This window comes from Pseudorasbora parva, chromosome 23 (genome assembly GCF_024679245.1).
Source record: "Pseudorasbora parva isolate DD20220531a chromosome 23, ASM2467924v1, whole genome shotgun sequence".
Taxonomy (NCBI): domain Eukaryota; kingdom Metazoa; phylum Chordata; class Actinopteri; order Cypriniformes; family Gobionidae; genus Pseudorasbora; species Pseudorasbora parva.
The window spans coordinates 13,389,764-13,628,995 of NC_090194.1; the positions used below are offsets into that span (position 1 = coordinate 13,389,764).

The 239,232-nt window shown below is 38.5% G+C and overlaps 12 protein-coding genes, 2 long non-coding RNA genes and 6 other non-coding genes across 40 annotated transcripts; 9 read left to right on the forward strand and 11 right to left on the reverse strand.

Moving 5' to 3' along the window:
• Nucleotides 1–3,925: 3,925 nt before the first annotated feature.
• Nucleotides 3,926–57,690, forward strand: gnaz (guanine nucleotide binding protein (G protein), alpha z polypeptide). 3 transcript variants are annotated; one of them, XM_067433776.1, is made up of 3 exons: nt 3,926–4,633; nt 34,468–35,732; nt 50,021–57,690. In XM_067433776.1, the coding sequence occupies exons 2-3, from the start codon at nt 35,010–35,012 to the stop codon at nt 50,363–50,365; spliced, it is 1,068 nt and encodes a 355-aa protein (XP_067289877.1). In that variant the 5' UTR covers nt 3,926–4,633; nt 34,468–35,009; the 3' UTR covers nt 50,366–57,690. The 3 variants fall into 3 exon arrangements, with proteins under 3 accessions (XP_067289877.1, XP_067289878.1, XP_067289879.1); XM_067433777.1 differs by lacking the exon at nt 3,926–4,633 and adding an exon at nt 33,448–33,595; XM_067433778.1 differs by lacking the exon at nt 3,926–4,633 and adding an exon at nt 33,457–33,611.
• A 1,339-nt stretch (nt 57,691–59,029) lies between these two features.
• On the reverse strand, nt 59,030–68,478 carry LOC137062858 (uncharacterized). Its single transcript, XR_010901297.1, has 3 exons — nt 68,417–68,478; nt 64,814–64,900; nt 59,030–59,128 (listed from the first exon to the last, which is right to left on the reverse strand). It is a non-coding gene; the product is annotated as an uncharacterized lncRNA (long non-coding RNA).
• LOC137063215 (U6 spliceosomal RNA) lies at nt 64,877–64,983 on the forward strand. Its single transcript, XR_010901353.1, has one exon. It is a non-coding gene; the product is annotated as a U6 spliceosomal RNA (small nuclear RNA).
• Nucleotides 68,479–68,948: 470 nt separating the features above from the next.
• rab36 (RAB36, member RAS oncogene family) lies at nt 68,949–84,403 on the forward strand. 2 transcript variants are annotated; one of them, XM_067433782.1, is made up of 12 exons: nt 68,978–69,045; nt 69,509–69,594; nt 79,028–79,071; nt 79,549–79,634; nt 81,434–81,508; nt 81,589–81,690; nt 81,787–81,851; nt 81,930–81,981; nt 82,062–82,143; nt 83,680–83,770; nt 83,879–83,995; nt 84,086–84,403. In XM_067433782.1, the coding sequence occupies exons 4-12, from the start codon at nt 79,576–79,578 to the stop codon at nt 84,139–84,141; spliced, it is 699 nt and encodes a 232-aa protein (XP_067289883.1). In that variant the 5' UTR covers nt 68,978–69,045; nt 69,509–69,594; nt 79,028–79,071; nt 79,549–79,575; the 3' UTR covers nt 84,142–84,403. The 2 variants fall into 2 exon arrangements, with proteins under 2 accessions (XP_067289882.1, XP_067289883.1); XM_067433781.1 differs by lacking the exon at nt 79,028–79,071 and having other exon boundaries at nt 68,949–69,045.
• Nucleotides 84,404–85,788: 1,385 nt separating this feature from the next.
• Nucleotides 85,789–106,577, reverse strand: LOC137062850 (sodium/glucose cotransporter 1-like). The gene is made up of 15 exons (XM_067433775.1): nt 106,363–106,577; nt 104,937–105,008; nt 101,910–102,014; nt 101,084–101,143; nt 100,846–100,950; nt 100,447–100,552; nt 91,637–91,717; nt 91,337–91,548; nt 90,805–90,940; nt 89,095–89,202; nt 88,851–89,001; nt 88,578–88,746; nt 88,195–88,410; nt 87,786–87,891; nt 85,789–87,524 (listed from the first exon to the last, which is right to left on the reverse strand). The coding sequence occupies exons 1-15, from the start codon at nt 106,495–106,497 to the stop codon at nt 87,310–87,312; spliced, it is 1,977 nt and encodes a 658-aa protein (XP_067289876.1). The 5' UTR covers nt 106,498–106,577; the 3' UTR covers nt 85,789–87,309.
• Nucleotides 104,355–132,297, forward strand: depdc5 (DEP domain containing 5, GATOR1 subcomplex subunit). 5 transcript variants are annotated; one of them, XM_067433771.1, is made up of 43 exons: nt 104,355–104,373; nt 109,546–109,618; nt 109,717–109,804; nt 110,675–110,721; nt 110,819–110,904; nt 111,028–111,111; nt 111,191–111,240; nt 111,374–111,443; nt 111,532–111,610; nt 111,706–111,767; nt 111,869–111,938; nt 112,025–112,097; nt 112,869–112,972; nt 114,685–114,759; nt 114,849–114,983; nt 115,063–115,124; nt 115,223–115,296; nt 116,271–116,340; nt 116,469–116,505; nt 116,590–116,710; nt 116,809–117,038; nt 117,128–117,328; nt 117,450–117,585; nt 117,684–117,781; nt 118,566–118,619; nt 120,879–121,062; nt 122,941–123,098; nt 123,205–123,325; nt 123,409–123,576; nt 123,658–123,889; nt 123,968–124,101; nt 124,303–124,414; nt 124,888–124,950; nt 126,084–126,220; nt 126,311–126,391; nt 126,477–126,609; nt 126,691–126,796; nt 127,156–127,395; nt 128,554–128,723; nt 128,897–129,068; nt 130,399–130,459; nt 131,380–131,462; nt 131,592–132,297. In XM_067433771.1, exons 2-43 carry the CDS (start codon nt 109,552–109,554, stop codon nt 131,882–131,884), a joined length of 4,821 nt encoding a protein of 1,606 aa, XP_067289872.1. In that variant the 5' UTR covers nt 104,355–104,373; nt 109,546–109,551; the 3' UTR covers nt 131,885–132,297. The 5 variants fall into 5 exon arrangements, with proteins under 5 accessions (XP_067289872.1, XP_067289870.1, XP_067289873.1 ...); XM_067433769.1 differs by lacking the exon at nt 104,355–104,373 and having other exon boundaries at nt 109,149–109,618; XM_067433772.1 differs by lacking the exon at nt 104,355–104,373 and having other exon boundaries at nt 109,149–109,618; nt 127,156–127,335.
• Nucleotides 132,298–132,447: 150 nt separating this feature from the next.
• On the forward strand, nt 132,448–137,570 carry ywhah (tyrosine 3-monooxygenase/tryptophan 5-monooxygenase activation protein, eta polypeptide). Its single transcript, XM_067433783.1, has 2 exons — nt 132,448–133,156; nt 134,735–137,570. Exons 1-2 carry the CDS (start codon nt 133,070–133,072, stop codon nt 135,386–135,388), a joined length of 741 nt encoding a protein of 246 aa, XP_067289884.1. The 5' UTR covers nt 132,448–133,069; the 3' UTR covers nt 135,389–137,570.
• A 3,356-nt stretch (nt 137,571–140,926) lies between these two features.
• Nucleotides 140,927–148,593, forward strand: LOC137062856 (uncharacterized). 5 transcript variants are annotated; one of them, XR_010901296.1, is made up of 6 exons: nt 140,983–141,038; nt 142,218–142,320; nt 142,612–142,758; nt 142,831–142,950; nt 147,158–147,234; nt 147,456–148,590. It is a non-coding gene; the product is annotated as an uncharacterized lncRNA (long non-coding RNA). The 5 variants fall into 5 exon arrangements; XR_010901294.1 differs by having other exon boundaries at nt 140,927–142,320; nt 147,456–148,589; XR_010901293.1 differs by lacking the exon at nt 142,218–142,320 and having other exon boundaries at nt 140,949–141,038; nt 147,456–148,588.
• LOC137062853 (PE-PGRS family protein PE_PGRS18-like) lies at nt 143,887–147,151 on the reverse strand. Of its 2 annotated transcripts, none has more exons than XM_067433779.1 (2): nt 146,477–147,151; nt 143,887–146,376 (listed from the first exon to the last, which is right to left on the reverse strand). In XM_067433779.1, the coding sequence occupies exons 1-2, from the start codon at nt 146,627–146,629 to the stop codon at nt 145,639–145,641; spliced, it is 891 nt and encodes a 296-aa protein (XP_067289880.1). In that variant the 5' UTR covers nt 146,630–147,151; the 3' UTR covers nt 143,887–145,638. The 2 variants fall into 2 exon arrangements, with proteins under 2 accessions (XP_067289880.1, XP_067289881.1); XM_067433780.1 differs by having other exon boundaries at nt 145,660–145,789; nt 145,980–147,151.
• Nucleotides 148,594–151,682: 3,089 nt separating the features above from the next.
• Nucleotides 151,683–164,404, forward strand: LOC137062849 (sodium/glucose cotransporter 1-like). Its single transcript, XM_067433774.1, has 15 exons — nt 151,683–152,143; nt 152,708–152,779; nt 153,582–153,686; nt 155,831–155,890; nt 156,024–156,128; nt 156,957–157,062; nt 159,657–159,737; nt 159,831–160,042; nt 161,443–161,578; nt 161,881–161,988; nt 162,082–162,232; nt 162,336–162,504; nt 162,622–162,837; nt 163,138–163,243; nt 163,521–164,404. The coding sequence occupies exons 1-15, from the start codon at nt 152,009–152,011 to the stop codon at nt 163,733–163,735; spliced, it is 1,977 nt and encodes a 658-aa protein (XP_067289875.1). The 5' UTR covers nt 151,683–152,008; the 3' UTR covers nt 163,736–164,404.
• Nucleotides 164,405–168,697: 4,293 nt separating this feature from the next.
• rnf208 (ring finger protein 208) lies at nt 168,698–185,217 on the forward strand. The gene is made up of 2 exons (XM_067432978.1): nt 168,698–169,353; nt 183,077–185,217. The coding sequence occupies exon 2, from the start codon at nt 184,089–184,091 to the stop codon at nt 184,872–184,874; it is 786 nt and encodes a 261-aa protein (XP_067289079.1). The 5' UTR covers nt 168,698–169,353; nt 183,077–184,088; the 3' UTR covers nt 184,875–185,217.
• Nucleotides 172,861–172,996, reverse strand: LOC137063219 (U8 small nucleolar RNA). Its single transcript, XR_010901356.1, has one exon. It is a non-coding gene; the product is annotated as a U8 small nucleolar RNA (small nucleolar RNA).
• Nucleotides 173,404–173,539, reverse strand: LOC137063217 (U8 small nucleolar RNA). The gene has a single exon (XR_010901354.1). It is a non-coding gene; the product is annotated as a U8 small nucleolar RNA (small nucleolar RNA).
• On the reverse strand, nt 173,938–174,073 carry LOC137063218 (U8 small nucleolar RNA). The gene has a single exon (XR_010901355.1). It is a non-coding gene; the product is annotated as a U8 small nucleolar RNA (small nucleolar RNA).
• Nucleotides 174,400–174,516, reverse strand: LOC137063223 (U8 small nucleolar RNA). Its single transcript, XR_010901359.1, has one exon. It is a non-coding gene; the product is annotated as a U8 small nucleolar RNA (small nucleolar RNA).
• On the reverse strand, nt 175,585–175,714 carry LOC137063221 (U8 small nucleolar RNA). The gene has a single exon (XR_010901358.1). It is a non-coding gene; the product is annotated as a U8 small nucleolar RNA (small nucleolar RNA).
• Nucleotides 185,218–185,753: 536 nt separating the features above from the next.
• si:dkey-106l3.7 (uncharacterized) lies at nt 185,754–192,607 on the reverse strand. 3 transcript variants are annotated; one of them, XM_067432974.1, is made up of 7 exons: nt 192,572–192,607; nt 191,786–192,080; nt 188,203–188,367; nt 187,879–188,038; nt 187,699–187,769; nt 187,119–187,219; nt 185,754–187,003 (listed from the first exon to the last, which is right to left on the reverse strand). In XM_067432974.1, exons 1-7 carry the CDS (start codon nt 192,589–192,591, stop codon nt 186,934–186,936), a joined length of 882 nt encoding a protein of 293 aa, XP_067289075.1. In that variant the 5' UTR covers nt 192,592–192,607; the 3' UTR covers nt 185,754–186,933. The 3 variants fall into 3 exon arrangements, with proteins under 3 accessions (XP_067289075.1, XP_067289074.1, XP_067289073.1); XM_067432973.1 differs by lacking the exon at nt 192,572–192,607 and having other exon boundaries at nt 188,203–188,364; nt 191,786–192,527; XM_067432972.1 differs by lacking the exon at nt 192,572–192,607 and having other exon boundaries at nt 191,786–192,527.
• On the forward strand, nt 188,238–203,849 carry cimip2b (ciliary microtubule inner protein 2B). Of its 3 annotated transcripts, none has more exons than XM_067432977.1 (6): nt 188,238–188,310; nt 202,011–202,234; nt 202,312–202,466; nt 203,140–203,272; nt 203,360–203,572; nt 203,669–203,849. In XM_067432977.1, exons 1-6 carry the CDS (start codon nt 188,279–188,281, stop codon nt 203,770–203,772), a joined length of 861 nt encoding a protein of 286 aa, XP_067289078.1. In that variant the 5' UTR covers nt 188,238–188,278; the 3' UTR covers nt 203,773–203,849. The 3 variants fall into 3 exon arrangements, with proteins under 3 accessions (XP_067289078.1, XP_067289076.1, XP_067289077.1); XM_067432975.1 differs by lacking the exon at nt 188,238–188,310 and adding an exon at nt 198,433–198,529; XM_067432976.1 differs by lacking the exon at nt 188,238–188,310 and adding an exon at nt 199,368–199,746.
• Nucleotides 203,850–204,049: 200 nt separating this feature from the next.
• Nucleotides 204,050–218,856, reverse strand: LOC137062767 (AP-4 complex accessory subunit RUSC2). Of its 5 annotated transcripts, none has more exons than XM_067433670.1 (12): nt 216,850–218,855; nt 214,406–215,578; nt 213,819–214,242; nt 212,962–213,726; nt 212,584–212,706; nt 211,859–211,935; nt 211,450–211,624; nt 211,234–211,336; nt 211,113–211,159; nt 210,495–210,996; nt 210,112–210,405; nt 204,050–204,793 (listed from the first exon to the last, which is right to left on the reverse strand). In XM_067433670.1, exons 1-11 carry the CDS (start codon nt 216,865–216,867, stop codon nt 210,255–210,257), a joined length of 3,558 nt encoding a protein of 1,185 aa, XP_067289771.1. In that variant the 5' UTR covers nt 216,868–218,855; the 3' UTR covers nt 204,050–204,793; nt 210,112–210,254. The 5 variants fall into 5 exon arrangements, with proteins under 5 accessions (XP_067289771.1, XP_067289774.1, XP_067289773.1 ...); XM_067433673.1 differs by having other exon boundaries at nt 216,741–218,123; XM_067433672.1 differs by having other exon boundaries at nt 214,406–215,697; nt 216,850–218,121.
• A 1,748-nt stretch (nt 218,857–220,604) lies between these two features.
• atp8b5b (ATPase phospholipid transporting 8B5b) lies at nt 220,605–238,309 on the reverse strand. The gene is made up of 28 exons (XM_067432933.1): nt 238,175–238,309; nt 235,253–235,330; nt 235,098–235,153; nt 234,677–234,790; nt 234,441–234,539; nt 234,276–234,337; nt 234,010–234,082; nt 232,853–232,923; nt 232,675–232,757; nt 232,284–232,442; nt 230,548–230,636; nt 230,261–230,454; nt 229,828–230,036; nt 229,703–229,746; nt 229,396–229,561; nt 226,844–227,032; nt 226,633–226,748; nt 226,375–226,539; nt 226,120–226,231; nt 225,871–225,976; nt 225,469–225,610; nt 225,162–225,345; nt 224,722–224,945; nt 224,186–224,269; nt 223,834–224,079; nt 223,442–223,580; nt 223,231–223,361; nt 220,605–221,401 (listed from the first exon to the last, which is right to left on the reverse strand). Exons 2-28 carry the CDS (start codon nt 235,305–235,307, stop codon nt 221,144–221,146), a joined length of 3,570 nt encoding a protein of 1,189 aa, XP_067289034.1. The 5' UTR covers nt 235,308–235,330; nt 238,175–238,309; the 3' UTR covers nt 220,605–221,143.
• Between the last annotated feature and the right edge of the window lie 923 nt (nt 238,310–239,232).

A 239,232-nucleotide genomic window follows, 5' to 3' on the forward strand; every position in this document is an offset into this window, starting at 1 on the left:
TTACCTGCTCTCTCATGGAGTTGCGAGGGCCAATCCGACTCTGTTGTGTGACATGATTCTTTGCACAGCATTTTTCATATGCCAGACTTTTCCTTTTGCCTGCATGGACAGACTGCACACACATCACTCCTCCCACTGGAGAGCTGTTTATAGAAATGTAGCATCAATTCTCACCCAGAAGACAAGTATACATGCCCAACAACATGTACTTGGCTTGTTTCAAAACAGCTCCTTATTCTTATGGATATACTCTGATATATTCACAGCAAAGTACATTTCATTCTTCACTTAGGGGTAAAAAGAAGTTTGAAATACTTTTGCAGTGATATACTGTTAGCGAACATCCTGGCACCACCCACATTTATATGAATATGCGAATATGCTGTACGGTTTCCTCTCAATAACAAAAACACACAACAGCGGTGAGAAAACAGCCGTTAAGAAAGCATCTGATTATAGGGATGTAGATATGTTTGGACAAGCTTTGCTATTCGGAACTCCAGTCAATAGTATAATATCAATAGGATAGTCAATTAAGTGTTCATTGTATGCACACTTCAGAATCTCGCCAGAAGAAGTCTACTCTTTTATGAGTACTGTGAATTTGGACATACTTTTTTTGTAACATACTTTTTTGTCACCTACTATACAAGTTTTTGTTGAGGGTTGAAATTCTTGATCAGCGATATAATGTTATTGAACATCCGATGCTGGCACACACTCCTGAGAGCAATTGTCAGATGAATATGTAAATATGTGGCGCGATCTTTCCTCTCAATAAAAAAATAAACACACAACAAAATTGAGAAAGCAGCTAGCATTTTTTAATGAAGCATAAGAAAAGCTTCTGATCATAGCAATATGTTCGAACGAGCTCTGCAATTCGACACTCTAGTAAAGTCACTATTATTTATATAGTACTTTATAAAATAGATTGCTTAAAGTCAAGAAGCTTTACCATATTAAACATGAAAAACAGTGTCTCGTTTCACCAGAGGTACAACTTCATTTTCTACTATAAAGCAGTTCTCCAGTGTGTGATCAAGTCATCTGATCTCGATGGACTGAACAGGAGAAATTAAGTGGAAAAGATGAATATTACATGATTGACACGGACCAATGGTACAAAGGTATTTAGCATCCGGCAAGCTGTTGCAAACTCCCAAAACTGATTCCAACTGATGTTTGTTTTGGCCTGATTTGGTTTGAAATTACGCCGCATCATTTCATCCTTTGATTTCACTTGCAACAGCCGTAATTTCACCATCTTGGTGAAATAACCTTGAATTTGCTTACATGTCATTTTTACCAACTTGCGAGTGTGATATTCCATCATGTAAGCAAAGGTGTTTGGTTTCATTTCTTTGACATGACCTATGTGTTGATAGTCTATTCTTAGGCTATGGTAAGACGTCGATTACATTTTCAGACATCCTAGAAGCCAAGGCTGTGTTTGGATGGCTATTACACATCTTTTAAACGCAAAATTGCTTGCTAGGCTTTAGTATATTGCTTTTGCTAACAGTGAGATACTCTATGTAGCAAACATAGCAATGAGCAAAAACACATAGCATACACAAAAGGTTTAAAATTCAATGAAACCATTTTTTATTTTCACTGAGCACATTGCAGTGCACTGTGGGTTTGCATTTTCCAAAAAAATACATGCAAGGCCTTACAATTTAGCCAAAATTAGTAAAGTAAAACAATTTGGGTTTCAATGATATTTCATATTTATTTTAGTGAATTATCCTTAAGTGAAATGATGTGTCACTTAAAGGGGTCATATAATGCCATTTTTGTACAAGTTAATGTTTCTTTATTGTCTAAATGAAAACTATGTAATAACTTAAATTAAATTAAAAAGTCTCATTAGTATTGTAAGAAAACACTCATTTTATATGGCCAAAAGCAGCTGTTTTCAGCAAGCCATTCTAGTGCATGTGTCTTAATGCTAATGAGCTTTGCTCACCCCACCCCTTTGTTCTGTGGGGCGGTTTTGACACAACACATGTGGGGTGTTGCCTTGACAAAATGTGACAGAAAAGAATGGTGATAGGAGTCTCTGAGGACACATCTGTGCAACTGATGTGTCTGAGTCTGAGCCGGAACAAGATTACACTTGTACAATTTCGACAATTAAGTCTCGAACAGGACGTTTCTGAATGGTTGGTTTACGTAATGTCACTTTGATCTACCTTTATATGTTCTGGCAGGGTTGGGTTAGCGTAGTGAGATATGAATCCTATGCGTTTACTGACATATATGTTAGTTCATTGACAGATTGATGTTACACCTAATGCCAATAAAAACTTTTTCCGGTAAATGTAGGCTTGTCATTGATGCTTAACGTTATCTATGCAGGGTAATAACTGAACCAGTGTGACCACATTAACTTTACCACCAGTGTACACTGTTTGTAATAACACAATAACCATAATGTGTTATTATAAACGTGGGATTATGAATTATTTTGAGAACGTAATACAAGGAAAAAATGCCGTAATTTAAGTTACCCTGAAACTTTAGCTGCATTCATAGTGAAGCGTGCAAGCGTTTCAAACTACACTCACTTCTTCTGGAGGTGCAGCAGGAACACGAATAGTTGGTACTGATCCTTTATTCAGGAGCAGCTTCTTAGCCAAACCTGCTTTATACTGACCCTCATTTATAAAGCAGTCTGGTGAGAAATGATTCGCGGTTCGCGCAAACATGGCGTTAATCGGGGGGAATATTCCCTTCAAAAGCAAAACTCAGCCACTGCTTCTTCAGCGGTTCGGATTTAGGAACATCAAAATGACTGCTGTGTTCGTTATTACACCCAAGAACAGAACACCACAATTGCTTAGACGCCATTCTCCTCCAGCGTAACAACAATGGCGGGTCTGAGGTAAAACACTGCTGTCAATCAACAGTCGTGGGAGGGGTGTCCGACAGTATGATGTCACACGGTTCAACGGCTCGATGTGAGACAAGGGAAAACATATAAGGAGATAAAAAAAAACACTAGATGGGTTTTTATCATTATAGGATGGTTGTGTACAGGCGCTGCCAACACACATTTCCATACAATCAACTTGTAAAAGTGCATGTACCATTATATGACCCCCTTAAAGTTTGACAGCTGTATGCAAGGGAAGCAACAGGGCAGCAGCAAAATCTGATCATCCACTGATGCTCACACATGACCGAAGACCCCAGGACAATCCTTGCCACAGTCACATACAAAAGAGACTAACAAAAAGACCACCATGCAGGTAGAGAACCCATGATAATAGTTGCATATGCACCCAGTTGTCATTTGTCAGATTATGATATACTTTTAGAAAAAAACTAATGTGCAAAAATGTTATCTTTAGGGATACAACAGCTATACTCCAGGTAAATATTTTTGCAATTTTTTTCGGAAAGTGTGTGACCTAGGGAAGATCTTCTGCGAAAGACAAAGCAAAGGCAAATAGCTTGTCATCAGAAATTATGTCACACTAAGAATTCAAAGAATACTGAATAATTTTTACTTATAGCAAGAGAAATTTCCCAAAAATCATACGTAGCTAAAATCATACTGTGCTTAAGCTGAAATGTACTTTAAAGAACAAGAATAGGTTGCACTTTTATGTTCCCTACACCTCCCTGAACGTGTAGTGCAACCAAACATGTGCATGTTAGTGTCCATGAAGTGCTGTTTGGGATGCAAGGCGCAGACGCACTGGATGTGGTCCTCATCTGCCTGGGGTGAGGCAGAATCTTGCCTCAACAGGGGGCGGGAGGTGAGGGGTGGGAGGGGGAGCATGCTCCAATCACTCACGAGCCACTGCTGGATATTTTATTTGTCAGCACATCTATCTGTATAAGCAGGGGACCAATGGCTGTGGAGGAAGTGGTCCTTCTGTCACAGAAACAGTTGGCACAGAAGCAACATATTACAGCATTATCCAACCCCCTCCTGGTCCCTTGCCGTCATCTCCTCTCTCCCCTTCAACTCCCTTCTTTGCCTCTATCTCTCGCTCTGTATCATTTTCCTGCAAGCTCTTTCAGCCATCAATGAAATCGCAACCAACCCTGCTGTGGACCGACTCTTGCAGCTGGCCGAGCAAACCAGCAGGGCTGCAGAACATCTGCCATATCTTGCATGCACACAGATAATTCATACCCGTCGTTCTTTGCGATACGGCTTGTGTTTCCCCTCCAGAGATCTCTCTGTACCCCGCTCTGCTTTCTCTTTTTTCCTCAGGATTTAATCCTACTAGCTGTTTTCCCCTCTCTTCTCCTCTATCCCCACTAACTCCTCCCTCCGTTGCTCTCATACTCCCTCACTCACGAACGAACACACTTGAACACAAGCACACATACATACGCACACACACACCCTCCTCCCCCATCGCTGCAGTGTCTCTTAACTGCCTTGGAGCTAACAAGAGGGGAAATAGCACACCGACAATTATAAGAGGAGGAGAGAGCACGACACAACGAAAGAGTGTCAGTGAATGAGTGCATGTGCGAGAGGAGATTCAGTCAGATCTGAGGATGTTGGCGATTCAGGACTAAGGGGACGGATCGCGCGCTCCCTCTGCCTCCCAAGTGAATGTTTGTCTGCAGTGTTGCTGGTGAATGGACGGCAAGCGGTGAAACGGTGAGGAAATCTTTTCCTTTTTTCACTCTTCTTTCCACACACCCTTATTCCTGTTGTTACACCGAGGCTAGCTTCCCCGGTGGTGTCCTTGGGTTCGTTTTTGGCTTGGGAATGTGACCGTGTTTAGTACCTCGGGCTGGAGAATGGTATTTTCCTCCATCTCTGTGAGGTGATGCTCAGGGATGATGCTAAAGAGTCCTGGCTGTGAGTCCTGAAACGGTCTATGTTTGAGGAACAAACATATTTGGTTTCTCGCCGGTGTATCGTACCCAGTGATTCAGCTCGTGCGACGTTAAATGGTCACATATTATTAAATTTTAAATGGAACAGTGCACTAGGTGTAGTGTGTTCAAGCCACGCTCTGCTGGCTGGTGAATATGGAAGAAGATGAATAAGGTGCACACCCCATGAAGAGACAGGATTGCTGCTTCTCCTGGCAGTGTACCGAAAGCCCTATGTTAATATTCTCAGTTTGGCAATACTCCTGCTGATCTTTGACTCCCATTGCTCCTTAAACAACGACAGGTTTGCTTCCCATTGATTGCCGTCGATGTGTTGGCCTGAGTGTTTGCGTGTGCCAGAGGCGGGTTCACGGTTCCCCTGTAGACAGGCCCCCTTCCTGTCGTTTGAGTGTCATTTCAAGCATTTTTGCCCTATCTAAAATTCCTGGGATTGTTATTAGGGCAGCGGAGGGCGGTGTAGCCTAGTGACAGTGTTGTGCGTGCATGTGTGCGATGGAACCTGCACAGGGAGGGGTTAGGTGGCTGGGGTGGGGGTATAATGGTGGCGAGATAGTAGGGGCAGAGGGGCGGAGGATGATGCAGTACAAAAAAATGAAAGGAGAGGGAAAGAAAAAATAAGAGGGCTTTGAGAGAATCCGCCACAAGCAAGGGAACGGATGTACGGGGAGGCCCATGGACCCATTACAAATGAAATCTCATTAAAGTCTCGATTGTTTCTTCTAAATAACAATGGGATTAAAGGGAAAGCAAATTGCCTCTCTTGAGTAAAGAGAGTTTGCTTCTCTTGAGTAAAAGACTCTGGTAATCTTGTACTTACATGTATAGAGTTCTCAGCAGTGTCTCAGACTCCGCTCCAATTTGCCTAGATACTTATTTCTCATCTCTTTCCTACAGAATAATTTGAGCTATGTTATCCACATTGATATTATTGATCGTACACATACTCTGTTAACATCTCAAAAACATGATTTCAAAAGGGGTTTTTCAAAGCGATACCACAGAATAACTATTTTGGGTTCTTCAAAGGAGCTTTCAGTTAATAAGTGCTTTTTTAAAATATATAATCTAAAGAACCTTTTTACATTTTAATCTTGTGCAATGGAAAGATTTATGGAACAACGGATGCCAATAAATAATCTTTATTTTTAAGAGTGCATTTGTGTTGCTCCAAAGGGACATCTGAGACAAAATTGAGACGTAGCTGAGAACTTATACCGTTGAGCAGTATAATGTTCCTCTGGGGAGGTTTGGCAAGGCTAGCGAGCAGTTATGCTATAAGTTCACTTCATTACAGCATAGTACAGATATTGAGTACAGTTGCTCAATAGAGTGCTAATACAGTAAAGGTGCTGCGTTACTCATAAAGAAAGGAAAACACAGACTATGCAAAGAGGAGCAGATACTGCCAGCACTCCCCAACCCACAAACTGACCAAACTGCAGGATGGTTGTGCAACATCAGCTAAGTACCAGTTAATATTTGTACATCCTGGCTGTTGTCTGATATGATGGCCGTTATGGGAGGCATACTCTCATTTTTTCTTTTGCTTTTGCTTAGAATGCGAGAATAATCATCAGTGTCAGTGATATTCAAACACTATAAATGTCCAAAATGATCACAATAGAGCTCAGTCTCAAACAATGGTTAAAAATAAACTTCACATCTTAACTCGCTACACTTTGCTTGCCAGGTAGCTCATTTAACTGTGAACCGAAATCGTGGCGTAAACAAAACCATCTAAAGCACTGAACGTCGGATTGTTATGCATTTGGGTCATGCATTTAAAAATACCTGAGCTTGGCGCTTTGATAGCAAAGCACGGCATGCACACGGATTTCATTTCGATTTATATTTCACAAAAGAAAGTCATTACATTTATTATTCAACATCTTTCTGTCACTGAAAAGTTCACTGGAGTGTTTAATTTGTGGCTTCATACTAGCTACACGAGTCTGATGGAGACTAAGTCTGCCCATGTTATTGAGAACGTGCTTAAAATAAAAACAAATGGGATGCATGGTCATAATCAGGAGAAAGAAATATGAGTCTAAGTTTAACATTGATGGGAACGTTCTCGAAAGGGAAATACCAAAATATACACATGCTTCTTCTACATAAATATGCTTCTTTCGGAGTGAAGGCTTGAATGATCACAACTAGTAGTTTTTGGCACTGCAGAAGTGGTTTGGCAAAACACCTCGCTGGTGACCTTACATGCTCTGATAGCCAGCTGTTCATTAATGCTTAGGACAAATCACACATCTGCCATTGAGGATATAGTTTCTAAAGGGTACTGCTTATTAAAACACTAATTAGTTTTATTTATCATTCCTGACGCATTGCTTATTATTCCTGACTGTTTTGCAGTAAAACGTGTGACATTTTTAAAGGTTCGCGGATTAGTCAGATCATTAATGGTGCTAAAATGGAACGGTGATCATTTAATAGCTCAAATCTGCAGCATGTTATAAGCAGGCTAAATCTACTCTCAGGAAGTCAGTCAGTCTTTTTGAATGATGATGGGTGTAATTTGTTCAAGTAATGTCATTTATCCAAGTTTGATGTGCAGAGTATAGGTTGAATTACGAGAAAAGTGTTAACATGTGGCACTTTCAACAATTCACTGTTTGAGCGTTTTGACATAGCAACATTGACTAAAGCAATGGTGTCAGTTTGGGGCGTGGCTATCTGTTTTGGCTGAGCAATGGAAGACGGGGGGAGTTTCTGGAAACTGATTTGAAAAACAGTCATAATTAAACAGCAATGTCTTTTTTTGCACAAATAACACTTCTTTTTTATGAATATTTCTTCTTTAAAAACCAAAGAGGAAATTCAGAAGAATGTTCTGGTCCCTGTTTTACATGCATTTACAATAAATAAGAACTGAATCATCAGAGTGATTAATGCATATCAGTACAAAGCTGTAAATACATCAAATAACTTGAAATATAGTGCACTGCACAAATGATATTTATCATTTGTATGGTGCTTTTGCATCATTTTTAAAAGTTTCAGTCCTCATTCATTGTATTTTGAGGAAAAACAGTGACCAGTAGATTATTACAAATGTTTCCTTTTGTGTTCCATAACTCATACGGTTTTGGAATGGCATAAAGGGTGTGATTGATCATCGCAACCCCACATATGACAAATAATAATCTCTCGTTTCAGACGGAGTTTCCCTTTAAGTGATATCATATTGAAAAAATGCAGCATGCGTATTGTGCAAGACTTGTCTTCTGACATAGATTGGCCAGAATTGGAGTAGCTACTCTGTGAAGTGGACTGAAAGGGCTTTTCTCAGTGAGAGCATAGAAAATCCAACACTCTGACAAGTTTGGGGTCAGGAGGTGACCATGCCCTTGTTTTATGAAAACACATGTGAGAGAGGCCCTTTGTTGAATTGAAGCAGGTCATTAGCTATAATCAAGTGGTCTGCTTAAAGAATCACTGTGGAATTCTATATGATATAGGTCGCATTCCAAGTCTTAAGGTGGTTCTGTTTAACAACTGTTTAAACATTGTTAGAAGAGTGCTAGAAGATTCAAAGTAAAACCAGGAGCTTATGGTTATACGGTCTGGGAGAAAAAAATGCTATTGAATGTTGCCCATAAGTAGAACAGGCTTGATTTCATGCTACTATGAACTAAACAAATAGGCCCTGCCAATGCCATTCCCATTTGAACATGGATATATTCTTGGTGATCATACACAGCAAACATTATACACTTGTATGGGTGTATAGGCTAAGGTGTTCTGAGTGGCTAGATGATTGCCAGAGCGTTCTGGGTGGGTTACAAGTCAAAAGATGCAAGTAGATTATATAAACTTGGCATTTTCAAATGAAGCCCCCCTCCCCTTCTTGCTAAGTTTGTATCTGTATCATCTTTACATGTTGCTTATTGCACCTTTATGCGTGTTCATTTACAAAGCAAAGTGATTTGGCATAAAAGCACAGTTGTCATGACATCAGCAGGATGAAATGGATCCGACTGTTAATTCTGTAGTCAAGATCACATTTCTCCTGATGAGTCAACTCAGTATTGGCTTTTGTGTACAGTCGTTATCAGCAGTTTGTTCCACAGTGCAGTTTTGCATATCACAAAGAAAAGGTTTCATAATACTGTATTAAAATGTGCAGAAGGAAGTAAGGTCGAGAACTGAAATGACATGTTCTATTTTGGCTTTTGCAAACAAAGTTATCTTAGACTTTATCTGCAGGCTATAGAATGTATTCTGTTTTATTCTTATGAAAGCATTTATTAGTCTTAGTTCATTTCAACATTTAATATTACATTATTAAAATCAAGAGGTGTTAATATAATGTACCTGAACTAATATATTTTAACAGTGAGCAGTTGTGTTTAAGATTAATAAATACTACAAATGTATTGCTCATTGTTAGTTAATGCGTAATGTTATTAATATTTTTGTATCCTTTGAAGCATCAAAAATAAATTTTGGTCCAAAAATAACAAAATCTACGACTTTATTCAGCATGGTATTTTCTTCCGTATTTGTTTTCAATCCGCAAACAAAGATTTGAACGGTTATGAATCAGCATATTGATTAATGATTCGGATTGTGTGTCAAACAGCCAAAACTGCTGAAATCACGTGACATTGGTGATCCGAATTCTGAATCAATACGCTGATTCATAACTGTTCGAATCTTTGTTTGCGGATTGACAACAAACGCGGAAGTGAAGACAATGCTGAATAAAGTCGTAGTTTTTGTTATTTTTGGACCAAAATGTATTTTCGATGATTCAAGAGATTCTAATTAACCAAATGATGTCACATATGGACTACTTTAAAGATTTTTTTATTCCCTTTCTGGACACGGACAGTAAAGTGTGCATACACTTTCATTGAAGGAACAGAAAAGCACTCGGACTAAATATAAAATATCTTAAACTGTGTTCTGAAGATGAACGGAGGTCTTACAGGTATGTCATTAATGACATAATTCACATTTTAGGGTGAACTAACCCTTTAAAGATCTTCTTTTTTTTTAAACTATTATACATGTTTTAAGATTTATGCCCTCATTAAGAGAGAAATGTTTGTATTTTTATCATAATGTCACTATTTAAGTTGATGATACATTTTAAACTCAAATTTTTTATAAAAAACTTAAAAATATTTTAATTATTCTGCTATTAATTTTAGAGCAGGTATAATGAAAACTGATTGTATTTGTTTTGTTCCGTTAGTATCACCAAATGGAACTGCAAAAATAATTATAATTTCAAACAGGTTTCCTGAACACTCCCCCTTCTACCACTGGTTGGACGAACAGATCCCGCCCCCAAATTCACGCCATTGGTTGAGACAGTGTTGCTATGTTGAGCTGGTCGGAAACAGTTTGCACATTTTTCAGGGAAATCAACTTATGAATGGCTTACTTATAGTCATCTCAACGACATAATAAACGGGAATAGGTGAAAGTATTTAAACATCAACTAAATTTAACTGTAAAATAGAAACACATTCGCAAAGTTTATTTTTAACCATCATTTGGGGCTGAGATTTCATTGGGATCATTTTGTTGATGTTTATAGTGTTTGAATATCATTGACATTTGTGCATCATGTTTGAAACTAAAGGTGTAAAGGTGAACATGCTGGATGAGTCATTGGTCAAGCGTGGCTGTATGCGACGTCTGGCTCTATCACTCGCAAAAGGCACTTGGCAGGAAGGGGAGGCACGCACTCTTATCTAGGTCAGCAGGTATGGGGAGAGGGACTCAGAGGTGTTTGCATCTTTTTTGTGCTCACACGGCACCAAGGGAAGTGGTTTTGGGGCATTAACAATACTTGGAACACACAATGGTTTAACAATACCTGAAAAAAACAAAAACATAATAATGTAATGCATCATAATGACATGTTCGATTGTAAAATCCAACATATCAACTGGTTTATTCGCCATTTATTTAGATGAAGTTATACGCGTGCAGTCATTTAATCACATTTTCTGCTTAAGTGAACCACATTCAGCTTCAATAATGACGTAAAGCAGATTTTAATGTATCAGTCAGAGTTTGATGAACTGAGAGGTATTTTCAGGCAGATTATACAGTTAGGGATTATGCCATTTGTAGGAATGGATTAAGAAACCCTGATATAAAGTATTGCCATCACACCTGATAGGTAAGAAATCACAAATATCTTGAAAATATTGAATATTTTACTTTTACTTAACATTGTTCCCCTATTTATACTTCCATTCCAAATTATTTTGTAATGTTAAATATAGCCTACACTATATTCTCACTGTACGTAAACAGTTTGCATCTCATTTGCATAATTTTTTAAAATTTATTTCTAAGCAAATGTATTTCTTAGACACGTCTGAACCAAAATTGATGCTTAAATGAATCATAACCCCATTAAGTATCTCAGACTAAGAAAGAACACCTCTGAGCCATGCAATTTTCTTCGGGGACTGCTGCAAAAACCGTCCTACAGTATTTGTGTGTGTGTATGTGGGCATGTTTTGAGGACACAAATGTGTATAATGACATAGGTATGACATTGGTATTACAAGGAGAGGGTGAAATATGAGGACATTGGCCATGTCCCCACTTTTCAAAAGGCTTATAAATCATACAGAATGAGTTTTTTTAGAAAGTAAAAATGCAGAATGTTTCCTGTGTGGGTAGGTTTAGAGGTGGGGCAGTGTAAGGGGATAGAAAATGCGGTTTGTACAGTATAAAAGCAATTACGCCTATGGAATGTCCCCATATGTCACAAAAACAAATGTGTGTGTGTGTGTGTGTGTGTGTGTGTGTGTGTGTGTGTGTGTGTGACCGAGTGTAGATGAGCTAAGAGGGTCCTCTTTTCTGTTCTCATTATGCACAGAGCATCATTGTATTCATCTGCATGGCCGTAACAGCGGTCATATGACTGAGGACTAGGTGGAGGGGTGCCACCACCCCATGAGCTCTCCTTCTGTCATATGACCGCTGTTACGGCCATGCAGACAAATACAAAGATGCTCCACTGGATGCATAGGGTTTGAGTCAGTCTAACCTATAGGCTACCTGAAGATAACTGCTATGCTAGCATATTGCTACACTTATGTTTTGATCATAGGGGAATATTCCTGGTTTAATACAAGTTAATACATGGCATTGTTTAATGTGTCTAGTCTTATATTTCCTGTGTTGTATGTTTCTATTGAAATAGGAAGTTGTGGTGGGACATGTTAAAACAAATAATCTCCCAAGGCTTTAGCAATGTCACAGCGGTGAAACATGACTTTCTGCTTGCTAGCCGGTGGAATGCTAGTATTGGAGGAGGGACATTCACATTCTAGAGAGCCTTTGATTAAATAAAAAATCTATAGTGCATGAGAATTCATCAATATTTTCCTCTGGTTTCCAGAGTTGGCATGACTCTAAATGCATGTTAGATCTTATTGTGAACGATTCCTCCATGCAAGGGATTTCTTTTTTATTATTATTTGTTTTGACGTAATTTTTATTCATATATGGATCTTCTGATGAAACCTCAGACTTCTCTCTGGTGACGTATGCTGGCCTTCTCCATTTACTGAGTCCATTTAAATCACACCCCTTTCTTACAATCGACAGCAAGCTTGCATTAAGATCTGCCTCCATTCAATCAACAACCGGATAGCATGTTTAGCATCGGTTTAATTGGATGTACATCATAATAGAGAAGATCTGTTGTTGCTCCCTTTACATTGCAACTTAATTTCAGTAATGTTGTGTACATTTAATTTTCTATCATTATACTCCGATCAGGCATAACATTAAGATTTTGAATGATTATCACTGACAGGTGAAGTGAATAACAATGATTATCTCTTCCTCATGGCACCTGTTAGTGGGTGGGATATATTAGGCAGCAAGTGAAATTTTTTCCTCAATGTTGATGTTATAAACAGTAAAAATGGCCAAATTGCTACAGCTAGATGACTGGGTCAGAGCATCTCCAAAACTGCAGCTCTTATAGGGTGTTCCCGGCCTATAGTGGTCAGTATCTATCAAAAGTGTTCAAAGGAAGGAACAGGGGTGAACCAGTGACAGGGTCATAGGCGGCCAAGGCTCACTGATGCACGTGGAGAGCAAAGGCTGGCCTGTGTGCCCATGCTGACCCCTGTCCACTGTCGAAAGTAAGAATCACCAATGGACCACGGTCTGATGAATCACGTGTTCTTTTGCATCATATGGCTACTGCATATATACAGTAAAAAATTATTGTGATTGGACTGTAAAAAGACATTGTGAGCCAGGCATTCTCGTCCAACATCAGTGCCTGACCTCACAAATGCGCTTCAAAAAGAATGGTAAAAAATTCCCATAAACACACTCCTAAACCTTGAGGAAAGCCTTCCCAGAAGAGTAGAACCTGTTATTGCTGCAGAGGGTGGGCCAACTCCATAATAAACCCTACGGATTAGGAATGGGATGTCATTAAAGTTCATGCTTGTAAAGACATACGTCTCAACCTTTGGCAATATAGTGTCTTTGTGTGTTTATATATATGAGCATTGAGCAGTCTGCTTCTTACATCACCTCACTATTGACAACAGGCAGTGGACATTTTTGCCTGCTACATTTCGCTAAACGTTACAACATTATACTATCAGTCATTACTGTCAAAATATTGGTCAATCAACAACATTTGTGGCATAATGATTGATGATTTAATTAATGTATTGACAAAGCGATTGTAATCAACACTATGCAATAACTTGTATCGACAGAGCTAGTATTGCACATTTCTTCAAAGTCAGCTACATTCTTGTGTGACAACCTTTCATAAGCATCATTCTGGCCAGTTTTGTGGCGATACTTCCCCTCATGGTCTGTGTTTACAGTGAATAGTGAAATCACACCCCAGCTAAGTGCAGCATAGGGCTAGCACAGAGATAAACCGACCCTTCCCTTCAGAAATCTGCTGTGCCTCAAAACGGCTCATATCTTATCAAAGCCTGAATTTGAACATTACACACATCCAAGAGAGATTAGCAACATGTCGCTCTTGAGCTTGATCAGACCTCTTTTGTATTTCTTTATTTGACAGCAGCTGAGGTTAAAAGGTTGTGGACAAATGCAGACTGTTAGGCTCAGAACTTAAAGTCCAACCAATAGATGGTACACCATTCCCCCCTCTTCAGTCTCGTTTCTCCTATATAGACAGTTCCCTTAGCAGCTATGCAAAAACATTCACAGTACACAGACATGCATTGTCAGGGCAAGAAGCACATGTGACTGAAAACAACACTTTTAATAGGGGCCAGGCCATGCCCCTACCTCTCATGGGACCCTTCATGACAAAAACAAATCTGCTATACAGTCGCCCACCATCAACGCCGGGCCCAGCCAAATCAAAAGTCCTCTGTTTTGGGGCCCGCTATTGACTGAAACACTGCCACTCATTGTTTCTCCTGATGTTTGCACTGTGGTACAACAAAGCTGTGTCCTTTGAGCAAGACATCTTGGGTCCGTTTTGGGCCATGAGTGTACAAAGCTTTGGACAAATGTGATTGTTTGTAGCTCATCATGTGACGCCCCCACGCTAATTTCCAATGCATACGTTCCCTTCATCCAAAGGGGATGAAACGCATATGCCGGGAACTTCATAAACATGTTAAATATGCTACTTTCCACACCGCTTCACTTCTTTTTGTATTTCCATAGTGCACATAAAAACCTTTTAAGACCTTGGCCACAGGCCAAAATTAACATTCACAGATTGCCAAATGAGAGCAAAAATGCTTTTGGCAAATAAATAAAAGTTGCAAGTTAGCTGCATGGTAACTATCTTGCATTTGCTGTGAATGCAACCCAAGCTCATGAGGAAACATAACTATTTTACAAGGTGGCAGTTTCGTGCAAGGTGATTTGTTTACCCCTAAACCTAACCCTCAGTTGGGTGTAAGCAGATCACACAAAAACATACAACTGAGATTGTGAAAATTCATGTAAATTAGCATGTAAATTAGCCACCAATTAGCCAAAGCATTATATATATATATATATATATATATATATATATATATATATATATATATATATATATATATATATATATATATATATATATATATATATATATATATATATATATATATATATATATATATATATAAACAAACTTTAATTTGAGGCGGAAATTTTAGATTCGTGGCCCCTGGACTTTCTAAAATTAAGTAGCTTTGCTTATATATAGACATATAACTAATTGAGCCTTCAGTGAAGCTCAGTGGTTTATTGAGATACTGTGACTTCAGACAGAGATTAGAGGAAAAACTCTGACCTTGACTGATTTAGTAATTACTCATAATGCAGAACGACTTCATCCTGATAACCCGACGCTGTGTCTCCTAATTCATTCTCATAAAGCTTTGTCTCATTTCTTTACCTCACACTCTTTTCCAATCTTCACAACCTGTCATAATTAAAATCTTCTAAGCACTATTACTTACAGTAAAGGGCCTCTATGTCTTTGTTCCCTTGATCCAGTACTTGGGCTGGACGTGACTCAAGTCTAAGCGCTGGTCCCTTGGTAGGCCTAGTATCTTAGAATCTTATAAAAGAATGTGATAATAGGTAGTACTTGTAACCAGGTATGACATTAAAGGAATAGTTTACGTACAAATCATATATCTAATACCTGTACATTTTTGTTGTTATTGTTCTTCATGGAGCACAAAAGGAGGAATTTAGCAAAGTGATCATCTGCTCTTTTTCATACAATTAAAGTGAGTGGGGACCAAAGACTGTCACATAAAAAAATTATGAAGTCATTAAATCAGCACTAGGTAACTTTGGCTCTCGGGGTCCCCTTACAGTTGGGAAAAAATATTGCCCTCTACTACTTTCGTAAACTCTGTCATCCTATATCAGGGGATGCGCGCAAGCATTTGTTGACATTAGAACCATGATAGCCCTGAACTAGTGATGAGCGGGTTGTCTCATAACCCGCGGACCTCATAAGTCTATTTAATGGTTGCAGGTGCGTGGCGGGTTGTAAAAATATATACAGTGGTGCAGGGCGGGCCAAATTATTTAATAAAAGCGGGACCTGCAGGTTGGAAAAGAAGCCGACCCGCGCATCACTAACAGTTACCCTGAACACTGTTCACATGCAGTTGTTCTGCTTGCGTTGCGTGTGAAATGTCTTCATCCTAGGTACAGTGGCATATGTTTCAGCATGTCATATGAATATAATTTCATGGGTTTTATTTTTTTCAAACGCCAAATGATCGCGATGCTCACGTTTACAAGCCAGCATCATTATAGTAGCCTAGTCTATTGGTTACTATTTTACAGAATCTATGATACTTCAATTCAGTGTTTGAGTGGTAGGTAATAACCATAGCAAGCATGACAGTCAAGTCAGCATCGGTCGGGCATGCCATCTTCAGCTCACGCCAACGAGCAAACGCTGGCCCAATGTTGATCCTTGTCCTGCCTTTAATCTGATAACTTTTTAGTTTCCTCTTATTTCATTTCTCCAAAGAAACCTTTGCTTTCTTATTTTTCTGTGCTGCTTCAGACATGACTATAACATTCGACAAACAAACGATAGTTGAGCTCACACGTCCGAATGTAAGGAAGTGGGGGGTGGGGGTGGAAGTGACATATATGCCGTAAAGCAGTTGAATTTTGTAGTTCTTTTTGTTCTCGGGTTACTTCCCGAAGTTTAAAAGTACGATTAAAAATGATACAGACCCCGTCAGGCTATGGCAGTCATTCAACCTATTGTAAGTCGATGTACATGGATGGAAATTAGCACCCGCCACCAGCCAAATGCGGGTGATTTTGAGCTGTGGGGAAAACAAGGGAATAAATGAATAAGTCATGGGATCGAAATTCACAATACCTATTATTTCCGCTAAAATTGTAGATTTGAGACCTATGTCAGAGTATTGTCAGTGACTACAATCTATTGTATGACTTCAGGAGATTTTGAAAATAGCGCTTGCGTAATTTGGGCTGGGCTCTTGATGCTTTTTTGTTGTTGTCATTTTTTGGACATTGAGTCCCTGGTCACCATTTACTTTCATTATATGGACATGAGACACATCCTGCCTAACACCTCCTTTTAGTGATTCATAGGGTGACTAAATGATGAGATATATTTTATTTTTATTACTCCAAAATTGTATTATGATGCTATTTGGGCCACATCGGATGTCTTGCATAATGTAAGGCTTTAAATGCAGCGTGTTGGATATCTCTCAGTCTGCGACCTACATCTAACTTGTTTAGGCAGGTTCCTGTACACCACCAATGAGTCAGAACCCCAGAAAGAGAACGCCGGTTCCTGTCTGAGCTGGAACACTATACGTTAGCCGTTAGCCATCTCACTGTCTAGTGGCAGAGGGGCAATCCTGTCACAGTGGTATGTATGGTATTTCACATTATGGGTAAGTGTGGTTTGTCGTTTGAAGTTTTGAGATGAAATGAAAATCTTCCCCTGTTCGCAATCTACATCTCAAATCTCAGAAAACATTCTCAGAAAAACCAGTGACTTGCATCTCACTTCCATGATGTTGTTTCAGTTTTAGTCATTTCTGTTTTGCAAAGTCTACCAATTTGGTTTACCCTTTTTCGTTCATTGACAGCTCTAAAATGACATGTTTAAGAGGCATTTCAACCAGAGAGTATTAGGCTATGGGATGCTGAATGTCAAAGTCACCAGAAGAGCTATCTGACTGAACAAGACTGACAGGATAACTTCCCTGGATATTTGTGAGTATTTGAATCATTCGGCAGTCACATTTAGGAAATGAGCAGACAGATTTCCCTTTCTGCATTGAGTTTTTATTTAGTCTATAAATTCATGTTACAAAGTTACATCAAAGTTGTATCAAGTTTCAAGCAAAATAAAATGTACGTTTAAATTAAAAACAAAAAATACTTTTTAAAATATAATTAAAACTTAATGATTGTTAGTAAAAACACCAAGGGCTAGATTTGCATAATGCCGGCGCAAAAAAAAAAACTGTCAAGATTTACTAAAGACACGCAGTGAAAAATTAACGCTGAAAAGGCATGGACAGTTATTTTTGTGGCTGACCTTATTGCATATATGCATTTGAAGGAGTTTCCCATGTAGACACAACGAACCACAGAAGAAGGGAGGAGAGTATTAAAATGAAGGTGATTTAAGGTTTGTGCTAGTCAATTTACTGGTGTTTGTGCCGTTATTTATTTACCACCCCCAAAAAACATCTTAAAACTGATGCTAATTTGCGGTGCTCTTGATAGATTGTGTTGGTCATTGTGGAAATGATCCGGCTGTGTTTGTTCTTTAATTTGTGTCGTTAATTTGTATCTGCACTTTCATAAAATTAGCTCTCACTCATTTTCAACACCTTGTTTAGCGGTATTAAGTGTATTCATGGTAAAAGGTACTGAGGAGAAGCTTTCATTAAAATTAGATGACTTGTCACTTCAGGCCGATTAGCAGACCAAGTTTCAAGTAGGGGTGACCCTGAATAGTCGAAGATTTGATGCATCGATATGCAGAGTCTGATTCGACCACCGATCTCACGGTCGAATCTTCACGGGTGTTATGAAACGAGGATCATACAATTTTGGCAATATGTAGGTGCTCAATATTTTAAAGACGTGTCGCAGCGCTGAGCTGAGCATCCGGTGTGTGACCCTTTAAGGGCGCTGAGCTTCGCACCGAGCCTTTAAAATTCGCACACGTTCAATGAGTGAACACCAAGCCTGCAGTCTCCCTCTCAGATACTGAAGCTTTCGCGCCTCGATCGCCCCCCGGTGGCCAGTCCCAGTATAGCCGCCCCTCTGTGTTTTCTAATGACCGCGAGGCGAAGTAAACAATAAAATTACACTTCAAATATTTTTTCCCCAAAGTTAGTTTATGTCATTGAAGGCAGTTATCATCATGATGATTACATTTCAAGTGTTCGTTTTTAAAATTAGTTTTAGTTAGTTATTTGATGCTATAAAAACGGGGGGTGTGACGTCATGATTGACAGCTGAGATCGACGTCTTCTCTGAGTGAAATTGTCACTGAGGCACTAACAGACTTTTTTCGGGATTTTTGGGAGCAGATTGGAGCTTTAGCTTTAATTTCTACATTTCCATAACTGTTTATTTCACACCAACATAATTAATTGTTCTGCATCTGCGAGAGTGTGGGCGGGCTTTTGATATCGCAGCTGTACTTCCTGCTCTACTTCCTGCGCTCTACTGCACAACTCCGGTCCCGAAATCGCTACTGCGCAGACTCGGTTCCAAGATGTCAGCGCCGTGCAGGCCGCCTAAAAGCTTCAAATATGGCAAGCGGAAACGGATGATGTCGAGTCGTCCATATTTTTTTACGGTCTATGGTGTACACACACCGGCGGCAGCATTCAGCGCCTGTCCGCGGCCACTCAGGAAATTGTTTAAAATCTTGCCCCACCACAGAGCGCTTTTTCAAGGTTTTATATTAAATTTATATTATATTTCCCTCAAATCGTCAATCAGAACATACTGATTTAACCCTGTGCTACAAGATACACTCATCGTGCAGCTCTTCTGTCAGTCAATTCAAAATTGAGCTTGCATGTATAATGTGCACGTCAGGTGGCGGTGTGAGATCCTGAGGCGCGGGGCTGAGCTTCGCGTCCTTCACCCCCTTTAGGCACAATCGGCTTAAGAACATGCATGTAAACACACTCAAAGTGTTCTTTTCCTCTCTAGGCAGGTATTTTTTTTAGGTTTATTTATCAAAATATTCTTTTATATATTTGTGTGATGTTCTGTGTTTCGATCGCGGCTTTAACATGTTATGAGAAAACTGTTTATGAATGTTTATCCAGCACATTACCTTGTAGGCTATTTAAAACTAAATAAGAAAGCCATTGTCCGTTCGTCTGTCAGTTGGCAGGCAGTTTTGGTCGCTTTATTAAAAGTTGTTGCTGTGTGCAGTGCGTAAAGGAAAATAAAAATAGTTTTACCCTTCTGCTGACAAGTGTCGTGCCCCTCCCAACCCATTCACACTCACATAGATGATTTGACTATCGGTCGACCATAGAGAGATTCGACAATTCTGATTCGAATGTCTAAATCCTTAGTCGAGGACAGCCCTAGTTTCAAGCATGATAATTAGCCAATCACAGCAACATGCCTCCTTTCATGTGACTTTTTTGGAGGCACTGCCTCAATTGACCTTTCGTCAAAATGTCTGTGGTATCAGACTCTGATAATAGTGATTAGGTCTTTGAGTGTGTGTAACAATACTGATTCAATGACCATGACAATGCTAATCAGTCAGTGCTAACCAGATGCTAAGTGACAGACTTCCATAATTGCATTAGTTCATGCCAAGGTCTTATGTATACTGGTTTTATTTTTTTATGTATTAATCATTATAAAAGCAGTCATTTTATTGCTTCATGCTCTGGCACTAGCGCAGTGTTGAATGTGTTGCATCAGAATCATTAGCTGTAATTGTTGTCACAACTGTGGCAATCTTTAAAAGCTGACAAGTCATGCTGGGTGTGTGTGTTGCTTCTGGGGCGTTAGCGCTCTTCTGGGGTTTAGTGTACTTTCTGTCTGAAAGTTTATATTGTGACATTCATTTGTTCATAATGAGCCTTCCCTTAAGTTTCTGTCAGTTTTCATCATAATATTACTTAAAGTTTTCTGCATAAGTTAGTGGTATAGTCGATTTAGCTACATTAAGGAGAACTTCCACAAGCTTTCTAACCAGACACAACACTGTTTTTAACTAAAAACGTAAAACTTTTTATGCAAGCTTCTGAAAACAGGGGGGGGGGGGGGGGGGGGGGAGGCGTGAAAGCTTCAGTTTCTGAGAGGGGTGCTGCAGGCCTGGTCCATACCGTCTGCTGTCAGTCTGACAACTTGAGAATATTTGTTAGCTACAGTGCTATTATGTTCCAAAAAGCAGATTGAGCTCATATACTTTCCCAGAGGAGCTCTATAGTGTTACAGGTGCAGTAAGCGATTTCTGAGAAATGCTGTTGAAAGTGGACACTTATAGCCAATCAGCAGTAGGGGGCGTGTCCACTCATGATGGGGGAGGAGAGAGAGTGAGCAAGTGGGAGATTTGATGAAAGACTGTATAAAGAGAGTTGGCTGAGAAACATCTCTTTGAGAAACAAAGAGAAAAGATCAGAGGAATATCACTAGAAAAAGAAGGGTTATGATTAGACAAGAGCTTTAGGAGCGGTGGAGAGACCGGAGCTGGAAGGCCTGAAGACGGACACAGAGGTTGCATTTCTGCTCCATACGCGAGTAACATTGGTTTTGCTGTTTCACAGAACCAAAATATGATGTTTTTGTAATGTTAGATATATTAACAAGACAGTTTTGAGTGTTTGTCTGGAGATGATGTGCTGCTGTTGACTAACAACCAACTATTATACTGTACTCGTGTGTACTGTATGTTCATTTTTTGTTCATCCTTGTCGTTCGTTCATCATCTTTGCTTTATTTTTCACAAAGCTTGATTTTGCTTTGCTTTAGCTATGACACTCTGCATCCTAATGTGCATACTATCCACCCTATTCGTTGTAAATAGTATTGAATATTACTAATGTCACATACTATTTATTTATTTAGAATGGATAATATGCACAAAGAAATCCACTCTTGCATTGCATGTTCGTCCATTTTGGGGGAAGAGCAATGAAGGGAGTGGTGTGTTTGTTTGGGTTGATTTCAAATATCAACAGTGTTTCAGAGAAACCCCTTACTGCGCAACAAGGCCAGAAAGCACTACACAACTTTTATATTCTGAAAAGTTTTTAAAACTATGTACCACACTTACTGATCTTGCAAATGGTTACAGACAAAAACAGAACATCATACACACATGACTGAGGATCACACACTACCAGACTTTTAAATCGTTCTGAGCACACACACACACAAAAAAAAACTCAAACAGAAACAAGAGTCTTGTTGTTAAGAGACATGTGACAAATGAAAAAATATTGTTTTAAAATGAGCTCAAAATGTTGACTGGATGGAATCATAGTCTGTAGCTAAAAGATCTGAGTCTGTGCCCATCATACAACTACCTGATTTTTTAAACTCTGACAACTCAAAATCTTCAGACTGGCACTTCTTTCGGCAATTAGGGTCAACCTGTCCACACTGCAAATCAGGGCAAAAATCTGTACAAAAGTCATGTAGTGTATTCCAGCCATTAGCGCAAACGATCTTCTTCTATGGTTCGTTTTCTCTATGAACTCAACTACTGCGGCACAATGGTTTAGTACAACCACACACACTTATCAACTGTCAGAATGTTTTAGCTTGCTACTAAAATAATGTCTTTTTTAATGACACAACCATTTTTTGGTAACTCTATCACTCCCTTGAGTATGGAGGTTTGTTAATGCAAGAGTCAACGTTTGAGTCATTTTTGCTGAGGGAAAACCTGAGGGGATGACATATGAATTATTTTCTTCTGTAATTGACATTATTTTTATTGAATGTATAACAGACCCTGTGTTTACAAACCCACTACGTTACTTTAGTGTTTACGTAGGACACTTATGAGTAGGGCTGCATGATAGTGGTTAAATTGATATTCATGATTATTTTTGTCAATTATAATCATGATTTATCAATTTTAGAAATGTTAGCAGAATTACTTTCAAGCAAGCACAAATCAAGAGATTGTCAAATCAGGTTTTATTTTACCTCATAGTTTATTATATTTATCATATACATTATATGTGTCATATATGTATATATATATATATATATAAATCTTGTACGTTTTTTACAGTTTTCATAGTGTAGAGGATTAGAGGATTAATGTAGCCTACATTAATCCTCTACATTATGAAAACTGTAAAAACCGTACAAGATTTAAATATATGTATATACACACAGTGCCTTGCGAAAGTATTCGGCCCCCTTGAACTTTGCGACCTTTTGCCACATTTCAGGCTTCAAACAAAAAGATATAAAACTGTAATTTTTTGTGAAGAATCAACAACAAGTGGGACACAATCATGAAGTGGAATGAAATTTATTGGATATTTGAAACTTTTTTAACAAATCAAAAACTGAAAAATTGGGCGTGCAAAATTATTCGGCCCCTTTACTTTCAGTGCAGCAAACTCTCTCCAGAAGTTCAGTGAGGATCTCTGAATGATCCAATGTTGACCTAAATGACTAATGATGATAAATAGAATCCACCTGTGTGTAATCAAGTCTCCGTATAAATGCACCTGCACTGTGATAGTCTCAGAGGTCCGTTTAAAGCGCAGAGAGCATCATGAAGAACAAGGAACACACCAGGCAGGTCCAAGATACTGTTGTGGAGAAGTTTAAAGCCGGATTTGGATACAAAAAAAATTCCCAAGCTTTAAACATCCCAAAGAGCACTGTGCAAGCGATAATATTGACATGGAAGGAGTATCAGACCACTGCAAATCTACCAAGTCCTGGCCGTCCCTCTAAACTTTCAGCTCATACAAGGAGAAGACTGATCAGAGATGCAGCCCATGATCACTCTGGATGAACTGCAGAGATCTACAGCTGAGGTGGGAGACTGTCCATAGGACAACAATTAGTCGTATACTGCACAAATCTGGCCTTTATGGAAGAGTGGCAAGAAGAAAGCCATTTCTTAAAGATATCCATAAAAAGTGCTGTTTAAAGTTTGCCACAAGCCACCTGGCTTGCCACACCAAACATGTTGAAGAAGGTGCTCTGGTCAGATGAAACCAAAATTGAACTTTTTGGCAACAATGCAAAACGTTATGTTTGGCGTAAAAGCAACACAGCTCATCACCCTGAACACACCATCCCCACTGTCAAACATGGTGGTGTCAGCATCATGGTTTGGGCCTGCTTTTCTTCAGCAGGGACAGGGAAGATGGTTAAAATTGATGGGAAGATGGATGGAGCCAAATACAGGACCATTCTGGAAGAAAACCTGGTGTCTGCAAAAGACCTGAGACTGGGACGGAGATTTGTCTTCCAACAAGACAATGATCCAAAACATAAAGCAAAATCTACAATGGAATGGCTCAAAAATAAAACCGCTGTACAAAAACGCTCTCCATCCAACCTCACTGAGCTCGAGCTGTTCTGCAAGGAGGAATGTGCAAAAATTTCAGTCTCTTGATGTGCAAAACTGATAGAGACATACCCCAAGCGACTTACAGCTGTGATCGCAGCAAAAGGTGCCGCTACAAAGTATTAACTTAAGGGGGCTGAATAATTTTGCACGCCCAATTTTTCAGTTTTTGATTTGTTAAAAAAGTTTGAAATATGCAATAAATTTCGTTCCACTTCATGATTGTGTCCCACTTGTTGTTGATTCTTCAAAAAAATTACAGTTTTCTATCTTTATGTTTAAAGCCTGAAATGTGGCAAAAGGTCGCAAAGTTCAAGGGGGCCGAATACTTTCGCAAGGCACTGTATATATAATTCCAATAATTCCAAATTATGTTTTTTTTTAAATTTAAACAACAAGACTTTTTGCAGCAACTACAAATGTAAGCAATATAGTCAAGATTCATGTTTGGATTTGTCAATTTCTGATTGAGAAGGTTTGCTCGTAGATTTACGGCCTCATGAAGGAACACATATGACTTTCATTTGAACAGAATATCACAATGGAGACTGTTCATGCATGTTTGTTGATGTTTTCTGGATAATTAGCAGAGAGATCATGTGTGCATGGTTGCCAGGTTGGAAAGATTAAGTGAAACACTGGGCAGAAAATTTGATATTTTGAACATTTTAACGTCTGGGAACCCCAATCATGAAAGTTCCTAGAAGCTTGTTACCAATTAAAGATAGTGAAGTTTTTAGGATAAATACAGGTCTGCATTCAGCAATGTATTTTTGTTGGCCAAAAACCTGGAAACGATTTCACATTCACAGATTGTAGAGCTATTGACACCACATTGCTTGTGAGAAGTGCAGCCCAAAAGACAATGGGTCTGAAATAAGGTATGTGTTATACAACATATAATATCCTATTGGGTTTTTGTCGAGGGAACCAGAGTGGTGCGAATTTCCGGGTTGGCCTAAAAAATACGTCATCCATGCAGCTCTCTATAACAAGTGGATATTGTAATAGAGTATTGCAGATATTTATGCTTAATTAATGGAGAGAAGCAAACCATGATCACAATTAAAATACATTCCCAGTTATGATGTTGTGTGGTCTATATGATCATTCTATTAGAGAAACAATTACATTGAAAACGATTATATATGGGATTTTACCATAAAAGCTACTATCTGCACTAAAGTGTTGTAAAGTGGACTGCGCTGGAATTCTCAAGAATTAACTGACTGATTTGAGTCATACATGTTCCATTAAACTCTCTGACGTCACACGATGCAACTCAGTTTTCCGCTGGCCAAATCGAAACCCTGCGTCTTCAATCCAAAGATGAGAAACGAAAGAAGCAAAAATGTTTTACAACAGTGAATTCTTCCCAACGGCACTCAAAAACGATTGCAACAGCGGTCGTGAGGCATTGCAAATTCCCTTCTGATACACATCTCCTGAAACAATGATTGTTCTTGTGATGGATGGTTAAAACCAAGAGGACAAATTAAGGGAAGTGGTATCTGATTCTAACATCGTTCGGTGAATTGTATGATTGTTCACTGTTGTCAATGTGATCAATGGCTGAATCTGTTCTGGTTGGTATGTGGTCTCAGCTGCCCACTGACACAGTAACCCAGGACTCTTCCTCTTGTAGCACAATAGTCGAAAAATCACACCTATCCCGATGCACGGTTTAAGAAGTAGCTTAGCATGGCATGAGCTTATATCAGACATATAAGCTGATATAAGCATTGTTTTAGCATTCTTTAGCATTGTACCTGTACATTTGACACAACAAATATCAGCAATCACTTCGCTCTCTCATGTGAATGTGGTTTCCTTTTCCATGATGCTTTATTAATAATACAGAAAGATGAGATGTGCTATGATTTATGAGTCTATTTCATTAAAATGGGATACTGTATGGTTTCTATATAACCGTTCTCAAATTATTCTGCACTGTAATCCGTTAGTGTCTGTAACTGGGGCATGAGTCATTGTGGAGGAAAGACAGCAGTGTGATATATAGACAGCAACCCTCCCTCAATAGTGTGCCAGAATACCAAAGAGACGGAGGGTGGGTGGAGGGGGGGAAGGGACTGACGTCAAGTTGTCCACAACACAGATGGCAGGACTGAAATCTCTGGATCATTTTACTTTATATAGGGGAGGGGAAAGGTCACAAGTTTGTGACTGTTTGTGTGAACGATTTGTTTGGGAGAATTTGCCAAGATTATAAATGACCCCCAATTTTTTGATGGAGTATTAGGGATTTTTTTTTCATGTAATCACTTTTTCAATTAAGCACTTTGCCTTCAAAATTTGCTTCACAATGAAAAACAAATCAAAATTTTCATCAATGTCTTCCTGTAGCTCGGTCAGTAGAGCATGACATTAACAATGCCAAGGTCATAGGTTCGATTCCCAGGAAAAGCAAGAGCTGATAAAAAATGTGTACTTTTTAATGGAATGTAAGTCACTTTGGATAGAAGCCTTTGACAAATGCATGAATGTAATGCAAAGTACATGAACAACAGTATTAAGATTTTTTTTCACATTGCAAAATATAACAAATGCATGTATTGTACTGTAACAGAGACATCGGACCCTATCATACACCCAATGTGGTGCCAGGCGCGACGCAAATGTTTTTTGCTGGTTTCATCCTGACACAGTTATCATTTTCACGTCCTGCGCCACATTGTTTAAATAGCAAATGCATTTGCGCCTCTGGGCATGCTGGTCTGAAAGCGAGGTGTGTTCAGGCGAATTTGTTGCCGTGTTGCTATTTTGAGGCAACTGAAAACAACTGAGCCATTGACCAACAAAAAAAGGGTGCCAATAGGTGCTGCTTGTTACACACAGAGAGACACGCAGCACACAAACATCTTAAAATATTATAAATAACCAGACCATGTGCCAGGTGCGCAGAAACCTTTTCATGTCATTAAACTAGCAAAAGTGGACTCGGACATGCCCTAATTGCACCTGCGCCTTGTGCTTTAGAACATGCGCTTAGATAGTTAAAATAGGCCCCTTCATGTATCACCATTTGCGACCTTTTTTACTTCTATTTTGTGATATACTTTAATTAACTTGTTACTTCTTTATTTTTTATTTTTTTCAGTTTTATTTATTTTATTTTATTAATTTACTTATTTATTTATTGTTGTTGATTGTTTTTAAATCTGTAGCACTTTGAGATTTTGTTTAATATAAAGTGCATTATAAATAAAATTTATTATTATTATTATTATTATTATTATTATTATTATTATTATTATTATTATTATTATATTTTTGAGTAAAATTAAAAATGAGTAAATTGATATTTGGATATTTGAAATTGAATTTGTTTTATAATTGATGAATTTGACCAAATTAACCGTTTTATTCCTGTTTATTACTGTGAAGCTACTTGGAAACAATCTGTATTGTATGAAATAGAAATAGATGTGAATATTGTTAAATTAAGCAAAAACATAAAGATCCCAAGAGCGTCTTTCAGATCTGCATCAATAACCATAGTACGCTTCACTTAATTTGACACTGGTTCCCTGCTCTGTGAAATGTATGTGATATTTGTCAGACATATATGAGTTGGGCCAAGATTGTATCCCAGAGAGTTACTACTGGCAGGCAGCCTTACATAACACAAGCATTCATCAATAAGACAGAGATGCCATTGCATGTTATATAACAATCTATTTTTATTGCACAAAGCTGGGTTTGTTCTGGGGAAAGGGAGTAGTCAGTAGTGGCCAGGGTCACATGGGTGACCAACTCAATATAAAATATGACCTCAGTGTTCCTCAAAAAGCATTCATCTGACAGGTACACAGACCTTCATTTGTTTCAGACTTTCCTTTTTCCAAACTTTTTCAGTGTCTCCAGAGGAAAAGTCAGTATCAATAAGGTCTGTGTCTGTGCTAGCTGAGATTGTCCCCCTGCGCTCATGGTCGACATGAAATCAAAATGTATAAGTCTAAGTCTTGTCCAACATTTTTTTTTTCATTGAATGTTTGTTTTACTCTGAAAAATGGTTATTGAGGTTATAAGAAAGTAGGGGTGTGTGATATTGCCTACATTAATAACATGAGAGTTGTTTTAACAATGTGTGATCTGACATTATTAAGTATGTTCCTCACTTTGCAAAAACACTTCAACACGCAATTGTGTGATTTAGTCTTTTAAAATGCAGTCATGATCTCTGTGTTTATCTTTTGGACTTGATTTGAGAAAATCGAATCATTAAAAAGTCCAGAAGACGAAGCAGAAAGTCAGTGTAAAGTAAGCCTGTAAGCTTTAAACTTCACGTTCTCACTTAAAAGATTCCTGTTGCAAGCTCGCAATTATGATGCAATTCGTGAAAGACATAATATGAAAATAAATGTCTATAATAATATGAAAGAAATGCTTTAATAGATTGTGATGTTATGTTGTACTTTTTGTGCATTAGCCACTACTTAAAATATGCTGGGATGATCAGCTGAATAACAAGATCGATTCTCAGAAGGACGCGTTCTGTGTTCTCGCGTCCTTCTGAGTTTGTTCTTTCAAGGTCGTCTAGCAAGTCCGGCAACAGTCCGTTCTTTGCGTTCTTGGAATTGATAAAAAGCCGTTGTGTTTCTCCTGTTCTTGGTCAGTCGTTGTTTTGGCCTGTTTCCTTGTGTTCTGTGTTGCCATGTTTTCCACATTTTTCTTTGGACTTTTGTTTTACTTCCTGTCTCATGTGCCATCATTTTAGCTTTTTCGTTTTTTGTAGTTTTAGTTTTTTAGTAACTTGATTTGTCCTTGATTGTTTCCACAATTTTTTCTTGTTCCAGCCACAGTCAAAATTCTGAACGAACAATCAACAAATTGATTGAATGACTGACATTACCTGTGACTTGTTGCTTCTGTGCCACCACCTCTGCATTGCAAAGAAGGATTTTGTTGATACTGATTTCATTTTATTAGTGACAGCCCTGTAGTGTCTTATTATCCTAACTTAAACATGACACATTTAATCAGGTTAGAAAAAAAATAACATAAGAGGTAAAAATCTTTTTAAACTTTTTTGACAAGTTCATTTGTCACTGCTGCAAACTAACTAGTACACACAACATAAAGAATAGAACAAGTTTTGAGAGTCTACTGTCCTACACCTGCCAAGGTACAAGCAGAATAGCACACTTTCTTTAAATTATCGTCTAATTATCACTGTCAACAAAATGCCAGAACATTTTTAAATATCCTATTAGGCCCTGTTAGCACCTGGTATTAAGATAAATTTTGGTGGATCGGACCACAAGTACACGAGGAAGACATACCATTTTACACCTGGTATTTTAAAAGATTACTTCGAGGGGAGGGTTTTTTTCAGATCTTTCGATCTAATGAACGCACCGAAGACAGAAAAACGTACAGAGAGCAGCAGATTTTTTTTTCCGAAAGAGGAGCATATGTGTTAGAAATCAGGAATGGTGAGAGAACTCTGAGTGCCTTAAGTTGAAAAAAAAAATCAACTCTGAGCATAAAAGCGCCCATTGTCATTCACGTTTTTTTCCATTTGTCCAATTGAATGAATCGAATGAGATGCGGGCCTTCCATTGTGGTGATGGTTACCTTGATTAAACTGACCGCACAGCTGATTCAGGGGTTGCCTACCAACATGCACTGCTCTTTTCTAGACTAAAAAACATCAACCAAAAAAAGGTGTGCGGTGTGCCTCGTGTTTTAAAACCTGAAAAACGCATTCTGTCCGATCAGGGCCTAAGGCAGTAGGCAGAGAGTATGGATCTTTTTTGTCTCTTTGAACACTTTTGACCACATGAGCGTTTACACTACAAAAGCAATCCGGTCTAATATATTATTGACTACCTCTGGAAGTGGTAGAAAGTGGACAAACGCAAAACATTGACACATGTACAAGTCCTTCTAAAAAAATTTGCATATTGTGATAAAGTTCATTATTTTCCATAATGTAATGATAAAAATGTAACTTTCATATATTTTAGATTCATTGCACACCAACTGAAATATTTCAGGTCTGTGTTTACTAGAAGTACGCAAACGCAACTCGGCCGTTGTCATTATGGCCCCGCCCACCGACTCTATACACGATGTGATTGGCCCGGCAAGAGTTAGGCGAATACAGCTCAGAAGGATATTGAGAGTTGCTAGACGACACTCGCGGGCAGATTAAATTTGCTGCCGCTAGGGTGCGTCTAGATTTCTAGGCTATAGGTTAATAGCTCGTTTAGAGAACCTTTTCTGAGATAGGAATTTTGGGTTTTCATGAGCTGTATGCCAAAATTATCAGTATCAAAACAATAAAAGACCTGAAATATTTCAGTTGGTGTGCAATGAATCTAAAATATATGAAAGTTTAATTTCTATCATTACATTATGGAAAATAATGAACTTTATCACAATATGCTAATTTTTTTAGAAGGACCTGTATTTAGCGCCGTCCACTTGTGATCCGATCGAACAAAATGCATCTTAATACCAGGTGTAAACACCCTAAGAATGTAAGATTATAATGGGTATCAAACTAGTTTTGAGTTAATTGTTTCTTGTCAAACATATTGCACAAGAATGTGATACTGAACTTTGCTGATTTTTGAAAAAGATCATAATTGTGGGTGCATTAATATCAGGAAATATGACAGCAGCTGATCTCTGGAGACGAAAGGGAGCCGTTGGGGTCAGATTACCTCAGTGCTCATGAGAAAACACGAGTCTGACCTCTGTCATTCTCCATCCAATCATACATTCGGTCATGGCCTTAGGAAACATTTATGATACACATTGTCAATGCATTTCTGATACACAGAACCAAGCATCGCAAGCATAATATTTTGGTTTCTAGGTTACTGTTTTGACTAATACTTGCATCAAGAAAAATTGTTAGTTTAGACACCCTAGCAGGGTTACGAAAGCGGAAGTGGTAAAACAAGACTTGGTCAGGCACATTCTGTACTTCTCAACCATTCCAGCTGTAATTCTTCGTCTCCAACAGGCATTAAATTTAGCAGAATAATCAGCTATCATAAATATACTCCAATTGCCAGATTTCCTCTGAAGTAATTCTCTTAAATGTTATTAAATCTAAAAGCATGAATGTTTGACTGATGTAATGCTGAAGTAAAAGAAATGCAGAAATGAGATCAAGTATGCTTTGAATATTTATGGCCCTTTCCAAGAACAGTGAACAAAATAAGGCCCTTTTTTCAATAAACTAAATATAGCATGATCTGTTTTATTTTCGAATAATTTTACATTTACACGTATGCATCTGACAGTATCTAAAGTGATTCAAATTGTATTCAAGCTATACATTTCTTCAATTCATCTTCTAAGAATCTAACCCATGACCTTGGCCAGAGATGGTTTTATGATTGAGAGATGTTAGGGTTCACGGCTTTATTAGGGATAAACTTGATAGTAAAGACAGCTCTACTATATAATATGAGGATGTGCAATGCTGAAGACTTTATGTAAACATTGTATGCAGGGTCTGGTTCATCCAATCAGTACCACTGACACCACAAATATGCAAATATGGACATTAAGGGTTTAGGAATGTACAGCGTAAAATAACATTATGAATTAACCCCGGGTAAATTATGATCAGTGTGAAATGTGAAGCAAAATAACCCAGGATTTAATTAAGCCAGGGTTTAGAGTGCAAGCTTAACTATTTAAATTACATTTTCCCCCCGATAAACTTCCATAAACAAATAAAGAAAAAGAAAAAAAAAGAATTTAAATGTTTTTTTGTTTTTTTTACAATACCTTGGGTAACAGGGTTGAAGGTTGAAGGGATAGTTCCCCCAAAAGCAGATCTCGGCAGCCATTGACTACCTAAAAATACTATGGTAGTCAATGGCTGCAAAGATCTGCTTGGTTACAAACATTCTTCCAAATACCCCTTGTGTTCAGCAGAAGAAATTCATACAGGTTTGGAACAGCTTGAGGGTGAGTAAATGATAAAAGAATTTTCATTTTTGGGTGAACTATCCCTTTAAGCCATAGTGTAGTCTACAATATTTATTGAGAAATTAGAATAAGGTTATTCACATTCTTCCCCTCATGCTTAAGAAAGTGATATCACTTCCACATGATGTTAATTCTTTGGTTTCTCAATGTTAGGAAACTTCATATTTTTTGAAATTGGGGAAAATCATGTGGTGTCAGTCAGACACAGCTAAATATTATGTCTTTGGTAAGACAAAATAGGTTACAGCTTTTTTTTCTTCAATTAAATTAATGTCAGTTATTTTACATTGTGGTGAATTAGTGACCATTTAAGGATGAATATTTAAGGGTGAATATTTAATGTTTTATAAACTTGCTAGTTGCTACTTATTCCGTGACTGTGTTAATTGTACATTGGACAATAATTACAATAATAGTAAAACGGGAGGGGTTACTGTCTCTAATGATTTAAACAAATGTCATGGGATAAAAAAAGAGTACACTCAGAACAAATAGCTTAACATAAACTAGTTAGATCAATCATCAAGGGATTTTTGATTTATCCTGTGCTGTTAAAAGAAATAAGAGCCCTCCATATACGTTCCTTTGTGTACGGTGTATTTTGCCGTGTCCTTTCCCTGTCAAATCTTGCCACACATATTTGTGCAATAATCTTTCCAAGAGCAGGATTCTGTCTGTGACAGATCTTGGAGATGTATTCTCTCTCTGTGAGACCAGTCTAGGAAATGTAATCTCTCCGCGGAAACTAGGCCATGGCGTGATTTCACATTTGTTACACCGCCAATAGCACACGGCCTGTCACAAAGAGCATCCATTTATTATGCTGTCCCTCAGGCACTTCTGTTTTAACAGATCACCTTAAGAGCTCATCTACTCCCCTTGAAAGCAAATATTTCATTATGAATTGTTTTAGAGGTCACGTCATATTAAGGGTTCTTTTATCCATATATTGTTTGTCGGGATGCTTTTAGTATTGGATGGCACGATACATTCAAATGATGTCAGACCGAAGAACGAGGTGTTATGCAAGGGTGCAAAAAGAACGACTGGTAGGGATTTTGGTGTGGTTAACTGTGAGTGTTTAACTAAAACATGGATTGAATATTAAAATGTATTCTAGTATCTTTAATAATAAACTTGATTTACACATTTTTTAGTGCTGTCAAATCCAAAATAAAATTTTGTAAATCAGTATCGGTATCAGTATACCTTTTTGTATTGTGGCGAGGCCAGTGAACATAAAAATACTGGTAACAAATAGTTAACAAAAACTGACCCAGCCCTGCTGTACAATTATTACTAACCGTTTCTAAAGGGATTTATTGCATTTATTACATTGGAATGAATTGCAGTAAAGCACCTGTTGTGAGCCAGTTATTTTCCACCATGACAGTAAATAAACAGTCCACCTGCTATCAGTTAGCTCAGTGGTTGAGGCTTGGGGAGAGGGAGAGCAGAATGGGCGGTACCTATTGCTTCGGGGAAGGACATTCATCTCACATCTGTTTCCGTTTCACACCCTGCCTGCCTCTGCTTGTGTGTGTGGATGTGTCTGAGAACAAATGTGTGTATGGGCTTTGTGTGTCATATCACCTGCTTGGCAGACCTGAATCTATGGTCGCAGAGAGATGCGGATGACAAGGGAGTGCGTGATGGGACAGGTTTACCATGGAGAAGGTTCGATTTTTTTTAGGTGTGTGTTTTTGTGAGAAAGCAGAAGTGTGATTGTAGAGCTAACAGAGGCTGACTGTGATAATGACCATGTCTGTTCATCTTTTGCTTGAGTGTACTCAGTTTTTGTTGCTTGAACGCAATTGATGTGATTTTTCTTGAGTTTGTGATGAGTATGCACATGTACAATTATTTATTCTGCATGTGTAATTCAAGTATTTTTGTTTGTTGAAAGGATTTCTGTTGTATGCAAGTCGACAAGTCAAAAAAAAGTAGAATAAGGTTACCGAAAAAGTTTGTCTTTTTACGAAGCAATGTTTTTTGTCTCACATCATCAAGGCCATGTAGCCAGTAACCTACTTACAATAGCCTTCATTTTAGGGTAATGCTAAAACAGCCTTTTTCTTAAATTGTATTCCAGTTAATGTAATTCAAGTTACAGCAATAATAAAAAATAATGATAGAAGTCTTATCATTGGAATGCTTTTAGGAGCCATTGATGGTGATCTTTACCCATCATGCTTGCATCATGCATGCTTACATGCCCTGGTCAAAAAGTTTCCTCAAAAAGGTCTGACTCCATTTTGGTATGAAATGCTCACTTCTCACAATCCAATCAATTCCTTATGGACAAAATGCACTCAGAAATATGTCACAATTACGAAGGTAAACTTGGTTATGAATGCATGTGTCATGGTCACTTTGAAGTTAAGAACTGTGAAGTAATGTTTAATTTGGTGGGGACATTGTCCAATCCAGATGGTTTAGTAAGGCTTAAGATCTCTCTGATGGAAACTTTCTTCTTATAATTCTTATTTTTACTTGCCCTCCTTTCTGTTTCATGATTACTAACATGTCTCTCTTTTTTTTACCTGCAGGAACGTGGGCCTTTAGCTGCCTCGCTGGCTTATGTAAGCAGGACGATCTAGTACACAATCCTCAAGAACAAAGGTCTGAAATTCCTTTGGACTGGAAAGTGTCTGAAGAAAATTAAAAGAGGGAGGAATTGTCTACAGATGAATCAGTCACAGAAATACAGGGAAGCACACTGGACGCCATGAGGGAGGAGAGTGAAGGGATTTTACGATTTCGACTTTCTCTCGATGAACACTGACAAGTCCACTTAAAGCTCGTCGTGCTCAGGGGAGAAAGTCCCCTGATGTGAACCCAGAGTCCTTGGGATCTCGAAGGCAAATGCCCTTATGCCAGGCCCTAAGTGGGTCTTCCATCATGTCATGGTAGCATTGTACGGCAAAAAAAAAAATCAACCCTTGAAAAAAATCATAAACTATAGATTTGAACAGGTTTCCAGCAAAAGCTTCCTCTAGTCTAACTGTATCAACATATCTTTTTTACATTGCATCCTATTTCCCGTCCACTTTCTCATTCCCTGGGATTACCAGCTCAAGTCCAGTCAACCATGGGGTGCCGGCAGAGTTCGGAGGAGAAGGAGGCCGCCCGGCGCTCACGGCGCATTGATCGACACCTCCGCTCAGAAAGCCAGCGGCAGCGGCGTGAGATCAAACTTCTGCTGCTCGGCACCAGCAACTCCGGCAAGAGCACCATCGTCAAGCAGATGAAGATCATTCACAGTGGAGGCTTCAACCTGGAGGCCTGCAAGGAATACAAGCCCCTCATCCTCTACAACGCCATCGACTCACTCACCCGCATCATCCGTGCCCTCGCCACCTTGAAGATCGACTTCCACAACCCTGATCGAGCTTATGACGCGGTGCAACTCTTTGCCCTGACCGGGCCTGCTGAGAGCAAGGGCGAGATCACACCAGAGCTCCTGGGGGTGATGAAGCGCTTGTGGGGCGATCCAGGGGTCCAGGAGTGTTTCTGTCGCTCCAATGAGTACCATCTAGAGGACAATACGGCCTATTATCTAAATGACCTGGACCGCATTTCTGCGCCAGAGTACATCCCAACCGTTGAGGACATTCTGCGCTCACGTGACATGACCACTGGCATTGTTGAGAACAAATTCACCTTCAAAGAGCTCACCTTCAAAATGGTGGACGTGGGTGGCCAGCGTTCAGAAAGGAAGAAGTGGATCCACTGTTTTGAGGGTGTGACTGCCATTATATTCTGTGTGGAGCTCAGTGGCTATGACCTCAAGCTTTATGAAGACAACCAGACGGTAAGGAGAGCCCAATTTTGGGTAATACTTTCTATGAATTCTGTATTTATAATACATTATGAGGGAATTCTTAACGCATTATAATGCACGCATAATGTCTTAAAAAAACAACCGTAAAATGTATTGTATCGTCTCATGAATAATCATAACAACAGTTATAACACTTATCTATTTGTGGCTATAACTATGATGATTTATAACACACAATGAACATACTTTTATCCACTTAAATTATAATGGATTATATATCCCATAGTTTCATATCTTTTACTTTCCAAATTCCCATATCTTGACATTGTTTACATGGTTTTATTCATAATAAAAAAACAAATCTAACACCTATTTTGCAATATAGGTAGGAAATCATGTAGATTTAATAGGCAACTTAATATTTATAAATACAAAAGAAACTAGAAACCAGAAAGTCAATCCCATTTTAACACATTTTTAAATTATATTTAGAAGTGTTTTAACTTATGTATTAGTTATTTTTGTTCTTTTCCTAAACAATTATAAGCAAAGATTCATTTAAATATACAAAGCAATGTTTGAGGTGCACAAAAATATGTTCATTTACAGTCTAGTTAACCACATTCATGTAAGTTGTATTTTCTAATGTCACGTATAAGGCAGCCAAGAATGTGTGAGGGGTGGTTCCTGGAAAACCAGTATTCCCATTCAGTGACCTTAAGGTGCTCTTTCAAAAGTGCAGTTTTCATGTTACCACAGTGGTGCAATATATCCATTTTGTACATCTTCCAAGCAAACTCCAAATGTTGTGTTTAAGGTTGTTTATAAGGCATTACGCATGGATTATAACGCATTAATACCATTATAATGCATTATAAAAGCAGGCTTCATCTGATTTTATAATCCATTGTACTCTTACATGTTATAACCACAAACAGGTAAGTATTATAATGAATTGTAACTGTTGTTATGATTTATCAGTTGATACAACATATAAGGCTGTTTATGAGGCATGATGCATGTATTATAGTACATTAAGAATACCCTAATAACGCATTGTAAATACAGCCTTCATAGAAAGTGTTACCCAATTTTGTATTCTGGTCATTGGTGCAGCAAGATAATGAAAACAGGGACACATAAAACCAATGTTATCTGCAACGGGCTACATACATCTCTACAGTAAATTCATCCTCTTTGTGGCACTGACGGACAACTGCTTTTATCATCTCGCTTCCACATTTCCTGTAGCACAGAAGCTTTCAGTTACATTGAAACTATTAAGAGAACTAACAGTACCCTGCTAAAAACTAGCATAGCTTGTTGTGTTTTAAACACTGATATTCTTACCAGTTGGGGACTAAACTGGCTTAACCATCAAGACTACTTTGGTCTTTATCAGAAAGACAATGCTGGGCGACCCACTTGGGAAAGGCTAGGTGGATTACCATCTTAACCAGCTTAAGGTGAATTGTCTGTCTTGGTATGCAGTTCTCCCAGCCTGTTGAAGCTGGTCTGTTGGCTGGTCTTTAGGTGATAATACACAGGGCAACTTTTTGAGCTATGTGACTGGGCAATGTTGCTTTCAACAGGCAACCAGGTGAGGCAGAGCCCACAACCTATCTAAAGTATCCAAATAGAAATGCGTTGCCCATTCTCAATGGCGAAGTGCCCCAACAACATCACTCATCAACAATGCTCAAAAATTTGCCACATGTATCATCACCTTTAGAAGGGGTTTGGGTGCTTATCAGCAGGTTAGACTGGGAGATCACTGCCTCAACTCCTAACTAAACACCAGCTTGATCAATTGTGCCTTTACTGCACAGCAACAAAACTCACTGCCTAACTTCCATAATATGATACATAGATGGAGAAATTAAAAAGATAGTCATGTCTGTTTCCCGAAACTGTAGTAACTTTGTCACACATCCATCTTCTCAACCATCCAATCAAGAAACTATGCTTCTAACTGCAGGTTGAGAACTGTAGTTCCAACCACACAACTTTAAGATGCAGTTTGCAAATATTTGTTGGTTTTGGGAAACATTGAATCGTTTAACAATTTTGGTAACGCCGGAACTTGCAACCATAGTTGGCTAACAATGCTTTCGGAAAATACATTCACCTAAAGGATTATTAGGAACACCTGTTCAATTTATCATTATTGCAATTATCTAATCAACCAATCACATGGCAGTTGCTTCAATGCATTTAGGGGTGTGGTCCTGGTCAAGACAATCTCCTAAACTCCAAACTGAATGTCTGATTTAATGATTTAAGCAATTATGAGGTTGGCATGGTTGTTGGTGCCAGACGGACCAGTCTGAGTATTTCACAATCTTCTCAGTTACTGGGATTTTCACACACATTTCTAGGGTTTGCAAAGAATGGTGTGAAAAGGGAAAAACATCCAGTATGCGGCAGTCCTGTCGGCGAAAATGCCTTGTTGATGCTAGAGGTCAGAGGAGAATGGGCCGACTGATTTAAGCTGATAGAAGAGCAACTATGACTGAAATAACCACTCGTTACAACTGAGGTATGCAGCAAAGCATTTGTGAAGCCACAACACGCACAACCTTGAGGCAGATGGGCTACAACAGCAGAAGACCCCACCGGGTACCACTCATCTCCACTACAAATAGGAAAAAGAGGCTACAATTTGCACAAGCTCACCAAAATTGGACAGTTGAAGACTGAACAAATGTTGCCTGGTCTGATGAGTCTCGATTTCTATAGAGACATTCAGATTAGGGCTGGGCAATATGGAGCAAAAAATATATCTCAATATATTTTGCTATATCTTGATATACGATATATATCGCGATATCTTTACAGGAAAAATAACCCCCTAAAAACTACAGCAAAAACAAATATGCCAAATACCACAATTTTTTTTTTTTTTATTGAAGTGCAAAGAGGTAGTCAGTTCATGTAAGAACAAAGTGCTTTTGCAACATTTAAAAAAAACTCCCTGATTACACAAATAATAATACTTTTACTGTAAAAGAAAATAAATAATACATATAGCCTTCTTTTCATTCATTTCATGCTTTCATGATAAGGTCATTAGATGAATCAAAGACTCAAAGACCTATTCATCATAATCCCGTGAAGAAGCTGACAAAATAATAATAATGATATTGCAATCATTTTTAAATGTTTTCAAATGATATGCGATCATTTTGACCAAAAACCATGCGATCAGTTAGACACAAATCATAAACTGACATGATTGTGACTGCGTCTCGCACCAATAGTGTCAATCACCTGACAGTGGGTGAAACTTGCGATTTGAACTATGATGAACATATTTCTTTATGAATTTTAGCAAGCAGTTGTGTTTGAAGGAAAATCATGGTCTCTAAACTGAGTCTTGAACAACACACGCGCTAGTCAACGCGCTAGTGGTGTAATGGTGTGGGGGATGTTTTCTTGGCACACTTTAGGCCAATTGGGCATCGTTAAAATGCCATGGCCTACCTGAGCATTGTTTCTGACCATGTCCATCCTTTTATGACCACCATGTACCCATCCTCTGAGGGCTACTTCCAGCAGGATAATGCACCATGTCACAAAGCTCGAATCATTTCAAATTGGTTTCTTCAACATGACAATGAGTTCACTGTACTAAAATGGCCCCCACAGTCACCAGATCTCAACCCAATAGAGCATCTTTAGGATGTGGTGGAATGGAAGTTTTGTTCCCTGGATGTGCATCCCACAAATCTCCATCAACTGCAAGATGCTATCCTATCAATACGGGCCAACATTTCTAAAGAATGCTTTCAGCACCTTGTTGAATTAATGGCACGTAGAATTAAGGCAGTTCTGAAGGTGAAAGGGGGTCAAACACATGGTGTTCCTAATAATCCTTTAGGTGAGTGTACATCCCATACTAGTAGACCATGTAAACTAGCTTAGACCAGCAAAATAGCTTAGGTTTTTAACCAGGCTGGACAACCACTGAAATTCATGCTAGCATAAACTGGCTCCCCATTCATTAATAGCAAATCATATTTACAAAGTAAACCTGATTGTATTTGCCTCGGACATTAATTAAAGGTGTGTTTGTGTTAAAGGGGTGATGAATTGAGAAATTAACTTTCCCTTGACCCTTTGATATATAAAAGGTCATGGTAATATAAGAATATCCTGTAAGTTTCAGAGCTAAAAACTTCCTTGGTAGGCAAATAATAGCTTTTATAGACACCAGGCCCAGAAAACGATCATTTGTGCATCATGTGGCGAAGCATGCCTCTCTACAGAATAATAATCGCATCTAATTCAGTAGCCATGCCCACCGACTCGTGGAGCTGTTTGTATTGCGTAAGCCAGCAGCAATAAACATGCCGAAGAAGATAGCAAGATATTGCACTATTCCTGGTTGTGGAAGAACACAGTCGCTGCATAAGCTTCCTTTGGATGCTAATATTAGAAACGCGTGATACTTCATTTATTCTTAATGAAGTTCCAGCTCACGTGGGGAAGACATTGTTGTACACGTGTTCGTAATCGTTTTATTTAACTGCGGAATTTTTTCTAAACAAGTCTCAAGTCACGCTAAATTTGCAGACACAAAGCTGCCTTCTATATTGGATACCAAATTTATTCTATTTATTTATTCTATTTTCCCTTTGTTTTACCAGGGTAGTCACATTTTTTATCTTGATCTGGGTGCCCGGGCGTGTGTGTGTGTGTGTGTGTGTGTGTGTGTGTGTGTGTGTGTGTGTGTGTGTGTGTGTGTGTGTGTGTGTGTGTGTGTGTGTGTGTGTGTGTGTGTGGTTCGCACTTAAATCCACTGATCAGCTGCGCCAAGTAATACAAAAGTGGATGAGAAATAAATCATGTTTGTTTAATAAAGACGTTTACGAGCCCTGTGATCGAGAGAATTATTCCGGTTGCCGCTTTCAAAACAATCCCTCCCTCATATGAACTGAACTGACAGGGGAGCTGAAGCTCATTAAATATGCAAATCTTATCCAATCCTAGCCGTGGGCGTTTACTTTCAAGTCCCCAGTGCGGCACGCCCATCAAGAACCAGCGTTCGGGAGAGTGTAGAAAATAAACCAGTGTAGAAAATAGCCTATTACTTATTAGTTATGATGTTTTTGAATGTAAAAAAACACACAAACATCATTTGTTGACCTCAGACAACAGTCTAAAAAAATTAAAAAAGCCAGTTCATGACACCTTTAAAATTCTAAATTAACAGCTGCCTAACTGCATATGTTCTCTTTCCATGTGGTGAAGCTAATGGCTTATCAGTGAGTTCAAAGACTGCATACCTATGTGCGCTAAACCTTTTCCCTCGACTCACAACAAGAACTTCCAAGTAGTGCATTAGCCTGGAATATCAATTAGCGTTGGGGAGTTAAAAATAAAAGTGTTCTGCGAGTCTTGGAGGGGGGGTGTACAAAAGTGATAATTGAGTTCACAGTGCAAGGTGTCAGGGTGTACCTGCGAGAATTATCAGATTTAGCACTGGGGAAAATCACTGATGTGATGGGGTCAGAGCAGTTGTCTGCTAGAAAGTTTGAAACAAAAAGGAAGTAACAAGTCAAAGAGGAAGTGAGGAAACTGGAGCACGGAGTTAGCTTCTGACCGGGGTGTGGCGAAAAGGGGGAAGGGTGGACCTCCTCTAATAGACTTTGCGGATTTGCCATTTTATCTAGTTGAAATGCAGCGCAGCAGTTAGCGATAGCCTGAGGTCATCTTCAAATATGATTTATTAGCTCTAGCTGCACCTGTTTATAAGGTGTGTTGCTTATTTTCATGCTAGGTTTGGATAAATTAAAATTCTATGGCTTTAAAATGTATTGTTCTTTCATAAAACAAGTTCTGGTTTTAAAATATTCTGAATGATCTATCTACTAGCTTTAGGGTTAGAATATACTGAAAATCATGTGACAGAAGTAAAATAGCTACACTGTAAACCCTAATAAGTTGAGAATACTCAAATGATTTGAGGAAAGTGATTCCCTCAATTCAATTGAGTAATGGAGTCTCCTAAAACTTGAATATTTAAGTTTACTTAACTTGGTGCTCACTTTCACTGTACTTAAATTGTTAAGTTCACCAAACTTGCTACACCAGTTCAGTACACCATGCTGGGTACAACCAATCAAAACCTCCCCATTGGTCCCAACATGCATAGCAGCATGAATAAATTATGCGTCTGAATTGTGACAAATTTTCTTTGAATTCTTACTATTTGCTGTTACTTTTGCTGTTTTGTTCTGATGTTTTTTTAGCTTGTTTTATGTTCAGAGTTGATCTGTTTATCAGATTTTTTCACCATTGTAAAAAGTTTTGTCACCATTGTAGAGATTCATACGCAGATTAGTGATGTGTGTATGTGTCTAACTAATGCCATAGATTTAAACATTTTGTGCACATTTAAAAAAAAATAATAATAATTATATTAGCACAATAGTGAAGATTATAGTATTATTAATATTTCAAAACTATTAATAACTGCTTTGACATCCAAAGCATTGGACTCTGCACAAGATCAGGGATTCTGCCTATGCATGATGGTGTTATTATCATCATCAATGAATAAACAACACCACTTGATGATATTTTCTCTTGGCTTTTTGTTACTTAACATATGTGTCTCACAAACACAAAGCAGCCAGAGAAATATATTACACTAATATTACATTATCATTTGTCAAGAGCCCAACTAAAGCAAACACTTTTCTCCATCATGGTGACTTCCAACAAAACTATTATTTTCATTAAAACAGAAATAAAGTCAATCTGGTTATAAGTTAGTTCACGTATTATTGTTAGGTTTAGTAACTTACAAATTTTTACTTACCGAATTTAAGATTGCACACAATGAAAAAGTCTCCATCTTAATTTGATTCAGCAACAAGCAACAGGTGAGGCGAAAAGGACCGCCTTTTGGAAATGTCCTCCAATCAGTGAATTCGTTCTCTTGTTGCTAGACAGAACTCTTTGCATGGCCAATCACATCAAAGCAAGACCAGAGTGAGCTATTTTAATTACTTATGATTTTGAGTTCATACAACTTGAAATCTTAAGTTTATGCATTTTGTAGGTTAATAAGTTATACTAACTTATATGACTGAGTTTTTAGACTAAACTAGTAATATTTAGTCAAGTTTACTTGATTTGTTTAAGTAAAGACAACATTAGGGTTTACAGTGTAGCTAATGTCATTTAATGATCATTTTAAGAGATACAGTGAATAAATGATATATCAGGTCATTGTTTTGCTAGGTTTTTTGCTCTCCTTGATGGTCTAGTAAAACCTGATGGAAAATCTTGGCTACACTGGGCCTCACAACTTTCATAAACATACGCTAACAGCTACATGAGCGTGTGTTTGAGCTCCAGGGTCTGGGATGAGCCTCTGAATTAGATTACTCAATAAGCACTCATCTCTGAACTGGCCCACATGTGCTGAAGCTTGAGTGCTGCCAATCTCCTCTGGTTGTGCCAGCAGAGCAAAATTTATAAAATGACACCCCTCTCTGCAAATTCACTCACTGGCACGCGTCGGATGAGGCAAGGGGGATCAGCGCGGTCACCGAATGATTGGGTCGGAGTGGCAGCGAAGGGTTTTAAGCAATGCTCCGTGGTCTTTACAAATGGGCTGTCAGCCATAGGCAGAAACACGAGCATTACAAGAGAAGTAGAGCGATGATGCTCTGAATGTTGATAATAGGAGAAAATCTTGGTGACTTAGATTTTGATATATAGACAATGTTGACTAAGATGACAGGGTTGGGCTAGTGACACGGAAAGCTTTTGCACTACAGCCATGTGTCTATAGCCACTTCTGTATATAGGACTGCTGAACACAGTCATTATACAGGAAAACAGGGCACTAAAACGTCTGGTTAATGCAGCATGTTAAACCAGAATGAAAATATAGCAACAAGCAGTTCACTCAAACAGATTTTTGTGATTTTTTCATACAAAAAGTGTATTTTGAACAACAAAGTCAAAATAGATTAAAACGGTGTATACTGTGCATATATTATTTGAATGCATTAATTATTTGAATTAGGCTATTTATCTAGAGAGCGAGAGAGAGATATGTACTTGCGTCTATTTAGCGCTTTTGAGTTTTTAATTTCGTCCAAATAGCAATGTAACCCCCTCGTTGCTGAGAAATGTAGCGTTTCATAAGAGAAGTTATTTTATTACTAAATGTCGCGGGTCGGCATTGATTAAGTTTCTGGTTTAAGTTTATTTCCGGTTATTTGCACTGATCAAATTTGATGTCATTGATGTCATCAAAATCATTTATTATTTCTAGTGTAAATATTTTAATGTAATATATATATATATATATATATATATATATATATATATATATATATATATATATATATATATATATATATATATATATATATATATATATTATATTATATATATAATAGTTAATGAACCCAGGTCTTATACTATTCTAGTTAAGTATAAAACTACTATTAAAGTATTGTTTTTTTGTTTTTGGTCATGTCTAATCTTGCCTAGGGCGCGCTGTGAGCAAACACTGCTGCCCCCTCAAAAAATAAATAATTAAAAAATAGCTACATGATGCCCCTAGCCACATGAAACATGCTTGTAAGATGTTCCAAGGAAAAGTTTTCCACAACACTGCAAACACAGTACCTTCCCCAGATAATAAATTATCTATGTATCCTCGCCCTTGAAAGTCTCATTTCCAGCTGTCATGAGTTTCATTCAGGCTTAAGTGGAGCGATATTTTATAGATTGTGGTTGACCAGAATTCTGCCAAATTTTTTAGTTTCTGCATTTAAAATCCCACCTAATGATTTGCACCGGGCAAACTGGCTAAAGCTGGCAACGCTGACTAAGCTTTGACGACAGACCATATTTGACCAAGAAATACTGGCAGGATTCCTTTGAAGTCATTTTTTACCTAATGAAAGCAATTTTACAATTTAATTAGCTAAAATTCAACAGATTTGTATTAGAAATAATGTCCTCTCTGCTGTAGTCCCACAGTCCCCTATTAAGGGAACGCGAATTGCTGCACATCTGGTACAAAAGCTTTTCAGTAATTCAGCGCCTGCTGGGGACTTCAAGCAACAGTTGTCAATTTTGTGGCACAGCGCATTGTATCTTCTTTTCCCCCTTAAATATCCTTTTCTACGTTCCTTTTTTTGACCCAACCCTCCCTTAAAAAAAAGGTTTCCATGGCAACTGTTGCCAAGCAACAGAGCAGTCAAACGCTCCTAATCCTGTGCTGTTGACAATGAGCTGTGACCAGGAGAGGGGGGTTTACGTGGTGCTCGGCAACCGGAGAGAGGGTAGACGTGTGCTCGTGCAAGCGGTGGAGAACGTGTGCTTGTGCCGAGAAGGATAGCGCGAGGAACTGCATTGCGCAATAGTCAGTCGAAGCAATGCAGCTCAGATGCCAGTTGGCTGGGAGGAGTTGGAGAGAGACTCAAGATCTGGGTCATGGGAGGGATGCTTGGCCAGCATGGAAGAATATATTTTGGCTTTGATAAAGTTCATTGATGGAGAACTTCTATCATCTCTCATCTTATGTGTGACACCAGCCACTGAGGCACATTATTTTCTTTTTCTGTTCAGATTTTTTTTTTTTACCAGACAAAATATTTGAAATCCTGTAATCATTTATTTGCCCTCATGTTTTTGTGAATCAGTATGACTTTCTTTCTTCTACTGAACACAAAAGATTCCCATACAGTGAAAAACAAAGGATTGTTTGGTTCCCATCGTTCTTCAGAATATCTTTTGTGTTCCACACAAGAAAGAAAGTCATACAGGATTGTAACAAAGTAAATTATAACATAATTTTTGGGTTAACTGATAAATTGAACAAACCTTACTGTATTAAACTTTAGTGTGTAACTCGTCCCTCGTTATCCTAAAGACATTAAAATGTATGATTTGTGAAGTAAACATTTCTTTTTTTAACAATCATACTTATTTCTAAGGATGAGCAATGTCTTTTCTTCCCTACTGTGATGTATATGAGTGAAGCGGCTTCTCGAACAAGAACAAATGTAGACCAGGACTTGATTTTGTCCTAGGGAATTTGAATTGAATGGTTGTGGTTTGCTATAGAGACAGAGCGCATTTAGGCCACGCCCACACTTGGGGGGGAGGTGAATCTGACGTTCTCCACTGACTCTGTGTTGTGAAATTTCTGACTTATACCAAAAAACAGAACACTGACAGGATGTACAGCAAATAAGCAAAAAAACACAGAATTAAAGGGTTACTTCACCCAAAAATGAAATTGATGTAATAAAGGAGTGTTTTACACCCGTAAGACCTCCGTTCATCTTCAGAACACAGTTTAAGATATTTTATATTTTAGTCCCAGAGCATATGCAAAACATGCACTACTGTCCATGTCCAGAAAGGATTGATTGGTTTGTTTGTTTTTTGAAGGTTGGTCTTTTTTTTTTTGTTGCTTAATATGGAAGCCAATGTTTACCGTCAACTGTCTGGTTGCCAACATTCTTCAAAATAGCTTCTTTTGTGTTCAGCAAAAGAAAGTAACTCACTTTACAGATTTGGAACAACTTGAGGGTGAGTAATTGATGACAGATTTTTCATTTTTGGGTGAACTATTCCATTAAGTTAGGGTTTAGGTGTTATCTTCAAATTCTATAGACAATTAACTTTTTAGCGCCACTCACCGGACATTTTATTTCCATACTACCATGATATGTACAACAACCAGCGAAATAAAGCGTTGCCAGTTTCACGTTCATCTGTTTCGAATAAAGCTAAACACGCTTTTAGTGTCACTCGTTGGACATTTCACTTTGAAAGTCTTGCGAAACATATAAAACCCTTGTAATATCATTTTTGCAGAAATGTCATCACAGCCTCATTTTTGAAGTAAGCCCTGGATTGTGGTTCTAATAATAATTTAATAAAAAGAACCGATAACTAGGGGTCCTTCTACGTTCTAATACAGCTAATCTTTGTATAATGTTCTTATCTTCAACAAAGGAAATGGGAGCGGGGCAGGATAAAGAGAACAGAGACAAATGTGAGACGCAAAGCGTTCCAATTACGAGCAGGTATGGTGTAAATGTACTTTACAGCTCTCTTATTGCTGCTGGGGCTATTAGGAGACTAGACAAGAGTCGTTTTCACTTAACTTCAACGAAATGGATTTTCTGGAGCGAGACGTCTCAATTCAACAGTTCTTATTTACAGGAAACAAAGCATTAATACACTGTTGAACCTCCTTATTAATATTTAAGCCTAATGACGGCTTGTGTCTGGAGTGTGCAGGGAGAGGCCAGGCGTCACGCTGCGCCTTGTGTCTCAGTGGGGGTACCCCTCCCGCTGGCTTCCTGCCTCCTTTTCTCTGTATTTGTCTCTCTCTCTGTCTCCTCCTTCCATCTCTCCCACAATTGGCTCTGGAGAACTCTGTAGTTGGAAACACCCTGAGCTTCGACAAAGCACTTCCACCCCATCCCCTGGGCTGCCCGATTGCTTAATGGACACCTTAAGATCTGCAGAGTCATTTGGCTAATGGTGTGACCTGATTTCAGAAAGCCCAATTCAAGCCCATTCAAGGGCCTCTCTCGGCAGGAATACGAGTGCACTCTCGGGCCTCTGCGTGAATTGCAGCGCCTCGCAGTCTGACAGCAAACTACATGTTACAGACAAATGTTTATCTGTTTACAACAGGGTTTTTTTCCAAATCATTATATCGGAGTGCACTATTTTTTAAAGATTACATCAGAATGTCATGGAGGATTACTCACACTACAAGATATCTATTAGGTCACTTGTGTGAACAAAAAAGCCAACAAAATGATACATATAATTGTGCAACCTTTGTTCTTGGTCCTGGAACAAATTTCCTGTCAAAGTAAAGTCTTAACCTTATCCCTAACCTAATAGCAGGTAGCTTAAATGACGTCCCTCTCGGTTGAAATCGGACGTTGTCCCCCTCGGGAGTCAGGGCTATATATATGTGTGTGTGTGTGTTTCCAGTATTATTTTTCCAGTAAACAAAGCGACATAACCATAGTGACCAAAGTAATAGCAAAGATGGCTGCGTCCATAAAACAGAAAAGTCCAATTGAGCCGCGAGTTTATTAAGATGAAAACATTTCAACTTTTCAAGCACCAACGTAGGCATCAGCCAATCAGATTACCTATGCAAATACCTTAGCGCAGACGCTAGCCAAATGCGTTCATGCAACAGTGGAAAAATAATGTAATTGGCTGTTATCACTACACTCTAAAAAAATGCTGGGTTAAAAACAACTCAAGTTGGGTTGAAAATGGACAAACCCAGAAATTGGGTTGTTTGAACCCACAGTGAATGTCCAATGCAGTTCCATTCACACAGCCCGTTCACAGTGCAGGTTTTCAGAGAATACGGTTGTGAGTCCTAAAAATTTCTGGGTGTGAGTTCTGTAATAGAATGCGCTTGTCACTCCCGTAGATAACTGTACCGTTTGTGTGAACATTACCATATTAAGGACTCAAATAAAGGACAGTTGCTCTCTGAGCATGGCCTAAAAAAATCTTAAACCCTAAAGTTAATATCTGATTGGTGGATGGGAATGTTGCTTCAAGACTAGCAGGAATAACCTTGGTGCAGCACTATACAAAAAGAAGGAGACAAAAATTATGAAAGAGCCCCAGTGACGAGGTCTTTCTATATATTCCTCCATCATTTTCACATAGTTCACTGATTTTACTCATCTCTCTGTGAAACCCACTTACACTCTCTCGTAGATGATCTTGTGATTTGCTTAAAGCACGATGATGTTTTGTGTAACCTTTCAAACAGCGGCCCAGTCTTCATATCAGATTCCTCCCTCGGTCACAAGCTGCTCGTCCCAACCACGTGCCCGCAACCATTGCGGCTCACACTGTGGGAGGGGGGCGGTAGGGTGGATCCACCCGCACACACTCCACTTACACAAAATGTGTAAACGCTACACACTTATGCTTGGAACATACTCTGCAAGAACAAAGAAATTTGTTCGTTTTCTCGAGGTGGCAAGAACAAGAACAAAGTTCGTTCTTGCAGTACATTCATACTTCACGAGAAAAGCAGGTGCCGATCATCTGCGTTTCTCCGCATTAACCCCGCCCACTTTAAATGTCTGACCAATCACACAATAGTTCTTGGACACCCGCAAGAAAAAAGTTCTGCTCAGGCGATGTAGCAAACAAAATAACGTCATTTTCTTTCTTGCAGCACAGGGAGCGAGAACTTTTTTCTCTGTTCTTGCAGTATGTATGTTACAGCCTTTAGGATAATCGATAACTGCTATATTTGCTATTAGACTTGCAATGACTTCTAGTAGACTTGATGTGGTCTTATAGTCTTAGCTAAAGGAGATTATGTAGTAAATGATGTTTAGTAAACACTATCACCTTTAAAATATCGGCAGAAAGCACATTTTCAGGGATTAAAATGCATTACTTGGATGGATGATGGTATCGTAAAAGGCTCAGCTGATGTCGCCAGCAAAATGGTTCTGCGCATTTCACGGGTGTTATTTACATCCTGTCCTCTGCCTTTGTTTTATGGGCATTACCCTGGCAAACACAGCAAGGTAATTGAACATGGGCAGGTGACTAATTGAATTAGATAGGGAACTCAGTGGGGGCTAGAGAAATAGAGGTTAATAACCTCGGTTGGCCATATGATGCCTGCTGAAATCGAAATGACTCTGTGAGCTGCTGGTTTCTCTTAGGGATTTTGTGGTGTCTGGGTTTTAATGTATTTTTTTAATGTTCAGAAGCCTATTAAAACATTTTATCTGGAGAATAGAATCCGATTCTCTTGTTACCTATGCTTATGTCTCTATGAGATTATTGTTCCTCAGGTTTCTCTTTCAATGCACCTGTTTTATTGCCTGCCATGGGGAAATTGTAATTCTGATGGCTTAGAAAAGTATAGTACTCTTTCCCTCAACAAGCCACATCATTCATGTCTGTAGCACAAACAGTGCTAGATAATACTTCAGGGTAGAGGCATGTTTAAATCCTTTAAGTATGCAATAGTTAATAGAAAGTTTTTGGGAGTTAAACCAAGTCAACTGTGTTGCCACAACAATGAATGGCCCTGATGTACTGATTTGTTGTCCTCATATTGGGTCATCTCTATTGACATTCAGCCCATCATCTAAATCTAGTGTCTCTAGGAACTTGATATGTTACCCTGTTTGCTCTCTTCAAGGTTAAAGGCCACTGATTTCATCAACTTCAGAGGTTTTCCCCCTCGAGGGAGCCAGATCCGTTTTGTTGGCGCTTCAACTAACCATTTCTTGTTTTCGGTTTCCCAACAGAGCCGTATGGCGGAGAGCCTGCGTTTGTTCGATTCCATTTGCAACAACAACTGGTTCACCAATACCTCGCTCATCCTCTTCCTCAACAAGAAGGACCTGCTGGCCGAGAAGATCAAGCGTATTCCGCTGACGGTCTGCTTCGCCGACTACAAGGGCCAGAACACCTACGAGGAGGCGGCGGTGTACGTGCAAAGGCAGTTTGAGGACCTCAACCGCAACAAGGAGACCAAGGAAATCTACTCGCACTTCACTTGCGCTACTGACACCAGCAACATCCAGTTTGTGTTTGACGCGGTGACGGACGTGATCATCCAAAACAATCTCAAGTACATTGGATTGTGCTAGGACGAGGGGACAGGAGAGAGGGGCGACAGGCGTGGCAAAAGAAAAACCCTTTGGCGAACGATGAGGCTCTCTGTCGATCGATCCGGGCACCCTCAAAAACGCTTGTTGAAACAGGAAACTCAGATAAGGCCCAGAGGAAAGGGCTACATGCTGCCATCCTGCTAGATTTATCAATGTCAAAAACATAAAGGTCAAGAAGGATTTTACAAGGTTGGTATAAATGTGTTTGCACTGAACATATGACTATGTAGACACACACACACACACACACACACACACACACACACACACACACACACACACATCGTTACGTTTGTTCACACACAACAGACTTTGGGATCAGTTGTCAAGCACATGTTTGACATGGAAACACTGGAAACAGATCTCCCCGCTCCTCTCTTCCCTGAGAAACAGCAGGAACATTTTACCATCAATGAAAGGGATAGTTCACCCAAAAAAGACAAAAAGTCATAATTTACTCCTATAATTCCAAACCTGTATGACTTACTACTTTCCTCTATGCAACACAAAAGGAGATGTTTAGCAGAATGTTCATGCTTCTCTTTTCCATGCAATGACAGTGAATGGTGAAACCATAACTTATGACTTGTGTGCTTATTAAGGAAAATTACCATATGTACATATTCAAATTTTGTGCATCACAATTGGTTAAGAGTCACACTTACATTAAGTTCAAATTGTAATTATAATGCATTAGATGTGCTTTAGTATTAAAGTCAACACATCAAAAAAGTACTTATTTAAAGTCTGAAGAAAGATTACTGAAACACAATGATTTAACTTATAATTTGGCATTACAAAGTGTACTTTTTGAAAGTCTACTTAAGTGTGTTAAGTAACCTAGTCATGGAAGTGTACTTTCTTCAAGCAAAAATGTACTTAAGTGACCGTTATTTCATCAATATTATACTGTAAGTACAGTTTAAAAAAAATAATCAGTTAAGATTTAAAGTACACATTCAATACAATTAAGTGCACTACTTTTTCACAAGAGAAGAAAAGTTTGAATGTCATCTGAAGAAAGTTGTTGGTTGTTAGGGTATTCTGGGAATTGTGAATGGTTTCTATAGCTTATAACCAGATGTCTCTATTTGTCCCTCAGGTTTCTCTTTCAATGCAAATCAAAGTTTTGGCCTATTTTGTTGGCCACACAGGGAAGATTGTAATTTCTCTGTTTTAAAAAAGTAACACTTTTAATATAAATAAATATAATAGTATAGCTATATGCACATACTCAAATTTGGTGCATCGCAATTGATTAGGACACAAACTCAAGGCAAACCTATCATGACACGTCTTGATGTACCATATTTGAATATATACGTGAACATGAATATGATTCGAGAGATTATCAGTGAAAAAGGACTTGCATTGCAGTGTTTTCTTCACACAAATATATGACTTCATAAAACTTTAAATATAGATTATGGACTGCTTTTATACTACTTTTTGGCATTTTTGGGGACTTAACAGCCCCTGGCCACCATTCGCTGTCATTGTGTGGAAAAGAGCGGCATGAGCATCCTGCTAAATATCTCTATTCACATTCCACAGAAGAAATGAAGTCATATACAGGTGCTGGTTATATAATTAGAATAGCATCAAAAAGTTGATTTATTTAATTCCATTCAAAAGGTGAAACTTATTCCACACAGACTGATATATTTCAAATGTTTATTTCTTTTAATTTTGATGATTATAACTGACAACTAAGGAAAATCCCAAATTCAGTAGCTCAGAAAATTAGAATGTTACTTCTATTTTTAGAAATCTTTGCCCACTGAAAAATATGAACAAGAAAAGAATGAGTCCTGTTGTAAAATGAAATCTGCATCTCCATAAAGTTGGTGAGCAGGAAGCATGAAGTTCTCTAAAACTTCCTGGTATATGGCTGCGTTGACCTTGTACCTCAGAAAACACAGTGGACCAACACCAGTACATGATATGACACCTCAAACCATCACTGACAGTGGAAACTTTACACTGGACCTCAAGCAACGTAGATTGTGTGCCTATCCTCTATTTGTCCAGACTCTAAGACCCTGATTTCCAAAGGAAATGCAACATTTACTTTCATCAGAGAACATAACTTTGGACCACTCAGCAGTCGTTTTTGTCTTTAGCCCAGGCGAGACGCTTCTGACGCTGTTTGTTGTTCAAGAGTGGCTTGACACAAGGAATGTGACAGCAGAAACTCATGTCTTGCAGACATCTATGCGTAGTGGTTCTTGAAGCACTGACCCCAGCTGCAGTCCACTCTTTGTGAATCTCCCCCACATTTTTGAATGGGTTTTGTTTTTGAATCCTCTCCAGGGTGCAGTTATCCCTATTGCTTGTACACTTTTTCTACCACATATTTTCCTTTCCTTCGTCTCTCTATTAATGTGCTTGGACACAGAGCTCTGTGAACAGCCAGCCTCTTTTGCAATGACCTTTCGTGTCTTGCCCTCCTTGTGCAAGGTGTCAATGTTATTTTTTTGGATAACTGTCAAATCAGCAGTCTTCCCCATGAATGTGTAGTTTTCAAAACTAGACTGAGAGACCATTTAAAGGCCTTTGCAGGCGTTTTGAGTTAATTAGCTGATTAGAGTATGGCACCAGGTGTCTTCAATATTGAACCTTTTCACAATATTCTAATTTTCTGAGATGCTGAATTTGGGATTTTCCTTAGTTGTCAGTTATAATCATCCAAATCAAAAGAAATAAACATTTAAAATATATAAGTCTGTGTGTAATTAATTAACATAATATAAAAGTTTCACTTTTTGAATGGAATTAGTGAAATAAATCAACTTTTTTATAATTTTCTAATGATATGACCAGCAGCTGTAGATTTGAAGTGACATATGGGTGAGTAAATGATACAAATTTTATTTAAAGGTGAACCATTCCTTTACATTTTGTCTTTCTTTTTAGGGTCTTTGATTTTCCCTGATTTAAAGGGATAGTTTACCCAAAAATTAAAATGTTGTTATTATTTAGTCACCCTCCAAACCTGTATGAGTTTATTTCTTCTGCTAAACACAAAAAAATATATTTTAAAGAATGTTGGTAACGCGACAGTTGACCCTGAGAAGGGCCCCATTGTAATTTTTCCTATTATGTAAGTCAATGGCTACCGTCAACCATCAACATTCTTTAAAATATCTTATTTTATGTTCAACAGAAGAAAGAAGAGTAATGAGTAAATAATACAAAATGTTCATTTTTGGGTGAACTACCCCTTTAAGTAATGCTGCTTTTGGAAAGGATATAAAGAGTTTATATGAAAGTATAACTGTAAACGAGAGGTTAAAAGTATCCTGAGAGAAAGAAAACTAAATTAATAACGATGTCATTTGGTTTGGCTTTAAATGTGAAATCTGCCACTGTCTGAATATGGAGTCAAATGGCTTTGTTACTCACATTCACACTGTACTTTATTTTTGGATGTCTGACCCCTAGGAAGCAATCTATTTTTTTGTTTCTTTTTGTTCTGTTTTCCTTTAGCCTAAAATAGGATGTAATCCAGAGTTTTTAGAGCAAGCATCCTTCTTTCCATGAGAGTGTTACACTGAAGTGAGCATTAAGTGTTTCATAATGATCATTCCAGATTCAAAGAAAAATAAACAGTGCCAATATTAATGTAAATAAAAAAGGCCCGCCAATCATGTTACTTTTTTGGTTTTTATGGACAGAAAAGTATATATATTGAAACATTAAATATGCATGATTTTGTTACTTTGGGATTTTGATAAATTATAGTTTGATTTGCTTTCTTATATTTTTAGTTTTACTAACATGCTCCGAAAATATATGAAAGTCAAACACTGTGTACGATTGTACAGTTATTTCCTGCGAGGTATTTATTGAAAAGAGTTTTATGTGCAGAAAGAGTCATTTTACATTCAGCACAATCTAATCTCAGCACGAAAACATTAAAAGAGGATTTACTCTTTTTTGTCTGCAACAGAAAAAGAGTGGAAGAGAGAGAAAACTATATCTATAAAAGAGCAGAATCTTTTTATCCTGGTGTCATTTTGAGTGGACGTTGTCCGCTGTATGTGTAAATACTATGTGAGTTACACTTTGTGAGACAATGGGGGAAAAAAAAGAAAAAAAAAGAAATCCCTTTTTAAGATGTAGGGCTGATTGACAAATTAAAGGGGTCCACCCCGCTCCAGTCCTCCTCCTGTTCTGCTACAATGATGTACAACAAACCCAAATAAGGGCTTCAGGATTGATTTTACAGGATGTCCACCAAAAAAAGAGAAAGAAACAAAGAAACAAATAATAAAGTATAAAAGAACAATAATAGTGAATAAAAACAATTATGCAAATGTTGTTTGTGCTGCAGGTTTGTTTTTTGTGTCGGGGTGAGTGAGGCTTCAGTAACTCATTGACATTAAAGTTACATATAATTTCTTGAGTTTGACATAATATAATATTTTCTGCAATGCACTCTAACAGTTCTGTGTAATACTGATATTTTTTATATTTATATTTATTCAAACTTTTATACAGGCATTAACTAACCACAAAAATATCTAGGTCATATTTCACCCAAAAATAAATAAATAAATAATTATTATAATAATAAAGAAAAATAAATATATTTTTAGAACCCTTTAGACTTTTTGCATTGTGAGATTATTATTGTTTAATTAAAAACACCTTTCAGAATTTATACTACTGTAATGCAAAAAAATATATTAAATTCTAATTTAGTTACAGAAATCTACAAGGAAAATTAAAGGGATAGTTCACCCAAAAATGAAAATTATCCCATGATTTATTCACCCTCATGTCATCCAAAGAGTATATGACATTCTTCTTTCAGAGTTATATTAAAATATTTCCTGGTTCTTCCCAGCTTTATAATGGCATTGAATGGCTGGTTCTGTTTTGTGAAGTGATGCATTTGTGAAAGAAAAATATCCATATTAAAGCTGCACTAGGTAACTTTTCAACCTTCATAATATATTTTTTAAGACTCTTGTGATGATAAATCGACTTACAATAGGTTGAATGACACGTCTGCCATAGCCTGATGGGGTCTGTATCGTTTTTAATCGTACTTTTAAACTTCGGGTTTCGGGGTAGTAACCGAGAACAAAAAAAACTACAAAATTCGACTGCTTTACGGCATATACGTCACTTCCACCAACACCCACACTTCCTTAAATTCGGACGTGCGAGCCCAACTTTGTTCGTCGGATAATATAGTCATGTCCGAAGCAGCAGAGACACATAAGAAAGAAAAGGTTTTGTTGGAGGAAAGCAATAAGAGGAAACGAAAAAGTGATGGGATTAAAGGCAGGACGAGGATCAAAATGTGACCAGGGTTTGCTCGTCGGCGTGAGCTGAAGGAGGCGTGCCCGACCGATGCTGTCCTGCTTGTTACGGTGAGCTACCACTCAAACATTGAACTGAAGTATCATATAGATTCTGTAAAACGGTAACCAATAGACTACTATAATGACGCTGGCTTGTAAACGTGAGCATCGTGATTATTTGGCGTTTGAAAAAAATAAAACCCATGAAGATATATTCATATGACATGCTGAAACATATGCCACTGACTGTAACGTTACCTGGGATGAAGACATTTCACACGCGACGCCAGAAGAACTCGAACTCCTCTTGCAGTGTTCAGGTTAACTGTTAGCGCTGCACCGACCCGCGGCGCCACTTTTATGAAGTTATTTGGCCCGCACTGCACCACTGTATATATTTTTACAACCCGCCGCGCACCCGCGACCATTAAATAGACATACGGGGTCCGCGGGTTATGAGACGACCGACGCATTACTAGTTCAGGGCTATCAGGGTTGTCATGTCAACAAATGCACGCGCGATGGCATCCCCTGTTGTAGGATGACAGATCTTACGACAGTAGTTGAGGACATTATTTTTTCCAAACTGTAGGGGGACCCCGAGAGCAAAAGTAGCCAAGTGCGGCTTTAAGTGTAATTTCTAACTTCCCGCTAACTATTGTTTGCATTTTCATGAGAGACTGTGTTCCAGCGTATGACGTAGGGCGCAGACGTAGTTTAAGTTTTGGTGATGAACGCGAAAGCAAAACAAACTTCTTGCGAGAACTTGAACATTCTCACCGGAGCGCCCTACGTCATACACTGGAACGCCAGTCTCTCGTGAACAAGTGTATGACAGTTAGTGGAATTTAGAGATTAGTCAGAAGACTTTTATTAACTCCCCGGAGCCGTGTGGAGCACTTTTATGAGGGATACATGCACTTTTATGGACTTCAAAACAGAAACAGCCATTCACTGCCATCATACAGCTTGTTAGAGCAAGGACATGTTTAATATAACTGATTGTATTCGTCTGAAAGAAGAATGTCATATACACATAGGCTGACATGAGGGTGAGTAAATCATGGGATAATTTTCATTTTTGAAAGAACTATCCCTTTAAGGGACATGGTGACCATGGTGCTGGGAGAAAAAAAAAAATGAGATGGGCGGTGAAATTATATTTCAATACTTTTGCATTCTCTCACAAAACTATTTGCGAGAGAATGCAAAAGTATTGAAATATTATTTTTCCTTCCATCTAATTTTTTGGGTCTTTTTTAGGGGCTCTATATAAATCTAATTGAAGTAGACTACTATATTTTAATACAGTAACATGATTTAAAAAAGCCATATTATAGTAATGATAGCAACACTAAGAATAATAGGAATTTTAAAAAGTCTCTGGACACATGCTTACTTAACTTATTTTGTGCAAACTGTATTTTCTTTTGTGGGTGAAATCACTATATTCACTGATATCTGTTTATCTATTTTGCCTGTACTTTACAATAACAGCATTGAATACTTTAAAACACAGCATAGTATACTGACTGCAGTGGAAAATATAATCCATGATATTATTTTGCTGCCAGCACTGACCACTAATTGTACTGACAATACAAATATGGTCACCGATATGCATCTCTCTTTTTCTATATGCATGTTTTTCAACAGCATTATCAGGCTCATTAAATGTTTGCAGCAATAACCTGGGGCAGCTAAGATGACTGTAGTGAGTTGCCTCAATGATAAATCATTTGCGCATTCATGTATTTAGTACTGTCACTCTAATTCAATGGCATATGCTGTAGGGTTGAGGCATTGCATGTAATCCATGAGGAAATTGTTTCTTCCTGCGTGACTGTTCCTGGTCATCAGATTCTAGGAAATGTCTCCTCAGATCAGTCCAGCAACAGTAGAAGCTCAACGCTGCTTTTATTTATGGTGCATTGCACCATGGCAATCAACATGCTAATTAAATGTGCAATTAAATTATTCTTCAATTGATTTATGTCTATGGAGAGTTTGTCTGAGTAGTAAAAAGAACTGTGAGAGTGAGAGATGGACGGAACAGAAGATAAAGGAAAAAGAGATGCTGGAATGGTCTCGCATAATGGATCAATTAGTGGCCAAACCCTGGATGACCGCTCATTGTTGGCTACTAACACAGCCCATTGTTTATCATTGTTGTACCGGGACAAAACAGCCTACAGAACTCACAAAATAAAAGTTTATGTACCGTGGAAGCATTTTGAATTAATATGTTCAAGTTGTTCTGAGCTATTCTATCATGTGTGGGTGCCACCATTTTCCTTGCCACTTACTGTACAACTGCTTATGTATTCACACTGGCAGACACAAAATATAAATACAAATCTACACTTTTTAAGAATTAATTGAGAATACAGGATGGTTTTAAACATGGTCAGCTCCATCCTTTGGATAATGTCTAAATAGGTTATATATCAAAAATAAAAATAAAAAGTTTCTATACATACAAATCATATTTTATCACCAGTGCCCCCTCCATTTTAGTCCAAGCAGATTTTAAAGAAAGTCCCAAAAGCAAACAAACACAAAAAGTAAGTATGGTACCTTTCATTATTAAAGGTGTCATGAACTGGCTTTAAAAAAAAGTATACTGTTGTCTGAGGTCAATTTATGACGTTTGTGTTGTTTTCACATTCAAAAACATCATAACTAATAAGTAATAGGCTATTTTTTTTACACTTGTTTGGAAGTTCTCTCGTGAACTCTGGATTTTGATGGACATTGGATAAGACTTGCATATTTAATGAGCTCCGCTCCCTTGTCAGTTCACATGAGGAAGAGATTGTTTTGAAAGCGGCAAACGGAATGATTCTCTCACAGGCCTCTAAAAGTGATTGATAAGAATATTATTTTTTTTACTTGGCCCGTTCGATCCCTGGATATAAGCGCGAAACGCACATACACACGTGCCACACACGTGTTCACTATTTAAGATTCACCACCAGCTGACAGGCTTACGTTTTGGTAGCCCGTCTGGAAAACACTTAGCCCCGGAATGCTGGGCTTTGCGAGCCCTGGCCCACAACGTTACATATCTGAGTCTGATCCTGAAACGCAACGAACCAACAAATAAAGTATTCTCCACCCTGTGACAGCGTGCTAAGGTATTTTCTAGACAACTACACATAATCAAAATGATCTGTAACGATGCAATACTATCACATATAAAAAACACGTTTTACTCACATAAATGTGTTGCACCATTTCTGTCGGATCCAAAAGCATTGTGTTTTAATCTCAATATGTTATGAACAATTTCTTTGCTGGGAAAAATTATAATAATCATTTCTCTTACCATTGTTTATGAGGTGTGTGGGAGGTGTCTATCTCGTCCAGACCCTTGAGTTCCTCTGGGCGTGGCCTTGAATTTCACATGTAAAACTGATTAAAAAATCTGAAAAGGAGGACATGACATAGTCACATATATTTTTAATGATTTTCTAATCAGAATGGCACTGGGAAATGATGTGCCTGTCACATTTAGAAGACATGCCCATTGAGACAGCTACTGGTTTATGCCAACTATGACCATGTGACTAGATTATGGAAAGAGTACATTTGCCCTGAAAAACAGAAATAAGCATGGAGGGCCAGCCAATGGAAGACCTTGTGACTGTCATGAGCAGCAGAGAAGGACACACCGCAGAGACAGAGGAGGAAGGCTCTCCATTTAATATCATTCTTAAGAATGGTAAACACTGGGTTCAAGCTTTGGAGTCTTCACAACCAATTGGATTCAGAGTTCAAATCATCCACAGGGACAAATGTGATCCTCTAATAAAGTGACAGGCTGAAACTCAGCCATGTCACATTTAACAGTAACACTTTAAAACTTCATTAGTTAACATGAATTTAGAATAAACTACTTCTACAGTATTTATTAGTCTCAGTTAATGATAATTTTAACATTTATCAATACATTATTATATTAAACATTGTATTTGTTAACATTAGTTAATGCACTATGAACTAACGTGAACAATGAATGACTATTTTTATACTAACATTAGCTAACATTAACTAACATTAACAAAGATAAATACATACTGCAACAAAAAAAATTTTGCATAAAGAAAATGATGCCTATTTTAGGACCATTAAGATTTTTTCCAATGATTATTCAAATTAGATTTTACTATGGAATTACTGGAATGCAGTTTTTCTCAATGAAAAAAAAAGGTCAATAAAATCAATTTAAATTAGCCTACATTAAGATAACGTATCAATCCAGCATGCATTATGTATAAATATGACTGATGGATAAATACACACACACACACACACACACACACACACACACAAGTCTCACTGATGCACGTGAGGAGCGAATGCTGGCCCATGTGGTCTGATCAAACAGACGAGCTACTGTAGTTCAATTGCTCAAGAAATGAATGCTGGTTTCCGATAGAAAAGTGTCAAAATACTGCATCGCAGTTTGTTGCGTATGGGGTGAGCATCAGAACTACCACGTAAGCATCAGAACTGGACCATGGAGCAATGGAAAGAAGGTGGCCTGGTCTGACGAATCATGTTTTTTTTTTTTTTTACATCATGTGGATGGCCAGATCCGTGTGCGTCGCTTTCCTGGGGAACACATAGCTGCACTATGGTAAGAAGGCAAGCTGGCAGTGTGATGCTTTGGGCAATGTTCTGCTGGGAGACCTTAGGTCCTACCATCTATGTGGATGTTACACATACCACATACATAAGCATTGTTGCAGACTATGGAAACATTATTCCTTGGTTACTGTGGCCTCTTTCAGCAGTATAATGCGTCCTGCCACAAAAAAAAAAATGGTTCAGGAATGGTTTGAGGAGCATGACAAATGTGAGGCTTTGACTTGGCCTCCAAATACCCAGGTCTCAATCAAATAAAGCATCCGTGGATCCAATGTGAGCCCAATCCATGGAGGCCCACCCTTTTTCGTATTAATTTCTTATATAATCTAATAATTTAATATATACTTTTTATGTTTGTTCATGTATGACCTGGACATGTTCATGAGATTCATCTGTTTTGAAGTAATTAACCATTTTTGTCTCCAATTAGCTATGTCACACATGAGTCCTTACAGAAGTCCACAAGGGTGTTATTAATATGTTCAAAACATCTGATTGTCTTTTTTTACTCCATTGAACTTGCCAGATGTATTCCTACACTATATGTGTTGGCATTTGTCTGTTTAACAACAAATATGTGAACAAACCAGTTAACAAGTTTAATTCAGCCTGCATTCTCGGTTAATTGCAGTTGTCAAGTGGTCAACTGGGAGCTCATTGAACACTTTACTGCCTGTAAGACACATCCACACCCAAAGCCGTTTCTGAAAATACATCATAATATACGTCACAGCAAGGAGACAAATAGGATCAATTCCGAATGAATCAATTTAGTTTCACATACTTTCAAACTGCCCATCATTATTGATGACTGTGAAATGGAATAAGACCCGAGGCCTGAATAAGCTATTCAACCTAGTCACCTTTAGCTTTAGTAACCTGGCCTACTGACATTGACCTACCTCTCCAGGCTCTCTCCAGCTAATCTAAATGTGTTCAAAACTACAATGCCGATTCTTGTTTAAAAATGACACATTCACTAAGGGCATTTAGTAATGGCGTTACTAAGAGGAAATATCTATAAGTTTCCTATATCAAATCCATCCCTGAACTGAAGCACCATGCATGCACGAATAGCGCAATCTAACTTGCTTAGCATGACACAGCACTCTTGCTGGATTTACCAAAAGCCGCTGAAGGGGATTTGCTGCCAGCATGCGGTCATTCAGTGTAACGCGCACCACCGGGTCAAATACCGGTAAACAGTACACACATTCACACAGTTTACTGCTGAATGAATGATGCATTATGCAGTGGGACAAACCAATAGCATTATCCTAGAATATTCTAAATCCTAAATATCCTAGATTCATTTTTCTATTTTATAATTTGGTCACATCAGCTTAACCAATTTTTAAAAATGAGTCGTAAAATCACTATTACACTATTTTCACGGTTGCTATATCTTTTTTAACTATTCTGACTTATGGTTTTCTTAATAATGAAAAAAAGTCCCATAGACCTTCATTGAGGGGGTTACAATGTTAACATGTGAACGTTAATCCATGCAAACAACATGCTAAATAATGCTAACAACATTTTAAAACATGTTAAATCATGTTAACAATGCGATAAAACATGCTAGTTCCTGCTCGCATCGTGCTAAAAACATGGTTAGCATCATATTAAATCATGCTAGCAAATGCTAATTAATTCTAACATGTTAAAATATGCCAGCAGCTACCAACATGTTAATAATGCTAACAGCATGCTAATTTGTGATAAGAAAGAAATTACAGTATTTTACACCTCACTGGGAATAACAGTCAATTGTATTATGGTTACTTTTCTTAAAATAAGACATCCTTGATGATATAAGCAGCCTTCAAATGCATCATCCGAAGGATGCAGTTAACCCTAATAAAAAATGCTAAATCATACTAACAACATGCTAATTAATGCTAGTAATGTGTTAACACGTTAACAACATGGTAATTCATGCTAGCCGAGGAAACACATGATAACAACATGTTAATTATGATAGCAGCGTGCTAAATCGTACTATCAACAACATGCAAATTCGTGCTGATGACTGCTAGCATTGTTGTTTGTGTAAAAACATGTAAGCAAAAGCATGCTGGTTTATGCTAAAATAAACAATTGTATTATGGTTATTTTTCTTTAAAAAGACATCCTTGATGATATAGGCAGCCTTCAAATGCAACATATTCTTAAGAAAGCAGTTAGTGGTAGTAAAACATGCTAAATCATACTAGCAACATGCTTATTAATGCTAGCAACGTGTGTTAACTCGTTAACAACATGGTTATTAATGGCTATGGTATATAAATTCATGCTAACAATGACTGCTAGCATTGTTAATTCCTTGTTTGTGTAAAAACGTGTAAGCAAAAAAATGTTATTATGCTAAAATAAGATAAATCGTGCAGGCAACATGAAACAAACCTTATCAAAATCATGCTAGAACGGTGTGTGTTCCTTTGCTGTCCCAAACTTCAATTTAAACAATTCAATTCAAACTTTAAGCTTGTCAAAGTTGTTTCAAACTTTCAGACCAGGCCTTTTCAAGCCAACTTCTAAGTTTGTCATGCTTTACTTATCTAGCAGGATATATGAGAACTTGAGTAGCTTTTGACCTAAATATTAAAAAACTATATCAGGACATAACTCTTTTTTTTCTTTTTCTCTTTTCTTTTCTTTTCTTTTCTTTTCTTTTCAATGTGATGATCTACCTCATTCGTGTCTTGATATGGCCTTGACACGGTGTAAAGCTCCCCCTAGTGGTGTACATGTTGTGTTACTATCCTGGTGTTCCTAGAGGTGATCATACATATTTTTTTACGGTCTATGGTTCATACATTATACTTCAACACTATTATTGATTTCACTGCACTGACACCATATGAGTGAGAACTGAGCTGAGCTGGCCGATGACGTTACTGCATGTTCTCGGTAGAACTGCTGTATAGATTAAATGAACTAATTTAATAATTGATTATCTCTAACGGAACTGAAGAATCAACACTGAACTGACTTTAGCTGCACAATGACCTAGCTGAAATACCTCAAATAATAATCTTTTTTTTATCGTGGCAAATGCCAAATGTTGAAAATGCTTTATGAAGGTAAATTATTCGTGTAACATCTGAATCGGGATATGGCCATACGGAAACGGAAACATAACACGACACTAGATGGCGACAAGTGCATGTCCGCCTAGACATTTAATACCAAGGCTACATTTATTTGATGCAGACAGTTTTAGTATACAGTAACAACAGTAATATTGTAAAATATTCTTACATTTTTATCATACTTAACTTTTTTTTATTTTAATATACTTTAAAACATTATGATGACTGATGAAAAATTACACCACTAGATGGCTTTAAGTGAGTGTCTTTTGAATTTTATTTTATACAAATTCACACCAAGACTGCATTTATTTGATCAAAAATACAGTAAAAAAAGAAAAGAAAAAACCCTAATATTTTAAAATATTATTAGCCTATTACAATTTAAAGTAAATGTTTTTTTAATGTAATATATTTTAAAATAGGCTACATTTAACCCTGTAAGATGTCAAAGCTAATTTTCAGCATCATTACTCCAGCCTTCTTTAGTGGCAGGTTTTTCCAGTTACATACCCACCCACCACCCCACATTTACATTAGCATTTATATTTTTTTCAGGACCTAAAATACATGTCTGAGAGAATCTCTCTTAAATGCTTCTTATTGAGGGGATTTATTTACTCTCTGGTCACCCTTACCTTTTCAAATAAGTTTAGAAAGGGATTGGCAGGCCCTGTTGCTCTTTGTTGGTCATATTCTAAATAACTTGTACTTTCTCCCCTTTATTTAACTATCACTGGCATCACGCTGATGGCTTTATTTACACCGCCTATACAACTGGCTACATTAAGCTTTGCAGATTAAAAAATTATAGAACATTTGCAATTCTAGAAAGATATATAGATAAGATATATATCGTAACACATCTCAATGCACCTAAAGACTCTTTTTAAAGTACAGATAGCTGATATTTTGCATCTAGATTATACACGAGGTGTATACGTCAGATCAAATATTTCTAGTGGCTGTTCTGCGTTAAGCTTTGAGTTTTGTGTGATCCTCAGACGTCAAGCATTTCACAGTGTTTGGACAGCCTCGGTTGTTCTGTAAAGAGAGTTTCCTGGTCTCGGAGCCTTTTGTGCTTTGCTCTTTGCCCCGGGGGGAGGTTCTGCGCCGTCTGTGGGGGAGGGCGCGCTCCACGTAACAAAGAGCTCTTCTGCGTCACACCGAGGTGTCCAACCACAGCTAGAAGATACAGGCTTCCTTTGCATATACTGTACACAGCTCAGGGAATACGGCTGTAAACCTACATAAAACTGCTAGTTGGAACATATCCTGGTTTTTATAGGTTTACAGGTTTCCAGCACCATGATTTACAGTCACATTTGATGTAAGTGAGTAGAATAAGTGGTTTATACACTTACCACCACTGGGAGACATACCGGAGAGTCCATGGTATAAATAGCTGTCCTCCAGTCTCTCTGTTCGTGCTCGCTTCGGCAGCACATATACTAAAATTGGAACGATACAGAGAAGATTAGCATGGCCCCTGCGCAAGGATGACACGCAAATTCGTGAAGCGTTCCTCATTTTTATTAATTATGAATTATTAATGATTAATTTACTGTAAATATTCATATTTTGTAGTGTATCTGGTGAAAAAAACTGTGCTTGAGCGTGCAGTACGCATGACGACCGCACGATGGCGCCATTGCATTGGCAGTCTCGCGCTACAGCGTCTCACTCGCTCACAGCAGAATTTACACTTTCGACTCGGGATCAAAGAAGTAACAAGAACAGAAACGGTTTGCTTTCAAGCTGAAAGAATGTTGTAATTATTAGCAATGATTGCATTTACAATACTGATTGTTTATTTTATCTTATCTTAATCTGACAGTTGTCGGGGAGAGAATCGTTTCAACCCACTGGGCAACGGCTCCGACCACAGTTTAATAGTTCCTAAAATTAAAGTTAAAAATACGAATCATTTGGATTTCTCTGATGTATTGAACATTGCTGTAGTGACTTTGAAAATTTAGACAATATAACTTATTACTGATATCTTGAAAGCATCAATACATGTTATGGTTGTCTGTCAAATATATAGTTGTAGTTTTTTCTGAAGCTCGATATGCTATTCTGATACAAATATATAACTGATTCTTGAGTAAAGGGACAAAACATGTTTTAGATCTTTTTAAAAAAAAACTAACACTGCTAAATTTGTATTTTCGTTGACAAAGGTCTCAGAATCGTATAAGGGAACAGGCTTATTTCTAAATATTTTTGTCTAAAAATGTATATTTATTCAATTTATAACTTAATTTGTGTCAACTTTAACATTAAATCTATCCAAACACATTGTAAAATTATCAGTTGCAGTATGTAATATTGGTGTTTAGTAAAGGAGCATTTGTCATAAAAGAAGTTCTCTGTTTTTGTGGTTTTCACACTATTATGAACAACCCTGTTCCCAAATTCTTTAATTTTGCTTCCTCTTAATATTAAACATATATGACCATATATACTTAGCTTATTAAGACATAATATTATGCAGTACTATTTTTAAAAATATTTACACAAAACATTGAAAAAAGATTAAGTAATTTCTCTCAAAATTAATAAAAACCTTCACCTGATGGTGTTAAATATACTGACAGAGTTGACATGTATAGTATATGTAAATAGAATCAGGAAACAATATTAGCCTCTTAAGATCTGGGACAATTTTTGGGATTTCTGCTTTTGCGTTTGTCTGTGTCATGTTGTATGCAAGATTTATTCAAATGGATCTGAAGGGAGGACCCACCCACCACCTCACCCCCAGAACATACAGCGGTATAAATGCAATGCCATTAAATTCATTTAATATGTTAAAAAAGCCCAAACAGTCTGGCTTACAGCGCCTGAGTTACACACTTTCAAAATGAATTTATAACAACAAAAAATCTTAGATTTTTTATTAGAGGAGATCACAGTTTAGACAACCTATATTTACATGTTAATCACTTTTAGCAGTGTTTTATGTAACTTCAAAGGGCTTCCTGTAAAATGACCAGCATTTTGAACTTAGACCACCGTATGCTGATAGCTTTTCAATGTGGGTAGGTTGTACCCAGTTGTAGCTGCCTTAAAGGGTTAGTTCACCCAAAAATGAAATTTCTTTCATTAATGACTCACCCCAATGTCGTTCCACACCCGTAAGACCTCCGTTCATCCTTGGAACACAGTTTAAGATATCTTAGATTTAGTCAGAGGGCTTTCTGTCCATTGAATGTAAGTGTATGCCCACTTGCTGTCCACGTCCAGAAGGTAATGAAAACATCTTAAAAGTAGTCCATATGTGACATCAGTTGGTTAGTTAGACTCTTTTGAAGCATCAACATTCTTCTCTTCCGTGTTCCTCAAATATAGAATCAAACGGTCATGATTCAAGATTCGGATCGCGTGTCAAACTGGCAAGCTGCTGAAATCACGTGACATTGTCGAAATGAACCATTTGATTCTTTATTTGAGGTTTAAATAAAGCTGGACAGCTGTGATGGACAGCAAGTGGGCATACACTTACATTCAAAGGACAGAAAGCCCTCTGACTAAATCTAAAATATCTTAAACTGTGTTTCGAGGATGAATGGAGGTCTTACGGGTGTGGAAAGACATTGGGGTGAGTCATTAATGAAAGAAATTTCATTTTTTGGGTGAACTAACCCTTTAATAAACATACCAAAAATGGCCAGATTTATCCAACAACTATTTACAGAAACTATTACACTGCGATGACGGAGCTGACATGACATTAAAGCTGAGACCGCAGAGACTTCAATATTTTTAAAAATATTTTTTAAAAATCTGTAACTTCCAGGACTATGTGCTCTACTGTGAGATTCACAATGAGCAGGAAATAATAAGTGCTCCCCGGAGTTAAAGCTGCCCATGGCACTGCCTTATTTATTCAGAATTATAAGAAATCCTGACGAAGCTGATGCAAAAGGACACAAATTTAATAGCCAGTTTTAATGGAAAATATAATTTAAGATTTACTTTTTGTATAGTTTGATATTGTAAAGATCTCAGCCTTTTAATGTAATAGTGTATTTTTTTAATTTGTTGCATTTTTAAACACATTGTTTGATAGTTTTATATTGTGACCTCATGGTGAGGACCAGTTAAATTACATGTGTTTCCAAGTATAGATGTGTTTTAAAAAATAATAATAAATAAGTTATTTAAAAGTATAAGCAATGAATGTCCAGAGTATACACATTTCCTTTAGATGTAACTTTTTAAGTATTTTTATTTTGTTGATATTACTTTTTAACATAAATACGGCTTTTGTTTTTAGGACATGTTGCATTCGGTTGTGTCCCTTATCAATCAGTGGAATACTGTAGGCTGCATACTAATATTTTATTTAAAAAATAAAATATACCAGATATTAGCAGCAAGGGATTAAAACATGAAGTGCTGGAGCGTTGACTGCTGATAATGAGCTATTGGCATTCATCCTAGTAGAAAAGTAAAACACTAGTTTAAGAAATTGATCCGCACACTAGAGACAAAAAGCTTTTTTTAAATAGGCCTAAATTAGCATGCACATTTGGGCCTAACTAACATTTGCATATACGCACATTATCACCTCAGTGAGTGAATGTGCATTTATTGCAATTAATTCAACCAAAGCAACCTATGTCCTGTATAGTATTTTTCTAAAGTTAAGTCAGAGGACTTTCCTAAAACACTATAGCCAAATAAATATATTGCCTTGTTCTCTCTCTCTCTCTGAAAGTCATACGATTTCCCTGCAGTTTTTGGCCATTTTGAAGAGCGTAACAAATAATTTAAAGTATGAATATAGTGGTTTTACAAAATGTTCTTAATTTCTTGAAGGCGATTGACAATTATTTCAACAGAGGAGGATCGAAGCAGACGTTTGCGATAAAATCGTGCTCGTGCATCATTTTCATTTAACATCGAGGAGCAAATATTTACAAATATGTAAGTTTAAGCAACTGTGTGCAAGTTTTTACCTTTCAGAATCATTTTAATGGGACGCTGACTTCTGACAAGGCGAGTGGCGTATGTTTCTTTCCAAAGCTCTTTTCTATAGTCTGTTGAGCGGAGGGATATTCCCCCCCACACACACACACACACCCATCCCACAACCCCCCCCCCCCCCCCCCCCCCCAACACACCCCTAAATTTCTCACCCTCGAGTTGTTCCAAACCTGTATTCCTTTCTTGTGCTGAACACAGAAGAATATATTTGGAAGAATGTTGGTAAACAAATAGCCCACATGAAAAATAGTATATTAGTGTTTTTTACTAGAGTAAAGATACTACAGTAAATAGGCCTAGTATATTATAGAATTTACTATACTTTGTTAATTTATATTAGCATAGTATTAACTATATAGTCAGTTGTTAAATGTAATGTAAACACAGAGGTATACAATCTACTACTAGTTAACTAGTATATTTACTATAAAAAACACTAAAGTATTTACTAGAGTAATTTAACTATAACATATTTTTACATGTTGCTAGCGTATTTTCTGCACCACGTGACGGCGTGTTCCGGCTCGTGGTTGCCATAGCGATGACTTGAGGATTTGATGCGGAGAGTCGGCAGGAATTAGACTGCGCAGCAGGAATATCCGTGAGTACACGACAACCTATTAGTTTTATACAGTTTTAGCACATATTAATGTGCTAAATTGAGATTAGCAGTGTGTTACAATGATTTTTAATATAGACAAAATATTAACAGCGACGTTACAGCGCTATGTTGTGTTGCCATTCTCGTACAACAAACACAGCTCTGCTAATTTAATCTTTAACTTATAGAGGAATTAACTTAACTAATTTAACCATAAAGACCTTAACCACAGTCTTCTATATGAGGAAGAACTACGCTAAAATACATCTATTGCATTTCTGCTCACATCTGCAGTGTATTGGTTATTAAAATGATGACTTTCCTTGATATAATATACTATATCTAGTATACACTTATTGCATAAAGTATGCTATATAAAGTCATTCAGGTTGATGTAAATGTTCAGAGTAAACACGTACAGTAGGTCTGATCTGATTGTGCTGACAGTGTGTGTCTTTCACAGGCGAGTTTCCCAGACAACCTGCTGACAAGACAATGCATTTCAACCCTCCTGTCAGCAGAGACAGGATCATATCGACATTTCCAAAGGTACTCTGTTTAAAGTCACATTATATGAAATATGTACAGATTCTTTGGAATGAAATTTGCGTTATAAATAAAATCTATTATTATTATTATTATTATTATTATTATTGCTTTAATTGAAGAGATCATTAAGCATTTGAACAGGTTAAATCATCCAGTCTGATTCATATTGCAAGTCGTACTATGAGAAATTCAGCAAGCGTTTTGTAAACTGTAGCAAGCACGCCAGATTAGTTTATTGAGAAAGTGTGACATCCATATAAAGGGGCCTCACTGCAGATGAATCCATCAGGATCACAGGACTGCAGCTAATTCTGATGAAATGAAAAAGCTTCCTACAGCTGCTTTGTTTACTAGTTTTTTTTACTAGTACAGCGGTGGGGTCATATTAAGGGCAGAATTTGCATATTTACTTTCTAAATGCACATTCCTGGCGTTATAGGCCCTTTTTACATGTCGTCACACAACCTCTGTTTTGACTCGAAGTGGTGTATTTTTACTTCTGTCAGTGTAGTGGAGTACTAGCACCACTCACATAAGTAGTAGACCCAATATTTATGTATCTGCAACAAATAGGGTGCAGGTATGATGACATCACTTTGTAGGCCAATCAGCATTACGTGATTTCCTCAAAATAACCCGGATTTTTTCATATGCTTTTGGATTATGGCCACAAACAAGCTTTGTGATCAACCAAAGTTTGAATTTTTAAACCTAAATGCAGTCACCAGAAGTACTAAAGGTAGGCTACACCACAGCCGTCACTAACTCTTTCGGTTTTTGGGCCAGATTTACTAACAGTTTGCGGCAGCGCAAACCCTCTTTGGCCGTTAAAAAACTACTGTCAGGATTTACTAAAGACACGCATTGAAATCTTAGCGCTGAGAAGGCATGGACACAGTTATTTTTGTGGCTGACCTTATTGCATATGCATTTGTAGGAGCAAAATTTTAATGGGACCCACAAGTTTGAAGCTTGAACAGTCCATCCATTCATCATAAACATACTCCACATGGCATGTGTTTTTGTAAGAAAAAATGCATATGCATTTGTAGGAGCAAAAGTTATAGGGGGAGAGTATTTAATTGAATCATAGAAGGTGATTTACTAAGGGTTGAGCTCATCAATTTATTGGTGTTTGCACCATTAATTTACCACCCAAAAAGAAGCACGTCTTAAACCAGGCGCTAACTGGTACATAGCCTTGGTCATTAATGAAATGATCCATCTGCGTCTGTATTCTTTATTTGCTCGTTGTCAGTAGATCACGCACTGAACTTTCCACTCCCACCGCTCTCATGCTAATTTGCCTTGTTTAGTAAATCTGGTCCATGATCTAAAAACATTTTCCCAGAAGGTTTGAGTTAGTCTAGTTTATAAGAGCACAATTACAAGCATAATAAGGCGGTAAAAGCGGACTGAGTTTACCTGTTCACCGTGATGACGTTTAATGTCCCAGACACCCTCTGCAGTACCATTTAGCCTCTTGTTGGCAACTGCCTTTTTCAAGACATGTAACAGCTTAAAGGTGTCATGAACTGGCTTTTTTAGGTCAACTAATGATGTTTGTGTGGTTTTTACATTCAAAAACATCATAACTAATAAGTAATAGGCTATTTTCAACACTGGTTTTGAGGCTCTCTCCAAAACGCTGGGTTTTGATCATAGACTGTAAAAAAATATGGACGTAGTATCCGTGACGTCACCCATATGATTCCGATAAGCCGTTCTGAAGCTTAAAGCAGCACTAGGTAACTTTTCAACCTTCATAATATATTTTTTAAGACTCTTGTGATGATAAATCGACTTACAATAGGTTGAATGACACGTCTGCCATAGCCTGATGTGGTCTGCATTGTTTTTAATCGTACTTTTAAACTTCGGGTTTCGGGTAGTAACCCGAGAACAAAAAGAACTACAAAATTCGACTGCTTTACGGCATATACGTCACTTCCACCAACACCCACACTTCCTTAAATTCGGACGTGCGAGCCCAACTTTGTTTGTCGGATAATATAGTCATGTCCGAAGCAGCAGAGACAAATAAGAAAGAAAAGGTTTTGTTGGAGGAAAGCAATAAGAGGAAACGAAAAAGTGATGGGATTAAAGGCAGGACGAGGATCAACATGTGACCAGCGTTTGCTCGTCGGCGTGAGCTGAAGGAGGCGTGCCCGACCGATGCTGTCATGCTTGTTACGGTGAGCTACCACTCAAACATTGAACTGAAGTATCATATAGATTCTGTAAAACGGTAACCAATAGACTACTATAATGACGCTGGCTTGTAAACGGGAGCATCGTGGTTATTTGGTGTTTGAGAAAAATAAAACCCATGAAATTATATTCATATGACATGCAGAAACATATGCCACTGACTGTACCTGGGATGAAGACATTTTACACGCGACGCCAGAAGAACTCTGAACTCCTCTTGCAGTGTTCAGGGGAACTGTTAGTGCTGCACCGACCCTCGGCGCCACTTTTATGAAGTTATTTGGCCCGCCCCGCACCACTGTATATATTTTTACAACCCGCCCCGCACCCGCGACAATTAAATAGACATACGGGGTCCGCGGGTTATGAGACGACCCACGCATCACTAGTTCAGGGCTATCAGGGTTGTCATGTCGACAAATGCATGCGCGATGTCATCCCCTGTTGTAGGATGACAGATCTTACAACAGTAGTTGAGGACATTATTTTTTCCAAACTGTAGGGGGACCCCGAGAGCAAAAGTTGCCAAGTGCTGCTTTAAAGTAGGGGCGAGCTGGGCGTTGCCATCTTGTGAGCACATCATCGCGTCACTCCCGGATTACAGAAAATGGGCAAAAAGGCGGGATGTGGGCGGAGCTTAGGTGACGCAATGACTATAGACGGCGGATAAATGGCTATCCACCTGTAACCACGCCCTTAATTATGCAGAACTTGAAGCCTTTATATAACGTAAACGAATGAGTTATAAATACATTTACCTCCCTCACAGTTGTCATGAAGGTCAAAATTAGCCGTATGGGCAAAAGCCACAATTTGTACCAGGCTGTAAACATGTTTTTTTCTGCTGTAAAGTTGGGCATTTTTAGCCTGACGTGGTCATACTCAATTCTAGTCAGAATATATGATACTGCTCCATTGGACTGTGATTATGAGGCGTGTTTCAACCGAACCAGGAAAGACCTCAATTTGATAGACCTACAACCAATCAGACCCACAACCAATCAGGCCTACAACCAATGCGACGCATTGTCAAATGTCAACAGACAGAGCTCAACTGCACTGTGTTGCCAAGTCCATGTTTTTTTCCGTGGTTGTTTTATAAGTCCATGGATTGAAGCGACTATTATGTGATATATAGACCCATCAGTGTGAATTTAGGAGGCAATCTTGTCAAAATAACACACATTTTACCCCCCACACACCATTTTTCCCCCGGAGAACCTATTGTTTAGGGCTAGTAGTTGTCGGATTTTGTTGTAAAAACTTATCAACCCTGTCTGCAACACGCGCTGGAATAAACAATCTTAGCCGGTGTTGTAAAAAAAAAAAAGAATTTATTGATACACAGAGTACTTACCCAACATGATCATCATCTTTGAAAGAAATTAGTAAGGTGAATGCAGATATAAACAAGCTCTCCGTTTAGGATTCGAGTAAATATAATCCAAACCCCTTTGATGACGTGCATGATTACGTTACTGTTGATCATCTGTCGGTCATCGTCTAAAGCCCGCCCTGATGATTTCATTGTTCCGAACAGTTTCTGTTCGGAGATAATTACTCCTCTATGGAGCGATGCCAGACCAAACTGCCCATCCTAAAAAAATTGTGGGCGGGGCTAAGTTCGGCTGGCATCCAGGCTAGGGCATTTTAACATGGGGCTCAATGAGATTCTGCTCCCTCCTGGAGCCTGTACGGATTACTTCCGTATTGGCTTTAAGAGAGATCGCGGGAGGTTGCCGCTTGGTTTTGATGGGCGTGCTGCAGTGCTGCACTGGAGACTTGGAAGTAAAGGCCCACGGCTAGGATTGGATAAGATTTGCATATTTAATGAGCTTCAGCTCCCCTGTCAGTTCAGTGACATGAAAGAGGAGAGAATGAGGGAGAAGCAGTAAGCAGAATGATTAAACGTCACAATGTTTTATTTCTCATCGATCCGCGATTGATTGGACTATTATTTTTATATTACACATAGCCCGCACGATCGGACGATATAAGCGCGAACCGCACGCACACACATACACGCTCTGCGCGCGTCCCGCCCTTCAGGTGACAACTTGAGAGAGAGAATAGCAGAACAAGAAAGGAATACTAAGAGATTCATCAGCCTGCCGGCCTGCCAAGCCCTGGCCCGTACGTGTCTAGTGTACTAAAGGTATGCTCTGTTAGACACGTACACATAAGCAAAACGATAACAATGCAGTACTATTACATATAATAACACGTTTTACTCACATGTGTGTTGCACCATTCCTGTCGTATCCAAATTCAGCATCGACCGGAAATTTGTTTACAAATGATTGCGTAGTGAACTGAAGTGAACATGTCTTCCCCAAGTAAGCTGGAACTTCATTAAAAATAAAGTTCAACCACTCATATTAGGATCCGAAGGAAGCTTATGCAGCGACTGTTCTTCCACAACCAGGAATAGCGCAATATCAGTCTTCCTCAGCATATTTATTATTGTTGACCAGCTAGCATGAGCCCTCCATGAGTCGGTGGGCGGGGCTACTGATGCGCTGTAGAGGCGGTGTTTCGTCGCGCACTGACATCAGTATAAAGCACAGGACCGTTTGCTGAGCCTGGTGTCTATAAAAGCTTTTCTTTGAATAACAAGGAAGTTTTCAGCTCTGAAACGTGGGGGATATTCTTATATTAACATGACCTTTATATATCAAAAGCTCAAGGGAAAGTTGATTCCTCAATTCATCACCCCTTTAAAATAATCACAAGTGGGGTAATACTGATATATTTTATGTTGTAGAAAAAAATGTCTAGTAATGTTTTGAGCTTGTGTTCACCACAGAACTAAAGGATTAGTTCACTTTTACTCACCCCTCTTCTCATCCAAGTTTTTAGTGTCTGTCTTTTCTTCCATCGAAAAGAAATTATGTTTTTTGAGGAAAACATTCCAGGATTTTCTACCACATAATGAACTTTAATGGCAACCAACGGGTTGAAAGTCCAAATCAATGCAGTTCCAAGTGGTTTCGAAGGGCTTCAGAGGCTCTGCACGATCCCAGCTGAGGAATAGGGTCTTATCTAGCTAAATAATCTGTAATTTTCCAATAAAAACACAAAAAAACCTAAACTGCTCATTTGAACCTAAACTGCTCATCTTGCGCTGCTCTGCGACACACACCACTGAATGCGTAATCAAAACAGAAAGGTGTCACAATAGACATAAGTGGAAGTACCACCCCAAGTGAACGTGCGAAGTACAAATGCCCTTTACAACAACAACAAAAAAACTCCAAGTCGTCCAACATCTTTGTTTTACCTTTTTTTGCTAAAGGAAATTTATATTAGTCTTCACACATGCGCCTTGTTAACACAGGGGCGGTACTTCCGCCTATGTCTAGCTAGTGTGACCTTTTTGAAGTGATTATGTAATCCGCGGTGAGCCGCAGAGCTGCGCAATATGAGAAATTTAGGTTAAAAACTATATATATATATATATATATATATATATATATATATATATATATATATATATATATATATATATATTTTATGACCAATGGTTTCGCTAGACCCTATTTATTCATACAAAGCCCTCTAATTTTTCAGTTCTATTTTGATAAACATGACAACATAGTAAGTAAATAAAATAAATAAAACTTATTTTATTAAACTTTTATTTTGAAGGATTAGTAAACTTTAAAATTAAAACTACCCCATAATTTACTCAGCCTCAAGCCATTCTAGGTGTATATGACTTTTTTCTTTCTGATGGAACACAATCAGAGTTATATTAATGAAATATCCTTACTTTTTATAATGGCAGTGAATGGGACCCAGGAGTTTGAAGCTCAAAAAGTCGATCCATCCATCATAAACGTGCTCCACATGGCTCTGGGGGTTAATAAAGGTCTTCTGATGCGAAACAATGTGTTTTTGTAAGAAAAATATACATTTATAAAGTAATAAAGTAACGTTATAAAGTAAAATGTCTTGCTTCGACCAGACTGCCTTCTGTATTCAAATTACGGAAAAAAACTTAACAGGTAGGAAATCACTAGAATGTAGCATAAGCCTTTTCAACTGCTAGAGGCATTACAATTTCTAAGTCAGTTGAATATGGAAGGCGGTCTGACAAAAGCTAGATATTTTACTTTATAACGTGTTAAAACATTTTTTTTTTTTACACAAATGCTTCAATTCACTTCAGAAAACCTTTATTAAAGGAGTACTTCAGCGCTGGGAAGATTAATCTGTATTTAAACTGGGTCGTTAATGTAGTAGAAATGTGAAATTATTTTTTAATTTAGTGCTTTCTAGACCAGCCTTTCTCAAACTTTTTTCAGTCAGGGCACCTTTCAAAAGTGCATACAATTTCAAGGCACCCCAGTTTAAAATATAATTTAAAAACACTGCATAACCCAAATTTAAATGCAAATGTCCTGTTTATTTAGACAGTAATAATATATAATCCGCTAATATGTTTAACCCTTTCACACGTAAATTTAAAACATTCTGTTTTTCAAAGCGACCGTTATTAATGTGTCACTTTATGGTTTCCACGGTGACGCTTCATTGATTGTCACGTGACACACCGCAGCAACAACAGAGAATGAATGATGATCTGCTTTTATGTCATTTTTCCTTTTTTATTCAAATTTTTTTTAGATATGGCCTGAAATATCTGATATTCCGATTGTCAAATATATACAAGTGGCAGTGTTTTGTCGTTTAAACAACTTTATAATGATCGCGTTAGTTGAGCTGTATGCAGGATGGGCGCCGCCATCGCCGCCGCAGGCGCAGTTCAGAAAATCGGATCTGTTAGATTTAAGTTACAAGACGTGAATTCTCCCAAAATACATAAAAGTAAGGGGCAGGTGAACTGGCAGAAGAATAGAGTAAACTTTAAAGTTACTTACACAATGTGTATCTGATATGAATAAAACTAATTATAATGGAAAGGATTATTATTGCCTCTTCATTTTTCATCATTGTGTATTTTACAAACTCTAAATGTATTGTTTTTTTAGTACGTATATGTTTGACACCTAAAATAAACATTATGTGGCTGAAAACACTGAAAAGTTGTGATATATGACAGCTCTGAGCGCGCCTGTCTCTGGCTCAGTGCAAGCCAACGCGAAAGCACATTTGAATGAACGTGATGCACTGACCGTTCTAATCACATGCGTGAATGTGTGATCATACGTGCGAAAGGGTTAAAAAGAAGAAGAATGCATTTATGTAAATTCAAATATATTCTATATATGAAATTTCAGATTATTATTATTATTATTTATTTTTAGCCAACGTAATTTTTTGGCGGCACCCCTGACACAGTCACGGGGCACCCCAGTGTGCCGCGGCACCCACTTTGAGAAAGGCTGTTCTAGACTGAGAAAAGACAGAAAACGTATTTTTGTCTCATGGGGATGAAAGACAACAATTCCCAGAATGCTTCGCTCCCAAAGCCACCACTACTAGATTACTGAATCACTGACTACGTTTACATGGACAACAATACTCCGATATTAATCTGATTAAGACAATACTCTGATTAAGAGGCTACCATGTAGACAGCAATTTCTAATTACCTTGATCTGATTAAAGTCATAATCTAACTAAACATAAATCGGATTAAGACCTGTGGAGTATGCCTGTTTTAGTCGCATTATCGGAGACATGTACACACCTTAATCTAACTATTAATGTTGTGTTGGAGATTTTCGCCGCATTTTGTGACCGGACACATAACGTTACACACACCAGAGAAGTGCAGAGGGGAGGCTTTGTGGGTTTAAGCCTCAGCCCTTTTTGAAAATTAATCAAAAGTGCCCCTTTCAACAATCATCGATAATATTGTGGCCAATAAAACAGAATTGGAATTATAATTAATATAACAACGTCTACAAACCAGTAACAAATGGCAGAAAAGTCCCGTTTATCTTTTACGTATCTGTCAGTCTGAAATGTCATTGCCATAACGCGTTGCAATGGACGGTGTGTGTTTTGCTTAACTGTTCATTCTGAACACTGCGTCCTCTCTATATTTTTGTTTTATTTTTGTTGTAATTATTATGCTCATTGTAAAAGTAAAATGCAATAAGTTTGTATCTGTAATCGCAAACCAGATGGGTCATTCAGTGAACGCCTGTGGCTCGACGGCAGGAAAAACAATCCAAAGAGTCACGATTTTTAAACCTTTTTCATCATTAATCAAAGCTATTATTATAAATGTAGGCTGTCAATAAGGAGGAAAGAGGAGCAGTGGCTCTTCAGAAAAACGGAAAGAGACAATACATAATATTACAAAAATAAATCAACATAAATGTAGCTATATAAAACATTATAAAAACGTATGTTTTTTTATACTTCTTAATGTAAAGTAACACTGTCCAACAGCGACACCCGCAGGTGAAGTTAGCGGGTTTCCTGAGCCCATAAAATTAACAGACCTGCCAAAGTCACGCTATGATTGGATGTTGGAGAACATAGCGTGGCATGGGGACGTAATGACGTGCCATAATCGATCTATGTTCTATCACATGTAAAACGGGAACATGAACGGAGTAGTCTAAAAGCAACTCATGTAAACACCTTAATCAGAATATTGTCTTATTTAGAATAAGGTCAATAATTAGATTACTGCTGTCCATGTAAACGTAGTCACTGATCACTTTCCCACCGCGACCGCGTTCATTTTCAAAAAATCAGTTCAGTTAGAGAACAGACACTAAAATTAAAAACTGAATGTGTGTGTTCAATGTGATATAGCCGCTGAGGGAGTCTCACAGCCCAAAACGCTGCAGGTGTCAGATATATTGACAGTCATGGATGAGCTCGTCATGAGAGCTGAGGTAAACTTGTCCGCGGCAGAGTCCACGCATGTTTATTCTGGAGTGTTTTCAGTTAATGCTTTGAAAGCTTAACTTTCATAGGAATTAGTTTGAGAAGTTGAAAGACTTACTTTGCTCTGCTGGCCGCACCGTTTAAACATTAATGCCTGAGGCTGCAGCTAAGTGTGATCTCCCATCCCCCAAGCACGAGCTGAAAACATGTGGAAATGCCTCCCTCTGCTGGCTGTAGTCTTTAGCCTCTGGCTAACAACTGGGGGGGAGATTAGCATCATATGCTAATCGCTGAAGTAACCCTTTAAGCCCCTGGAGTATATGTTTATGATGGATGGATGTACTTATTTCCCCATTAAGCTTGGAATCGTCAGGATATTTATTAATATAACTCTGATTGTGTTCATCAGAAAGAAAGAAGAAAGTCATACTATACACCTAGAATGACTTGAAGGTGAGTAAATCTTGAGGTAATTTTCATTTCAAAGTGAAACTTTAAACACACCATAGCACATAAGGAACATAAAATATGATCAGTCCTGAAATAATTCACAAATAAAGAAGACATACATTTATATTTAAATTAAAATGAGGAATTTAAGTAATTGTAGATGTCCATAGTGCTAATAGCTCTACTGCTTGAAGGTCTTTGCCATTTTTGCGAAAACTTTATTCTCGGACTGGATAATATTGGGTTTTCTTTCAGACCACATTAACGGATGTGATGTTTGACATGTATATGAGAATGCTTAATATAAAATATACAGCGTTATTATGAGAAGGGTCTATGAATGATTTCAGAATATATAGTAAAGAAACTGACACCGTTTCAACAGACTGGACAAAACTACTGTTCTTACACACAAAATGACCAAAAGTATCTCGTATTTGATGAGTCTGCATTTATTAATTCAGTCCTATTATTCTGTAGTGTTATAATCCGGAAGCCTGCCTACAGATGAAGGATGACTGGGATGCAAAAACCAAGACGGCTTGCAAAGACCGGGCAGCACACCGGTATTTTTCTGTCTGTCTGTCTATCTGTCTGTCTATCAATCAGCGATTCTCTCAGATCGCGTCTTGGATAATTTACACTGCATGATTCTCACTCATGTGAACAAGCTCTGATTTGCCCATGATTTCAGGCATTTGTTGGCAATTTTCATTATTCTAATTAATCGCTAATAACTTATAAGTATGGTTATACCACACTCATTGTTTTAATATACCATTGTTTGTTGTGGCCATTGTTTTAATCTACTCACATCAAATTCAAAATAAATTTTTATGGACGTAGCTTACTGGATATTATTGGGCGCCGAGGTTTGCCTACGTCGTGTTCTTCACGTCATCTAGATGAGCAGAAACTGTGCAGCGAGTTGTGTTAAACAGAGGCTGTGTCTACACTAATCCGGATAACTTTAAAAATGGAGTTTTCATCTAAAAATGCTATCATTTTCAATCGTTTTCCCAAAAATGTTCATCTACACTGAAACGTCTGAAAACACTTACATCCTCGTACTGCGCATGAGCAAATCCAAGATGCTTCGACTTCTGTCGTTTCCGCTACTTGTTTACTTAGTCTTTAAAATTTTGCGGCAATGTCGAGAAAAGGCACTGAGTTTTTAAAATGGGCCGACAGTGAGGTGAAGTTGCTGCGAGTAACACATGAATATAAAGTGTGAATTGGTCATATGACTGCATCACATGGTTAAAAATGCATCATCGTATTAAAAAGCCTCCGCTTTCACAGTCCACACACTACGACGCAAAGACAATGTTTTCATATTTATCCGCTTTGGAGAGTGTTTTTAAAACGATACGTTTTCATTGACTTAAAACGCTGTCTCAGTGTGGACGGAAGGCCAAAACGGAGAGAAAAATATACGTTTTCAAATGAAAACACACAGTATCCGTTAACGCCCACGCAAATGCGCACTTTGGTCAAAATGGTAATAATGCGATTAATGCCTTTACATGCCCGTTTAAAGGGTTACTTCACTGCTTTTTCATATTAAACTATGTTATTCCCTTAACTAAAACGAGTTGATACTTACCTCTCTCGTCTCAGTGCATGCACTTAATCTCTCTGACGCGCGGTGATGATCGGATAGCATTTAGCTTAGCCCACTAAGCCCAGTTCATTCACTATGGTACCAAACAGAGATCAAGTTAGAAGTACCAAACACCTCCATCTTTTCCCTATTTAAATACAGTTGCACGAATAGTTGAACGATCAAGTATGGTGACAAAATAAAACGTGGTACTTCTCTAATCGTATTAAAAAGGAGAACTATAATGTATGGCGGATTAGCACTTCTGAGAGTACTTCGGCTCGGCGCAGTAAAAAAAACTAAACATCTTTCCTCACACCTCCCCCTCACTCGCTCATTTCTGTCAATAGGGAGATGTGAGGGAAGATGTTTCGGCCGGGACTTTTTACTGCGCCGAGCCGAAGTACTCTCAGAAGTGCTATTCCGCCATACATTATAGTTCTCCTTTTTAATCCGATTAGAAACGGCGTAAGCCACCTAGTTTAATGCAGCTGTGGTTACTACGATTATGAGCTTAATGGCATTAGTTTGATCGAAGTATTGCGTTTACATGAGGTGAATTTTAATCGCAATATTGGCAAAAATCCTATTAGAATCGCATTATGAGGGAGCATGTAAATGTAATGAATGTGATGGCAAGGCTGAATTTTCAGTAGCCATTGCACCAGTCTTCATTGCACCAGTGTCACATAATATATACTGTATATATTCGTTCATTTATTACTTAAACAATATGATAATTAGTTTAATATTATCTTCCAGGTATGACAGGCTTAAAATGTCAAAAGTAGTAGTGGTTGGCGATCTGAATGTGGGAAAGACATGCTTAATAAACAGGTACAGTGAACAGATTTATTTAAATGGTATGTGTTGTATTTTTCATGGAAATTAAGGTCCATTATGTTCTTTTATAACAGGTTCTGTAAAGATGTGTTTGAGAGAGACTACAAGGCTACTATAGGTGTTGACTTTGAGATCGAGAGATTTGAACTGTCTGGGCTGCCCTTTTCTCTTCAAATGTGAGTAGTTTTTTCTGAACTATATAAATATCACATCTGCTCATTTTAAATTTCCATGTGATGTATATTCGTTTTTACCCATTACAAATTGTATAGATGGGACACTGCTGGCCAAGAAAAGTTCAAATGCATTGCATCAGCATATTACAGAGGAGCTCAAGGTAAAATGTAAATTCTCATTTAATTCTCTAGATAAGAGTTTGTTTAAACCATAATTCTTTCTGTTTCTACTCTAAAAGTTATTATTACTGTCTTCGACATGGCGGATATCAAGAGCTTGGAAAACACACAGTAAGTAATTTTTTAGAGATGAAAATGTCAGTTTTTATTATTTTATTTATTAACTTATTTTTTGTTCATTTGTTTCTTAGACAGTGGTTAATGGAGGCGCAGAAAGAAAATGAACCAAACTCCTGTTTTGTTTTCTTGGTTGGCACAAAAAGAGACCTCCTGGTGAGAACAGTCCCACACACAAGCATGCATAATTGCAAATGCACTCATATAGCATACGAAATCTATTACTAAAGAGGTCCTGTTTGAGCATGAAATGGTCTGAAAAGTTACAAAGCACAAAGTTATTCTCTAGATTCTGAACTCCTTGAAACAATTGATTGTAGTCTTGAGTTTTCTTAAAGGAACAAACACGTCACAAGATTTACTATTTAAATAATTCCTATTCACAGCATATGCAAAATAAATGACTGAGGCCTGGATGAGTTAGTTAAAGGGTTAGTTCACCCAAAAATTCAATTTTTCAGCATATTGATGAATGATTTGGATCGCGTGTCAAACTGCCAAACTGCTGAAATCATGTGACATTGGCGATCCGAATCATGAATCAATACGCTGATTCATAACCGTTGTAATCTTTATTTGAGGATTGAAAACACACCCGGAAGAGAAGACAGTGCTTAATAAAGTCGTAGTTTTTGTTATTTTTGGACCAAAATGTATTTCGGATGCCATAAGAGATTGTAATGAACTAACTGATGTCACATATGGACTACTTTGATGATGTTTTTATTACCTTTCTAGACATGGATAGTATAGTGTGCATTAACTTGCATAGTACGCTCTCGGACTAAATATAAAATATCTTAAACTGTGTTCCGAAGATCAACGGAGGTCTTACGGGTGTGGAACGACATTAGGAGTCATTAATGACAAAAATTACATTTTTGGGTGAACTGACCCTTTAATAGCGTGTTGAAACCAAGTGGCAACTTCCCCCAGTTTTTGTTGAAGCCAATACGGAAGTGATTTAAACTGCAATTCCTCGACTGGCCACAGGCTCCAGAAGGGAGCAGAATCTCATTGAGTCCCATGTTAAATTGCCCAGATTTACAGCAGAAAAAAACATGTTTACAATCTGGTACAAATTGTGGTTTTGGTCTATATGGCTAATTTTGCCCTTCATGACAACTGTGAGGGGGGGGGGGGGGGGTGAATGTTTTTATAACTCATTCTTTTACATTATTTAAAGCTTTAAAGTTCTGCAAATTAAGGGCGTGGCCACTTTGAGTGACAGGGGGGTAAACATTTATCTGCCCATCTGTTAGTCCTTGCGTCACTTAAGCTCCGCCCACGTCCTGCTTCTTTGCCCATTTTCTGTTATCCGGGCGTGACGCGCTGCCAAGATGGCAATGGCCAGCTCTTCTCTAGTTTACAGTACACTTCAAAACTGCTCTTCGGAATCCTATTTGTGACGTCACGGACACTACGTCCATATTTTTTTACAGTCTATGGTTGAAACTCAAGTTTATGGCAAGGGGCGTGAGAAACCCACTCAAAGTGGTTGATCAATCATAACACACTGTTCCAGCCAACCAGAGCACAGTGAGCTTTTCAGAAAGAGGGGCTTCATAGAGACAAGAATTAAACAGAACATTACTGACAGATTGGGCAGAGAGTACAATTTTTCAACAGTTTTTTGAACATTGAAGCATGAAAACCTATTCTACTAGACCACAAAACTGTCTTTATGTGAAGTCTGCAGAAGAGTGCGAGAGAACAGAGAGGGATGCCATAAATATTGCAACCGAAATGAACGCTGAGTTCTGGTCGGTGTCTTCAAAAACAGGTACATTCTAAAAGAATAAAAATATGTATGGTTTTATCTAGTCCATTGTCCATTATAAGGATTATAAGACGGTTACTAAAAGTAACTGTTACTACTGTTGGTTTGAAGGGGAGAACGTCCAGGAGTTTTTCTTTCGTGTGGCAGCTCTGGCCTTTGAACATTCAATTCTGAAGGACCTGGAGACAGAAACCAGCACCGCTCAGATCGGAGATGGAAGTATTCTTAGTAAGAGATTCAATTCTAAAATCATAAAACAGAGATGTTTACTTATGTAAATGTTGTGAAGTGTAAGATGATGTGGCTTTATTATTTCAGATGATAAAGCACTGGAAGATGCACAAGAAAAGCCAAAGAAGAAGTCCTGTTGTTGATCCTGGATGGGTCAAGAAGTAAAATAACTCGTTTGTATTACAGGACTGAATAAATATTTAACATAGTTGAAAAAGAAGTGTTTTTGCCTGACATAACCAACTCCTGAGTTGGTGCATCACTAATGTACTCTCTGAGAGGGACAACCTTGTCAAAACACACATAAGGGACTGATATCCAATTTGAGTTCAAACATTTCATTTATACTGTAGTATTAACATCAGTATTTTGTACTGCTCAATAAACTGCCATTTGATATTGCAAGCTTTTGTACTTTTTTCTTTTTTTTTTTTATGGCAGGCAAAATAAACATACATTATAATTAAACATAGCTTATGAAATTATTATTTGTCTTTACTTTACCCAAACTTGAGAAATCTACATGTTCAGCAGTAATATAAGGAAACATGCTGTTTATCAGTAGAGAAGCATAGTTTGACAATGTATCAATTCAACCAATTTCTTCGCAAAATGAAATCACTGTTTCAAAGCATTCGAAACACCACACGCTGGTGACCCCTGAGTTGCCAGACCAGTGGGCGAGGCCATAAACAGAGGGGCGTTTTCCACCGCATTACTGGTTTAGGTGTGGGGTCGGGTAAAAGGGATCATTTTCATTGTGTGATTTAAACACCCATCAGTTTGAAAACACCCACAAATTTAAAAACGCCCACTTTTGTTCTCTGCAAAAGTATGCCATCTACTTTGAGGGCACACATCAACCGCAAAGGGGCCACTCCGAACACTCTTCTGAAACCTAAAATGACAAATGGGACACTCCTGCCTCCCTCCCTCCCACTTTCCTGACTGCCAAACCCTGCAGAATGACTACACAGAGGGCTGCTACGACCTGCTGCCACACACTGACCTGGACAGGTACATACACATCAGGTCCAAAAATTATGTCTTTCAAATGACATTTAATTTTAAAGGTTGCACAATAAATATTGAACTATATCATTTATCAGGCATTATGCTTTGGTTAAAGTCACAAGTTCCCATTATTTCAATTTTCATCTTTTATTTCTATTTCATCTTTTTTGACAGTGGAATTTATGTTGATCAATTTTTACAGTAAAATACAGAGGATGCTCCAGCAATGTTAAAAATTACTGTTGGTTTACCTTAAAAAAATAAGTAACCTGGTTACCTTAACATTTAAGTTAATTGAAACTAAAAATTTGAGTAAAAACTGGAAAATCAGTTTATTCAAAAGAGAAACTCAAGATATTATTATCTGAACCACATACGTTTATTTATTAACACGTTTATTTGACAAAAGAAGAAAAGTTATAAATCATACATAAATCATTTACAGTTGCCGTTAGTTATAATTGACAGGATAACTTGCAACAGTGTTACCTTAAGAAGTGTTTTGTGAGCATTTTCGAGCCTGACGTCATCATACTCAGATTCTAGTCTGAATATGAGTCTGATACTGCTATATTGGGCAAGTATGAGGTCTCTGCAGAACAAAAGTGTGCGTTTCTCAATTTCTGGGTGTTTCAAACAGATGGTTGTTTATAAATCATGCAATGAAAATGATCCCCTTTACCCGACCCGACCCCACTCCTAAACCCTACCCACACTGTGACGTGGGCAAATCAGGTAACGCAATGAAAACGTCCCTCTGTTTATGGCCATGAGTCAGTTACTCCTATTACTGTCCTGCAGAGACATACTTGCATTGGACTGTGATTGGCTGCGTCCGAAAGCTGGAAAATGCTGCCTTCAGAGGATGCATTTCAAGGCAGGTAGGCATCAAGCAATGTCCGAATCTAATGTTTGCTTCAATTCCTGTCTCCTGAGATATCTTCATCTGATTGATTTTTGCAGCATACATGTATCCTTCATTGCCTTTGATATCCCACAATCCTGTGCTTTCCATTCAGTGACAGTCAAGCATGGAAAATAAGATGGCGTCCGAAAGTTGCGTTTGCTGGTCAATTTGTGTGTAAATTCATTTTTTTTTACCAATATTTTTCACTTCTGATGTAATTTCTAGCGAGAAATTACTACTGTAGTAGTGTTTAGTTCTCACCAAAGCTCGCTCTATTTTGCTGTATATCATTAAACTGTTACATTGCCTTAGAAGTCTATCCAAAATCGGTTTTGTGAGGTGCCTTCGTGCACAAAACGCTGCCTTACAAGGCATTGCCTGATAAGGCAGGCAGCGAGGCAACGAGTCAGCTGCCTAGGTTTTTGGACGCAGCCATTATGGGGTGTGTTTCAACCGAACCAGGAAAGAAAATGCCTCTGCACTCAATTGGATAGACCTACAACCAGTCAAAGCAACGAAGTCAACTGCACGCACGCTGGAAGTAGAAGATGATTGTAAGCGATCTTTGCTGGTGTCGTAAAAATAATTTAAGGATACACAGAGGACTTACCAACACAATCATAATTTTTGAGAGAAATAGTAAAGGTGACTGCATATGGGAACAAGTTCACCATTTAGGATTAGAACAAATTCAACCCAAACACTCTGATGTGGCTGATTACGTTACTGTTGATCTGTCCATCATCGTATAAAGCACACACTGACAATTTGATCGATCCAAACAGCTCCGGTTCAAGCATAGTTGCTCCACAACGGATCACGTCCAGACCAAACTTCCCGACTTCAAATGTTGTGGGCGAGGCTGAGTTCTGCTGGCATCCAGGCTATGCATTTTTCGTAAAGTCGTACATTTCAAATAATGTAACAGACAAAGCAAGGAGCGGTATAGTGGATGTTATCGAGTGCACTCATTCAATCCCACGGTGCGCTGCAATAATGAATGCATCTGTACAGGAAACTTACAACAAAGTGGACTAGAACTTTGTATTATAGTTGAAACTGTTACTCTGTAATATGTAAAAGATATAAAGGAAAAATGTGCGGTTTGGGACAATATTGTTGAATGTACAGTAAAAACTGCCAGGCATGTGTTAAATTAGATACTGTAGCAAAAAACGAACATGAAGGATCAATTTTGGTCTTGGGTTTACAATGAAAGTCAGTTTAGGTGCCAAAAACAATGTACAGCTAGGAATAAAAGGGTTTTTGTTGGGGATATTATAAGGAAGTATTGAGTGTTTCAAGAGGAACTTTGGAACCTCTTACAGTCTGATTAATCACATTTGATGTTACTGATAAGGTAACATTTCTGGTGGCAGTGGTGTGATCTTCAACCAAAGAAACCATGGAAAAAGACGCAGACGGCGAGGAGGATAATAGCGTTAGCGTTGACCACGTTTCTCCATAGAGGTTTCTCAGTGGTGTCGGTGAGCTTCAGCTTCATCTCCGCCTCCTGTTCTTTAGTCAGTTTCGGTGCATTGCCTTGATCAAAACCACAGAACCAGTTGTAGGCCTTCTTACAACAGCCTGGTTCCTCACTCGCCTCTGCAGCGCAAAAGACAAACGGAAACGGTTGTTATTGGTTATTAAAAATTAACGTGCTACATGTGCAATGTGATTTACACAAATAAGACGTGCCTGGATCAACATCCTTTCCTAGAATAAACTAATCCTAGTCTCAGAATCAGACGGCACACCAACAGAAGCCCAAAGTCTGTTCACTGAGCCATGTGATACACGTAACACACAAAAATGGTGAGTGCTACCTATCAATGATTATGTATTTGGTGGCTTGTCCAGAAGTACCTTCTGTTTCCATTGAGTTGGAATCCTGTTCGTCAGTCCAGTCATCTAACTCCAGATCTATCCTCTCCTCAGTGTTGTTCCTCAAACTCCAGCAGAGTCTGTACAGCTGCACAACAACAAGGGACACACAATATGAGGGCTGTGACAGAGAAGTTGTACAGATAAAGTTATACACTTGCTTTATCTCTCTATCTATCTAATCTGTAAACTGAATGCATCCATTCTGAATAAAAGTATACCATTAATATTTTTTAAATGTCATCTCAAATTTTTTAAATATAGTATATTGTTATAGTGTATTTAATGTGTATTTCACGTGAAATAAGAACTTTTTTTAATTAAATGGAAAATATGGTGGTGCCATATAATACTGAAGAGCTTTAGTAGTTTTGTTGTAAGAAAAGCTTACATGTTTGTCGTCAATGGGTTTGGTCATGAGGGAGATGCCCAGTATCAATATACAGGACAGGCTGAACAGGATGAGTGCAAAATAGAGGTAGTGCACACCACAGATGATCGTGGGACAGTTACTGGGGCTCACGCAGCTGCCCGTGCCATAGGCAAACTCGGTTATCATACGCGCCAGACCCACCAACAGACCAATACAAAGCCCGTAGAAAGCACCCTGTGAGGAAATATCGACATTATGTGTCAATAGATAAAAATGAACAGCAAGATTTAGATTTTCTGGAAAAATTCTTGACCAGTTTTAAGATAAAACATTTTTCAAGCTTAATTTAACAAGCAATAAAAAAAATATGTGAAACTATAAAAAGTGAAGGACTAACTCACTGGTTCATTGACTCTTTTGCAGAAAATGGCGAGGATAAAGACAGCGGCGATAGGCGGAGCCAGATAACTGGTTATGGACTGCATGTAGTCGAAGAGCTGGCCGCTCTGAGCCGACTGAACGATGGGGATCCACGCGATACTCACGCCGATCAGAAACAGCATGAACAACCTGCGCACAAGAACACAAGCATCTCAGAGCCTATTTACATCCTTTTCTGCTCACAAGGTCAGAAATTCAATATCAAACACACACAAACAGACACAAGAACGCACCTCCCAGCGATCATGAGCTCCTTTTCTTTGGCTTTGGGACGGATCTTGGTGTAGATGTCCATGGTGAAGAGTGTGCTAGCGCTGTTAAAGATTGACGTGAGGGAACTCATCAGAGAGGCCAGCATGACAGACAACATCAAGCCTCTGAGACCTTCAGAAACACACACAGCAGTTCAGACCTATAACACCAGACAGATCAATCAAAGCATGTAAAGAGACAGAAACAGAAATATCAGGATATTACCGTTTGGCATCAGGTCCACCACTAGTTTAGGATAAGCAATATTACTGCAGCCCACACTGGTTCCACAGTGGAAGTCACATTCTTTTGGATCCACACATGCAATCTCATCTAACACAAATGAGAATATACACAAATATTAGTTTCATTAATAGTCTTTCACTATATACTGACCTTCTGATGCACATTTCATACAAAAACATCACAAAAATGAGTGCATTATAGAAGAAAGTGTTGTCACTATGATGACAAGATGCCATTTCCAAAACTCGTTTGACCTTCCCAAGGCTGACAAACTATGAATGGTTAAAATTTATTTTAAATACTGTTCCTGGACATTATAACCCCAACGTTTATCTGTTCTGCACATTTTACTGAGAACAGCTTTCAGGACCACAATGCAGGCTACACACAAAAGCTTCTCCTGAAATGAAGCAGTTCCCACTTTGTTGAGACAAGCAGTGTTTGTGGATCACAACTTGTAAGTATTTGTTATTATTTGTAGTTGCGTTTTCTATTAACAGTTCCTTTATAAGTTTTATGTTGTTGCTATGACGTAAACAAAAGGCAAAAGCTTTGCTTTGGCTAGTCTGCTATAGCGAACATTAGTGTTGATATAGTGTTTGCTGTAGCTTTTGTTTTTTATTAGCATTATTGTTACATTATTGTTGCTGTATTACCATAGTTTTCTTATAATCGTCATGATTAAATTGTGTATAACATCATATCTCAAATGCAAAAGTAAAAAAAGTAAAAAACAAACATACTCAAAATGGCCTGTGAAATCCATGCTTGTGAAGTTAAGTCTGAATCTGGCTTGAATTAGTTTGAAATTGATGCCATCCTTAAAGGGTTAGTTCACCCAAAAATGAAATTGATGTCATTAATGACTCACCCTAATGTCGTTCCACACCCGTAAGACCTCCGTTCATCTTCAGAACACAGTTTAAGATATTTTATATTTTAGACCCAGAGCATGTGCAGTCTATGCACACTTTACTGTCCATGTCCAGAAAGGGAATAAAAACATCTTCAAAGTAGTCCATATGTGACATCAGTTGGTTGATTAGAATCTCTTGAAGCATCGAAAATACATTTTGGTCCAAAAATATAAAAAACTACGACTTTATTCATCATGTCTTCTCTTCCGTGTTCCTCGAATAAAGATTCAAACGGCTATGAATCAGTGAATCGCTCAATGATTCAGATCGCCAATGTCACATGATTTCAGCAGTTTGACACGCGATCCAAATCATGAATCAATATGCTGATTCATGACCGTTTGAATCGTCACAACTGTGTCCCGAAGCGGTATATAATAAAAAAATATTTTGCTTTATTTCCAGACTTGATCATCGTTCATACGTACATGCACACACTCTTCAAAAACAGTGCTTTAAATCTCTTGACAAATTAAAAGATGTAAATGACAATGTTCGAAATAAAAGATATAGATGTCAGCTTGCTTATTTTGCTCAAGATAAGGTTAATTAGGTCCACATGTCATAAAAACAAGAAACTATGCTTCTAAGCACAGGTCGAGAGCTGTCAAGAGTCTTGTTCTGTGAGACTAAAAAAACTAGTTGGCCATATCAACTCAAACATAAAAGTTGACATATACCGGTAGTATCACTAATGTGGTAACAACAGGCTTATAAAATAGTTAATCCGGTTATCACCCAGCTCAGCCAGGATGCTGCCAATCTTTCTCACCTGGGTACAGCACTCGGCTGATCATGCCTGGGAAAACCATGAGGAACATGGGCAGAAGTTTGAGATAACCACACAGGATGCAGCCAGCTTTCACGTGAGACAGGCTCTTGGCAGACAGACAGCGCTGCACAATCACCTAAAACAAGATGGAGTGTTAGTGTGAATAATCCTGAGGAACATTTTAGTGCTCGGAATCATTTAGGACGGTTATTAGCTGTTTAAAATAATTTAAAAGGGCTTTCTGATTAAAACATTTAAAGTTTGAACTTTTTTTGTTTCTAAAATTCTTATGTTCACCAAGGTTGCACTATTGAATACTCTTCGTAAAAAGATAAACATCTACCAATATGACTGATATGACTTTTTTGGAAAAAACTAAACAAACTCCCCTCAGAGAAATAAAATCCCCATCATAATGTGACATGAGTGAACCTATTTAGGTCTCCATGAGTCTTTTGAAGCTCAAATTTTGATATATTTTAAAAATAAAAATAAAACTTTTCAGTCAGTAGCTTTGATAAATGATTAGTACCTGGTCAGTGCAAAAGTACCATGTAGCCTGAATAGTCAGACCAAATACCATTCCAGGCCAGGGCAGATTGCCGGTAATGGGGTCTCTGAAAAGGTGGAATGAGTCTGCACGAGGGGTGTAGCACGATTCACTGATGTTTTCACCCACCACTGTTGGAATCGCATTCATATAACTGTCCTTGAAGTTTTCATAGCCTCCAACCTCATTGAATGCTGAAAGAAAGCGGTTTATGAAGCAAGTAGTCGTTTAGCAGACTTTTTATTTAATCCAAAACGTACAATAAAAAGTGAACAGGCGTACCAAAGCCCATCAGAATGAATGATCCCACAACCATGATGATGGTCTGCAGGGTGTCTGTGTAGATGACTGCAGCTAGACCACCTGTAGGAGAACCAGTGAAGGTTTTTCAAAGAAAATCAACTGAGCAACTGAAAAATAGACGGTATGTAACAAACTTACCTTCATTCATTGTGATTTTATTTTATAATTAGTTTTTGTGTACATTTCTAACATTTATGTGTGTTTAAATAGGTTTTAGGTCTGTATTATCCATCTTAACAAGTAGGGACTTTTATTTTGACGGGTATTGTAGTCTACGGAGCAAAACAAATATGGAGAGGAGAGCTGGCAGTTCAGAGTGGTGGGCAGATTTCAAGGTTTCATTTTGTTAAGCACCCCGAAAAGGTGTGTATGTACTTTACTGTCATTTGTAAAAAGTATTTTTGCGCAGTATTTATGTTAATGATAATGATATGGAGAGAGAGTTTGTGTACTCTTTGTGTTTGTGTTTGTTAATGCGCACTTCTTTCGTTTTATTGGTAACTGTGATTATTTTTTATTTATTTTTTTGGTGGTCAAACGGTTTGAATAAACTCCATGAAACATCTGTAAAGTTTGGCCATCACGCTACAGTAGGAGCTTCACTTTCGCTGGTTCGTACTTTCCCTTGAGCCTTCGTTATATAAAAGGTCATGGTAATATAAGAATTTCCTGTAAGTTTTCAGAGCTGGAAACTTCCTTATTAGTAAAAGAAAGCTTTCATAGACACCAGACCCAGAAAACGAGGCTCTCTAATCAATGATGCATTACAGAAGGGTGAAACGCTGTCTCTATGTGTTCGCTGTTTCTGTAGGAGATGGTGAGTTTGATGCAGAACAGGAAAGGAGTTTTCTTCATTAACTTTTAGCTCATAGTTGCACTCGCTCCGTATACGGTTCCAGTGCTTCACAAGCAAGCGTCGGCAGCCATTCTGTATCTTCATGTACAGCAAGCAAACAAGCAGATGCTGCGAATGAGGCTGAATACAAGAAGTGGCAAATGGCAAAACACCAAAAGAAAAAAATAAGAACTCTAGAAGAGCAGCTCAGAAAAGAGCTAGAAACTCAAAGGTTTGAATTAGAACGACTACAGGTAGAAAAGGATTTAGAGGTTGCTCGTGCCTGAGTAAAATCATATGCTGAAGGAATAAAGGGAGAGAAAAAGGCTGCGTCCGAAAACCTATGCATCTGACTCGTTGCCTCACTGCCTCATCAGACAATGACTCTTAAGGCAGCTTTTTGTGCATGAAGGCACCTCACAAAACTGATTTCGGACAGACTTCTAAGGCAGTGTAACAGTTCAATGATCGACAGCAAAATAGAGAGCTTTGGTGAGAACCAAACACATATTTAATTACTACATTAGTCATTTCTTGCTGAAAATTACATCAGAAGTGGAAAATATTGGTTAAAAACATACATTTACACACAAACTGACCAGCAAACGCAACTTTAGGACACCATCTTTTTTTCAAGCTAAACTGTCACTTAATGGATTGTGGGATACCAAAGGCAGCGAAGGATACATGTATGCTGACTTCAAAAATCGATCAGATGAAGGTCTCTCAGGAGACAGGAAGTGAAGCAAACATTAGATTCGGACATTGCTTGATGCCTTCCTGCCTTGAAATGTGTCCTCCGAAGGCAGCATTTTCCAAGTTTCGGACGCAGCCAGAGAGTCGGTCAATACAGAACGATCATGAAAGTCAGAGAAACAAAATCTCTTCTACCACACATCAGTAATACGATGTTGTGCAGTCAACACCTCTCAGTGAAGTGTCTAACCTTCAACACCTCTCAGTGAAGTGTCTAACCTTGCTCAAGTAGTTCAGGACAGCATAGCATCAACAGGTTACCCATGAGCCTACAGTATTCAATGGAGACCCAATTTAGTTTGTGGACTGGGAGGCTTCATTTATGTCACTTATAGACAGAAATGGTATCTCAGCAGTTGAAAAACTCTATTATTTGAAAAAGAATATGAGTGGCTCAGCACACAATTATCACGAAGGCATCTTTTATCAAAAAGATGAAGAAGCATACAAAGATGTTTGGAACAAGCTTAACCAAAGATATGGCCAGCCCTTCGTAATTCAAAGAGCATTCCGGGAAAAGTGGCCTGGAATACAGTCAAAAGATACATTTTCTGACTTCTTAAATGCCTGCCTGCAAGCCATACCTCATGTTAAAGGCCTGGATATATTTAACAACTATGAGGAGAACCAAAACCTGGTACAGAAATGTAATGACTGGGCAGCCTTCAGGTGGAACCGCCAGGTCACAACAATTTATGGACGTCAAGGAATTTCCTAGCTTTCAAGACTTTGTAAAGTTCATGTCAACAAAGGCAGAAATAGTGTGTAATGCTATCACTTCTTTACATGCTCGAGTCACCTCAAGAGAGAAAAATCTCAAAAGAAACAAAGCAATTGTCTTTAGAACTCAAACAACAGTAGAGTGATAAACAGACAGTGGCTAAAGGACAGATAAAAGTTCCATGCATGTTCTTTCAAGATGACAATCATCAACTTTGCAAGTCCCCGAAATTCATAAAGAAGTCTCTGAAAGACACCAGGTCACTATGCTAAGGAATGTCACTGTTGCCCCACATGTGATGTAGGCAAATTGTGACATCCCATGTCTTCATGATTACAGCTATGAAAATAACAGGAACAGAAAACAACCAACGGTAAGTAATGAACATGCACATGAGGGTGAAATTACAGATGTTGTGTCACTTAATATCACAAGCGAAGGTCATTCAGTCATTACATCTATGATTGTACCTGTATGGGTGTCTGTAAAAATATCATCCAATGAACAGCTTGTCTATGCTTTGTTAGAAACTCAGAGTGACACGACTTTCATTGATGAAGAAATTAGTAATGTACTGCAAGTGGATACTCCACCAATAAAACTCACATTTACCACCATGATGGGAAACAGTATGATCATTAAAAGTAAAAGAGTATCTGATCTTCTTGTAAGAGGGTAAAATACCTCAGTACATATCAATCTTCCTCCAGTATACACCAAGGAGTGTATTCCTGTCAATTGTGATCACAAAGCAGGATACGGCAAAGAGCTGGAGACACTTGAAGGTAAACACAAACAAAATGCCACCTTCTCAGCTGTGAAGTTGGTTTACTGATCGGCAACAACTGCCCCAGAGTGCTAGCATCCAGGCAAATCATACTAAGTAAAGATTGTACCGTATGCTATTCTAACCCCCTTAGGATGGAGTATTGTGTGCTGGAGTATTGTGTACCAGGCTTCAACGAATCAACAGCAGTCAGTCTTTAGTCCTATTCGGACTGGATTAGTTTAACATGGGGACGTGGGGGTAAAGTAATTATAACCAGAGGTTCTCGGTGATTTTAGTCCCGTCCGAATGTGCCATCTCGGTAATCATTACGGACAATGTCAGTAAAGATTACCGAGACTTTTACCTTCTGTAAAAAGGTCCGGAAAAATTACCTCAGGTAATACTAATCCCGTTCGAATAGACCTGCTGTAAAAATGTATGGTAAAATTCCGTCATTGCCTGTTTAAAAAAAGAGCACATTTTGCGACCTTGGAGGCGCTTGAAGCATTCGGTTGCGTTGTAGGTGGTGGGACAAATCTGTGTGGAAAATGTCCGGTATTTTCCGCATATCATTTAAAGCAAAAAGAAGATTAAAAGCACTTATTAGAGGCAAAACACATTTTAGCTCTAGGAAAGTGTGTATTACCAACATAATCCAATCACAATCGTTAGACTGGACCTAATGTTTATTAAAACACATATATATATATTGGAGACGGAGTTCAGACTGGCGCTCAGGTTGTGTGTTTGCTCACGTTATAACGGTAACGTCATACACACATGACGTCAAGGAGGTGCGTAAAGCGAGTTACTCCTCCCACTTCTGCTAGTTTTACTGAGATGTCTTATCCCGTGCGAATTGGCAATTAATATTACAGACGTCCTGAGGTAAAATGACTTTACCCCCATGTCCCCATGTTAAACTAATCCAGTCTGAATAGGGCTTTTGACATAGAATAGCCACTAAGGAGATACCTGCTTTGAAACCTGTGGATGTTATCTGTGTACTTAAGTCAGACTTTAAAGATGTTACATCGGGTAACAAGACAACCTTTCAAGATGAAATAGTGTTCCTAGACAAACTCAAAGAAGGTATAAAGAAAAATACTCAAGGACATTATAAAATGCCTCTTCCGTTCAAACAGCCATACTTACCTGACAGAGAGTTTGCCAAGGTCAGAGAAATGAGAAATACAAGACAGACTACATTACTTGCATTAATGACGTCATTGAGAGATGTGATGTAGAAACAGTGAATGATGATGGAGCTGATGGTTAAAAGTGGTACACATCTCACCATGGCATCTACCATCCAAAAAAGCCGGACAAGCTGCAGGTGATTTTCGATTGTTCTCTGAAATTCAAAGTCTCAATGAACATTTGTTAACAGGACCAGACATGATAAAACATCTCACAGGAGTCTTTGTGAGGTTCAGAAAGCATCCTATAGCTGTGACATAGAAAAAATGTTCCACCAGTTCCATGTCCAAGTAAATGTCGTGATTATGTTTGCTTCTTATGGTGGAAAGACGGAAACACAAATTCAGCGCATCAATATTACTGTATGAAAGTGCATCTTTTTGGTGCAGTGTCTTCGCACGGTTGCGCAAACTATGGGCTAGATATCTAGCCAGTGAACATAGTCAATACACTCATTAGCTGCTCAGTTCATCACAATAAACTTTTATGTTGGCAATGGATTTGCAAGTGTAGATAGAGTGTAAATCGCTATTCAGCTGGCAAAAGAAGCATGGGAGCTGTGTGCAAAAGTTTGACAAAGCTGTTTTGCAGAGCATACCAGCATCAGAACCTGCTGTAAACAAAGGATTTTACTTTCAATGTCATGCCAACCAAGAGAGCTCGTACAGGGAACAGAGTAATAGCTCCAAATTACATATTCCACTAAAAGGTCAACCCACAACATGTCGTGGCATATTGTCAACTGTTGCTTCCATATACAACCCTTTGGGCTTTGTAGCTCCCATGTTCACAATGGTAAGAGGATCCTTCAAGAAATGTGTCAAAAGGGTACAGGCTGGGATGATCCACTTTCTACTGCACTTAGTCCATGGTGGGAGAGATGGCAGAACAACTTCATCAATCTGGAAAGGGTAAACATACCACAATGTTATACACCTGCTGAATTTGGTAAGATAGTAAACACCGAAATATGTAATTTTTCTGATGCAACTATATACCTGTGATTATAGTCAGTGTTCTTACCTGAGAAAGACAAATGAAAATAATTTTTCATTGTACTTTCCTCATTGGCAAAGCCCGGGTTACTCCTGCAAAGATTACTACAATACCGATATTAGAGTTGACGGCAGCTGTGGTATCAGTTAAAATGAGCAATATGCTCATAGAAGAGCTTGCCCTCACCAATGTCAATTAATTTTTTTGGACAGACTCAAAGGTGGTCTTGGGTTACATAAATAATAAAGCCTGCTGTTTTCATACGTTTGTAGCCAATGTCCAAAAAATGTGCCAAAGCACAGCACCCACACAATGGCTGTACATCCCAATGGATGAGAACCTAGCAGACAATGCTTCCAGAGGAAGAACAATAAACTTTGTTTGATGAAGCTATGGCAATAGTCAACAGTCGCCCCCTTATAGTGGACAACCTGAATGACCCAAAGAGCTTAGAACTGCTCACACTGAACCATCTGATTACCATGAAAGCCACCACAGACAGCCCTACCACCACCAGGAAAGTTAATAAAAGAAGACATCAATGGGAAAAAGAGATGGAGATGGGTGCAGTATCTTCCTGAACAGTTTTGGAGTAGATGGAAAAAAGAGTATCTACACAACATTGCTGCTAGACAATGCTGGCATGCTCCAAAAATGAATTTTCCAATTGGTGATGTGGTCATGGATACATATGAGACCCTCCCAAGAAATGAGTGGAGACTAGGATGGATCATAGACATTGTAACTAGCCAAGATGGACTAGTAAGAAAAGTCACAATAGCACTTGGTGACAAAAAGCTAAACAAGAAAGGAGAACAGGTAAACAAGATCTCTATAGTAGAGACCTGCTCAGAAGTTGGTATTATTAGAAGCTGAGTAAACAAATCTTTAAAAGGACTTTACTTTGCTTTGCATACACAAGGGTTTTAATAAGTGAAAATGATGTATGTTTGAAAAACATTGCAGCAACGCAGTAACGCAATGTCATGTGCAAACAAATACATAAAAAAGGGGGGCGAGGCCTGGTTGAGCTGCATTAGAGAAGACAGTGGCTGAATCCAAAAAAATCGCCCCCTATACAATTAAATAGGACACTATTTGAAGAAACAGCCATTTGTAGTGGTGTCCCAAACCATAGTGGACATTATTGAGTGCACTCATTCTATCCCACATTGCACCGCAATAATGAGTGTACAGCCAATGTACACGTAGCGCACCGCAATAATGAGTGTACAGCCAATGTACAAGTAGCGCCTGTCCGAATTATCTCCCTTATTTTCATTCACTCCTTCAAGTGAACTTTATTAGTGGACTAATGTAGGGAATAGTGATTGAGGGTTTTGTGGGCAATTTCAGATTCAGCCAGTGTTGTCCCTATGTTGACAAGAACAACGCATATTATGCAAAGGCTTCTCCTGAAATGAAGCAGTTCCCACTTAGTTGGGATAATCAGAAAGTCAAATTGTATTATTTGCATTTTCTATTAACAGTTCCAAAGTTTTATATTGTTGCGACAATGTAAACAAAGTGTAGGTCCACTTATTATTAAAATATCAAATTATCTAATATATTAAGAGATATATTGACCTTCACACTATTGCTTTTTAATGCACATTTTTAGATGTTGGTCAAACCACATGACTTTGGTTGGGCTGATAAATAGTTCTCTAAAGCCTTACTATCAGCAGTTTAGCTGCCCCAAGACCATACAAACACACTCGGCCACAGCTCATGTAAACATTTACAGATGGCAGGATGATGTCTGATTTTATACAGTTTATTAGTGGGCTGATTCCTGAGATAAACCCATTACACAACAGACCATTGGGTTGGCATAAGTTTAAACTTGCCTGGCACATGCTTATCATCCATTGTCATAATGGGCAATTACTCATAACGTATAAACATCATGCTATAATAAGCATCCCACCGCATGGTCCTACAACCCTGGACTTTACTCTCTGTTGTAGTAAACTCCAGGGACATTTACAAATTGCATTTTTGCTTCTCTGTAATTATTTTTGACAAAATTGAATGCAGGGAATGTAGGGATTCAAATGGCCACTGTATACATACACTCACACACCTGTGGTCATATACTATGTAATGAAATGTGTCAGTACAAAGTTTGTAGCAGGGGCGTTTCTAGGATTTTTATTTTAGGGGGGCTCAGCCCCCAGTGAGGGTAGGTCTGAAGAAAAAATGGTAACACTATTTAATTTAGGGTCCAAATTGCGCTATTAACTAATAGCTTACAAACATGCATACCTAGAAGATATTGGCTGTTTATCATTACTTATAAAGCAAATATTAATACCTTAATGCATGGCCATACTGTACATGCAATTATCATACCCAATAATGTAGGCAGGTTTAACCAAGATCCCAAATGTTAGGGGGTTCTAACATGGTCCCCCAAGAAAATTTTGATTTCTATGATCTACATATGAGCATTTTATGATGTTCTGAAGGCCAAAAAATGTGATAACAATAGCTTGAAAACCATGTCACTGGGCAGTAAATTATTTGTCTCTCTTATCTCCACATCTCTCGTTTTCTCTGTTTTTATCTTGCCCTGTCTCTTCATAACGCTGAGCTTTGACTGTTTTTTTTTCCGTTTTCGTCAGTGAATAAAGTGAACATATGGTTTACATATTAACATACTGATATTTATGTTTCATGAATAATTTTCTTAGACACGTTAATTTATTGTTTATCAAAGTTTTAAGTTTATTATAATCTCAGTATGAACAATCATTAGGCTACTAATCTTATGCCCAATACAGGCTGAAAAAGCTGATGTTTTTTTTTTTTTTAATTTACTGAATGTTACAAATAGAATTATATTAATTTACAATATATACACATTCATTATTAAACTTAAGCCTAATCTGATGAAAATGGCTTTGTTAATAATTTCTGTTCGTTAAGGCCTACATTATGAATCACATTGGCATATTTCCAGGTAAAAATGTCTGAAAAGTAGACACAACAAGTTTATTCATTTGCCTAAATATTTTTTTCTTTTGATTAACATTTCTGACTTAAAGCAGAAGCTGTCAACATGAATGTTTAATTTAGCTGCATTTATCTTACTTGACGTCGAGTTGCTCTGCTAAAATTTGCGCTCAGCCTCAGCAGTTTCTGTGTGACCATAAAGCCCGCCTACTCTGATTTGATTGGTTTTATCAAATATTTTGACATTGACGAGCGGTGACAGACCAATGACGCTCAGATTTACACACACACACACACACACACACACACGCACACACACACACACACACACACACACACCTCTGCTTCTGACGTGCGCTGCACTCTGCTCAGAGCCGCTGCGGATTGGAGAGACAGACTAAAAAACGGGACGAAGCCAAAGCCTGCCGCCAGTTTCATATGTTTTAAAGGTTAATCACATATTTTTTAGGGGGGCTGAGGCATAAGTTTAGGGGGGCTGAAGCCCCCCTAAAAAGGGCCTAGCAACGCCTATGGTTTGTAGTATGTCAACAGACCTGTTACTGTATAAAGAGCTGTAATCAACAGCAGAATAACCACAGCCAGATAAATGTTCAGTCCCAGAGCCTGGTTGATGAAAATTCCTCCTGCAAACATGTCCCCCTGAGCGGTAAAAATGGAGAAAAATTGCATTGTCAAAATGCAAATCTAAAGTAAAACTTAATATAAAACCATAAGGGAACGTGTATATTTGTGGTCTTTTAACTACTAACTGGTTACAAATGAGTTTATTTCAAATGTTTTTGTACTTGATGTTTGCAAATAAAATCTGCTTTCATAAAAAATTAACGCAGCATGTTATACGGCTGATAGTACATTAAAGTATCCTTAAATTATTGCACGACAATAACGTTCGATACCTGGGCTCTTAGGGCCGAGACAGATTTGGGACTCACAGAGATTTTGGTGAAAACGTAGAGAAACAAGGACAGCACAGAAAGGTAGATACGGATACGCTGCCCACCAAAGCGTTTCTTCAGGTACTCCGGCATGGTCACGACCTGCAGATAACGTCAACAAAGATCATAAAAATGATACCACAGAGATAAAGTACACATTCATGTTGTGTAAGCAAGCAATATTTGACAGATTTGTTCTGTAATGCTGGTTGAAGAGAATGAATTGTAAGCATACCCCAGCCTTTATGTAGATGGGCACGAAGAGCCATCCCAGAAAAATCACAACAACAAGAGCCTGAGAGAGGAAAATTAAAAAGATTTTAATTACAGATATTTGGTATGCACATAATCCTATTGTTTTTATTATTGCTAACTAAAGTACCACTTTACAATAAGGTTTATTTCTTGACATTAGTTAAACTAACAATAAACAACACTACAACATGTATTACCTTAAAGTTAATTTCTACATTTACTTTGCCTTTTTTAAATAAAAAGCTGTAGCTGTTAACATTAACAATGAACTAAAATAAAATAATAATAAATGCCTTAAAAATATATTGCTCATTTAGTTCATGCTAACTAATGTTAAGAAGTGTTATCACTAAAACTGTTAAACATTATTTTTCATTAATTGAAATAAAGCTTTTATAAAAATTTGAAATATTTCCTTTTTTAATCTGAAATTAAATGTTTAAATTGAAGTACTTAAATTACTAAAATTTCAACTAAATTAAAAAATAAATAACTAAACAGGAATATTAAAAATAATAATAATAGTGACAAAAGCAAAATGTAAAAATAAAAGCTATTTTAAAATATTAAAACTATAACAATTTAAATATTAAATAACACTAATGTTTAATTGGATACTAAAATATTATTAATATACCTTTCCTTCATAATAATAATAATAGTAAGTAGTTTAACTTTATCCTTCTAATAAATAATAATTTTTGTGTTGAAAAGCAGACGTAAAATAATTAAATAATAGTTCCGCGTATCTGACATTTTTATCATTATAAATTATTAATTATATCACATATTATTAATTTTTTTACATTCCACTCAAATCCTCCAATGGCAATCCCAGCTGCTGCTGCACTTCCTGCTAGTCCGACAAAATGGCCACTTCCAATGTTACTTGCAAAGAGAGAGGCTCCAATCTGAAAAAAAAAAAAATAGTTTAAGATACTTTATTTGTGCTTCATATTTATTTACTAATAAACAAAAATGTGATATTCAGTGAGGGGTTAAACTCAACAGAAATCCATATAAGTGATCTGCTACCTTGTCAGAATGGTTACAAAAGTCATTAGCAAAGGATTGTGGGAACTGTATGTGCTGCATCATGCTTCAGAATATATTAACTCTGTCTACTGTTTGACTATCTGGCAATACAATCACCATAATGATAAGCTATAAAAACTGCTTCTTGTGCACAACTCAAACAATAACGATTGGAACAATGAACTTTGTAATAACAAATAAAAATCTTAACTCGTGTAAAGTGATAAATTGAGCATGGACCAAAGCATGATAACTCAATGAAAACCGCATAAACAGAATATCAACTGTAATGAATTGTGGGTCGCATCTGGCATCAGTGTAGACGGCGTAAACCCAGCCTGATCTGCACGATTTGATTTCCCCCGGCAACTCAGTCTGGAAACCTGTACATTTATTTCTACTGCTTCTATTAGATTTTTGTGGGAACCAATCACAGGCTTGCTTATCCCCCTAGCACGCTATTGCCAGGTTTACACAATGACTGATCATAGACAGTAAAAGAAATGGACGGAGCGATCCCATTGCTTTCTACGGCGTTAAGTGATGTCAGTATAGGAGCACTCACTTCCTGATGGCTGAGCGAACTGCGCAGGCTCAGACTGAGCTTGAGGACGTAGATGTGACGTGAGCCTCCTGTCTGACAGCTATAGGTCTTCTAGTAGTTGTGGAAAGTGAAATCTGAATCCCGTTGTTTAAATATTTTCTCCCGTTGCTTTTGGCTCACTATGGGCTTCTCCCCATTCTTCCCCCTTGACTTTATCAGACTTTATGTCTCCACGTCCCCCCGACTGTCTCATAGACAGTAAAAGATTGCCTGCGAGCGTCTCCTCAGGTCTATACGGTAATTTCTCAACTGTGCGACAGAGTCGCGTTGGTTATGACGCAATAGTTAGCCTATTTTTACAAAAACAGCTTCTGCGGGGCGATAGTGTAAGATACAAGGTAACGGAGCCTTTTATGCATTGTCGTGTTTCTTTAGAAATAAACAATGGACAAATGGAGTCTTTAAACGTCTCAGATGTAAAGTTATTCACTGTCAAAGTGACTCAAAAATGAATGGAAGTCAATGGGATGCTAACAGCAGGTGATGGCTTGGTTAGCAATGGCAGCCCCTAGGGGTGGAACGCTTTCCGAGCGCTAGATTACCCCCTTGTGACTGATAGAGTAGCGATGAGTCGTTGCCTGTTGATCACGCCTCTTGTGGTCTGATTGGTTGAAGGACTATCCAATTGCATACAGATTCATTTGAATTATGCTCGTTTGTCACGCCTCTTGTGCGGTAGAAAATACAAAGCAGACCAATGTTCAATCTTAAATTGAGTTTGGTCTGGTGATAGCCAGACAAGCATCAATGCATTATGGGTAATTATGGGTTGCATTTGTGTATACTTACAAATAAAATCTAAATGTTGTGCTTTTTGCAAAATAAAGAAACCAAACATGATGTGCTATATGCCGCCTCTCTCTCAGCATACCTGTCAAGTATCCCGTTTTGTCCGGGAAAGTCCCGTATTTTACCATACTTTCCCGCCGTCCTCCCGTATTAGTATTTTCCTGTAAATATCCCATATTTTTTCCTGTGGAAAAAAAACATTTCCAATCTGAGCTCTGTAACTAGCCTTGCGTCTGCAGTAGCCTACAGTTCTGTAGGTGGGCGTTGTCTCAAGGTTAGTGTGTGAGGTCAGATGACGAGTGACAACGCAGGGAAAAACAAACAAAAACAAAACAGAGACGGATGATGGACGCAAGACGGAAGGCACTCCTGCCAAAAAAACAAAACCCTCATGTAAATACCGTGATCAATGGGACAGCGAATTTAATTTCTCTGAAGAAGAACAGGGTGGGGGACAGTCACGCGTTTCTTAACTGCGCCTTCAGCATCTCACATCCGCATCATGTGCGACAGCCTTACTATCAGCACCCCCCCCCCCCCCCACACACACACACACACACACACGTGCATTGATCCTGTTATCAGTATTGTCACACAGAGGAGGATAGACAAGCTAAATTAATTAAACAAGTCTTTATTGCAGGTGCAAAGGATAGAGCAAAGCAGGAATACAAACACAGGTAAGTCAATAAGCAGCAGATAGTTTGAGGAGCCTTCTGGTAAAACAATGTTTTGTGTGCAGGTGATGGATTGACGGGGGAATGGTGGAGAACAGATGAAGAGGAGATCCAGGCAGACTATGACTAACAGAATGGCAGACAGAAGACAGATAGGCTCAACAGGTACGGAAGGTATTCAAGACCCCATTACATTTTTCACTATTTGTTATATTGCAGCCATTTGCTAAAATCATTCAAGTTCATTTTTTTCTCATTAATGTACACTCAGCACCCCATATTGACACAAAAACACAGAATTGTTGAATTTTTTGCAGATTTATTAAAAAAGAAAAATTGAAATATCATATGGTCCTAAGTCAGACCCTTTGCTGTGACACTCATTTACTCAGGTGCTGTCCATTTCTTCTGATCATCCTTGAGATGGTTTTACACCTTCATTTGAGTCCAGCTGTGTTTGATTATACTGATTGAACTTGATTAGGAAAGCCACAAACCTGTCTATATAAGACCTTACAGTGCATGTCAGAGCAAATGAGAATCATGAGGTCAAATGAACTGTGGCAAGACACAGATCTGGCCATGGTTACAAAAACTGATTGTTTTTGCACACTGATTGAACACTATTGATGTAGTAAATGATCAGGCAATGTCATTTTGTTTATGTCCATCACATTGAGCACAAATGTTTTTAAGCTTGGTCATCCAACATAAGTCAATTTCCTTACCGGCCACCACACCATACTTCTGCCAGCCAAGAAAAAGCCTCCTACTGTGGATCGATTGGTCCGTACCATTGCCTTTGAACAGAAAGAGGCATTCAGTTCAGCATATAAAGAGTTCCAGACACTAAACATTTTAGACAATATATAAAAATAGTGTACATTGGCAAAAGTTAATTACACATATTTTAAAACATTACGGAATACCTGCATATTTACGTTTTACTGTTGAAAGCGCTGCCATTTTTCATGCTTTAATGTGAGGTTCAGCATGGTACAACCCGTAGCGCTCTGAAAATTCCCAACCTACAAGCTGTAATTACAAGCTCTATGAGGATGTGAACCCTTTTTACAAGCTAGAATCTCGTAATTACAGGAATTACGAGGTGGCATGAACACACCTTTTATTTGTCATAGTAACTAATTTGATTTGTCATTCTGTTCAGCTGTTCACCTCATCATTTGTAGGCCTATTTAACTTCTTAAGTCCCCCCCCCCCCCCCTTAGTTTGTTCAATCTCGTTAATGCTAGAGTTGTTTGTTTGCATGCCATTTGAGTTTACTAATTATGAATAATTAGATTTCTTAATCTAATCTGCTCTTCTTCGTCGCATGCTCTCTGCAAACATGTGTGACAGAAGACTGGACCTTCTAAATATTTTGCAGCTCAGTTTGCTGCTTTGGCCCAGAGTGACCATAATTTAATGGATTATATGCTGCAGTTCTGCTTTCTCACCGTCCATCCCACATACGACGATGAGATGCTTAAATCTTTGTATTGGATCAGGGCTAGGTATTACCCCCTATAGCAGATCTGCCAGACAGCAAAGGACTTAGAGAGGCCATCATCAGATGTCTGGAGAGTGTCTTCCCCTAATCCTCAGTTAGAGCAAGACCCAGAGCCCAGCCCATCACCACCCTGTTCGACAGATACTATGTTGTCGCCCACGATCAGTCCCTCAGTGTCACCTTTACCTCCTCTCAGTGGTATGGTTACACCGTGGACCTGCTGGGAGGCAATTCCTCCCTCATGGGCATGAAGAGGCCTTGGCTCTGCCTCCAGCTTTGGAGTACTGTCACACCTCGACCTGTCGTCCAGACTCCTAAGCCTGCGCTCTTTCCTCCCTCCACTCCAGCAGGGACCATGGGGCATTCAGCATCCCCAGACTCCCTCTGACCATCAGCTCCAGCTGTGTTGGACATTGCCATGCCTTCCCTGGTTCGCTGTCTTAGTTGCATTTTCATAGGCTTTTAGTTTGTTTCTATTTTCCTTTTGTCCTAGTTCTGCTAGTCTTTAGTTGTCATATGGATTTTTAAAGATTTATTGTGTGCTCTCTGCAACCGAGTGCGTATTATACATTTTTTCATTGTAATCAAGGTTAACATTTCAATGGCAGAAACATATTGGTGGATATAAACTACTTCCCACTTACCCATACTCCCACAGCCAGAACCACCAGAAAATATATAACGATCACAGAGATGTCTGCTGGATTGTTGATATAAATGGTGACATTTCTTCTGCTCTCACTGCGGAGATAAGAGAATCCAAAATAATCTGCTCCCATGTTAATGGTGTTTGAACAGAGCAAGTGGAGCACCACACTGCGTCCTTCTCTGACAGTAAAGACCCCGTCCCTCGCTCAGACGTTCACCTGCAGGTGTGTGACTGTCTGTGCGTTTTCACTTATATGTGTGTTTAGAGATGGGTGTGACCTTCTCAGGGTTAATTATAAAAGTGTGCTTGAGATTTACAGCTGTCAAAAATCTGAGATTGAGAATCATTAATGATCAACTTGTATAGCGGCAAGTGTGAGACTGGGTTCATTTGTAAAAGCACATTTCATCAACCACATCACCTGCATCATAATTAATGGGTTCCATTAAATCAGCTCAAATTTTGCATTATTGGCTACAGATGGAGCATTTCATGGATATTAATCACAATTCCATCCTGAAGCGAATTGGCAATATCTGTTCTGTTCTACTGAGACATTTTTAATGGTACTACTTTGCTCAGTGACTGATTAAAAATGCTTTACAGCATATTCATTCTAATAATGAAAATATAAATGATATATTATAACATTTATAATTTGTAGCCTACACTCTAATTACATACTACATTATATTACCAAAGCTAAAAATTGTGAAATTAAACATTTCTATTTATGTTTTCAGGAAGCCTTTAGTTTGCAAGCTAACCAAGCTACTAGCTCAGCATAGAATTAACAAATCAAGAAAGACACGTTGTCCGAAATCACAGGTATTAAATTTGTTTTGTAACTGTTAAAAAAGTAGCCTACTTTCTATATAGTTTGAATGTGTGTAGTATGAATGTCATTTGGATGTAGGCTACACCGTGTTGTCACTGTCATGTAATCTGCGTCTATGCTATTATTTAAAATAAGTACCTACTCGAGAGTAAACGATTTTGGATGCAGCCATAGTGAGCATTGGTGCTCCCTGGTTTTCATGGTGCATTGTGGAACCTTTTAGGAAGCGGACTTTTCAGTGCACAGTCCTTAAAATGGCCAACTCCCATCAGTGCCCTACTGAACAAGGGAGCTATATGAATTCGGACATACTGCTCACATAAAGTTTTTCGACTACTGTTATGAAAGTAGACATATTCAGACACAAAGATCTATTTTTTTGTATTTTTTTTTTTTTTTTTGGTGAGCTAGATCAAGATATTCTAAATTTTTAATTAGCGCAAGGGTTGATGGGGTTAGGCCTACTACCACGATTCTGCGCGCGCAAGATCATATTTTGAGCGCGCAAAAGAGCAAGGGAACTGAGTTTTGCAGGAGAAATGTTCGTCACGCAAATAAGAAAGTATTTCGAGCAAAATAAAATCAATTTTGCATTTAAAATAAGCTTATTTGGTTGTGTGCAAAAAAAAAAAAAAAAAAAACCTCAGTTGAAAGTTGGCGTGAAAGGCCCTTAAAATTTTGCGCACTCAAAATATGATCTTGCGTGCACAGAATTGTGGCCAAATAGTAATCCCAGTGACCATATTTTGATTACCGAAAACCAGGACACTCGGCCCGGCAATGAGAGATACTCAAAAGATACTCGAAGTTTATGCCTTATTAATTTCAAAACCAGTACATTTTCATCACTTTATGAAAACCAGCCACAGCAGGACTTGAAAACAGGACATGTCCTGGGAATTAGATATAGATAGATATATTAGATATATATATTTTTTTCCCATATTTTTCGATTATGAATATATCATAATCTAAATATTTCAAAGTCAATTATAGTCTGCTCTTTTTTGTTACAGATAATGATGGATTAGCAAGATGCACAGACTTAAGTTAAAAACAAATATGGCATAAGGTCTGGTTGACAAATACTTTTTTTTTTCTCTATCAACAATCCCCAATCTACAGTGGGACAAAAGAAGTATTTAGTCAGCCACCAATTGTGCAAGTTCTCCCACTTAAAAAGATTAGAGAACAAATATTTTGTAACAAATTGCAAATGGTTGAATTCTTGCAACAATAGCATTGGTTCCCATTAAAACATCTAGGCATTAGTTCCTTGCATAAGTCAAAGTCATTAAATGCAGAATGTTTAAACTAGTCCCATACTGTCAAGCATATTTTCTATACTTTTCTATTATACATTTTTGGGGAGAATTTAGAATTTTACTAATGAAGGGAAATGTAAATATGTGGGATAGATCAAACAATGACCAGTTCTCTAAAATAGCTGATGTGCATTCAATAAAGCTTCATAATAGACAGCTAGACGCACCCTAGCGGCAGCAAATTTAATCAGCCCGCAATAAGTGTCAAACATCTTGATGTGGGTCTGGCTTGTCAGGCTAGACAGCTGTAGTAACTAGAGCACAACACAGAACTACAGTTTCTGAAAACTGAAGAACAACACGGAAACAAACGGGTTAAAGTACAGCTGAATGCTGGGAGAACAAAAAAGTATAGGTGTAGGCCTATGTGACTGTGAATCCTGTCCAGTCTCAAATTGCAATCTACATATACTATGTAGGCTACAAGTATTGTTAAAATTGATATGCCACGTCGAAGTGTAGTTTTTTGTGTAGGATTTTGAGCAAGTTGTTGCATTGTGTACTGTTTGTAAGATTTTTTTTGAGAAATGCACTTAACATGGTTTGCAAATCTTAGGGATGATAAATCGAGGCATTCATCCAGCACGCTATGAGGCGCTGTCCGTCTTTACATAAACCCGAAGAAGCCAGCCACCATCCACTTAGTTTAGAAAACAGTACAAATGTTGCAATATTTTTGGAAGATATATGTTAAACTATGCATCGTCAGTTTATAAATAAATATCGACCCCCTACCTAATGAACCTGGGTCTTACAATTGGATTAGGTCTTTGCAGAGCGTCGTAGAAAAATGCGTCACGCGACATGTAAACAAAAAGCAGGATGACAGACTGTCATGATTTTGATCGTGCTTTTTCATTTCCAAGCACTTTAAGTTTCATTTGAAACGTGTGTTCATGCATATCATGTCGATTGGAAGAATACAGCAATGAAAATGAAATTCTGCAGACTTTCGGGATTTTTCTGCATGTTATAACGTTAACGTTAAATGTGTTTGTTTATTGTACAACTGAAGACCACAATGACAGTTATGAGGGCAAACAAGTCATACAAGCTTGTGGTGCACAAGAAGGGCTTTGGAGGCAGTGGTGAGAATATTCTTAATACGAAAAAACTAAATTCATTAGTTTATGACGCTGGCTTGTGTTTTTTCATGCATCTCTCAACAATCGTCGTTTATCCACAGATGATGAGTTGATGATGAATCCTAAAGTCTTTCCTCAGGTTAAACTGGGGGATATTGTTGAGATTGCACATCCAAATGATGAATACAGGTGAGATGAGCTCAATCTCAAAGAAATACACCAGTTGTCAAAGTTTGGATTTGTGAAGATTTTATGTTAAAAAAAAAAAAACAGAAAGAAAAAAAAGACTGTCTTATGCTCACCCTGCTGCATTCATTTGATCAAATAATACAGTAAAAACATTAAAAGTGTTGTGAATTATTACCATTTATTATAATTCATATTTTATATTTAAATATATATTTTAAATGCTATTTATTTGTGTAATAAAAGCTGATTTTTCCTCACATTTACATCAGTCTTCATGATCCGTCAGAAATCATTTTATTGCTGATTTGATGCTCAAGAAACATTTTTCATCTGTAATAAATTTGTTCAGAATTCTTTTTTAACATTAAAAATGTTTTTTTCCCTGTCACTTGAATCAGTTTAATGTGCCCTTATTGAATAAAAGTATTGATATCTATTTTTTTTAGACCTATCTAACCCCAAACTTTTAAATTATCAATGTCATCATGGTTTCCACTAAAATATTAATCAACAGTTTTCAACACTGATAATAATAATGAATTATTTCTGAAGGATCATGTGACACTGAGGACGGCAGAAATTATGCTGGAAAATCCAGCGTTGCATCACAAGCATACATTAAATTTTTTAAATGTATTAAAATAGAAAGCAGTTTTTTTTTAAATAGTCATAATAATTTACAATATTGCAGTATTATCATATTTGTGATTAAATAAATACTGACTTGATGCCGACAAAAACTTGTGATTCTAAACTTTTGAAATGTATGATTGTCTTGTATATTATACTGTATTGTATATTGTCTTATTAATACAAGTTAGTATATTTCTTAATAATATTTTTGGCATTTTCTTTATCTATATGTCTTAGTCCTCTGCTGCTGCAGGTCAAGAGTTTAAAAGAAGACCTGCAGAAAGGTGAATTTTAAATTAGTGCTTAATTTTCTGTATTACTAATTATTTTCCAGCAGTTGTGTTCATTTTTGTATTTTAAAATGAATTTTTCCACCAACAGAAACTATCAGTGTAGATCAGACAGTGGCTCAGGCCTTCAAGCTTCGCGCCTACCAGGACGTCATCATCAATGTTGTAGATCCAAAGGTATTTTATATAGAAATACTCTTTATTGCACACTGTCCTCCTATTATGTATTTACAGACTATATTCATAATATAGCACAGCCTTTCATACCTCAGTATCTAATGCTCCATTGAATATGAACAGGAGGTGACTTTGGATCTGGTGGAGCTCACCTTCAAAGATCAGTATATTGGACGAGGAGACATGTGGAGACTGAAGAAGAGCTTAGTGAGTAGAATCTGTATTAAATGTTAATTTTTAATGTTTCGCACGCAATGGTCTTTATGTCTCTGTGATGTTCTTTCAGGTGAGCACATGTGCGTATGTGACACAGAAAGTAGAGTTTGCAGGAATCAGGTAACAACATCCATTATTACGAGCTGTCTGGAATTCTCCATTGTGATTGGTCAATTTATGTATTCTGCAGTCAGAATTCTTATCTTATTAAAAACCATGTAACTAAAAAATAATGCTTGTATCATGATTTCAGGGCCCAGGCCAGTGAATTGTGGGTTAAAGGAGAGAAGGTCACTTGTGGCTACATTAGTGAAGATACAAGAGTGAGAATGTCTCTTTGGAAATGCAGTTGGTGTTATTATCCATCTTTTTTTCCACATGTCGTGAGTCGTGACTCTTTTCTCCACCTAGGTGGTGTTTCGATCCACCTCCGCGATGGTTTATATATTCATTCAGATGAGCTGTGAGATGTGGGACTTTGATATCTATGGTAAATATATTTTTTTTTTTTTCTTTTACCATAATGTGTATATGAAGAATAAATCTGTTATATAAGATCATATAAGCTGCTGTCTTCATTCACAGGTGACCTTTACTTTGAGAAAGCAGTCAATGGTTTCCTCTCCGATCTGTTTGCTAAATGGAGAGTGAGTTTCAACTTTATCACTGACCAGTAATAATGTTATAGCTGCTTATATCACTGCATTGGCATTATGGCATTTTGCTAACATGTATCTACTAATTTTAGGAGAAGAACTGCAGTCATGAGGTTACAGTGGTGCTGTTCTCTCGTACCTTCTACTCGGCCAAATCACTGGGTAACTGTTTCATATTTAAAACACTGCCTAGGTCATATAGTTATAATAAGAATAGCTGATTTGATTATGAGTCTTTCTTCATGTAGAAGAGTTCCCAGAGATGCAAAGAGTGTCAGTCACACAAGACCATGAGGGGCGGTATTATGAGGATTTCTACAGGTCTGGATGTTTAATTAATAAAGCATTAAAGGGTTAGTTCACCCAAAAATAAAAATTCTGTTTTACTCAGCCTCATGTTATTCCAAACACGTAGGACTTTTGTTCATCTTCTGAACACAAATGAAGATTTATTTGAGCCATCTGAGCCAGTTCTGTGCTCTCATTTTAAAGGCTACTCTCAACTACCACTTTGACACTTCAAAAAGTTCATAAAGAGATTGAAAAACGAATCCATATGAATTGAGCGGTTTAATCCAACTTTTCTGAAGGGACACAGTCACTTTTTTTGAAGAAAATGTTTAATTTAGGCTTTTATTCACATAAACATTGATAAGCAAACCTGCTTGACTTGTGAGAACAAACTTGTGAGCTCAAATGTCCTGCGTAACACGAGAATGAACCTCATTGGTTCTCGCACATCAAGGGAATATGCTTGAGCTTCCGTTTACCACAACTGATGTGTGCGTAGATGACAGTTTCTGTGAATAGAAGCCTCAATTAAATCTGTTTATCATATAAAGCTTTCGTGTCTTTTCAGAAAATTTGGACTAAACCGATCGGTTCATATAGACAAGTTAAAGGATTTCTATATAAACTTTTTCAAGCCTCAAAGTGGTAGTTGCGTAGCTGTCATTGGAGGGACAAAAATGTGTATTCCGAAGATGAACGGAGTAATAATGACAGAATTTAAATTTTTGGGTGAACCCTTCCTTTAAGATTTGTAGCTTTGTACTGGTTTAAGCAGCAGTCTTTATTTTCATTCTCTTCCAGGGTGGTGGCCCAGAATGAAAGACGTGATGAGTGGACGTCTCTGCTCATCACCATTAAGAAGCTTTTCATACAGTATCCTGTGCTGGTGCGTCTTAAAGTAGCAGGTGCGTAAATACACACAAATAATATATATATATATATATATATATATGCATACTACCGTTCAAAAATTTGGGGTTGGAAATGTATTTATTTGTTATAATTTTGAAAGAATTCTCTTAAGGTCTCTTAATTTTCACAGTTGAGTGCAAAGTATATTTCTTTGGCAATGAGCTTGGAAAGACATGTTTGGATCTAGTGGACAAACATGGAGTAGGTGTAACAAACTGCTCTGAGACAGAAGGTTGGTTGAAGATCCAAACGCAGTATTTATTGAAGGGTAATCCAAAGTCGTAGTCAATAGAACAGGCAAAAGGTTATAACAGAAAATCAGTCCGAAAAGGCAAACAAAACAGAAGGAACAGGCAAAAGGGTAATCCACAGAGAAGGCAAGAAATCAAAGACCAAGATACATGAAACCAGAGAAACGCTCAGAAATGCTGTTGTGACACTAAACAAGACTTCGCAATGAATGACAGAGATAACCAGGCATATATAGGCAGAGGTAATGAGGTGATGAGACACAGGTGTAAACAGTAAGTGCTAATGAGTCCGGGGAAAGGATTATGGGTAATGTAGTTTGTGATGGAGTGACAGTCCGTGGTGGAGTGCCCTCTGGTGGTGATCACGGGCACTCACACAGGTGAATTGTGACAGTAGGGAGTCCACACATGCGCTGTTGTACACGTGGACAAAAACAATTGGGCCATGAGTATTTTGTAACATTATAAGTCACTTTTGATCAATTTAATGCATCCTTGCTGAATAAAAGTATTTTTTATTGTTTTTTATTACCAAACCAACCAATTTGATTAGGGGTGGGTGACCAAAATCGTAATATTATATAGTTACTTTTCCTTTAAATAAGGATTTTATGATTGAAAAATGTAGCTTATTGCACTTCATTTGAAATTGTGTAATTATTGTCACCAATTGTAGTATACAATTTTAATAATAGCCTAAGTAAAAAAAAAAAAAACATTCCCAAGCTTACTGAAGGTAAGTAAACACTAAACAGTGATAAAATAAGATTACAAGTTATAGGAAAAAAAACTCCTGTAGAACTAGAACAAAGACACAAATTAAATAGACCTACCTGAAAAACTTTAAAAATAGAAATAAAAAAAAACTATATAAATTGTGTCAACTAATAATAATAATATTAAAAAAATGGTCTTTACTGTGTAAATTAAATATACCTTTATGATTAAAGATACAAAAGTTATTAATTCAAGTGCAGTGAGAGGGAGTTCAGTACTCTATGAGCAGCAGATGAGCGCTCGGAGACCATCTCTCAGACGGCACTCAGAAACAATATCTCAGACCACGTTCAGAGACCGCCAGCGTGCACATATAGCGAAATGAGTTGTCTTTCGTTGCTTACTGCACTTCAACGGATTTTAAATAGCAATGCACAGGAACATCACATGAACGTCACTGTGGTAGAGACATCTCTATCGGTTGACATTTCTATTGGTTAATCCTGTCTACCAGTATATAGACCACCACTAGACTCCTAGGTATAAACGTGGCATTGTGGCAGTAAAAACACTCACATTGTCTTTACTTTCTTTCTTGTTTATCTTTTTATTTATTTTTTATTTTTTAGAAAATTCAAATATTTTCTTTTCATGTGTGTTATGATTATGGCATGATTGCAATTCTGTAAACTAGATCAAGCAGATTGACAAACATTTTTTTTTTTTCATGTTTGCAGATGGATATCCATGTGGGCATAATTCTACTTCTGCTCAGGGAAATTATCTGGAAGCTATAAACTTATCTTTCAACGGTTTGTATTTGTGTATTTAGTCCACTGTCTTTGCACTTCAGTTAAGCTGTTTGTCCTAATTTCAGTGTCTTGATTTTTTTCTCTTTCAGTCTTTGATAAGCACTACATCAACCGTAACTTTGATCGTACGGGCCAGATGTCGGTGGTCATTACTCCAGGAGTAGGCGTGTTCGAGGTGGACCGCTTGCTCATGATCCTCACCAAACAGCGCATGATTGACAATGGTCAGTAAGTGCACTGTGCAATTGCTGTTATGTTGTAGCACTGCCGTGGATGGTAATGGTATGGTAATATTCCTAACAGGCATCGGAGTAGATCTGGTTTGCATGGGAGAGCAGCCTCTTCACGCTGTTCCACTCTTCAAGGTTAGCAAACCATATTAGCCTTTGAGCATAAAATCAGATATGAATGCTTTTATACTTGTGAATAGGGTGAACAATTTTTTTGGTATAATTTCTTTTAGTTACATAACCGCACAGTGCACGGAGACTCCAGAATTGGCGATGACTACAACTTGCCTCACTGGATCAACCACAGGTGAGATAGATAACTGCTTGGTGGTTAGTAGGGTGTACTGGGTGGTTACTAAGTGGTTGCTAACTTGCCCAAGCTACCCTGGTTACTTTTGGATGTCATTTGATATGGGCTGGTAATTAACTGAATTGTTTTATTGTTTTATTATGCTTCCTGTGAGGCACTTTTAAAGGGTTGGTTCACCCAAAAATGAAATGTATGTCATTAATAACTCACCCTAATGTTGTTCCACACCCGTAAGACCTCCGTTCATCTTCGGAACACAGTTTAAGATATTTTATATTTAGTTTGAGTCTTTGTTCGTGCGGTCTTACAGGTGTGGAACGACATTAGGGTGAGGGCGACATTACTGCTGTGATTGGCTAAAATGTTTGCATTTTAAATAGTTAATGTGGAACTTTTAGAACATTTTTTATCAAGGTTAACTAATCGTAAAAGTGTTTATAGCATTATATTCAAGATGTATGGAATTATATTTTAATCGTGACATGAAAGGTTGCAGGGATAAGCATTGTAGCTGATCACAGACGTTGAGCGTATGAATGCAGTAATCTCATCTTTGCCTTCTCTCTTTTTTAATGTCTCTCAGCCGTCTCTCTTTCTACAGTCTTTCTTCAAATCTCCACATTGCTCACTCTCTCTCCTTCCCCATCATCAGTAGACACACTGTTGCTCACTGGCTACAAGTGTTGTGGTGCTGCTCTCTGTCCTATCCACTTTTAACAGGGTTTCTCAGAAATAGCTTGTTGCACCTTTAGTTACAGTATACATTTCTGATGTGCAGCACCTTATTTGACACAAAATTAAAATGCATTGTTTTGTAAATTATTAATTGTTATATTTTCATTCATTTCATTGGACAACAGTTTTGGGGAAATTATTATTGTGATGTTTTTGTCCATATTACCTAGACCTAACAGGTTAATGCAGATCAACAGTAACAATTACACTAACAATAATAAATGTGAATTTTACAGCTTTTACACATCAAAGAGCCAGAACTCATGCAGCTTTTTTACACCGCGGATCAAGCTGGCTGGAAAGAAGGTTAGAAATATTACACTTCCACTGACAACACCTTATATGACTTTGTAACAGTGTTATAATGAGAATGACTTGACACTTGTATCACTGCTAATGAAGCTGCTTTCACTCTGATGCCTTTTCATTTTAAGGCTCAAGCTGAAAAAGCCAGAAGCTCCAAAGAACATTGTAAGTAATTTGCGTCACTTGTAAGTGTTTACGGTCGCATATGGGTTTGCCGTGAATTGACTGAGCTGGATTTGTCTCGCTCAGCTCTTGGTTCTCCAAAAGATGCTGAGAACAGCCTTCCGATCCAGGTGGATTATGATGCATACGATGCTCAGGTGTTTAGACTTCCTGGGCCATCGAGAGCCCAGAGGTCCACCAACTTCAGGTACATTAAACAAATAAAAATCCTGTTGTTTTTCAATTTTGACCAACTTCCTCCATTTATATGGCAGTTTATACATTTAGCCTATGATCATGTGTCAGGTCGAGCCGGGAGAGGGAGTCAGCCAGCAGGAAAAGCTGGGGTTCATCGGAAGTTAGTGGAGGTGTAGTGGGCAGCTCTCCCCCAACCAGGCCTACAGGACCAGATGAACAGAGGAGCCTGGCGTCAGATGACAGTTTGGGACACATCTCCAACATTCTGCTTATCCCACGCCCGCCTCAGGGCCAATACGAGGTCAGCAGCTCCCTGGGGTACACCAGCTGCACAAGAGGTACAGGACCGTTTAGCACGCACCTGTGTTGATGTAGACGGATACATCTGGTTGATGTTTGCTGCTTCTCATCTGTCTCGTTTTTGCAGAATTGCTGGAAAAGATGGTTGAATCCCAGAGGGACTCCAGTGCTCCGGGCCGCTTCACAGTGGGCAGTGCTGAGTCTACCCTGCATGTACGGCCGGGCGGTTACACGCCCCAGAGGGCCCTCATTAACCCTTTCGCCCCCTCACGGATGCCTATGAAACTCACCTCTAACCGTCGCCGCTGGATGCACACATTTCCTGTGGGTAAGTAATACATACAATTCTTTCTTCAGATTAGCAATTTGTGTCAAATATTATGCATAATGACCACTAAACTGAGTCTATTCTCTACATGTTTTTATATAATGTTGTATGGATGTTCAAGGTCCTTCTGGAGAGGCAATCCAGATCCACCATCAGACACGACAAAACATGGCAGAGCTGCAGGGCAGCGAGCAGAGAGACCCGGCTCGTACCTCTGCAGAGTTGCTGGAACTGGCCTATCACGAAGCCACAGGAAGGTCAGTCACGCAGAGATTAGTGAGAGGATATTTGGAGGGGAAAAATGTGACAACATGATAGAGTCAGAGTCTAATAATGGTGTAAATGTGTGTTATAGCAAGCGGACAATGTCCCGTTACATAGGAGAGAATGGACTGTACATCAATGGAGTTCCTGACAATATATCTGGAAGTCCAGCTAGTAGCAACAGCACTGGTACATTATTTTCACCTCTTTATTATACAGTGGCCCTAAAAGATATTTTTTATCTTTTTTTATCTATTTTATCATCACTTTATGATGATATGAATGTCTGAGTGATTCTTATGAGCTGATTCTTTGTAGTGTATCAAAAGTATATAGCACGGCAAGTGTAGTCTGATTCCCGGACAAATGACTCTTGTAAGTCTGTTCTTTGTAGTGAATCAAAACACATGCAGCATTGCTGGTGCAGTCTGATTCCTTAAAGTATCAATGATATGTGTTGATTATTTTTAGCCAATCAGAAATGTTCTACATGATTTGTGTAGTCAAAGTCCCAAACAAATAAATAAGCATTTTGTAGGAGTATAATAAAACAGCAATGTAAAATGTCCTGTGGGCTCAGCCCCATCCTGCTTTACACTACTGTAATGTTAATAAAACTTTAATAAATTAATAATAATAAAAAATAATAATAATAAAAAAATAAATAATATATATATATATATATATATATATATATATATATATATATATATTGTAAGTAATTATATATATATATATATATATATATATATATATATATATATTTGAGGAATCAGAATTCCTTATGATTTTCACCCCTACATAACATTCATACATTTTTAAAATACAGTACCGAATGCTTTTTGGGCCACTGATGTTTTTTTTCCTTCTTATTTCTTTTTATTACATTATCTATTCATGAAATGATTTGCATGTTCTCTGTAAAAACAAGAGGTTGAATTGAGTTCAGTTGTTGCTGCTCTTGCTTCTATAGGAACACCAGTGAACCGTGGTTCCTTTGAGGATTATTCCAGCAGTCTAGATCCGAGTGAGTTCTTTCCCATCAGTGAAGAGACTGAAAAACACATCAAATCTCCAGTATCCATCCACTTCCTCATGAATGATAATTTACCACACACACACACACACACACACACACACACACACACACACATATATTCCCCTTAGAAATTTACATTTTACATTTATTTTACATTTATGCATTTGGCAGACGCTTTTATCCAAAGCGACTTACATTGCATTCAAGGTACACATTTTTACATTATTGTCATTTCTTTAAATATACATTTGTTAGCTGCAATCATATAAACACATTCATATTTAGAAGGGGATGGGTTTTGTAAAGGAAATCTGGGATCTATGGTTGAGTGATTTAAGGTATTTAAGTCTGGGTTCGCTATTACATTTGTTTGATTAGGGTGTAAAGGTTGTAGTCTTATCTAGCACACTAATCGGCTAATGATATTAACAAATAAATATTTTAACATTTGTTTGAATATAGGGTGGTAAGGGTGTAGTAGGCTAAGCTAGCATGTTAATCGGCTGGTGATATTCACAAACATTAAACATTTGTTCAGTTATAGTGTAAAGGATGTAAACTAAGCTTGCATGCTAATCAACTAGTGATAGTCAAACAAGATTTGAACATTTGTTTGATTAGGATGTAAAAAGTGTAGGTTAAGCTAGCAGGCTAATTAGCTAGTGATATCCACAAATAAGAATGTATCATTTGTTCAGTTATGGTGTAAAGGGTGAAGGCTAAGCTAGCAGGTCCCACTTTATATTAGGTGACCTAAACTACTATGTACTTACATCAAAAAGTAAGTACAATGTACTTATTTTGTTCATGTTATATTGCAAAACACTTTTGATGATATTGAGGTGGGATATGGGTAAAGTATCAGTATCAAGTAACAAGTATCAGTATTAGGGACAGGTGTGGTGATAGGCTATAGTTAAGTTTAAGGGTAGGGTTTGTTGTAAGGGAAGTGTCAACAGTGTAATTACAAATGTAACCACAGAAATGAATTACATATGTAATTACATGCAGGTCATTTTGCAAATGTAAGTATAATGTAAAAACATGTATGTACCCAATAAGTCCATTGTATCAAATTATTAATTACAATGTTAGTACATAGTGTTAAGGCCACCTAATATAAAGTGGGTCCAGCTAGCATGTTAATTAGGTAATGATATTGACAAATAAGTATTTTAACATTTGTTAAATTATGGTGTAAATGGTCTAGGTTAAGCTAGCATGCTAATCAGCTAGTGATATTCACAAATAAGAATTCACCATTGGTTTGATACGGTGTAAAGTGTGTAGGCTAAGCTAGCAAGTTAATCAGCTAGTGATAATCACAAATAAGTATTTTAACATTTGTTCAATTAGGATGTAAAGGGAGTGGGCTAAGCTAGCATGTTAATCAGTTAGTGACATTCAGAAACATTAATTAAACGTTTGTTAAATGATAATGTAAATTGTGTAGGTTATGTTAGCATGCTAATCAGCTTGTGATAATCACAAATAAGAACATACACACCCATAGGAAAAAGATATGAACTTAGGGTAACGCACAGGTGTTGAAACGATAACTAAACAGTTATTTACAGTAATTTAGTTGCCGCAATTCTTTCTTGGTGAATTACACCTCTGATTTGTCTGGGATTTCTGGCTTTCTCTCTTTACCATCCCTCCCCTTTACTGGGGATTCCTTTATTTCCTGAATCCCTCTTTCTATCTAATCAAGTATCAAACTTCAATTCTCTCCCGCTCACAAGCTTTGTAACCCTCAATAAAATCACCAATCACAAGTATGTTGAATGACACTGCCGCACTCAGAATCTCACGCATGCCTTGCCTGAACACGGAACAGTACTGGTCGTCTTTTCTGCCAATTGTGTCTTTGTACAGACACGTATTACTCATCAGTGATGTCACGATGCTCACAGTGCTTTTTTGCATGTTAATTCTGCACGTAGTAGTCACTATAATTCCAGTTCAATTACAACAATAATGGTAACACACTCCTTTTTCTTTTCCCTCTTTCTCTGTCTCCCTTTATCCTCCTTGTTCTGCGTGTTTGTATGTGTCTGTCTGCCTGCCTGAAACTGTTCACCCTCTCTTCTGCTTCTTTCTCTCTCAATCTATCTGCTAATTGTCATTGGGGCCACATGTGTGAATGTGCTTTGGATGTGATCTGTTGCGTCCTTGTGGTGCGTGTGGGCCACTCTGTGTGTTTGTGTGTGTGTGTGTGTGTGTGTGGTGGGGGTGCCCCTCAAGTCCTGCTGCTGTCTGCCCCTCCGACAGTGCCTAGTTTTTGCTGCACGGTCGGGGTGGACTGGAAGTCCCTCACCACTCCTGCCTGCCTCCCCCTCACGACCGATTACTTTCCCGACCGCCAAACCCTGCAGAATGACTACACAGAGGGATGCTACGACCTGCTGCCACACACTGACCTGGACAGGTACAAACACTTTCTTAAAAACATCTTTTTAGATAATCATGTTTAACAATGGAATGCATGCTAGAAAAACAGCATTACCCAAGACTGCAGAGAAATGTCCACCAATAAGGGAATCACAACGAGCAAATTGCACTAAAAGAACACTTTATCCAAATTTTTTGTAATGGTGCCTTCATGTGATATCTGAAATTTCCTACTTCCCACTTCTGAATTCGTGATTATGAGCTCATTACATTCATGTTCATGTTCATGTCCCATATTTTAGCTAGGAAGCTAGTATTAATGAAGGCAGAATAATTCATGTATTTCGCAATGCTTCAACAATGCGATTGTCGTTCTTTTCCTCATTAAAGCTATTACGTAGTCTTGTACTGGTGTCTGAATTTGCCAAACTTTTTGCTTCAAATCAGTTTGTACACTCTTAAAAATAAAGGTTCTTAAATGGTTCTTTGGCAGGGTGTATGTTTCCATGAAGAACCTTTAATATCCATTGCACAATATCCATATCAAAAGGTTCTTTGTTGTGCAAAAAAGGTTCATTAGACTATAAAATGGTTCGAAAAAAATGGTTCTTTAAAGAACCTTCCACAAAACGTTTTTTCTGTGGCATCACTGTGAAACCTGTTTTTGGTTCTTCCTGGCACCTTTATATACAAAAGGGTGTGCTTTTGCGATTCACCTCATGCCTGGTTGATCAAGAAATATTTAAAACTTTGCACTATTTCTAAGTCTCTAATAAACATTATTGTGACTGAACCTGTGACTTGCTTTCTAACTACAGTCACATGTGAATTGCTTCTTTTGAACAGAATTTTTATTCATTATTTGTTATGAACATTTTTATTAAATTAGAAAAATGCAGAATTATCGAGTACTGTTAGACTTTTGAATCCCACTATAGATTTAATATAAACTCACCTAAAGGATTATTAGGAACACCTTCAATTTCTCATTGATGGAATCTAATCAACCAATCACATGGCAGTTGCTTCAATGCATTTAGGGGTGTGGTCCTGGTCACGACAATCTCCTGAACTCCAAACTGAATGTCAGAATGGGAAAGAAAGGTGATTTAAGGAATTTTGAGCGTGACATTGTTTTTGGTGCCAGAAGGGCCGATCTCAGTATTTCACAATCTGCTCAGTTACTGGGATTTTCACGGACAACCATTTCGAGGGTTTGCTAGAGGTCAAAGGAGAATGGAGCTGATTGAAGCTGATAGAAGAGCAACTTTGACTGAAATAACCACTCGTTACAACCGACGTATGAAGCAAAATATAATTCCATTTGTGAAGTCACAACATGCATAACCTTGAGGCGGATGGGCTACAACAGCAGAAGACCCCACCGGGTACCACTCATCTCCACTACAAATAGGACAAATAGTAAATGCATCATTGAAATGCCACGGCCTACCTGAGCATTGTTTCTGACCATTTCCATCCCTTTGTGACCACCATGTACCCATCCTCTGATGGCTACTTCCAGCAGGATAATGCACCATGTCACAAAGCTCAAATAATTTCAAATCGGTTTCTTGAACATGACAATGAGTTCACTGTACTAAAATGGCCCCCGCAGTCACCAGATCTCAACCCAATAGAGCATCTTTGGGATGTGTTGGAATGGGAGCTTCGTGCCCTGGATGTGCATCCCACAAATCTCCATCAACTGCAAGATGCTATCCTATCAATATGGGCCAACATTTCTAAAGAATGCTTTCAGCACCTTGTTGAATCAATGCCATGTAGAATTAAGGCAGTTCTGAAGGCGAAAGGGGGTCAAACACAGTATTAGTATGCTGTTCCTAATAATCCTTTAGGTGAGTCTATATTGAAGATCTCAGTCCAAAATGTATGTGCTCTCCATCTTATATAGACGTGACGATGAGTCTCCAGTGATGACGGCCTATCAGGTGTTTGAAGAGTTCATCTGTCAACGACTGATGCAAGGCTACCAGATCATTGTTCAGCCAAACAGGAAGTCACAACCTGCTATTGCCCCGCCCCTCAGCAGCAGCCCTCTTTATTCCAGAGGTACATCCCCTGCTGGACACCCCTTAGTTCCGCATACTAGTTGGTTCCAGTCATAAATCATGCTTTAATGTAATTCAGGTGAGAGATTTGAAGGTCTGCTTTTCAGGGCTGGTGTCTCGACGTAAACCAGAGGAGGAAGAGAGTCTTTACTGGCTCAGTATGGGGAGAACCTTTCATAAAGTCTGCCTTAAAGATAAGATCATTACTGTCACCCGCTACCTCCCAAAGTCAGTTGATGCTTTTTTTTGTGCTTTTTTTCAGTTGATTTGTTCTTCTAGAATTGCCTACAAGTGTCTTTTTTTGTCTTTAGGTATCCGTATGAATCCACACAGATTCAGTACAGCTACAATCTGTGCCCTCCACATGCAGACGCCCACTTCCTGCCATTCTGGGTTGAGTTCAGCCATGAGCGGCTGGAGGAGTACAAATGGAACTACCTGGACCAGTACATCTGCTCTGCTGGCTCAGAGGACTTCAGGCAAGTGGCTTTACTAGCAATACAACTAACAGAAAAACCTATGTAGATTCCCACAGGATCCCATTCTTCTCTCTTCCACAGTCTTATTGACTCTCTGAAGTTCTGGCGCACACGCTTCTTGCTGCTGCCAGCGGGTGGAGCCAGGCGAGTTGCGGATGGTGAGGGTCACTGGGACGTGTATGGAGAGGGAACGGGGGCAGGGCGGGATGGCCTCTCTGGCACTGGGGACTGGTCTCTTTTGGATGGATTTATCCGCTTTTTGGAAGGCCTGAACAGGATTCGCCGGCGGCATCGATCTGATCGTATTATCCGTGTGAGTGCACAGCTACAGGATCAGCACAAATGACCACCCATCTGGGCAATAAAATAACAATTCTTATGTTTGTTATAGAAAGGAGCAACTATTAAAGGCCTGCAGGTGACAGGGGCCCTCTCATCCTACAACCCGGAGCCTATAGCACCCCCTGTGGGCAAAAAGGGCACCTCTGCCCTCTCTGCACTTCTGGAGCTGGATCAGACACAGAAGTGAGTTGTGCAGGCAGAGTTCAGCAAACCAAAGGAAATAAAATACTGCAGGGCATAAATCAAATAGAAACAAGTGTTTGCGTGTGCCAGAAACAATGAGATTTGGGGTTTTATCTAGTGCCGCATATGGTAAAGCTTTTATAAAAAATGCTTGAGATTCCAGGTTTTTCCTAATGCTGGTGAGATGTCTTTGATCTGCAGGAGTTTTGAAGAGCAGCAGCTTGCTGCTCAGCATGGTGGAAAACCATGTGGTCCTTTCAGTGAAGCTGCCAGCGTTGCCCTGACAACCACCTATGTCGATAGCCCCCGTAAGGTGAGAGCCCGAGGCAGACCGCCGAACGGACAAGTTCTTGGCTTTCTGTGTGTATGCTTGTGCTTTTGAGTGAGGAAGAGACCTATTGTATTCGTACACTATGTATTGCTTGCTGCTTTTTTGGTCTTATTTTTCCTTGGCTTGGTTTGAAGACTGATCACAGTATTTGGAACAGAATAAAAATTTGGTATAACATACAACTATTTTAAAATGCGACAATAATGTAATGTCTTTTAATTATTATTTGCATATTGTGTAATTAATTCAATACATTTTTAGTGATTTGACAGCCCTACTTTACATTTAGTGCTGAATCGTGGATATTTTTTGCAGTGGGTTTTCTTGCTCTTTTCTTGCCTCTTTTGACCTTTGCCTCTTCCCCTTTCATTACTGCCTTCAGTGCCTTGTTCTTGCTCTGATCTCTGGGGGTTATTTTCTCTCTTTCTGGTGTTTTCCTCCTAATATGCTGACAGGATGCTGCCTTCATTTTGGACTTTATTCGTAGTCCACGTTCCTCCTACATCTGTCATTCTCAGGTCAGTCACTGCCCCCTCTCTGTTCTGTGAAAGCCGTCTGTTTCTTGCAATGCGCGTGTGCATATAAACCATGTGTGCATGACTGTGTACTTATCCAAGTTCTCACTGGCATTAAAAATGTGAAGGTTGGTGTTTCTATCGGGTGTTTTTATAGTGAGAGTGATAACGAAGAGTCATTCCTGTTTCTCTATGCATACTCATCATCATACTCATTATAACATAAAACGCTGAAAAATGTTAGAGTCATTAGATTTACTTCATTTAACATCTTAACCTTTATGAGTTCGGCTGTAGACTACACCTCTCTGTTTAGCCAATGGAAAAATGCATGTGCACTTTACATTTAATCTCCCCCCCCCCCCCCCCCCCATCCTGTGCTCATTAAGAATATCTCACGTAGCCAGATTTTTGTCTAGCGGCATACAGTAACTGTTCTACATTGCAGCTAATTCTGGCCAGGAGCAGATGGGAAGAGGCCATCTGACCAACATGTAAAGCACTTATCACAGTTTGCTTTTATTAACTTGATATTTAGCAGCAGGTAATTCTAACATTTATGATGCTGTGGTAATAGACATGCATGCACAAGTGGTAAATCATTTAAATAATGTTATAGTGGTCTTTGGAGACAAAGACAACCAGATATTTCATATGTAATTATGAAAACAAAGCAGAATGTACAGTGATTGAGGACAATCTTAATTTAATGGCTCAATCCATTAAACCGTTTGTTCATCTTGTTGTATGCTCATTGTAGCAACCTGGTAATTGTCAAGATTGCTTTATATATTGGCAGACAAAAACTGACTGACTGACTGACTGACTTTTGGGAATTTTATAACAGCCAGCCAGTTAGATTGGAGGTGGTGGTTTTTGCCAGCTCTTGGCATTGTACTGTGCAATATGCTACATACAGTCTGTCATGGGATGTGCTTGTCTGATACTAGAGTGCCACAAAGATCAGTCACTGGAGGCAGATAGCATGATGATCTCTTATAATTTTGCACCTTTGTCCGTCTTGTGTAGTTCTGTATTAGACTTGTTTTGCATGAAGATAGATAACATCATAAGTGCTAGTAAAAGCAAACTCCATTTCAACATTTTATCTAACATATTCCCAATGGGTTTCTCAGCTGCCAGCTGAACAGGTTCCAGCAAATCCCACTGAGGTTGGGTTGGCGGACAAAGGAGGCAGCCAACCAGGTGAGAGAACAACATCCGCATCCCAAGCTACAGGAGACCCAACCCCAGGCACAGGTTCAGAGACTGGGTAAGAAAACACCTCAGTTTATTCCAAAAGTCAGAACATGGCTTCCCATATATTCAACTCAGAATGTGCCACTTTCATGTTGTATTGCAGGGCGCAGTCAGGGTCCAGTGGTTTGAGTCTTTCATCATCTTCCACACTAATGGAGATCCTGGAAGCCATTAAGCATCCCACGTGAGAGTCTTTGAACCCTTAATTATTTATTAGTCTTCTATTATGTCACCCATGTGTGATCTAAATTGACTTCCTGTGCTTACAGCACTGGAGTGCAGCTTCTGCCAGAGCAGAGAGGCCTGCCTCCCAACTGCTTTGTCAGTGCTGAGGTTGTACATTGGCTGGTGAGCACTGTGGAGAATGTTGCCACACAGGGCATTGCAGTAGAAATCATGCAGGTAAAAGTGAGAACATTGCAGAAGTCACAGTAGTCTGTGTTTGTTTTTTAAAACATAACTCTCTCCCTGATACTCCTGTAGAAAATGTTGGATGAAGGTCTAATTAATCATGCCTCCGGTGATGCCATGCGAACCTTTGTCTATGGCTTCTACTTCTACCGGATTGTTGACAAAGACAGCGAGAAGGGTAAGAAACAACTTGACTATCAAGATTACTTTGCTAGGGGTTGCCAAGCTGCTGTAGAGTTGGTTGCTGCTAGCCGTTCTTATTGTATCCAATTGTATCGCTGACAGTGTGTTTTGTTTTCAATGAGAAGAGGTGATTTCCAGGGGACACGAGACAGTGATCCAGTTATCTGCCACCTGATACATTTAGATACAGAGTAGGAATGCCTATTAAAAAACCAACAGCACAGTGACACTGCAGCCTCTAGCAGTTTTATAGGGATTCAGGGGGCAGATCCCACTGTCTGCAATCCCGTTGGAAACATGACTGTACCTTGACTGTACCTATGCTCCATGAAAACAGACCTTTATTCCCTGCAGCCCCTACGACTCAGCTGCCCCCAGCGGGAGCCAATGCCTGGTCTCCCGCAGCTTTGGAGGACTTCGCCCTGTTCCAGAGGAAATGGTTTGAGGTGGCCTTTGTTATGGAGGAACGTCGGCCCTGTGACTTACCAGCCTTCCTGCTACCCTGGTTGCCCAGCCGGCCAGCCTCGTACGCAAGTAGGCATAGCTCCTTCAGCCGCAGCTTCGGAGGACGCAGCCAAGCTGCTGCACTGCTAGGTACACTCAGCCGGCTCTGACCCCAGAGCAGCCTTGCTCTGCACCTTAAGGCAGCATGCGACACTCGCTCCCCCGAGAGTTCGGGAAAGCCAGTGAAGCGAATGAGTCACACAAAGTCAAATCATTTAATCTCATATTACTAAAGCGTTCAGAAACCACCCATCTACTCGTCACTAAATAACAATGCGCACCCTGAACTTCCACAACTCAATTAACTTATAAAGATGGATGTTGCAAAGACATCACAGAATAACTCCATACATTGCTAAATTATTCTCAGAAAACACCACAGCAAGCTTTTGATTCATCCCCTTCCATCAAGAATTTTTAACATATGCAACCCTAATTAACCGACTTTGTGTGATTCTTCTACATTCCAGGACTGCATGTAGTTGTAGAAAAGTAGTCCACACTTAGATCATCCTGTTAATTCCCACAATGCCCAAATCATGTTGATCATATCAAGATTCCCTTTCTAACCCATTGATGTAGATAGTGTTTGCAAATCTGCTATAACAAGCCCAATTAGCCATCAATCAGTGTGACCGTACATGCACTCTCCAAATGCTGTGGTTCTACACAATCAGGGCAAACAAATTGCTTTGTTTGCAAACTCTTCAAATCAGAGCGTGGACTGATTGCCCCAGTACACCAATCAATCCACTATTTTAGGTGTGCCACAATGATGTCTTGTCCACCAGTAGTGCATGCTGCGGGGAAGTAGTGGCTGTGATCCAGTAGTGCTGTGGTATGGGTTCTTCCTGCTCTCCTCCATCTGCCCTGTTCCTGCTGGATGAATTATGTTCCTCCATTGTTCCCAAACCTGAGCAAAGCTCTTCTGCCTACCCGTCGCATTTCTGCTTATTGGCGCCAGTGCACCCAGCTTTCAGTGTTTTCCTGCCATAGAAACGTCATGCATCTTTTTTTACCTTTTAATACATTGCATGATGGAAAATCATTCCTGATATGAGAATCATTATATCAATTCATTTAGAATGTTTATGAACTAAGCACTAACAGCCATAAACTCTATCACAATTAATCTACATTGACCCATTTATGATCTTAATGCCTCTGTGCCTGACCTCTTTCATTTCATCCTCTTGGCCATTTCTACTCTTCCTGTCTTTCTCGCTGTTTTTGCCCCTCTTCTTTCAGCCGCCACAGTTCCAGAGCAGAAAACAGTCACCTTGGACGTTGATGTGAACAATCGCAGTGATCGGACAGAATGGTGCAGTTGCTATTACCATGGCAACTTCTCCCTCAATGCTGCTTTTGAAATCAAGCTGCACTGGATGGCTGTCACTGCAGCTGTACTCTTTGAAATGGTGAGCATAGGATGAACAGTTGGCTTTGAAGTGATGAGGTGCTAGATGACATTTTTTATAATATCAGGACAATCAAACATAGGCAACTAAAACTAGACGGTATAAAGAAAGGGCACGGACATAACATGTAAGGCTAAGACATGGTCCTAAAGCACTGCTTTCTTATTTTTCAGGTGCAAGGCTGGCACAGAAAGGCGGCATCTTGTGGATTCCTGCTTGTACCTGTGTTGGAGGTGCCCTTTGCTTTGCCATCGTACCTATATGGTGACCCTCTCCGTGCTCAGTTGTTTATCCCACTAAACATACAGTGCCTACTAAAGGAAGGCTGTGATAATCTGTTTGAGGGTGAGGAAAGAAAAAGTAACATGTTTATTGCAATGTTTGTAAAAGTCCCTCAAATGTAGCAAATACACCCATTGTGTGTGCCAGAGATATAGCACCAAACATTGGGCTCCAGTCACAGAACCAAGGGGTGGGCCCCTAACAACTATATATATATATATATATATCCCCCTCACCGAGGGCCCCTGTTACTCAGTTCCACTATTACCCCCTGTGATTACCCCTGGGTGTGTCCCAATTTGTGTACTAATGCACTATATTCTGTTAGCTTGGTCTTACCAGACTCTGGCCACTGTCCATTGATAAGTGTTTACTTCCACAAAGTAAACTCTGTTGAAGTTTAAATGATGTTAAATGATGCCATAAATAACGGCCCAATTCAAATGTTTAGATGCTTTTATTTTAATTACTTTGAGCAGTGATGCAATATATTGCTCTTTTAAATACTTGCCAGCATTTTAAAGAAATACAAGTGTAAAAACCATACGGTGCTCTGCAGTGGTCAAAAAGGATATAAAGAGTGAATTTTGAAGTGATATATTCTTGAAAATTCAGAGATGTAGATTCGGACAGCTATTACATCACCACACAACCTTGGTGTTTGTCAAAAGCATTAGGCAACTCGGCCGGATTTTTACGCAGGTGGTGGGAAACGGACGGCAATAAAATCACTGACTGTAAATGATAGCAATACCTTCCGACCCCACGAGAAACAATTACCGTCCGAAAAGGGCTTCAGCCAACTCCTTCACTACTAACGGAGCGAGCTGGAAATCAAACTTCTCCCGGATTTACCCTGTTGGGGAGGAGGGCCACAACATCATGGCCACCAACAAACCCCAGCAAAGATTGTTCTATCGCCGGCTTTAACTTCTGGATATTCGGCAGCGGTGCCACAAGGGAATGAATTACTGAACTACAACTCAAATTAGCGCATGACATCAACGTCATCGTTCTCAGCCACTCCCTCTGTTCGCTGATTGGACCAGTAAAATTTTTATCGGAGAAAACCTAAGAATACCCCACAGTCCCAGACGTAGTACTGAAGGAAAATGAAAATTGAGCAGAAGTACATAGAAGGGCAGAGACAGGCTACTATTCTGTTCCAATTTAAAGTATAAATAGTGTTCACACTGAAAATTCTAAAAAGAAAAGGTGCACTTCAAATATCCGGAGTCTGGAATGTTGGACACGTTACTAATAATAAATAATTACATAGTGCACTAATATTCTGATTAATATTCTGTTTCTATCCTTAGATTGATTGAACTATTCGCAATACTTTTCATTTATTGTTAATTTGACGTATGATATCCTCCATTTACTTGTTTAGGGTTTGAGCCAGAGACGTACTGGGACAGAATGCAGTTGTTTCAGGAGGCCGTACTCTCCAGGTAAAGAGAGCATAGATAGTATATTTCACTCTCACTATTTCTCCTTCTTTGGGTTAGTGAATTTAACTTAAAGGGTTAGTTCACCCAAAAATGAAAATTATTTCATTAATTACTCACCCTCATGTCGTTGGACACCTCGTAAGACCTTCGTTCATCTTCAGAACACAGATGAAGATATTTTTGTTGAAAGCTGATAGCTGAGAAAGGCTTTAGAAAGCCCTCCATTGGCATTCAGTACATTCCCACTCACAAGACCCATAAAGGAACTAAAAGCCCATCTTACTACGGTGGATGTACAATAATTTTACGAATCGACAAGAATAGTTTTTGTGCGCAAAAAAAAATCAAAATAATGACTTTATCCGCCAAGTTATTGTCTTGCGTGTAGGATTTAGACGTGAACTCACACAATAGCGGCGCTCCTCCTCGCTTCTGGGTCATGTATCTGAACGGCGGATATGCGTCATATTCTCGCGCATGCGTCGAGCTCATGTCAATAACCGGGTGGATAAAGTCATTAGTTTGATTTTTGTGCACACAATAACTATTTACGTCGCATTGTAACATTATTGTACAGCCACTGTTGTGAGATGGACTTTGCAACAAAGTCTTTAGTACCTTTATGGGTCTTTTGAGTGGGAATGTACTGAATGCCAGTGGAGGCCTACCTGAAGCTGAAGCCTGAAATCTCAGCCATCAGCTTTCAACAAAAATATCTTCATTTGTGTTCTGAAGGTGAATGAAGGTCTTATGGGTGTCCAACGACATAAAGGGGAGTGATTAATTAAATAATTTTCATTTTTGGGGGAACTAACCCTTTAAGTACGTCTGGTTAATTTGCAGTTAAATCTAGTTTATTTTTTAGAGTGGTATTGTCCTGTGTGCAGTCATATTGAAACAACTTCCCTTATTTTTTGAAGATTTGGCTTTGTACAAGACAAGTTCTCAGCATCAGCTTTTAACTTTCCATCGGAGAACAAACCCCAGTACATCCATGTAACAGGTACATGCTTTTATGAATAATGTAAACTTTGGTTGGAAATTAAATGATAGAAATCCTTCTTGTTACTTTATTCACTTATAACTTTGTCTTGCTCCTTCCATCGCCATCACTCTGGAACTCTTTATCCAGGTACAGTTTTTCTTCAGCTGCCTTACTCGAAAAGGAAATACAGTGGACAGCGGCGGCGCCGTAACTCTACCACCTCCGCCAGTCAGAGCCTGTTTGGTTCTGAAGAACAAGTAGGCTACAATTGGGCCTACAATACCATGCTGACCAAAGCCTGGAGGACCGGCGTTCTGGGGGACGAGAAACTGGCCGACCGCCTGCTACGAGATTTCACAGACTTTTGTGCCAACAAGGATAAACGACTGGCGACCTTCTGGGAAAGTTGTGTGGAGAAAATGAACGCTAGTGCCCCGTGAGAAAAAAGAATGGAGGAAAGTAAAGATAAGAGAAAGCCGAGACCGTTTGCCTCTGCATTAAGAGCTAATGTCCTGCTGCTATCATCTAATCAGAGAAATAAAGAAACACCTCATCATAAATCACTCACCTTAAGTGGTTTTGGACAGTTTTTAATGCTTGGCCCTATTGATGTACATTTCCATAGGCCTTGCCCCATGTTTAGATTGGTGTTGTTGTTTTTTTATGTCCTAAGTATTAGGAGCTTAGTAAATGTGTTGATCAAGATAAGAGTTAAGAGAGATGTTTAATGTTATAACTTTCGAGCACATCTGTAAACACCTTTGCATTTTAAGTTATTACAGTAAAATCGGTAGTTAGGCCCTAGGGACATAAGTTGAATTCTTTAACTGAATTAAAGTTATATTAGATCCAACTTTCTTTACATTATCCTCAAGGTCAAAATGATCAAATTAAGCCCCACTGTTATAATGCAGTAACTACATGTGCTCAGCAGTAACACTGCAGGGACATCAGCCAGTACACAGATAAAAATGTGACCTTTGTTTACATTGAAAATACTTGTCTGTCCACATCAATCAATTCATGTTGTCTGGAAAAACATTGCTAAGGAGACATGTCCATGCATCCCATTATCCTTTCATCATCAGTTTTTTGGACAGACCGAAGCATCGCTTCATTTCAATGCGGAAGAGTTTCTTATCAAGCGCATGCGCGGTGTGCCGCTGCATTGAACAATGCAGCAAACCTCACTGCGCAAGTGCGCGGCTGCAGGGCATGCGGCTATTTTTAGAAAATGACGTCATCCTGAAATAGAGCGAGTGCGCGCACCCCCCCTCCAACTCCCCCTCCACCCTGTTCGCTGGGATTGACAGGACGCTTGCAGCAGCAGCAGCCCACGAGACGAAAGAAAAAAATAAGATTCGGGCGAAACTTGGAGGATATCGAGGGCTGGGAGGGGAAAGAAAGCATTACAAAAAATATATAGACATACAAAAAAATATAAACCTGCAACTTCAACCTTTGGCTAGCCGCTTCACTCTCACGTGCGCGGCTGCTCCAGATTTTGCTCGCGCCTGTGTGCTAACCGGAGCGCGCGCTCTACCACAACCATTTGCACAACCAGTGTATTCTGCTGAGCGAACGACCGAACCCCGGTGCGAACCAACAGCCTTTGACCAGAGAGGATGGCTGATAGGGAACAACTGATCCAAAGAGCCCGTCTGGCGGAGCAGGCGGAGCGCTATGATGACATGGCCTCCGCGATGAAGCTGGTGGGTCATTATTAATATATATGCATTCATGCACAAGCAATCTTTAAGAGACGATTGCAATGTAATATACATGCGTTTCGTTTTTTTTTAATTTTTAAAATAATGCTCAAATTTAGGTGCATTTCTAGTTTATACAATTTAAGACGCTCTCGACACTGTCACGAGCAGGACCTCTTCTCTTTGTTATATATAAAATATGCTTTGTTAAAGGGACAGTTCACCTCAAATAAAAATCCTGTCTCAATTTATTCATCTTCATGTCGCTGCACCTTCAAAAGCTTTATTTCTTCCTTGAAACACAAAGGGAAATGTTAGGCAGAATGACAGTAAGTCACCATTGACTTTCATTGTATGTAAAACAGATTGAAATTAAACGGTGACTGAGGTTCTCGGTAACTAGCACTAGCTTTCTGCCTAACCTCGCGGTTTGTTTTTTGTAAAGAAAAAAGTAATGCGGGTGTGAAACGACTTGAGGGTGAGAAAATACTAACATTGTTTCATTTGTGTATATACATTTAGAACGTTGGATGAAAACTTAAAAAAAAAAAAGATATATGATGATAAGACAAAAAAATCAACAGACAAAAACGGGGCGATTGACGATACATAATTCTAATAAATTGTAGGTTTCGGTTCAGTATCGAGTATATCAGTTGTTATGGTGGATGAACATGGGCGGCGCTATGGCACCCTCATCCACATCCATTGTGTATCCCTGTCTCTGCGAAAATAGAATAAAAACAACAATAGCTACGTTTTAAATGATGAACCCTGTTAATATAGTCGGATAAAACTTACATTTTCTCAACAGCTCATGTTAATTTGTTGTCAGAAAATAAAGCGCAATATGTGAGCTAGCAGTGCAGCATCAGCTGAATGGTTTGACATCTGAGCACAAAGGATGAAAGTCAGTCAGTCAGTTAGTGTGGGTCACACAGGACGCTTTATTCAATGTATTTTTTTTTTGTATCATTTTCATTACTAATGAAAGTAACATCATTCTAATCACCCGTTTGGGTTAGATATTGTCATTATTGTGCCACTTTGAATTTTTGACATATTCAGTGTAGGGTTTCCATGGTCATGGTAAACCTGGAAATGTCAAGCAATTGTAAAATAGTCAGACCTGGATAAGTAATAAAATATATTACATTTCTAAAAAGTTATTGGAAATCCATGCCATGAAAAATATTTATTTCAAAATTGTTGTTTGAGAGTAAAATCTCAAAAATTATTTGTAACGGTCCTGATCATAAATTACATGATGTTAATGTGATCATAAATGTTCAGGTTTCTTATTCACATTGCATTAGGAAGGTGCACTATATCAGTGGCTATATGGGTATCAGCAAATATTTATTTAATATCACTATTAATAATGAATAAACATTAGGCTTTTTCCAGTTCAAACAAACAAAATGTTTGAAAACTTAAATTATGCATTATCTTTTATCCAGGGTCTTGATAGATTTTGGTCAGAACACCTCTGTACAGCACCTTAATGTCCCAATTTCAAATAAATATGTTGCAAACATAATTGCGTTTATTCACCCAAAATTTGGCCTTCTGCACCATCAGGTCACAGAGTTGAATGAGCCGTTGTCCAACGAAGACCGAAACCTGCTCTCGGTGGCCTACAAGAATGTGGTGGGGGCCCGGAGGTCATCTTGGCGTGTAATATCCAGCATAGAGCAGAAGACGGCGGCAGATGGCAATGAGAAGAAGCTGGAACTGGTGCGTGTCTACCGAGAGACCATCGAGAAGGAGCTGGAGTCGGTGTGCCAAGACGTTCTCACCCTGCTGGACCAGTACCTCATCAAGAACTGTGACGAAACCCAGGTAGAGAGTAAGGTGTTCTACCTGAAGATGAAGGGCGACTACTACCGGTACCTGGCCGAGGTGGCCACCGGCGAAAAGAGGGCCTCTGCCGTCGAATCATCTGAAGGTGCATACAAAGAGGCGTTCGATATTAGCAAGGGCATGCCGGCCACCCATCCCATCCGCCTGGGCCTGGCGCTCAACTTTTCTGTCTTCTACTACGAGATCCAAAACGCACCCGAGCAGGCCTGCCAGCTTGCCAAGGAAGCCTTCGATGACGCCATCGGCCACCTGGACAATCTGAACGAGGACTCCTATAAGGACTCCACGCTCATCATGCAGCTCCTGCGGGACAACCTCACCCTGTGGACCAGCGACCAGCAGGACAGCGAAGGAGGGGATGCCAATAACTGAGAGATCAGCCATGTCCGCTCTCACTTCTAGCTGTAGTAGCACCTGTCTGTTCATTCTGCAGTCTTCTTTGATGCTCTATCTTACTTCTCTGTCTGCTCCTTCATTCTCTCTCTCTCTCTTTTCCATTCCATCTTTCTTGTCTTTGTGACACCTCAATGCTCTTCTTTGGTTCCTCAGCACTTCAGACCCTTGATTGCTCTCTCACCTGCTTTACCCCTTTTCCTCCACCAGGATACCGGTACCCAATCTGGAACGTTCCACTGCAGAAAAGGTGGTTCTAGGATGGAAAAATACAGCTGGCCTCTAAAACTTGCTTGTCTTGAACCTGGAACCGATAATGTCACATGTCCATAGCAAAATTTTGAAACCAATACAAGACATAAAACAAAACTAGCCCCCAAACCAATATATATAAAGCATTTAATTCACACATAGTCTTTTTCCTTATACATTACTTGCTATGTAAAATGCATTGCAATACTTACTGCAACCTGTAAGCAAATTTGAAATGAATTATTTACTAATATCACACACACAAACTGACTATGAAAACTACAATGAATTTTATAATACTCATAAATACAGTGATTCAAAATCCTTTGGATGTTCAGATGTATTCCTAAAAGATTATTACAAATTAAAATGTGGAAATGTATGCATAAGTTGAATCCTATTTTGTTAGTTATATTATAGTTTTGTTATTCAATGAGGTTTACTTATTTAAACATGCTAACTTAAATTAATTTGGATGTTCAAATGTATTCAAAACATAGCATATGAAAATATATAGCATTTTCTTTCTATATAAATTTGTCTTGATGTCCTTATAACACTGAATCAAATTACTTTAAATTATAATATACACCAATCAGGCATAACATTATGAACACTGACCGGTTAAGTGAATAACACTGATTAACTTTTCATCACAGCACCTGTTAGTGGGTGGGATATATTAAGCAGCAAGTGAACATTTTGTCCTCAGTTGATGTGTTAGAAGCAGGTAAAATAGGCAAGTGTAAGGATTTGAGCGAGTTTGACAAGGGCCAAATTGTGATCAAACAGACAAGCTACTGTAGCTCAAATTGCTCTAGAAGTTAATGCTGGTTATGATAGAAAGGTGTCAGAATACACAGTGCATCGCAGTTTGTTACATCTGGAGATTCTCAAGCTGACCCCTGTAGACCGCCGAGAAGCGCCAACAGTGGGCACGTGAGCATCAGAACTTGACCGAAGCAATGGAAGAGGGTAGCCTGAACTTCATCACTGTTCCTTCCTTAGACCACTTTTAGTAGATACTGACCACTGCAGACGGGGAACACGCCACAAGAGCTTAGGTTTTGGAGATGGTCCTTACACTTTCCTGCTTCTAACACATTAACTAAGGACAAAATGTACACTTGCTGCCTAATATATCCCACCCACTAACCACCTTATAATGTTATGCCTGATCGGTGTATATATTTTCAAAAATTAAAACAAAATTGAAGTGGCACGTTTATTTGTCAGTGGTCAATTCTGTCACTGTTCTGCACTTAAGTTGGTTCTGAGACCATTTTGGTGAAAAGGGGGTATTTATTTACCCTCATTTGCTCTGTTTTCCCACCTAATCCTCTTCTCCTGTCCTTGACCTCTCTTCTGTATATGATTCTCTTCTTTCCTTCCACAACGAATCACTTATACCCTACTAGGGCTGTCACAGAAACTTCCTGTCTTAATTCTTGTTTGTTGATTTGAATTATGGTTAGTAAACAGGTAAGCTTTTAAGTTAGGATGCTTCTGTACTACAGCCCCTGGCCTCCACGTGACATTTATTTACTGTGTACTTGTAAGGACTCAATCTTTATAGAGACTCTGTAACACTTATTACAGGATGACATCTTGAGTACTTGGCACAGTATAGTGCAATGTTGCACTTCATTCTTCTTCACTCGTCTTTGATCTGTACCTCCATCACTGCTTAGATGTGTTTGTCTGTCGTTTCCCAAATTTCACCTTGTACAACTTGCTAGCCCTGTGAATTGTGTATATCTGCTGATCTCAAAACAGTATGTCACCATACAAAATTTGGGCGACACTCTGTTATGAGACGCAGTGATCAAGAGTCTTTTGATTAGGATTACATATGCAAGGTATGACAGAATGACATTAAAGACATTGCTTATCATGGGAACTCTCAAAATGCTGTTCATCTCTGGCCTTTTATTGTGGTTACACACATTTGTTATAAACTTTACACTGTTTTGAACTCTTTAATACACCTAAATTATAGTCAACAATAATCTGCAGTCACAACACAATGGCATGACTTTTGCACATTTCGGCAAATCCATATTCAATCTTGTTCATATTTTTGGCAGGTTGATGCTTGCATTTATTTATTACAAAACAAAAGTTTTTCCTTGAATCACTTTGTAGGAATTTGTACAAGATTGCTGCTTTGTAAATTTTTTACATTTTTCTCATGAAATGGAGTTGGCAAATGAAGCTGAATTAAAATTTATTTTAATATGAAGTCAAAAAATTTCTATCCTGATATCATAATAAATAATTCTCAATTTAAAAAAAAACTCATTGATGAGAAAATCTTAAGGAATTTGTTAATCTTTACTAATTATATTAATTGAAGTCATGTTGTCCAACCAACATGCGGGAAAAAAAAGCCTCATGGCTGGTGCATCAAGGTAAATGAGCCTTTTAAAATATCTGATTATTTTACCTTTTTATGACAGGACAGTGGTGCGACTCCCCAAAAACGTAAATGACATATATATACACCAATCAGGAATAACATTATGACTGACCACCTTCCTAATATTGTGTTGGTCCTCCTTTTGCTGCCAAAACAGCTCTGACCCGTCGAGGCATGGACTCCACTAGACCCCTGAAGGTGTGCTGTGTTATCTGGCACCAATATGTTAGCAGCAGATCCTTTAAGTCCTGTAAATTGTGAGGTAGCGCCTCCATGAATCTGACTTTTTTGCTCAGCGTATCCCACAGATGTACGATTGGATTTAGATCTGGGGAAATTGAAGACCAAATCAAGACCTCAAACCATTCTTAAAAAAAAAAAAATGTTTTCTGGCAGGGTGCATTATCCTGCTGAAAGAGGCCACAGCCAGGTAATACCGTTTCCATGAAAGGGTGTACGTGGTCTGCAGCAGTGCTTAGTGGTACGTGTCATCCACAAGGTTTCCCAGCAGAACATTGCCCAAACCATCACGCTTCTGCCGGCTTGCCTTCTTCCCATAGTGCATCCTGGTGCCATGTGTTTCCCAAGTAAGCCACACACAAGCACCCAGAAATCCACATGATGTAAAAGAAAACGTGATTAATTAGACCAGGCCACCATCTTCCATCGCTCCCATGGTCTAGTTCTGATTTTCACGTGCCCACTATTGCTGCTTTCTGTAGTGAACTGGGGTCAGCATGGGCAACCTGACTGGTCTGCGATTATGCAGCCCCATACGCAACAAACTACAACGCACTGTGTACTCTTAACACCTTTTTTATCAGAACAAGCATTAACTTCTTGAGCAATTTGAGCTACAGTAGCTCGTCTGTTTGATCAGACCACACAGGCCAGCCTTCGCTCCCCATGTGCATCAAATGAGCCTTGGCCGCCCATGACCCTGTTTTTTGGTTCACCCCTGTTCCTTCCTTGGACCACTTTAGATGAATACTCACCACAGCAGACCAGCAACAGCCCACAAGAGCTGCAGTTTTGAAGATGCTCTGTCTTCTAGTCAATTTGTCCCATGTCAAACTCGTTCAAATCTAAATGCGTGCCTATTTTCCTTAGGCTATATATTCCTGCTTCTAACACATCAACTGAGGATAAAACGTCCACTTGCTGCCTATCCCCTTCACTAACTAAGTGCCATGATGAAGAGATAATCAGTGTTACTCACTTCACCTCTCAGTGGTCATTGTTACGCCGAAACGATATATATATATATATATATATATATATATATATATATATATATATATATATATATATATATATATACATTTGTATATATGTATGAATGTATATATATATATATATATATATATATATATATATATGTATGTATGTATGTATGTGTATATATATATATATATATATATATATATATATATATATATATATATATATATATATATATGCACCGATATGATATAACCAACAAGACAGACCAGTTGTAAACTAAGGAATTAAGGATTGAGATTGTACATGTTGACGTGTATTACGAACCAAATAGTGTATTTTGATTAAATGAAAATCCCTAAATATTGGTGCTGTTTCTGAGAAACTCATTAGTCGCCATATCTTTGGTCAATAATCTTGCTCTTTTTGATTGCGTAAACATTCTGGCAGAGATGCCTTTAACAGCCCATAAATAGTGATATGCAGGAGTTACATTGTATGACTGATTTATAATAGTACAATAATAGTGAATAAGATGAAGGCCATGCAGAAGGTCGCGTGTTTATGACTTTACATATTAAAGATAAATGTTCATGGCTGTGATGAGATATGATGGTATTTCAAAGGGATTGCTGAGAAGCTGATGAAGCCAAATATGTCTGCCGGCCTGTCCTTACACTCTAAAAAAAAAAGGTTCTTCAGTGGTTCTTCAGCGGTTCTTTAGGGTGGATAAGGTGCTATATAGCACCAATACCATATAAAGAACCTGTAAAGCCCCTGTGTGGTTCTTCAGCGGTTCTTCAGTGGTTCTTTGGGGTGGTTAAGGTGCTATATAGCACCACTGTCATAAATTAAAAAAAGCCCCTCTAGGTTCTATCTCTCTTTTAGTTTCTTAATTTAGTTGGGGAATTGATTACAAAACAACATTAAATAAAATAATAATATTCACATGAAGTTAACATGGTTCTCAACCTTTTTGGCCCAAAGGCCCCCAAATGAAATATTTCAGAGCCCTCAAACACAACACTTTTTGACCCCAGCAAAGTGATTCAAAACAGCTTTTTGCCATTGGTATTAAAAATTAAGCTAATGAATATGGGGCCTGCCCAACTTTTTAAAATTAAAACACAATAGGTATTCAATACACACAAATTATAACTGTAGGCGGCTACCAAATCAAATCCACACTTGAACCATTTTCAAATCATCACCCATACAATCGCTTATTATATTAATACCCAATACATTATAAATAAAAATAATAAAAAACCTCTTGGAAAAAAAATTCTCAGCTGGAAACTGATTTCACTTTATCACACCACTATAAAATGTTATTTACAGCGCCAAAACAAAGTTATCTTAACATTTATTTTATTTTAATTTTATGTTTTGTTCATTTGTGTAGTCTAGCTTTAATAAAATATTATGATGTCCATACATATATATATATGATTGGCGCGTTTATATATATATATATATATATATATATATATATATATATATATATATATATATATATATATATATATATATATATATATATATATATATATATATATATATATATATATATATATATATATATATATAAACGCACCAATCAGATGTACGCTGTTTGTGCGCGAGCGGTCCTACTCGAGAAACTGCGTCATTTGTGTCGTTGCTCGTTGGACCTTTGGCTTTGGAGCCGGCGTCGTTATGAAGAGAGACTGAGGAGAGAGAAAGAATCTTGCCCAGGTGAGTGTCATACCTCCAACTGTCACATAAATATGCTATTAAAGTTGAGTTACTTGTTAGGGGGAAATTTTGTTGGTATTTTAAAATGTTGTACCGTGTTTTGAGTAATGTTAGCCGACTGTGTGGAGCCTGACCAACTGTGTTGACTAACGTTAATTTAACTTAGTTAACGATTTTTTTCCCAATAAACAAAGCGAATAACATCCTAGTGACGCTCAAAAAGAAAAAAGAAAATAATTTCTTACACTCGAGCCAGAGTTGCAGCAGTAACGTTTTAGTAACGTTAAGTTATTTCAACCAAATACACTGAAACGTCTTTGGTGTAACGTCAACCGACAAAGCTCGAGAGACAGAGGGGGGTTTAACGTTAACGTTAAGGAGATGCGGTTAGGGATATTTGTTGCTTAACTAACACTGAAGTGTAACGTTAAGTAATAATTAAGGCTAACGTGGTCGTTCGTTTCGTGACTAACTATTTAATCTTTTTTTTTTTTTTTTATCGCTGATAGAGATGACAGCCACGGTCCTAGAGGTGGGCTTTATATAGCTGCACCGTTCCCATGGATGCTGTGTCTAGTAACGTTAGTGAATATGAAATAAAAATAACATATGCACAACTTCTTAACTATTAAGTTAAAATTAAATGCTAGCCTACTTATGTTAACCGTTTAAAGCTCAAATAATGTATTTAATCTTCCATGCAAGAGGTGTAACATTACATAGTGTAAGGTTACGTCAAAGACTTCTATGCAAATGTAACTGGAATGGAAGCAAACAACAAATTCTTTAACGTTAGGCTAAAAGTTAGCTCTATTTATTTAGGCTATTTATCATTAGCTTAATTATTAACATTGGCCTATTTCATGTCATGCATATTTGCATGTAACTGTTAATGAATTGGTTTGAAGATCATTTTCAGTTAAGGCTGTGCATCATCAATGTCACCATACGATACACATCACGATATGGATCAATTTGTAATTACATTTCTTTTGAGCAGAGTTTAGTAACAGTAATATCTGTTTATTGAATAACCAGTGCCAGTGTTTCTGTTATAACAGTTGTGATAATTGAAAAACTATTTAGTTTATGTCATTTAAAAAAAATTAAGAGTTAAATTAAATTAATTGTCACAAGAACAGCTTGGTTCAATATCGATTATTTTTGGCTACATAACAGGTATGCCACATGCATGGCAAATTTTCTCAAGGAATAGGATACACATCTCTTAACTGATGCTGTAAACTATGGGAGTCAGTTGAAGCCTACTATAATATTGAAGGTAAAATTGAACAGATTTGTACAAACACTTAAATTACACAAGGATTTTTTTTATAATAATAAAGTTAAAATATTTGCTAAACAAATTACATATTTCTACTCAAATTTGTTTTTTAAAGTATAAACATTTAAATGGTGGCTGTCAAACAAACTTTCTCAATTCACATTTGGTGTAGCAGCAGAACTTTGGTGTCTGTTCATCTAAGACAAATTTTATGAATCTTTATAGATTCCTGTGTAAGTGTGTTTTGTATTTGTACCCACATTTGTACCAATTTCAATACCCCTATAGGTTGATGCAGGAGAAGATGAACAAAGTATTAGGGGACATCTAGAGAAGCTTCAACCAAACATAGAGCTCCTCAAAGAAAGGATGGTGTGGAAAATTTTTGTGTCCAACCATAGCACAGAGGAGACTCGTTTCAGACTGGTGAAAATGGTAAGTACAGTAGTGTGTTGATTGCCTCCTTATGTATGACTATTTTTTAATATGTCTTTTTTTTTACTTTAGCCAACAAATTCTTACACAGCTCTCTGCAATGGAACAGAGGCCTTCAAGTTTCACGGAGTCCCCTTAAGGACAAGTTCAGCCGAAAGATTGGCGACTGTGAAGATGGCAGGCTAAAAAAAGGTAATTAGGGTGGTGCTATAATTCAACAAAACAAGAAATTGGGTCTACCTACAGTTCTGTTGGTCTGGAGTGCATTTCCCGTATAACAAAGTAACGCAGGTGGTGGAGTAATAACTGCTTTTAATTAATTATTTTGAGATAGAATTCATGCTAGATCTTTTGCTATAAATTATGGACATGGCACCTGAGGCCTAATTCTTATTTTTCTCAGTTATTTTGCTTCATTTCCTGATTCAATCAAAGGCTCTTTCTTACGTCCTAGAGCGCGTCCGCACATGCGCACTCTTCAAAAAAGGTCATTTGATATGGCCTTATACATATACATAATACATAAAGGACATTTGTATGTATTCGAAAAAAGTCCCGGCTGAAACATTGTCCCTCACATCACCCCCTCCCCCTCTCATTTCTGGCAATGGGGGGAGGGGGAGATGTGAGGTAGGATGTTTGACCCGGGACTTTTTACTGCGCTGAGTACTAAGTGCTATTCCGCCATACATTATAGTTCTCCTTTTTAATCGGCTTAGAAAAGCACCACATTTTATTTTGTGTCACTATACTTGATCGTTCAACTATTTGTGTAACTGTATTTAAATAGGGAAACCGTGGAGGTGTTTGGAGGCTTCTAACTTGATCTCTGTTTGGTACCATAGTGAATGAACTGGGCTTAGTGGGCTAAGCTAAATGCTATCAGATCGTCAGCGCGCGTCAGAGAGATTAAGTGCACGCACTCCGACGAGAGAGGTATGCGTCAACTCGTCTTAGTTAAGGGAATAACATAGTTTAATGTGAAAAAAGCGGTAAAGTATCCTTTTAAGTCCACATCATGCAAACAAGAAACTATGCTTCTAACCAAAGGTCTAGAGCTGTCGTTCCAACCACACAAGTTTACGATGCAGTTTGCGAACGTTCATTGGAACAATGGTGTCGGGAAACACCAAATCGTTGAACTATGTCAGTAACAACGGAACTTGCGACCATAGTTGGCTAATGATGGGGAAATGCACCCCGGATTGACTTGAAAATTAACATGCAGTTTCTTTTCTGGGCCTGTTATGAAGTTTTATGTAGCATCATTTCTCAAAGCTAAAGTCTGAACATTCTGTTTTTGCTTCAAAAGAGAAAAATTATACAATCTTATTTTAACATCTTTGTTGGGATTGTGATTAAAATGCAGTGGTTGCCTATCATTTTAAATGGGTACAGACAGTTAAGGCAGATGAACTGGCAATGCCAGATGAACTGGCAATCGCAATGTGCAAACACACAGTTTCTTCCTAAATGCTGTTTCACAGTAGCCTTGAAGTCTAGACGCACCCTTGCAGCAGCAAATCTAATTTGCAGCGAGTGTGGTCTATTAACTCATAAAATTGTGAACTGGAAAAAATAAACTCTGGTCAGGCCAATCACATTGTGTTTAAAGTTGGTGGGCGGGCTTAACATATTGACGGCACTCCAGCAGATGTGCGGTCTTGTGTAGGTTCCGCATGCAACTTGTAAACAAAGAAGCTGGCGAACGGCGGTCTTTCAAATCGGCTTTGGCCACGGCTCTGGAAGATTTGGAGTTAAGCTTTTCTTTGAGAAAAGAACAAAGAACGGCACTGAAATCATCCTTTAGAAAGGGAAGATGTGTTCAGAGTTTTACCGACCGGATACGGCGAATGTTTAATCAACTAGTTCCACTTCACGTTGCTCTGGTTGGTTGTAGCACTTATTGCGTGCAGAGGGAATTTGAAAGACAACCGTTTATCACGCCCCTTGGATTGAGCCCTGTCAACGGTGAGTCTGAGTCAACATCTTGATGTGGGTTTGGCTTGTCAGGCCAGTTCAAAAGGGAAGTGCAAGTAGATGCAAAGGGAGCGGTACACAGTCAATACTCAGGCAAGGACCCCCTCCGCTGGTGTGGCGTTACACTCCGTTTATAAAAATGCCAGTGAGCGTGTGGACTAGGCCTAAATTCACTATCCCTCATTCTTCACTGGGTTCAGTGGTTGCACTTGCAAGCTATCACCATCATTATCACTCATTAGCGCACCAAACTTCAGCTCTCTTCACTTTACCACTTGGTCTGGTCTCTTCAAAAAGGACACACAACAGACCCTACCTGGTTTTGCACTGGAGTGCTTACCTATTATACTCACCTGATAAACCTACCTGTTGTTCCTGATCTGTCATCCGTCTTCTTTTTCCTGCGTTGTCTATTTGGATCTTCTTATCACTAGTCATTTACATCGCACACCACCTGCACAGAGAACCACGTATCACCACCAGCTAAGTCTTCAGTAAACCAGCATCATTGTTGCATTGCCACTTTGTTATCCTATCTTTACAATAAAGACTTGTTGTTTCACTTATCCCCCTTGTCTGGCCTCTTGCTTGTGCATGACAGAAGACCAAACCACAAAAAGAAAACATGAGCTGGAAATTCACTGGAGAGCGTTGTTCCCCAGTATGCTTTACAGCCAGCCCCAGAGTCTCATCCTAAGATGGGTGCCTTGTCAGAACTCCCTTCTTAAAATTACTTCTCGTCTGAACTTGTGTCCTAAAATGGCCAATGATTTCAATTCACTTCCTTTTCTAGGATCCAGTAGCAACTACCTTCCTTGTCCAGAGGCTCTAGTCCATGAGCCCACTCTAGTTAGTGAGTTTACTCTTATCCCAGAGGACATTTCTGTGCCTATAATGCAGCTAGCATATGTGTCTTGGCCACACACACATCGGTTCCAACCCCTGCACTGCCTTGACATCCCGAACTACCTGCACCTTCATGGCTTCCAGAACCGCATTCACCGTCATGGCTTCCTGAACCGCCTGCCCCGCCATGATCTTCCAGAACCCCCTGCACTGCCATGGCTTCCAGAACCGCCTGAACCACCATGATCTTCCAGAACCCCTTGCACTGCCATGGCTTCCTGAACCACCTGCACCGCCATGGCTTCCAGAACCACCTGCACCGCCATGGCTTCCAGAACCGCCTGCACTGCCATGGCTTCCAGAACCGCCTGCACTGCCATGGCTTCCTGAACCACCTGCACCGCCATGATCTTCCTGAACCACCTGCACTGCCATGGCTTCCTGAACCACCTGCACCGCCATGACTTCCAGAACCGCCTGCACTGCCATGGCTTTCAGAACCGCCTGCACTGCCATGGCTTCCAGAACTGCCTGCACTGCCATGGCTTCCTGAACCACCTGCATCGCACCACCATGATCTTCCAGAACCCTCTGCACTGCCATGGCTTCCTGAACCACCTGCACCGCCATGGCTTCCAGAACTGCCTGCACTGCCATGGCTTCCTGAACCACCTGCATCGCACCGCCATGATCTTCCAGAACCCCCTGCACTGCCATGGCTTCCTGAACCACCTGCATCGCACCGCCATGATCTTCCAGAACCCCCTGCACTGCCATGGCTTCCTGAACCACCTGCACCGCCATGGCTTCCAGAACCGCCTGCACTGCCATGGCTTCCAGAACCGCCATGATCTTCCAGAACCCCCTGCACTGCCATGGCTTCCTGAACCACCTGCACCGCCATGGCTTCCAGAACCGCCTGCACTGCCATGGCTTCCAGAACCGCCTGCACCGCCATGGCTTCCAGAACTGCCAACTGCGCCCTGGTCTCCAAATCAACCGGCTCCCTGTACCATCCTGGAGACAACCTGCTCTGATGAACCATAATGAGTCCAGGATGCAGACGCCCTCAAACAACCCCAGCATTCCTCTTGTTCCACATCTACACCCACTCCTCATTATCACCATCGTTATCACTCATTAGCATACCCTACTTGCGCTCTCTCCACGCCACCATATTCTCTGGTTTCGACAAAGAGAAGCATCACAGACCAGGCCTGGTTTTGCACTAGAGTCCAAAATTATATTATATACTTTTATACTCACCTGAGAAACCTACCTTTTGTTCCTGACCTGTCATCTGTCTTCTTTTTCTTGTGTTGTCTGCTTGGTTCTCCTACTAACCAGTCATCTACATCGCACACCACCTGCACAGAGAACACTGTATCACCTGACATTCATCCATGCTTGTTTTGCATTCCCGACTAAGGAATGCGTTCGACTAAGCGTACATATAAAAAACTAAATATACCTTGGGCATTAAACAGTAATGAAGGTTAAAACAAACAAAAAAAGTATTGGCTAAAAGCATCCCCCATGTTATGTTAATCTAATGATGTTATTTTGTTTAAAGGCCTACAGTTGGAACCAACTGTTTTGCTTATGCCTGCACTGTTGAAGGATGACCCGAGGTTGCTGTTTGAAGTTGAGGTGAGCCTTGAACAGTTTACTAGTGTGTAAAGCACAATCTAATCAAAGCACTACCCTATTACTTACACTCGCATTTTATTATGCAAATTATTTTAATTCAAACATTATTTTTTTTGTTTGTTGGTCTCTTCAAACTATCTTATTAAATTGAAGAAACAATTACATTCAATATAGAAATAAATATGAGAAGATGGTTAATGCTATTATTTCCTCTCCTCCAGGGCCATGCTCAGACCAGCCCTTCTGACATCCCAACACCTAAGATGGTGCTTAAAGGCTGCAGGGAGGGTCATCCCCTGCAGTATGACCACATTTTACTCACTTTGGATGGCCAGGTAATCACTGAGGAGAGTGAGGACATCTCAATGGCACTGGGGCCTACTCTTGTGTGTGTGTTGTGTTTGGAGTCCAGTATTCTACAGGACTCAAAAATACATTGACCTTTTTGGACTGTCGTTTTAAAATAAAAGGATGGAGCCGGACTTCCTGTCACCATAAAAGATGTGTACAATTCAATCTGTGACCAGATTTAAGTGATATATTCTCTCTTTTTTCCAGTTTCAGTTCCAGTTTATGTATTGTTTTTAAAATCCTGAAGGACTTGCAAATGGCTTGAAAGCTTAAAGGGTTAGTTCACCCAAAATTGATTCAAGCTGATAGAAGAGCAACTTTGACTGAAATAGCCACTCGTTACAAATGAGGTATGCCGCAAAGCATTTGTGAAGCCACAACACGCACAACCTTGAGGCGGATGGGCTACAACAGCAGAAGACCCCACCGGGTACCACCCATTTCCACTACAAATAGGAAAAAGAGGGTACAATTTGCACAAGCTCACCAAAATTGGACAGGTGAAGACTGGGAAACGAACAACATTAGGGTAAGTAATTAATGACAGAATTTTCATTTTTCGGTGAACTAACCCTTTAACTCTGATTGCAAATGGTTGTATAAGCAGTTTTCTTGTATATAATAAGCTATTATAAATTAGTTAATATGAATGCATGAGTGTATGTATCATACATCTGTATGTAGAATGAATTCAAATGGTGAAAAGTAATCATAAGAGGTCTATAATACCTGTAGAAGGGTTTACAACTACTGTCTTTGAGTAGACTTTAGGGTTCTATGTTTTCTCTCGCTTTCTTCCAGTGTTCCAGTTATGTATTTATTTTTTTCAGTTTGCATGTGATTGTATTAAAGTTTTTGAGCAATTCCACTCACTCATTAATCTGTTACAAACTCAAAATTTTCCAAATAAATTTTTTTTGTAAAAAACACAACAGGTCTCTTTTTCAAAAATGTACATATTTCAAGTGTGTTGCATTTTTTATATGTGTGTACAAGGTATATTGTAATGTTTATATATAGTCCCTGACTTGTCAGCACTGATTTTATTTGCTACTAAGATTAATCAATTAAATGGTTTTGAAAGTGTAATTTATTTTGTTTCTCAGAAAGCATTTAATACAGTATTTTAAATCTTTAAAACCACAATTTGGTTAGAATTATCATTTACCTTTTAAGTAAAAGTTGTAATTAAGAAGCTTATTGACATCAGAAGCGTGTCTGACATGATAATGGACCCTACTATCTAAAAAAAAAAACAATATATATAAAAAAAATATATATATATTGCACCTCTAATTTGACAAATGTGCTAGAAAGCTACTTGATGAATAGGTGCTATATAGCACCAAAAAAGGTTCTTCTGATTACGAACCAAAGAACCACTCCTGGTGCTATATGGCACCCCTTATGGTTCTATATAGCACCATTTGACAAAGGTGCTATATAGCACCTTTAAAGATAGGTGCTATATAGCACTGAAAAAGGTTCCCCTATGATTACGAGCCAAAGAACCATTTTTAGTGCTATATAGCACCATTTTTGTTTAGAGTGTATGCCATATGATCTGTTTTTAACCTGAATATGTGCAGATTTGTCTGGAGACTTTAATTGTCCTCTTAGATTTCCAAAACAAACAGGATAGACATTGAGATGTGGTTGCTCAACAAATGGTATCATTATAACCAACAAGACATACAGTATTCTCAAATACTATCTGAACCTGAAAAACCTGAAATCTGAAAAAAAAGGCATCATCAGTTAATGATTGATCCTTTAACCACACAGTCAGAGTGTTTCTAAAGAAAAATGTGGTTATCTAATGAACTAAAAGATAGTGGTAAAAACAAATCATGCAGTTTCCTTGTTGATACATCCAAGAACGGCGATTTAACAGTGTCAGTGGCTAGGTTATAGTCATTAGTAAATATAAATGCATGATCCTGTTAGCTTACAACTGATTAATTAATGCTGCTCAGTAAAATATTTAACTGTATAATTACACTATAACACGGTAACCTTAAAATAAAGTTTGTAAAGACAGTATAACTAGTGAAGATGAGATTGAGCATTCTTGCAGAGCCTTCAGCCAGCTATGGTGCGTTACATTTTTCATTGCTCTTGGGTGAAGTCTATAGTCATTTTAATAGAAACATGTGCGAATTGGAATTTCGAATAAGCTAAGGCCGAAAGATTTTGGGTGTGTCTCATTCAGCTCCCAGCTCGTGAATAGATCGTGTACACGAGTTCAGGCACTAGTAAAACTCACTGGCTCACTGCACATTGGGACACTCATGACTCTATCCTGCGACATGACAACGTCCTTATTGTACAACATCATTACTGGTATTGGACTTGGTACCTGGTACTGGTAACAGCAGAGCTGATATCTTTCTGGCATTACTTGTAATGTTACTTAAAGTACATTATGAATATGATATTTTTTGCTCATTGTGCATTCAGCCGTAAATAAATTATAAATGTTAGTGTTTATGCTAAAATGTGATAAAATAATGTTTTTTTGTTTTGTTTTTAAAAACATATCTCGTGTCGTTATCGGTCATCAGAGACCGTGGAAAAAAATATTATGTGCAATAAATTGGCTCACGTGATTTGAGTTTCGCGGAGCATAGTAAGATGCAACATGGGTTTTGTGGTGCATTGTGGGACTTTTCAGGGAGCGAACATTTCGGTGCACTGAAAGGTTTCTGCCAAACAAGACAGCCCTTAAATGGCCAACTCCCTGATCAGTGCCCTGGCTTCTGAACCGGGGAGCTGACAGAGATGGACCCTTGTTTTTGTTTTTACACTAAACAACAGAACTATCAGTTTGAACTTCTGTGTGAGCTGTGCATTTTTTGACATTGGAAAATTTACCGTTTTTGCTAATGTGATCCAACTTTTTTGATGCATTATTTGTCCTGGCATATATGGCTCTCAAGCTAGCGCTGTCACGAAAGATCTTCTTAATCAAAATGTAAAATGATATCTTTTTCTAGCTCACCCCCAAAATTATCTCTGTGTCTGAATATGTCTGAACTTCCCTACTATATGGAAGCAGGCGAAAATGTGAGCAGTATGTGCGAATTCATAGGGTGTGTCTCAGTCAGCTTCCTAGTGGGTACTGATCAGGGAGCTGGCCATTTTAGGGGGCAATTATTATGGCAATTATTTCAGTGCACTGAAACATTCGCTCCCTATAAAGTTGCCATGTCATCAGAAATAGAGACCCAAGTTTTGTGTCCCAACATGTAATGAGCCAGGGTCCGTCATTACCAACGCCCAAATTGATATACATAATATACTGATTCACGACCTAGAAAGCTAGAGAAGTGATTGTGACATAACTTCAAACCGTAGGCAAAAAATCCTACAACTGGGATTCTGAAGTGTCTAAAGAACACTTTGCAATCCTATGAGGACAGAGGATAAATAAATGTCAGTGAAGTGACACAACCGATGTGGTTGATCATATGACAGTGTCACGTGGTGTAGTATTTCCAAATGTAATTGTTACTTTATAAGAAGTACTTTTTTAAGTCACAAGGCAAGTTTCAAACTAAATGTCTTGTGATTTTGGACAACACATCTTTCTTTAACTTGCTATTGCTATGCTAAGCTAGTAGCTAAAAGTTTAGCTTGCAAACTAAACGCTAACTGAAACCACATGGGGAAATATTAATGTCACATTTTTTAACTTTGGTAATTAAATGCGGTATGCATATTTAGATTACACAAATTATAAATTGGATGAATTAACATAATTTCATGATTAGGAATAAATACACTGTAAAGCAGTTTTCAGTCATTTTTAATTAGGCATTGTGCAGAGTGCCTCAATTTTACATTAAAACATTCTCAGTTGAACACAATAGATGTTGCCAATTGTATCGCTTCAGGATGGAATTGTGATTTATATCCATTAAATGCTCCATCTGTAGCCCAGAATGCAAAATTGTGTTTAATGTTTCAGGCATTTTCACATTATTTTGCCTTCAAGCTGCAATGCCACGTTGGACCTCAGGGTGTCCTCTTATAACTAATGTAACAGTATTTACACTAATGGCTGGACAATAAACTGCAGTAGACTAGCTGAATCAATTATGAAGCCCATTAATTATGATGCAGGTGATGTGGTTGATGAAATGTGCTTTAATGCTTCACAGGAACCCAGTCTCACACTTCCCACTATACAAGTTGATCATTAATGATTCTCAATCTCAGATTTTTGACATCTGTAAATCTCAAACACACTTTTATAATTAACCCTGAGAAGGTCACACCCATCTGTAGACGCACACATATAAGTAAAAGCGCACAGACAGTCACACACCTGCAGGTGAACGTCTGAGCGAGGGACGGGGTCTTTACTGTCAGAGAAGGACGCAGTGTGGTGCTCCACTTGCCCTGCTCAAACACCATCAACATGGGAGCAGATTATTTTGGATTCTCTTATCTCCGCAGTGAGAGCAAAAGAAATGTCACCATTTATATCAACAATCCAGCAGACATCTCTGTGATCGTTATATATTTTCTGGTGGTTCTGGCTGTGGGAGTATGGGTAAGTGGCACATAGTTTTTCTACGATTGACAGACTTGTGAATTGTTAACCTTGCGTCAACATAAAAATGTACAATGACTGTGAGATATGTCTGAAAATAAGGGGATTCTGACTGATTTTGTGAAAAAATGATATTACAATGTTACAATGGTCTTTTTTGTTATAATTATTAATATGCAGTAAATATTAATTATACTTCTATTTATTTAACACACAAAAATATTTTAAAACCTTTGTTATTTAACAACTTTACATTACATTACAATATTCTCAAATTAGTCTTAATGTGTCTTAATTGGGGGCATTAATATTACTGGCATTATATTTTCCACCTGTATTTGAACATCAGAAATCCATATAATTTAACAAAATTCCAACATATTTAATCAAACAACAAACAAGGCCATTGAATGCCAATCCATCGACACTTTGAGACTGCAAGTGTGATGTGTTATTGTGAAATGTGTCCGCAGGTATGATGTCAAGTCGAATGGGATATTGTCTAAAATGTTTAGTGTCTGGAACTCTTTATATGCTGAACTGAATGCCTCTTTCTGTTCAAAGGCAATGGTACGGACCAATCGATCCACAGTAGGAGGCTTTTTCTTGGCTGGCAGAAGTATGGTGTGGTGGCCGGTAAGGAAATTGACCTATATGGTGGATGACCAAGCTTAAAAACATTTTGTTTTGTGCTCCAAATGTGATGAACATGAAACATAATTGCATTGCCTGATCATTTACTACACTAATAGCGATCAATCAGTGGGCAAAATGCTGTGATTTCTTATTTTGTCATTATTTTCTATACGCAAGACTGACATGGCCATAAAAGTAGGAGTTGGTTGTTTATCTATCAATAGCATGCCCAGTGATTTCACTTATCACGAATATGGCATTATAATGACCCTAACTGCCCCTCCATTTCAGAACCTTGATATCATGATAGGGTCAATTAAATCTTTTTATGGGGCCATAATGCACATTGCACTGATGCCAGATGCAGCTAACAATTTGTTTTAGCTGACATGCTTTGTTCATGCAGTTTTTATGGAGCTGTCATGCTTTGATCCATGCTCAAGTTATCACTTAATACGAAAGTTTTAAGATTTTTATTTGTTATTACAAAGTTCATTGCAATCGTTATTGTTTGAGTTACACTCTAGGTTGTGCACAAGAAGCAGTTTTTATAGCTTATCATTATGGTGATTGTATTGCCAGATAGTCAAACAGTAGACAGAGTTAATATATTCTGAAGCAAGATGCAGCACATACAGTTCCCACAATCCTTTGCTAATGACTTTAGTAACCATTCTGACAAGGTAGCAGATCACTTATATATGGATTTCTGTTGAGTTTAACCCCTCACTGAATACCAAATGTTTGTTTATTAGTAAATAAATATGAAGCACAAGTAAAGTATCTTAATTTTTTTTTCCAGATTGGAGCCTCTCTCTTTGCAAGTAACATTGGAAGTGGCCATTTTGTGGGTATAGCAGGAACTGGAGCAGCTGCTGGGATTGCCATTGGAGGCTTTGAGTGGAATGTATGTTTTTTTGTTTTTGTTTTACTAATTCATTGGGATTCCTCAGCCATATCACCCTGTTACCCAAGACTGGTTTACAGGGTGCTGAAAACTGAAGCTAAGCAGGGTTGAGCCTGGTCAGTACCTGGATGGGAGACCAGGTTGCTGCTGGAAGAGGTGTTAGTGGGGCCAGCAGGGGGCGCTCACCCTGTGGTCTTGCGTGGGTCCTAACGTCCCAGTATAGTGATGGGGACACTGTACTGTCAAAGAGAACCATCCTTCAGACGAGACGTTAAAATGAGGTCCTTAGATTAACGAATGCTGTAGTAGTATTGTTCATTGTAAGTTTAAATTAACTGATGTTAAGAAATGAAACCTTGGTCACACATCAAGTGTAGCGTTAGTTCTGGAAGGTCACGATAGTCAAGCTCGCATCACCTGACTGTCAGTTGATCACATCTACCTATAGGGATACAATGTCTATCACAACATGCATATATAAGCTCCTTCAGTGCTATCAGCACGTTTCTCCAGAGCTAATCAGCCTCCTCCATCCCCAGCTCCTCCTCTCGTCAGTCAGGATATGGCATTCAGAGTTTGAATTCCTTAATTATGTTATACATTTTAATATTGACGTTAATGATATCTGCAATACATCGTTGGTTTTGTTCTGTTTACTCTAAGGGGGTTTATTGCTGCTCTCCCTGCTCTTATCCATGCTATCCATATCTTATATGCAGAGTTCTTCCCCGGTACAGAATCATACCGCCAACCCAATCTATATGCTGATTGTCAATCATCTTTGATGATAGTGGTTCTGACAGAATTTAGATTATGGCCCAATTCTCACTATTAAGGGATTATTTCACCCAAAGATAAAAATGCTGTCATTAATTATTTACTCTCATGCCATTCGACACCCGTAAGACCTCCGTTCATCTTCGGAAAACAAATGAAGATATTTGTGTTGAAATCGGTTGATCAGCTCAGAAAGGCCTTCATTGGGTGCGTTTACATGCACACCAGTAAGCTGATAACTCAAAAAAATCAGCTTATTGAAATAAACAGTTTTCCCCGTTTACATGCAAACCAGTAAACTGACAATGCAAGTAAACGGCGTTTACATGACTTATTAATAAACCAGGTTATTTTCTTGTAGTGACGGCAAAAATAATAATGTCCGTATCTGACTCTGAATTTTTCCAATGTTACGTCAGTTGTGATGTTAATTAAAGCATGCGCCGTGTCAGCGGGAGATTTGCGGCTCATATTATCCCTCATGCAGTTACAGATGTAGCGTTTTGACTGAACCTCTTCTAATTCTGCTGCATGAGATGAGAACACATCTTTACAATTTTCTGGGTATTAAAAGGGTCTGCGTTTGTGATATATGTCCTTAGTTCATGCAAAGCGCTTGCTTGCTCTGTCTGATGCATTTAAATCTGCTCTAAGTTTGCGTTTTTGTCACCTCTCACACATGTGCACTTCAACAAGCCGACAGAAAGCAGGTTAATGCGTTTACATGCAGCGTGAAATGGGGGTAAGAGGCAAAAAACTACCTGTCCCGACCGGTTTATGCTTACACCGTTTATGACCTTACTGAATAGATGAATCTTTGTTTTGAAATCGGCCCATCACTATATAAGTTGTTATTTAGGGTTTTTTTGGCGCACAGAAACTATTCTCGTCACTTCATAAAATTATTGTAGAGCCACTGTAGTGAGACGTTAACAATGTCTTTAGTGCCTTTTATGGGTCTTGAGAGAGGAAATAACATTGGTGTCAATGAAAGCCTTTCTGAGCCATCAGATTTCAAGAAAAATATCTTCATTTGTGTTCTGAAGATGAACGGCGGTTTTACAGGTGCTGAACGACATGAGGGTAAGTAATTAATGACAGAATTTTCATTTTGGAGTGAACTAATTCTTTAACTACGACTATTGCCTTAATAAACTCCTTATTACTGCTTATTAATGGTTAGCAAATACTTTGTAAGTACTATTAAACAGCCGATATCCTATATGCATGCTAATAAGCTAATAAGAATTGGACCCTAAAGTGTTATTCTTTTTGTTTTAGTTAACAATAACATCACTCATTATTTGTAGAAAATGTCAAACCAAATACCTGTAATTACAATCCTTTTTTTAATCTATCCCCCCCAGGCTCTTGTTGTTGTGATTATTTTGGGATGGCTCTTCGTGCCCATCTACATAAAGGCTGGGGTATGCTTACATTTTTTCCTCTCCAACCAGCATTACAGAACAAATCTGTCAAATATTTCTTTAACATTTAACATGAATGTGTACTTTATCTCTGTGGTATCGTTTTTATGGTCTTTGTTGACATTATCTGCAGGTCGTGACCATGCCGGAGTACCTGAAGAAACGCTTTGGTGGGCAGCGTATCCGTATCTACCTTTCCGTGCTGTCCCTGTTTCTCTACGTTTTCACCAAAATCTCTGTGAGTCCCAAATCTGTCTCAGCCCTTACAGATAATTACAGGTATCCAATAGTAATAGAATGTATGGCAAGCTGTTTTAGCTTTAATTGTTCCCAGCTTTAATCGTTGTAATGCATTTTTACTAGTAAGAATTCAATTAGAGAGCTCTCTTATCATAATTGTTACTAGTAATAATTTAATTATAGACCTCTCTCATTGTAATTGTTACCAGTAAGAATTGAATTATTGAGTTCTCTAATTGAAATCTTACTAGTAAAAAAGCAATTACGACGAGTAACACTGGGAACAATTAAAGCAAAAACGGCTTGCCATAAAGCATGGTACTTTGAGAGGAAGATGTCATGCAATACTTTTAGGATACTTTAACATACTATCAGCAGTGTAGCATGCTAAACTCAATCAAAAATGATTTAAAACATTTTGTTATTTTGTTAATTATTACGAATACAGCTTTTTTGACCAATTATGCACACATAAAGTACAAGGATATTTGAAGTAAACCACAGAAAGCTTAAAATAAATTGTACCTAGTTGGTGTATCAGGTAAAATACCAAAAATATAAACTTTATCTTATGCATTTATATTAAGTTTTACCTTACATTTGAATTTTCCTCTTTATTTTTCTATGGACAATGATTGATTTGAAAAATAATGAAAAATAATTTGGAACTTGCTAACATTTTCACAGTATGCTGCTGTCTGTCCAGCCTCGGTAGTCTTCACTTACACCAATTGTAGTCTGAAACGGCAGGACCTTGTTTTGAAACAGACAGTTTGAACTATTTCACCAATCACTACACAATTTTTCTCCCTTTTCCACCTCTCAGGCGGACATGTTTGCAGGAGCCATTTTCATCAACCAGGCTCTGGGACTGAACATTTACCTGGCTGTGATTCTTCTGCTGTTGATTACAGCTCTTTATACAGTAACAGGTCTGTTGACGGAAATAATTGTATTGTATTACATACAGTATATTTGCATTATACCCACATTCCCTGCGTTCCATTTATATATATATGTATATATATATATATATATATATATATATATATATATATATATATATATATATATATATATATATATATATATATATATATATATATATATATATATATATATATATATATATATTTCAAGGAAGCTAAATTGATTTTTATATGGTCCCTGAAGTTTATACTACAACAGAGAGTAAAGTCCAGGGTTGTAGGACCATGCGGTGGGATGCTTATTGTAGCGTGTATGTGTTATGAGTAATTGCCCATTTTGACAATGGATGATAAGCCTGTGCAAGGCAAGTTTAAACTTCTGTCAACCTCATGGTCTGTTGTGTAATGGGTTTATCTCAGGAACAAACCAGCCCACCAATAAACTGTATGAAATAAGACATAATCCTGCCAGCTATAAATGTTTACATGATCTGTGGCCGAGAGTGTTTGAATGGTCCTGTGGCTCCAAAACTGCTGTTAGAGAAATATTTCTGAGAAACATTTATCAGCCAAACCAAAGTCATGTGGTTTAACCAACATGTAAAAATGTGCATTAAAAAGCAATAGCAGAAATTATAGCATAGAGGACCCCTGCAGACCCTTATTAATTAATGGAAATAATATACTTTAGTGTGAAAAGAATATACTTAAGTGCAAACTAAGGGTAATGTTTTTGTTCATTTAATTGCATTTTCATGTATTTTAATATTATATAGTATATTCTTTTCACACTTTTAAGCCTAAACTTGACATAAACCGTTCTTCAAATATGGTTGATTGGAACATTATATGTACTTGGTGAAATCAGGTTCTACAAACAATGTAACTACTAATTATATAATGTAATTAGTAGTAATGAAGCTGCAACTTAATACATCTAAAATATATTATGAATATTTTAAGTACATGTGCTTTATGTTAGTCAACACTTTAAAATATAGTACAACAAAAGCTTATTTAAAATGTACTTTAAAGTAAAACTTTTGGTAACACTATTTTAGTGTCATTGTTACACATCTTACATGTACAGTTGCTACTTACTATAGTAATAACAGTGAATCATGTATAATTACAAGCAACTAACCCTAAAACAACCCCTAACCCAGAATATATACACTAACACTAATTATAACAAGGACATCTTAAAATAAAGTGTAACCAAACTTTTAATGCGGCATTATTACAAATTGTACTTAAGTGTGTTAAGAGTCACAAAAGTGTACCCTCTTTAATAGAAGTGCGCACCATTTAACATTGTGAAAAATTACTTTTTTTAATTTTGAAAATAATACTTAGCATATGTACACTCACATGTATTCAAGATGGGTATTTTTTTGGGGTGAACTAAGGGTTAGTTCACCCAAAAATGAAATTGATGTCATTAATGACTCACCCTAATGTCGTTCCACACCCGTAAGACCTCCGTTCATGTTCGGAACACATTTTAAAATATTTTATATTTTAGTCCCAGAGCATATGCAGTCTATGCACACTTTACTGTCCATGTCCAGAAAGGGAATAAAAACATCTTCAGAGTAGTCCATATGTGACATCAGTGGGTTAATTAGAATCTCTTGAAGCATCGAAAATACATTTTGGTCCAAAAATAACAAAAACTTCGACTTTATTCAGCATTGTCTTCTCTTCCGTGTTTCTCATATAAAGATTCAAACGGCCATGAATCAGTGAATCACTCAATGATTCGGATCGCCAATGTCACATGATTTCAGCAGCTCGGGTCAGGTGTCAAACTGCCAAACTGCTGAAATCACGTGACATTGGCGATCCGAATCATTGATCGATTCACTGATTCATGGCCGTTTGAATCTTTATTTGAGGAATAAGGAAGAGAAGACAATGCTGATGTATTTTTTTTTAAAATTTTGGACCAAAATTTATTTTCGATGCTTCAAGAGATTCTAATTAACCAACTGATGTCACATATGGACTACTTTGATGATGTTTTTATTCCCTTTCTGGACATGGACAATAAAGTGTGCATAGACTGCATATGCTCTGGGTCTAAAATATAAAATATCTTAAACTGTGCTCTGAAGATGAACGGAGGTCTTACGAGTGTGGAACGACATTAGGGTGAGTCATTAATTATATCAATTTCATTTTTGGGTGAACTAACCCTTTAACTATAAGTTAATTTGCAACTACATGTCAACTACATGTCGATTATTAGTAGACTGTTAGGTCAGGGTTAGGTTAGTAGAACACGACATGTAGTTGACATGCAAAAGTTACTTATAGTCAGTAGAATGCCTGTTGGTGGACCATCAAAATAAAGTGTTAGCAGATATTAAACAGTCTACTAATACTCTGCCTGGTAGCTGACATGTAGTTGCAAAGTGGACCATCTCAATGAAGTGTTATCGAATAATTTATTACTTTTACTAGATGGTGACCCCACAAGACATTCAATATAAAACTTCTTGACAATGTAATTAACATAAAAACTAAAATAAACTAACAAGAATGGCAAAAGTACAGTTCTAAGAACTTAAAAACCTTCACTGTTTCTCCTACAGGTGGTCTAGCTGCAGTCATCTACACAGACACCCTGCAGACCATCATCATGGTTGTGGGATCATTCATTCTCATGGGCTTTGGTACGTCCGTTCACTTTTTTGTCTTTTTTTTAAATCTTTTTTTTTAATTCTGCTAAATGACTACTTTCTTCAACATCAACTGTTTTCATTCAGCATTCAATGAGGTCGGAGGTTACGAGAAATTCCAGGACAGTTATATGAATGCGATCCCGTCAGTTGTGAGTGAAAACATCAGTAAATCGTGCTACACCCCTCGTGCGGACTCATTCCACATTTTCAGAGACCCCCTTACTGGTGATCTCCCCTGGCCAGGACTGATTTTTGGTCTTACTATCCAGGCTGCCTGGTACTGGTGCACTGATCAGGTACTGATCATTTTTTCACATATTGCTTTATTCTGTGCATTGAAAAGGTTTTTTGGACATGAGAAGTATTGTTTGAAAAAATACGTCTATATGTCCTACACCTGCTAAGACATTTACACATATACAACTGACAAATGTCTTTTGTGTCCACTTTTGAACAAACAAACTGCACTTTTATCTTGAGTTTCCCAGAATGAACAGAGAGTTTCTTTTTTTAGCCATAGCTTAAACAGATATGCTTTTAGTTAGACCCCTGATTAGTCCCCACTAAATAAGATAAGATATACACAAACAGCCAAAGAGAAGCAGATAGAGACTCACCACGGTTAAGTTAGTTCAACAGTCCATTAACAAGACTCAATGCTTAACTGTTTCAGATCTCCCATGTTTGGCTGCGCTAGTTTGGTAATTGCGTGATTTAGGACCATTAGCAAAAAATGATCAATATTTGACCTTTAAAAGACTCATGGAGACAAACAGATTCACTCATGTCACATTTAATGATGGGGATGTTCTTCCTCTGAGGGGATTTTATTGTTTAGTCATATCGACAGATGTTTATGTTTTCAGTATTCTTTGTTTGTACTCTGGCACTAGAGGAAAATATAGTCATAAAAGTTTATAATAGTTCATGACGTACATTACCTGCACCTCAACAAATGGTTTATTTGTGTTTTTATTTCTCTATGCAGTTTTAGGTGGAAAGTTATGATAACTTAAATGTCCTTAATGTTTATATGAAATGTATCAGTATAAATGCAATTTTGAACAGAATAAGAATAATAATGTAATAAGTTGGGATCAGTACGTTTTTTTTTTTTAAATCAATACTTTCATTCAGCAACGACACATTAAATTAATCAAAAGTGATACTTTTAGATTGATGCAAAAGATTTATATTTCAAATAAATTGTTATTTCTATTCATCAAAGAATGCAAAATATAATAATGCTAAATATTATAAAGAAATAATAAGAAATGTTTCTTGAGCATCCTATAATATTAGAACGATTTCTGAAGTATTGTGTGATACTGAAGACTGGAATAATGATGCTGAAAATACAGCTTGCATCACAGGAATAAATTACTTTTGAAAAACTATTTAAACGGAAAAAAGTTATTGTAAACTGTAATAATATTTAACAATATTACTGTTTTTACAATCAAATAAACATAGCCTTGATGAGCACGAGACTTCTTTAAAAAACATTACAAGATCTTACTGAACTTTAACCTTTGAATAGTAGTGAACAACAACCATAAATAAAAGTTCAAACTCTAAAGGTTTTAATCAGCAAGCCCTTTTAAATTATTTTAAACAGCTAATAACCGTCCTAAATGATTCCGAGCACTAAAATGTTCCTCAGGGTTATTCACACTAACACTCCATCTTGTTTTAGGTGATTGTGCAGCGCTGTCTGTCTGCCAAGAGCCTGTCTCACGTGAAAGCTGGCTGCATCCTGTGTGGTTATCTCAAACTTCTGCCCATGTTCCTCATGGTTTTCCCTGGCATGATCAGCCGAGTGCTGTACCCAGGTGAGAAAGATTGGCAGCATCCTGGCTGAGCTGGGTGATAACCGGATTAACTATTTTATAAGCCTGTTGTTAGCAAATGTTGATTGAATCCTGACTAATATATATATATATATATATATATATATATATATATATATATAATTCCACAACAGTTTGATTTAGTTGAAATGGTATGTAGACATTGTGACAAGAAGTCCTGTCGATCCAAAAGTAATGCACACCCACGGTTTTGTATGCACTGTGCATCAGAAGGTCAGTATATAGTGAAAGTGTATATTTGTGTATATTCTCATTTATGTTAGATGAGATTGCATGTGTGGATCCAAACGAGTGTGACTTCTACTGTGGAACCAGTGTGGGCTGCAGTAATATTGCTTATCCTAAACTAGTGGTGGACCTGATGCCAAACGGTAATATCCTGATATTTCTGTTTCTGTCTCTTTACATGCTTTGATTGATCTGTCTGGTGTTATAGGTCTGAACTGCTGTGTGTGTTTCTGAAGGTCTCAGAGGCTTGATGTTGTCTGTCATGCTGGCCTCTCTGATGAGTTCCCTCACGTCAATCTTTAACAGCGCTAGCACACTCTTCACCATGGACATCTATACCAAGATCCGTCCCAAAGCCAAAGAAAAGGAGCTCATGATCGCTGGGAGGTGCGTTCTTGTGTCTGTTTGTGTTTGTTAATATTGAATTTCTGACCTTGTGAGCAGAAAAGGATGTAAATAGGCTCTGAGATGCTTGTGTTCTTGTGCGCAGGTTGTTCATGCTGTTTCTGATCGGCGTGAGTATCGCGTGGATCCCCATCGTTCAGTCAGCTCAGAGCGGCCAGCTCTTCGACTACATTCAGTCCATAACCAGTTATCTGGCTCCGCCCATCGCCGCTGTCTTCACCCTTGCAATTTTCTGCAAGAGAGTCAATGAACCAGTGAGTTAGTCCTTTGCAAGTTTCTTATCTCAAAACTGGTCAAGAATTTTTCCAGAAAATCTAAATCTTGCTGTTCATTTTTATCTATTGACACATAATGTCGATATTTCCTCACAGGGTGCTTTCTACGGGCTTTGTATTGGTCTGTTGGTGGGTCTGGCGCGTATGATAACCGAGTTTGCCTATGGCACGGGCAGCTGCGTGAGCCCCAGTAACTGTCCCACGATCATCTGTGGTGTGCACTACCTCTATTTTGCACTCATCCTGTTCAGCCTGTCCTGTATATTGATACTGGGCATCTCCCTCATGACCAAACCCATTGACGACAAACATGTAAGCTTTTCTTACAACAAAACTACTAAAGCTCTTCAGTATTATATGGTACCACCATATTTTCCATTTAATTTCAAATTTTTATTTCACTTGAAATACACATTAAATACACTATAACAATATACTATATTTAAAAAATTTGAGATGACATTTAAAACATAATAATGGTATACTTTTATTCAGAATGAATGCATTCAGTTTACAGATTAGATAGATAGAGAGATAAAGCAAGTGTATAACTTTATCTGTACAACTTCTCTGTCACGGCCCTCATATTGTGTGTCCCTTGTTGTTGTGCAGCTGTACAGACTCTGCTGGAGTTTGAGGCACAACACTGAGGAGAGGATAGATCTGGAGTTAGATGACTGGACTGACGAACAGGATTCCAACTCAATGGAAACAGAAGGTACTTCTGCACAAGCCACCAAATGCATAATCATTGATAGGTAGCACTCACCATTTTTGTGTGTTACGTGTATCACATGGCTCAGTGAACGGACTTTGGGCTTCTGTTGGTGTGGCGTTCTGATTCTGAGACTAGGTTATTATGGCCATGATTAGTTTATTCTAGGAAAGGATGTTGATCCAGGCAAGTCTTATTTGTGTAAATCGCATTGCGCATGTAACATGTTAATTTTTAATAACCAATAACAACCGTTTCCATTTGTCTTTTGACACTGCAGAGGAGCGTGAGGAACCAGGCTGTTGTAAGAAGGCCTACAACTGGTTCTGTGGTTTTGATCAAGGCAATGCACCGAAACTGACTAAAGAACAGGAGGCGGAGATGAAGCTGAAGCTCACCGACACCACTGAGAAACCTCTATGGAGAAACGTGGTCAACGCTAACGCTATTATCCTCCTCACCGTCTGCGTCTTTTTCCATGGTTTCTTTGGTTGAAGATCACACCACTGCCACCAGAAATGTTACCTTATCAGTAACATCAAATGTGATTAATCAGACTGTAAGAGGTTCCAAAGTTCCTCTTGAAACACTCAATACTTCCTTATAATATCCGCAACAAAAACATTTCTTCCTTATAGTTGCCTACTGTACTCTGATTTGATGACAGGAAGTACAATACAATATATTTTTTTCTGTATTTTTAAATTAATGTGGATTGTTTTTAGCACCTAAACTGACTTTCATTGTAAACCCAAGACCAAAACTGATCATTCATATAATCACGTGCTTGTTTTTTGCTACAGTATCTCATTTAACACATGCCTGACAGTTTTTACTGTACATTCAACAATGTTTCTTTGTCCAAAACTGTACGTTCTTCCTTTATCTTTTACATATTACAGAGTAACAGTTTCAACTAATAATACAAAGTTCTACTCCACTTTGTTGTACGTTCCCTGTAAAGTCTTCTGGTGCATTATGATCAAATCAATGCAGTCTTTCTCAAACTCCAAAGATAAGTTTTATATATAGCATTACTATTTGGTAAGATTTGATTTTCTTGTAAGTTAATTTATATATATATATATATTTTTTTTTCTTTTTCTTTTTCTTTTTTTCTTTCTGGGACAAGGTAAGATATTTTATTTAATAATATTAATATTGTTGCCATGATATGTACTCTGTAATATATTAATTTAATGTTTTCTGTCTTCATTTTAATAAAAATGAATGAATTTGAGTACTTATGTCTTTATTAAGATACACAGTTGTAAGAAGCCAGAATCATGAAAACTGAAAACAGTGATAGAAACACTGATATAACATGATGTGAGCAGACCCGTTCAAAGGCCTGAACACAAGAGAAAAGTTAATATTTAATTTTGCAGGAAGATTCTATCAATACATCTGAAATCAAAGTCCAGGACCATTGTGGTTTCCTTCAGCAACTCAAGACAAAATGAGTGATCTATTAGTGTGATTCAGTGCTGAATTTCCCTGAAGACAACAAAGGAAACATGCATCTGGTGGATGAGTCTCACATTTATCTTAGAATTTATTATTTTTATTAGGCTTAATTACTGACGCTTAATTGTATTATGTCCAATAAAGCAATTTAGACTACGGGGCTGTTGAATGATAGAATCTAATTTGGTTGGCGAACGTTCTATGTTCTATAATGTTTGCCATTTTACAGAAATAATGTTTAAATAGTCATTTTAAAATAGTAATTCTGTTCTTGCATGGATGTTAAAAATAATATATATTTTTTTTATCATCTTGCAGTAGCTATAGCTAAGCCGACAGTTTTCCGACATTCATACAGTGTTGACAGTATCATGATAAGACAAAAAAAATAGAATGATTGTAAATATTTTATATTTTTAATCCCAGTCTTAATTTAGCGGGATCAGTCGGGTTGGGAAGATCATATGTTTGAGTTATTTCACGATAAAAAAATAGAAATGGTAGCCTACACACAGTGCAATTACACTCCATAATTTAATTGTAAAAGTTGATATTGATCATGTTCTATTCTGTATGTTAAAGGGTTAGATCACCCAAAAATGAAAATTCTGTCATTAATTACTTACCCTAATGTCGTACCCTAATTTTTGTTGAAATCCAATCAATTGGCAATGTCATTTCCTCTAAAAGGCATTCACAGTGGCTACAATAATTTTATGATAAAAGGACACTGCCTTGCACATAATTAAAGTCAAAATTGTCTGAATTTTGCCAATGCATATTTATAATAATAATTTTGTATGATTTAGATATTATTATATAATTACCCTTAATCCATTAAAGGGGTACTTCAGCGCTGGAAAGATGAATCTGTATTTAAACTGGGTCATTAATGTAGTAGAAATGTGAAATTATTTTTGAATTTGGTGCCTTCTAGACTGAGAAAAGACAGAAAATGTATTTTTGTCTCATGGGGATGAAAGACTACAATTCCCAGAATGCTTCGCTGCCCTGTGAGGCCATTCCCAAAGCCACTACTAATGGATTACAGCAAGATTACAGTGACTGTGAGTTCAGAAAGTAGCTACAATTAAATACTGAACGTGTCTGTTCAATATAACGATCGAGTTGCCGCGTGAGTCTCACAGCACTGCAGGAGTCAGATTACATTTCATGTCATAAATGATCTGATGAGTGATGAGAGCTGAGGTAATCGCGACCACATTCGCAGCATACATTCACAACGCGTTTTCAGTTCATGCCTTTGGAAGCTTAACTTTTATAGAAGAGAATTTGAGAAGTTAAAACACTTACATTGCTTAGCATCCGTTTAAATTAATGCCTGCAGCTGCAAGCTGTGCTGTGATCTCCCATTCCCCATGCGCGGGTTGAAAACGTGCGGAAATGGCTCCCTCTGCTGCCTGCAGTCTTTAGCCTTTGGCCAAACATTCCAAAGATAACGCAAATATCGTCAATTTGCGTCACGAGAGGAATTTTTCCAGAAATAAAATGCATAAATCTCTCTCAGGGGCATATGAGGGGGGAAAGCACAATCATTTTAATATATACCAGGGTTTCTACTGATACAAAGCGATATGCTAATCGCTGAAGTAACCCTTTAAACATGTACAATTTTAGTTTAGCAATTATTGTTAAGCACAGTTAATACATTTAAATATATAAGGTAAGGTAATATAAACAAGCTTTAGAATCAAAAGATAAAGCTATAAAAATGACTACATGTGAGCTTAAATGTGAAATTCCATCACTTCATATTTTTACTTGCACTGATATATCAAGATTTTTCTTAGTTGTCCTCTTTCATACACAGCTCTGTTCTTCTTGATGTGCAAATTTGTTTAAAATTCTTAATATTTTTCAATCTCGTAATATCTTGCAGAAGAGAGCAGTGAATCACGCTGCTTCTCACGCGACAGGCGACAAGTGAATCACAGTTTCGACTACAACTTCTACTTCTACTATTCTTCTTCAAATGGTAACCTCGAAACTCAAAAACATTAGGCTACAGAAACTCCTCTAAACGTCAGAGTCCGACATAACGTAACACTAAACACCAACATGGACTACCAAAATATTTTTCTTTACTGAAAAAATAAAATTAAGTTGTCAAAAAACAAAAACAAATTCTTATTATTTTAGGACATTTTAATTAAACTAAACAAGAGGCAAAACAGTGAGTGGGTTTAACCCGAGTGAGAGGGTTAAAAACAGGGCAGAAAATATTTCTTCTAAATTAGGATGTTTTTATGTAAAAATTTGGCTGTTTATGACCTCTTTAAAATCAACTCAGAATAATGTTAATAGTGTGCAACACATATTAAACAGTTAGTTAGTGGCCTTTTCAAGTAATCAGGTTAATAATAGTGATTAAATACGGTTTGTACAGTATAAAATCCATTATGCCAATGGAAAGTCCCCATAAAACATGGAAACACTACGTGTGTGTGTTTGTTAGAGAGAGAGAGAGAGAGAGAGAGAGAGAGAGAGAGAGAGAGAGAGAGAGAGAGAGAGAGAGAGAGAGAGAGAGAGAGAGAGAGAAGAGAGAGAGAGAGAGAGAGAGAGAGAGAGAGAGAGAGAGAGAGAGAGAGAGAGAGAGAGAGAGAGAGAGAGAGAGAGATGGACACAGATGTGTATAAGGGCATGGGTGGGACATAGGTATTACAAGGAGAGGGTGAAATATGAGAACATTACCCATGTTCCAACTTTTCAAAAGGCTTATAAATCATACAGAATGAGTTTTTGTTTGTTTGTTGAGAAAGTCAAAATGCAGAATGTTTCCTGTGATGGAAACATTTAGGGGTAGGGGCAGTGTAGGGGGATATAAAATATGGTTTGTACAGTATAAAAACCATTACGCCTATGGAATGTCCCCACATTTCACAAAAACAAACGTGTTGGTTTGTAAAGCTGAATGGTCTGCAGGAACATTGGATTGCATGACTAGTGATGTGCTGCAGGGGGAGCAAGGCTATAGCTTGAGCTGCTATCTGCTATAAATACAGCTGTCAGAAAAACCTTGTTTGAGGGGATGTTTTTATTCAGTGAAACCATACACATGACCTTAAACTACACATTTCTTTGTATAACTCAGATACGAATGAAACCTTGAACTGTGCAGCTTTATGAGGAGAGTATTCACGTGTTTCACCATGTGGATGCTAAAAAAGGCAGGAAAAAATATCTCATAGATAGATTAACACTGAAGGACCCGTGTTATAGCTAGAGACCAGAGACTAGGTATGAGACCAATGTGACCCAGCACACCCTAGCAACGACCTAGCAACCTCCTAAACACTAGCAACTGCTTACGACATATATGTGGCTTGTTTTTCTCCACATGTTCTGTAGACACAAAATCTTCTTGCTGTTGTTTGTGTATGCACATACAAACATGATTCCCCTCTTAGTGCTGTGGATTATCTGTAGGTCAGAACAAGGACATGTGTAAAGATAAAACTGATGAAAATCTCAGTCTGTTATATAACACAATCCCTAGTCCCAGCATCCCCCATGTTGTTCCCGCTCCACACAGATAAATAATGTACTACCGCAGACCTACTACCCCCTTCAAACATCTTACACCTGTATGCTTGCGTACCACTTTTAATGACATTTGATGAGCTGACTGTCAGCCTTTCATCGTCATCATTTGTATTGTATGTTTTTGTGTTGCATCTCTCAACCTGTCACCTGGTTGTTTACAACATCTCCGCTGTGGGCTCAAAGCGTGAGAATGATCCAGAGCGAATTCAGTGACAAAACACAAATGCTCTGTGACCGCATGTGTTGCATCTGTACGCTGTTTGAGGCAGAGAGTCAGAGTAAAACAAAGAGATGGATGGAGACTGAGAGAAAGAGAGCTTGCAAAGGGAGGGGGGATGAGTTGGGGTCTCTGATTGGATGGATTTTTTTTTTCCTGGTGAAAACGTGATCCAGCCTGCAGAGGCACTGCAGCAGAGAGAGAGATAGAGAAAGAGAGGGAGTCTGTGAGATACGAGATACTCACAGAAACAGAGGCAAAGCATGCACTTGTGAGTCAGAGTGTGTGTGCGGGTGTGTATGAGTGTTTGTAAAAGAGAGAGCGAGAGAAAGAGAGAGAGACAGGGAAAGACATGTAGCTTCACTGATAGATATTGCAGAGAAATAGTATACAAGGAAGAATTTGCAGTAAGAAGAGGACGAAACAGAGCGTGAGAACATTGAAAAGGAGGAGAGCCACAAATCCTCTTACACAACTGACTGACTGGGTGGGTGAATGAATGAATGACTGAGTGAGTGAGTGACCAGGACCATCACTGGACAAAAAGAGCCCATCGTGGACAAGAAGAAGAACAGAACAGTGCTTTGTGACGCATCTGACATCTCGTCCTCCATCTTTCCCGTCCTACACCTTCCATCCATCCTTCTCGGAGACTGGCAGAGAGTCTTTCCTCCGTCCTCTCGCATGCAACAGGAGCATCTGATGCGATTGGCTGTGCTAAGAGGGACGAGGTAGCCCGAGACCTGCTGCAGAATCACAGGAACTTTGTGTCCCCATGTGAGAAAGACGTTGAGATCTTATGAAGTGACCACACCACTCGTCCAAATCCAGCCAATAAATGCGCACTAGAGACAACTACATACAGGTAAGCATGCTTTAAATGGTTATTTTTATTGTAGTATGCTCAAATGAGTTTGAACCTTTGCATGAGCATATTATCGGAAATGTAATTTAAATCTTGTACATTGTAAAACAAGAATGTGCAGTGTTTCCTTGAGTTGTTTCTACCTAATAGCCTACCTAAAAATTCAACAACATTAAAACATGTTTGTTTTATTATTGGTGTAACCTTATACCCTTATACAGTATATATCAATTGTATATTTTTTTGATTATATACTTAAAATATTTTATTATAAATGCATTAAATGTGCATTTTAAATATTACATTGTAATTCATACATAATCTAAAAGTATGCATATCAGATTCACATACATAATCTAATAATCAACATTACTCTAAAAAGTCACTAACAAATAAATAACTATTTTTTTTTTTACATTATATATAAACATATTTTGGGTGCAAAGATTATGAAGCTGTAGGCGTTCTCTAGTATTGTTATTTATTTGTCAGTGTGTTTTTTCTGTAGCATGTGGGTTTATGCATCTCTGTGCTAACAGCAGTGTGCAATATTTCTGCGTTTATGGGTCCCACATCCTCTCGCAGGACTTGCACTTCAGCTGTTGTGTGGCCGTATTGACTGTGGAATAGGGCAGGTTGCAATTCACTATTGCATGCACACATAAACACAGATTCCATCAATGACTCACATTATCCGAGTGGGCATCTGATCACATGGGGCTACTACACACCGACACACATACTAACCGTGTGGTTAAGAAAGGGAAGGACCTGTGCTTGAGAGCGTTAGTGTGTGTGTGTGTGTGTGTTGCAAGAACAGGCGCTGCAGTCCGTGTGCTGCGTATGCTGCTCTGGTTGCATAACCGCCGCTGCTGGCACACCCCTCCCACGACACTGCACTAAAAACTGCTAACACAGATGCACACACTCCCAGAATACTAATAAGCACCAAAAACTCAACCAAACACCCAGAAGACCCTGTTTGCTTCTTGAAGTGTAAATTCAGCCCCGTCACAATGAAGATTCAGCAATCGATACTGTCCGTCAATATCTCAAAGGAGGAAAGCAGTTAAAGATGTGTCTGTTCACCTGAGGTCATGCCAACATCAGCCGAAAATAATGGCTTTGTATTGATAAATGTTATTGGTACTTGTTGTTGGTGTCACCATTTAGTGATGATGGCAAATTGTTTACCTCGATTGATAAAATCAAATAGAAGATTTTTGTTTGATATCAGAATTGATTACAATTACTGATTCCACTGTCATTCCTTTAAGAACTGGTGTTCCTTTCCCCTTGGAATTCCATTGTATCCAGTAGGAAATTACTTTCCCCCCATTATATTCAAAATACGTAAATTATGATATAAATTCCAATGGCATCCCTTCAAGATTTAGACTGAAGCTGAAATCGGATGGAAGGAAATTCCATTAGTAAAATTTATATTGTCTGAAATTATTCTTGAAGACAGTTGCAATCTAGACAGTCTATCCTATTATAGTTTCATCCCATTAGGATGGTTTCCAAAATATGATATAAATTGTTAGCATTTTATGTGTATGCTTTGACAAACTATATCATTTTTGCATAGCTAGAAAAATCCCTGTTATAGTGGTAAGAAAAGTTCAAGTTAATCATGAGCTATTTTGTGATGATTAAGATTCATTTATAGCTTGTTTGCCACTTTGCTAAGACTAACCTTTCGAAGCTAATTGGTTGTTGTTTTCTCACAATCAGCCCGTTTCTAACATTATTAATGATATTTGCAACATGTCCTGTGAAACAGACTAGGTGATCTATGTCAACAGAATCTAAAAGAACAAACAGTCTCTCCCCTGAATGAACTGTGGGTAAAATGGCTGACGCCTGCTCTGAATGACAGCCATTGAATTATTAAACACTGCCTCCTCCTCGCTAAAACTAGCATGACCTGCGTTCTCTACAGCAGCTCAGCACACACAAAACATCCATTTTATTGAGGATGCTAACACAGTCTGACAAAAAACTATATCCTGCTTATCGTACAGTACCAGAAAAAACAACTTCCGACCATAATTTCATCATCCAGAATCATTTCACAGCTTCATCTCCATCTTGGTCTGATGTTTGCAACATGATTTCTCACAGAAAATTGTGCTTGTCCTTTTATATTTATACAGCCAAAAGACTCCATTAAATGTTATTGTGATCTGATTAATATTAGTAGGTACAACGGGGTTCTAACACATGCATTTTGAATATGTACAGTACGATACTCAAAAAAAAAAAAAAAATGATTCAGGTCCTTCATAGATAAGACCCATTTAAATTATGATATAACTAACTGGGCAGTGGATCTGTAGTTCCCAACATGGGGACTGTGCTATGAGAGAAAATGTATGGATTAAAGTGTTATTTTATGTGTTTTTCAGTAAAGGGAAAGATGTTATTAGTTTATGTTAGTGTTTAATGTTCAGTTATGTTGGACATTGAGGAGTTTCTGTTATTTTGTGGTTACCATTATGCAGAAGAGTGGTGCCTGCGTTTAGGCTGTGAGCACTTATACAAATACCCGCTCTCAATTAAATATTTTTAGTTTGTCCAATGAGTTATTTTTTGCGTTTTATCTTTAAAAATTTGCTTGTTGTTATTTAAAAGTTTTAAAGGCAAATTAAATTGATAACAGTATTCACCTTACATAATAAACTTTTATACATTTAACATAACATCAAGTAAACGGCACATAAGTATTATGTAACAGTGACAAATTCAAATGGTTTGTACTTACTCAAAAAAATTGTGCCAGCTTTACTAGAATTTTTTTTGTTCATATAACTAAATTGTTATTTGTAAAAATTGCTCAATATAGTTGTGTGCAACCACTTGCCACATATTTTAAAAGTAAATTCAACAAGTCATTTTTTTTTGAGTGTAGACAGCATCTGACACATTAACTATTTTAGAGGTGCATATATGTTACACACTATTTAATTTGTAGAATGCTTAGGTTTATTTGAATTTACCAATTGAGTGCACTAATACGTTATCACCAAGTTCTCAACAAATATAAATCAGGGTTATACTTTAACAATTATTATGCTAAAGCTCAAGATCAACCAAAATTCATTCAGGAGTTGCAAGCCCTTAACAAGGTCTCGGACAGCTTGCATTTTCAATTATGGTTGTGTTTCTAACTCGGTTAAAGTATTAAAATCTCAGGGCAAGTATTTAGCGATAGATTTAATGACCAGGACCAGACAAACATTTGTAAAGTTTAAGGATGCTAGAAAGAGTTTAAATTCAGCTTCTTTCACCTTTCAAATTAGCATATATACTAGTGGTTTCTGCAATCTCATTGGTGGATTTTGAGACCAATTGTATTTTTCACTATTTATTTGTGTGTAACTTTGAGCATTCTTAGAAATAAAAGTAAAAATAAAATATTGCATATCTTCATAATTATGTTTGTAACAACTCTAAAACAACAACTTAAACCACTGTTTTCTTTAACCATTATATAAACTCAAGATCAGACAGGATTCATAAAGGGGTTGCAAACCCTAAACAAATATGGAACATAATCACATATTCATCATAGAATCCAATCATCATGTTCTGTAATCTTATTGCTAAGATAACAGGTAAGGATGAACCTCACTGATGTGAGTTTGAAATGGTCTCAGAAAGCTTTTGTAAACCGTGCTTGTATTTTCAATCGTGGTTGTGTTTCTAACTCAGTTAAAATATTCAAATCTAAGAAGAAATTTAGCAATAAATGTAATGACTAGGACCAGAAAAACATTTGTGAAGTTTATTTTAAGGACACTGGATAGAGAGTTTAAATTATTTTTCTTTCAGCTCTCAAATTCGCATGCTAGTGGTTCTTGCAATCCTATTGGTGGATTTTGAGACCAATGGTTTTTTGCGCTATTTATTTGTGTATAACTTTGAGCTATCTTTAAAAAATGAAGATGGTATAGAACTTCATAAAATTCCTCATCATGTTTGTAATAATTGTAAATCAACAACCTAAACCACTTTTGTTTTCTTTAACCATTTTAAAATCTCAAGATCAGACAGGATTCATAAAGGGGTTGCAATCCCTAAACAAATATGGAACTTAATCACATATTCATCATAGATTCCAATCATCATGTTCTGTAATCTTATTGCTAAGATAACAGGTAAGGATGAACCTCACTGATGTGAGTTTGAAATGGTCTCAGAAAGCTTTTGTAAACCGTGCTTGTATTTTCAATCATGGTTGTGTTTCTAACTCAGTTAAGATATTCAAATCTAAGAATTTTTTTAGCAATGAATGTAATGACTAGGACCAGAAAAACATTTGTGAAGTTTATTTTAAGGACACTGGATAGAGAGTTTAAATTATTTTTCTTTCAGCTCTCAAAATTGCATGCTAGTGGTTCTTGCAATCCTATTGGTGGATTTTGAGACCAATGGTTTTTTGTACTATTTATTTGTGTATAGCTTTGAGCAATCTTAAAAAAGTGAAGATTGTATAGAACTTCATCGTCATGTTTGTAACAACACTAAATCAACAACCTAAACCACTTTTTTTTTCTTTAATCATTATAAAAACTCAAGATCAGACAGGATTCATAAAGGGGTTGCAAACCCTTAATAAATATGGAACATAATCACATATTCATCATAGAATCCAATCATCATGTTCTGTAATCTTATTGCTAAGATAACAGGTAAGGATGAACCTCACTGATGTGAGTTTGAAATGGTCTCAGAAAGCTTTTGTAAACCGTGCTTGTATTTTCAATCATGGTTGCATGACTAGGACCAGAAAAAACTTTTGTGAAGTTTATTTTAAGGACACTAGAGAGCAAGTTTCTTTTAACTCTCAAATTTGCATGGTTGTGGTTCCTGCAATTCTATTGGTGGACTTTGAGACTAATGGTATTTCTGCTATTTATTTGTGTATAACTTTAAATGAAATGAAAAATTATACAGCCCTATAAAATTCATCATTATGTTTGTAACAAACATAAACCAACTCACTTCTTTGTTTTGCTTAGCAGCTGTAAAAATGTCAAGATCAGACAGGATTCATAAAGGGGTTGCAAATCCTAATCAAATATGGAAGATAATTACATATTAATCATAGAATTCAATCATCATGCACTGTAATCTTATTTCTAAGAAAACAGGTAATGTGACTTTAAAATGTTCTCATGCAGATTTTGTAAACCGTGGTTGCATTTTTAATCATGGTTGTGTTTCTAACTCATTTATTCCCAGTTTCACAAACAAGACTTAAGTTAGTTCTAGGCTAAGTAGCGTTATAAACGTGCCTTAGATAAAAACATTACTGGTGTTTATCTTGAGACAAAACAATTGCACATATCTTGAAATATTTCAATCCCTCTGTTTTGTCTCCAGATACACACCAGTAATGTTTTATTCTAGGGCATGGTTATGAAGCTACTTAAATGTCCTAATTGAAACAAGGCCTAATCCTGGCTTAATCTAAGCCCTGTCTGTAAAACCGGGCCTTAACAAATTAAAATCTCAAGGCAAGCATTTAATGATACATTTATTGAATAATGGACCAGAATAACAATTTTGAATCAACACCTAACAACAGCTTTTGTTTTCTTAAGTCGTTATAATTTTGAATCAGACCCAAACTAACATGAAGCTCAACCATATATGCACAACACCCAATCATTAAACTCAATTATATTTATTATTTTTATTTATTATTATAGATTTTATTTTTATTTTATTATTAGATTTTATTTTATAGAATAAACTTAATATATATGATTATTTAATTTTTTGGAATGGTTCTGTAAACTGTGCTTGCATTTTCAAACATGGATGTGTTCCTAACTCAGTTAAAGTATTGACAGTTTCTTTAATTCAAGGTACATATTTAGTGATACATGTAATGACTCGGACCGGTCATTTAAGTTATATTCATTTAAGTACACTAGAGAAAGTTTTAAATTCATTTTCTGTCAGCTCTCAAATTAGCATACTGGTGGTTCCTGCAATCCCATTGGTGGATTTTGAAGCCAATGGTATTTTATTTGTGTAAATTTGAGCAATAAAATCAAATCAACATTGCACAATTCCATCAAATCCACCTCCATGTTTCTAACCACAATCCAATTAGTGGATTTTGAAATTAATAGTATTGCAATAATATATAATCTACCATATTGTGACATTTCTAATCCACCAAATACACAACTTTTGTTTAACAATTGCAACCTCTCCAGATAGGATTGTAAGAGCTGCAAGCTCTGAACAAATATGGAGTACAATCAAACATTCATTAAACCCAATCATCATATTCTGTAATATTCTTTCTAAGGTAATAGATAAGGATGAATCTCACTGATATGACATTGGCATGGTCTTGGACAGCTTTTGTAAACCGTTCTTGCATTTTCAATCATGGTTGTGTTTCTAACTTAGCCTGACATCGTCATACTCAATTCTAGTCAGAATATGAGTCTGATACTGTCATTATCAGTATCAGACCAGTCCATTGGGCATAATTACTCCTCTATGGATCAAGTCCAGACCAAACTGTCCAGCTCTAATGTTGTGGGCCATTCCTAACTCAGTTAAAGTATTAAAATCTCAAACCAGATATTTAGCGATACATTTAATGTCTATAGGACCAAACACTTGTGAAGGTTCTTTTAGGTATGCTATAGAATTTAAATTAGCATAAGGTTGGTTCCTGCGATTCCATTGGTGGATTTTGAAACCAATGGCATTTTCACTATTTATTTGTGTGCGTAAAATTGTGCAACTATAAAACAAATCCAACATTACACATTTCCATAAAATACTATATAAAGACCCTTAAAATGTGTGTCTATTTCTGTGTGAAGTGACTGAAGACAGAAGCATTAAGAAAGCAGAAAAGTTGTGATGTAATTATGGAAGTAGAGTTTTTGAGAAAAAGAAGAAGAAAAAGTAGTGTGTAGACATTGATCAATCCTTCGGTTGTTGATTGGATGGAGGCAGATCTAAAGAAAAGGGTTAGGTTTATGAGGATGAAATGATTGGAGAAGTCCAGCCTATATCAAATCTGAACTTTCACCAGAAAATCAAGTTACGGCATTTTGTAGAAAAATTGTCAAAAAAAATTGTTTAAACCATGAGACCTACACATGTATGAATCATTCACAATAAGATCAATAACATGAAAATAGATTTTCCATTTGATGTAGATTTTAATACATATTTAAAGAAAATAATGGTTAAAGAGTTGAATTCCGCTTAATTTACTTTACTTTATAATTTTACAGATGTTCATACAAACGTTTCTAGCATAAATGATCTGTAACAAACTCATTGGAGAGTCTATGAAGCAGCATAGTTCAATTCCATTACATCATGTGAAAATATTTATAATAATATTCCTAACAATACACAGCTAAATCAGTAAATTACTAAAAAGCAGATATCTGACAGTTTCACTCACATTTCATGTTTGTTCAGGTTTGATGATAATACAAAGAGTGTAAATGACTTTTATAATTTTTTTTAATAATTTATAATATTCTCTGATTTTATTTGCGCTTGTAGTGATTATATAGTGCTTGCATATCTTATAGTCACATTGATCAGATTACAGCTGGACAATAATATTTTAAAAAATTTGTGATGATATATCACTTTACACTATACTGTAACTTTATATTTCATGTATAAATGAATGTAAAATAAATGTTTATTTTTTTAAATTAAAACAATAAGTCCTTTTAAAAGATCTTTCTCTGACAATTTTTTTAATTCACAAATAAATTCACATAAGTGGGTTTGCATTTAAACATGAACTTTATGTACAAAGATGAATGAGACTGCACTGTGACTGTATGTGTGAGATTTACTTTGGCCGTAGGGGCAGGGCAGTCAGGGCAGGCTTTGAGAGACAGAGGTGAACAGCTGATAGCATCGCTGGCACAGGACCTGATGGCCTCTTGCCGACTGTCCAACTGCACAGGTGGAATGTATCCATAGATAGAGAGATAGAGACAAGCATCAGGGAGAGATGTGCCCGTGGAATGTGCTGGGTGGTACCTGTGTGTGTTTTTGTTGTGTGTTTGTATATGTGTGTATTTGTGGGAGTGAGTGGAGTGAGGACTGGAATGTTCTAGATATTTTGATGACTGTGCGTCCATCTGTCTGCTTGCTTTCAGTGTTGTTTATCGCATTCTGTTCATGATGGAAGCTAGATGAGATTTTCCATGTTTTTTACTTCTGTATGGTGGCATTTTTGAGTAAAACAGGGCATTCAATGAGACAAAATGAAGGCAGGACTTGATTTTATCCATCAGGATTTGATTGGATCATAAAAAGCAGACATTATTTATCAGAATGAATCTAGATCGTATCCAAATTTGCTATTACCATCAGATAATTTTACACAGCTGCCTAAATATGGTATCTGTTGATTTCATGTTTCGTTTAGATGTGAAGTGTTTCATTTACACCTCTAGAGTCAACAAACAGAATTGTAAAGTGAATGACATTTTCAGTTTTCCTAAATACTCCCCTTCTCTGCCATTGGTCACCCAAACAGATTCCCTCACACTATTGGTTGAGCTGTTGCTGTGTCAGGCTGATTCTCAAACAAAAAGAGCAATGTTTTGATAGTATGAGAACTTTCCAGAAAAAAATGAGCCTACAAATGATTTATTTTATAGTTGTCTCTGCATATTAAACTAGGACAGAAGAAAGTATTATAACCTTAAAAAGAAACAAAGGCGAATTATGTGTGTATTTGTGTCATGGTGGTGCCAGAAAGTACAGGAATGTGATTTCTTGACAATGCGATGAGATGATGAACTCAAGAATGCTGTTGACTAACAGTTGTTACTCAATGCATTCAGTTATTGAGTCTGTCTACGTGTCTTAGTATGAAACTCATTAATGAACGTTACAGACTAACAATAACGCCACATTATTAAAATGTGAAGAATATTTCACTTGTCTACAGTGCAACGCACTTGAATATAAATCAAGTGACCAACAAAATGTCACATGGTGTAAATACCTGTGTATGAAAATATAATTTAGTACTTTGATATATATCAAAAATAGTGTAACAATCTGATATCATCAGTAGATCGTAGAGACCACTGGCTTACAATGCTTTTGAGAAACGCAGCCCATGTCATCAGTTATTCGCTGTCTCTTCATCAACCTCTGCGTCTCTTCATCATGTTTTGTGCTGACAGGGTCGAACACACACATGATTTCATTAAGTGCAGCAGTGCCGTGCTGACCTGCTTTAATATGTTATCTGCTGCCTGTCTCTCTCATGAGCCTCTTACATAACAGAGGAGCTTGTCTTATCAAACATGAAACCCTGTGTGAGATGGTAGCGGAAAAGCTGAACTGCTCCTGACAAAAAAATAAAATAAAAATAAATTTGAATAGTAGTTAATCGGTTCACAGGACAGTGTTTCGAACACTATATTGACTGGAGAGCACAGGACTCGTCACAGTTATAACAAAATCTTTTTCACAAACCAAAAAGTACCATGTTTTTTTTTTTTTTTTTTTTTTTTTTTACAAAGGTACCCTGATAGCACACATACGTCTGCAGGATGTCTGTTAAAGAGCGCTTCTGGAAAGCATCTGCTGTATACAAACATCTTTAAGATGTCAGTTTTACATACATTCTAAATCATAAACCTATTAAAGACATTTTCTAAATGTCTATTTAACGTCTGACAGGAAACATCCTAGAGACGTATTGCTCTAAAAAATACATCTTCCAGATAGAACGCGAGTCTTCTCTGAGTAACGCAAAACGTTTTGTGAGTGAACTCAGAATTTCTTGGGGGAACACACCGCTTTTGCACAAAATCGCAAAGTTTCTCAGGGGAATGCAAAACATTTAGCTTGTGAACACAAAGATTCTCGGGAGAACTGAAAATATTTTGCAAGCGACTGCAAAGTTTCTCAAGGGACAGGAAAGGTTTTGCGAGTGAACGCAAGTTTCTCGGGGAACGAAAAGTGTTTTGCGCACAATCGCAACGTTTCTTGGGGGGATGCAAAACGTTTAGCTATCAAATGCAAAGTTTCTCTGGGGAAACGCAAAATATTTTGTGAGTGAGTAGGAGTAGCAAGTTTCTCGTAGGAAAGCAAAGGTTTTGCGAATGAACACAAAGTTTCTCGTGGAATGCACATTTTACGAGCGAACAAAGTTTCTTGGGGGAGCGCAAAACATTTTGCGAGTGAACGCAAAGTTTCTCGGGGGAACGCACAAAATTTTACGAGCAAACACAAAGTTTCTTGGGGGAAAGCAAAGATTTTGCGAGCAAACGTAAAAGCATTGAATTATTTTTTCCTTGCATATCTTTTTTTTGTTGCAATATCTAATTTTGTTTAATTCATTATGCATGTTTCGTAGTTCATTGTATTCATTGTATTTGTAAAAGCATTGAATAATTTATGAATTGTATTCGTAAAAGCATTGAATCATTTTTTCTTACGATGCTTTTGAGAAACGCAATTATTTACGAATTGTATTCGTAAAAGCATTGAATTATTTTTTCCTCACATATTTTTTTTGTTGTTGTAATATTTAATTTTGTTTAATTTGATTTCTGTCTATGCTCTTGTGACATAATACATTAATAAAATCCAAACTGTGCATATTTGGTAGGATAATGTAAAGTTCACTCTGTGTTGGTGTCCTGGTTACTCTATTGTGGTTTATTTTGTGATAATGGATGTTAATTATATGTTTGAGGATCTTTAAACAGAAATGTCTGAAGGCTTGACAATCATTTCACCCATTACATCTCACGGTTTCCAACGCCCATGCACCAGCTGACTATGCTGATGTCAGAAAGCTTATTCGCACCTTTGTGTGTGTGCAATGCATGTGTGTGAACCAGTGAGAGCGCCTGGTTATTTTTGGCTCTGCCTCACAGCTCTGCGGTGCCGTGGCAACTCGAATGAATGTGACTGACAGTTACTGGCTGATCAGTGCCTCTGTGACCTCCAGAAAATGGAGGACGGTTTGGAGCCACATCCTGTCTTCACATCCTAATTAAATCATTGTAAAGAAGTAAACCAATGAGAGAGATGGGAAATAGAATAAACACAGGTTATGATGATGAGTTATTAGGTCTGACTGGTCACAACAGTGTCACGAAGCGGGAGCAAAACAAGCGTGTTTTTGTGCGCTTGCCTGCGCATGTTGAAATGTGTGGGTGGGTGGGTGTTTGTGGAGGTCTAGAAATGTTCAGAAAAAGATGGCTGGGGGAGGAAAGTAGAACACAGATAGTGGAGAGAAGCAATAAATAGACAATGGTGGTGATTGCTGATGATAAGTTGTTTTGGATACATCATTTGAATGTGCTCCTCCTGAACTTTGTTAATAAAATATCATAAAATGATGGGTCCCATATCAGTTAAATACAGAACGCATATTGCACATATTGCATTTTAAAGTCTTTGTTTAATCTGTAGTGACAATCTTCAGCTCATCATGGGCCGTAAACCTGCCTATTTTTGTCCCGCTTAAATTTACCTGCTATAGAGCTGAATGGGAAAAGTTATCAATGGGTCTGTCCACTAACTAATGATAAATATAGCAAACTGCATAGTTTGCCAAAAAGCATTTTCAGTTGCTCACCACGCAGCTAAAAGGCAAGGCCTTGTTTTTGTTTTTTATTTGGTTGGTTTTGTTTTTTTAAAGATTGGATTAGGCCTATCTTTTGAAATAATAGGCTATTTAATACATTATCGGAGCTTGGTAGACAGATAATTATTATATGTTTTGACATTAGGCCTATTAGACAGATTATTAATTAATGGATTATAAATGTGTTATATTTATTTATCCTTTACAGGTCTAGCCTAAATAAATAATAATATACAATTCATGACATTTAAAAAAGAAAATGTGTTAAAAATGTAACAAATAATTAAATAAAGTAGTTGTAATCGAAGTAAATGAATTAAAATTTGTAAAAATAAATACAAAAATCATCCCACCGAGGTAACAGCTGTAGAATTGTCTAAAAAGTGATTGTGTAATTGGATGTCCCTTATTTTGCCACACTTAAAGTGGCATCCCTAGTCACACCACGCGTTTGGGTCAACCAAACAAATTGGGATGGAAAACACATCATTTGTAGAAAGGAGAATTATATTCTTAACTTTTATAGTCCTAAAATCCTGTTCATGATAAACTTGATAGTACTGTAAGTTAGTTATTTAGTTTAGTGATAGTAGTGATAGTTTAGTGCGATATACTGAGGATGCACAATGCTAAAGCCTTTATGTTAACATTTCATGGGCGATGTTACAAATGATACAAATAGCAAACTCATTTTGGGTGAAATAAGGCCTATCCCTTTAAGTGTTGATGTCACTACCATGTTGGTTGTTTTTATTTGATATCACAGCAGGCTATTAATTTCCAGCATGTAATTACACGTCCAAAGACTGTTTTTTACTTATCGGAAACTGGTAATTACAGTAATTCCAACATGACATGATCATACTATTCCTCTGTTTGACTTTACTGGCGAGCACAGCACTGCGATGCGACAAACTAGATGCTCTTGTGATAATCATTAAAGTGTCACGCGATTACAGTGTACGCAGCTTTGTTAATTTAATGGGAGCGTTCTATTTGATCACATAAGATGGCTAGCACGGTGTGGATGTGGAGGAAAAGCATGTTCTACCTTTTCTGCTGCATGTAGGTCAGCATCATTTCTCTGCTTCTTTCTCCCTCCCTCTCTTTTTTCTTTCTCTCTACATCACATCACATCTTGCACTGTGTGCAGAGAACTATTACAGATGTGTCACTGTGCTCACCACTGTTAATAAAGCACACACACATTCACAAACCACACCTAACCACAACATTATTTTCTCAGACGATAACTCTTAAAACGGTTTACACATTTTCTCATGTTCCTCTGTACAAAAACGAACAACACACTACAACTAAAATGTATTGTTCCTGGATGCTGACTGGTAAATAGAGCACATGAAACTTAAAACACTTAATACTTTAATAAAAAAACAATAAGATACTAATACTAATTAGTAGATGCTAATACTATATAGCATTACTCAAGAGGTTGCAGAGGCTCTGCTGTGTTTTTGCCTAACAACTCCCTTTAGCTGTGATTATATTCACAAAATATTCTCAAACATGTCACAATACAAAAGTGAATTTAAGTCTGGATAATAATGATCAATTATTTATTGTTGACCATCCTGTTTCAATTGCAAATATGTCACATTATGGAAGTAAAATGGGCTGCGAATGCGAACAACAGTTCTCATTGACTTTAAATAAGCACTGGCAGCCATTTTAGAGGTGTGGGCTTCTGAAATGTTGTAATGCATGTTTATAGTACGCCAGGTTTATAGTAGTTGGACAGATTGTTCTGTGGTCAGGCCCTCAGTCTCTTCGTCCACATGCCCCACAGGGCCCCAGATGGCAGCTGGCAGATAGAGCAAGGGAGTTTTTTAGACTGGAAAAGATGCTGCAGGGTTCCAGATATCTGCTGTGAATGGACATGTTGCGCAGATCACAGTTTTTTCACAGAATCAGCTCTTAAATTTTCTTCATCTAAATTTTTTTTAGCTATAGATGACAGGACACTTTCTACACACTGTTCCCAAGAACGCAGGCAAATGGCCTGGAAAAGGCTGAGCTGTGTCCTTGCATTAGCATCACCTGAACTGTTTTATTTTTTTCCTCCAGGAAACGAAACAACACTACCTATGAATCTGCATATCTGTGCCACCCTGGGAAAAGTGCTGGAAGCAAGTAAGGTCTGGCAAGACTCCTGAGACACTCTCGGACCTGTCACGGCATTAAAGAGTGGACGCACAATCTGTCAAGCTCAACGCAGAACCCTTAAACAATTCTGGTCTTTTAAGGACTGGGAGAAGGCCTTCCAGATCTTTCCGATGCCACATGAGCACCTCCCTGAAAAGACTTTGCTTATCAAAACAAAGGTCAGGGAGGTGTAAGCGCAGTCGATCACAAGAAGAACCAAGAACTGTGCGGGGCCATACCACAAAGGGGACCTGAAACAGGAAGTAGGGTGTGACATTGAGGTGGATGTCGTTTCTGTTACGGTGCTTGCATCAGTTCCTTTCTGAAACTCATATGGAGGTTTGGTTAACAACAGTATTGAACTAAACGGTATTTCTTAGTAAGATCTTAATATTCTCTTCAAGGTACTCTGTGTTTAGGTCCTTATATTTATGTCCAAATAAATGTGCTGTTACAGTGAAAACACTGAAACAATTGCCAACATATCTTCTGATCTTGAGTGTGATGCACTTTGTAGTGTTCAGCCATTTATTTGTAAGAAATAATATCATTGAATATCGCATTACATCAAACAATCAATAGTGCAATATTAGTAAACAGGGTGTAAGTCCTTGCCTCAAAACTTTGTAAACCACTGGAGCCACAAGCTGCAACTTCTTGTGACATCTGAAGCTAAACACAGTCGCCTGTGGTTCTTCAGGGCTTTTTATACTGTGCACTGGCTGTAAGTCTTTGCCCATCTGTGCCATATAAAGACTCAGGGTGACGCAGCCTGTGACCAAGGAGGGACTTTGAGACAGCAATGGACAAACCCATCCGTCCTCACGTCCCCTGCAATGGCTGAGTGTCCTCCTCCAGTGCACTGAAGACGTTCTCTGCAGGACTGTACGCTACACCCAGTTCCTCTAGCCAAGAACACCACGCCTAGGAGTGAATGTCCTGCCTCCGGCGCCAACCTGTGACCATCCCTATGGACACCGTCAAGATCATCCAGTCAGAGAAGTTCCCTCGGGAGTGTCCGGTCCCCGTGACCCAGCCTCGCTACGCACCACCTCCCCGCGTGGCCTGGGATGGAGGAGGCGAGGGCGAGGTTATTGTTAACCAGGCATGCGGTGACCTGACCATGGAGGTCAATGGGAACACTGTGGTCTCACCCAGACCCCTAGTGTCTCCTCCTGCCCCCGTTCTCCGGCGTGAAGCCAGTTATCTTGCCCAGCGCAAGGCCAGTACGTCCGACATCTGCTACCATCAGTTCCACTACAAGATGGACAACGTAATCGTCAACCAATACGTGCTCCGCTCTTCCTCCACCTCTTCCTCGTCCTCCTCCACCTCCTCAGGCCCGGTAATGCCATGCGAACCACTGGACTGCCCAACGTGTGGACACACCTATAACTTTGCCGGCAAGCGGCCACGCATCCTGTCCTGTTTGCATTCAGTGTGTGAGGAGTGCCTGCAGATCTTGTATGAGTCCTGTCCCAAGTACAAGTTCATCTCCTGTCCCACTTGCCGCCGCGAGACCGTGCTCTTCACCGACTACGGGCTAGCCGCGCTGGCCATCAACACCAGCATCCTCAGCCGGCTACCACCCGACCCGGCGGGGGCCGTGCAGTGGGGCAGCGATGCTGACCGCAGCTGCTATCAGACGGTCCGCCAGTACTGTCAGTCGGCTTGCACTTGCCACATTGCCAACCCTCTTTCCTCCTGTGGCATCATGTAGACCGGAGAGGGCTGATGACCGGCACAACTCATCCCAACAGCAATTCACCTGTTGCCACCATCTGAAAACCTTGATTCACATGCATTCACCTTCTCCGAAGGGTCACAGATATATCTGTATATTTAATAGCACAGGATGCTATGTGGACTTGAAGTGAAAAGGACACTTGTGTGCAAAGACAAAGATATGAAATATCAGAGTAAATGTATTTTATGTATGAAATGATTTCCCTATAGCCCTCGATCTCTTGTTCGGATGTGTTCGTCATTGACATCTCTTTACATGGGAATGCCAAGGGAAGTCTATCTCCCCCATACTGGGTATAATAAAGACTAATAAAGAATTTAAAGTCTTTTTGTTTGGTCTAAACTCTCAGTAGCTCATTTAGGTGCTATGAGCAATTCAGCAATTTTGCTAACATTTTCTAAACCTTGGCTGCATCCAAAATCACGTACACTAGAGTAGATACTATATTGAATAAGTAATTACTTGTGACCATTATGCCATTATAGCTTTGATTGCATGCTCGCTTTTCACTTTTGCTTTCGAATTTGCGATCATAAGATATTTGTCAGGATCTGTTGCACACCAAATCCTCTTCCTTCTTCCTGTCAGGAATCTCTCCTTATTAACTTCAGTGAATCAGTGAAATCTGATGTACTCTAATGTAAACGACTACTGCAGCAAGCCTAACCATGTCCCTTTAGAATGCGTAGAATGCGTTACTCCTTTTCTGTGCCTTTCCGAATTCAGATTTCGGCTTCAGACACATCCCTGGTGTCCATTGATGTGCACTTCAGAATCTCGGCAGTAGCAGGAACTTTTTATTTTATTTTAGGAACGTATCGCCTGCTACATATACTGTGAATTCGGACATCCTTCTTTCATCACATACTGTCTTCCATCTACTATAGTAGAGAAGCATGTGATTACGGATGCAGCCTTAGTCACTGAATTAGGCTGCACTCATTCCTACAACCACACGCCTCCTCTATCCAAAACCACACCCTCCTCAGACATGCAAGCACACCAGTTGTCAAGAAACACAAAAATCATGAAAAGGAAACTCATAAAACAAAACAAGTTAAACAAGAAAAAATAAATTTTGTTTATCACTGACCTGATGGAGATAACTGACATTACAAATTAGATTACATATGCACATATTTACATAAATTCTACGAGCTGTGAAAATGATCCTAAGTTTACATGCTAAATTTCTTAATATCATGTTACCTCATCAAGCATCATTGACTGTTTGCAGCCTTTTGTAATAGTTGTGTATAGATTCATATTGTGGATAAATCAAGTAATTATTTTGTATTGTGGAATATATTAAAAACTGTGTGTCTGTATGCATATAAAAATATGCAAAATATCAAATTCTAAAGTAATCTTACTGTATGCGACAGGATGTAAACTTGACAACACAGCTGTATATTGTATATTTTATTACATTAAAAAATTATTATTAAAACACTTTACACTTACAAAATAAGGTGAAAGAAAAACTGTTTTAGCAGCAAAGGCTGTTGTTCTGAGATTTACCATGATCAATGATAACATACTTAAGTAAAACAAAAGGATCCAGCAATGAAAATTAAAGAATTTCAATGATTTGCAGAGCAAATATAACAAATAAAAAGTGCATTGGTAGTTCTACAGAACAATTAAGTACATGATTATCAGTACTTTGTATAAGTGCTTTATATTGACTAAAACACAAAGGCCTGGTTTCACAGACATGGTTTAGATTAAGTCAGGACAGGCATTTGTTCATTTATGGCATTTAAGTAACTTTTATAAATGTGACTTAGATTTAAAAAAACAAAAAAAACATTGCTGGTGTGCATCTTGAGACAAAACAATGGCACTGACATTGTAACATACGTCAGTGCAAGTTGCTTTCAGTTAAAACAGTTAAAATACAACATGTATTTTAGTCTGGGACTAGGCTTAAACCTGGTCTATGAAACCAGGTGATAGTTACACACAATAGTGCAATAATCATCAGGTAATTGGGAGGTGTATGACTAATTTGAAACACCATCACTAGGCATCAGAGACGTGTGCTCATCGCTCGGCTCCTGAAAATCTTTGGCAGTTTTGTTTTCTTCTTAGGCTGAAAGCTTTGAGTAAAGGTACATTTATGAAGATACACTTAATAAATCAACATTAACAAATGATAAAATGATACATTGAAACGGGGATCATATAAAAATGCATATTTTCTTGAAATCTTACCTTTTACTTTCTCTGTCAGACTGTTGTGTTCCCTGCCTTCTAAATGATGTAAATTTCAGCTTTTGGATCGCACTTAGCTTTTTGTGTTCGTTTTCTGGTAGCTGGTTTAACAAAGAGAGGAACAGTGATCAGTGGAACAGTGAACTTCAAACATCCACATTTTCATGCTGCTAATACTACCTCTATTATTAGCGGAAAAGTTCACCCAAAAATGAAATCCATTTTTCAGTGCAACAACAAAAAAGAAAACATTAGGCAGAATGTCTGAATGTGGATGAGGACCAGGGGCTTAGAAAGCACTTTAAGTCCGCATGACTACATTATAATTGCACTCTATAAAAGGCTTCTGACGCCATACGATAGCTTTCTATAAAGAAATGACAGATATTAAAGTCATTATTCATTTAAAATATATTTTGTGGTCAACATTCCCTCTAAATGCATTTTTTTTAAACAACAGTCTGTTGTAAATAACTCCTTTCATAATCATACAGGTTTGCGAAATACATCATCAGTGTGAGTAAATGACAGAGCTTTCCTTTTAGGTCATAATGTTTTGGTTCCGTCACTGTTCACTTACTGGATCTTTACCGTCAGGCTCCTCGACTAAGATATCTGCAATAGGTTCGGCTCGTGCAAACCTCGTTCTCCCTGTAGGACAGACATTTATTTTTAACAGACATCTACTAATGGCAGAATGTCTCTTTTTACATATTTAAACTAGCACTGAGTTCATCTGTCAAACACAATTGAGACTCACTGAGACGGCTGACGGCTGCCTGAGTGTCAGATACCGATCTCTTCCGAAAACCCATGGGATCCTTTAGGCGACTCGATCCACTGTCTGGATCTTCATGACCCAGAATCTGAAAACTTTGACAGGCAGGATAGCTCGTTTCTTCCTTGTGCAAGCTTACACGCTGAAAACATACAGAGAGTTAATGTGCTGGAAATACGAGGCTTCAGTTTACAGGAAACAATGAAGTCATTTGACACCACTTTTGACAAACCAAATTGATAGGAATGTCTTTAGAGGGTTATATGGCCTAAAACAGCAACTGTATGATATATCAGTGTCTCTAACCTCTATTTCAGCATGCTGACTCTTCAGGATCTCCACCTCCTTCTGCAGACTGTGGTTTTGCTGCTGTAGCTTTGCCATGTTCTCCAGCATCCTGCACACCTGCTCCAGGTACAGCAACCCTGGAGAGAGCTTGTCCAGCCTGTATTGATCACCGCCTGCAAACTGCTGAGACAGAGAGATCAAGACCTGTATTCATTAAGATTCCCAGTGTTGGGAACAGCACAGGTTTTATCGTCTAAAATGGTGGGATATAAAAGGCAAAAACAAATCAAAGAACATTATTTGTACTGTATAAAATTTACAACACACGATCTCCGTTCTAGATTCAGATTTCGTTGATCTTAGTACTAAACAGTTTACAGATTAGGCTGCGATATTAACTTCTATTTGGAGCTGCTCTGAGCTGTTTGAACAAAAATAAAATCTTAGAGGGAAGCTAAGCTTATGAAGTCTCTTTAAAGGAAGTGAATGCAAATAAAAATGTTAAAGCAGAAGTGCGTGATTTCGCTACTAGTCGCATCAAACTAAATAATGACTGACTGTTGTTAATAAGGTTTTCCGAACACTCCCCCTTTCAGCTATTGTTTAAATAAACAGATAGTCCCACCCCCAAAATTATGCAAATAGCTGAGATAATACTGCTGATTTAACAAGGTAATGTTTTGATAACACTACAGTGTTGGCACTTTACAGGGAAATCAACCGACAAATGGCTAGTTATTGATTCTGCATATAAAGCTGAGATAGAATAAAAGTATTTTAACAGATTAAAAAAAAAACACAAATCTCCATTAATAAAGAGCAGAATGCAAATTAGAGTATGGTTACACTATGTACTAAAAATAGACGAGAACCTTACGATCCAGTTCACACGAATCTGCGAAAATGACTAAACAGGCTATATTATGCATGCCAGGCCAGTAGTTCTGGGGGTTAATAAAGGCCTTTTGAAGCTAATCGATGGGTTTGTGTAAGAAAAATATCCATATTTAAAACTTTATAAAGTAAAATATCTACCTTCCGGACATTTTATTTCTATAACTCTGATTGTATTTGTCTGTATAATGTCATATAAACATGGCTTGAGGGTGAGTAAATCATGGAGTAATTTTATTTTTTGAGTGAACTATCCCTTTAACACCCAGTTTCTTTAGATATTATACAAGGAAGACATTTGTAATTTCCTTATTAGAATGAAAACATTTTTTTGGGTTATGGTTCTATAAAGTTTCCTTTCCCCTACTGTTCATGTCCAAGCGATAACGTTCAGACATGTCCCACACAAATCTCTATCATTCCTCTCAGCCTGCTGGCACCATTCCAGTCATTCCTCTCTCACCTGAACCGACCGGTTCCCAGTCTTAAAGCGCTTGTTTAACATCTCTTGACACAGATCCACAACAGAGACCATAAAAAGGACGTCTAGTGCATGTGCATTGTGTGTGCAAGAAAGATTCAAACGCTTGTTCCAGTGTGGTTAAATATGTAAGGGGTAATCTGCTCATTATGTACTATATTATAATGCATTATGAACCTGAGCTATAGTCATAAAAGTTTATGCAACTTGAGGACTGCTTGTCATTTCTTGACCATGAAGACTCACATGACAGGCAAAGTGCATTCAGAGCTCTATGCCTTTGACCTTGACCATTTCATCTGTTGTTTCCAAAGAGTTTTATGTAAAAAACAAAACAAACAAAACATTTAAAAATCATAATCAAATAAATGTCTTGAACCTTTCTTGAAACAATTTTTTTTCTTATATGTTGAAAAGGACTGCATAATTTGTTCTCACAATCACAATCAACTATGAATTACATGAAACATTTAACTTATCTCACTGATTCTTGAGAAAAGGGACAAAACATGTTTTAGATGTTACAAATAAAAACTAACACTGCATTATAAAAAAAATAAAATAAAATAAAAATTGTCTTAAATAATGAACCATGTAAGGGAACAGGTTTTTTTTTCTAAATATTTTTTCTAAAAAATTATTTTTATTCACTCCATAACTTCCGTCAGACACTAAAACGCATACTAATTTAATTGAATCCATCAAAAAAAAAAAAAAAAAGCAAAATCTTCAGTTATGTAATATTGGTTTTCAGTAAAGGATCTAAAACATAAAATACATTCTCTGTTTATTTTTTGTTTTTGGGGATGGAGTCGACAAATACTGACGGAGTTGAGAAAGGCTCAATGAGTCCAATGTAAATAGAACCATAAAAAAGCATTAAAATAATTCCCCATATGCAAAAAACGTATTAAATCACATTATACAGACTTTTTGAGAGCACTTGTCAACCATCAGATATAAAAGGACTTTTATAGGTATTTTAAAATAAAATGCACTATTTATTTATTTGTTGTGTTGTTTGATATCTTAAAGATCTCCGCCTTTTAATTATTATTTTTATTTGTTGCATTTTTAAACTCTTTGTTTGGTAGTTTTACATTGTGACCTCATGCTGGACAGGTTAAATTAAATGTATTTTACTCTATTTAAGTATAGAGTGTGTTTTTAAGATAATACAAAATAAATTATTTTAAAGAATAAGCGTATAAAATTTCCCCTTAGATGTAACTTTTTATGTATTTTTATTGTGTTGACATTCTTAACATAAATAGACTGTAAAAAAATATTTAAAAAAATAAGTTACCTTAAAAAGTTTAGTTAATTGAAATTTAAAATTTGAGTTATTCACATTTTTGAAAATCGATAACCGTTATTAAAATATTATTAAAATATTTTGCAAGCATATTGGGTAATTGTGTGTGTTTTATTTGTGATGATGCAGTGAAAATGCCAAATTGTGCTATTTTCATGATTTACCACATTTGTATGTGGTTCAGAAACAATAATATTTTGAGTTTCTATTTATTAAACCACTTTCCTTCATTGTATCAAGTGTTTAATTTCAATCAACTCAAAATTTCAAAACAATCAGGTTACTTAATATTTTAAGTTAATCCAACAATATGTTTTTTTCAGAGAAGGGCTTTTGTGTTTGGGACATGTTCGTCCCTTATCTCAAGAATTACTGATTAATTTATTAGATTAAATAAATGCAGTGTTGGCAAGCAATTTAAAAAAAATTGTACCGACCTCAAACTTTTGAATTGAAGTAGGCTATTGTGTATATATCAGTCAATTTAATTTTAATGGTAAATTATTTTATATAATTATATTATATTTGATCAGATTTCCAAGACATGCAACAATAAAGTACATGAAGCCTATGATGCATATGACAAAAATGTGTGCAAACAACAGAAAAGTAATTTTGGACTGTGAGGAACGTGAGGAGTGTCTGATGTCATGTGTGTGACAAGAAAAAATAGCATTATATGTCGTGTGTGTCAAGTGCATCTGAAGCAGCTCACAATGAGCAAAGCACGTGTTTACAGGTGGAGCAGCATGACTATTAGTCATAAAAGTGAATTATTTTATGACAAAGAGATATGCTTACCAGTGTTCCTTATTATAGCTAAATGGTTTCAATGAAAAGTAAACACAAACACAAGTGAACACCGGGTATTCTTTTAAAATCTTTAAAGGAAGTAGATTTTGACTGCTTACCTCCAACTGACTGTCTACCAGTTGGTAATGTTGGTCGTATTTAAGAGTTTTTCTGTAGAGCTCAGCTTTCTTGGGATCTGGAGGTTGTGAATGTGTTCTCCTTGGGCGAACAAACCTATGATGTGGTCTGTAGCTGGTTGGGTGACAGTTGGTTGGAAAAGAGGCTGTGTTACAGCGATAACGTGAGCCAGTGCCACCCCTTTCCACCTGGTGTGAAGGTTCTCTCCATGAGGCTGGTTCTGTCCTTCTCAAGGCTTGCTCCACCTTCAGACATGTTGTTTTTGGAGCCACAGAGCTGAGAGAGACACATGAGGATGAGGAGGAGCAAACAGAAGGAGACGGGGATGAAGGTCGAACATCACCGACTGTAGAGCCAAAATCTGGGTGTGATGCTTCAGATGTCAGTGCACTACACTGGTGAGAATGACAGGGACTAGTTGTACTAACCGTCTCAAATCCTGAGTCCTCAGATTCTGATTTTACATTGGATAATGGGACAGAGTACCTAGACACAGAGTCTAATCTGTCCAAACCATCTCCTGACTGATAGTGTAAATCCAGGGAGCCTTCATTCACCCAACTCTCAAGAAGATTCCCAAAATTCCTATATAGGTTCATTGATAATGAATTTCTCACTTTCGGTATTCCGTTTCTATCCCCAGACTCTCACGGTCAGGACACTCTCGCAGTCAGGACACGTGAATCTCCTTGCAGCACCTCGACTTTCTCACAGCTGACTAGAAACTTGCAGGTCGTTTTTTTTTTGTCACATTGAACTAAAAACACCTTTCAAGGGCCGCCCACATTCCGACGACGCCTATGCTTCTCAATCAGCTTCTGACAACTGCTCCACTTCCGGCGCCGTTCCTAAAATCCTGAGCTCATGTTCTTGGCAGATCTGTCAAGACATGTTGTGAGGGTGTTGAAACATTCACAACGCCCTTAAACAAAGAAACTGCTGGTGTACATCCTGAGAAGAAATGTCCACATGGCATTGAAAGGATTACAATTTATCCAACACATGTAGGCCCACGTGGGGAAGAAGTACACCAGAGATACTTAGATACTATTGCTTTTGCTTACTATTGCTACACTTAATTATGCACAGTTTTGTTTAATGTAAGGATGATAAAAAAGTTTCAGTGGTCTAATAGCGCTCAACAATGTCAAAATGACTGAGATGGCCAATTGGATCACAGAAAAATGCCAGTGCGATACTTCAGTTTTACTGGTAAAGAAGTGCAAGGAGAGATTTAAGTAGCCTAGCCAAACATGTACTATTCGACAAGTGTTTTACTGTAGAAATGTTAAATGGTCAATAGTAATATTACATGATGCAACACATTTAGCCATTAGGCCAAAAATAGGCCTTAAAAATAATTCATGTAATTTATTATTGAACATGATTAGAATTTATTTTTTTGTTTGGTCCCTCACTGTTCAAGACAATGTTATGCACTTGCTCTAGCACAATATGATGGTACTTTGCAAATTCGTACACACAAGAAATTAATGAAGTGTGTTTGTAACAATTTAATGTTAAGATTTGTTTATTTGGTAACTGTCATTATCGGTCAACAGAACCAACTCAAGTTTGATGAAATGGTACTTTCATACAATTTATAAAAAGAAAAAAAGAATGCATTGATAGACCATAGAGTTTAATTCCTTTTGTAGGAGCCGCGCAGAGGACTAGACATTCCTTTCTGTGATAACATCAGCATTCCTCTCTGTGTAGGAAAAATGAAAATATGCAACATCAGAGAAAAACGGTCAAACTGTTAAACACTAATAATGACACATGCAAAGCAAATGTACAGTGGACTCCAATGAAGAAATGTGATTCTTCAGGGTGAATAGTTTATGGAATTATGTCAGTATTCTGTGTTATTAACTTGCTGCCATTATGATTGCACCTAATAAAACTAAGTTATAGCCTATTGTACCTAAATGGTCCTAATTAATTGCACATGTTAAGGTGTCAAGAAGAAACCAGCCACAGCCACGTCAACGCATGTCTTTGCATTGAGGTCCATTGAGTATACATTTTTGAGAAAGTACAAGAACCAGCCAGTGTTCAAAACTACTACTTACCGTAGCCCGATTTACAATAGTAAGCTTGTAATAATGTTATAATTTGAGTGGTACTGGTAGCTTTCCACAGGAAGCATGTACATAAAGGAGTTTGGTTCACATGTGAGGATGTTTCATGTGATATGAGCAAAGCAATCGTTTATTTCACTGTTGGTAGCGCAATTTATTGTAATGCTTTTTTTTCCTCAGTTGGTCGGAACAGAAGTGGCAGACATGTTACCTACTTGTTCAGATGACATTTTATGGTGAAAATTCTTATTTTGATCATGTTTCCAAGATATAGAATCTGTGATCCCCCCCCCCCCCGTGTATTTTAATGGATGCGAGAGTAACAAAACAATCCAATTACACTTCAGATATCTTTATCTTTTCCCCAAAGATCTGTCATTTAAGGATTATTATGCTGTTATCATGCTGATTTAATTCCAAGTGTTCATTTTTTTAATACGTTTGGTTTTAGTTAGTTATCTGATGTTATAAGAGGGGGAGGGGGCATCATGAAGACGACAGCTGAGATTGACAGCTTCTCTGAGTGAAGTTTCTACTAGGGCTGTCAATCGATTAAAATATTTTATCACGATTAAATGCATATTGTCATGAGTCAACTCGCAATTAATCACAATTTAATCGCACATTTTGATCAGTTCTAAATGTACCTTAAATTAATGTTTTTAAGTTTTTAATACTCTAACCAACATGGGTATGGACAAATATGCATGCTTTATGCAAATGTATGTTTATTTTTAGTGAAACCAAACCAGCATGAAGACTAGACATGTTTTTCAAAGAACTTGTTCATGTCTCTTAAGCCTAAGCTTAAAAATTCAGAATAAGCAGTGATTTCTCTCATTTTAAGAATATAAATAAGGGGAGTTCCCTTTCGAAAGGGAACTCGCGCTGCATCCTTGGGGGGAGTTTCTTGGACGGAGACACATAACTGGCTCATGTAGACATCTAGTGGTTTCCTGCCATCAGGGTTCGGTCCTAGCCGGCAGCCCCTGATGACGGTTGCACTGTAAAAAACACAACTTGAAAAAAGTTGAAATGACTGATTTTGTTTCGTTGGTTCAGCAAAAATCCATACTGTAAAAATCTCGTCCAACAACAAAAAAATCTTAGTACTAATTTCCCCTAGCTTTGTTTTGTTGACTCAACTTTTGTACATAACAGTTATACGAATTGAAAATAAGTTGTCTGTGACACAAAAAATGTTTAGTTGAGTCAACGTGACATTATTTGTTTTCTGGAGAGATACAACTAATCTGTAACAAATCTTTTGTAGTTGAGCCAATTCAACATTTTTTGTTAGCCTGACAAGCCAGACCCACATCAAGATGTTTGGTCTGGAAACTCACCATTGACAGCGCTCAATCCGAGGGGCGGGATAAACGGTTGTCTTTCAAACTCCCTCTGCACGCGATAGGATAGCGCTACAACCAACCAGAGCAACGTAGGTGAAACAGAGCTCGTTTAAACATTAGATTAAACATTCGCCGTATCCGGTTGGCAAAACTCCGAACACATCTTTCATTCTTAAGAATGACTTCAGTGCCGTTCTTTGTTATTTTCTCAGAGAAAAGCTTGACTCCAAGTCTTCCAGAGTCGCGGTCAAAGCTGATTCGAAAGACCGCCGTTCGCCAGTTTCTGTGTTTACTAGAAGCACGCATACGCAACTCGGCCGTCGTCATTATGGCCCCGCCCACCGACTCTATACACGATGTGATTGGCCTGGCAAGAGTTAGGGGAATACAGCTAAGAAGGGTATTGAGAGTTGCTAGACAACACTCGCGGGCAGATTAAATTTGCTGCCGCTAGGGTACATTTTGTGTCTTTTGGAAACAGAAGTTCTCATTAAGAATGAACAGGTTCAGATGTAAACTTTTTTATTGGAAATGTTTGGTTACCATTTTGGTGATGAGTGTTCTTTAGTTGGGCAGTTTGAGTCTTAGCAGATTGTATGAGTTTGTAACAGTGTTTAACAAAACATAATTTGTTGTAAAGTAGGCTGTAACAAATGATCAGGTGATTATAAATGGGAGTAGTTAACCACTTTATTTATAGTAAAAGTGCTTTTTTCATAAATGCTGTATTATATTTACCAACAAAAGTTATTTGCAGCAGATCAGTCATTCTGAATTTTGATTTTTAAACACAATGTGGGAATTTTTTCTAGACACACACACAGACATCTAGAATCAGCATATGAATCTCAACAAAGGTGACATGTTTCATGCTGCAATGCATGATGGGAGCCCTCATTTTAATACTACGTTGGCTCCCAGCATGCATTGCTGCATGAAGCATGTCACCATTTTTGAGATTCATATGCTGATTCTAGATGTCTGTGTGGTAAAACACTCCCCCCTTTGCTTATGCTTTTTTTTTATTTATCAAAATGTATTGAATTATCACAAACTGTGATTTACAAAGGTTGAGTCAACAAAAAAAGCTAGTGGAAATTGGTACTAAATTTTTTTTGTTGTACAACCTAAATGTTTTTAAAAGTGTAACCTAGCATGACGAGATGACACTGCTGCTATGCGGTCCCTACAGGACGGGGACCTGCATAGGTTGCCTGCAGCATGGTACCTACTAGGCAGGCTTAAGAGCTCCCCTCTTATGAGGGTATCTGTGAGCTTACGGCCGCCCCGCAGGGCCTCCCTGTGAGATCAGCCCTCAGGCCTCCTGAGCACCCCTGTAATGTATGTGCTCTGTAGATCCTAGGATCGAGCAGCTGACTCCCCTCGCTAGCAAGGATCGGAAAGCACTACGCTAAGCTCTGCTCTCCAGGAAAGCCTGTCTATGAGGTCCGGCCTGAGGCGAATACTGACAGTTTTTGCAGTTCCTCAGCTGGATACCTCTCCAGAGGCGAGTTTCCAGAGGCTCTGTTTTTCAACAGACAGGGTTGGCCGACGGAAGCGTCCCACATAGTGACGCTAGGTCAGGCCTCCCTGGTGGCATTCGGTGAAGTTTTTTCCTGAATAGTGACTGACTGGGGCGCCCTCAGGTTCTCTAGCCACATTCTCTTAAAGGAACCCTTTCTGTTGAATGGGTTGGTTCCAGGCCTTTGAGCGGCCGGGGTAGGACTTCTTGCGGTACGCGAAGGTGCCCCCCAAGGCTTATAGCTCGGGCTATGACTGTAGGGAATGCTGTCACTGACAGCCTAGTGTGAACAGAGGGGAAGTGGTTCAGGCATTTCAGTTGAATTTGCTTGTCCTGACAGTTGTCACTGCCAGTAGGCATACACTCTCCTCGGCATGGCCGCGTGGGTATATCATTCCCCGTAGCGTCAGCTGACGCAGCGCGAGTTCACTTTCGAAAGGAAACGTCTCTGGTTACGACTGTAACCTTAGTTCCCTGAGAACAGAGAACGAGATGCTGCATCGCATTGCCATGCCTCAGGGCCTGCCTGCGAACAGTCCCTTCAGACGAAGAAGCTGGTGTCAAGTTTGCTAGGTGGCCTTATATACTTCCTGGTCGCATCTTGATGATATTTTACACTGTCGCCGGTCAATAGGATTGCCGTGATTCGATAATAGTTCAGACACCTGTCACGCTGGATGTATTCCCCATAGCGTCAGCTGAGGCAGCGTCTCGTTCCCTGTTCTCAGGGAACTAAGGTTACAGTCGTAACCAGAAATGTTATTACACTAGCAGTTTAATTTAGAACAGGGCACAGTTTGTATGAAAAATTGGTAATGTGAAAGCTGACATGTGGACCTGTGAGCGTACCAGTACCACACCATACCTGGAGGAGGTCCATATTCCATGAGTAGATATAGTGTGGCCTCTTTAAGAGATGTGCTATTGAACTGCCAGTATTTTGTGTGTGCGTGTGCCGAACTGTGCTGCGAACAGTGTGAGAAACACAGACTCGGGAGCGCTCTTGTTCATAAAAGTAACCTGCATATTCGTTTTAGCCGATAGTAATGTATTTAGTTCAATAAAACACATGTACTGTAAATTGTGAAAGTGTTAATGATTTACCTTGGATATGAGCGAGAGTAAGCTTGCAGTGCATCGCGCTCGGACAGCAGAGAATGTGCTTAGTGAAAAAATGTGCTTTTCTTTCGACCTGGAGTCTAATAAAAATGAAGCAGAAAATGTGTCGTGCGTGTCGTGTCGATGAACAACCCGTGTAAAGAGGATAATTCCGCAAATACCTGCAATTGCAGGTATCAAACAGAGATGGCGATAAAGAGGTAAAACTTTATAAGAGAACTACACATGAAATTTTTTTAGTTGAGTCAACTTTGTAAAAATGTTTACTGACTTTGGTTATGCCCTTTCTGCTTCTGAACACAACACATTCGCATTGACAGAATTTTTCTCTTTATAACTTTCTCTCTATAATTCACATTAACTAATATCTCAGAAGTTTCATTTTTGGAGAACTATCCCTTTAATATCATGTCTAAAACTAATATATTTCTGTCAGTAAAATGGCTAGGTTTTGTCCTCTTGGGTCAATTAAATAATGTTATGTATGGATAATGATGTCACCGTATAGGTGTAACATGGGGAGAGTTCACAGATAAGAATCATTTTACAGTTTCAGTTTCCTCTGGCTTCCTTTATGATCCCACATGGAGGTTTTTCAGTCTTTGTTGCTATCCCTCCTGAAGCTACAGCAGAAAATCTAATTTTGAGGTAAGAAAGTAAAAAATAAATGGTTTAATACTACCATTGTAGATAATGTATGAGTTATATCAGGTCAAAGTGTAGTTTCTCTAGTAACCTCCTGTTAATTTCAAAGCACTATGCTAATGCAGCAAAAAATGGGTGACATTGGCAGGTTGTAACACGTGTTTTGAAACAACCTTCCAATTACACACAACTAAGAACATTTATGTGATTTTAATAATTAATAATAATTTTAAATTTAATAATTTAATAATTTTAATAAATAAGAATGTGCACATAGAGACATAAACAAACAAACCAGTATGCAAGCACAAACTGTTGTTGTGTATATCACTTGGAGAACGCTTGTTTTTAGTGCATTTTGTCTACCTGTTACAACCGATTACAACTTTCCCTAACCTAGATCTAGATGCATCCTAGCGGCGGCAGCAAATCTAATCTTGACTTGGGTCTGGCTTGTCAGGGCTAATTACCAGTATGTGTTACAAAAAACAATTTGTATTTGTCATCATCTCACAAGTCTGTGATATAGTAGAATAAATTTAAACTTTTGCCATTTTAGTTGACAAATGTGGGTACTTTGCCTTAAAGTTTCAGACGTGTACCATTAGCTAAAAAAAAGTTAGATGCTGAAGAAATGTGTAGAACCGTTACCAGTCTCCCCTATATCCGGGTGCATTTCTCCTAATACCCACAAGAGGCTGCAGAATCACAACTGACTGGCATGTTCAACATATAGGGCGCGCCTCAATTTGGCTCCCTAGTTCAGTAGTAGTCAGGGCACTGATCAGGACATAAGTCAATGGGCTGACTCCCATATTAGTGCCCTGACAACTGAACTAGGGATCTGATTGAGACGCACCCATAGAGTGCTCAGCCAAATGCAGCGAGCCCATACACTGTTCAATATCGATTTTCAGAACAACTGCTGAGAACAGAGTTTATTTCAAACAGTTTAAGTGGACTTAGAAAACTTATTTTGTGGTCGTTTATTAAAACAAATCAATGTTAAGCTGCACGCACACTTATCGAGTGCTTTCATTCTTCGCGATGACTAGAGAACACGCACGTCACATCACGTCTCCGACACGTGAACGCGCGCCTTGACTCCCACTAGCAACCGTTACACAAAACACTCAACTGCTGCGGGTTTGAAACATGGAGCAGTTTCCTCCAAAATTTAGTGAAGTTCTGGTGACACCTGACCCACAATACATCCCGGGGTGAGTTCTCAGTTAATTATCTCAAAATTATTAGTTACTTATTTTGTTCCAGAAGTTACCAGCAGTTGGTATTTTTTTATGAAAAGGTAACTTTAACGTACACTTTCTTTATTTTAAATGATAGTTTATTTATGGTTTTATGGTGAAATAAAACCTACAACCCTTCCTACCTGCTTCGTAACGAGGCACAGTCAAATAATTGTACTGCCAAATGTCACTCTTGACATGAGTTCATGTCACTTCACTTTCACTGGTGGTCATTGTTAACCTGTTCCTGTCTGTCCGTCTAAAATGAACGACTCAATCAATTAACTTCAATTCAATATCATTGGAAATTCTAATATTGTATCTCCAACTTCACTAACTGTTATGTCCCATCTTAAATCCCCTGGGGGATTTCAATTCCATCATTCATTTAGCTTTATTTTCCCCCAAAGCATTTTTAATGTATGTTTGTTCTTTATTTAATCTTAAGACATAAATAGTAAGAGCGTTTGATACTCTTTCTTTAGATGAACATAAATTAAGAATTTAGAATAAAATAAATCTCTGTTCATGCAATGCAAGTTTATGGGACCCCCAAATCTGACACTTCATAAACCACACAAAGTGAACACGATGGTATTCGATAGGACCCCAGTTGATGAATCAATGTCTTCTGAATGATAGGTGTGTGTAAGAAAAAAAAAATATTTTTAACTTTTTTAAAAGTAAACAATCACTTCCAGTCATGCAAAAACATGTTTTTTGACAGTTGGCTGGAAGTGATGGTTTATAAATAATAATAATAATAATAATAATAAAGTTAAATGTATCATTTCACATCAGAATACATTGATTCATCAACTGGGTTCATATGAATCGCAATTTTTGTTAGTGAAATTATGCAAGAACTGTGAAAATATAATGTAATTGTAATTGTGTCTCAAATGATACTATGCATTATGTAATCAACCATTTAGTGTGCATTTTAAAAGGTTATCTTGTCATTCAACATTAGAGTCTGATAGCCCCTCCCCCTCAGCTACATATTAATATTATCTTCAGATAATTATGCGCATCATCCAGGTGTTTGAAGTGCACTTTTTCTTTTCGGAAATTTTAGTCTGAACACTACTCACACCAGGGCCCGTATTTATCAAACATCTTAGAATTACTCACAAGAACACTGCTAAGAATTGACTTAAGAGTAAAAAAATTCTTGGCTCAAAGCTGCGCTTAAAAGTTAGTTATCAAGCGTCCCAATCATACTTTAAGTAAAGTGTAGGACTAAATCTTAAGTGTCAGTCTTAGAGTGGATTTACGACACTTTGATGTGCCACAAATAGAATTTTGGATGATGTCATAGGCATGAACCAATCACTGAATAGATGTCCTTATTTAAGAATATAAAGACAAATTCACATTGAATGGTGAAATTCCAAAGAGGAGTTTACATTCAATACACATTTGACAATGAAGAGTTTTCAAGAGAATACATTATAATATACACATTTTACATGCAAGATCAACATGTTTTCATCCATGTAATTAATTTTTTTAAATTGGTGTGCTGTTAAATGACCTGCCTATGTATAGCCTAGATTTTTTTTATATAGAATCAGCCACCATGGATTCCCATGGATTCCTAAAGAAAACCGACATGGCAGGAGGAAGAAGCGATCGCTACTGCTTGCTGAATTACTCGAACAGTGTTTTTTTTGTTGTTTTTTTATTATAAAACCCAACATTAACCAGCGCTGAAAAAGATGATGTCTGCTATGTCCAAATGATACTGTTTGATTAACTATTTGTTGTCAAATATTTCGAACACATTCTCCCTCTATTGAAAGATTTGCACACGTCTCTGTCTCCTCAGCGCCATCACAAGCCCCTACTGGCAACTCCTAACCACTTGAGAGACCTCTCGAGCTGTCTTAAATAACTGGGAGAGTAAGAGTGATTCTTAGCTTTAAGAAATTTGATAACTTGCTTTTATACTTAAGTTTGAAAGTAGGAGTAAATGTCATGAATTCTCAGCACTTAAGACTAAAATAGCACTTTGAGAAGCTTGATAAATACGGGCCCAGATACAAAAAAATGACATATAACAGTGCACTAGTATGCAAATTGGGAAGCATCTTGTGTGTATTTAGAATACATTATATGCAAAATTAGACAAAAGAGCCAGACATTTCCCCAAACAAAAATATATTAATGTAATTTCTGTTGCAAATAATTATATTGAAACATCATTCCCAACATCTGCTGATGGTTGTGTGAAGGTATGCAGGCTACTGTCCTCAGCTGAAGTACCACATGGGCCAGACTTATGGTCAGTTAACAGCAAAGCTCCTGTCTTCCCCGGAGGTAACTCGTTCACAGAGGCTTGTGCTCCAGAACGGTCGCCTCCCATCCATAGAGAACAACACAGAGCCCCTAGATGAGATCTGGATGAGCCAGCATGGAAGCAGCAGGAACCTGGAGAAAATGATACCGGGATACACAGGTTATAAGCATCTTGGGGGACTGCAGCACTTGGTGTCTAGTTTGCAAATCTGTTAACATATCGGTTTGTGCTCCAAGGTTTTGTTCCATTGCGCCAAAACTACTTCTGCAAAACGTATGCAGAAACCTGTCGAGATGCACTATCGGAGTTCAGCCAGGAACAAAAGAAGAGACGTCGTACAGCTTCTGCTGACCTGTCTTTCGCTGTCAACAACAATATCCCAGACTTCAAAGTAAGCTGTCACAGTTTGCTCCTCTTTCACAGCTCCCCTGTGTAGGGTCACCCTGTTAAATTATAAATGCAAAATATCCAGTATCAAAGCAGGTCGAGTGTCACATGCCGGTAAAAGAAAGGAAGTACTGTTACTAAACAAGCTCTCCAATTAGGACACCACATGATTGCAGGCAATTATCACTCCATTGTGATGAAACAAGCTGTGAAAGTCCCCTCCCCTGATAGATAGATAGATAGATAGATAGATAGATAGATAGATAGATAGATAGATAGATAGATAGATAGATAGATAGATAGATAGATAGATAGATAGATAGATAGATAGATAGATAGATAGATAGATAGATAGATAGATAGATAGATAGATAGATCAAACTAGTTTTAAAATCAAAGTTGAATATAAAGGGGGTCGCACACCGGACCCGAAGCACGTAGCGCCATGCCTCAGGTAGGGTGAAATCAGTATGTACATTAACGATTTGAGGGAAATATAATATACATTTAATATAAAACCTTGAAATGGCGCTCTGTGGCACAGCAGGATTTTCAACAACTTCCTGAGTCACCGTGTGTACACTCATTGAAAACAATGTGTTTGAATTTTAAAGACGTGGCGCCGCTGAGCTTCGCATCCGGTGTGTGACCCCCTTAATGGTTGTTCTTTGTTGTAGCCTAGAAGATTGAGCAGCCCTCTAAAAGCAATTTCTAAAGATGCTGCCCTCTACGAGGCCCCGGACCCTTGGAAGCCACAAGGCTCCCCGTACCTCATGGAAGATAGCAGCCCACATAAGTATTTCATATCAGGTTAGCCAGAAATGAACTCACCAAGAAGCAAATTTACAGTATTTTAAGGAATTTTGCACCAATGTCTAACAATTGTAATTTTGACAGGGTTTACTGGCTACGTCCCCAAAGCCCGGTTCCTCTTTGGGACTGGATATCCCATCATCACCAACAAGGCACTGATCCAGTTTGGCAAGAAAATGAAGGCAAACCAGACCTCCTTTGACCAGCAAGAGGGGTCGTCCAACAGCTTGCCTCTGATACCTAAAATATACCCCTCCAAAACAGGTATCCTGCCCTGCTACACAGGCCACATACCAGGTATGTGAAGATGATAATCACTGTATGTTTCTTTCCAGAAATTATGTTGTCTTTTCCAGTAGAGTGCAGTGGCCATTTGTAATTTTATGTCAACAGGGTACAGATTTCAATATGGCCATACGTTTGGGCAGCTCACCCGTAATGCTCTGGGTCACACTGGTACACAGAGGAAGAGCACAGGGGAAACTCGACTGAGCTGAAGACCCAACCGGGCAGCTGAAATCAGTAATCACACATCTAAGGACTATTAAAGTCGCGTGGGTCATCTAACAAGCAACATGTAGCTGTGGAGTGAATGTTGTCATATTTAATGAGATTCAACATATTAATACTATAGTATACAAAATAATTTTTATTAGTAATCATGCTATCATACCAGTATATAAGTATGATCATACATAAAATCAATTGATCACTAACAAGCTTTTCATTTAATCCAGCCACACACACACACACACACACACACACACAAAAAAACTCAACAACTCTTTATTTTCACATAAGGGTCCAATCAGGCACAACTTTAATATCAGAAAATAGAAAAAAACACTGCTGTTAAAACTCACTCTTAATCAAACCGTCTTCTTCAATGAGCTCTTGTCCATCTTTGCATCAATAACATCAGGGGTCACACTTGGGCAAATGTGGTCATCAACAAATATCACTACTTAACTAGTCCTGCCGTTAAGTGATAAATAAGTAATATATAGCTACTCAGCATGCATATTTATCAAAGAAAATAGCTATATTTAATATATCGTGCAAAAAAGGCAATAAAACCAGCAGTTGTAATTCACTGATTACGAAAAAGTGAAACTACAGTATTAGTTTGTCATGTGTATACATTTATTCTCTCATGCATGGAAATGGCTAGGTAATACAACTTTCAAATAGATTGTGAGGAAATGTACTATTCATAAAGCCACATAGTTCAACAGCAGAAATTAAATGACTAGATGACATGGCAGCTAATGACCTGAGACAGAGATAAAGTGCAGAGATTGTTTGGAAAAGACTTCTGGGGACCTCATTTCCAGTTTTGTGCTTGATTGCTTAAAGACAATGTACGTCCATGTTATATACTCTGCACTATAATTTGTGTTATAAATGTATACTTTGTTATCTAAAAACTTTTATATCATAATGGCTTAAAGTTAGTGAATATTTTGTTACCTTTTAAAGGCCAAGTTATAATAGAAATTCTCCTGATTGGTAAATCGTCTCAGGTTACGTATGTAACCATGGTTCCCTGAGAGGGAACGAGACGCTGCGTCGAAACGCTAGGGGACGCCTCTGCGTGCCATGTCATGAAGCACTTGTGTAATCAGTCCAATAGCGGGACGATACGTCACGGGCGGGTGACGTCATCGACCAGGAAGCTATAAAGCATGCCCGGACCAAACAGTCACTAGCTTCTGAAAAAGTCGAACAAATCGATCACAGGCATGCCGGGAGTATGGCATCTCGACGCAGCGTCTCGTTCCCTCTCAGGGAACCATGGTTACATACGTAACCTGAGACGTTCCCTATCTCGAGGGAACTTCGAGCTGCGTCGAAACGCTAGGGGACCTCAATACCCACGCCGCCAGAGTCCCAAATGTCTGTTTGTGTGATTTAACCCAGAAACACCCGGGACCCCGGAGTAGAGGCTACGTCCAGATTGTAAAACCTCACAAATGTATGCGGAGAGGACCACCCAGCCGCATCACAAACCTCTGACAGTGAAACTCCCGAAATAAGAGCCATAGAGGCAGCCATACTCCTAGTAGAGTGGGCGCGGACCCTCATAGGTGAAGGATGTCCGACCGACTCATAAGCGAGCGAGATAGCCTCGACTATCCACTTGCTAAGCGTCTGCTTTGAAGCCGATTTTCCCTTACTCGAGGACCCAAAACATACGAACAACTGTTCTGATTTTCGCCACAGGGCAGCTCTGTGGACATATGCATCTAGGGCCCTGACCGGACATAGCAGATTTAGCTTCTCTTGGTCTTGACTAGTGAACGGAGGCGGACAGAAAGCCTGCAGCATTACTGGTCCCGGCACGTTGGTCGGGACTTTAGGAACATATCCTTCCCTCGGGAAGAGAAATGCTTTCACCATTCCTGGTGCAAATTCAAGGCAGGAAGGTGCTACTGATAGAGCCTGTAGGTCTCCTACTCTTTTCAGTGATGAAATCGCTAGGAGAAACACTGTTTTAAGTGTGAGGAACTTTTCTGACACTTCCTCTAACGGCTCGAAGGGAGCCAACATAAGGCCTTCCAGCACTATGGCCAGGTCCCAAGTCGGCACCCTGGAGCGTGCCGCAGGTCTGAGCCTCAAGGTACCACGGAGGAAACGCGTGACCCACGGGTGTCTCCCTAATGATGCGTTATCTAATGGATTATGATATGCAGATATCGCCGACACATACACTTTCAGAGTCGACGGGGATAACCCTGCGGAGAATTTTTCTTGCAAGAACTCGAGAACTGAACCGACCGGGCAGTTAACAGGGTCCAACGTCTGGTGCGTACACCAGGCGACAAAAACTCTCCATTTGAGTGCGTAAAGTCTCCTTGTGGATGGTGCTCTGGAGTGCAACATGGTCTCTATCACCTCAGTCGATAGACCCGTGTTTATGAACTGGGCCCCCTCAGGGGCCAAGCCCACAGTTTCCACAGTTCCGGGCGCGGGTGCAGTACTGACCCCCTGGCCTGTGAAAGAAGATCCCTCCTGACTGGGATTTCCCAGGGAGGACCCTCTAGGAGAGACATGATGTCTGAGAGCCATACTCGGCCCGGCCAGAACGGGGCTACCAATAAGAGCTGAACCCCGTCCCGGCGGACTCTCTCCAGCACTCCTGGGAGCAACGCCAGAGGGGGAAAGGCGTACAGACGCAGCCTCGGCCACGTCTGTACCATTGCGTCCAGCCCCAGTGGGGCTGGATGTGTGAGGGAAAAGAATGCTGGACAGTGTGTCGTCTCTCGAGACGCAAACAGATCCACCTGGGCTCGCCCAAAGCGGATCCACAGCTCCTCCACCACCTCGGGGTGGAGCCTCCATTCCCCCGGCACCACTCCCTGCCTCGACAGGGAGTCTGCCGCTACATTCAGGACCCCCGGGATGTACATCGCCCTTAGCGAGAGCATCTTGCCTTGGGCCCATATTAGAATGTGATGCGTGAGCTTCCACAGCCGACGCGATCTCAATCCCCCCTGGTGATTTATATACGAGACCACCGAAGTGTTGTCTGACCGAACTAACACATGGCGGCCCCGTAGGTCTGGGAGGAAGTGTTTGAGTGCTTGAAACACAGCCATCAGCTCCAGCTGGTTTATGTGCCAGGAGAGCTGATGGCCCCTCCACAGACCTTGGGCCGAGCGGCCACTCATGACCGCTCCCCAGCCAGTTAGGGAGGCATCCGTCGTTAGCATTACGCGACGACAAGGAGCCCCCAGAACTGGACCTTGGGAAAGGAACCAAGGATCTTTCCACTTCACCAAGGCACGTAGGCAGCGCCGCGTGACCTTGATTAGGCGAAAAGGGTTTCCCCTCGGGGAGAACCCCTTGGTCCTGAGCCACCACTGCAAGGGTCTCATGTACAGCAGGCCAAAAGGTATCACGTTGGACGCTGCTGCCATCAAACCCAACACTCTTTGAAAGTGTTTGACAGTGAGTGACTGGCCTAGCTTTATCTGGCTGACGGTATTCAGGATCGTTTTTACCCTGGGCGGAGATAGCCGAGCCGACATCGTTCTCGTGTCCCAAACTACCCCCAGAAAAGTAATGCTCTGCTGTGGCGCCAACATACTTTTCTTTTCGTTCAACCTTAGCCCCAACACCTTCATGTGGGCGAGAACAGCATCTCGATGCTGAACCGCCAGTTGTTTTGACTGTGCTAACACTAGCCAATCGTCGATGTAATTTAGCACGCGGATGCCCTGGAGTCGCAGCGGAGCCAGAGCTGCATCCACGCACTTCGTGAAAGTGCGGGGCGATAAAGCTAGACCGAATGGCAGCACTCGATATTGGTACGCTTTTCCCCCAAAAGCGAACCTGAGGAACTGTCTGTGCTGCGGAAGGATGGAGATGTGGAAGTACGCATCTTTTAAATCTATCGTGACACACCAGTCCTCGGACCTGATGTGACACACGATCTGTTTTATCGTGAGCATTTTGAATTTTAATCTTTTTACTGCTCTGTTTAGATGACGCAGATCTAAGATAGGCCTTAACCCCCCATCCTTCTTTGGAACTATGAAGTACCGGCTGTAAAACCCCGACTCTCTGCAGTGGGGAGGGACCCGTTCTATAGCCTCTTTTCGCAGAAGAGTCTGTACCTCTTGTTCCATTACCAGAGCCTGCTCGGGGCTTACTACCGTGGTAGTAACCCCGTTGAACACGGGCGGGTGTAACCCGAATTGAATTCTGTACCCTTTTTCTATTGTACGCAGGACCCATTCTGAGACATTCGGCAGAAGTTTCCACGCTGCCAGAAAATCTACTAAGGGAACCAGCCTCTCGAGGCTGGTCTCTGGATTTTCCTGTGTGGTCAGCCCGGTGTCCTGTAACGGATAACCGGCAGGTAGCAACCGAACTGACCGCCCAGGGGCCCTCCCGAGAGGGCGCGAACATCCCCAAGCCGCTACGTTTCCGGGCGGACATGGAGATATGCGTTCGCCGGGGACCGCCGCGCCCTGAAGCACCAATGGTGGCAGGGTTGGCAGACCGGCCCCCCGATGGCACCGGGAAAGAGCGGGCGCCTCGGCGAGCCGCACTTTCCCGGAGGGGACTGCCATCGGAAGCCCTGCGCTCTTGGCGTCAGGACTTCTTAGCCGAGGCCTTCCTAGCGATAAGGACGGTCCTCAGATCCGTCCTACCGCGGGAAGGTCCCGGCTGAGCGCGTCGCCCGGTCCCCCGTTCTCTCTGCGGGGGGGCCCGAGCGGCCACGCTCTGTTTTTGTTGCGCTCGATGCGCTGCGGAGGAGGACGTACTCGGCTGGGGCTGCCCCCGCCCGGCAGCCCCTGGGGGATATGATTTGCGGGGGAGAAATTTTTGAAATGCCGCCGCCTGCTTCCTGGCCTCCTGGTAACGGTCGACGACTGTTGTTACAGCGTCACCAAAGAGGCCAGTAGGCGAGACGGGCGAATCCATAAGGAACTTTTTGTCACGTTCTTTAATATCTGATAAATTTAACCATAAATGTCTCTCCGTGGCCACCAGGGCTGCCATAGAGCGGCCGATGGATCTGGCCGTCTCCCTGGTGGCACGAAGAGACAAATCTGCCGCCCGCCTAATTTCGGCGATCGTTTCTCTCCCCACTTCCTCTGTTTCTTCATTAATATCCCCCAACAGATCAGCTTGATATGCTTGCAGGACGGCCACCGTATGTAAACAGGCGGCCGCCTGCCCTGCTGCCGAGTACGCCCTGCCCACCAGCGCTGATGTTGTTCTCACGGGCTTGGTGGGCAGCTGCGGGGCTTGCAGCGACGATGCCGACTCGGGGGAGAGATAGCTCGCGAGCGTCTCTTCCACCCGCGGCATCGCCGCATAACCATGAGCCTTCAACCCGTTTATATTGGAATATTCAGATGTGGACGGGTTAAAGACTCTGGCTGATGCTGGTCTAGCCCAGGACCTCGACACCTCGGTGTGGAGGTCCGGGAAAAATGGCAAGCCCCGCCTAGGAGGTTGTGTATATGACGGTAAAAATCTCTCGTCTAGCCTGCTTGTATGTTTGTGTGACTCAGAGCGCTCGGCCGGCCAGTCTAAACTTAATCTGGCAACGGCGCGAGTGACAACCTCCATAAGCTCCTCCTGTGCGTGTGTGTGTAATGGTGGAAGTAACTCGTCAGTTTCATTTATGCTTACAACATCCAGTTCCTCGGAACTGGAGTGCTGCAGCTGATCTTGTGCCTCAGCGCGAGCGGAAGAAACCGCAGAGCGTGCTTCCAACTCGCGAGCTGAGGCTTGAGATCCAGCGGGTAAGGGCAGAGATAGGGGATCACCCGTCTCTAACCCCGCCACTAGATCTAACTGCGATCCCCAAGACGCGAGCCTTCGCTGTGCCTCGGCAGCAGCGGGACCCGAGCCCTGAGGACCGCGAGCCAAAGCACTCTCCTCGAAGAGTGCCCGGCGTGATCTTAATGTACGCATTGGGAGACTCTCGCAATGCTCACAGCCAACCCCCTCGAGAGCTGACTGGGCATGCTCGAGCCCCAAACACATTACACACAGGTCGTGTGGATCCCCACCCGTGATGTAACGAGGGCAGGGAGTGACACATCGCCTGAACTGACTCGACATTCTTTTTCGTTTTCTTTGACACACACACAATAAATGGACATACAATATCACACAGAGCGCTTTGTGAAGACACAGAAGCTAGTGACTGTTTGGTCCGGGCATGCTTTATAGCTTCCTGGTCGATGACGTCACCCGCCCGTGACGTATCGTCCCGCTATTGGACTGATTACACAAGTGCTTCATGACATGGCACGCAGAGGCGTCCCCTAGCGTTTCGACGCAGCTCGAAGTTCCCTCGAGATAGGGAACACTAAGGCAACATTCTATCCTGGAACAGATATAGTGCGCTTGCATTGGGTTTTACAGGGTGCTTCAGTTCACTGTGTAAGGTTTAAATCTCATTCAGGTGATTTTTATTTTGGATTTATTGTGCTTCTACTCTATCTAGCTGAAATCAGACTCCTTGTAGGGTCTTAAGAGTTAATATTTCATCTTTATTTGCTGTGTCTCTGTCATGGTTACCACTTTGCCATTTCCCTGTCCACACTGACTGTGCTAGCAGATCCACTTTTGATGCACCAAGCTTCAGCCATTCTGAGGGCGGCCTAGAAGGAAGACAAATGTTTTGACATAAAGACAACCAAAGTTAACAAAGTGAATTTATCTGAGGCTTTGAGGAATCACAGCTACTGACCTACTTCTCAGAGATCCACTAATGCTCTTTTGTGGCCCAGCTGGGGTTCCAACTCCAGAGCCAAAGAGTCTGGCCCAACGCAGCTCATTGAAGTGTTTGTCCTCCAGAGGCCTTGTTGAGGATTGTGGCATCTCAATGTTTTTCATTCCGGTTGCTTCATCTTCTTTCTTCTGTGTTCCACCCTCTGAGGTGGGTGTCTGATTGAGCCCAAATCCACCAGTTACCCTTTTACTAACATCCCTGTTACCTGTTGAACTTCTGCTGCTCGTCTGGATAGAGCTCATCTGAAGAAACTGAGCTGACTGGGCAAGAAGCCGATGAGGCAGAGGTGCTCTGTGCTTTTGCTTTTCCATACTTTGAGGTTCGGGTGGAAGATGGAGGTCAAAGGGGACCTGGGAGAGTGGCTGCAGCAAAGTAAGCAGGTCTTGGAACAGTGGTTCATAAATTGGCCCCTGGGCCAGAGCCAAGAAAGCCCATTGGTGATAGTGTTCTGTCACAACATCTTGGAAATAAGTTAGTATAAATTGAGTATACATTTTAAAAGTATATAATGTAGTATTGTGAAAATGGGCGTAATGTAACTTTATGACTGTTCTCTCTAAATATCATAATACTCACCTACGCAAGTGTATACATGATGGATCCAAAATTCCAAAGCACGCAAGCTAAAGAGAAATATGTTCATTAGCAAACTGTACTGTGGCATAACTTTAACAGATATGTTTAGCATTTGACCTACTTTAGCAGATCTATGATGAAGACACTGAGCCGCATGCGACTTGGTAACTGGGAACATTTTTTTACCACAGATATCAAGCTGTCTGGCAGTCGGGTAGATGAGCCTATGAAGAAAGAAACATTGGCAATCATAAAAAGTCAGTATCCAATCAGCTTTTGAGGGCACTTGAGAATGAAGGCGTTTCATTTGATTTTCATTTGACTGGCTCCCACAGACCTGGTTGTGCCGTGGCCTCTACGATGTTCCATAGTTTGTTGCGTCGCTTTCCAATAATCAAGTCTAATTTATATGCTTTCAAACCATCTTGAAGGATAGTCTGGATTGCGGGGTAGAGCTGTTCAAGGACAAGGACGCTGATTGTCGTGCACAGTGAACTGTTTCCCAGTCTGATCTGAAAACAAAATGACAGAATTATTTCTGATTGAGATCTGATTGAGACGTCTTAATCTTCTAAAAGGACTTTATGTCTGTACATTAAACTATATAAGACAATTTTGCCTGGTTAATTAGAACCCATGGCCAATGTTTGACATTTCTGTTATATCAATGATACATCTATCCAAAATATTTTGCCCCACTTTCCTGTTTTTTAACATTCTTGAATTTCTTTGACTCCTGATACTACCTTTTCTTCTGGTTCTTGTCTTGAGTTGAAATGAGCTATTATTAGATCCACTGCAAAACTCACAGCTTTTAACATACCTGCAGAAAAACAGAAAGAAATAGGAGGGATGGGAGTGAGTTAGAGATTTAAATTAATTCTGTAAAAACACATCCTGCTGATCAACAGTGTTTCTGATCCCGCAACATTCGACCTGATGATTTGTAAAGGAATTTAAGACACAATAAATATTTACACAATGCTATACATTTAGGTATTATTTTAATCCCTAAGAACAAGAACAACTTTGAATGAAGATACATGAAACCTACTAAAAAAGGAACAGTAGTACACACATTTGTGCTCACATGGAAGCACACATACAAACATGTCGAGTATGTTAGCCAATCCAATGCAGTGCGAGTAAAAAGTAGGTCACATTTTCCCCTTCAGGGAAGCAGAGGCAATGCTGCAGAGATCCACTCTGTATCTTTCTCTAGCAGAAGGGATTTTTTGCTTTCAATGGCAGTCTGAGACAGAATTGTACTTTTCTGAAGTGTTTTCTGCATTTGCTTTTTCTATGCGGTACATGCTACTGTGGAAATGTTCACATTCTAATATGTCTTTACATATCATGGGCACATTGCTATCAGAACATCATATATTGGCAACTGATAATAATAATCATCTAAAAAATGTCAGGAAATATGTGGGGTTTTATACAAAATAGGATTTTTTTATCATCTCACTTCTCTTGTGCAGAAGATCAATTGAAAGAATATCTGAAGGAGCTTCTGGGGAAAGACAGAACTCCTCAGGAGGTCTGTCAGTCATAGAGAATGAGTCACTGTGTTGACGTTGTCGCATAACACCTGCAGAGATGAGGAAGCATGCATTAAATTGGACTTAAATATAACTTCTACCAGATTCACAAAACATACACAATTTGCTTACCATTACACTGCATTCTAAAAGAGGGAGCATGTGCTCGCAATACCCACCCATATAGACCCCTTCAGAAAAAACTATTTTGTATAATTTAGGTGCGAATTTGCACGTTTAACACACAAACATCCACAACAGTACAGTAAGTAAACGGAAATAATAACATGATCAGTGACACTTACAAGGTGATCTCCTTGACCCAAAGATGTAGTGAGCATTGGTCTTGGGTTCTTCATTGGTGCAGACCTGTGATGCAACTTCGAAAGGCCAAAGGGATTTCCATCCAGTGCCGGGTAGAGAGATGAGGGAGGAGATAGAGGTCAAGGAGGTGACTGAGGTAATGGCAGGGGAGGAGCTTTGATGTAAAGGGTGGAATGCATCTAGAGGACCTGTAGTCTCATCTGTATTTACTGGTGGAGCCTGAGTCCGAAGGGGCACCTGTTCGAGAAGACACTTCTGAGAAGACCAAGATTGTTTTTGACTTTGACTTGAGCAGGCCTTTGGACTCCCGTCTGTTTGCTCTGGGCTTTCACGGTTTTTCGGTCTCATACTTGGACTCAAATGTGGATTTCTGCTTATCAAGTCCTGGTGAATAAGCCCTAACATTGTGTTGGGCTGGATACAATAGGGGCGGTTATGGGGCAAAATAGGGCTTGATGTGCAGGTGGAACAACTGTCTGAACTGGTTGCTGCCTCTAGGTGAATGTTAGAGGAACTCCCGAGAGGAGAGGGTTGTATATGGAGTGGATGTACCTTGCTTTTGCAGGTAGCTTTGGTTGGACCAGGCTTGCTGTACTTGTGGCTGATGTACTGATTGAGAAGAGAACCAAGAGTCTTGCTCTGTTGTTTTCCTGAGGGTGCCTGAAGCACAAAGGGCTGAATGGGGAGAAAGGTGGGCCTTTGTGCTTTTGTGTATCGCACAACTTCTGGGGATGAAGCACATGCACCTGCAAACCCAAGAAGAAATTTGTGGAAAACCGGTTTCTCTATAAAACATAGAACTGAATGCACAATATTAGGGGTTTTCTAGGTTTTTTACCTTCTGGATTGGACTTATTACTGCTGTCAGCACTCATGGACTCTGCTGCCATCTCTGAATCTTCCTGTTTCTGAACGGAGGAGAGTTTACAGATGAAGTGTGAGCCTGTTGGATCCCCTATGGTCTTTTTGATAGATAATTCTCCATTTCCCTTCTTATATCGGACAATTTCTGCAAAAGAGGTGGCGTGTTGCGTAGATAGAGGAAAAGATACATTTGTGTCTAAATGGCTGGGACAGCTGTTTTGCAAGGCTCCCAGCTTCAATAAGGCAGAGCATTTCTGGCTGCCAGTCCAGCTCAGAGATTGAGGACTCTTAAAAGTATTACTACTACCATCTTCTCTTGAAGCAGACGGACACATTTTTATGTGTGCCATCCTCTCATTTGTTCCCTCAGATTGGACCTTATCCTTACCTTCTTCAACCTGGAAAAGTTGGAAAATATTTAGTTTCACTATTGTGGATATCACTGTAGTTTTATATTATACATAAAGATCAAATCATTTGGCTTTTCAAGGACAGTATATTTGTTACACATTAATCCCTTTATCAAACCCTGAAGGTATGGTACTATAAAGGCTTAAATACCTGGTGTTCACTTTGGTCAACCTTTGGCTTTTCCCTTTCATCTCCCTCTGAATGTCCAAAAAGGAAATATTCTGAAGGTGGAGAACAGCTTCCGTGGCTTTGAGTCTCAGATAAACTGGTCAAAGATGACCAGGGTGGGCTGGGTGAAGACTGGGATGATAGGTCACATGTCACCAACTTATAGTAATTCTGCGTGGAACCTGTCAAACGTGCCTGACTCTGCAGACATGTGGTGAGGTCAGAAATTTCCATTGATGGGAAGCCATCAGAGTTGGATGGATAGATGTTGCAGTTTGGATCAGTGTTGTGAGATGACCAGTTGGGCAAAGGGTTTGAACTGTCTTGTAACATTGCACCTGATCCATGAACAGGACTATCTAGGCTAAGTGGAGTTGCAGGAACTGCATTGTTGGTTTTGTAGTATATGGCACTGAAATTAACTAGCACACCATCTGAGCTATTACAGGAAGAGTCAGTGATATAGTCTGTTTGGTTTTGAGTAAAGGATTCAGTAAGATTTTCAGATGGAGCCCAGCTTCCAGGTTCCTCTAGAGTTTGCTTGCTAAAGTCTTCCTCAACACCCCAATCCTGTTCATCACACTCCATTAATACAGGGGTTCCTTTGCCATCCCCACATGTATCATGCCCTTGTTCTTTGTTTTCTTTGGCTTGACTAAAAGTATTCATATTACGTTGAGTCACATTTCCTTGTAGTTGAAGGGATGATCCCTCATGGTACTTATGCAAGTTGTCTCCCTCCGAGTCCTCATCCTCTTCATCCTCATTCACTTCTGATTCAGGGATGAAGAGGTTTAGCCACCTGGGATTACCTCTGCAATGGGATGGCTCTTTATTAAGTTGAGGACTGGTTGATTGAGAGTTCTCTGACAAAACACAAAGCATTGGGAATGATTCATATCCTCTTGAATTTTCAGTCCTCTTCTTGTCTGCTGTTTCTGTTGAACTTGACTTGCTTTTGTGGCTTAGACTGCCATAGTCAAGTGCTTCCCTTGGTAGATCTCCTCTCTCAGGTAGGGATATACTGTGGGTTAAATTCAGAGAGCGTGGCTGTCTAGATGTCTGTACCGAGTTATATTGGTTCCACCCAACAGACTGGCCGTGGATGTGGCACACAATCAGAGTTTCTCCTGACTTTGGGGAGACATCCATTTTCTAAGCACAGCAATTCAAAGCATCAGTCTTTGCATTGCAGGCTGGTTAAGTGACAAACACAGTAAATGCAAAGCTCTGAGAAATCTCTTGTAATGTCTGCATTGCGTTCAAGCAAGAATCTAAAGAAGAAAATAAGCATTCAGTGGATTAGCTATAATGCTTTCATATAAATCATGATTCCATATTTTACAAACTTTAAAAGGTTAGTTCACCCAAAAATGAACATTTTGTCATTACTTGCTCTGATGTTGTTCCAAGCCCGTGAGACTTTCATCTTTGGAAGTTGAACCACTGAGTCACATGAATTACTTTTAAAGAGTCTTTACTTGAAAGTGGCTGTTGTATAGACTGTCAATGGAGGGACAAAAAGCTCTCGGAAAAAGATCTTCATTTGTGTTGTGAAGATGAACAAATGTCTTACGGGTTTGGAAGAACATGGGGGGGGGGAAGGGTAATTATATTAAATATATATATATAACATAATTTAGATTTTTGGGTGAACTATACCTTTAAATCCACATTTCTATATAAACCACACATCACACACATTTACTTGGTTATCTTGATGTGTGCTTCTAGTTGTAAAGGAAACTTGTAATTACAATAGATTAACTTCACCCACTTCATTACCACTTCACTGCCATAATATATATCCCAGATTGGTCAGAAACACCTTTTTTCTTTGTGAGGACCATCTATTGAGTTCAGTTGTTATTATGCTAATTTTATTTTCTATCCCTTAGTTTCCTCATGGGAACCATTGGCTAAAACCCAAGTGTTAAACCTGAACACACACACACACACACACACACACACACACACACACACACACACACACACACACACACACACACACACACACACACACACACACACACACACACATTTACTTACACCATATCTAAATGAAGACATTATAGATTTATCATGTTGCAATTCTAAATCATATACTGACTAACCCTTAAAAACCTATTGAGATTGTAAAAACAGCATTATTTAACTTTTGATTTATGAATAAATTTTCCAAATAAGGTCATGTCAGAATGTCAGGAAAAATGTAATATTTTATTAACTTCTGGTGATACTTTTATTCCTTTTTAAAAGATACTGAACAATTTATTTGCCATTTTAAAAGATTAGTTAGGTTGTTAAAATCTTTTACCTCTTGCCTGGTTTTTCTTCAAATTCCAGCCCTGGAATTCTATGTTTAGTCAACAGTAAATTAGGACCCTGTGGTCAGGCTGTTAGCCTGGGCAACTGCATCAACTCACCCAGCCGTAAAGCTCCATCAATCGGAGTGCCAGCACATAGTCACTCTCATTCTGTCGGCACAGTTACTGGAGCAAACACACCGCATGATCACAACCTAATGCTCTACATCCACTCAGCAGAGACTAAGCAAAAAAAATAAATTAAAAATGAAAAGATAGGAAACGGGTAATGTCCCTCTTGTAGTTCCTCTTTAGTCACACTTCTTTCTGCTCTGCACTCCTCACAGCTCATCTGTTCCTCATACCTCCCCTCCTCCCCCTGTACAGTTGTTCTGAGCCCCACAGTCCTATAGCAACAGCATCACAGACCCCACTGAGCATGCTCAGTGGTTTGTTGTTGAGGGATCATATTTGAGGGGATGGCAGATTTGCCTCTGCTCTCAGCATGGGGGGGATTGAACACAGACTCACTTGGAAAACTGAGATCCTCAATGAGAAACTAATGTTTGAAAATTACATAGAAATTTTGATGGTAGAAAGCCCATTTCTTTCTCAAAGCTTAAAGGAATATTTCACTTAGAAAGAAAAATCTGTCATTATTTACTCACTATGGTTTTCTTTCTTCTATGGAACTTCAGAGAAGATGTTTTGAAGACTGTGCCAGTTGTTCTTTTCCTTGTTATTACAAAGGCAGGTGTAGCTTATAAACTCTAGCATTATATTCCAAATTGAGGAGCAAGATATTATGTATTGATAATCTTCCCAGCTATTATAAACTGCTGTGACTGCCGCTAAAACATTAATTTTGTATTTTGGGTGAACCAATCTTTTTCTATTACATTACGTTTTTTAAAACAGCATATCTTTGAGGTAAGTTACAGAAAAAATTAGCTGTCACAATAATCATTTGTTTTGGGTTGTCCTCATTCTCCCCTACACCACTAATGAGTTGAAAGACTCTTGCCTTTGATGACGCATGGATATGGATAATCTCACAAACATCTGGTGTAGGCACTGATGGAAAAGGTGGCTAAATCCCTTCGCCTGACTGCCTCTGTCTTTCAGTTCAACAACCCATTGGGGAAAAGCTCATATTTGTAGCCACCATGCCTAGTAAACAACAACAAGCTCATCAGATTATTATATCAAAAAGCTCACTGGCTTTTCTGCTAATCTACTGACCTAAATCAGTATAACTACAAGATGCCTCAAAAATATTTTTATGTCACCGTTTCAAGAACAGCTGTAGATAGCATGAACTAAATTATGCATGTATGCAAAAACCTGTCACATGGTAGAAGCGAAAGAAAAATTGTACTCTAAATAGTATTTTAATGGTATGATAACTAACTGCACAGTGAATACAACTGTCTGCATGTAATGCTGCTATGCATAGGCTGAGTACACTTCATTCAGAGCTTCATTGGGACGAGTGGCCTGTCACTCAAACCTCCTGTACATTTTCATCAAGCTCATCCAGTGCACTCAAGCAGTCATTTTGTTTAGATATGGACATGAACACAGCAGGATGATCAGAGGACTGGGCTCAGTCAAATCTCAGTGTTTGTCAGTCTTTGAGTTCAAAATTGTATTAAGGACAAGCATTACGAAGTGTTCTTACAGATGGAGTTTCCAAAAGAGACATGTTCTTGTAAACCTACAAAGAACAGCTATGTTTGTTATTTATTTGGTTATTGGCTAATTATTAGGTGTCTTCATTTAAGTCAATTTTTTTTTGGATACAATGTACTTTTTGTGTTAATTTTCCCTGTACAGATGAAAACGTTATCAAAATGTTCAATACAAACACGATTGCCTATAAACTACACACCTATAATGCTTACTTGCATTTCACTGTTCTCAGTTTTTTTGTTTTGTTTGTTTACATGAAGATAATGGTATTGTTTCAAAACCTGTCTTGCATTCTCTAGCCGCCGGGTGCGGTTGCCATGCGGATGAGCGGCCAATAATTTTGTATTTTGGATGAAAATGCTGTCTTATAAGTGACACCAAATTAATAACTAATGATTTTTTTTTACAACAGAAAATGAATCACAAAACTTACTTTAGCTGGACAAACTTTTTCTAGAGCTAATGTACAGCCAAAATAAGCATCAACAGTAAGCAGATGTTATTAGACATTAATTACAGATGTAATTGTTTTTACATAATGCATGTACACCAGGGATGGGCAACTTCGGTCCTGGAGGGCCACCGTCCTGCAGAGTTTAGCTCCAACCCTAATCAAACGCACCTGATCCAGCTAATCAATGTTTTAGGATTTCTAGAAATCTACAAGTGGGTGCGGTTTTTGATTAGGGTTGGAGCTAAACTCTGCAGGACGGTGGCCTTATTATATGCCTCTATTTTAATGATCTGAGCGCATGGTCTGAAGCGCATGGCGCAGGGACCACTTAGAGTGTATCCGAATCCACTTTTTTCTAGTTTAAAGGTGCACTATGGAACTTTCCGTCCACTAGAGGGCGCCTATTCAAAACAAATGCGTAGTTTGATGATGCAACGTGTGAGCGCAGCATCTTGGGAGATGTGGTCTTGCATGTTCATGCATGCGGTTATTAACATTACGGTAGTCTAAAGCAGAGCAGGACCGAGTGTTGTAGACCTGAGCACAGCTGCTGGAGGGATTGTTAAACAAATACCCACCTCGCGAATACCGGGACTTTTATTATGAAGGGACGGGAGACAGTCGCCAGTACTGATCAGCTCTTCCGGTTATGATTTTGAGGTAATTGAGCTCTGTTTATCATATTAGATACATTTTGGTTGGTTTAAAACGATGTTATGACGTTACTCCGTGCGTTCACTTGTTCACACTGCTAAGAGTAAAGCGCTCCTGCCAAATAAAAGCCGAAACTGAGGGTAACGCAGATATGACGCGATTGACAGGCGACTCTGTCAAATGCAATGCTGAAACGTCCCTGTCCTTAGTTAAAATCGCAATTTTCTCACAATTTACAAATAGTTGGAAACATCTGGGATATTGTAAGAACTCAACTGAACAAAATATATAACACTGGCCTAGTGGTTTTTGGATATTTTACTGCAAAAATACTACATAGTGCACCTTTAACAACGTGAAAAAAACGGTCACCCCACCAGATGCGTTGTCCAAAAGTGTTGTACCAAGTCTCTTAATGAGTCATGGGTATGTTTTGTGCATGGCGTGCAATAAACCAGTCTCACCTCCCTTTAAAAGCCAGCTGCGCTTCCACCATGGCGGATTTGCTGTTAACATGGCAGAATTAGTGAGTGGAAAGACTGAACGCTTCTCCAAAGAGGAATCCTTTTATTTTTAATATTAAACAATGTTTGTGTGCTGCTGCGCATCCCTGTGTGTGTAATAAGCAGAGTGTGCGTGTATTGTGCACTCGCATATAGGTGCATATTACTAACGCGCCCTTTAAATAACACAAAAAATACAGCGAAAAATCATTTTCAGTTCCTCAAATAGCAACACGCCAACATTCTGCCTGAACACACCTCGTTTTCAGACCAGCACGGCCATGGGCAAAGAGATGGACACGAGTTAGTTTGTTATTTAAACAACGTGATGCTGGACGTGAAAATGATAACTGCGTCGGGCTGAACCTAGCAAAATAAGCATTGTATCAATTGATTAAATGTTATTACCTAGTAATTAATGACTTGATACTAAGTAGAATGAACAATGAATTTAAATTGCTTAAAATGTTTTGTTGCACAAACACATCGAGCTCAGTGTGCATTTATTACTACAATATACAAATGGATTTTATCTGATTCTCTGTAAATAAAACAGACAAATACAATAAAAATACAAAAGGATTTTCTTAAAGTTTATTGTATATCACTAATCAAGGCACATTTGCATCTTTGTACAAAACATGATAAAGTAGAATGTCAAATCAATGCATTTTGTAGACCATTTCAAATATTAATTGATAAAAAAAAGATACAAAACATCTACAAAATTGTCATACACAATAACAGAATAATCTCTGGGCTTTATGTGTGGACAGACAAACAGCAATATGACAGTTCTAATGTCCTAAAATTAACACAAATATATATTTTGATGCCCTCTAATCTTAATAGGTAGCATATGGGTGATTTGAAGTGTTTGTGTGTGTTCAAGTGTCGTTAATACAGCATTAAGAAACCTTTTTGACATGATTTTCAGCTACTAATCACAGCTAAAAACAGCATCTTACTTATTCAAAGCTTCACTTCGTCTCACTTATTCCTATGTGAAATATTCACACTAAGACCTGCTAAGAATACTTCTCCAAATATTACCAATGCTGAAGCTTGACGGTAAGTCCTCACAAGTGAATATACCATAGAATAAGGGCCTTTAGGGGCTCTGAGGTTCCTCGAATATGGTTCGATATGTCTGAGGTGTGCTGTCAGCCACTGGCGTCTCACTCTGGGGAAAAAGAGTCGGTCTGGTCTTAACTGGGATACGGAGGAAGCGTCCAGAGGTGACGAGGTCTCCATAGCCACGGGCATGAGAGAACGCATAACCAGACCGCCGCGTGCTGATTCGTCTCCGGGGGAATTTGCGAGGCAACGGCGGAGGGACAGCTTTGGCCTGTCTGACTTTATGTCGTACCTTTAGAGAAGATATAAGAAAAAATATACAGTGAGTGGACAGGAAAGAGTATCATTAGTAATGAAGAGGCAGAAAGAAGGAAAAATGAATGATTCCTGCTCATGAGATTATGACCCTACTGATTGTGGATTCCAGAAATAACCTTGACATTACGCCTCAGCATGAAGCAGCCATGCCACTGCATCCCACAGCTCTGACTCATTCTACACATGCGTTCTACTCATAAAGGGAGGAAGATACCACATTGTCATCCTGTACTGAGTGCTGCCGCATTGCCTGAGAGAGTTTGAATGCTTTCAGAACAGAATACTTAATATCAGGGCTTGACATTTTTTGCTTACCAGCCACTGTGCTTAGTGGTTTTCCAAAGTTGCTAACCTTTTGACATTTTCACTGGCCACAGTTTTAAGCCCTTTTCAGATGGTAATTGTTTCTGGTGGGGTTGTAAGGTATTTTCATCATTTACAGGGGCTAGTCTGTGATTTTATTGCCATCCGAATTCAGAATGTCAGTGTTTTTCTCCCACCACCAGTGTAAAAATCCCAGACCGAATTACCTACTGTTTTTAGACAAACACCAAGGTCGTGTGGTGATTTAATCGCCGTCCGAATCCACATCTTTGAGTTGTCAAGAAGAGATCGCTTCAAAATGAACTGTTTATATCCTTTTTGACCCCCTGTGGAGCACCGTATCATTGTGCTTTGCTGTAATTCGGATGCATTTTAAAGATCTAAAGCCTACACTTTTTTACTGAAATGCTGGAAAGTGTTAACAAGAATAATCTTTTATCACTGCTCAAAAGAGAAAGAGAAGAAAAACACCTAAACATTTGAAATGAGCCGTTATTGTGGCAGTAATTAACGTCATATAGGATCGATTTGCAGCATTGTAACTTATTTCTGCTCATTTTCGCATTTTTAAAATACATCTTTTTTTTTAAACAGGCCATTTAAATAATTCATAATTTCCTGATTTTTTTTATTCTTATTATTCCAAGCATATGACATTTTTACAGCAGACAATCATTCGACTTACCACGTGAGCAGTGTTCCCAGATGCGGAGGATCACAAAACTTGCTCCTCCACCGGGAATAAATCACCATCCAAATACAAAAGTTTTATCACCGAGGTGGCATGCAAATGTATTTTTACGGATGTCCACATGAGAAACAATTACCGTCCGAATAGGGCTATAGATACCATGGGATATCAGATTTTTAAATATTATCTTATAATTTGGCAGCAGGTATATTGAGCTGCTGTCACTTTAAGACCTGACGTACGGATCCATTATACTGATACACATGCGTTTTTTCTCAACTGTCTCCGTTGGAGAGATGAGCAGGCAAGAAAATTCAGCTGGTATCTATTTAATTTGTGTATCTATTCTGTAGAAAATCAGTATCATGCAGCTAAAAAACTATATTTTTGACAACACTACATTGTACTTGGTTTATTATTTCAGATGCCTTTCTAAAATACTACAATTGAAAAATGAATATATTATATATACCGTTCAGTCCGCCAGAGTGGTAGGAGTGACTGCATTACTGCTGAAATCTAACTGCATTTAGCGTGAGTTAAGGTCAAGCCCTGGTAAATATGTAGTAAAAGGCCCACAATATTCTTTTAGAAAAACCTGTCTCTGAGGTTCATATGGACATTTGATTTAAGGCCTCCTCTGGTCTTGACTACAACATGTAGTCAAGACCATAGAGGTCTTGAGTCCAAATGTTTCAGAGCCCATGAAAATATGGTCTTGCACTATGGTATTGAGTACAACAACATTGATAAATTGTATTACTGAAAAAACTGGTTGAATCACGCACCTTGTCGTTGATAGTAGGCTTGAGTTGGATGAAGAGGAACCGTTTGGCCACCACAGGCAGTGAGCACAATATGGTGGTCAGTAAGATGGTCAGCCATGCATTCGGCTGGTTTAGGGAGTTTCTTGCAGTGCCTGAGAAAGTCATTTGGATCCGTTTAAACACACACAAACAGCAGGATGAGCAAATGTGTTTAGGATGGAGGGACACTCACCAATGAAAGGAAAAAATGACGTGAAGATCAAGTACATGCCGTTGCTGTACATGGTGAAGGTGACGGCAAAATACACAGACAGACTGCCCCACAGGAAGAACTGATTCACCGCCGTCCAATAGTATGTATCTAAACCCAGCTTAAACACATATAAACAGTATTTGTATGCATGAGTAGATTCAAAATTTGGGGTCAATACGTTTTTGGGGCGGGGTTGAGCTTGAATTAATACTTTTATACCGGAAAATTGCATTAAATTAATCAAAAATTTCACAACCTTCAAATCTGATGATGAAGGTTGAAAATGATAAAATATTTGAGAATAAGCCATAAATATGACTGTTTTATTATCTGTTTGTGCTTTCTTTGTATAGTGTTGAATGAGAATTTACCTGCACACTGACAGCTATAAGCAGGCAGGTCTGCGCCAGCAGGGCAAAGGACTGATAATCGGCGATGTCTTTGCCGTCATCTCTGACGGTGTCGCACATGGCTGCCCAAGGGACGAAGAAGAGGATGAGTGAGCTGTAGCAGCTGTGCAGCAGGATCCTCGCAAAGGCCATCTTACTGAAATACTGGTTCAGCTGTCCCGGAGCGTACAGCTGAGGGTACTGGAAACTCCAACGGTCATTTACGTCCTGCACACACACACGTTAATTTATGAATTTACGTTCATGACGCTGAATGTAGCATGCTAATCCAGGGGTGGGTCATATTGATATGACATAATGTATGATGACATACTTGATCAAAGAGACTGAGTCCAATAACAGGTAAAGCCGTATACATCAGGTTGTAGAGCGTAATATACCATTCATCATACACCGTCTGCAGAGAGAGCAGAACACAATTTTTTCTGAATGTATGTTAAAATATTCTGAAATTCATGGAACTCATTTTTCAATTAACACTTTCACTTAAATTGTTTTGCTGATACTGTAAATTTAAAATAAAAAAAATATAATGAACTATTTTATAAATATACATAATGATTTTTTAAATGTACATTTAATATAAATGTAAATGAAATTTCATTAAAAGTAAAATATCAGCATTTTACTTGGACTGTACAGATATAATATAATTTAAATATATCAAATATTGAACATTGCTGAACTGAAAATCTGTAGATTTTGGAACGAACGGTAGGAAGAGTGTATATTTTGGCACAGTTATCAACCAATGGCAATAATCTTAAGTGACCAAACATCATATATCACTAACTGTTACTGTAGTACAACCAAATTTATATGATATGATTTCAAAGATTTCCATCTCACCTGTGCAGAGAAACCACAGAAGAAGCCATACCAGAAGTGGACGAAGGTGAAAGTGAAGTTCTTGTAGAAAAAGTAGCGCAGGAACTTGCACATGCGCAGATAGGACCAGCGGCCGTGTACCAACAGGAGGCGCTGGAGGTAACGGAACTGGGCGAAGGAGAAGTCACTGGAGAGAACCGCCTGCATGCCCTCCTGTCCACTAATGCCAACGCCAATATGGGCAGCTATAGCGGTCATGAGGAATTGAAAGATTGGATATGTTTTTAAACAGACGAGATTGATAAGCGATTTTAGCATAGTAGTCTTTAGTTTATATGTATAATGTTTATGTTGTACATTTATGTCACTGACTCATTGTTTCTGATGAGCACGTATAACCGTATGCTTCTCAGATCACTTTCTGCGTCTTTGACACTCATCTCTTTGTGAGAAACACTCACTTTTGATCATGCTGACATCATTGGCTCCATCTCCAATAGCCAGAGTCACAGCTTTCTTGTGCTTCTTGACAAGTTCCACCACTTGAGCTTTCTGAAGAGGGGTAACTCTGCAACAGATGACCGCTTGGCACATACATGCGGTCCTCAAGAGCTCCAATTCCATGTCCTTCTGCAAAGCAAATGCCTAGGCACAGAACAGTGGTAGACACAAAGCCTTAAAACACTAATCAACTGTTGAGTTTTTTTGTTTTACTTATGAGGAAGGGATCCTATTTTTGATTAATAAACCAAGGTTAATTTCTCTTACCAGACTGTGGCCGTTAATTACCAGTCCGTACTCCCCATTGACCTTCTCGTCTTCCACCACCTGAGATTTTTTACCCAGAAATCTGCTCTTCTCAATGGGTGGCTCATCCCCTGATTCTGGTGACATCTTTTTCCTGGCATTTCTGAACATAGAGTATGGATCACTTAATTTAATTTGTGATCCATCTGTTTAGAGCACGGGTGTCCAAACCCGGTCCAGGAGGGTTTAGCTCCAACTTTCCTCAACACACCTGCCTGTAAGTGTCTAGTATGCACAGAATAAGCTTGATTAGCTGGTTCAGATGTGTTTGTAATTGGGGTTGGAGCTGGACACAGCAGGACAGTGGCCCTCCAAGAGCAAGATTGGACACCCCTGGTTTAGCGATAGAGAGATGAAACTTACACAAGCTCCTCTCGCACTTCCTCTGCTGTGTTTGCCGCCACTATGAAGATCTCTTTCATTTCCTCTCGGAGCATATTGCAAGCGTAACCAATGTTCTCAGCCGTCTCTGTGGAACATTGAAATGGTTTGCGTGATGAGAGGCTGAAAACATCAACTGGACCAGCACCAAACCAGCGAAGCATTAGCTGGTCTTTTGAGAAGGTTTAAAAGGTCACTGTTAAAAGCTATATTTGTGGCAAATGAACTCACCCTGTTTGTCTCCTGTCAACACCCAGATTTTGATGTCAGCTTTGGCAAGTTGCTCAATGGTCTGAGGCACTCCATCTTGAAGTTTATCCTCAACTGCAGAAGCACCAAGGAGCTGAACACACATACAAACATATACTTCACATAAGAATACATACTCAGAAATAAGAGAAATCCCATTGGCTTACATTGAAGGAGGAACATCTACAGTAGTAAACCCCCTAGCTTTAGCATTCCATCATGTGATGCTGATTTTACCAGCATATCCTTCTCGAGCTCTTCATAAACAGCATCCAGTTTTGCCTCGCGGTCATCCAGTGCCGTGCTGGCCTCATGATGTCGCTTTCTCCATTCCTCAAACGTGTCTTCATCTAAATCCTTATAGGCCAAAGCCAGTGTCCTCAGACCTTCTCCAGCATATTCCTGGGATTGTGTTAGTCAAACACGAGTAACTCACACAGCACAATCTCATGGAATCACTCAGCACAATCTCTTGGAAACACAAATTTAGCTCACATTAAGGTGGTCTGTGGTGACCTCCGTGAGTTTGGAGGCTGATGGATGTAGCCTCTCGTAGATAATTGTGTCGGCTCCCTTACAGTACAGTGTCAACTTGCCCTCTGGATTACGAACTGAAGAAACGCATACATACTTGATGATATTATACTGGAGATTGTTGTAATTCAGAATATTTTAATGTACTGCTTATTTTAACTTATGGTCTCACCAATAACAGACATCCTCTTGCGGACGTTGTTGAAGTCCAGCACTGCCAGTAGCTCGTAGGTGATGGGCACTCCCATCTCCACCACAGAGATGGTCTCTGGGGTACGAGAACGAAACACAAAGCCAAAATTCCTTGCTGCGGTGACCAGAGCCCCCTCATCTGGAGACTGGGCTTGGTAAAATAGCTCTCCTGTGGAGAAAGAGATGACAGACTTTATATATTATTCAAAATAAATAATATAAATTCTAGTCACAATTTGATTTGAATTCAATAGGATGGATGGATGGCATGAAATTCAATATTTTTTTATATAAATGTTCTTTTAGACGAAAAAAATAACTTTTTTCTATAAATGTTTTGATAATGATTACATTTGATTATTAAATTCCATAATCGATGCATAACATTTTCATTGACAGGTGCATTCACAAATTGTTCTAAAACTAATACAGATATACAGAGGTTGTACAGAGAAATGGAAACACTGGCTAATATAGGTGTGGGAGGTTTCTCACCTACACTCACCTAAAGGATTATTATGAACACCATACTAATGCTGTGTTTGACCCACTTTCGGCTTCAGAACTGCCTTAATTCTACGTGGAATTGATTTAACAAGGTGCTGAAAGCATTCTTTAGAAATGTTGACGCATATTGATAGGCTAGCATCTTGCAGTTGATGGAGATTTGTGGGATACACATCCAGGGCTCTAAACTCCCGTTCCACCACATCCCAAAGATGCTCTATTGGGCTGAGATCTGGTGACTGTGGGGGCCATTTTAGTACAGTAAACTCATTGTAATGTTCAGGAAAAAATTGGAAATGATTCCAGCTTTGTGACATGGTGCATTATCCTGCTGGAAGTAGCCATCAGAGGATGGTTCATGGTGGTCATAAAGGGATGGACATGATCAGAAACAATGCTTAGGTAGGCCGTGGAAAACGATGCCCAATTGGCACTAAGGGGCCTAAAGTGTGGCAAGGAAATATCTCCCACACCATTACACCACCACCACCAGCCTGCACAGTGGTAACAAGGCATGATGGATCCATGATCTCATTCTGTTTACGCCAAATTCTGACTCTACCATCTGAATGTCTCAACAGAAATCGAGACTCATCAGACCAGGCAATATTTTTCCAGTCTTCAACTGTCCAATTTTGGTGAGCTCGTGCAAATTGTAGCCACTTTTTCCTATTTGTAGTGGAGATTAGTGGTACCCGGTGGGGTCTTCTGCTGTTGTAGCCCATCCGCCTCAAGGTTGTGCGTGTTGTGGCTTCACAAATGCTTTTCTGCAGACCTCGGTTGTAACGAGTGTTTATTTCAGTCAAAGTTGCTCTTCTATCAGCTTGAATCAGTCGGCCCATTCTCCTCTGACCTCTAGCATCAACAAGGCATTTTCTCTCATAGGACTGCTGCATTCTGGATGTTTTTCCCTTTTCACACTATTCTTTGTAAACCCTAAATTGCTTAAATCACCTTTCTTTCCCATTCTGACATTCAGTTTGGAGTTCAGAAGATTGTCTTGACCAGGACCCCACCCCTAAATGCATTGAAGCAACTGTCATGTGATTGGTTGATTAGATAATTGCATTAATGAGAAATTGAACAGGTGTTCCTAATAATCCTTTAGGTAAGTGTATATATGCATGGCAATAGCACGTCTCACTGGCTCATCTGTGACCAGGACAGCAAGTCTTTGTGGTCTATCAAGCTAACTCCCTGCAGAATTAAATGTGCACCTCGACTCTCCTGTTTCCACATAAACAGTATTCAGCTGCAATAGTCAAGTCTTTGGTCACTTGTGCCAATGTCAAATATCATTTTGATAATTTTGCCAAGAGTGCAAATCTTGGGCTGTGGAAAATGTGAAACATGTATTCTTCTCTGATGAGCCCAACTTTACTGTATTTCCCACATCCGTGGGAGTTGCGGTGTGGAGAAGTCCCAAAGAATCTTAACCCCCGGAGTGAAGAACAGGGATGGATGATGTTTTGGGCTACAATATCATGGCATTCCCTACTGTGCATGATGAACGCATCACTGTCAAGGACTACCAAAAACCACTCTGCAAGACCATGTGCACCTAGTAGTTCAAACATTGTACCCTGAATGGGGGTGCTGTTTATCAGCATGATAATGCACCAATACACACAGCAAGACTTGTGACAGAATGGTTTTATGAACATGAAGGTGTAGTTGAACATATCCCATGGCCTGTACAGTCTCAAGATCTAAATATTTCTAAGCTACTTTGGGAAACATCAGGAAAAATAGTGACCTGGGCCCCTGTTCTGGAAGGTGAATGGCTCAAAATCCCTCTGGCCAGGACTGGGTATCTGTCATTCCCAAGATTAATTGATGCAGTATTGGCTGCTTTACACCATAATAAAAAATTATTATGGTCTAAAACCAGGTTTCAGTATCATTGTCCAACCCCTGTTTATAGAAAACACTGTTCCAGATTTACTTGAAGTTATCTATAAATATGTTGAGAATCCATTGTGAATAGCAAACAGTGTTGTAGAGCGTGCACTAGATGGCACTCACCTTCTGTTTTTTCCTCAGGCATGACAGTGTGGCAGAGTGCCAGCAGACGGAAAAAGGCCTGGACCTCTGGAGAGCCCAACTTCACCGCTTCCACCAGCTTATGGTCATGGAAAGAGAACTTTGGGTCGGCAAGAGAGTTCCAAGAGAAATCAACCTTCTCTGTCTTCTATAAATGAGGAGCAAAAAGGGAAAAAAATGAGGAAGGAAAATAGATCCTGCTCCTTTTTCATTCTTAGGGGAGTCACTAAAATCGCTATTTACTCAAGTTAATGTTTATAAAATATATTTCAACTTTGTAACCTCTAACCTCAGTGACTTCAACCCTCTGCCCAGCAAAGTCCACAACCTCACCTGAGGAATGTAAAACAGGTAATTACTGTATACCATGTAGTTGAAATTGTTACATTCAAAGTGACAACTCTGAGTTCTTACCATATGATTTTCCATTGATGGAGCACCTGTTGAAGGTCATGATGTTCTGGGTCAACGTTCCCGTCTTATCAGAGAATATATATTTGATCTGACCCAGCTCTTCATTGAGAGTGGTCGTCCTGGCCTGGGCTGGCGTGTCACTCTTGACATGGTACATTTTACGGTCCCAATCAATGAAATAGCTGTTCCCTAGTCGAAGGATCTCAACACTTTTGACAGGGTAAAAAGATCAAAAGCATTTTAGTCACACTTTATATTAGGTGGCCTTACTATGTACTAACATTAAATACTTACAAGACACAGTATTATTACTGTGTAACTAAAAGATTTACATGAATTTCAAACTTTTTGTAACCTGAACTCCATGTAATTAAGATATGCTTGCAAATAATCAAATCATTTTAATTCAGTATAAATTTATATAAGTTCTGACCTGACATAGAGAGAGATGGGCACTACAGTGTTGAGGATGATGACATAGGACCAGAAGGTGAGAAATGCTGAGAGAGCTGCATTCGTCCCATTATCCCTGGGGAGGAAGGCAATAAAGGAATTCCCTTCCTGGTATTCCCAAATGCCATTCCCAATGGACAAGATGGTGCACATGAAGGCCAGAAAACCAAAAATCTAACAAAACAAATGAATAAGATTTTAAATTAAACATCTCTCACACACATAGACCAAAAATATTTGTTAAGATATTTACATGAATTGACTTACAAATATCACAAGGACATTCATAAGATGATCAATGCTGGTTCTCTTGAAGATGGATTTGCCAGAGTTCTGCATGAGCTTTGTGTCAGGACCTAACCAGATTTGAACAGAGCTGTTAAACTATTATACTTTGAGAAACTTTGGGCCAGATTTACTAACAGCTTGATCCAGTGCAAACCCATCTTTGGTATTTAAAAACTACAGTCAGGATTTAAAAAAAATTAGCAATGAAAAGGCAACATCAATGCAATATTTGTGCGCTGTTAGAAAATTGCGCCCTCTCGGATGATGCACAGAGACAGATCTTCTCACAGAGCGCGCGGGTCTTCACGTCTTTACTCGGGTGATGACGGGGAAAACGACTGGTCATATGAGAACATACAGCAGCACGCATGCATTGAACAAAGTTTACAAAGAGGTGAAAGAGTATGCTTGGTAGGTGAAGCGAGTTTACCCGCAACTCAAAATGACCCGCATTTGGCTGGTGGCGGGTGCTAATTTCCACCCCTGGCGCACGCGCGGTCCGAGCCGATCTCAGACTGAGCACCCCGTTGTTTTTTAATACTTATGGGGATGAAAATAAATATATTCATGAATACTTTTTGGAGTCAAACTCTTTTGACAAAGCTTGAACAAAATGTAATACCTCATAAAATCGTGATTAAGACTTTTTAATACCTTTTAAGGGTCTTAATTTTCCCAAAATGGATTTATCAACTTTTAATACTTTTTAAGACCCCGTGGACACCCTGATGAAAAACACGGAAAAATAAGTGATTCTCAACATAAGGCCAACTGTGACGCAATGGTTGGAGATCATTTATATGTACACCCCCAACATTTGCATCTGTCCAAACATGTTCATTGTCAGGCAGAACTGACGGAGCCGAATCATCGAGACTGCAGGTAAACATGCAACACTCGAGGATAGCAAAAACGGCAGCACTCATGACACGTTATGTTTAGGCTGTTCAGGAGACGTGAGGACTTTTCTACCTTTCCCACAGATAAAAAATGTCAACAGTCATGGTTGATGTTTATAATCGGATACCACAACAATTTAATTCAAGATTGTTCGTTTTTTCGGCCCATTTCAAGCAAGATACGCTCAGCATCTTAAACTGAAGAAAGTGGCAATTACAACTGTATTCCTGCATGCAGTAAGTAGCGATTTTATCCACTTATTGACTGGTTAAACAATTTCTGATTAAATTTAAAGTTTCTTAGAGCGGCCGCATTGCCTAGATGACGCAAGATACTAGTACAGTAACAACAGGAAACTCCAAGTACCATACAAAACTAAATAGTGTGTCTAATGACAAAGGTTAATATTATTTTACAAAATACAACCCTAGATATGTTGCTTACAGATCGTTTACTCGATCCTTCTAGCAAACGTCACCTTTTCCACCATATAAGTTAAAAACGATAGTCATTTGACACTGCTATTCATATTTTTGATAACGTTATATAAACATGCAGATTTTCTTTGTCTAACAAGGACATTTTTAGCTCTGAAACTTAAAGGATATTCTTGTATAACATTGAACATTTATATACCAAAAGAAAGGAAAAGTTGATTTCTCAATACATGACCCCTTTAAGGTTTACAGTAGTCAATATACTGGGCATTTCATACAATATTTAACGCCCCAAAAAAAACATTTGCCATGTTTAATAAATCTGTCCCTTTAAATATAACCACAATACTCCCATTTTCAATATGATGAAGTCCGCACCTCCAAACACCACCAAGCCGAAGCACCACTCTGTGTTTCTGAGAGTACATCCTCTGAGCAGAATCCTCTCATTATCCACAGCAAATGTCTCTCCTCCCACCGTCAGAGTTCCTGTGAACTTATCCAGACGGTTGTTTGGAGGCTCGCAGCGCATCTCACCTGAGACATACAGCAGCAAACAGGGACACATTTTGTTAAAAAATATTAAGTTATCCTGAACACAAACTTAGAGCCCTGCATTTATAAACATTGTGACTCTAGACAGTAGACATATTTTTCAATTTTAACGTCCTAGCAACCACTCAGAACACCTTAGAAGCTCATTTTAGCAAATTCTAGCATCCTGATATCATGTGGTTCCATTATGAGCATCTCTAATAGTGTCACGCACCATTAAATGCTGCTAGTTTCTGGATGTCATTGCTCAGTTCTCCTGTGATTGTCAGACCTTGCTTCACCTTCAGGTTCGTCTCTCTGAGAGAGACAGGGAAAGAGAGACAGATGATAGCTTCGGTACACAATTATTACAGATGAAGTCCATGTTTACATGCACATGCTCAGTTACTGACCCGTCCAGCTCAGCCGTCTCAATGTAGATCAGGTTCAGAGGTTCACTACTAGAGAGCAACAACAGATCAGCCTAGAGTACAGGAAAAACGGAGAGTTCATTTTTTAAGTTGCTCACGAAGATGTAATGACTTCTAAAATAATGAATCATGTTTTTGCACTGTACAAATGTTGCCAATGAATAGTTTTCACATGACATCCCAGCATTACAGGAAGACTCACCTGCAGGGCAAAACAAGGCTTTCCTTCATTACCTGACACTGATTTTGACCAGGTTTGGACCATGTACTGATGTTGTAAGAAAGTGATATTAAAAGACTAAATTCAATATACACCTTGCTGATGATGCATACTATACAGGCAAGCAGATGAACCCAGAATATTAACACAATGCAGTTTTTAATTGATCATTTTTCCATAGAAACACTGAACCATTTAGCGTGGTGTGTTTAAAATCTGAGCTCATCTGCTTACCTATAAATACAGTATGCATCATCAATAAGGTGTTTACTGAATTTGATCTTTTACCTTCACTGTTTTAGTACATTAAGGTTTAAGTGTTTTTCATGTAAAGTGCTTAAGAACACCTCCCTGCTTATGGTAAGTGAAATAGTGCAGCAGGTGCTGTATATGCATCACAAGTGAGATTACATTAAAGAGATGAAACTGACAAACCTTTCCTGCAGTTCTATGAATGTTTTGCCCTTTATTATATTATATTAATTATATTATATTATATTATATTATATTATATTATATTATATTATATATTTAATAATTATATTCATTCATTTTATAATTATTATTAATTGCTTTACAAATTTTATTGAAGAAGAGTTTTGGCACAGTGTTGTTTTAGCATTATTTATATACTATTATATTATTATAGTATTTATTATTTGACTTTTATTTTTACATTATTTTATTCATTTTGTTGTGTTTTTGTTATTATATATAGTTTAAGTAATTTAAATACTGCAACATTTCAATTTCATTTTTTTAGTTAGTTTTTTATCTAATATTCATTTTTATTTAGTTTCAGACGTATACAAAAACAATTTTTATTAGTTGTAGTTAACAATAACAACACTGTAATCGCTACTATTTGTGTACCATGAATGTATTTATGTAGCATTTAATATCAATACTATAAACTTACTGTGACAAACTCATTGTTTTCCAGCTTGATAATGTCACCCACTTGAACATTCATCCATTTTTCACTTTTCAACCTGTTTGAGAACATGACATTTAACATTTAATATATCACCAGATTAATAAAAAAATTATATATATATATATATATATATATATATATATATATATATATATATATATATATATATATATATATATATATATATATATATATATATATATATATATATATGATAAAAGTCATATGCACAGAGGTTGAACACTTACTCTCCATCAATAAGAACTTCCACTTTTCTGTTGTTCACATGATTGTCGTTCTTGTGTCTGGTCTGTATTGTAGGGAGAACATGGAAACACAAGGCAACAGAAAGACCATATGAGGGGACAGTCACATAATTGTCTGTACTGGGCGTGGACAGGCAGTAGACTCACAATGTCATCAGAGAGATCTTTGGCTAGAGTTATAGACAACACCAGCAGAAGCGGAACTACAGTAGTGAACCAGGACAGAGACGAGATTTGAGGAATCAGCTGTACAACACAAACACAGTCAGTTAGAATGCCTCCCATTTTATAAAATACTTTTATTTGGAAAAAAAAGTTGTTGTATTTTAAGATTATCTATTCATCTAATAATTAATCTAGTTATTATATATTTGACTTGTTACCTGTAAGATGAGAAGAAAGACAAAGTAGGCATTGGCCAGTCTCTGAAACTGCTCAAACAGATTGAGAGGGAGGAAAGTGAAGACATTGTACTTGGAGGTCTTGATGGCATTGTCCTGTAAGGACACAAATAAGAAATGCTCATGATATGCTTCAACATTTATTTAAAAAAAAAATTAGCTCATTATGCTTTTTCGGATATGTAGAGTGTAGTATAGCTGTTTGTGAATGTAAAAGGGATTGATTCCGAACTGCCTGAAACAAGTCATCAGTAATTCCAGCTTTACTTCCTGATCAAACCTACGTAGATTTGTAACAAAAAGTCCTGTGGTCTTCATTGGCTAACTGTGAACAACGTCTACTTTGACCCTCAAACTCTAGCTTAGGGGCACCTAAAAAAAAAGTGAATATATTCCTACTCACCGCGTACATAAACGACAGGTTGAATTCCCTGTCATTAGCTCGCAAATGCCTCTCCTCTGAGGTAAATAAAAAACATAAATAACATTAAACCAGGAAAAGAAACTAGAAAGTTGTTGTATTTCAAGCTTCAAACTGTGCGTGCAGTATGGTTATACCTTCTACTTTCTTTTTCTTCGCGTTAATTCCACACGCAGACAGCAGGGAGCCCATGTTTCAATGATCAAATCATCACGCTGATAAAGACAAACCAAACCATGGAAAAACATATCAGAATTGTTTTAATAGTTCTGAAAAACATTAAACATGAAGAAAACAAAACTTGAAACATCAGTTGCTTCAGAATGGTCTAGTATAGAGCTGTATAATCTCACATAGGGGCTGCTCAGTTGTAGAGGTATTTTTATTGTACTATGATCTACTGTGTCTGTCACGATGATCTTTGATTTTGATAGATTTGTTTGGTAACACTTTACAATAAGGTTCCATTTGTTAACATGACATAAAAACACTATTAAACTTCTATTTTCAGCATACTTATACATTATTAAAATCAAAAGTTGTTTCTGTTAACATTATAATGTACTGGTGCTAACATGAACTAACAATGAAAAATAACATTAACAAAGATGAATGAATATAGTAACAAATGTATTTCTAATTGTTAGTTAATGTTAGTTATTGTATTAGCTAATGGGGCCTTGCTGTAAAGTGTTACAGTACCATTTGATTTAATAGATATTAGACATAATATTGTTTGAATTGAGAATTTATTTTAATTATTTATGTATTATCTATCCAACTGCTTGTCTATGTATGGTCGTGATACATTATTCTTTTATTATAATAATTTATTGAATTTATGTATTTCATGAATAAGTTACAATTTATATTAAAAGAAAAATATGCCCTCATTCAAGTAAAAAGATAACCCCCCTCAAAATAAATAAATACCATGTGACCATATTTACGTGTTTATTCTATAGGGGTTTTCTGTAAAAATTCAGGTTCATTAGTCTTACAGCTTGTTTACTGCTCTTCCAACAAAACTCACATGTTAATGCATTATGATATCGTTCTGTTAGTGTCTAGCTGTGGTTAATGATAAACTGGCAGAAAGTTCAGTGTATTTTACAGCTCTCGTCTTATCAGCGCAGGTTATTGATGAGAGGAGCATTACACATATAGGCCTCCACACACATGTACTGTAGCTGTGCTTCCTGAACTTACATGATTTACCTGACAGCTATTTTCATAGATGTATTTGTTCATATAACTTTGGATAATATATCATAAATAATTATTGTAATTAGTACTAGATGCATTAAGATGTTCACATTTTTGTCTACATGTCAAAAAATATGAAAATGAATACATCTAAAAAGGCTATGCTGTATCTAAAATAAGTTCTTTCTACAATGACACGGGCCAAACTGAAACTAACGAACAGTGTTGTATACAGCCACTCACAACCAAACTCACATCCCTTCATCTCACACTTTATCTAATCTAATATTTTATGGATGGCTCAAAAGTCAACATATCGCCAACGCCCATGTAAAGAATTGCTGTTAAGTATCAAAATGGACGACCATATACATTTAAACCATTTATTTACAAGAAAATAGGAGCATCAGTCCTTTCAAACATAAGCTCTCAAAAATTATTTTCCTAACGCATATGATCAAATAAAACATTTGTAATATAACATTTGAAAAGTTCCCTATTATTGAATTATTGTTATTAAATGTGTTATTAAAAAGCTGTGGTTGCGAGAACATTAACATAAAAAGAGTTGATGTTTCACACTGTAAAAATATTGTTGGTTTAACTTACAAAAGTAAGTAACCTAGTTGCCTTAAAATTTTGAGTTTATTGAAATCAAAAATTTGAGTTGATACAATGAAGGATATTGGTTTAATAATATAAAACTAAAAATATTATTGTATCTGAACCACTGTATTTTATCTGAAAATGTGATAAATCATGAAAATAGCACAATTTGGCATGTTTCACTGCGTCATCACAAATAAAACAATCGCCATTGTAAAAGGGCTATATAAATAAAGTTGATTGATTGATCACACACACAATTACCCAATATGCTTACAAAATCTTTTAATATTATTTTAATGAACTCAAAATTTTAAGGCAACCAGGCAACTTATTTTGTAAATATTTTTTTTTACAGTGCAGGCATTATAGAAGGCTATTGGCCGAAGGAGACTGTATAATTTATGATATGTTAATAAAGCTTAAGCTAAAATCATTTGTTAATATTTTGAAATATAATCACCACCACATTGGAAGGCTACATTAACACATAACTAAGTTCAAAAAGGCCTTTTAGCAACCATGTAAAATCACTACTATGAAGAACATGGGAATTGCTGTGTTATATTAAATAATGCCATATAAATGCATTTCTAGGAATGCCCATTTCTACACAAAAGATTAGTTAATACATACTGTTACTATCCATGAAATCACATGTATTGTCTTTTTAAATATAATTTCATGGTAAGCTTTACTTATGGTTAACTAATTAACAGTTTTTCTCCCATAGCAATCTATTTCTGTTCAACATTTACATCTAGAATTGTTATATTCTATCAGTGTGACTCGAGTGCCACATTGCCAAGGAAAAGTTCAATGACCATAACTAATGTCGGCGGTAAATGGCGTTGGTCTAGAGACCGGTTTTTCCTAGACACCAGAAAAAACACTCAACCCTTCACCATCTATATTCAAGAGTCAACAAGGAAAATCACACACCCTTAAATGCACTTAAAACTCGCCACCTTATCTCTTCGCTTTTGACAAATCTACATTCTTCTTTATGTATATACTGACATAGGTATGCTGTTTGTCTCATACTCGTTATATGCTCAGTACTTTTTAAACTAAACACACTCCACTACAAGTGCCTTTAGCTATTGTAAATAAGTAACTCACTGTACTTTGAGAGTGGAAAAACCTTCCTCCTTAAAAAATAAAACCTTACAAGATCAACATACCACCTCAAAAACTCGCTAAACATCTATTAAATAATGAAGCTGCACCGGCTGAAGGTATCATACCTGAGTCACACGTCCGCCATCCAGGACCCCTAAAGAAACATCAGCGTTTCAGAGTAAACCACCACCCCAATAAACATGCGTGGAAAAGGACATGCAGAACCTCACTACAGTTCCCATAGTGCAACTGCAAGCGAGTCCCCTACTTAGAGCACAGGTGAAAGTTAAGGGTGTAACCTGACGTCAGGAAGAGGTTTCCAGGGCTGGGCGGAGCCACCGGCTGAAGTTGTGTCCCATTGAAAGGGTTAATGATTGGACGACTGGGTATGCTTGAAGGAAATGGAGGGATTTTACAGTGTAGCGTATCCAGGGACAGATGGAAAGCAAACAGTGGATGATCTTTGGACTCTGCTGCCAGGACTGGAAGAGGGAAGCTGGTAAAACAGTTGAATCAGGGAGTGACGTGGGCCAGTCGCTAGAAACCGGCTGAATTTTTAAACAAAGAAAAATCTTCCAATCTCATTTACATAGTTTAGCTCAAATTTGGACAGCTGTATCTACCAGAAGCTCATTTTATTACTCAAGACTTAAACAGCTCAGGAGACTCAGGATTCTTCCATTTAATCAAATTGACTGACATATTACATGGATCTCATTTTAATTGGTACACTCTAAAAAATGCTGGGTTAAAAACGACCCAAGTTGGGTTGAAAATGCACCGACCCAACAATTGAGTTGTTTTAACCCAATGGTTGAGTTGTTTTAACCCAGTGGTTGAGTTGTTTTAACCCAGTGGTTGGGTTAAATGTTGCTTAAGACAACCCAATTGCTGGGTAAGAACAACTCAACCATTGGGTTAAAACAACCCAATTGTTGGGTCGGTGCATTTTCAACCCAACTTGGGTTGTTTTTAACCCAGCATTTTTTAGAGTGTACAGGCTATCAAAACTGTACAAAACAGGTCATGCTCATGTTTACGGCATACTACATCATGTCAGCCGAAGACATGCAATAACACCGCACACACAGAACGTTCCCCTGACGTTAGTATTTGGTTCTTTTGAGATCCAAATAATAATGTTCTAAGAACGTACTTTTTAGGTTTTATTTTTTGCAACCAT

Coding starts and splice junctions, on each gene's coding strand:
- LOC137062853 (XM_067433779.1), bottom strand. CDS start 146,629: ATGGTTCATCAGAGCAGGTTGTCTCCAGGATGGTACAGGGAGCCGGTT. Junction 146,377..146,476: donor TGGAAGCCATGGCGGTGCAG/GTGGTTCAGGAA, acceptor ATGGCGGTGCAG/GTGGTTCAGGAAGCCATGGC.
- depdc5 (XM_067433769.1), top strand. CDS start 109,519: ATGTGTTTGTTTATTGTACAACTGAAGACCACAATGACAGTTATGAGG. Junction 114,984..115,062: donor ACAGCGCATGATTGACAATG/GTCAGTAAGTGC, acceptor TATTCCTAACAG/GCATCGGAGTAGATCTGGTT. Junction 117,039..117,127: donor GTACACCAGCTGCACAAGAG/GTACAGGACCGT, acceptor TCGTTTTTGCAG/AATTGCTGGAAAAGATGGTT.
- gnaz (XM_067433776.1), top strand. CDS start 35,010: ATGGGGTGCCGGCAGAGTTCGGAGGAGAAGGAGGCCGCCCGGCGCTCA. Junction 35,733..50,020: donor TTTATGAAGACAACCAGACG/GTAAGGAGAGCC, acceptor GTTTCCCAACAG/AGCCGTATGGCGGAGAGCCT.
- si:dkey-106l3.7 (XM_067432972.1), bottom strand. CDS start 192,403: ATGAACCTATATAGGAATTTTGGGAATCTTCTTGAGAGTTGGGTGAAT. Junction 188,368..191,785: donor TGGTAGACAGTCAGTTGGAG/GTAAGCAGTCAA, acceptor TCTCTGTCTCAG/CAGTTTGCAGGCGGTGATCA. Junction 187,220..187,698: donor AGCCTGACGGTAAAGATCCA/GTAAGTGAACAG, acceptor TTGTTAAACCAG/CTACCAGAAAACGAACACAA.
- rnf208 (XM_067432978.1), top strand. CDS start 184,089: ATGTCCTGCCTCCGGCGCCAACCTGTGACCATCCCTATGGACACCGTC.
- cimip2b (XM_067432975.1), top strand. CDS start 198,456: ATGATCCCACATGGAGGTTTTTCAGTCTTTGTTGCTATCCCTCCTGAA. Junction 198,530..202,010: donor GCAGAAAATCTAATTTTGAG/GTAAGAAAGTAA, acceptor GGTTGTGTGAAG/GTATGCAGGCTACTGTCCTC. Junction 203,273..203,359: donor ACATAAGTATTTCATATCAG/GTTAGCCAGAAA, acceptor TAATTTTGACAG/GGTTTACTGGCTACGTCCCC.
- LOC137062850 (XM_067433775.1), bottom strand. CDS start 106,497: ATGGGAGCAGATTATTTTGGATTCTCTTATCTCCGCAGTGAGAGCAGA. Junction 101,144..101,909: donor TTGGAGGATTTGAGTGGAAT/GTAAAAAAATTA, acceptor TTCCTCTCTCAG/GCTCTTGTTGTTGTGATTTT. Junction 91,549..91,636: donor ATTCATTCTGATGGGCTTTG/GTACGCCTGTTC, acceptor GCTTTCTTTCAG/CATTCAATGAGGTTGGAGGC.
- atp8b5b (XM_067432933.1), bottom strand. CDS start 235,307: ATGGGCTCCCTGCTGTCTGCGTGTGGAATTAACGCGAAGAAAAAGAAA. Junction 234,338..234,440: donor AAGATCTCTCTGATGACATT/GTGAGTCTACTG, acceptor CCTACAATACAG/ACCAGACACAAGAACGACAA. Junction 232,443..232,674: donor GAAACTAGCAGCATTTAATG/GTGCGTGACACT, acceptor TGTATGTCTCAG/GTGAGATGCGCTGCGAGCCT.
- LOC137062849 (XM_067433774.1), top strand. CDS start 152,009: ATGGGAGCAGATTATTTTGGATTCTCTTATCTCCGCAGTGAGAGCAAA. Junction 152,144..152,707: donor TTCTGGCTGTGGGAGTATGG/GTAAGTGGCACA, acceptor TTCTGTTCAAAG/GCAATGGTACGGACCAATCG. Junction 161,579..161,880: donor CAGCCGAGTGCTGTACCCAG/GTGAGAAAGATT, acceptor CATTTATGTTAG/ATGAGATTGCATGTGTGGAT.
- ywhah (XM_067433783.1), top strand. CDS start 133,070: ATGGCTGATAGGGAACAACTGATCCAAAGAGCCCGTCTGGCGGAGCAG. Junction 133,157..134,734: donor TGGCCTCCGCGATGAAGCTG/GTGGGTCATTAT, acceptor CTGCACCATCAG/GTCACAGAGTTGAATGAGCC.
- LOC137062767 (XM_067433670.1), bottom strand. Junction 213,727..213,818: donor TAATAAGTCCAATCCAGAAG/GTAAAAAACCTA, acceptor TTGGGTTTGCAG/GTGCATGTGCTTCATCCCCA. Junction 211,337..211,449: donor AGAGGCCACGGCACAACCAG/GTCTGTGGGAGC, acceptor CTTTCTTCATAG/GCTCATCTACCCGACTGCCA.
- rab36 (XM_067433781.1), top strand. CDS start 69,541: ATGCATTTCAACCCTCCTGTCAGCAGAGACAGGATCATATCGACATTT. Junction 69,595..79,548: donor TCATATCGACATTTCCAAAG/GTACTCTGTTTA, acceptor ATTATTCTGTAG/TGTTATAATCCGGAAGCCTG. Junction 82,144..83,679: donor GCACAAAAAGAGACCTCCTG/GTGAGAACAGTC, acceptor CTTTATGTGAAG/TCTGCAGAAGAGTGCGAGAG.